This window comes from Nesoenas mayeri (genome assembly GCF_963082525.1).
Source record: "Nesoenas mayeri genome assembly, chromosome: 7".
Lineage (NCBI taxonomy): Eukaryota > Metazoa > Chordata > Aves > Columbiformes > Columbidae > Nesoenas > Nesoenas mayeri.
In genome coordinates, this window is record NC_137551.1 from 8,552,745 (window position 1) to 8,792,855 (window position 240,111).

The following is a 240,111-nucleotide window of genomic DNA, read 5'->3' on the forward strand; positions in this document are numbered from 1 at the left end:
ACAAAAACACCACAAAAAAAACAAACCAACAAACCATACACCAAAAACCCCACCACAAAACACAACAACAAGAACAGGCAAACAAAAAAACCTCAACCACAAAAAACCCAAACCAACTCTTTCCCTTCATCATCCTCTTCCTGCGCCCCCCTAGCCCCACAACGTGTAAAATGGAGCAGAATCCCTGGTTGAGTATGGGGGCTTTTAGCTATGCCTGGCTGACTGTGCTGACTTGGGGTCCAGCTGTGAGCAGCCTGTGTCTTCCTGTGCTGGCTGTGGATCAACAAGAAGTTCCACTGAGCAGAGGAAGCCATCAGGCTACCTGTTCAGAAAAGTTGTAACAAGAACCCTTTGTTGAAAAGTAGCCCGGTGATGGATTAATGTTAGTGAGCAGTGTTGTACAAGGGAGGGCATCACTCTGCAGAGCCAGGCTGGGCACAGCTGTGTGCCAGAGCTGCTGCCCTGCACCTTCTGCCCACAGCACAGAGCTGGGGATGCCAGGGCCGGCTGCTGAGGCAGGCACGCTGCTTTTGCACAGCTGAACTGCAGCCTCTGCCTTGTGCATGTACATTTTTCTGTGCTTGCTGCTGTTGAACGGGCACAGGCTTCACCTTAGCCACCCACAATGCTCCTGTACTGCAGGTCATTGGTTTTACAGCAACAGTTATTTTTCCTTCTTTCCCAGTTACCTGCAGGGCATTCAAGCTGATGTTTGCACATGAAAAACAGACTTTCTTGGAGGCAGTCTCAGTTGTCTGTAATAGCTTCATGGGCATAATAAAAATATGAAGGGGGCAACTGGGCTTCATGCTAAGAAATCTTAAAACATTATGTATTTTAAACACATTTCTGCATTGGCACTGGCAGCCTCATTGGTTGTAGCCTTCTTTTCAGACCCCAGCCACAGCAACAACAAAAAATTTCTGTACTCATAACACTGTTTGTTCTAATCCAGTCATTGAATTGCTGTCCCTTTATGGAGTTGTTTCTCAAACTGACAAGGCAATGTTGGTTGCAAATCCTGTACTGACAGATGTATCTTTTTTGTACTAATCATCAGCAGACAAGATCCCAGTTTTATATTTTGCTTGAAAGCAAAAGGATCTTGAATAACAAAAGATGCATCCTACTTTCATTGTTTTTTCTGAAGTGATGAAGAAGTGCTACAAAAATCAGGGAGAACAGAGAAGTGGTTATGGGGGGAAATGTTGCCCTTCTTAATTGTATATAATTCTCATTTGCTTGTTTATAAGCGTGTTGAGAATACTGAAGTTTGGACAGATGCCATTTTGCGCATATATTCTTTCAGCCCAATCTGAGTGATGAGAAAACAGTGCTTTCTAGGATTGTTTTGGTTTTAGACCATTTATCTGTATTGATCCACTTAAATTATTCAGCTCTATCCAGTGGGCTTGAAGGGAAAAGCACTGCTCAATCACGAGTAGGATATCTCCAGATAAAACCTATATCTGGCTCATCTCAATTTGTTAAAATTTGATGTTTGCAAGTGTTGATGATTATACCCATTCTTGTGGTTTTGGGTACATATTTGACACTCCACTATAAATATTAGGTGTATTCTTGTAATAAACCAAATGTTATTAAAATTCTTTCCATGTATCATTTGAATTTTGACCTCTGCAAACTCTCTATCACAGCACTGGTATCAGTATTTCCTGAAATGTAAGGGCTGCTGGCCATTCTTTTTGGTTTTGGCTTTTTGCTTCCTTCTTGTGGATGATTAATTCCCATGAAAATTGTATGGCAGAGCATTGAAACATACTGTGTGATCAATGCCATTTGTCTTAGGATGATGGCTTATGGTTAATAGGAAGAGAAAGAAAAACTGTAGCTCTGGGCCAATCTACAGATAAAAACTGAATGAAAATTAAGAGGAAAAATGTGTTGTGCTAGATGACACCTAGAGTTGAACTCTACTGCACATTTTTTCATACTTACAATACAAAGAGGGATGTTGGAAAGAATAATATTTTTATCAATCTGTCCCAGCAAGAACTGTAGTAATAAATTTTTACAAGATGCAGTTTTGGTTGTCGTCCTAGCTAGAACAAAAAATGCTGTAAGATTCATGTCCAATCTTACAGAGGTTACTTAGATAAAAGAAAGAGAACAGATGCACCAATGGCTGTGCATCTGAAATACTTGTACTTTTTTTAATTACGTAAAACTCAAAGTATTGAATAGTCTTCTCATGTAGTGTCTCACAAAAAATGGCATAAACCAGTGTTCATAAGTTCAGAAGCAGAATGGTATGGTAATAGGTGTACTGCAGAATGGTATGAATGGTGTCACATATTACACCAAAGTAGATATTTGGCGTTTGGTGGCATTTTGGTGTCTAAAACCAAACGGCTTTTTCCAGCCTACTGGAAGGCTGGATGTCAGAGTGCACGCTGCTACAGTCTTGACATCCTTTGGGTTAAACCAGCCAGCTCTAATAAGCATGGATGCTGTTCTCCTTCCAAAGTCATATTATCCCATCATGACTGTCAGACTGACTTCACTTGCCAAACTATTGTTCAGGCAGTTACTTATTTAACATTATGCTTAGTTCCTGTCCAGACATCAACCAGTCTGGCGGTCATTTCAGACCCTGCAGCTACTCCTCTCTGGTGAACATATCGACAACAGAGATTTTTGCATCATGCAGTCTGATGTCTGTGCTCTGTGCAGCAAACAGGCACATTATTTAGCAGAAAGCAGAATATTTTCTAATATTACTAAAGGAAAGTTCTATGTGACTGATATTATAGAAAAAATAGAAATAATATCAGCATGCAGAGACCTGTTAGCAATTGAAATATCTGACAGGTGAAGAGTGATAGCATCATTAAAAAAAAAAATCCTTGCACAACAATTTTATTCCCTTGTGTGCTCTATATATGTGCTCTGTAATGAGATGCCTTTAGTTGTTATGCCTGGCTACCTGTAGCTGATCTTAATAAAACAGAAACAAGAAAAAAATACTGGCGTAGAAATGCTGAAGTTCTTCTAGACTATGTCAATCTATTGTTTTAGCTGATCTTTTAGTCTGAATAGTTTATTTTGCAATTGCTTCTCCTGTTATAAAGATCAGATATTTTTTTCTTTTCTTCTGATGAAAGAGCTATTGCTGGGGGATTAAATCTACTATTTTTACAAGCATTTTTATTTTTTCAAACATACTGACTTTATTATCCAAAATAAAAACTTCTGCACGATCAGTGTTCAAACTTGACTTAGGTACGATGACCTGTTAACTCGCGTTCTACAAGACTAAAAGAATGTTTTAGATAACCAACATGCTTTTAAAACTTCTATTCATTTTTTTTCCCAAAGTTCCAGTCTCATGAATCCCAAGTAGAGCAAAGCAATAGGCTTAAAATGTGTTTATTTTGTTTTGAGCTACTTGTAGAGAGGGTGAGTCCCTTTAGAAATGGGCACAAATTCTCAATTAATCTGTTTTCTGTCTTGCAGTATTTCCAGTTTCTCACCATTTTAACGCAATGAACAGTGACACAGCCTGCTTTGCAGACACAGTCGGAGAATAGAAATTTAGATCTTCAATTTTAAGTCCTAGAAGGAAAGTCAAAACCTATGATTGCATTCAGTCATCCATTTTGTAACTTTTTTCCTTTTCTCAGCTTAGCATGTGACCTTTCTGTTTGGAAAGAAATGAACAAATTCAGCTGCATTTCTCTGCTGTTTATTAGTTGCCCTTAGGTGCCATGTGCACTTCCCCCCACTGTCCTTTCTTGTTAATAAGTTCAGACTAGATTTCTATTTCAGATGCTTCATCTCTTAAGAATCTCTGAAACATCTTCTGGTTGCTATTGTAAGCTTGTAATGCCTTTCTTGAGAGTCAGGGGTGTGAAATGACAGTTTTGTTTTAATCTCGTTCAGCATAAAGTTGAACATTTTTACGGATATAAATATCAAGAGACAACATTCGTGAAAATTCCCCAAAATGAACGTGAAGATGGGTTATCAGCCTCTTTCTGTCATTTGTAGTTCCTTGTGGTTGTAGAAATTATTTCCCTCCCCTGGATTCTTGCAGCCTTTTCTGTGTCATTTCTCATCTTCTACAAGTGATCTTGTATTTAACACTGAGGCTGATCTGTCCATGTTTCCTTCTTTTCCTGGTACTTGCTATTTTCAATAATTAACTGTGCTTGCAGTGGCTTACTTTGGGAACAACACATCAAATACCATAGGGTTTTTGTTTTTAATCAAATGCTTTGTTTTATGTGAGGCGGAGACTTTAATTACAAAGATATAAACTTAAGAAGTTTAAATGTTTTATTTTTCATTCATGCTTGTGGCTTAGATCCTTGTTGATCAAGGGTGCTGCTTGGAAGGCAGACAAATAGACTTTGCTCTTGAATGAAGCCGATGTTAATTCCCCTTGCCACCTGCCCCCTCAAACATTTGGCTCCAACACTACAGCAAAGCCCAGGAGGCCAGAGACCAGCCCGTATGGCTGTCCTCTGAAGGCAGAAAAACCATGTTGCTAATGTCTTATGAATCTGATGACTGTGCTTGGCTTGCCTCTCTGATGCTTTAATAAAAAAAGAAAGCTTTCATTGCAGCATAGCCAGCCTTTGAAAAGAACATAAAGCAGTAGAAACTGACTTTCTGTATTTTTTTGTAGATGAACATTAATCATTTCTGTCTTGCTTCTTAAAAACTCTTGACAGTATTTATATTTAACGAACAATGTTTTCCATGTTTCACTCTACTGGGTTTCTTTTTTTCTCACCATTTCTCTTAGCTGTGCTAACTGAAATGCTGATCATTCTTTATTGATTGTTTATCTGCAATATTGATCAGCTGCTTTCACTCTGTTGCTTTGTAGGAAGAAATATTAAATGAAGTTGAAACATGATAAAAAAAGTAGGTTTCATGTATGCCAGTTTCTAGAACCGGCTTCCAGATTTTTCTCAGTTCACTTTCTTTCTTGATATGTATTTAAAACATGTTTTACAACTTTTTAAAAAAGAAATTTCTGATAGACTTTCCAGATATTATGACCACCACTAGTGGGTTTTAATAGTTTTGAAAAATTTCAGGTATAATTTACAAGCCTAGATTACCATATATATATATATAACATTCAAACACATATTCATATCAAGGACGAGTTTTAAAAAAGACATAGATAAAGCCTTTTACTTGGGTTCTCTTTTTTTTGCATTGCCAGATGCTTTTCTCAATAGCTGTTTAATGAAGAGCCATTGACATTTCTGTGAAAAACACCACCCACACCTAATTGATATGCCTTAATAACCAGGTGTTTATGGGTTAGTGAGGCTTGTCATATAATCTCAGTGGCTTGCCAGTTTCCTCAGTTATTAACAACCTGTTGTCTGAAGAATTTCATAGACTACAGTAACTATTAAATGCTGCTGGAGTAAGACAGTTTGCTAAAATCAGTAACTAATAATTGTAGGTAAGAATAATTTGCACAGAGCTCTAAAGATGCTCCCTCTTGACATATTGCCATTAATTGTTCTTTATATATGCTGGGTTTTACATATATGAGAAAACAAAGTGGAAGTTAGTTTGTCTTCCTTTTTTCCTCTCAAAGTGTTGGTTGCTTTTTTAGTTAACTATTTTATGCAGAAGCAACAGTGAAAGTTTATCTTTTTTAATGTAGTTCAAACCACACTGAATATTGCTGTTTATTGTAGCTGCCTAGTGGATCTTCTTAACAGGCTCACATGCCTTCAAATAGGGCTTGGTACGCTGTAAGTATATCTCAAAATACATATATATGTTTCAACAGGCCACATGTTCATTCTAACAGCAGTACTGCACTGTCCATATTTGCACAGGAAGGAAATGAGACTCAAAGGCAAACTGTTATAAATTTCTGGTGAAACTGATGTCCCCAGAGTAAAAACTGCCTCACCTCACCCTTTACCTTGGCAGTGGGACACTGGTCACCCCAGGCTTGTGGGAAAATGTCAGTCACAGCCCACACTGATGTTTGGCTGCTCCTGAGCGCTTCTCACTGTACATCTTTGGTGTCTTGTTCTCAGAAGCCGAGCTCTAATCCTAACCTTAAAACTGGCCTTGTCTTTGAGGGCAGCAGCCCCACAGCAGCGCTCATGGTTGACCCTGAGGATGTCAGTGGGCAAGCCCTGTGCTCTTCCTCAGCTGTGTGTTGTGCTGCTGGCATGCACACTCCTATCTGTGTTTAACATTAGTAGAAAATAATTTGGATTCTACTAAACTAATCTGATGAAGATGGACTGAACTGTCTTGAGTGAAAGGTCTGGGGCTTTCTGTTAATCTGCAGATCTCTAGGCGGAGATGAGGGGAAAAAATACAACTGATTTTATCTATTTGATGGACGAGGTAAATGTAGATGCTGTGTAAGAGCTTTCTGAACATATTAGATGACTGCTGGGAATAGTTTCTTGGTTTTCAGAGAAGAATTATGGATGTATTGGTGAGGCAAATGCACGTATTTTGAAAGAGGCAATTTTGACTCGGCTCTTGTGGATGGCTTTACAAAAGATTTGAGATTTTTTTTTTTTTTTTTTTTTAATAATAGAGAAATAACTGAATAGAAAACTATCAGCTGCAGTTTGGTAACATATTCTGTTGTAGATAAGAATCTAGATCTTTCAAATTTATTTTTTTTCCAAACTGGGGGGGTGGGGGAGGAAGTGAAGTTTTGCTTCATAAAATATTGACCAGTTCTACCAATGCTAATTTAATAACATCTCTCTAAATGTAGAGTTTCTAAAGGTGGGCATCCAAAGTGTTTACTTTTCACCTGTTATATGGCACCACTGTCTACATGCTGTCATGGCTGGCTGCTATGCAGCTGATGAGGCGATTGTATGGAGGACGTGCCCTGGGGTGTTAAGCCTGTCCTTGGCACACAGCTGCTGCCACCACCCAACACTTGTCAGTGGTTTGGTTCTCAAATCATTTGCAGTTCTGTCCTGATAAAGGATGGATTGTGTGAACTCACCTGCTTGGTTTTCCAGGCAGAGAAATCAGAAAGTGAGGCTGTTTGTACCTGTCTTAGCCAGTTGTCTATGTTTACTACCTGCTCTGATGTTCACTTCAACTGAGGCAGTTTTCAGATCTGGGACCAAAGCCAGGCTATTGTTAAAAATTCACATCTTTTTGAAGATAAAACAGTGGAAAAAATAAATAGTCATACAACTGCTGTAAAATCAAGTATGCAAACAGCAACAACCTAATGATTGAGTATGGATAATTTGGTAAATCCTGCAGTGGGAATTTTGCGTTTAGCTGTCAGCCTACATAAAGTCATGAGTACTAAAATCAGCTTTAATCTAAACCAATATAGTCTCCCTTGTAGTAGAGAATGTATGTTGTCTCCCAGTTCAGTTCTTTGGAGAGTTCGAATGAAAATAATTCCTCTGAATGTAAATGCAAAATGCAGTACATATGTGGCTCCAGAAAATAATTGAAAGAGCTGAGTCATTTAGTAGCATTTTATTATTTGTAAATAATTTCAGTTTAAGAAACAGAGCAACTGCACCCTCTAGTGACAGACCGTTCATATACCAGAGGATTAAAGCAGCTTTTGAACTGTGGAGTAGCATGAGAGAAATAGAGATTTCATGTTACAGATCAGGCAAGCTTTGATGGAAACAGAGCATTATTTGTTTTTTTAAATGTATTGATGAGATTCTTAGAGCATTGCCTTTGCTGTAAGGGACTTCTTAGCCTGTCACTGAGTGTCAGACATAGTGAATCGCTATTTATATTGAGCACATTTGATTAGAAAGGAACTGTCACATTATTTGTCAGTGTGTCATGTCATGCTTTTGGTTACTGCTAAAAAGAACTTCTTGTTAGGAATACCATTAATAAAACCCTGTATGTTTGAACGGTACAATGTGACAGTGTGTCAAGTGTGCTATAAGCAACAGCGATTTTCCATGTAGGGAAACAAGTCGTGTTTGAGTTATTTGCATGCATTAGAAATGCACAGCTTCCCCTCTGAACTTATGCTATCTATGAGGTTGCTGCTACAATGCTACTATAACGATATTTTCACCAAAATACACATAAGTCTGTGATGAATTAAATGTAAATGCTCTTAGGGCTTACAGGTGAAGTTTGAAAATGCATCTGCTGATATGCAATATTGTTAAAAGATACAAGTAAACCAAAAGCAGAATAAAATGTTGTTGGTGACTCCATTCAAAGCAGCTTTGATTCAGCCAATATTTTGGTATCAGGTACTTAGCTGGAACATAGGTTTTAGCCAGACTCTTCTCTCTTATAGCTCCTTAAATGATGTTGATTTATCCTGGAAACACTGCCTTCCCTGCAGCACGCTGACACTGCATTGAGATGGCTTTGCTTGTCAGCTGGTGATTTATCAGTATTGCTTCCTGCCACCCCTCCTCAGATTTGCTGGTTTCCCTCTGGCAACCATTCCTCTCCCATTACATCTGAGAGCTGATAGTCCTTCAAAAGGAGAGATGGTTTCATCAGCCAGCGAGACTGTGTCTTGTGTTGGCTGGAACAGTCGTCAGATGTCAGGATGTGTCTGCCATATGTACTTCCTGGGGAGATTTTCCTAATTATTAACTGCATGACTTTTGAAGTAGACGTTAATGGAACATTTTGTGTTTTTCAACTGAGATATCTCACAAAAATAGACATTGAAAGACATTGAAATTTTCACTTGAAAGTTATTTGCATTAGTGGTTTTTGTTTTCTACTAACAAGCACATGTCTTTTTTGGTGATATTACATTTACTGTTGCTTGAGCTAACCAACAATTATTTTTGCCACTCTAAAGAGAAATAATATTACATTAAAAATATGGAAATGTATTCTTTTGTGGTGTTTGTAATCAGATGTTGATATTGTGATATATTCGTGATTCAAACCCTTAAAGGTCTAAGTATTAAAATCCTCAAAGGTATGTTTTAAAAATGTTTCTGAAAGGAAGCCATTACCAATATGCATCAATTCTTTAAATAGAAACTTCAACCATTTTGTTGTTTGTCAGAACAACATAGGAACTGAACTCATAGAGAGCTGTTGGATCTTCACATCTGTGGTTAGTGGTGAAAACTGTCTATGCTCTGGAGATCATAATACGGATACTCTGAGTATAGATGCATAAATGATGCATGTGTGAAAATTTGTACTTGAAAATTTTCATTGTTGTAAGTATTGCTAGATAATATGTAATGTAAACTCTGGGGCTGAACACCCGAGTTCCAATTTATTTTGTATTTATTTGAAATATAGTGAATTGAAAAGAAACAGAAAAACCCCAAACAAAACAAACCACAACTTTTTAAAACAAATATTTTAAAGATTAGACTTAATTCATCAATTATAAAGTTTTGCAAAGAGCAGAAAGTTGCAGATGGCAACATTCAGGAAACAGTGAAAGTACTTTTCATTTTAAAAATAAACCCAAACCACCAAACTTTGTTTGTTTTTTTTTTTCTTCAAAAGTCCAAGATTTTAATCAAAAAGAATACTTTCTTCTCTGAAGGATCTTAATGATATGAAAATTTCAAAGCTTCCTGCGTTATGTGGCATGTTACAGTAGCTATGTCATATAGAAGGGTTTGGAGTAACTCCTGAGATGAATCTATTCTACTTCAGTTGTTTCTGTTGTTCAAAGGCATTTCCATTAACAGAGCTCAGCAGAAGTGTGAGAATCTGAAATCAAATCAAGAGCCTGGTTCTAATCCCAAACTAAAATTTAAATGTAATTTTATCGTTAGATATAAATTTAAATTCCAGTGGCATTTCCCAACATCTCTACAGCTAAATCCAATTTAATGACTGCATGTACATGTGTCTACAGGCTTCTGAAATGAAAAAGGGTTTCTCGTATGTACTTGGGCACTCTCACATTTGGCACTGGTTGTGACGTGGTTTCCTATAGGACAGGGCATCACATTCATTGCAGTAGCTCTCCTGTGACGGGATAGCTCAGGGTGCCCCGTAATCAGCCTTTGATTTTATAAATTCAGAAACTGTTTCAGGAAAGCAGGCAAGTTGTTAACTCTGCATTAATCATTGAACTGTGAAGAATTACTTTTTAAAAGAGGTTGTCTTTAGCTGGCCACATACATGATAGAAGCACACACCCATAAGACTTTTTAATAAAAGTGCCCTGAAGAATTCTCAGTTGTTGGTGCTGTAAACATGGGCAAGAGCAAAGTAGTGCTTTGAAATCAGCTCATCCTGCTGTGTTGATTCACCAAACAGGTTCTGGACATGCGGTAACAATGAAAGCTCCCATGGGCTGCCCAACATTTCTTTTCCCCTACTAACACCCAGTTTTATCTTCCACTTTGGATCAGGTATAAGCCTGCCAACAAGAACTGTAATTTCATCTCAAATTGGATGAAAATCAGGCTGACTAGACTAGTCAGACTGTTTTTGTTGTCTTCATGTTTATGATTTTTCAGTCTGTAGAACAGTTATCTTTTCTGGGCTTTATAAGTGCTGTAGACCCTGGTGGATTTGAGTTTTCCCCCTGCCCAGTTCAATCTTGTTAGTCAACTATTTATGAATGTTGATTACCATTGTTGGGTTTTTTTGTGGCTTGGGTAAAGTTTAGGAGCCGAGCTGCATTTTTTTCCCTTACCAGTATCGATAACTCAAGTTCTCTGAAGTTTTAAAAAAAGTAATTAAATAATTGAAGCATTTTCTAACTTGGATCAGAATTGATTCTTATGGTGATGGTTTTATTTTGAGCTGTTACTGTATTTTCCTGCAAATAAAGTGAACATCAATAAGGTGGGGATAAGCTTTGATCTGTGTTTTCAGTCTGAACTTTAACAGCTATTACTGTTCAGCACATCACTAAAAGTAGAAAGCTGCACTTGTGTGCTGGCATTTGCAGCAGTACCTTAATAATATAATAAATGATGACTTCTATAGATACAATACATAGCAGTACCTTATTGACAAGTGGTGATTCCTTTAAACATTTGATCAGTTATGGGACCTGTCAGATGGCTTATTACACATGATCATCCTAGAAGATTTTTTGCATGCTGTGGAAGGGCTGCCAGACTTGTTTTGAATTCCTGTGTTGGCACTGAGAAACATTTCTACAATGTGATCTAAATGTCATTTTGGGAACAATTGCATCTTACCAAAATAAAATGTTCAGTTGTGTTATTTTTGGCAATATGTCGAAGCTAACCACATTGTGTTGATGCAGCATCATGTTGCTTATTGAATGTTTCAACTCTGTTTAAGCAATGCTCATTGCTTTCTTTCTAAAACTATGCTATTTATGTTTTCCTTTTTTAGAAAGTCTGAAAAGATGCAACTCTAATCTTGTAATAACTTGTTTGCATCTTCATGTGAGGTAGCAGAAGTGAGCCTGAACAGTGGCTTTGGATGCGGTGCTGGATGGTCAGAGATGAACCATGAGGAAGTATAATTTAACCTTCAGCAGAAGGGGATGTAACCAGTTTTTAAGAAAATAGTGTGAATGTGTTTAGCCTTTGTATTATCTGCATTGACTAATCAGCTTCAGCCCCTGCTCTGTCAAGAGGCAGACTCTGAGATCAATACCAAAATGTGAGCTGTGCCTTCCTGTAGCGATGAGATCCTGGCAGCCTTGTCCCAGGGAGAGGGCTGGGCAGCAAGGGCCAAAGAGGAGCTGTGCTGAATCACTGCAAACCTAAAGAGCTTTGGCAATTCCTCTCTTCTTGGTTGGCACTGCTGCTGTGAAGTCTTTGGATTTTGTTGGTGATTAATCTTTCACAGCTAAAGAGTGAGATGTCTCATTTAATTCTGTATCCTTTCAAAGTACTTTTCAAGTACTACCAAGTAATCGTACATAGCAGTTGAACGAAAGAAATACAATTGCTTTCTTTACACTGCTGTATTTTTAACAATATTACTGATGATATAGAAATACAACCAGACTTTGGCACGATAACACATTTTTAAATACGTTGTATATGTGCAGATTGTGTCAATGATTAGGTATTTGATGTTCTTAGCACTTTTTGAAAACATGTCATTTGATTCACTGTTAGCAGGAAAACTTGAATATAACCAGGCAGTGGACTAAAAGTCTGTGCATTTTTTCTTTATCTACTTGTCTCATTACACTTAGATAAATTCAAAGAACGTGTCATTCTCCACGGTTTAAAATTTGTATAGCTTATTTCTGGATCCACACAGGACATATCTTATGAGAAAGAAAGATGCAGAAGAATGATTCATCAGGGAGCTTTAACTGTGTTGCAGAGAGGTGTCAAAGACACCCGCAGTAATGGGTTGCAGAAGCGATAGAGACAGTTTAGCATATTTCAAATATATACAACTTATATATGTGTATACACACATAGAAACAATGTTTGTATATATACACACATATGTGAACAATGTCTTAAAATGTGTTTTCACAAGTATTACATATATACATTCACATGTATATATACAAACATGTGGTGAACCATTGCTAAGCAAATCCCCAAAGCTGGCATAGAGTACCAGGCTGTGTCTACATCCTTCAGGTCACAGGGTGCAGCTGTGCCTGCTGGGGATGGTCCCACATGTGGGCAGGTGACAGTCTGGAGCTGTGCAGAAGGGGAGCTGGAGTCAGCATGGCCTTCACGGGTCTTCTGCTGCTGCTCTGTATAATCTTGCCGTTTTGGTGAGAGCTTTGTCCCAGGAAAGGCATCCAGGCATTGATGCTAAGCTGTCAAAACCAGGTTTGGTGAAATCTGCCAAGATATAGGAAACTAACAAAGCATTCCTAGTTCTATGTAATATTTACCCAATGCAGTTTTAGAGCTCTTTGCACTGATTAGTATATACTCTGCATGTGAATTGGTTGTATATATAGAACTTCATTTATTGTTTTTCCTAGATAGTCCACAAGATGGTAGTGCACCAAAATTATGTCTCTTTTTGTACATTATGCTGTGTAATAACTTTTTTAAAGCTCATTTCAATTTGCTGGCAATTCAGCAACAGCAAAAAAGATTGTGGGTTTGGCTAGGTTAAGTAATATATTTTGAAAGTAAATATGCTGGAATTTATTTGGGAAACTCCTATTAATCCTTGTCATGAAGTCGAATACATAATTTCATAAGGCTCTGTGCATCTTTGAGATGATTTCCTACTCTCTGCCTTTGGAAGGAAAGCTTACAGTTAAGAATTAAACTTCAGGCATCTGGTGGGACTTTAGTTACTTTACTGATGTTATTATATTATTTTGCCAATCTAATTTTTTTAATGTGCATCAAAAATATTAACTTTAAAAAATATTTGTAAAACTCACTGAAATCGAGGGAACCGCTTCATAGGGAATCACTTGGGTAAATTCTGTTGACTGCAGCTTCCACTTGTCAGGGAAACGCTATTAACATTCCATGGGCTTACAGCTTAGTTTCCCAGAGACCACTGCGGATGTATGTAAATGCCTCTGTTTTCTCCTGTCCTTTTAAACTTCCATTCTTGTGCCACTTTCAGCAAACTGTGTCTTTCTTATTACTCCGGACTCCAGTGAAGTCAATCAACATTTTTTATTGGTGTTACAGTTGCACCTTGTCCATGTTTTTAGCTGCTGTGAGTCATTGTGCTGAAGTAGTTTACTGATATTTAGTGCAGCTCTCCTGACAGATCCATGCATGTGTCACTTCTGGATGATTATGCTTCAGGTCATCATTAGAAGGAAGGAGCCAGTGTTTACTTTTGCAGTCTTTACCTCTTTGATCTTCAGAATTGCAAGGATGGATCCTTGTGCCTATTTGCAGGTGGAAAAGAGTCCTGAGATACAGGGAATTGTGATCTGGAGAATTCCTGAATGCTTAGTGGTGCAAGTACAAGTGCTCCCAGACTTGTAAGCAACTCTGGCCCTTTCTGGGCCTTCACTGGGTCTAAGTGGCATTGATTTCTGTCTAACCTGAAGATGGAGAAAAGGATCCCATCTTATTCATGAAAGGCACTGCCTTCTCCAGCTGTCTTTGATTGTGAGAGAAGCATTGAAGTGAGAGTTGTTGGTGTGAATGGTCCCTGCTCTCAGCACCCTGGCTGACAGCTTCATTTCTCAGCTGTCAAATTGAATTGTCCTAAACCAGCATGTTCTATTGAGTCTTGCTCAAACAGGGATCTGTGAGCGTTCACCTCTAGGGTGCTGCACAGGCATTGCCCCCCTCTCAACAGCTTGCCATTTATCTCAGTTTCTCCAAACAGCTGAGCTCTCAGTTGTCCCCTGCAACAAGAAGGGGATTTATATGGTTTGAACAGGGCTATATGCGCTGTAGGGAAGGGGATTTATATGGGTTGGACAGGGCTATACATGCTGTAGGAAAGGGGATTTATATGGATTGGACAGAACTATATGTGCTGTAGGGAAGGCTTTTCCGCATCTTTTCTTACAGCTATGTGGAAGCAGCGGGAGGCTGTGCTCCACAGATGATTCAATGCCCACAGGTTAGCACAAGTTTTTAAGTCTTTAAAGTACTTGGAATGGAGTTGCAGATTTGGGGAGATGAATTCTCAGTGATCCCAGAGCCCGTGGATGTGGTGTTTGAAGGGTGTGATGGTTACATGAACAAGAATGCTGATTTCTAGACCTGCCTGTATGTTTATTGTTTTAAAGAAAACCAATGGGTGAGACAGTAAAACTGGTTAATAAACACCAGTTTGTATCTCTCTAAATATGTGGTAAACTTTGTGGATAGATTTTGTATCAGACGTTGTTGTGAGCTTTTTTTAAAATATTTTCTTCTTTTTCATTTGTTAGATGTTTTTCACTTTGACAAATCTATTAACTCACATGTTTGGCTACAGCATTTGCCTGCCAAGTCTACTTTTAAAGTAAAATCATTTTTTTGAGCAATTGAGGCATAAAATAGTCTTTAATGAAAATACCAACAGACACTTAACTCTACCCATTCCAGCCAGATGTCATAATAATGTGAACTATCAAAGTGAAGAGTCACTTTTGATCATAGGTATCTTGGAATTTATATTGATAGAAGGTTGTTGGTATGATATGTAATTTTACTGTATTCTTAGTACATCTTTTAAAATATTATATGGTAAAATAATTTCTTAAAATCTGATCCACTCATTAATTACACTGAATTCCTTATTTTTTGGTTAATCTACAGCGCCAACTGGAAATATTTCGTTAATATAGCTCCTCAGAGAGTGTGCCCATAGGGCACATTCTGACATGCTCAGTTCCCTTCACTGCTTCGACTCCCTTCTTCCATGGCCTTGACTATTTGCCTATGGCTTTATCTGTGCCAGGTATGACACAACCTCTTCAGAGCTGCCAATGCGAACAGCATGTCCTAAAAACAATGTGATCCAAAATGGAAAGAAATGTTCTCCTTAGGGCCAGGTTTTGAGTGGCAATGTTGAAATCTAATCTCACTCTTAGAACAGCTTTGCGTGAGCATTGGGTATATCCTTGAAAATTGAGGACTTGGGAAGCTTCACCTTTCTTTTTTAATTTTAAGACCCTCAGTGGTCACTTTCTGATTCTAGGAGCAGTAGTTTCATCACCATGACAAACAGGTGACCTGAAAAGTCAAATACTCCAGAGGATGGGATCAGTTCAGCCTTTTTCATTGTCATATGCATATAAGATAGTGGTAGTCACTAGGCTGTCTGCATTTATTGACGTATTTGCTGCCTGGACTTGGACTGGTGCTGGAACTTCATCCTTTGCCAAAGAGAAGACAAGAAATGAGGCTTTAGGTTATTCAGAACTTCCTTGAGAAAGATTCAGAATATCAGTAAAACACAACATCATTGCTCTTGTTAGCCCAAGTTGAGTGAGTTTATTTTAATAATAATAAAACAACCCAACCCAAAATATTGTCTTAAAATTTGATAAATAGGGACTTTTTTATGCTCTTCTTGCTACAGTGCTCTTTTATGAAGTTTGAAATCCCATTGATGATAATGACTTTATTTCTTACTTTAATGAAGTGAATAAATTCTAAGTTGGATATATTTGTTCTGAATATGGAGCTGAAGTCTGATCCATGATGTCTAAAGTTAAGCTTGTGGAAAGGGTTCTTACTGGAGAAGGCAGAAGGGAGGTACCTGGGTTCTGACAGACTGAGTGTAATTGCAAGGAATGACTTCTCTGTAGTACCCAAGAGAAGGCATAGTATCAGTATTCATTAGGTAGAGACATAAGTACGGTCTGACCAGGAGGAGTGACTGCATAGAACTGTAACAACAAAAAATAGCTATTGTTGTAAAGGCTAGAAATCAGCCAAAACAGTAGTTTGAGTTTGTTTCTTATGTTGATCAAGATTTAGATGAATTTATCAAGGCAGGTCCTACCCAGTTATGCTGTGCTATGTTTTTCCAATAATTACTCTCAGCCCTCCTCTGTTTTCGCTTTTTTTTTTTTTTTTTTTTGTATAATGCTATGGGCATCAGTTAGCTTTGGCTTTTGCAGTTATGAAAAGACAGATCTCAAACCTTAAGAAAATAGCTGGTTAAGAATGCAGAATGTCATTAACATTAAACTGCAGCAACTTACCATAAAGCTCTGGAAGCAACTCAGAATGATTTTATGCTCAGTCATCCAGAAGTCAGATTATTGCAAAGCTAGGGGATCGTTTGCAGAAGAGAGACCAAAGTTTATCACTTTACCTTTTGAATTGCTTAACCCCTGCTCTTTAGACTTGTTGTGTTCTGCTGCCTGTTTCAGCAGATTATTGAGAAAAGCCTTTTAAACTTTAAGGTGACTTTCCAGCTGGGTTGTATTTAACTGATGGTTTTAAAAATACAGGCAAGTTCCAGCCCTTTACTGGGATGCTGCCAAACCCCTGGATCAGAGAGTATCTTGTTGCTAATGCCTCTGCCAAGATGTTACTAGCTTCTGTTATTTCATTTCCAGAAACTCCAACTCAGTCTTGTCTGAAAATAAATAGGCATTCATTTGTCTTTGCTCAGCCTTTCTCCTGCAATGCCATTTGCAGATGACTTCTTTCTTGACTTGGTGGCATTTCTGAGAACATTCTTTTAGGCTTGCTTTGCTTTGTTTCCTGTCAGTTACTTAGATATTAGTTCATTGGTCTCAGTAGCATGTCTTCTGATTTGTACACCCATATAGTGAGATCAGAATCATATCCTTTGTGCATAAACGTACATAAGGATTTCAAGCAATTTCATATCCTTTGTGGAGTCTGAGTACTAGTGGAAATTACATTGCTGTTTTCAGGAAAAAATAAGATTTGGTCATTTAAATCACAGCTGCATAAATCATATGAGATGTAAGCATGTAATTTTTCCTTACTGGAGGGTAAACTGGGCAAGATTAATGGATGCCTTCCTTCATCTTGTGCATTTCAATATTTGAACAGAGATTCAGTGTTTTGGATTTCTTGTTCTTTTAATACCAACAGTTCAAAACATGCAGATGCCTTCTTAATGTGTCTGTTCACAGTCCAATGGAATGTAAGTAACATTGGGAATAATTTGAAATGGAATAGAAAACAAAACAAAATTATATTCCTTTATTATATTTGCCATGTTATTACATTGAGAAGAGCTACTGTTGCCGCATTACCCCATGTCTCCTCACAAGAAAAATGTAAAATTAGAATAGATGAAAAGAATGACAAAAGAATAACTTCTTGCATGAGGGGAAATTAAATAGAGTATGTCTCTACAGCTTCCAGAGGAATTAATAAAGAGGAATATGAAAAAGGTGAATACAATGCCTGATATGGAGAAGATGAGCAGGGAATGAATCATTGGTGGTTTTATACAACTGAAATGAAATACTGTTTCCGCATGCAAGGTGCAGTTAAATTGTGGATCTTACTGCTGTACTGTTGTGAATGCAGAAAGTATCTGTGGTTTCAAAACAAATTTCTGCTTCCAGACGTACTTGCCTACTTAATGTCTTCATAGTTGCATCTGTCACTTTGCATCCAACAGATGTAAATTCATGCCAGTTTTCATAACCATAGGCCTCAATGTTTGTCAGCGACCAAAAACAAGGCATTCCAATAACATTAGGGTTCTCTTCCATGGAAAGGACTGGAGGTTGCCATCCCTTCTAGACAAATGGACAATAAAAAAGCAGTACCTGTTTTCTTATGCCCATGATAGTCGTCCTCAATTTTTCCTGCAGAACTCCCATGGGTTAATGTAGAAGTTTGTCTTTAGTTCTAATCTCAGAGCATGCCGGGTTGCAATAAGTATACCTAGCTCATCTTTTCCAGTTACTGCTTCTCCAACCCTGGTTTTGCAGAATCTTCCCCAGTAAAAAAAAATAATAATTGAAACAAACAAACAAAGAAAACATGCACACACAAACAAATACACAGAAAAACCACAACTCACCAAACAAAAAACCAGCCTCTCCTCCCATCCTCAAATGCCAACTCTATTTGACTTGAGTGTAGTTTATAGTCTTCCCGAAGTTAGGTAGAAGTGGACCAAATGTCATTTTCAGAGGGGCAACATCCTGTTTAAAGTCCCTGAGCATAGTGTTGTCTCTTGGCCAGGCCTTTCCAAAGGCCAGGACAAACCAGGTACAGGCATGTAGATGGAATTTAAATCATTTGAACATGGCTCCTATTTCCTTTCTTGGAAAAGAAATTTAGGCAAAAGTGCTAACTAGCTATTTTTTGCTGTCCCTTGATTTAAAGGTCTAGATTTTGCACAAAGGGATAGCACAAGCCTCAAAAAATGCTGTTCATAAAAACTACCTGTTGTGAATGAGCATATAATTTAGCCAAATGTTTATGTGTGATGTTGATACTGGTAATTGTCTGCTTTTCAGTTTGTGTGTGTGTTCAGTTTAACTCCAGTTTCCCAAGGAAATGAACATTATACAAGTGTAAAAAGGCATTTTTGGGAGCTATAGGGAAAGTGGAAGAGGACTGGCTGCTACAGAGGCTTAGTCACCTGGGAAGGAAAGGACAGGCATGGTGAGGGTGGGCAAACTGGGGAAGGGCCGGAAGGGACTGGCAGGGGACCTCTGGCAGTAGCCTAAAAGAAATGATGGGGGCCTAAAGTTGTTGTGCAAGGAGTATTGTAGAGACACAAGCTCAAAATATGATATGGAAAATTAGACCTTATGAGCTCCACTTTTCAGGGTGTAACATCTTTAAATTTGAAAAATTTTATGGGATTCTGGACGATGTACCTGTAATGCACATGGAATGAATTAACATGAGCATCCAACTGAATATATATTTCATATAGTAATTATGTGTTTTCTTTTAAGGATGAAAATATGTCCTTTGGAGTGGTTTCTATTTATACCCTTCCTGTAGTGGCAGACCTGCCCATATTCCAGGCAGCACTGCAACAGCCTGCCAGAGAGCTGCTCTTTTTCTGCAGGCAGCAGCAGCCAGCCTGTGTCGGGAAGGTCAGGCTGAACCAGAGCCGGCTCCAGCAGCATTCGAGGAACTGGCACACGCTGACACCACGGCAGCTATTCCCTTCTGCCGTAAGACTGTGCTTTCTGAGGAGCTTACATGCTGTAAAAACTAAAAAGCATCTACACACTTTTGTAAAGTTTTGGAGTGTGACACTGAGTATCCAGTGCTAAAAGCAGGTGGGAATGAGGCTGGAGGAGGCTGTTGGGTAGGAATCCAGCTGGCACTAGTCCACAGCCTTGCCTGACATGAGTTCATACTGATTAAAAATCTTGTCCAGTGTTTTAAAGTTGTTGCAAATTACAGTGCTTCTCTCTCCCTTGGTATGTCCTTGTGTGTGGATGCAGTCATTAAATACACAAATATCTTACTAAGACAAAAAGAGAGATTCTTTAGTTATGTGTGTATGCTGTTCATAATACATTTATTATGGAGGCAATAGTTTCTGCCCTGTTTTAGAAAATCAAAGATCACATATCAGTACGTACTGTGAATGCACTGGGTGCTCTTCTTGCTTATCCATCAGGAACTGTCATCTGTCTTTATGTTTTGTACATTTAATTTTGCCATGGAGGTTGTTGACGGAACACTGGTGAATGCCCACTTCCTTTTGCGTGAATTTACATACCTAACCAGACCGATAGCTGGTGTTAATTTCCACTGTTTTGTTAAATTAGAGAAAACAATATAACTACACTTAGAAGTAGATGACTTCAGACCTCCAGTATGATGGGAGGGAGAGGGAAGTGGTGGCAAAAGGCATGTTTTCTGCCCTGGCCACCATGCAGAATACACAGTAACATGCTGCTTTTGTGAATCAGAAAGTAGGTTGAAAAAATGAGCTACAGAAAATAAAATTGCATATTAATTTTTATTCTAATTGAGGTGCACACTGCTAGTTTTTATTGATGCTGATAACTTTGCTATTTCTTTTGAATTAAAGACATAATGGAAAGTGTCTGTAACAACAGGAATTCCAGTCTATGCTTTTCTGTCTACAAAGAAAATCTAGAGATTTTGTGGTCTAAGGCATGAAAAATAACAAGGTTACATCCTGTATGCTTTAACAACCAAGGGTTGAAGCTGCAGAGTAGGATTTTCTTCAAATGCAAAGACTCAGTATGGCTTGTTGTGGATGTAAGTGTACCAGCAGCATTTGGGATCTTTGAGTGCAATGGTGAGATCATGGTTATCATAAAGGCTATTATCACGATGAGACAATTATTCAGCCCACTCACTGGAAGTCTATGTGAACTAGCGGATTCTGATTAGGGCTTTTTTTTTTTTTTTTTTTTGCTGAATAGTATACAAATTGTTCATTTACTGTTCATAAACACAGGGTGCTTATGATGCTGTGCAAAACTTGTTTTTCATGATCACTGCATCCGTAGGCTTTGCCAAACTACACAGGTATTCAGACTATATTTGTACTAGATTGTGGCCTCTATAACTTCAGAATATATACAACAACCCTAGAAAGCAGCTCCAAGGCTACAAATTAAACTTTTTATTTTATGCTTTTATAAGTTAAGTTATATATATTTAGAAGGGACATGTTATTAGCTGCTCCAATATCTGTAAACAGATGTTATTTTATACAGTGCTTTTGCAATTTAACATCAAAAATGTTGCAGTCTTTATAAAGAGTCCATAAAAAATTGCAATTTTGTGTGTGCAGTAGAACAGAACATCATGTCTATGAGAAAAACGGTGGCTAAGACTTCAACTCACAGAAGTAATCAAAATGTCATTATAAGATAAGACAGGGAAAAAGCCTATTAGATCATCTTAGCCATTACTGTGAAAATGTAGAATAGTTACAATAGTTACAATTCTTACAATATTTACTTACTTACTTACAATTGTTTTTTGTATTTTCTAGCTCAGATTTAAATGGACAAGTAATGGGCTACCACCATTCTGTTTAGATTGGAATTTTGTAGTGTGCCTGTTATTTAGAGCAGACTTCTCAGCATATTGTATTTAATTTCTCTTAGTTTTTAAACCCATGAACGAACTGTAGATTTTTTAAATTCTATTTTGCATACAGTAAGAAATACATTTTTAAGACTTTCACACTCACCAGAATAATTCAGACACATCACTATTCTCTTTTGATTTTCATCTTCATTTGGAGCTCTGTTATCTGAAGCAAATGCTTCTGATAATGTGAAGCATGTTAACGGTCATAGATTTTTATATTAGGAACTGAAAATACATTTTTAACTGTCCAAACTTATTAAAGCATACAATACCTAAATCAATAAAATAGTTTTGTGCTGTCATACTAAGGCTGAATTAAGAACAGACTTCTGGAAGCTGGGATGTCTGTGGTCCTCTTGGTACTGTAGTCATAGGATGGTTATGACTGTCACCAACATAAATACTGCCAAATGGATCTGAATATTCACTTTAGAAGGGAAAAGCAGTAAGATTTCCATTCTGAAGGTCATAGTTAGAATTCTATATTGCAAAGATTTTGTAAATGGCCACATAACCAACCTTGTAAATATCCAGGATGTAGTTCCTTCAGATTTCTAGTCTGGCAAGGGGATAGAGTTTTTAAGTTTCTTCGGACATTTGTACATTTGATATTACAGCTGACACTTTTACATTTTAAAAAATTACTCATGCCTTAGTCTTCTCATGCTCACGTATTAAGCTACATTAGGTAGATCATGTGTTTACGATACAGGGATGTCTTGATTCAGAATGCTATTTAGGGGGTTCTCTGACCCACAATCAGGGCTGCTTTGGTAGTCTTTCATCTTTCCTTTTCAACTGCAGGTCCTGTTATTGATTTTCCAGCTCTGCATGCATTATGTGAAGCATTTTTATAGTGTTCAGCTCCTGCCTTTTGCAAAGGAGCTACGCACACGTGTGTTCTTGTTTTTGTAGTGTCCTGCTGACATTCATCAGGCTCTGTAGTATCATAGATCCTGTCTGCTTTCCCTAAAGGTTGATGAAGAAGTTGCTGAGTTTCTCTTGAATAAGGTAACTCTGCAACAGAATGCTTATTGTTAAAATTTTTCATAGTATCTTACCCAGAACTGTGTTGCTGATGTTTAAACTTTTTATTCCCATTACTATCCATAGTAATAGTGGAGAACAGACTTTTTTTTTCTGCATTTTGGCAGACTTTGATGGACTTGAGTACTGTTGCCACATTCCATTAGTCATCTTTTCTTTAGGTTAAATGAGGTTGTGTTCTATAGACTTCTCATTGCTCTCATTATTTTCCAAATAGTCATATCTTTCCGGAAGCAGAATGGCAGAAATCAGTCACAATATACCTGCAGATTTACAAATGCTTAATAGAAGAGAGATATTGTTTTGTTGTGCAGGCTATACTTCTACGCTTTACTGTCCTGTTTGTCTTTTGTCCCATGTTGAACTTGCAATGTTTTATACCCTCCAGACCATGCTGAAGAACAACTGCTTCTTATTCACAAGACTGTGCAAATGGTTTTTCCCCCTCCTTATCGTTGTCACTGAAATGAATTCCCTCTGCCACCTTACCGTCCCCCCCACTCCCCCGCCTCACCTCATTCCTCTGGTCTTACTTATTTTGATCTAAAATTTCTATCTTTAATATGAATGTACTTATAGTCTCCTGTTTTGTGTGTTGGCAACAAACTTTATTCTCTATTGCTCAAGTCATTAATGAAAACACTGGAGAGAAGCAAAGCCAGGGCAGGCTCTTGCAGAACATCCATCCATTTTGACAATGATTGTTAATATCTCATTCCTGAGTTCAGTTACCAGATCCCTCTTGGATTAATCTAACAATCTTTACATCAACATGTGTCTCTTACCTTGGTTATGAGAATGTCTGGTACAAACATGGCTTTTCTCCTGTCTTTAACACCTGTCACCCTTTCCTAAAACAAAACTAATTTTATATAGTTTCCTCTTGACAAATCCAGGTAGATTGATTGCAGTTCTGGGTAATGACAAATTCCTTGATATAGGAGTTTTCTAGGACTGGAAGTTAACTGGACCAGTATACAAGCTTGTTATCTCCTGTTCTCTCAAGTTTTCTTTCCCCACCCTGTTCTTTCAAGTTTAGTACCAAGTACCATGGCAAGTAAATGAGCAAGATTGCAGAGCTGACTGGTATTTGTTTTTGCAAAGGATGTGTGTACATACGCATGTCCAAAGCTATTTATTACTAACCACAGATTCAGAGAAGCATTCAGCATTGTTTTGTGAAGAGCAATGATTTCAGAATTAAAGCAATAAATTCTTCAGATCTCCAACCGACAACTTTTTCCTATTTTTCCTAGAAATCTAGTGCCTGAAATAGGATACAGTGTTCCAGCTGAAACCCCAGCAAAGCTGTGAAGGAGAGAGATTTCTTTCCTGTGCTTTCAAGGCTGTCACTTGTGTTTTTACATCCCCAGTATGATATTTGCGTTCTATTAACTTATGTTCACTTTGCCATACAACACAAAAAAAACAACCCCTTCTCCAAGTTCATCATCTCCAGTTCACAATTACCTCTCTCTAAAGCAGGAGTTAGTACATTCCCCTGTATGTTGTGTATTTAGCTTACAAACAGGTCAGGGCAGGAATTACTTCTTACTATGTTGTTCTGAATAGGGCGCTAACATTACCTGGGTTTTCAGGCACCACATAAATACACCTACTCTGTGATAATTACAATTATTATACTGGTAAGTGTATTTCTTTTTTTTTTTTTTTTTTATAAGCTAGCTTGCTCTTGCCAAGCCAAGAAACCAGCTGGCCTCCTGTGGACATTAATAGCTTTATGTGAAATTTATGCACAAATAACATCTCTGAATTTCTTTAGTGGCAGTGAATTTGGTTTTTTGCATTTGACCAGTCTCTGGTAGTTATCTTTCTTGCTCCATAGGTTTGCTCCAATGGGATTTTAGCATGAAAATTCTAACAGTTGGACTAGCTGGACAGCTGGACTACTTATTTTTCTCTTATTTTCTTTTTTTCTTGGTTTTTTTTTTTTTTTAACAGAAATGTCTGGGTTTAAGGTTGGTTTTTTTTTTTTTTTTTAAAATTAAGTTTTACATTAAGTTTTTTACATTAAGTTTACATTTAAGTTTTTTTTACGATACATCCCATAAACACATGATCTACCTAATGTAACTTAATACATGAGCATGAGAAGACTAAGGCATGAGTAATTTTTTAAAACATAAAAATGCCAGCTGTAATATCAAATGTATAAATATCCAAAGAGACTTAAAAACCCTGAATTATGTTTGATATTAGTTGTTATTTTCAAAAAATTGAGAATTTTCACATGCTATTGTTTTAGTTGTAAACTTGCAGATTTTACAATGGATATATGAATTTACTTACAGGAAATGAGAAACTTCACTTGAAAAATACACATTTGATAACCTTATGTCTTATTTATTTATTGTTAATGATTCTGCTTCATTATATTTTTTTCCCTATAAAAGTCAAATTACTACTGCATGGAGTGCTCAGAACACTGACAGTGCTGAAATCTCACTCAGGCAACATGTTGAGATTTTAATGATTCCCTGATTTAATTTGTAGAGGATCCTTTGGGAATGAGACAAAGATGGTCATTTGAACATAGGGAAAGAAATAATGAATAATCATGGAGTTTAATTAAGTGAGTTTCTTATGCCAGAGTAGATTGGGGATTTTTTTTTTTTTCTTTTGTATTTTCATTTTAAGTGTTTCCTTAAAACTTAACGTATTGTGCATATATTGGTATGAACTAGGGGTCTTCATGAAAAATTCTGCACTTTAATTGTGGACTTCCTATTTTAGCAAAATTAAGTCAGTCAGCAAACCTGACCTCTGTCCTTGTTGAGGTGCCTGGGTGCAGCATGCAAGTGTGGCACTGAACAGGGAAGGAAATGAAAATGCAGCTCCCTCTGGTAGCTCCTATGTACCTGTTTTTCTTGTCTTAGGAGTCTTATATGAGTTGCAGATTATTTTTTTTTTTGCGTATGAAAGTAGTTCAGATAAATTAAAAATGAAAAATGTCTACCATACAAAACAAGTAAAGGAAGCATTTGTCTTCCTTTCTTGTACTCTGTATTTTTGCACCACAGAAATTCAACCAAAAATTGTACAGTTGAAAGCCTCAGGACAACTGGGAAATGCTGGAAACTTCAAATAAAGCCTTTCTTGTGACCTTTGCCAATGTGTTCTCTGCTACACTTATTCAGCAACTTTTTATTTCAAAATAAAACAACAAGTAAGCTGCTCTTGCTCCACGGAGGTTGACAACAGGAAAATATATGGGCACTGGGTCACTTAGTGCAGCTCCCTACTGTCAAAAGTGGGTTGGAGAGAGAACCCATTGCATAAGATGATGACACTGAGCGTTTGTCCAAAGTTATACATATTTTTCCTTTTGTGGCTTTATTGGGGTGGGGAAAGTAAAGTAACATTTTCATAGCCAGTGTCTTCTTAAGGTAAAGGGTTTACTAGCCCTGGATACACATTATGTGGTTATTTATGTGTAGGTTCACTTAGGCTTCAGTCAAAAATATATATACTTTAGGCTAAAAGAAATTTTGACTAACAAAAATCAAAGGACACTAATTAATGGGCACTGGAAAATGATCTATTAATTACAGGCAAAAATCTTGCATCTATTTGTGACTGTTCGTACCATCCCACTCTTTGTCTTGCAGACTCTTTTGCTTAAGCAGATTCACTTATTGACCCCTTTGCAGGCATTGCAGTTCTGCAGTGGTGTGGCTTTTCATGTAGCTTTTATTATGAGGGGACTTGATGCTGAGTAACTTTAAATACCACAAAGCTTTTTCTTGCTGCTGTTTTGGGTTATTTTTAAGCCACTTTGAGACATTTTCCACCTGAGGCAAGCAGGGAAGAACTCCTTTTGTATCTATTTGGGGGCTGGAGGACCTGGCAAAGGTGCTTCTGAAAGCCATACAGGGACCTCCTTGATCTCTGCTTTCATGATGTTGAAGGAAACCCCTCCATGGGCTCAATGTTCACTGGATGTGTTAGTGAATTGGCTATTACTTTCATGTGTCAGAGCAGAATTTAACAGATGCAGCAGTGATTAATCATCTGTTCAGGGTGAAGTTTCTAGCTGAACCATAAAATCTTAGTGAATGTTTTTTTGCATTTCTTTTTTGAAGCTCACCAGGAAGAGATAGATCCTCCCATCATATCACAGTGTTCAAGTTATGTGTGTGGGAGTGCAAAACTGATGAAAAGCCTACTTTTGCACTCAATTCTATAGTCTGGGATAGCTTTTCCTGGCTGTGTTGGTCTATTTTGCAGAGGAATCTAACAATTTCCAGATGAACTCTGGTACCAGGTAGCACCATCCCACTGACCTCCTGGATCCCTATTGTACTGGGGCTTGCAGTAGCAAAGCTAGAAGAGCAGGTGGACTAGGCAAAGACTAACTATGAAACTAGCAATTGGGGGAATTCTAATATACTGAATTTATGGTTTTAGAACATTATTGAGTAGTTCCAAACAAGGATTGAAAAATATGTCACTAATTGTGATCTAGTGTCAGTCTTGTATATAATTTCCACCTGTTAACATGTTTGAAACCAATTTGCTACCATTTCATAGAGTGATCTTTGTCAGCATCACTAAGACACTGATACTCTATATGTGAACTTCAGTCCTGGTTGTAGTCTGTTATCTGAATTCATGGAAAAACATAAAAAAAACTTTTAGAAAAGTGCGTGCTTGTATAATTTCAATGGTTCCCAGTAAATGTAGGTTTTCAGAAATAGTCTTAGCAGAGGAAGAATAGGAAAAACTTTTTAATGCATTTGCTCAGCAGTGATTTAGAGATTACATATTTTACTTGTACCATCTTCCTTGTATTAGGTACATTTCCTGGGCTCCTCAGAAATCCATCCACAAACCCACTCAAAATTTTTCCTCCAATTAGTATGCCTCTATAAATAAGATACACCAGTATCTTTTTCTTAGTTTGTATGAGTCAGAGATGAAACTTTTCACACCATCTTCACAAAATTGTTAATATTAATTTGTCACTTTTAGCTCCCTTTCTCTGCATAGGCCTCAAACAAAACTATCCTGTTTTGGAAGTCAAGGGTGATAAATCTTCAGATCCTGGGTACTCTACAGACTTCTATAGTCATGCTTTCTCCTCTGCTGGTTGATGAGCACATTATTACCCTCTCCCAGCTTGCTGGCAGGCAGATTTACCATGCCTAGTGGTGGCCTGGGACAGTTGAAGAGTTACTGTCCCATTTTCTCTGACCCTGAGGCGATGGGTTGGGTAAGCCTTGAGTCAGCTTTTGAACTGTCCTGATTTACAGTGTTAGTCTTAAAGGCAAACCAAAATCAGTAGTTTTTTTTCTTTAAGTGTCATGCCTCAAACAGGAAGTTAGTGATGAATTCATAGACGTATGCTGGAGAGCATGGAGGAATAGTAATTTTGCACTTAATTCTACGAGATTGAATGTGACTGTTGATTTGAGCTTGAGTTCAGAAGCCAGGTGATATGTCTGGAGAGTGCTTAGTGAAAAGCATATTCAATGTATTCCATGACTGTTTTCTGTGTGGGTGTTTTGGGGGGTTTTGAGGGGTGTGGTGGTTTGTGTTTTTGTGGTGTGGGTATTTTTTTTGTGTGTGTGGTGCTGTGTGGGTTTTTTTTTGTTGTTGTTTGTTTAAGTTATTACTATTTCTACTAAATTTCCGGAGAGGGCAGCAGGGTCGTTTCAGAAGTAGTAAGCCTCTTGGTGGTACAGTACAAAAACCCTCAACTTCAAATATTTGGCCATTATCACTGCACCCTGGAATTTGTGTCGTTTCTAAAGCTTTTTGTAAGCTGTTGTGCACTAAAGAGATCAAAAAAAGAAATGAAATGTAATTCAATATAATTCAAAATTTTATATGGAGCAAGCACTATAAAAGTGGTCTATAAAATGCAGTTTAGATATTTCCTTTCTCTCTGTGTAGTGCATGCATCCCGTTCTGACTCTGTCTCCTCAGAGTTTCTCTGGGATTGTTATTGCCAAAACAGTATTTGAATAAAAGAGGCAGGTATTGGGGGAAACTCAATGCAACAAAACAGAAGAGCAAAACAAGTCTTAACTTTTCTTATTTTCTATTCATTTGCTGCTTAGTGACCTCAATTTTCTGCATGTTTGAAGATGGGTCAGTCCTGTTCTGACATTAGATGTGTGAAAAGGGAATAAAAGGAAACCTAGATACTAAATAAGCTTTTAATCTTGTTTGTTTGGTTTGGGATTTTGTTTGTTTTTGAGACACAAGGGCTGCTAGTGAGCATGAGCTAGCGAATCTTATGAGACTCCTTTGAAGGGTTCTTTTATAAGTTAAGTTAACTAGGTATCATGTAGTGGTTTTTTAGAAACCAGAACTCTTATTTCTCCTTATTTCTCAATATTACCCTTATTTTGAGTATGTCTTGTCCTTCTTTCTTCTCTTTTCTTCCCACTTCCACATTTTTTCCTTCAATAAAATAATCCAGGGCAGGGCTATAGCAGCAAAAGGATAGACCTCCTCCTCCCCCTTTTATCATTTGTTCTCTATCAGATGACTCAGAAATTAAGAGTAACCTGACAAGAACTGGCTTTATTTTTCTTCATGTGTTTTGCTCTCTGCTCTTTCTATTCTACCCATAACACTTCTTTTCTTCTTTGTGAAAATGTAAACGTACTTTGTTCACCACTAAGATTTATCATAGTGACCTTCTAGCGCTGTCCGTGATCATAAGCCTTTTTTGACCCATAGTGATCTCAGTAGTGTAAATATTGAAAGTTTCTATGGTGTTCCATCTTTCTTAAAAACCTTAGATTTTCATAGATCTATTTTTGGTATATTCTTAGTAAACTTATATTTTCGTTATTATATTATCCTTTTTTTTTCTCTTGTGTGACATGATTTTTTAACTCTCTGTGCTCCATCAGCTGATGGCTAATTGATAAATTAACTCCAGTAACTAGAATGTGAACACTTTTTCCCTCTTGTATCTTCTTGTGGATTTTCAAGATCTGCTTCAATGTTGAGAGCTAATGTAATTTTACAGTCTCTCTTGAATCTAGTTTTAAAACTAGCAGCTTAATCTAAACCAAATGACACACTTCACTTTCAAGTTGATAAAATCACTTCCCAGCCATTTGTGAGTAGATGAAGCTAAGTAGATGTTATCCTTGTGCTAACAGAAGGCGTAAATTTCCCATTGTTCAAGTAAGATACAGTTTATCATTGTCTGTAACTTTATCAGAACCCTATGGATTGTGCTGAAACACTCATTGGCATTTCATTAACTTTGTAATTAAGGGTGAAATCAAATAGCTTAATTATTTTACTGAAGTCTGAAAAGCAGCATTTAATGAAGTTTTCCAGTACCTGTTTCCCTTGAAGTGAGTTATGACATATCTGGCATGAAAACCTTCACATTTGGTCCAGATTTCATCTGGGCTTGCCCAATCACCTTCCAGTGGATGATGCCAGTTCACCGTTTCCTCAAAAGGACAAGTTGTACATATACACTGTCATTTCCACAGGGGTCTGAATCTTTTACTCACACCTTTTTTGTAACCTCTTTTCTGTTTGAGACTGTGTAGCTTGCAGGCTGGAACAAAGTCTCCCTAGTATTTCTCCAGCTATAAAGAATCTGGTTTGTGTGTGCTTTTGTGGGGTTTGTTTGTTTTGATGACGCTAAGACATAGTTTCTCAAAATCCTAGCTTGAAAAGATATTTTTTTCTTTCTGAAATCTAATTCAGGAGTTAAGACACTGCATTCCACAGGGATTATAGTCCACATACTAGAAACATCTACATGTTTGGTCCAACTGCTTATTAACAGAATATGTACTGGGATGAAGCAGGCTTGTCTGACAGATAAAATCCTTGCACTTATGCATATAGCAAGGTATTGGGCAAGTTCACTTATTATCCTAATTTGTTAGAATTATTCTCATTAGTAGAAGCTTGAGTTGCTTTCTACCTGTACAGAATATAACCTGAGCATGAAGTGGCATTAGGGCTTTTAAATTACATATGTGCATATTATTCTGTGCCAACATTTTTTAAAGTATGCTTCAAGTATTTTAAACACACAACACCCTATAATACATTATTTGTATTTCCATTTAATTAGGTTATTTAGTCATAAATTACAGTCTAGGATGGTTAAAAGGATGATGAAATGTCACAGGATTAGTTAGCAAGCAGTGAATGACAGCAGCATTCACTTTATTTGTGGCTTGAATAAGAAGTTGGTTTCCTAAGGCAAAGTTTCTTGAGTCTTCCAAATTGAGATGGAAATGTGCCGGGAATAAGAGGGATCCAACCCTATTGAATTTTGTTGAATTCATTTTCAGTTTTGATCCTGCTGTAATTCCTAAGCACTTCCCTGCTAATAACTGTGTTCTGCCAGACAGGGGACTAATGTTAACTTTCTTTTACAGAGGAAGAACTGAGCTTCAGAGAGAATAGCTGCCAAGGTTATGCAGGCAGCTTGCGAGCTAGAAAGTGAAGCATTGGGTGCTTTTTTTTTTTCGATATATACATATTTTTTTTAAATAGGCACATTGCAGTCTTCCACTTCCTGCTGAAACTTGATAGTTTCTCCACCAGCCTCCTTGAGATACCTTCTCCAGCCCTCTTAAATCAGTGACTTTGCCAGTTCCCCTCTCTAGTAGCACTGCTGTGGTATAATAGTGCTGCCCTGTGCTTCAATGGAGAGTCGGGCCAAAGTTCAGATACCTGTCTGAATGTAGCATTTGACTTGCTTGCAGTGATGACTTACAGTTGAAAGCATACTCTGGCCATCCTTTGGGTATACTCATTGCATCTTTAAAAACAGAAATATGTTTATTCAAGCTCCTATAGCACATAGAGAAGTGGGAATTTACTACTTCTGGTTCAAAACCAGGTGTTGCCCAAGTGCAACATTCCTCTTTCCCCAGCTTTCCAAAGGCAGCATTATTTGAGTCTGCAGAAGTCTTTCAGATGTAGAGGAGGAAGAGGGAGAGGTGCATGGTTGATGTGTAGGTACAGGGAGGTTTGGATACAGACAGGAACCTGTGATTTTACTGCACCAGGAAGAAAGGTCCCTAAGGTCACATAACTGTGGTCTCCATCCTTGAGCATTTCTTAAAAGTCATTCCAAAATAAAAATATAGGTTTAGACCTAGTTTGTTAACCAGTGAACAGCAGACAAACAGTTCACTATGTGCTGCCTTTTTGACAACATACAGTATGTTCAAAGTAGTTTATATTTCAGAGATTTAAAAGGTTACTTTACTTTTAGGCATGTTATGTGAAAACTAAAGCAATGGATGTATGTCACTTACTGGACATCGATTCAGAAAACATCTCTCCAGTTCAGGGGAAGAAAACTTACAAGCTTGTGAGACCTCTCTTAACGTTATGCTACACTCTGAAGATTCAAGATTATTTGGCTAATCACACTTCCAGTTTAAATTTAACCTTATTTTTAAGCTTATTTTCCAGAAAGAAATACTAGTATCATGTAAAAACATCAGTTTCACTTGTGGGAACTTTTGGTTCTTATCTGGAAGAAATCAGACTGCCTTAAAACGCAAATGTTCATTACTGCAAAGCATGCTACTAGGAATACTGGGAAAGGTTAAAAGCAGCAGTCTTGAGGAGAGCTGCTGATTGTTCATTTTTGTGTAGAAAATAAATATGGTTCCGTATTTACTAGATGCTTGCTCTGTGTTCATACCAGGAAAAGATCCTCCTGCAGGCCTTAGTACTGCTGCTATTTTACCTCCCATAATGAATATTCAAAAGCTGCAGTTAGTGAGGACTCAGGTGGCAAAAATAGTAAGATGATTGAAGCAAGCCTTGACATAAAAGCCTAAAAGTACACTTCCAACTACATGGAAATAATGCTGATTTCTTTCTGACCACGTAGAGGAACGGTGCCAGGAAATCTCGCATGAATTAAATGCCTGTTTCACACACTAGCATGATTGCATCTTTCTTTCTGTATGATGTGTTGTAATAAGTATGTTTAAAAAAAAAAAAAAAAAAGACAACAGGGCTTTCTGTAATCCTCTCTCACAAAATATATTGGAATTGAAAAATGAGTATAAAGGACACACTGTTAAGATATGGCAATGCATGCATTGTTTTCTACATAATGCAGTCAGGGTCTCCATGGTAAAAAGAAATTTTTATTTTATTTTTTTGTCACCATCAGCAGTTAACCTAAAGTAGGAGCTGCTCCATTTCATTATAGGTTAAATGGCTTACCATAAAAATCTAGCCGAGATATGCACATGATTAACACTGCATTTTTTAATAGCTTTTAAAAACATCCTTTAGAACTAGTGAAGAAAATACAATACAGCATGTGTTATTGTTCTGGAATCTTTTTTAATAGAAAGCGCTCCTTTTCAGCATTCCCCCTTCACTGGAGTCACTTAGACACTTCCAGCTGGTGGCAGGGGATACAGCCATAATACAGCTTTCTCTGTCCCAGCTGTCTTTTTCATTACGTTAAATGCATTACGATGGCTGCACTGTTGTGTCGAGGTTCAGGTACAGAAAGGTATAGGAAGAAATCTGCAACTCTGTATTTTTGTAGTGACTGCAGGCTTCTGTGAGATCTCTGCATCCTGAATGTGTTTCTGGCTCTGGTCACAGATTTCCTTCCAATCACTGGAACATTTGCTGTAAGGGCTGGTGAAAGGTGCCCGAGGAAATCACCTTTTACAAGGCAGCGTTGTTGTAAAGGATTTTTAATGCATTATGGCTCACGCAGCATCACAGTTAAAGAAAACCAGGGATTTAGAAATTAATGCTGATGAAGAAACTGAGAAAAAAAGAAAACACAGGAAAAGATCCCGGGATCGGAAGAAAAAGGTATCTAGATCTGTGCCAAATTCTGACAGGGATTCTTTTGTTTTAATTTTCTTACCTTGCAACTGAAGTATAAAAGCTTTTTCTTGCATGTAACTTGGTAGCTGTTGGAGTAATTTGTTAACATTGTGAAACAGCATTGATAACCATGGCTGTGGGGTTTGCAAAGCAATTGAATGTTTAATTGGATATTAGTTGATTGCAGCGTTGATGCAGAAGGTGTGCATTCATTTCCCAGATAAATCACTTGTGTTACTGTGATACCAAACTGACTGAGAGTTGATAATAGTTTGTAACTGTGATATGAGGTTAAATGCTGAGCTTTCTCATAGGTTTAACAGCATCACAGTTTAGCCTTACATACATGTACTTAAAAGGGATGTGTGTGGAGGCAGATTTTTTTTTCTTTGTATTGGGACTGTGTCACATGTTTGGCTTCTGCAATATCTGGTTTTAGGATAATGTTACAGAAATAAGGTGTTTCAGCATTTCTCTTTTTCCCTAAGGGTGAGCTGTTTTAAAGAACGGAGCTGTAACAATCTGTTATTAGCAACTTTCTTTTGTTAGGGAAATAGGTGTCTAAGATCGCAGAGCCTGGGTTTCCTCTGCTGTAGATTCGTCTTAGCTGCAGAAAACCCTCCAGCACACCAGGATCTAAAAAATTCAGTAGGCACTGCATTGCTCATTGTTCGATTCAGGAGTCTCTCTGTGATTCCAGCTTTACTGTTTCTCTCTAAGGTATAAAGCACAATAGTTGTGGTTTGTGTCATAATGACAGATAAAGAGGCCAGCCACTTTGCAGCTCTGTGGCTATGTCCTTAGAAATGACACCTTGTACTCTGCTCTGTGGAAATAAGGCCCTGCCATAATTTCTTGCTTTTGGCTGAGTTTTATTATCATTTTTCAAGAACATACCAAGAAGCCAGTTGTCTTAACAGAAACCTGGGTATGTAGTATTTCTGTGTCTGTGAAATCCCCCTAAGGGGGAACTGGATAATCTTCATATGCTCAGAGAAGCAGTGCATGTGCTTCCTAAATGACATGTACATTTCCTCTAACATATGTGCATCTTTTGCTTGGGTGAGAGTCAGTATTTCCTTGCCCTTTTCTCTTTTTTTTTCCTCTGCCATGGCAGTACCATATATAATGAAAAGCACTAAGAAACCCACTGCCTTCTGTTCTAGTGAGCACATTAGGAGGCTGTTTAGATGGCTGCAGCGAATGTACTGCAGCATGTTAACTGTAGGTATTTTTTCTGTGTAAATGTATACAAACAGATCTTCCGAATCATCTTTATATTTAAAGGAAAGTGTGAAAATCAGATTCTGTCTTTGGGGCCAATTTTGAGGTGCTGCCTTTTGAAACTGGCCTGAATTAGTAATATTTTCCTTGTTTGCTGTTTAGATTATGTGCAGGTCTGTAATGTAGCTATCAGGGTGCTTTTTTTTTTTACCCCATCTGAACATGACCACGAGAGTGAAGAATTTTAGGAGCTGGCTATATTTATCTATGGCTTGTAAGTGAAAATGTATAGTCTCTCAGCTAACTACTCGTGATGCGGGAAACCCACGTTGTACTTAATGTGCTCAAGTTTAACAATAGCATGCGCAACCATACCCATATACTGTCTTTGTGTGAGGGTGCTTTCTTACAGTTTGTGATCAGAACAATATAGAAGGGATGTAGCAGTGAGAGACTCTTGAATTCAGTGAGGTGAGACAATTGCTTTGTGGACAAAAATGCTTTATTGTTTATACAACTCATTGCTGTAGAAAGGAAATCTCATAGCAACCAGAGTGGCACATGGATAAATATCAGCCTGTTAATCTCAAATGTGTGGATTTTTTTCAGCGTTCTATTTATGCACCTTAAGAATGAGATGAAATTTAGAGCTTTTGATCCATGACAGGCTTTTATTTGGGTTTGGCCCCTCCCCCAACCCCTTCATGTCACACTGGAATTTTGTACCTTATTCCAGTTTCTTTCTGGGTTTTCTTAGGACTTTGCAGATTCTGAGCATGCAGAGACTCACTGTACTAGGAGAATGGAGCAAAAAGCAGCAACTGCTTCAGTTAACATTCATATGTTTTGCAATCAGTCTTCTCATAGCAAAGATATGGTTTTGCCACCCAGTTCATAGGGCGTAGGAAGTCCAATAATTGTGGCTTGCCATTTTGTACTTTCTTGACTATTTAAAACATTTTCCCCCCAATTTTTCCACTATGAGTTGTGAGTCACTTCTTGTTCCTCTGCACCACCCACAAGCAAGCAGTATTGAGGGCTTTTTTTTTTGTTGTTGATCACATGATACTGCACAAAACTAACCCTTTGCTTTAGTGGTATATGGAAATATCCTTTAGGGTCTTCAAATCACATTGAAACACCAGAGAGTGCTAACATTTCTGGATGATTTATACAGTAAGGAGACTAAGGCAGCCAATGGTTAGAAAGTAAGGCTGGTGAGAGCACCCAGCATCCTGGAGTTGATGATACCAGCAACAGTCATGCTGATTTATGTTCCTATTTAGTTTGAGGATTGCATTCTGAGGGTAATATTTCACTGCTTTTGACCGGTTAAGCAATTAACAGTGTAATAAGGTTTCTGTGAAGGCTTGTTTCAACACTTGCAGGAGAGGAATGACCTTTTTAAAGATATACACAAAACAAACCCACTGTATTATATCCAATCCCATTCAATTTCAAGGTGAGATTTTCAAATGGCCTCACTTAGCTCTGTAGAGACACTGTGCTTCTGTGTCCTATGGGCCCACCACGCTCTTTTCGTTTGCCTGAGTTCAAGATGTTTCTGAAAGTTCAGAGCTTAAATAATTTAACTCATGCAAGAGAAAGGGATGGGGCCAGCAAGTGAAGTGAGTACAGTGAAGGGTCTGCATTATACTGGTTTCTCGTTTAGTCTGTTCAAGTTTATATTACAGCTTCAAACCATCCTTCCTCTGGATGGTTGTGCAGTGTCCTACATGCGGATAGTTTGAATACACCCAAGGGCAGACCTGAGCTTTAAATGGTATCACAGAACAAGCCAAGCCAGCCTTACCAATAAGTGATTGATAGGATGACTTGCTTGATTCCTTATAGTGCGGCTCTGTCATGCATTGCTTGATTTGTGAAACCTAGAAATTTTTTATCGTGTAATAATGTCTGGAAATAAATTAGTTGCTTAGTCAGTGCTGTTCCTAAAATAAAGGTGAAATCTCTTAATTTTTTTTTTTTTTTTATATTCTCTGTTCAGTACATAGTAGAAGAGAAGGGCAGCTCTTGGCACATACTCAATGATTTATGTTTTATACAATATTCAGTAGGACTGAAGTGGTTTCCATTTGCGTGTAGTGCTCAGGAGTTAGCCTGTTCTTTAGGAACACAGGATAGCTTGAGCATAACGCAAAGCCCGGCTGCTGCTGTCATGTCCTTTGCTGCTACAAACTTGTGGGCAGCACGGAAAAGAATGGATGCCAATGTGGCAAAACCTAGTAATTTCATCATAAGGCTCACAGTGTTTGAAGGTTTTACTTAACTTTCAGGTATGCTAGAAAAATTGCCCTGCAATTTCCTAATGGGTATAAATTTAAATGCATCAGGAATGATCAGCCTGTAGGTGTGCAGCTGTTCATGTGGTTTTGAGAAGCTTATGCATCTTCTGGCCTGGGCTCTTCTCCTGGTTGTGAGGGCCTGTGGGACGCAGCTTGGACTGCCCTGGGTAGTAGAGCTGGAAACATCTCCTGGGGCAGCAGGACCCCAGGAGGACATCATCATATTCTAGCTGAGAGACTCCCACTCTTTCTTTTCCCCTCAGCTCTTTTGAGGCTGTCAAATGTTTTATGGATCTCAGCCGCATCAAGATTTCAGTATGAGTCTCATGAAAAAAATTCACTGTCTGCACCCACACATTTAGCCTGAGCAAAGGGTTGCGTGCAGACCAGCTTCAGTGCAAGCGGCTTCTTCAGTTTACTTCCTAGTGACAATTAAGCAGATTTGAGGAAAACAGGGATAGTTTTCTTTCGGACAGGCGCGTGCTCCTGCAATTAATTGTCTATGGTTTTAAAAACAAATTAGGTTGAAATTGGTGCAGTTTTCACTTGCAAACAAGTCTACCTGTTATCAGGCAAAACCTGAAATGTGAGCGTAAAGGCTTTTAACTCAGATAGCAAGTACAAATCCCCATCTATTTAAAAAAAAAAAAAAAAAAAAAAAAAAAAAAAAAATCAATTTTCTGATTTTTGAACAAATCTCAGGGTTAGATGATCTGTTTCATGTTTTCTGAACAGTTGAACTTGACAGTAGTAGAATCCAGGTAGTTCGGGCACAAATTATTGTTCCTTAACTCATTTGTGTTAAGGTACAAACCAGGCAGATGTTGCTCTAACATCTGGGAACATGACCTGCGGTAAATGAAAAGATCATGTAGATTTAGGGCCTGAAGGAAAAAAATTTAAGTCAGTGAATCTTTCCTAGTTGCAAGGAAAATTTCACGTGTATCCTTGATTTTTGAACATGAAACTCTGTCAGAGGCAAATCTAATTAAATAATTAGAAGATATTTTTGATAGATATTTAGGGGCATTGGTGGATGGGATATATACGAGCAGTGTGGAATTCTTACTAGCATGGGGTTTGGCAGTGAAAGTGTGTTTCTTTTTCAGCTGGAAAAACAATTCTTTCTTTGAAGATGACCCCCATAGGAATGAAAAGATTGCACTATGTTGTGTGGGTAGCACTACAGCATCATTTGAAGTGGGCACTGCTCAGTGTTACATTCTTGTTTATAAACCCAGAAAAAGCTTTTGCACTGTTATCCTTCTATATTTTTATTTTGGCAGTTTTACCAAATTTACCTTGTCCTCTTCACCTTTTTGATGCCTCAGGATTGTGTTGTCACAACAGATGGCCATTAGTTATTATGCAAATGTCAGTTTGTGTTATAAACTGTGTTATGCTTAATGTTACCAGCCCCTGTGATGGGAGGAGATGCGGAAGAGGGAGGACTAACAATGGGCGACCTCACCATTATAGGGAGGTTGTTCAGTGACCAGATTTAGAGCTGGACTCTCACTGAGTATAAATCAATATTATTTCAGCTACCTGGTTGATATTAATGGAGTCTTTTATCCTTTTGTTTTTTCTACCCAGGCTGGGTTTTATTTGTTGTTGTTGTTGTTGAGGGGAAAGCCAAAGGGGAGGGAGTAGTAGGGAATGTCTCCTATAGAGAAAGTGGATGCTTTAGAAGAAAAAGGCAGTTCAAAGTTTATGTTTGGTGAACAGTGATTTAAATAAAGAAATAAAATCTCTTTACGTGGTTATGAATATTCAGCCCTGCGCCAAAAGTCAAAGCACTGCTAATTTCAACCTCTTTCCTGAATTGATGGCTTTATAGTAAATTGCACCTACTTGGATACAGTTCCCCTTGGCTATTCACTAAATGTTTTTTACTGAAAGCCAAAATATTTGTGAGTGAAACTGGCTGAGCACCTGCTAAAATTGAGTGTAGACTCAATCAAACCTAGTTTGACTGAAATCGGGGGCTAAGAACCAGGCTCTTGGTGTATGTGATGTGGGTAGAGAGAAGAAATAGAGAAGAAAAATATCTGAGTTGTAAGTTGTATTTTAAAAAAAACCCAACCTAGTAACTACCAAGTATCCTCGAGCCCTGCAGCTTCAGCTGAGAGCTTTGGGCATTCTGCACATCAGGCTCTGGTGTCTATGGTGGATATGTGGGATCATGTAACACTTAAAAAGTTAAATTAAAAAAAAATCTTTCTGGTATGTTTGTTGCCTGAGCATGGTGTTTGTGTGAACCCTCCCTTTGTGGTGGCCAGTGGTCTATGTGGTGGTCTGTTCCTGATGCTCACAGAAGTGGTCAGCTTTTGTTTTTCTTTTTACAAAAGTTGAAATCACTGTGTGCTGACTTGAAAGGGAAATACAACAGAATGGTTCCTTAGTATTTAAGACTAATGTGGATAGGAGAACTCGATTGAAATAAGATTGTTTTTCTAATTGAAAAGAAAATTCACTCTGAGATGTATTTATTAAAAAAAAAAAATCATAATTTTGTCAGTAAGCTGAAGTTCTCCATTATTTAAAAAGCTGTGACTGTTTAGGAATGTGAATTGATCACAGATGAGGTTGTTAGTGCTCTGAGATGTACATAAGCTAAGTACATCCCTTTGTATCATGTATCAGAACTAAAACTTTATTTTGCCTTTGTAGTTACAGAAAGATACAAGACACATTGTACTGCATAGTTACCTTCATCTGAGCATTATTTTGGAAAACTTTTTTATGGCTTATTTCAATGACCTGAATGATGTATTTTACCCGGCTCATTGGTTCTTCAGCTAGATGTTATTCACAGTTTTGGATTTCAGCTTACTAGGTAGCTGAGGGGTCTAATATATTACATGTTGTGCCATCATGGTTATCAACTTTAAATCTCAGTGTGAGTGTTGTTAATTTCAGTGTTTTCCTAATTTTTCATTGAAGATCATTTATGATTAAACAGAAAACAGACACAATAGAAGGGGCTCATTTGTATGGGTTTTTTTTTAGGTTAGTTAATTGTGCAAATACTGGTATCCTAGTTTATACAAAATATATCCCACTCCATAGTTATCCAGCTGAAATTAATGGGACTTCATAGAAGCTGTTACTTATTGATAAAAGCAGCAGTATCCAAGGCCTCAGAACACACTCATTGCTCATGAGCCCAAGGAGGAGGTGCAGGTCAGTACCTTAACAGGTGTCCACTACCCCCTCATGACAAGGTGTGCAGATGCAGTCTGCAATTATTTCATGGGTGTGACGTGACATATATATCACAGTGCCTAGAGAGGAGGTTGCCTCAACGAAAATATTCATCAGTAGTGTTAAACTTGGTGTCTCTGGTGGCCCCATCTCTAGCAGGAGCCAGGCAGGCTCCCAGGAGTGCCTGGTGCTTCACCTGTGCAATTAGTCATTTGTGCAATTAGCAATTTGTACAATACCGAAATCGCTGTGATCCTGTTGCTTCCTTCACTTGTGCAGGAAGGGGTGCATGTGTCACTTCGATACCTGATCCAATGTCAGTGGAAATCACTGCCTGCTTTCTGCAAAGAAGTCTATGATGGCTTATAGAAAAGTGCTTTGTAGATTCTGAGCAGATTTCTGAAGTGGCAGCTTTGGTGCATATTGAGGAAACTTCGCTGGTCACTAAATGAGCCTGAACTACATTAATGTATTCCACACTCATTTGTAATATCCCTTTAAGTAAATATACATAGAGGGGATGAGGGTATGTCAATTGTTTATATTTTTGTAGAATATGGAAGGTATTTTTGAAAGCAGCAAAGTATATCCTTTTTTTTTTGTGAAATCCTGTCCGCTCAGCTCTGAGCTGCAACCTTATCCTTAACCCTGTGGCATCTGCCTTTTGAAACAAGATGTTACTAAGTATCCAGGCTCTGCTGGAATAAGAGTTGGGAGGGAAGTCAGAAGACTAGTCAGGTAGTTGCTGAATTCCGAGTTGCGGTGAAAGGATTTCCTGAGGCTGCTGGAGTGGTTGTTTTTGCATAAATGTATTTTAAAAGTAAGCACCATGATTACACAAATCCTTGAACTTTGATAGACTACAAGCAACTAGTAGCTAATCTGAATTCAAGTACTTGCATAGTTCACTCAGAGGAGTAACTGTGGAGTGTAACACAAATACTCTTCTCTGCTAATGATGGGATGTGCCAAGCTGGTGCCCTTTTAAAGAGCTGCTTGCATGACACCTTTGTGCTCTGATTGCTGAAGAGTTCTGGCCGGGTACAAAAAACCTCGTACAAGTCAAAGGTATACGTACAAGAAAACGTATATGTAATGCATGTGCGCAGGGCAAAAGCAGGAGGGGAGGTGGTGGTCAGGGGTGTGACTGTGACTCCCCACCCGGTGCTTTGCATCAGTGTATCTGTAGCCCTTGCTCAGGCATCTCCAAAGTGTCCCTGCTTCCCACAGTGAGTCTCTGTTGTTTGTTTCTTCATAGATGTAATTTACAGTGTGATTCTGATTCCTTTCTATCACTGATTCCTAAAGGAATTACAAATACTTTTTTTTTTTTTAATAAAAAGATAATTTGAAAGAACAAGTCATTAGATCAAAAAGTTCAATGGTCTTTTTCTAACTTCTGCTACTTTTCATTTGAAATTCTTCAAATGACAGCATCACCAGTAGTTTCTGCATCATGTTCTGAGTTCACAAACTCAGAACAATTCACAAGTGCAGTTGTTAATATCTACCTTTCAGCTACAGCACACTGATTTGCATATTTTTTTAGCACTTTCCTTAAAGGCAATATTAAAATGAGAAACCACAGCGATGCTATCCTGCCTGTATCCTCTGATAGAAGCCATACTTTTACATGCCCTGTTTGGTCATTGGTAGAAAATACAGTTGTGGAATCCAATTTCTGTTCAGCACATCAGTTCATTTTCTGGGGAGTTACTTTTAAATGTCAGGATGTAAAATAACTCCATCATTGACTTCTTTCAGTTAATTAAGATTGTCACAGCTAGCTGGGCAGTTGTCCTTCCCAGTGATGTGTCCTGTGTGTTATCCCCAAACTTACCCATCTGGAGGTGGCCTCCAGTGTTCTCTGAGAACCTTTAGAAAAGCTGTGCAATATCCACTGAACAGATATTCCCTCCACTTCCCAGCATGAGTTTATGGTGAATTTTACTAACGTAAGGGAAAAGTGGAACCGAGCCACTGACTGTAGCTAGCTATGTATAACTTTTGAGTGATTTTTCCAGGGTTGTAATCAGAGTATCTTATAAATTAAGGCATTTGTAGCTTTAGATGAGACTCCTTCATAGGTTGAACAATTTTATTTTCTCCCACACAGCTTTTTTCTTTGTCCCATAACGGCATCACCACCCCTTCTGGACCCTACCATGGTATTTCTGAAATTGCAATCATTTCTCATTCATTAATCACTGGTCTAATGTTTAGCATTTGCAACCATCTCATCAGCTGAATTTACCACTGGCCTGTGAGGAAATATCAGTGTCTGGGTAATCTGAATCTGTAACCTGTTCTCCTGCCCCCTTGGGATTTGTATGAATCTAGCAATCACCTCTGGTGCTGAGACTAATGTTTTCATGCCCGAACTGTAGGAAATTAATGCAGATATTATTCTGCTGACTGGACCTTGAAGCACGGGCGAATAAGCCTGGAGTGCTCTCCATGCTTGAGGGGAAAGATCCCCCAAGAGGAGAAAGACATTATATCAGACACAGCATGGCGCAGCAAGTTTAAAAAGAGCCTCGATCTATGGGTAGAGTAAATGCAGCATTTTCTTGTAGTGCTGAGGAAGCCTCTCTCTAAACAGGCATTATTTTGGCCAGGCAGTGGCAGACAGTATGTTCTGGAGGGTGGCTTTGGATAGTTTCCTTTTTCTTACACAAGACTGTGAAAAGTTAAAACATCCCATAGTGAAATATTGCTGAGAAGTGGGTGGGAAAGGCTTCCTTTATTACATTTTTACCATCTAAGCAAAGAAAACATCTTCAAGGAGAATTGGTGAATGCACTGCAGTCCTAGTTTTTCCTACCACTTGATTTAACTTGAAACCACCAGCACTTTGAAGCTGTTAAACATCAAAATTCTGATAACTAAAGACTGCTGTTTTTCTACCGGTCTGAAAAGATTAAAAAGATGTTGAGAGGAAAACATCTCTCATGACAGTGGGTGCACAGTCAAAGTTTCTAAGTAGGGCAGCCTGAGGAACAGCAAATGCTTTTTAACAGTTATGGGAAAGTATATGTTGTTTGATGTTCCTATCTGATATTTTCCTGTCTACTTTTTTTGTAATAACAGAATGTCTGGTTATGCTTAAAGAAGGCTTAATAGATGTTTTGCACACTCAGCACACACTACCCACATAAAAGATAAAAGTAAGCAAACTTCCAAGTCATCCAAGCAACAAACACAGGATGTAGGGGGTTCTCCCATCGACTCTTCCAATTTGATCTTAAGCAATTTATTTAATCTCTGGTTTCCCTCTCTATAAAAATACCTCCATATTTTCTTTTTCTGAATTTTAAGGATCTCTTTTCAAATGGCAAGTACTGACTGTTTTTCTGTTCTTCATATAGAATATGGGTTGTATGCCTTGTGTAAGGGCCTTGGCTACAAAATAAGGCCCATGCCAGGTTTAAAGTTTTTTAATGACTTTGGAACTGCTCAGTGCTGCCTTGGTGTGTGACCTACTGGCTGTGTCCACAGCTCTTGGGAACATTTTGCTGGTGTCTTGCCATAATTCTGGAGGAAATTTTTTTTTTTAAAGAAGTCTATGCTTTTAAAAAAGCTTTTGGTGGAGAAAAAGTATTCATGGTAACAATTCTAATTATGGCCCTTGATATTCAGTATAAATATCCGATTTACTGTTATTTAGATTCATTTTATTTTATATAGTATACCACGTTATTAATGAGAGGCTGTTTTATAACAACTGATCATACTAATTAAATTGCAGATAGAAATGTGTGTTGCTTACAAAGATTTTGTAAAGCCCTTTCAAGATTGTTTCTGTTTAGCCTACCCAAGATACAGGAAAATTGTCAAAATCCTGGTTTTAGAAGTGCATGAATTTAATGTAAAATGGCTAAATGTGTAGTGTATTTTATAACATTGTATGTATCTTCTTGTTGACCTATGTGCCTGTTATCCTTGAAGCTAAACTCACTGAATCATGGTCAAGTCATAAGTTCAATTAGAAGAACCACTGAACATATGCAATAAATTCAGCTTGAAAGGCCACATGCACAATCTGCCCTGGGTTGGAAAGCCAAGAGATGCTGTGACCAAACAAGATCTGCAGGGAAGCTGTTCAAAATAGGAACCCTTTGTCCCCAAGAGCAGAGCTGCCCCTTTCTCCTTGTTTACTACCAAACGCAAATGAGCAAACAAAGCTGGTGCACTTTTAAAACAAATGGGTTTGAAAGAAGATCAGTAAAAAAGGAATGCAAGCATTAGAAAGGGCCTTAATGTTTAAATGTGAGCTGTGATGAAAGGGAAGATACAGAAGGAGTGATTCAGGTGGCTGACCCAGAAGCTGGGCTTTATTTTGGCTGTAACTAGCTGCTGGGAGATGAACTCCTCATTCTGAGGAGCTCCTTATTAACCCGCAATGCTTTGCCTAGCCCGAGTTGCTAGATAAATCCTGGGAGGGGATGGAGCAGAATTAGGACAAAGCCATCAAAATTCAGTCTCTGCTGGGGATGGGGCTCCAAACCCTGCTGAGTTCAGGGTGGCCTGCGGTTCGTTTCAGTGTGGTGCAGATATGCTGCGTGAGCAGTGAAGGTGATGTACGGCTGATAAGATGGCTGAGGGGCTGGCTCTCCTCCCTGCCAGCATCAGCCGTACTGCAAGCAAGCAAATCCCGGGCTGCCTGCAGGGCTGCTGCTCTCTGATTGCACTGCTGCTGTGGGACTGCAGTTGTCCTTGGGAACCCCTCCTCCCCTGACAGGGATGCTGCCCTGTTGGGAGAGAAATTCAGGCATCGAAGTAGGCAAAAAGATAAAAACCCTCTAGCTTTATATAGCAGGGTGAAGAATTTAATTGGTTGGAGGACATCCAAGAGATTGCATCTGATTAAGTCCTTGAAAAGATGAGATCTCTTATCCATTACCTGGTTGCATGAATTTATGCTGTGGATATGTAGCGGAGTGCTTTGTCAAGTTCCACAGAGAAAGAGGTAACCACAAATTAATCAGGGCTTGTCAGTTTTAAGATATTTCTGGTACAAAGTTGAGCAATTAATTTACGCCTACAAAATAGAAATTGTTCCCTGAAATAGCATTCTGCTAAACAAAATATATTGCTTTTACTTTTTAAAGAAGGGTGAATGCAAAATTCAGCTTCATGTCTTTCTGTGTGTTTCATTTGCAATAAAATTTTCTCACATTTTCTTGACAAGTCAGAATCTCTGTCCCAGTTTTTGCAAGACATGCTCTGTGCCTGCCTGTTTCCTAGAAAATAGTTGTCTGAAAAAAGAACAAAGGTAATAAATATCTCCAGAGGAAAATAAAGTCACAGAATATATCAATGTTCAAACTAAACATTATCTTAATGAAACATGGAGGAAATAGATGAAGAGAAAAAAATAAAGCTGGAGGAGAGTGGGGGGAGATCTTGCAAAGCTGGCCAGCAAAAGCCCTCCCAGAGCTTTTGGAGGCTTCTGACTGCAACTTTGTAACTCATTGGGTCTTCCTGGCCTTCCTGTTGGTTCAGTTTTGTCTGTTTTAATTTTTTTTTTTTTTTTTTTCTGGAAACATGCATGTTAATTAGCGGCAGTTGATTTTGTTAATATAAATTCTCTTATGTATTTATTGTTCAGATAAATATTCAGTCCTTTGCCTCTTGGACAGTTTTGTTCATGCAAATATAAATTGAAGATATGAAGTGTTATTAACACGAGAGTTGCCTGGCATCAGTTTTATTTCACGGGTAGCTTGTTGCTGTGATTCAATAAACGTGATTGTCTATACTTCTTGTATTTGGCAGTCACAGATTAGAGCTGCTTAGCTTTAGGGAGGATTTTCTGCAGTATCATTTAGGTTTAACATATAGCAACCTTGTTTTGAATACATCCTGCTGTTTGATGAAGACAAATTAGTGGCTGCTCAGGGGAAGAGTGGTGGCAAGAGAGGACAAGGTCAGAGGTAACTTGAAGTGTATTAACCAGCCTTAGAATGTCAACATGCACTTTTGCCAGTGGCAGAACCAGAATATTTAATAGCAGAGCAGTGATAATACTGGATTTCAGACTTCCTTCTGTAATAAGAGAAGGGTGGTTATATTTTGTGGGAGACTGCTGATGGCTGTCCTGGCACTGAATAGTAACAGTTCAGTGAAGTCAGCGGAGGAAAGCTGGTCCTTCAGCTATGCATCATATACATACTGCTGGTATTTTAGAGAATATTTTCCTTCCATTATGATGCATTACAAACATTAAGATTTCACTTTAAAAGACGTTGCATGTCTTTCAAGTCTAGTTACATTGCTCTTGGAATGACTTAAAACCGTTGGACTCATGGGCTGTGACATCGTTGCGTTTTCTGAATGATGCTGCCAAATGCAATGGGAGTGCACTTGGGAAGGAGTCAAACCACTTGTAGCACAGCCTGCAAAATGAGGGAAACTCACCTATCTCATCAAAAAGAGAGAATTAAACAAATCTCTCCCTCTAGAGAACTAAGTTTCTTTGTATTAGATCAAGGAAAGATTCTCTTTGCTCTGATTATAAAAATCTCTAGCTGCAAATAATGTATTAGCTATTGTGATGGAAATGCATAGGGAAAAATGATGCTATGTACCAGCCACAGATTTTAGTTTTCAGAAAGCAAAATATTTTGCAACTAGATAGGCTGATCAGCTTTATATGTTGATCTGACAAGAAAGAAAAACTTTGAGCAGCTTCTGGTTTTGAAATCTTTCTTTAATTTGTATTTCTGCATTCAGCCGGAAAAACAGACAATAAAAAGGTGCACCACTGTTTCTCAGAGCTCACAAATGACTAAGCAGACTGTGTGATACCTTTGCTTTGGTTGTTATGGGTCTGGTTAGTCAAAAATGCTAAATATTCTGGCACTAATCCAGCACTAATCCACTACTTAAGTGTGCACTTAAGTTTAAGCCTATTTGTAATTCAGTTGCATACAGAGGGAGCACTGTGTGCTTAAAACTGGGCCAAGTCTTAAGTTTTATGTTGAATGGCGGCCACAGTGCTTAGTGCATCAGAAGGCAGTGAGTTTGTAGAAGACAAGGCCCGTCCTGAAAAGCTGTCAGTTATCGCAGCTCTGTGCACACAAGGATGGATGTGAGCGCTGTGAGATGCCATCATCTGCAGATGACATAATTCACCTTGAATAGCAGATTGAAATATGGGGGATTCTGACTAGCAGCAAAATTTGTCATTTCAAAGACATAGTTTTCTTCATAGGTGCTTTTTTAAAAAACCTGTTATCAATATTTGTACATGAGTAAACAATGGTCAAACACCGACAGTGAGAAAACCTTGAAAATGAGAACAATGATAAGTCCATTAAAAAGGCAAGGAAGGCCACCTAGCACTATGTCACAGCTGCTAATTGCACTCATATTATTGATTTAATCATGCTTTTTAAGCAGCTAATTAACTCATTATATGGCGGGTGTTAGAGAGCTATTAATCCAATATGTAATACGTAAGTATATAAATTCTCTGTTGGGTGGTTATTTGTATGCTACAAGCAAATGTAAATTTGGAACATACTGGCCAAAGCCTAGCAACTAATTCAGGCCAATTTTTTCAGATAAGCGTTTCTTAAGTTGAAAAATAAACAAATTTGATGTAAGCTTAACAAAGTATTTAAGTCAATAACAGGGAAAAGAAACAAAACCAAAAACCCCAAATGAAAAAAAATAAAAACCAAACAGCTCATAAATTTTGAAAATGAAAAAAAAAAAAAATTAGTCACTTGAAAGCTTTATTTTGGCATGTTGAAGCAAAGGATTTTACTTTATTTTTCTGTTTTGTTTTGAAATTGTTTGCGAGTATTTTGGAAAGCTGGAAATTCTTATTACAATGTGTCATTTATATTCAGCGAGGGATCCTAAAATAATTTTTGTATATTTTGGTGCTTTTTCTCCTGTTTTATTGTTGTTGTTGTGAGCAAAGGGAGCCGCTTCAATCAGTAACAGTGCTCTCTTTGTCACAGCCCTCCAAATACATCATGACCCTATAGCAACTTCAGTCTTGTGAAAACTATTAAGGATCAGCTTACGCTAAGACTGGAAGTGAAATGAAATACAAGCCCATGGTGCTGGCAGTTAAGCATGTACTGTCATTCTTGACATATCCGTGATTCTGGAGTCTCAAATAAGCAGGAAAATAGTTAAGTATTGGTGTTATTCATATAAGCATGTTCTGTGTGACATTGCACAAGTGTATCTCATCCTGTAAAGTGGAGTAAGTTAATTTGCTAAAGTGTTTTCCTAAATCCAGGAGTGAAACATTAACATCTCTGTTATGGTTAATACAGGCATTTCATGCTGTGTGCTCTTTTAGTGACTACTCCATTTAGTGTTTGCAGTGGTATTAATATTGATTGCAAGTAACAAAACCTGGGCTGCCTGCTGAACTGGGGATGAATGATGCACCAGGAAGTTTGAGGCTGTCCCCCTTCCCATCACCTGTGGGGCTCTCAGGGTGAGGCCCAGTGCTAGAGAGGAATGCATTAGTTCTGTAGGTATGATGAGTTACACATGTGCGTTTCCCTTTTCAAAAGCATAGACAATCTTTTGATGTTTTGAAACCTTTTAAGAACTAGTTAGGGTCAATGGATTCAAACCTAAGATTGCTAAGAAGAGTATTTAAAATCACAGCTATTATCTATTTTAATTTCCTCTACTGGAGAGTACCCCAAAACATTCATTATGTGGAGGGTATAATCTCTGAACAAATGACATAGTGGAATTAATGAACAATTAACTATGATCATACGTTATAAACAGAGCTGATTAGAATCCACACATGCCTGGATTTTAGAAAGACTCTCTTTGACTCAGCTTTGTGTTGCTGAGGTAGGACCATGCAGTCTTCATCTCTTATTCACTGTGTGAGCATATCATCATTTCCTCTGAGGCAAGGCTACGTCTCATAGTTTTCATGGCAACCAGACAAAGAATTCACAATTCTTCAACTTCTGTGTGTGGGGAGGGTAGGGGTGAGCAAAATAAGTATTTTTCTTGGTAATTCTCCTGTTATTTGTTTAGTTCATATGCTTCAGTTACAGACTTTCTCCCATATTCTCGAGCCTGTTCTCCGGTATTCAATGTGGTGATTAAATCAGAGAGAATACTGTAAAGCTGGAAGAAAGGGAATATCTGTCCCCTGTAGCTGCTGCTGCAGCGTGGTGTATGCAGCGTGGAATGCAGTTACTGTGCTGTGCAATTTACTGTCTTCATTAAATCAGACAAGCGTCAGGTGAACCATAGAAATTCCATCTGCGTTCGCAGTGGGCTCCATGCATACTATTTACACATTTTTCTTCTTACTTTATTTAACTTCTGCAAGTATGAGTTTAATAAATGAATACCATTATAAATTATGGTGATTCTTTCAAAACAATAGCATCAGATACTATGATCAAGAATATTTTCAACCTTAAAGGGAAAAATGTATCCATCATTTAAAAATAGAAGCAGGCCTTGAGCTCTCCTGATGTCATTGGGGACAGGCGAGGATTTGTTTCAGAAGCTGCAGTGCAGCACCAGACAATGACTGGACATACAGCTGGATGATTTTGCATCACATAAAAGCACAAGCGTCCCTCTTATTGCCTCAGTGCTCTGATCATCCTGAAAAGTGAGACAAAAGAAATGATCCGCTATATACTGACCTTCATTGTAGCGTCAGAAACCTTTCATTATTTCATCGCATTACTTGATGCCCTCAAGGGCAATGCATTTGAAACTAGAAAATTTCATTTACAGAAAGAAAGCATGCAAAATTTCTGTTGCATAAAGAGAGGTGGAGTTTTACATGTGTACTTTGTGCATTTGTGCTTCTCAAAATAGGTGCATTTGAGAGATGCTCAAGCACTAGCTCACAGAAGAGCGCTTTAGTCAGAGACTGTTATGTCTGCATAATTTGTTTTGAATTAATAAAAAGTTGTTCCTGAAGTAGGAGCAACTCAATCAGATACGATACTGTAAGTGGAGAAAGGGTTTGTCTGAATTACACAAAGAAATGTTCAAATGGTACTTTTAATATTCCTAGCATGCTTATCAAGTGTTCTCTGCCCCGTAGCGTTTTATACATTGGTAGGGAGTACGCATGCTGTTAAACAATGAACAATTGACTTGCAGGATTTTTGGCAAAATCCTTAGAATTCTGAGGTTATTCATGTTTGTGATGTTAAATGTTGGTATAATAATTTAGTGTGTAGACTCAATATATGATTCTTGTGTGTTCTTATCTTGCATTACTACCTACTTTGAGCAATGTCCAGATACAAATGGAAATAAATAAAAAGTTAGGCACATAAATCCACAGATGTGAGGTTTTTGTTCTTCTTTCTCACTGTATTGGGGAGTTTGAAAGCAGTAAGATTTGAAAGTTGAATGTTCAAGAAGGTAAGGCTTGTTTCAGTTGGTGGCTGGAGTCTGGATAAGAAAAGACAAGGGCCCAACTCTCCAGGGAATTGTGAGTTGCCACTTCAATAGGATTAAAATGGAAATCTTCACAGAGGCAGAGTCCTTCTCCTTTAGAAATTTCTGTTACACACTGATCACTAGGCAGAGACCCTTCTTCTGGCTCTTTACAAAGCAGCTCCACAAACAGTATAGTTTTATGGGACCATTGCTCCTTACAAGCTGCTGATAGCAGCTTTCCCATAGCCCTCTGTTGTGATTAGGACACTGCTGTTCTCATGCACATGTTCTGCTTCCAGAATCTGAACAAGTCTCTCTTCAGGGCTTTTCATTGTTCACCCTGGACACACTAGACTGTTCAAAGCTGATGTGACTGTCCTTGATTCAGTTCTGCATGAAGTCAGGAAAATGCTCTCTGACTTCTAGCAGCCAAAGTAAAATGCAAAGTTCTATAACTGAACTAGATCTCCTGAATCAACTGAAGGAGTATCTTCCTTCAGATGCAAATTTTTAATTCTAATGGATAGACAACATGGTCAATAATTGAAGTAAAATTCTTGCAGAGGGCATATCATATTCTTTTCTAGGATAAAACTGATAAAAATTGTGGCTTGATATATTTTGCTTTTTGCAAGAAGCCTTTCTGTGTAGAGAGTGGGTGTCTGGAGACCAGATCAAGAAACTGTTGATCAATATAGCTGAAGGAACTGTACAACATTAGTTCCTCAGCCAGCAATACAATTGCTTAATAACTTGTGGCATTGATTATTGAGGAACTGAATACCGCGTGCTAAAAAGTGAGAATATAGATTAATTTACGACAAAGTGGCTCATCCCTCTTCTCGCTTTCAGAGAATACCTGTAACCATACTGTGAGCTACATCATGTTGGTGACCCTGGAGAAGCAACAAGGCATTAAGATGGATGAAAATAATTGTGAGACCTAGTTGTAGTCTCAGTGCAGTCTTGGAACGTGGCCTCATGTTTTTTGGTCTAGATAGACTCCCTGAGCCACTTGTCACTGAAAGCTGCAGGGCTTAACTCCTCTTTTTTCTGCATCTCATGACCCCCAGTATTTCCACGTTCATATTGCAGATATTCAGTTTGTCTTTAGGGGGACACCAGTGGTTTGGGGACCTAGCAGTGCTGGATCTGTGTGAATCAGAGGTGTGTGTTGGGGCAAAAAAGAGTGCATGAGCACCCTTTGTTTTCTTTGTTTGCTTGGTTTTTGTTTGTTTGGTTTAAGATTAAAAGACACCCTCAGCATTTTTATGGCATGGTTCTTTCTGTTGAATAGAAGCAGAACCATCTTTCAGCCTCTTAGCTGCTTTGCAGTTTGTTCAGTAGCAATTTGTAGTTTCAGATGTAAAAGTGTAAACTAAAAAGAATACGTTTTCAAAACATGCCATCAGTGTCTTCGTTTATCTTACAGGTGTTGTGGATTTTTTTGTTACTAAGTTGCCATCTCTACAACATTTCTCAATAACCTCACTTAATACCAGGACAATATTTGCCAATTAAAAAATAGTGCCTGGTATTCACTCAGTTGTTTTACTGATGGTAACGGACAAAATTCTGGTAGAAAGAACCAGTTTTTCTCCTGTTATACCTGTCTATTTGAATGATCGGTGTGGCTTTAGTTTGATTAGGAGCATGAGTGAAACCTCTGTGGGCTCAATTCAGGCTCTTGATTTCTCCACATTGCCATCAGAAACTCAAATTGCTACCTGTGGTGGTAGGAAACATCCAGCTCCAAAACCTCCGTTTGTTCCCAACCTGTCACCTGGCTTATCCTTTCCTGTGATTTTATGGAAGCAGAAGGAAAACGTTGCGGAGTCCAATTCCCAGATCTTTATGGTTTGGCAGTGATTACTATTTAGCTTTAGGGTTCACTGCTGTTCTCTTGTTTCTGTGCTGTGGTGGATTATGCAAGTGTCAGAACTTCAAAGCTCAGTTATCTTTGTTTCCACAAACTTAATTGTAATTTTGGTCCCAAAAGTGAATGTGAAAAAGTAAAACAGTGTGAGTTTTGAAAATCTGACCCTGAAAAGTATGTTGCTGTTAAATCTCTGAGCTTTAACATTGAATTTTTAAAATTTTCTCTTAAGAAGAAACTGGAAAAAGCTGGTCGATAAAGCTTTCACGATAGAATGCTTTTGCTACACGTGAAGTCACGGCATCAGTAAGGTTAGAAGTATTTGCTGAGGCACAAATGATATGCCGAGGAGAAAGCAAAGGCAGATGCGATATGTGTGTTCACTGACTATAGTGAGTGCTCCCTGACTGGGAGGTTTGAACTTACGAGACAGATGCAAACTCTGTAGGTGTAACTGCTCTGGTGTTACAGGCCAACGCAATAGGGCTGAGGACAGTGACGTAGGATCTTCTGACTTGATCCTTTGTGGAAACCAAAGTGAATGCTATAATACAAGAGACTGACTTTTACCAAACCTTTCTACTTTCCTCTGTCATGCTGAACATATGTTGGTTTACTTTCAATGTAACATTTGGCCATATGTTGAACAAGTCCTCTAGGAATGACTTGCCAAGTGACAGAAAATGCTCTGCTGTGGCAAATTGACAAATAGACTAATGGTATTCTCTTTTAATGGTGTTTTCACATAAGTGGGGATTTGAATGTATATATTAATATATACATAACATATTCAGGAGGGACTGAGGTTTCTTTACTGCGATACAAGAAAAGAAATAACCATGAACAGTGGCTTAAAAATCCCTGCCACCTCAGGTCATTTTTTATTAAAGGAGAGTTTAGACTTAATTTTTTTTATATTATGCTTTAAGTAGTTATTTACCTGTTTGTTTTTGAAAGGAGCCTTATGAGATTCTGCTCTGTTAATAGTTAGTCTCTCACCTCTTTTGATTCAGATATAAATGGTTCCACTATGAACAAACTTCAAAGAAACAGACCCTAGTGAGCAGGTTTATCCCATTTGATGTTCCAAAGGGAAAGAGTTAAGAACTTTACATTTAAGTCTACCAACAAACATACACATGACAAAGAAGTGTCAGAATAGCCAAACACAAAGATTTCTTGTCATTATTTAGAATAAATTGAAATGTGTGGTTTCTTTGCAACCATATAAATTTATTCCGCTTATATAAAGAGTGTATTAGTTTCTTGCAGAGATTGCTGTCTGTATGAAAAGGAATCAATACATTTAATTCCAGTTGCATCTTCTTTTGAGACTGAACATTAACAATTTTCAAAAGGAACAAATGATTACTGGGTTCCTCAAAGAAGAAAACTGTGTAGACTGGGTTGGGTTTTCTTGGGGTATCAGAAGAAAGCAATGTTCAAATGGAAACTTTTGAGTGTATATATAGTGAAGCAGTAAAATCAAACACACTTTTGTGGATGAGCAAATATAAAACTCCAAAAGACTTCAGAAACTGAAAGTGACAGGAATTAATCTGGAAGCCTTTCTGTCCTGCTCCTGATCTGGCCTGGGGTCTTCCTGGAAATTGTATAAGAGAATTATTTCTGGGTTTGATTTGATTTGTTTGTTAACTTGCTAATTTATGAGTGAAAGTGGAAGGTTGAAATTGTTACTTTGCACTGAAGTCCTTGTATGGATAATATGTTATTTATTACCTGTGGCTTCTCAGGAGACTGAGCAGAGATAGGAATAGGTATCAGATCTTGTGAGACTATTGTGACTGTAGAACTGTTGTGGAATTCAGCACATCTCCAGTACAGTTGCTGGTTGGTTTTGTTTGTTTTAAACTGAATCAGCAGAACTTTTCTTTGCAGGATTGTTTCAACTTTCTCTTCAACGTTGTTGTAGTATGGAATATATTAATACTTGCAATATTAAGTTCTCAGTGTTTCAGTTAGTGCAGGAAATCTGAGGCAAGCATAACATTTATACTTCTTTTAAGGGTTAACATTAGCCAGCTTTTTAAACCAGTAAATGTTTTTTATACACAAATATAAGTTATAATCTGTATGAGTTCACATATATGTATGTGTTTATAAACTTAGGTTTCTGTGTATGTTTTATATTTATTGCAAAGTACCAATGAAAAACACAACCATAATAACAGTATTAAATATTTTTCAACATTTGATTACATTTTCCAGCACTTTTTCTGCAGTGCATTCTGCCTTGATAAAATGGCACCTTACTAAACATCAACTACAGCCTCTCCAGCTTTATTTTTCCATCATTAAACAATTGACAATGTGTTCAGTATCTTACCCCAGCTGATCATGAGATCAAGTGTGACTAAAGACTAGATCATCTGGTGGATGCTCCAGCATTTGATATGACACAAGGGCTTCTTTCTCCTCTCTGGCTCACCCGTGCTGCTCCTTGTGCAATCAGTGGGAGCTGTGCGTGCCGCTTTGGGGCACGTTGCTGTATCTGAAGCACTTGCTCTGTTTCTTCATTGAAATTAGCCCAGCAATAGAGACATCCAAGCCAAGCACAGCCACCTCTTCTCTATTTGTATATTCAGCTGTTTGCATTGTTAGTTTAGTAGATGAGCTTCTCTTTCATGCTTTTGTGCCTTGCATATAGTCCTATATAGCTGACTGAGGGTGGTATTAGACACATCCATTAACTCTACTTAGAGGCTTCCTCACATAAATATTTTCTCATTTTCCTTTATTTTATGATATGATCTAGTTTAGTAAAAATCACTGTTCTGTAGACAAACACCCTGCAAATAAGGTTCACAACTGCTGAAGGTGCCACTTTGATTTATTCACACCAAGTTTATCCTGGAAGGAGGATCTCTTTGGGGACAGCAAGTTCTACAGTTGCCAAGTGCAGGCAGTGCTGAAGCCACTAGATGTGATACGTAAACAAAGAACTAGGTACCATTTCTGAACACATGAGAGCATATGAGAAGGGAACTGAGCCCACCAGGTCTCCTCTGTGCTTCCTTCAAGTACAAAATTGCAGAGATTAGATCAATTTAGACTAATGTCAGAGAGCTAATATGGTTCCTTTGGAAGTCTTCTGCTGCCAAATGTTTAGTTGCTGTTTCATGGCTGTAGTTCCTTTATAACATTAATTATTCAAGCTTTGTGTATTTCCCAACTGTGGCTTCTGTTTGTGCCACAGGCCACGGAGACAGAAGCAGCGCACTGCCTTAGTCTTTGTCTCCATGCAAAGGCAGGGCTGACCCCTGTTGGCCTCAGTTTAAATGTTTTCTGTATCTTGGTGCCTGAAAGCTTAGGAGTTTCGCTTTTCCTAATACCTGAAAAAGGACCAGAAATTTGCGTCTCACAGGCCAGATACAGCTGGAAGCCCTTATGTGTGTCGTGTTGTGGGTGTCTGGGCTGCCAAAGACATTAGGAAATACTCAGCCCTCTGGAAAGAGTCAGCTCTTCATGTATATGGGAGAATTTGTTGCAGCTCCTTTTGTAGCCATCCCTTCAGTAAAAAAAAATATGGAGACTGCATTTGCACAGTGTTTGTGCTGCTTGCATAGGATTGCTCATATGCACAGTACTTGACCGTATCCATGTGAGGTCTTCATTCAAGCTTTCTGGTTGCAGTGTAGACCATATCTGCGTGGCTTTTTACTTTGGCAGACTCTCGTGTTCCTAAAACCAATGTTGGAGTTAATGTGGAGAGCTATGCTAGGAGCACAGCAGCATCTAAAGAGATGAGAGGCCTTCACAGCAGAGTTTATTTAGGTCCAACTAGTTGGAATCAAAGGTGAAGACAGCACAAGTTTAGTTGCAGAAGACTGTCCACCCTACACATTGCCAACTTATTGCAAGTATTGGCATGAACTCAGTTTGAAAGTAGAAATCAAGGACTCAATGATGAAGCATTTAGATATTTTTCTCTTAGTTGTCATTCTTTCATGTGTACCTTCAGTATATTTCCCACCCACCTCTGGCCTAAATTTCTGGGTTTGCATTATCTTTTCAATACTTGCTAGAATTTTTCCCTGTTATGATCAACTTCTTTCTTGTTATGGGAGCTGCATACAAGCATCTGTATGTGTACTGTACCTGTATGTTCCTGGATCAGTTCGGGCATGAACCAGTCTTTATGAAAATCCATGGGATTTTTGCACTGATCTCAGTGAATGGTGATCAACAGTGTTGATGTGGGCTACTAGGACCTTCTGTCTGGAACCACAAAAGGCAGCATGTGGTATTTGACACCTACACCCTGGAAACGGCTTCTTTGTTATGTAGCACAAGGATGTAAAAATATCATTGACAAAATGGAGTTAGGGTTTTCATGAGCTGAAGCTTAAAGTGTACCCACATGGGTACACCTACATGGGGGTGCTGATGGCAAGAGGGCTGGGGGCAGCGTGTTTGGCTCAGAAAACTTCAACTGCCAGTCAGACAGTTCATGCAAAAATTGTAAATAGTCCTTTTCGACAAAAGCTAACCTTTGGTGCACATGCACGGGCATTCTAAATCAAAATGATTGATCTACCTCATAAGTGTAATTCTGGTGTATTCTCTTTCCTTGTAAAACAGCCTGTGATAGCACTGAAGTGAATAATTCTGTATTTGGCAACTATTTATGAACTGCAGATCTCATAAACACAGCAGATGCATTTCCTGGATGTCAGCCATTAGTGCATCTGGGGACTTATTTACTAGTTATTGAAAATATTGGACTGGAAGGGAAAAAGATATTGCCACCTCTTTTTAATTTTCACCTAATTTCTGAGGTGCTCCACAGCATTCCTTCCCCGAGATTTGTCACATTAGAAACATCCTTTGACATCTCTCAAATATTTCATTGTCTTCCAAAAAAATAGTTTTCTAGGATATGCTGTAGACCCTGCTTCTCAGAAATTTGCACCCAAAGCCATTTAGGTCAGCGCCCTCTTACTTTAAAGAAAAACAAGAACTCCTTGCAACATGATCTTAAAATGGTTTTCTTATTGTGCCACACATGACTAAATGTTAGAACAAATTTTTAGAGTAGCTGAAAAGTGAAATTTGATATCTCGGATGCCTTAAGATTTCCTGTGAGCTACATAAAGATATAAACCTAGGACAGTGAGGGATGCCTTGTTCCACTTATGCAAAGGCCACTGAGGAGACTGAAGCAGCAAAAGGATGTCCCGTCTCTCTGCTGTTTCCACCTTGGCTGCCTTGGTTGCAGCTGACTGTAGCAGTGCTAAGCGCGGAGATTTCCTGTGTGCCGTTCATACACCTGTGCTCTTGGGCTGGTGCACGGGCTCCAGATCATTTTACAGGCAGCAAAAGATTACAACCACACATGAAATTTTGGGGGGAGATAAAAAAATCAGCAAGATAATGGAACTTTTGCTGCTTTTTTTGGTATTTTGTAAATGTACAAGTACTCCTGCTTTCAGAACTGAAGTAGCAATATGATGGGTAGAAACACCTGTTTTATGCTAAACTTGGGAATTTCATGTCCATTATCTCAATGGCAAGACAGAGTGTATGTTAGACAGTTTGTCTAGTTTTCTTTTTGTTTTTGTCCAAAACTTGTCTTAGTGATGTGGAGAGTATTGGATACTCGCTTCCATCTTTCCCATTCTCATTCCTCCTGTCTTCCCTTCTTCTATTTTTCTTTCTTTAATGTCTTTCTTTTGAGAAAAGGGGAGTTTCAGTTGTAATAAGAATAGGCTGAAAGGACAGCATTTGCTTTTATTTTTTTCCCCTGCTTCTTGAGGAGAGGGGAGGGATGATTTCAGGGGATTAAACATGCAACAAAGCATGCATAGTTTTGCGGTTAATATTTCCTCTCCCTGAAACTGAGAGATTCAATTTTAATATGGACTTAGTCTAGGGAATAGCATATTCCTCATGATATAGAGCATTTTGTTCAGTATGGGTTAGAATTTCAAGAGCGAGTCTTTATGGCACTGAGACTGAATCCCTCTGGCTTCCCCAGGAGGCAAAGTCAGTGACAGGGATTGTAGTATCCACTTCTGGTCATAGAATATATTTTTCTGTAGTGGATAAGCAAGTATCAAAGGTCGTTTCTTTAGCTGTACATGATCTTATTGCCTCTATGTAGCTGTATGTTGTATTTTATAAATAAAATAAAACACTTAAATTTGTATGATAAAAGATATACCAAGTCAAATGCTTATAGAAGAACACTTCTAATAGGATTATGAAAAGCTACCCATTTGAATGGTAGGCATTCATGCTTGATATGTCATTGGCATTTTCCATATTGAGGTGAGACCAAAAGAAATAGTGCAACAAGGGACTGAAAACTTGGAAGCACAATTTGATTAAAATATTCCCCTTGTATCCTGGTTGCTTTTAATCTTCATGATGGTTGGGAGCTTTAGTGTCATCACTACTTCAGTATTTTTGAGGAAACTTTTGGCTTTGTTTTCTTTTTGAAATTATTTTAAAAAAAATTCTGTAATTGCCCAGTGAATAGCTTAATTACAAACATTTATCCTACTACTCATAATAGAGTTTGTCATTTTGAATATGAATTCATTTCCAGTCTTCAAAAATGTCTTGGGGCATAATAATCTACAGTGTGGATGTGAGTGTCATTTTTGATAATTTTCTGCTGCTGCATCTTTCTAAGAAATATCTTAAAATTTCTGAAAGGCCATTAGGGTTTGATGCAAGATAGCAGATGTAGCAGTAACATATAGCTCTTGGGTACATGGTTCTCTGTTATCCTTTGTGTAAGAAAATGGTGCTGAGATGCAACCTTTCAAACTGAACCATGTTCCGAAAAATAGGTTAATTGTTTTTTCCAAAAACGTGGGGTAAGATAAAAGACCCACTTTCTTTGCCAGTGGGTTCTTATACATTTCTGGTAACACTGCTTATGTGTTGGCTTCCACATGAACCCTTAAACTTGAGGAAGGATGTCAGAGAGGATACTACAGAATACATTACTGGACATTTTAAATAGCATACTGTATGTAGTGTGTGCACCTGAGGGCATTTTGTAAGGTAGCAGTTTGCTGTTAAGACATATCCTTGTGTGCTGGCTATGCGTCTGTCAAAACCAGGCTTTTTTCTTGTCGAATGAACTCTAGCCTTTCATTTCATCAGAGTCTCAGAAGCTGAAGTCTCAAGTCCAGGTCTGCAAATACTCTGTAGTGGAAACTTCTACTGATGCCTTCCTGACATCTGAGTTCATACTGAGTCTGGAGATTAATGGCTCTCACTCATCTGTGAACCATCAGAGGTCCATGGAGTATTTGCTGCTGAGGTGATCTTTCCCTATCATTGCTACTTTAAATGAAAATAAGTGGAAAATACTTGATTTCTGCCATTGCTATAGAGCGTGCTGGGTCACTCATAGAGAGCTAAGGAGTATCTGTGCACTAAAAAAGGAGGAGAGTCAACAAGATTCTTTCAAATGAGAGATTGCCATTTTATGACCATGAGCTTGAAAGGGACAGATTGTGCAGTTTGATTTCACCCACTGTGCCAGCCCTGGACACGCATTGTCCCTTGTGTGAGGAGACAGACTTGGGTGAAAACTACCTTCAGCACCAGCTGCCTCCCTGATAAGGATCCTACTGAAATGCATGGGCACTGGAGACACAGAGCTGGCAGCACAAGTGGTTTCTTTGCAGAGCCCGGGGTAGCCGGGCTCCCAGCCTCCTGCAGGTGCTTAGTGCAGCAGACGGTATCGATCTTCTACACCTGTGCTAGGGAAAGCTGCAGCTACAGGACCGCACGTCAGTCAGCACATTTGCTGAAATCTCTTGCTCCATAATGGCTCTTTGAAGTCACTTGATTCATCTGATGCTGGGCTTGAGCACTCTCCTTCAGGTCAGTAGGTCTTACCTACAAATGTGGGTCATTTGGCAGCTCTTCCCTACTGTCAGTGTCACTAGGTATAATGCCACATCAGTAAAATGGCTGCCATCAGCAGGATGCTTGCACTGTCAGTTGTAATTAAAATCTTTGGCCCAAATAATCCCTTCCAGATTCAGACAATGAAGGGACTTTGCATATTTCCTCTGTCTGTGCTGAAGACCATGTCAGCCCCCACAAAGACACAACTTCAACCCCTTGATTTGGCAAAAGATTTTGGCTTGCAGTCCCCATGAACAGGGAGTAGCCTTGAGTCTGGAGAGAATTGTTTTAGACAGAGAAAGACCTGTCAGGCCCTGGTGGGATAATCTTTGGACCCAACAGTTTTCATTGTTTTGAACTGGGGAACATGCAGGGTTTTTGGAGTGGGTCACTTTCCATCTGAAGAAGAAATAACCCAGGTGGACACTGGATACTCACCCAGTGATACCGGCAGTGGTTTCCACATTATGCCTGTTTACATTAGATGAAAATATCAGCAGCAATGAGAGAATTGTGCATTAGGGCTCATGCACACAAATAACCATCTCAGTCTCCTATCTATCAGTTTTTGTGGACTGAGAAATGGCAGCTTTCTTGTGCCAACTCGGCTTGGTTTTAAGTTAAGGTGTTTTGTGTGTGTGTGTGGTGGTGTTTTTGTTTGTGTGGGGTTTTTGTTGTTGTTTGGTGTTTTTGTTTGTTTGTTTATTTTGTTTTGTTTTTCTTAGTTGCTTTTGTTTTAGATTCTAGTATAGACAACCCAACCTTTAAAATTCTCTGACTGGTTAAACTGAGTTTTTCGGAATGACCTGAGTTGTAGTCACGGCTTTAAATCATACACACACACAAAAAGGCGGCATCTCTCACTTCTCTGTGGGCAAAAGATCCTCTCAGCTGCTTTATGCTCTTTTCAGGCAGGCTGCATCCCACCTGTATCTGTGATTCCAGTGTTTGCTGCTGGGTGGCTGCCTTTGCTGGCTCCAGGCTGACACATGAAGCCTGGGGACTTACTGCCTCTTCTGCATATTCTGTACTCACCAAGAGGCAACCTCCTCAGTTGGAAGTCACGTTGCTTTAATTCCTTACACCATACAAAACGCAGCATAAGAAGGAAAAAAGGCTGTTTCCCTCTGCTGTTGCCCAGTTGCTTATCAGTGAAAGAGACCTCTTCAGCCAGCTGGAGCTAAAAGTGCCCGTTCCTGGAGACAGGCATCACGAGGGAGCTCCGTCACAGAAACGTGGGGCTGCGTCCTGGCAGCTCTCGGGTGTCTGTAGGTGGTGGCTCTGGCAGCTGCTGTGCTGTTCTCTAGAGAAGGCTCTTTAAATTTCAGTGTCCAGGGATGTTTTGTGTCAAAACTTGATTTACTATGTTAAATTCATGTTGAACACTCTCCTTTTACCAGAGTGGTGAGAAGAAGAAAAGTACTTGCTGAAGAAAGGTTTCATAATTGCACATGATTTTATTCCTGTTATTTTTGTGTTACATTAGTTTATTGAAAGATCTCCATCGATGCAGTCTTGTGAAAGTAAAGAAGCTACTATCTTACTGAAAAAATTGGCAAGTAAAGATAATCCAATTAGGCTGCTGCATGTGGCTGAGTTTTTAAATTATTGATGTTGTTTTAAAACTGGCTGCCTTATAATGCAGTAAAAGCTGCAATGTAGAAGATATATTTAGCTGTAGTTGCATTGTGATATTACTCTGCAGTATTTTTTAAAAAAGGTCCACAAACCAGATTTTTAAAGACACTTGTTTTGTTTTAGAGAGCACTAATACAAAAGAATATGTTTATAAACGGAACATCCAGGAAGCAAATAGTAGGACTTGGCTGCAGTGTATCTGCACCTGTCTGTTGTTAAGCTTCAGAGGGAGATGGTTCCTGGCTTTAAAGCTAAACATGTGTGATGTTATTGGCAAAACTCAGGCCGAAATTTGAATCTTCCCTGTTGCAGTTGCCCAAGGAAAGTCCACTTGCAGCTTTTAACTTGAGGGAGGAAAATATTTTTTGTAATGTGGCTCTTAAAATAAACAAACAAATAAATATAATAAATCCCCACCTAAACCCCAGAGCAACTGGACAAGCTGGGTGGCAGCAGTTCATGCACATGAGCTCTGCAGATGAGGCTGCAGCTCTGGTCCTCCCTGAGATGCTGTGGGATGGCTGCACGAGTCTCTGCAGCAGTGTGATCCAAAACTATTTAGAGCAGGGATGTCCAACTTATTTTCACTGGGGCCACTTCAGCCTTGTGATTGCCTTCGAAGGGAACCCCTGATTTAGAGCTTTATTTTTTCAAACCAAATAGGCAACAACCATAGCACAGTGATGCTATGTATTAAGACAAGAAATAACTAAAGAAGAGTGCTCTGCACAAATCTAATCTAAAGGTGATATTAAAGCCATGGATCACAGTAGCACAGTGTGTATCCAAAAGCAAGGGGACAAAATGTCCTCCACAGACAGATTAAAGAAGGTGTATTGATTACTGTCCCTGTTATCAAATATCTGGGACACTAATCAGCATGTCAGTTGTGCATTTCAGTAACGAAGGAGAGCAATAATTCAGTGCTTGTGAAGGCAGCATGATTAAGTGGGAAGGAAAGAGAATCATTATTATTTTTATTCAGCTGCTGTCCAAAACGGAACATTAAAACTTGTCATGATTGATTTTTGTTTTCTAAGGGGTCTATCTAAAATATTACTCTAGCAGAATATCCTATTTTAAATGTAAACCTGGACAAGTTTACTATTTCCCATATGTTTTTGTTGAAAACAGCTTGCAAAGTCTCACATACTCTCTGAATAAAGGCTCTTTGCCAAAGAGGGAATTAACCCATTAGTCATTTAACAGTTAAAAATGACTGTTAAATGAAATCCATAAATCCCTATGAGATATTTCAGTTCAACACTTGTTATTTGCTGCAGTTATGATGCCAGTAAAACATAAATGGAGGAAGCTGGGTACTTTCTCAGGTCAAATACCCATCTCACGCACATAAAAAATGAGGAAAAGGACTGTTTTGAACGTCTTTGTTGAAACAGAGGAGATTAACCCTAGCTTTCAGCTCTCACTAGGAGCATATTCATGGCACTTGAATTAGGACCCTCACACCCCTCAGTAATCCCTGGAAAGAGAGCGACACCTCCAGAACCCGCCTTGGGCACCTTCCCAGAGCAGTTCAGCTGACCTCCCCCCACCTCTGCGCTGGGACTGACCTTCCCCAGGGACCTCGGCCGAACGCCTGAGGTCACTCAGGATAAACTTGGGTCTGCCTGCCTGTGCCAGACCTTCCTCTTTTGTGTGCATTGGTATTTGGCTTCCCCGTGTCCAAGCTATGGCAACTCATACCCATGCGGTCAATTCCTGTCCTTCCAGCGGGTATTTATGGCTCTGCTGGCCTGAGCGGGAGCTTATCAGAATATTGTGATTTATATCTGGGAGTTTGTTGTTCAGTGTAACGGAAGTAAACACCTGTGCAGGAAGGCCTTAAGTTGTGGTTGGCAAAGATGTTTAAACCACTGTCAGCTGACTGTATTTAAACAAAGTCCAACTAAAAAGCTAGAAATTACAGTTTGCACTTTGTGCAGTGTATGTGTGAGGAAACTGAGTCTCTCTTACTAAGTTGTATTTCATTGTGCAATTCTTGAGACCTCATTAAAAAAACTGTACTAAAACGATGGTCACTATTCTTGCATTTAATCCTCACAGGTTTTCAATATTCTCCCTTGGCTTCCATATATTATATAGCTTTAAAGGCGTCTTTCAAAAAATATCAAATACATCCTTCCCTATTTCTAGAAATCAAAGTAATTTAGGGTTAGTATCTAGTTATTGGCTAATATTTACAACTGAAATTACACAGCCATAATTTCTGATCGTACTGGATGTATTCAAGGTAAGCTGAGTGCCCTGAAAGTTGAAGAGCAATGGAAAATGTGAGTCAAACACGTGAGGATATTTGTATTAATTTTGCAGGCAGACTTGAGATTATGAATGTACAGAGGCATTTCCCTCTTGCTATTATTTATGTATTTCCTTTGTGATTTCTATCATTATCTATTATTTCATTGTATTTTAATGAAAAAAGTGTTTATTTTCATTTGAAGAATCCTAAAGGACTCTGCTAAATGAATGATGTAATTCATAATATATTGTGTGTAGCCAATATTTTGCTGTGCACAAAACATTAAAGAAAAAAAAAATAGGTTAAGAAACCTCATGTTGGCACTGAAAATGCCAAATGTTTAGCAGCAAGTGTAGCCAATAGTTGAGGTCAGCAGGTAAAGAAGAATACTATAGGTAATTGCCACCGCTTTGGGAGAACTGAATTCCCTGAGCTGGAATTTGGCCATGGCAGTCATCTACCTCTAAGTTCACAAAAGACAAGCTGGGATCTTTGAAGACTATAACATGCTAAGGGGTCTTGTGCTTGATCTAAACTCTTACTGATAATAAATAAGCAAAATTAAACAGCATAAAGACACACGAAAGCTTTTTTGTGTAAATTTACACAGTTGTACGGACATGTTTGCATAAAGAGTGAGAGGCATGTAATGTATTAATGTCCAGTGAGATTTAAGTGGTAACTGCACAATCTTTTCACAAATAAATACCAACTTAACTCCCAAATCTTGCTGATATTTGAAGGCTGTATGTATCATCCTACTAGTCCCACCCTCTTCATGTTTTAATCATTCTTTTACAGTCCTGTGATTTTCCTGATATCACTGTTAATATTCTCATACAGTGTGGATTTACATGGTGAGCTGAATTACGCAAGAGGACACCACCAGGAACAGCGCGTCCATCAGCACCTTTGTCACGAGAGGCAAAGCTGCTGCCCACCTCTTTTTTTATTTCTTTTGTATGCTTGTAGGAAGTGATTTTCCAGCCTTCTATGCATATGATTAGATCAAAGCACTAAAGTAGTTGATAACAAAATGAAGAATGTTAGTTATTTATATTCCACTTGTATGTCTACTAAAATTCTAATAACAAGGACAAGAATAGTGAATATTCATTTGGGTCATACATACTGATTTGGTATTAGGCATGTGAATGGTGCTTATTGCTTATTTAAAAGGGCACTCTTGCCACTAATTTTAGGAAACCTGATTCATGTCAGTAATGACATAGCTTTCCATCCTGGAGCAGTCTGTCAAAGCTCCCAGGAGGGTTCATTTTACTTTAATATTTGTAAATGAACTAGCCCTTGTAGAAGAGCTTTTCTGCTTTTTCTATTTACATTTCAAATAATTCCACGGAATTGTGTGGGAGCAAGAGAATTGTCTGCTGAATGCTGATGGGTACAATAATATTAATAATAATATCATTAGCACTGCTTAGGAAAAGAATAGATCACATCGGTTTGCGTGTGCCTTATTCTATAAAATCCTGTAGCATTTTTTCTTCATTTACAATATGTTTGCTGCCATTTTAATTTGAAAAAAGAAAGCTTTCCCATCCAGTCTGTTGGATGGCACCTTCCATAACCCAGCCACCACAGATTCCCTGGTGAAGGTTAACGTTATGCATCCACAATGCAGACTCATTTTACCCAACTAATATTTTACTAAGTGCTTGAGCTGAGCTTTTGTGATAAGTGCCCTCTTCTAGGGAGAAAGACATTTGCTCCGTAAATCAGAAATGACAGTTTGTAATGGAACTGTGAGATAGGGAAGAGAAGAGGGGGAAATGAAGCTGAACTCTCCATTATGGAGGAACTGTAGTTTCTCATTATAGCCCTGGGAATCCTGATGTACAATTCTTTGCCAATGAATATATCAGCCCTGTTGTGCATAGGGCTTTGTATGAAGGTAGGCAGGGACAAGATTGCCTTAATGCTTTGGGCCAGAGAAATGCTTCTTTTCATTTTTTATTGTGGGTCTGGATGAGGGGAGAGAAACAGTTTTATTCTTGTTTTTTCTTTGTCTTATGGCCAGGTGGCATTCCTGGTGGGTTTATGAGTGAAGCTTGTAAACCTAGATTTTCTTCTAATCTGCAGGCTTTGTAGTTCCACAAGATGGTGCTTACAACTCAAATCAAAATGGAAGTATTTCCCCTCCTCTTAAATTCTCTGCTGTTAAATCTCAAATGAGATCCAGTGTTCCTGTAGAGAGTACTTGTATGCTGCAAACTACCTGATGTTTGTTAGACAGCATGAAAAATCCAATTGAACTTAAAGCACAGTTACTGAAATATGCTAGTAAAATACAGTTTCTGATGCATTCATTTCCCCTTTTGATTGTTTTTGTTGCTTTAATTTATACAATTAAATAATTTATAATGCCTGGTAATTAATTTATTAAGGAATCTCATTTTTATGTGGGAGTTGGGTCAAATTTTGTGCCTAACTTCAAGCAGGAGTGGTACATGTCCAAATCTAAGTAATATTTATTAAGGGGAAAAAGACATCTTTTACTTATTGGTTATGCTGCTTTGTGTCTCAGGAGTGTGTTACTTCTCTATTCCTGTTTTCTGAACCAGTAAAACCCAGTTGATGAGGTCCATGGCTTCTTTTTGTTTTAAATTAAGGATCAACACTATTCTCTGCAGTTTTCAGACCAGCAGCTGTTTGCGTGTTCAAATGTATTGGACTGGGAGATATTTTTACAGATGTCTAATAAACTGTGTGTGTGTGTGTTTGCGTGCAAGCAGAGAATCATTTGTCTAAACATAGAAATGAGCTTTTTGAAAGATCCGTTGCATTTCCTACCACTACAAAAAAACACAGGTAAGTTATTGGAGAGACAACTTTACCCAAAGCAAAAACTGGATCAGTTATACGCTTATATAACGTATCTTAGACATCTTTTAAAAACCACATTAAAGCTTTGGTTCTTCTGACATGGCTTCAATATGATTAGAGGTCATCAGCTACTGCCCTGGAGAGAAGAACGAAAATATAGAACAACTGTTGGACTCTGGATTATTCACAGGAGGTATAGATACAGGACTGATATTTTTTCCTGGCAGTTCATGGGGGTTACATTTTCAGTTAGTAAAAACCGGTTTGCTATTTGGATGCAATGATCACTTAGAGAAAGCTCTGGGCTGCAGCATGAAATACTGTATACTAAAATTATGTTAAATACCAATCCCTATTGGGGGTGGGGAGAAGGAGAATTAGGAAGTGCCATTTCTGTGTTATGCATGAAGTTTTAATTCTTCATGTCTTGCTCAGAAACTGTAAGAGTTTTATGGAAAGTAGGAAGCTCTTGTCTGAAATTATAATGTATTTGCCAAAGGAAAATTTAATTGAGGTTGCTGGGACAACATCTTAAAAGCTTGATTTTATCTTCTTGTAACATTTTAATTTTTAAAAATCTAGGCTTGTCTTTTGATTTTTAATTCCAAGGAAAAAAGAAGGATATTCTGTTTTTTTCTCTGATTTTAGCCAGGTGTTGTCAGCAAACCTTGAACTCCCCAAAGCAGAGCTCCCAGTCCTGCTCCCAAGGAGGAACGTAACTGGGTTGCAGGTTGCACACCCTGCCGGGCTCCTGCCCCGCTGCTGTTGGGACAGTGCTCGAGCGGGTGTTTCCAGGGTGCCACCCTTCCCTATCACAGCTCCTCTTGAATTCCCAGCGCAGTAAGCCCATGATGCTGCTTCAGTGCTCCTTTGGGTGATTTTTGTATAATATTTTTATTTTACTAAACTGAATAGAGAACTAAGGGAAAATGACAACTTTTTTTAAAGGTTGGATTGTCAATTAAAGTTAAATAGGATTTTTATCAATCAGAAAAGGTATATCTGTGTCAGTGAGTTTGGAGATCTGTAAAACAGATTTATAATGGAAGAAGATATTCAGTACACTAAATATAGCAGCTGCTGCCTCCTCCATAATGCAGTGTGAACAGTAGCTAGTTTGTCCTGCCAAGGGACTGCTTTTTCATGGAGCATCATGTAGGTAATACAGATATAAGAAATACTACTGCAATACAGTAATTTTAGAAGCCCTGTGAAAGCTGTTTAACATCAGATAAGAAATAACAGTTCAGAATAAGAAAGAAATTGTGAGAGCTAGGTACAATAGTAGCTATATGCTTAAAGGTTCTCCCAAGGAAAAGAAATGCAATGCTAGCTAAGCGGGTTAGAAAAAAACAGAATATGGCCACGTGTGGCATTGTAATGGCTGCATTATTCATGCAGTCATTTCAAGCTCTGTTTGTGCATCTGCTCAGAATATTGAGTATGAACCTATTTTACTGATGTAGCACAGATTACAGGTACACAAGCTGGGGCAAAACCTAGTAATATTCTAACCTCATATGGTTTGAAATGCCTTTTGATAAGTATAGCATGACTACCAGACACAAAGTGGGATGCGTATGAGTTAAAGCAGTGCAAAGAGAGGGACATAGCTCCTTCATGAAGACCTTTAATAGCTGTGATTCTTGGATTTTTCCTATTAAAAAAAAAAGGAAAAGGCAACCTGAATTTTTGAACAAGTTTTAGGAAAGCTCCTTTACTGTACAATAGAAGTTCTCTTCTGGTAGCTTAAAATACCTGCAGTATAGCTGGAAAGTATTGCACTACAACCCAGTGTAATCCACTATCAAATAGCTACACATCTTGAAAGTTCATCTCTATCTTTAGGAATTATGGATCCTACAGTTTCCTCCTGTTCTCCTGTATTTAATTGCCAGGGAGCCATATGAGCACTGATGCGGGCTCTGAAGCTACCCTTTTCTTTTCCTTTGTAGTTCTGATGCAACTTTAGAAAGCATGCGTCTTAACTGTGGCCAGCATCTCATGTGTGTAATACACATAAAGAGACACAAAGTCAGGGGCAGTGCTTCAGGGACAGCATTAATACTTCGGCAAGCTGCCAGCACTACAGTGAGAGCTAAGAGACATTTTTATACATATGTGCTGACAAATATAAGTCCTGTTTGGAATGCAGTTTGCACAGCTGTCCTCATCCCCCTGCAGAATGTCAGAAATTAGCTTGATTAGATAATTTTTTAATTCATTTTATTAATTTTTCTCTGTTTGGGGAAATTCCTGCATAAACCCAATGCCAAAGAGTGCTTTACCTCTTCCTCATGTAATGCATCTTGAGGCTTTTGCATCTAATATCTGACCGCTGCCCTTGTTTTTAGAAATCGTTATTCACAGCCTCAGTGCTGCTGCAATAACAAAATTGAGGCAATATGGCCCTAGTTGTTACTGCCCTACCTAGAATTCGAGGAGGAAAATGTCATGGAAATTTCTTGTATTTGCTACTCAGACGTTTCAATGTGGAGTTAAATCTGAGAGACAGTTTTGTACCTGATCAGAGCACTGAGGTCTAAGAAGCTGGAAATTCAGTGAATTGTATGTATTATTTTATAATTTGTCCGTGCCTTGATTTTATGCAGTTGAATAACTGAAAGTTGAGTAAGATAAATCATTTGAGATTTTGCTGTGGTTACTTTGAAAAGGGACAGTGCCTGTAAGGTTGTGTAGCTCATGGTGCTTTCTCCTTGATGCACATTTTCTTTGAAAAAACAGTGCCTTAGGAAAGGAGGTTGGTAGGGAGGAACCTACTGAACAGAGCACTTACTGGAGGTTGAAGCTAGATTTTAGTCATTGGTCCACAACAAATACAGATTAATGTTTTAATTGGGAGCAACACCCTGTAGCTGTGAGTGCTTACTGTATAGTATTATAACTTTTTGACTGTTGCTGACTAGTTTGCCTGGGTCCTAAGAGGCTACATCAATATTGAGACTAAGGATCACTTTTGAGTGATGCTGAAATAAATCGCAGTCACAGTCACTCATTTTCTTTGATTGTGTTCATTGCATTGTAGCATCTTATTTTTATCTCATTATGAGAAATTTGAACCTTGCAGTTTTCCTTGAAAGTCCTTCCAAGGTGTAATTTTGAATAAATTTTAGAGTACTTTGAAATGGTAAAAGGTTGAAATGGTTGAAATGGTAAAGGTTGAAAGGCACAGCAGCCCTGCAAGTGCCTTGAAGAAGAGTGGGCTGTGGTCCTGTGCGAGCAGTGTGTTCTTCCGTAGAGGGTCTGCAGGTGGGGCTCACAGAGAGTGCATGTAGCCAGGCGCTTGTGTTCAATGGCTTCTTGTTGTAACATCCTAGTGACCTGATGCTGAGCATGGTTTGCTTGCAGGGCAGCTCTACTCCTCTTATATCTCACAGAACTGTTAGAAATGGGGTGGGGTGTGATTTCATGCCTTTGTTTACCGTCATCCATAATTGTCTTTGCTAATCTCTTCCTGCCAATTTTTTGGCTTTATTCTATTTTTTTTTCCAGCATTCTTAAACTGCATGTGTTAGAAATCCCATCACTTCATAGGCAAGCTATTCTCATGTTAGTTTTCTCGTGAAAGTTTTAGCGCGTCTGCACACATTTTCACAGTGCAATGATTTGGCTGTATTCTATACGCTGGAGCAAGCAGCAGACTAACTGGCATTTAGTAGCCTTGGACATAATACTGCTCCATCAAATTGTCTCTACCGCATTTGTGAACAGATTCAAAGGATTAGTTGTAGTTAGTTTGGTGGTCTGTTTTGCTTTTGTTGCACCATCTCTAAACAAAGATTAGTAAGCCACTATACTTATGTGATAGCTGTGTGAAGTTGCATTTATTTAACAGATTGTCAAGCAACCCATATGCCCTGCTTCCCATGGGAAGTGGATACACTTGCGTGCTGCTCTTGGTATTTAGTCTACTTCTGTTTTCATTTGATTTGTTCCTTTAGGTGGTCTTGAGGACGAGTAAAGTCAAGATGTAAAGTAAAATATTTTGTTAATAGTGAGATCTTTTTTGGCTCAGGTCTTGCAGAGAGAGTTGTCGGGTGTCCTGCGCAACTACTGCTTTTGTAGTATTGCACTTGGAATGTATTACACAATAGAAATTTCTTCTTCTGTGCAGAAACTATATCTGAGCATTTGAAATTATCTGGCTTCATATTGCAGTTATGTTCAGAATAAGTCTAGAAGATAGACAACAGAGAGAGGGAGTGTTTGGAACTACTTACTTGCCAGCAGTCACATTTCTGGTGCTCAACTCAATGTTAGGATGAAATACTTTGCTGTTGTCACCATGAATCTTAACGATTAATTCTTTGCTCCTGGCAATCCTGAAATATTGAATATTGCTAGAAATAGGATTCAGTCTAGGAGCCAAGTTTTTGTCAAATAGCCGCCATGCACAAATGGATATGCAACATTCCTCTGATACTTTCAGCTGTTTTTTTAATATATTGTTTAAAAAATGAAGAAGTTATTTCTGAACTTTTCATTATTTTCCTGTGCAGCAATAGGGTTAGCATGTGATTTTTATTTCCCTATGTATATTTACATACCTACGCACCTATGGAGACCATCCACAGTCACTGATCTCACTAGCCTGCTAGTGTTATCTTCTGTTAACAAACAGAAGTTCCATATTCAGTGAAAATGCTGAGCTCTGCTGTTCGGATCCAAGGAATCTCTACTTTCTGGAATCCTCTGCTCCAGTGAAGTATGTCAAAGAAGTAGTAGGGTAGTTGATCCTTTCAGTTTGTACAAAATCCCAATTTTCAGCATGACTTAGAACAAGATGCATGGCATGCAACAAGCCATCTCATTAATCAGCAGAGAATTTGCAAACATCAGCAATGCTTCATGATGATATAGGAAGATCTGATATGGTGTCTCCTTGTGCTTTCCATATATAGTTCTTTGCCCTTGCTCTTCCCCTCATCTCCATGAGAGTTCATGTGAGGTCTGTGGTTTGACTTAACATAGGACTGCCTGGAGTTTCTGGTTTTTGTTCTTTTGCCCTTCCTAATTGGCTTTTACTAGTTATTTTTCAAGCATGATAGTGTCAAGTTAATTTGCTCAGGAGTCAATCATGTGATTTTCACCATGATCTTATGTAAACGTTTCTTCCAGCTTGCAGCTTTATTAGCCCAGCTTTTTCCAAAGGCTTATTGAGGTGCCATCCATAGCAAATCAATTATATGGGTGTCTTCTAGGTGATCAACAAGAGAGAAGGAAATCTTAATAAAGCCCAAGGTCTTTTAGCTGGCTTAACTGAGCCTGCTTTTCGTGGTGCTTACGGGACAGTATAATGAAACTCTGCTGCTCTCTTTAGTTCTTGATGGCAAGACATTGCCTCAGTAAGTATTATCTTAAGCTCCATTTTCACACAACAACTGATTCTGGGCTTTTTGTGATATTGTGGCAGTGGTTTTGTAAAATTACCTTTCTCTAGGATACATGTGGAAGATGCACCTTTTGCCATGTAAAGGAGGAGAAATTGTTGAACTGTCAGTGGTTGAAGCCTTGAGTGACGTATGATCTGTTTTGGACAGGAGTTTGGGTTAATCTAACAGTCTGTATTCCACTTAGTAGCAGTTGGTCCTATTCCCTGGGGACAAGGTTATTCTGGGGGAGAGTTTGCTGGTGTTTTAGCCTCAGGGTAGCTGGAAGTTAAAGGAGCTTTAGAAACTGGGCATGAAAACCACAGCTACTAAGATGACAATGAACCAAAAAGGGCTCTTTCAGAAAGCTTGAGATGATTAGTAGTGCAGACTGGAAGTATGTAACCTACTCTGATAGCTTAAGGGTACAATACAGGGTTAAAACATAGAATTTGAAGTGCTTTTGTAGATAGCAGTTTAGATGCTTGGAACATACCGCTCATACCACACATGTGTCGCTTATTTTAGTCCATAATCCCGAGAGCCCCTTGCCCTGCTATTGAAAGCAGCACCCACGGGGTAGGTGAAGTGCTGACGGGGAGGTAACAGGAGCTGTTACGGATCTGCACAGAGTAAACGCTGCAGCGCTTCCGTGTATGTCTTTCATGGGCATTTTGAAGATCTGTAATGTGCTAGATTTCACAGGTCACAGCAGGGCTGGCTGCTGGACATGCTGTTTCCAAGTGTTTGGAGACCTCTGGAAAATTACTGTAGGTTATCCTTCAAAAGTGATCACATTTCAGTCTTCAAGGTTTGATTCCAGCTACTGCTGAGGAAGAATGAGATGAGACCACAGGCTTCCTGTTCACTCATTTGGAAAGCCTTTGAAGAGAAATTTTAAGTATCTTGTAGCAGAAGTTATAGGATTTCCTTTGTTTCAGTTCTGCAAAGGTTTAGATTGTTTGGTGTGATGGCAGATGAATATCCTTGTCAAAGTTAAGAAGGGAAAAAATAGCTAAAGGATTTGCAGATTTTGTAGGTACTTTCTGTTCAGAAGCAATACAGTAGCGTAAAGGAGATGTTCTGGGGAAAAAGTGTATCTTCCTCTTGTTTCATAACGCTTTTTTAAAAAGTATATTTAACTTTTTTTTGTATTAGTGAAAGAGAATGTATGCTTCTGACTATAGATTCTGTGGATGTTTTAACAGAGGAGCTGAGCTACCAGCATTTAAATTGTGTTATAACAAACAATATTTTCTTGAGAGATGGTGGTTGAACAGCATATTAAAAAAAAGTCATACAGAAATGACACTGATCATTTTGGTATTTTACAATTAGTAAACGATTTTGTTTCTGTGGCTGTATATTCTCAGTATCCACAAGGATAACTGAGTAAATCTGAATTTTCTCTTAGTATCAGCTTTGTTACAACCTCATAGCTATCCGTGGAGGTGAAGAGTATTATGTGTTTGAGATGGGGTCTCTTAAATTGAAAGAAGGGGGATTCTCTGTTTTATGAGCTTCACTATGCCGATCTTGCTGTCTGCAACGTGCATCTTTCCTGGCTTCACGTAGGAGCCTGTGGGTCCCAGGGAACTCTCTCATGTCTTTGCAATGTCTGCATTTGAACTGCTGTTTTAATGTGTCTCATTTAGGCCATGTGTTAGCTATTATTTTAATAACTACAACAGAATTTTAGGTAATTATATTAAATATCTCAGATACTATCACTGGTTTCTGTGGTATAAGAAGTTTCTAATAGTGAGGACCCTTCGTAGGTGTAACTTGCATAAGCATACATCTGTACTGATGCTATTTGTCAATCGTTTGCTCTCTGAAAAGGGTGCCTGAAATACCACAGAGCTAGAAATCCTCAACTCTGGTGGGCTCCAGCTGACTCTTCAGCTTTTGCAACTGTCTGACATGCAATCCACTGCAGTTTCAGGAAAAAAAAAAAGAAAAACTTTATTTCTTGCAAAATCTGTATCAGTAACTCCAGATTATGGTTTAAACTATTTCAGCTCATCTTTCCCATTCTTGGGAAGATATTTATATTGTTTGTATCTCTTGTCAAACCGTGTTTTTCTTTCTGCTGAATTCTGCCATGTGTTGCTTTGTTTGCAAGTTGCTTCCAAGCCAGTAATCATAAGCACTCCATCTGGCTGGGAAGCAGAGTAGTGATAATGTAAAAGGACATTTCCACTATTCTGTTTAAAAGAATCCTCCATCTGTACCAAATCTGCCATTTTAATGAGATTGTAAAGGGTTTTGTTGTTTCTTTTCTTTTTCAAAGAGAGGAGAAGATTGGTTGTTGAGGATTTTCCCCCCGCCCTCCCTGGTCTTTACACAATTGTATCCATGACCATTTCTCTTTCCCAAGCTGAGGATGACTACATCCTGAATGCTGTAGAAGTGATGCACAAGGTTAAAAAAATATAGTGTCACTATGATTTATGACATGAAATTTCAGCAATCAGAGCTGAATTGATGGATGTGAATGTGCTGAGAGGACTTCTTGGTGCTGGGAGATTATAATTTGTGCTTTTCTTTTGCAATTCTGATTCTTACTCTTTTCAAATTAATGGAGAGAGAACTGGGCAACTTCTTTCATGGGAATGTCACAACCTAAACCAGGACAATTTTGTGGAGGTCAATAGGCGACAGTCTGAGTCAATCATCCACTGGTCTCATCATAAGAATGTGAACTCAAAAACTGACTGGAAAAGGACAGTAGCTCTGGCAGAATAAATGAGCAGGGGCTGGGTAGGGCAGAGCGGTCTCAGAGGAGCTGGCGGCAGGAGCAGCCTGGCACCCAGGCCATGCTCGGCTGGCACCATCTGCAAGACCCATGCTGCCTGGGGAATGAGTGACACAGCGCGCTGGTAAAACCCAGACTGTGGTGAATCCTTTTCTTCAAAAGCTTTGTTGCTCACATTGCCACTTCGGTGTCACCATTCACTCCTCCTGACAGCAGGTTACAGTTCAGTGGCACTTGGTGACATAGGGACACCACCCCACAACGGGCTTGGTTTTCTGGGTGGAGTCTTGTGAGTTCCTGCAAAACTGCCTGATTTAATCCTTTTTTCTACAAAGTTAACTATTCTGCAAGCTATAAATTTCATGTGATGCCCTTGAATCTCATTCCAGAAATCATCATATTTCCTTTCTCCTTGTTCTTAGGTACCTTCTCAAGGGCAGGAGAAAGGTATTTAGGCACCTGGCTTTTATTCAGAGCCAACCCCTCTTCAGTTAGAAAAAAAACTTCAGTCACTGGATAGTGAGCTTGTGCTCTTGGGTTTCTAGAACTGGAATGTTCATTTTATTGTTTTGAAATTATAGTTCTCAGTCTTCAAAACAAAGAGTAATGCTAAATAAAAATTCAGCTTTAGAAATTGAATATGTTGGAGTAGCATGTATTGTTGTGGCAGTTTGCAATGATGACATTCCCAAGGTAACTGTGGTGCAGATGGTTGAAATCTCTGCCACAGGATGCTCTGCACAGATAGGTCAGGGAGGTAAATTCATTTAAACTGACTTGGTCATCATCTTGTATTTAAATTGAGGTGAAAGGCTCCGCCACCCCTGTAGACAGCTCTTGGCTTCTCCGTATTTAATCAGCAGCAGAAATGGGTCTTAGTCATAGATACTATAATGCCATAAGCAAAAATGTGCAGAAGCAGAGAGTAGTTGTTAACAGAGCACATTATCAGTGACATTAACAAAGTTATCTCAAGCTAGATCACCTGAGTGCACGGTCTGCAATGTTTATTTAGTGATACATTGGAGCTTCAAATTTTGCACCTTCTGTTTTTACATAGATAATTAGTAACAAGTTCTGCAATATAACCCAAGAGCACAGAGTTATTAACTGGTGGCTGGGCTCTAGTTGATGCAAACATGGAGAAATGTTTCTTAAAAATTTGAAATGATCCTTATCATATTTTACATATAGATTATTTCCTTTCACAGACAAATGAGATATTGGGCATATCTTGTCTGACAAAAATATTAGACCTTCTTTAATTTTTTTCCCTGCTCTTCTACTTTGTTGTTCTTCTGTACCAGTGAGTATCCCTGTGCAGCTCATGTGTGTGAGGTGTGATGCGCAACAGGCAAGCGCAGTGCACGTTGTGCAGGTGCTTGTGATGGATTGAAGAGAATTCCATATTCCCTTTCTCAGGAGGTGGACATTCTTTAAAGCCACTCCTAATGTAAGTGACTGTTGGGGTAGTATGCAGAAAATTCCTGCTGCTGGCAATAGCTTTCATGGAATAAGAAGACATCTGTTGTACTGAAATCATGAACCTCATTCTGGATTTCCCTCTGAAGCAAAGCAGTTTGCTCTTGCCACTGCTTTAATTTCTCTGGTTTAGGAACTTGAAGTTCACAGAGAGCAGCCTTTTAGTTCAGGAAAATAACCTCTAGAACTAGCGACACAAATCTATCATAATTAGTCATCGGAGAATCTGAATAAATATAAAATTACCATGGAGTAGGAGGCAGGCATATGTGGTATTCAAAACACACAGAGTGTAAAATGATGTTATTGTTGCCTTTAGAAACAGTTCAAAGTAGTCTGCATTAGAAAGAGCTGATAAGCAGAATGACAAAAGCTTGTTTCATGAGTGATTCCAAGCAGTGGTGGTTTTCTGATCAGCTGATGCTGCAGCTATTTTGGGTATTCCACAGATCATGATTACATACACGGGGAATGATTGGAGGCAGCAAATATGGTAAGTGAGCCAGGAATCCTGGGACACGCTCTGTTACTAACTTAATAGTCTTACGATCCCTTGTCCTTTGCCATTTTAATAGCCAAGGGAAGTCTAACAAGTGACTGTGCTTAGTTATTTTTTCCTTTTATTTTTTTTTTAAAGGAAAAAAAAAGTAAAACCACTTCCTGAGGCCACTATTTTTAGCAATGGAGCAGTGTCCAAAGTGTTAACTAATTGAGTCATCAGGTTTCATATCTGGCCACAGAAAATGGCAGTGGAAGAGGGAGAATGCTTTCCAGAACAAGTAAGCATTTGTGGATTCTGAAATCAGAGTGAAGTCTGCATATAGAGTTTCTTGTCTTAGTGTTTTAAGTCTTTGATTGTATGAGACAAAGCTGGATGTAGGAAGACGTACGTTTCAGCTTGTTTGGTGTATTTTGTGTTCTGAGGGTTGGATTATGGTATAGGCTGAGGCAGCAGTCAGATGGTATATGGAATTATTTGTTCTCTCCTTATCAATGGTTGCATTCTGCTCAGGGCACTCTGTAGGAGACGCCGATTAAAGCTGCAGGAACATTTTGTAACGTCTTCTTCTACGATCAGGGCCTTGGGTAACGTAGATATACTTAACAATTTGTACACTGAAATGTTTTAGCAAATCTTGTGTATTTTGGAAAAAAATAAAAAAAAGAAATCTATGCTCTTAAGGCGTATTTATGAAATAAAACACGTCTTCTGCTGACAATCCATAGGTCAATTAAACTTCAAAAGGAACCGGCTACTATTATGCTAGTAGTGACCTGTAAGGAGGCACCCGTCTGGCTCTTACAGGAATGGTCCCATTGACCTCCAAGGGGCGCCTTGTGTGATTTAAAAATTCCTCAAGTGAGTAAGTGGCTGTGAAATGACAACCCTGTACTCTGGGCTCTGAAGTTCTGCATATCCTGAGTTATTCACATCAGCTAAAAACACAAAGTTAAAACAATTGTTTTCCCAGCTGCTTTACTGCAGAATTAAAATACCAGATTCCCAGGAAAGTGTGATATTGTGTTATTATTTTAATATTGATGTGTGACAGGCTTTGTGGAAGTGTCAGTTAATGGCAGCACTTTTCTTAGTTAGAGATATTACCTGATGTGGCACCCAGCAGTTTACTGACTAATTTCAGTATCAGAAACAGCTTTGTGCTCTGAAAAAATATTGCAGTGAATTCTCTTTAACATGTTCATTGCTGTTTACTTGCTGTCAACACAGGACTGGGTGACTGTTCCCTGTTAAAAACCATATTTGAATATCTGGTTGTTTACTGGTGATGCTATTCATGTCTGTAAATTCATTTCCACCAGTAATTTCAAAACTATGGAGACTTTTATTCAGGGCATTTTCTTTGTGAAGCCTTCTCTCGCATGAGAGTTTTGATAGATTCAGATGCTTTACGGTACTTGACGAAACTCTATTTTTTCTGACTTGAGAATATTATTTACTGTCTCCTGTTTTTTAGCACAATACTGTCAATCTTCAAGGTGATAAACATCTTTGCTGACAGTTTATATGAGTCCCAGCAGTACAGAATGTGATACAGTTCTGCTGGTTTCTGTGTGCAACAGTTTGTAGAGCAAACTGAGGATGTCGCTGCCTTCGGGCCGTGGCGTTGGGAACGCGCTGCTCGGCACTACGCTCTGCCCCTCTCTGTTGCAACGGAATGGTATTTACTCTTGCTTTACTGGGTTTTGTTAGAAGTTGCATAGAAACTGGTTATTCTGTTAGTATATATTGTTTATTGATGGTGCAGTAGCTATTTGAAATAGAGCTGAGCGATGGAGAATGGGTACAGTATGTATTTGTGTGGGTTTTTTTCTTGCTGTTTGGGTTTGTTGGGTTTTTTTTTTGTAAATTCTGTTTTCATCCATACATATTTGAATCACATCATACATATTTAAATCTATTATAGGTTGCCATGCATATTTGAAGTGTAAGGGAGAAACAAGCTCTGCTTCACTGTGTGTTTGTCCTGGCTATTCAGAAGTGATACATTAATTAACTTCATATAGTAAAGGCTCATTCTACCATCACACGTTAGGGGAGATTACTTTGTAGAGACAGTAGGCAGAATTGTTGGCCATAACTTATTTCTGTAAGTGTGCAATAAGCTGATATTCGCTTTAATGTTTAAACTAAAAACTAATTCTAAAACTATGTTTATTAAAATAATAAAGGTAAAGTCTTTTAGTCCAATTTGGGAAGTGTTAATTCATTAGCAAAATATCATTATTTTCCTATTAAACTATGATGTGTTTTCCAAACATATGTCATTCTGATGCTAAGAAGCAGTTGTAATTTTCAGATTAAAATCAACTATGAAGCCTGGTTAAAGTGAAGTACAATGTTCAAATAGTTCTGTGGTTTGTTTGTTTGTTCATTTTCAAAAAAATTAGAAGTCCCTCCTGAGATGTTAAAATCATCATGGTTCTTTGACAGAATTCTGTCTAATGCGGAGTGGCTTTGAAAGCCAGAAAAATACTATTTCAGTTCTGTAACTGAAAAGTGACCATGTGAAAACGACACCTTCTAATCTGCAGTGATTTATCTGCATATTTGGTAATTTTATTTCACTTTAAGAAAAAAAATGAGCTATGTCGTGTTTTCCTTCCCCCTCTGTTCATCTCAAAGACTGCATAGAGCTAAGCATGTTCTCACTGTTACTGTTTTCATGCTGTTTGCAAGTGTAAATCCTGATCCTAGCCTTGCCTCCATGGTGGTTTAGACTCCTTCTCCTCTTTCAAAACAGAATTACGTATTTAAGTCAGTAATTGAGTCTAGTTTAAAACTTCTGATAACAACTGCAGGGCTCTGACTTGTAGTTGTTGCTCATGGATTTTGGTGCTTGGGCTGGGATAAGCCCACTATCAAATCCGTTTCACCTAGGCAGCCTCAACAAATGGTATCACAGAACTTTCCATGCCATTTCACAAGTTTGTGGCAGTGAATGTCAGTGTTTAACCACAGAGGAGGAGAGCGCAGCGCTGGGCTATGTGCAGACTGCTGTCTCTCCTGTGCCTGGCCCCGCTACTCTGTGCGGGCCACACAGCGTTGCTGCCCATGGTATAAGGCATCATGTTGGGGAGAAGGAAGACAAGTTTTCCTCAGTGTTTCTAGCAGTAATAAATGGCAGTGTGTCTAACAGCTGCTCTGGTTTGCCTTGCCTTTGGGGTTTAGAGGAATGCAGCAAATTACAGAATGGATCTGGAGTTGTTGGGTCCTATCCATGACAGCAGAATCAAACAGAACACAAGATATGAGAGGTTATGGTCAGTAGGGAGATTCAGCTCCTGTAGAAGAACACGACCAAGCCAGCTCAGCCCAGAGTATTTTCCAATAGGTCTCGTACCTGTCTGGATCATGTTTAAAGTTGTTCCCCTGCAGGTTGCTTAGCTCCTGTATCCTGTTAACAATCCTGTGACCAACTGCCCTCATGAGTTTGGCAAGTACTATCTGGTGTTTTCTGCTCCTGAAGCACCAAAACTACTTCAGCCAGTCTCTGGCTCTAGGGAGATGTTCGAGTCCTTTGGTTTATTCAATCCATTGACTCTTTCTCATTGTACCAGGGCACACATATATTTCACAGCATTTCTACAAATAGGTGTCAGGACTGATTGTTCTGTAAATGTTACAAGCTGTCCTAAGGTTAATTGCTATGACAAAGCTCATGTGATGCCCCCAGCCAGCCCTGCAGAACCGTTACCAAGTTTATGGGGTTTTGCAAATCCCGCCCCAGGAGTCCTCTTAGTACCTGGAAGCTGTTTAGACAATTTCCACTGACCCTTCAGATTCTGTATCTGCTACATGGGCTTTTCCAGCTTGGACTCTCTTCAAACAAAGTATTTAGGAGGTATGTAAATTGGAAGAGGCTCTCTGCTTCCAACAGAGGTCATAATCCCTGCTAGGAGACCTATACTTTGGCATCTATAAACTGATAAAAGTTTGTAATTCCTATAAGAATCCTGAACAACATGCCAAAAAATTGAACACTCAACACTCTAGTAGATAGCTTTAAAACTAGCCATTCAAATGCCTCTTAAGCCTACAAAGATACAAACTTTAATTACATGTGGGATTTGCAATGCTTGCTGTGTAAATTGATGTTTCTGCTTGTGTTTTTGCCACCTTAGAAATGGCTCACCTGGTTTACCTAAAACAATCTTTCAATTTAAAGATGTTCAAACTTCTAAGGCAGAATTATTTTGCTTTTGAATGAGAGATGCATTCACAAGCAGGCATAAACTGGAAAGGCAAAAAGAGAGAAGGAAATTTCTGACTTTACTGTACTGAAAGCTCTTAATAGATTGGTTACAGAAGAAGTTATGTAGCTTGTCTGCAGTTCCTATAGCTTGTTATCTACAATATTTTTAGGAAATACTTATGTGTGTTACACTCCTACTGACATGCAGTTTGCTCTACTTTATGACCAGTAACTTCCACTTCATCTGATTGAAACCTATTTATGTAATATTTTTGTAGTGAGCTCATTTTGAGTGAATAAAATATCTCTCCTTAGAATCAGAAATATTATTTGATTTAGGCTTATACTACTTTTTTTCCCCATCTGAAATTATAGACAAACAAATATGCTTTAAAAAATTGCTGATTTTTTTTTTTTTCCTCCCCTTTAGAGGATCCTAATTCTAAAATCAGAGAACAGGAGGTGGACCAACTGACATAATTCATGCAGTGATCTGAAGAATGTGACTTTGGCTTTAAATTTGAGCCTGAGCTGTGCTGAAATTATCTCCGTGCTCATTGGGTAGTCAGGTTCTGAGAGAAAAATAGCAGGGAGGACATCAATGGCATCTCATCTAGTTCGACATATAAGAGAGTTATCATCTTCAGGTGAATATAAACATAAGAAGAAACCCTCGAAGCACATCTAGCCTTTCTCTAGGTCTTTGTGACTGTGGTAGCAGTTATGAAAGCCAGTGATTTATATTTCTCTTGTAAATGTATGATAGGAAAACTTCAGAGAGTGAGAGATGAGTCATTGCAGGCTCAGGAATTTCTTCCCAGAGTCTGAAATAAACTTCTAGAAGTTGAGGCTGTCAGCCTAGGGAATGAATCTTGAAGTTTAGATGCTCAAATCTTTTGCCCTCAACTGTATCAGATCCTTTTCATTGATTATATATGTGAGTTGGTCACGAAAGGCCTGGATCATTCCCTGATTGTGCAATTCTAATGGAGTGCAGTGATTCGCTGGTGAAACCAGTGATTTTTACTGGTTTTGAACAGAGTGTGTCCCAATTTACCTTGTCATTTAAATTTGTCTTTTCCTACAGGGCAGTTTTATAGCTGAAAAGTCAATATTAAAGGAATCTTATTTTCCTGTTAAAAGGAAATACTTCTTGTGATTTGTTATTAATGCATAATTAGACAGATTGTGTGTCATACAGGTGTGCATTGATTCTGTAGTCCTGGAAAATTAGGATCTTGCTTTTAGTGTTGTTAATTTAACACATTTGTATAAGTAATTGTTTTCATAAATTCTTTAGGTGAAGCTGACACATCAAACTTGTGTTTCAAAGTCTCAAAACCCCACCTGTGCAAACTGGCAAAGAGTATTGGAAGTTGTGTAGAGCCTCACCTCCTGTCTGAACCTTGTCCCTGTGGGATGGGTTTGATCTCAGTTCAAGTGTTCTCTGTTGGGTTGTCAGATGTTAATTTTGTTAGAATTGCAGTTAAATCATTCTGTATTTGTTGAATATCTGTGGTGACCAGGAAATAGTATGGAGATGACAGCTTTAGTGGCATTTTCAACTTGTAACATGTTGAACATAATATCCATGTGGATGTTAGGCAAGAGTTTCCCATCTAGCTCTGCGTGTATCTACTGTGCCCTGAAAATCACAACCCCTTTTGCTCCTTGCAGAAAATTAGAATAACGACAGCTAACTTACATTTCTATCTTGTGCTGGAACTTTCTTAGGAAGCAGTTGTTCAGGCATTTAAAGACACCCAGGGCTGGATAAGTTGCATCATAAACCACAGGACTGACTAGATTCATGGTCTACTGAAAAAGACTGTGTGCATAAGGTCTAACTTACACAGTAGGAAAGCTGCATCATAGCTTCACAAGAGATGTTTGTCATTGCAAGCAAACAACTTGCTCTAGACCTCGTGATGCTGTTAAAGGCAGTGATAAGCACCTCTGGTACTAGAAGCTGTGAATGTTTTTGTACATACCAGCCTTAACATCTCAGGGTCTGGGTCCTTTTCAGCCATCTTCCACTCAATACAGGTAGTTCATTTTCAGTGGTAATAGTGAGCCACAGATTCAGCATTTTGCCAAGACAGACTCTAACAGGTAGAGTGCTGCAAGTGGTCTTGAAAATGGTTTATACTAAACTTGCATGTCAGAGACTTACCTTGTCTTGTGGCCTAGTAAGGACAGAGGCTTATTTGTTTGCTTGGATGTTTTCCTGGTTTGGTTAAGGATTTCTAGAAAGAAGGAGCTGAATCTAAGATGTATTTTCCACACTATTTTGAACTGCTTAAATGCATGGTTTTCAGGAAATATTTTCTTTACAAGCATGTTACGACTGACTGCTGTACAGGGATAGAGCCTCAGTTGTTGCAAATACAGTTGATTATAGATTCATATAAAACTTTTTCCAGTATGAGGTATTTTAGTCTTCACTGGGGTGACCAAGAAGAGGGGTTTCATGCAGCCTGTAGCCAGTGTAGTTTTTAACTCATGGAAAACGTATCATAGTCACATAGCTGGAATAGGGCCAGCTACGGCGACATTCTGAATATACAAAATATGATCAAAGTTGATTATTAAGTTGCATGGCAGGGCAAACAATTAGAAGGATTTGTTTGGGTTTTGATCAATAATATAATATTCAGAATAACCAAAAGATGTTTCCTTTGAATTGTCACACAGTAGGAATGGAGCTTTTCCTGTCGCCCTGTGGTTGTGTTGAGGGCTGTGATCCCAAAAGCATCTCTCCAAAGGATAATTAACAGCAGAACTGCAGATAGCAGTTGGCTCCAGGCTGTCACATTCTTATCAGAAAGAAACACGTATGGTAGTATGGTATGTAAAGCATGAGTACAGCCGTAATTGTTTGCACAAAGAGGATCATCACCTTCTCTTTTGGTGCAGCCAGCCCGCTTTCTGATAAAGGAGATACAAATGAGTTTTTTTAATACAGATTTGATTATGAGGTAGTAGGGAGATAAAAAGGATACAGACACCTGGAGGATGGATGAAGAGCCTCCCCAGGAAAATGATATGGCTGGTTTATTTCACATCATTCATACATTGCTGTTAACTGGCCAAGGTTGTTTATTTGAAATAAAATTACATTCCTTACCAAGTAACTGTAACACATTTGCTTGCAAGAAAGTTCTAAATTAACATAGGAGCAAAATCTAAGAAATGTCAAGGACCTCCAGTTTCCAGTGTAGTGCTCAGTGCCCATCAGATTTGAGCCTTACTGCAAAAAAAATGCCATCAGTTGCTGTAAGCCCATCCATATCAAAATAAACAAAAATGTTATCATCTGTTTCCTCAGATCATCTCATGCTGCTGCAAGACTAGTTTTGTTGAGTACATTTCCAAATGGAAGTAATGTAAGTTCATCCCTTTAAATGAGGTAATTGCCTCCCCCCACAACAAATGTTAGGCATGGTTAGCATCTTTTTGTTGGGACTCAAGCCAGAATGCATCCTACTGTGGCACAATGGGAACCTGCTGGGGGTTTCCCTTCACAACAGCTACTGTTAAAGATGGAGTGAAAAACAAAACGCTGCTCCCAATGTAAAAAAAGACTGGATTTTTAATCTGAAAAAGAAGCCACTGTAAGCAGAACACAAAGGAAAGAGAGATGAGCGTAATAAAAATGCCATCAGTATGGGAGGGGATCTGTGCTCGTTGAAAATAATGCCTTTGCACTTTTTGAGGGTTCATTAAATAAAACATACTCTCCATTTTCTGAGAGGACTCTCTCTATTCCATAGAAAAAAACCAGACCCCATGTTGACAGTCAGTGCAAATTTTCTAACATTTTTTGTCTGTCCTTGTGTGTCTCTTACTTTGCTGGGAGCTCTTGGAAAAAAAAAAGGGTTGTGAATATGTATTTACTAGCGTGAGTCAGCATCACAATTTTCTTTTTTAAAATGGAGACTTAAGATAATATCCAAGTGACTTAGGAATTAGTTTTTCCTGTAACAGAAATGTTTTTGACTCGCAGAGCTTTTCCTCAAAATGGGGAAACAGTTCTCAGGTCTTAACCTGTACGTCACAGGGCTCTGCTGTCCATTGTGCGGCATGACTTGACAACTTCTAGGGTAAACAAGGGCTGGGAAATTTACGTTTATTCAGCCTCCGTCCCTTCCAGAGATGTCTCTGGGATGAAGGCTGTTGAAACAAGCTCCAGACTGGAAAACCTGTTGAGAGCTGCGGGCAGCCCAGAGTCTGCAAGCTCATCAGCCTGCTGTACATTACAGAATTGGATTTTTGTAGCTTAGTACATTAAAGGAAAATACAAAAATTTAAAAGGAATACATATTGCATAAAGACTGCATTCATTAGCCAGTCATCTGCTTTTACGCATTTCTTAAAACTAGAAATAGTTCCTCTTTCTTCCAAGAAAGTACAGGGGAGAGGGGAGAAGTTGTGCAATCTGTGAATAAAAAGCCTGATATTATGCATCCATCAGTACTGGTACTCTCATAAATTTACTGTTTATTAAATATTGTCTAAATAGCCATTCTATAATTAAATGCTGTGCACAGGGTCTGAGGTCTGTATCTCCAAGAATTAAAATTCTTGTTAGAATTTTGATTTTTAATTTGAATCTGGATCTAGAGATTGAAAAGTTAGCATCCTTAGGGAGCACAAGAGGGAGCAGGGAAAGGCTTTGGGGATACAGCCTGACAACTGGGTTCCTGTGCAAACACACAAGCTTCGTGGCTGACTGCAAGAACATTGAAGATTCTGGATGCTTTGATGTATGTCCCATGTCTGCTGTTCTCTTGATATTTGTCAAGACAGTGGAGAATCAAAAGCCAATTTTCCTCTTCATGTTGGGGTTGATTACAAAAAAACCCCATATCAGAATACATGACTAGTATAGACTATGCCTCTCCCAGGAATATTGAGGTTTAAATAATTAGTATTGGAGAAAATGCTTATTAAGTCTGTTAATGGAATGTCCTGTAGCCATGCTGGCTGTGTGGGGTTTGTCTTTCGGATGCCAGCTAGTGTGGAAGGTGGAATTGGGTACATCAAGAATAGTTCCCCACAGAGGGAGCGCTTATCTGTGCAGGTGACCTGAGGGATGGTTGGTAACCTAAAATCCGTTTGTCCCCTCCTGTATTTTTAATGCATTTTATATAACAGGTTCTTGATCAGTCTTTGACATGGGCTTCCAGGCATGATGACAATTCATATATATATAATTATTAACATTATTGTTACACTTGTTTGATTTTTGAGTCCTTCAGTGATTTGAGCCTAGGCTCTGATATTACTCCTGTCTCTTCAATACAGAGGCAATTACAAGCTCTATGAGGGTTTCAAAGAGGCTTTGTTTTAAACAGAACAGTGCCAATTGGAAATGACATTTTTCTGCTCTACTCTGATATCTTTAAAAAAAATAATAATTTAGGCTTAAAATAGAAATGTAAAGTTGAGAAAACTTTAGGTTCAGAAATGTGAAAATTTTGGTGTGATGTTTTTGATCAATTTTGACTGATCCTTATGCTTAGTTTTTGGGAAATTTGGATAGCATTTATTGGTTCTTCTGGGTTTTGGAAGTGGAATATCTCAAAACCAAGGGTATTTGAGACATTTTAAAAGGTAGAAAAAGTTTGAAACTCTGTTCTCTATCTGAGCACATCTGGTGTAATGCTTTGGTCCCAGGGAAAGTAATGCTGCTTTTAGAGAGGCTGGAATTGATTTTGGTTTCCAAAGATGCTGGCTGTCTGTTCTCTCTAATTATTATTGCTTGTTTCTGCTCATGGCAGAGACTGAAATGGATGGAGAGAATCCCAGAAGCCTCGCTGAACTTTTTGCATACTGCTACAACCTCAGTCTGTTATCTCTCTGTGCAAATCTCAAAATTTCTGTGTCTCGTGGCCCAGAAAGGGTGAGTTAAGCAGCCTCAGCTCAGTTAATCCAGTCTGAGGGCTGGGGAGTTTTAGCCCAGGTCAGATACAAAGGTTTTCCCCCATTTCTTGGTGCACAGTGATGTGTTTCACCCTGCCTACTAAGGCAGCTCAAAGTTTCACAAACTAGCTCACTTCACATTCAAGTAACTGGAAACCAGTAATGTGGAAACTGGAAGTGCCAACTCAGATCAGCTGAACTGTGGGAGAGTTTGTGCTGTCCCTGGCATGCTGTTAAATGGCAGCTTCTCTGGGTGCTTCCCAGTTGTGGTTGTAGTGCCAGCACGTGTCGGTGCTGGTGCAGTGCCCCTTGCACTAGGAGCCTATCTGAGCCCAGGGTGCTGTGCCCAGGGCTCCCCAGCCTCACCACTCAGGTTCCAACCTGGCTGCTGGTGTCAGTGGTGCTTTTGGACAGTTTGAGCAAAAGGAGTAAGTTTTGAGTGCTGACTTGCAAAGGAGGCCTTGCTTTTTGCTGGAGGGATTTCAGGATTTGTGCATTGCTTAGCGGCACCTGAGCTAGCTTGGTTTGAAACACTTCTATACATCCCCAGGCTGGAAGTGTGACCTAGCCTTTGTCCTTCCTCCCCTGAGCAAGCAAGTGCTTCCAAGAGAAGTCCTTAAAAGACATTGGCATTGCTCTTCCTCTACAGTGAAAGAGCCATTAGGTATTAATGTGAATATCAGCTATTTATCACTCCTTCTGCCTGCTGACTGACAGCCACCTCCATTTTGTTTGAGCAGTTCAAAAGGTTTAAATGTTTCTGAGTATGAGCAGCACTTCTTGTCCTGCATGCATTAATGTGACTGGCAGGAGCTGATTTTCCATAGTAAGCTGCTCTGGTGCATCCCTTCCCCACTCAGCAGCAGCTGTAAACACTGATGTTAATTATCATCCACCTGCTGACTGTGCCAAACAGACATGCCATTACTCTGGAACAAAAAAAGGCTCCTAGTCTATTAAGTCCTCCCTCATACCTTTGGTAATGCTGATAAAATGCTGACCTGTTTTTTACCCCAGTGGCTGCCGTTGCTAAGCGCTGGGAATATGACCTGTCTCCTGTAATAATCTGCATTGCACAGTTCAGATGATCTTCCAAATGTGAAACTGTTTTACTGCACCTCTCAAGGCAGCTGTTTTTGCCCATAGTCTTTACAGTTCTGACCATATAGTTTGTAGCAGCAAACTATAGACAGAGCCAAATTAAACATTGGTACTTAGGAGATATTTTGTGGGAAGTACATCACAGAAGTTGACTTGTAATGATCAGAATGGCATGCTTGGAAAATAATGATTAAGAGCCAGGAAGGTGGTAAACTAGTAACTTATTGTTGCAAAGTGGAACACCATGTCTGTAAAACTTGGGAGAAAATGAAGAGTCTATAAGTAACGATTCTCTCCTTGGAAGAGAGAAATTCTAGTATTGAAAGTACTAATAAATAGTCTTGTAGCTTGTACAGCTTGTACGAAGAGGAAAGCAGACTTTATACCCACTTACCATTTTGCTGTCATTATGCCCAAGAGCACTTCATCTTGCACATGAAGGTGATTTCAGATGGGCTTGAACAGAACGTCCCATTTACGGTAGCTGCATTGACAGGAGAAGAGAAAAGTCTGTAGGAAATCTAGAAAATGGGCAATGAAAAAAAAAATCATTTGAGCACTGAATAAGTAACTGAGCTTTGGTGCCAGAATGTTTTTGAATTCTTTCAGCAGTTACTGCTTTTATTTTTTGCACTCTTTTAGTACCTTAAAGGATCACAGGGTACTTAAAGTTGTAGAGATGTAAGCCTATGATTAAATGATACTGAGGGAAAAAAAACCCAGACAGTTCCTGTTATGCCAGTGGAGAAGAGGGCACAAAACAATGTGTTGACTGCCCAAGGTGCCAGGGTAAGCACAGATAAGATCAAAGATTATACAATTTGTACCTCTTGAAAGCTAACCCAGTTCATTCCACTTGCTCTAAGGCAGGATCAGCATTATCTAAACCATCCTTGGTGGATATTTGCATAACTTGGTGTTAAAACCCTCTGGGGATGGGAATTACTTTCAGTGATCTCTTTCATGACTTAACCGTCCTTTCTGCCATCCTCACATTCAAGCTGAAGTCATCATACAGCAAATTTGCACGGCTATCTTTAAAGCAAGATCTGAAAAAAAAAAGTAAAAAGCAGTTGAGATAATGACACCGTACCTAGGGAATTCTGGCTACTTCACTGACTGTGGACAGATATTGTAAATCAAATCTGCCATAAAATGAGAGAGGACTGAGAAAATAAAACAAAATGTAATCAGACATTAGACTGTAAAATGCTTTAATTTGTAGAACTATGTTTTTTCATTCAGGTCGTCCAGTACTTCAGTGCCGGGTGTTTATAAATTTGTGCTGGTCTGGTCTGTTTGGCCTGGACACAAAGGTGGTGTGGCACATTTGGAAAGGGCGGAGTGGTTTCCATGGAGTCATCCTGAGCCTTACCACAGTTATCTTCCATGCTGAGTACCAGATGTGTCTCTGTCTACTAGCCTTGCATGTTAGACAGTGCTACATAATTCATGTTTATACATAAAGTCAATTCTTGTGCTGCCCAGTCAGGCAGATAGCCTATTTACACCAGAGGGAGTCTGCATAAGCAAGGAGGGCAGGATTTGACCCATATTTGATAAGGCAGTTTGGGATACTTTTGTGTGTAGTTAAATGTATGTACAATATGTTATATCATTAGTAACTTGTTTGCCAAGAGAATAAATTTTTATACTGTGCTATAATTTCTAATGGGACTTTCCTTTTTTTTTCTTATAGTCTGACACAAATGCAAGTTACCTGAGAGCTGCTCGAGCTGGCAACTTGGAAAAGGCTCTCGACTACTTAAAAAATGGAGTGGACATCAATATTTCAAATCAGGTTGAAAAAATACTTTTATCAAATTTGCTGGAGAGATACTTTTCTCACTGTTTCTCAAATCTGTTTTATATTTACACTTCATGTTAGTGATAACTTATGTGGTTTTTGATGAACCATATTTACATATTTTATCCAATCAAAACTTTTATTTTTACCCCTTACCAAAATATAATTTCAATTTGACTTGGAGAATTTTGTGCTATTTAATGATATCTTTCATTCCATTTGCATTACATCAGCTCATGGGACAGCACACAGAACTTGAGACCCCAGAGCTAGTACATCCTGACTTAATTAATACTCTTTCCTCGTAATATAGTTCTTGTAAAGTTTATGTAAGAATAATTTTTGGAAGCAGTCCTCTCACTGGGATATAATAATTTGTCTCCTGATATGTTGTTTGCTATGCTGGAAAACCTTTGCCAATCTTTTTCCATTGCTTTTCTTTTTTTTCCCCCCCTTTTTAAAATCAGAATGGGTTGAATGCTCTCCATCTCGCTTCCAAAGAAGGGCACGTAGAAGTTGTCGCTGAACTGATACAGCGAGGTGCCAGTGTTGATGCAGCAACAAAGGTTAGTCAGGCCTATCTAATTGTTCTCTTGTTCACACGGATGGCACGGGCACAAAGTGTCAGTCAACTGATTACAGACATTACTGCAGCAGTAGTTGCTCTTTTTCTGCTGGTGAAGTGGTCTCAATAATTGTTTAGTTGAAACCATCTAGATTACAGCAAATGTCACAGGTTAGTAGGGATGCAATTTACTGAACAAATTGTAGATTTCTGTCTTGGTCTGTCTTCTAGAATAACTTATTAGAAGTACTCAGAGTATATTATGACAAGAAATACTATGTTTTAAAGTGAAACACGTTCTTGATAGTATTGTCATGTATTCAAGCTCAAGTTTTGTATTCTTCAAAAATTACCATTGCTCATTTCAGAAAGGAAACACAGCATTGCACATAGCCTCCCTTGCTGGACAAGCAGAAGTAGTCAAAGTATTGGTTACGAATCGGGCCAATGTCAATGCACAGTCTCAGGTAAAGTCATATTTTTTCCATTTGGTACTATGAAAAACTTTGCTGACATTAAAATCCTTTTCCCCTTATAAACTGCAATATTGGTAAATATGTCTGGTAGATCTCCTTGTATTAATGCTGGTTGTTGAAAACAGGGTATGATAGAGTCAGTAAGAAGAATGTCATCCTGCTCACACTGAAAAAAAAAAAGGCATTCCTTTTTTGGTTGTTCCACTCACATTGGTAACTGACAGCAGGTGCAAGGACACAGTTTAAACAGAGCTACCATTTTATTAGTGAAGCGGCAATTTTAGTGAGTGTAGTGCTGAGTTCATAGTCACCTTGTAACTCAACATAAAACTAATACATTAAATGCTTCCATGTCTCCCCCTTCTGCTCTACCCCTTCCCAGGTGGTCAGAGTGGGCAGATCAAGTCTTCCCTAATAGCCATGACAGCGCAGTGAAACGCCAGGTTGTGTTCATGTCTTTTCCCACATGGGATGGCAAACATAAGTTGAGATTAACTTTGAGTTGCCCCTCCTCATTCATCAATGGGGAAAGTATAGAAATAACATCTCTGGTTTAAGTTGTCCAGAAGCCATGCAGATGCACACCCCTCGAGGTGAAGAAAGCGGAGGTACCTCCAGGGGTGTCTGCAGGACATTGGGAGGGGTTGTGTAACAGGCAGCACAGAAAAGCATTTACCCTTCAGCCTTAGATCTGCCCTCCAGTGTCCTATGAGCTGGTAATTGTTACAGAGTCAGAAGAGAGACTGATAGAACAACAGAGAGGGAGAACTTGTTCACATGAAAAGGATCCTGTTTCACATAATTCAGTGTCTCTGGCTTAATCGAGCTCATCCCCTTTGCTTGTACAAGGAGGTACTGCAAACATACACAGAGCTTTTAAGTTGGGTCAGGTCCTTTGGATGAATATTTAGGTCAATTATAGAAAATGTGAAATAAGAAAAAATGGTGCTGGTGTTAAGAGCAAAGCAGCAAAATAAAACAGAGGAAAACTCAGGCTCAAAAAAAATGCATAAAGCACAGATTGTTGCAAGGAGGGTGGCTGTGCCATGGGAGGTGTCCCTGCACTGTGCTCCAACCCCGTTCTCCCTGCTCAGGGGCTGGCAGGCAGCGTCACAGACACGGATCACATTAAGAGATGGTCTGTTCATCTGGCCCAATGATGCCATTCTTCTGTGTTATAAAGCTGTGGGCATGGTAGAAAATGTTTTTTTAAAAAGGGAAATTTAAATATGTACATTTTAAATAAACTTTTTTAAAAATGATCTCTCAAATAATATGAACAGTTTAACTGAATCTGTTTCAAGAATGTTAGTTACTTGTGATCTGTATTTCATGTTTCTTTCACCTAGACAAAGAAAATGGGCTATTTAGTTCTCTTTTCTTATTTTTTCATACTAGCTCAATACTGCAATATTTGGTTCCAGGCATCATATAATTAGAATTCAAAGAGAACAACAGCAAAAAATAGTTTTAAGTACAATCTTCAATGACTGCTAAGAAGTAAAACAAAGCAGAATATTTACAGCGGTTTTCTTGTTAAAGAAATTAAAGTAACTTTGAAAGAATCTTTACTGGTTGTGTTTGAGAACTTGTGTATTCAGCCCTAAAACTAAAAATGAGGTTGTAAACATCTTATGTAACTGCATTGGCCATACACCCTAAGGTTTTGCCACCTGTTAGCCTTATTTTGCTAACATATGGGAATTAAAGATTTCCACCCTCCTCCCTGCCCCCCTTATAGATGCCTTTATCTTTGCTTGAGAGACACGTATATTGCCATTCCCCGCCAATACCTGGTAATGAGATGTTCCAGTTGGGATTAGTCTTTATGGGGAGGTCCCTGGAGCTCCCTGTTACCAAACTGCCCCTGGACCAGCTTTTTCTGTGGTACTGACCATCACTTGAGCCTTCTTAAAGCTTAGAATAAAGTTCTGCTGAATTTAGCATACCCACAAAGAGAGCACCCAAAGATGTTTGTATGTTTGTTTTTGTTTTGCTGCTGACCCTGTTTTCTGTGAGTTTGGCTTTATCTCCTTTACTCTTGGAGGTAACAGCTCTGCTCTGACAGCAGCAGGGTTAGGGTTGTAAGGCCTTCTTAATCGAATCTTCCTGTCCTTAAAAAAATAATAAAAAAAAAGAAGGTGAATTTTTACTGAGTCTGATTTTGTACTTCTTTTAAGGGCTATTTATTACTATTGAAGACAAAATGCTTTCCTTAGGCTTGTGGCTCTCTGACAGTTTTTACTCCTTTTTAAAGACAGAAGAAAAAGCAAAATATGGAGGGAAATATATTGTGAATACCCTACAGTGATTTAACATAGGAGAAAAGGTTCTGCGCTGCCTCCAGATTCTAATAATACTTGGTTCTGAGAATTTTTGCCTATTATTTTTTTTCTGAAACTAATAATTAGGAAGTATCTCCTGCTTTCTTTCTAAATGCAAATGTTTGAGACAAAAAAAAATAAATCTTCGTTTCCAGCTGAGTTACTAAATAGATATTGAGTTAGATATTGAGTATGCCATGAAATGACAGGGAAAAATGCGAGACTCTGCTGTTCACTATACAATAATAAATTGTAATGTAACGTATTAGGTACCTTAGCAAGTTCTTTCTGGCTTCTCTGTTTTTCATTAAGCAGAATTTTGACTACACAGTAACTAAATCGTTAGGCCTTGGTTCTGGAGAGTGCACTGAAACACAGGTAACTTTAGGCTGTGGCTCCAGTAGGACTTCAGCGCCTGCTTTGTGCTTGTAGCCTCATTTTCCTGAATAGAGACCAAATTATCAACATGCTGGAAAAGCCACAGCCCCTATAGCCTGTGCAAGCCCCGTAAACATGTGGCTTCACAGCTGGTTGGTGGCTCATTGATGGTCAAGTTCCTCTTGGATCAAACATCAGTTCACGCCTTTTCCTCTCCTACTGCCCTTTCTTCTGTTTGTCTCTCCTGGACGTTTGGCCCCAGGTCACCTATGCCCTCCTGCATACTCTGTGCTGGACGCGTGCCATGCAGCTCTGCCCCATTGCTGGGACAGTCAAATGTCTCTCAGCTGTTTTCACTGTGGCTACTATAACTCAACCAAAATTTACTGCTGTAGGTCTCAGGCTACAGTTTTCCTTTGCCTCTCCAGAGCCCAGAATGTTAACCTTTTTTGATGCAAATATATGGCTCAACTTCTGAGCTCACCTCTGTTTGGCTCCATTTGTTTCTGGCAAAATCTAGGTCAGTGTCATTTGTAACTGTTGTAGTCGAATTGCTGAGCTGCTCCCCCTGCTCCTCCCACCCTGTCCAAACGCCTGCCCTGGCCACATTGCCAGCCTGAGAGTGCTGGTGCTGTCTCAGCCAAACCCACTCAGATGGAAGCACTTCCGGAACTTTTCTGTTATTTAAGCCAGGTGAAATGTTCTGGTTTACATGTTACTTTTAACTAGGCTTTACCTTTTATCTTATTTTGTGTTTCCTTTCTTCCTTGTCCTCCCCATTCTCTGGAGTAATTACCAGAAGTGGTGTGTGGTGGAGTGGGAGGTCTGGGGGGATCTTGGGGAGCAGCTGTTGAGGGAAGCTGCTGGCCCTATTGCAGCTGATTCTGTGCGAAGTTTTCTTTAGAGAAATCAGAGGTTCACAGAAATCCCACTGGTGTGAGGTAGTGAGAGGAAAGACAGTGTCCTAACACAGCCCACTGAAACCTCAGTGACCTCTTGGCATCATCAGCCACGCTAGGATGAGAAAGAAAGGAATGGAGCAAAATGTAGCAGCAGTATGTCTGGCAAAGTGTAGTGCTAGAGTATGAAGGGTAAAAACGTTTATCATGATAGAGCAGAAGAGAAAGGGATTGCTCGTATTGCTGATGCTGCTTTGGTTGCTTCAGCAGTATCAAACTGCTCAGTCAATACTATAGGGATATTTTAAGTTATTAATATAAAATGTATTTATCACCAGTTCACAATTCTGTTGGACTGAGGGACATGCTGTACTATATGAAAGCCAAGCAATTTCAGCTGTAAATCAGCAACTTCTATAAATTTTTAGAGGTATATTGAGCCTAGGACAGGTTTCATTACTTCATTTTGCTGTTTTGGTTTTGTGAGTGAAGTCAAAGCTGTGAATTTCACAAATGTTTAGAATAATAGGGAAAAATATATTGTCTTAATGTTAGTCCCCAAAAATTCAAATCCTGAAAGAATTAATGCAAAGTTAATGGAAAGACAAAAACATTGACTGCAAAAGGAAAGCACTTGCCAAAGAATGAGTTAAACTCTGCAGCCTTTAATACTCCTATTGCATTGATTGAAATCACTCACTTAAGCATAATTAGAGAAATGCTCTAATGTGATCGGAAACACTGATAAACCTCAGTCTCAAACTGCTGGGAACCAATGATCCTCAGATCTCCTGGTGCCTGAAATCTGAAGTAGCTCAGTGACCGCAGGCAGGCCATGCTCAGAAGGCAGCTCTTTGAGGAGACAGAAGGCATAAGTAGCCAGCACAAGTGAAGGAGAAGTCAAAGCTAATGGAAAGAAGAGAAAAAATTGGCAAATATTCTGAAGAGCCATTGCTCTTGCTTTTGCTGCAGACGTGCATTGTACTTGTCTGTCCCATTTTGCATTTCCACAGCTGTGGCTGCATTTATCAGGAATGATAAATCATCTCTACCAAAGGTCTGTCCAGAATGTTTTGTAGTTTGACTTCACAACAGATGTAAAAGAAGAGAGTCTTGATTAGCTGTGAGAACTGTATCTGTATCTGCCAAAAGATTCTTCTGTGTCCTTTTAAATATTATCCTTCTCTTATCCTCCTATCTTCATTTAAATCAAGGGAGATCACACCATTAACTGATGTGTGTGCACATAGTTTATTCGGTTTCCTCCAGATCTACCAGGGTTTGGCAGATCTGAGGTATGTATGAGATGTCTGTAAAGTGTTTACACTCTTGCTTTCCTATTTCAGAATGGTTTCACTCCACTGTATATGGCAGCCCAAGAAAACCACCTGGAGGTGGTTAAGTTTCTTCTTGACAATGGTGCCAGTCAAAGCCTTGCCACAGAGGTAAAAGTTTTCATTTCACACTTTATGAACAAAGTAAAATGTGCTTCAGCAGTGATTCTTGCCAACTTACATTAGTCTTCTAAATACAAAATTAAGGGCCAATATAAAGTTATCTCTCCAAAGAGTGTGCTAATGAATACTGAGCTATTGGCTTTTCAGTAATTTAAACCATCTCTTGCTCTTGCCATTTCTAAAATTAAAAAAATTACTTTAACTAGAAAGAGTTCTAAAAATAAATATGTTCTTAGTCAGAACTAGTAATCTTTTAGGTTAAGTGCTCAAACAGGGAGCAGTGTGTATAATATGGAAGTTCTCTGTGCTCATTAAAAATAGTGAATAGTGTTGAGGGCAACCATAAAGAAAGAACACTGTTCATCTGCGCTTTGGAGACAGCCCTAGGGTATCAAGGAAAACCCAGGCTTACTTAGTGCTTGGAGCATTTTCTGAACTGCATTTATTGGCCTGTTGATACCCTCTCTGCAGCACCTTGTTATCCCATCTGGTCCTGCAGTGACAATTTCAAGCTGACAGAAAGATGTGAGGTCCATCCTTGAAGGTGTTCTCTAAGCTTTCTAGAAGAACACTTTTGATTTCTTGCTTTAAAAAGTAATTCTAACTCAAATAAGGCAACCTGGAAGGAAAAAGAAACAGCAGATATATTAATAGTAATACATGTACTGCATTGAGATAGGTTTTTAATCTGATGAATTTTCATTTGGCCTAATTTCAAGATTTCGCTACAATAAAATACCAAAAAGTATTTCAATGTGTGCTCTCTCTAATATTTATTAAATTATGGTTGCTCTATCTGAATTGAATCCATGAAGGAAATAATGGTTATTTGAAAAAGTCCTACTTCTTGCAAAATATGAAATGCAAAATTATTTTATTGCATCACTATACCTCATAGTATCACTGTATAATGATGCATGTATGGCCTCTTCTGAATTCAGCACTGTAAAAATTAATCACTAATGGATCAACAATATGTTTTCAAAATCTGAAAACTGCAGTTTTCAGAACATTAATTTTTATTTCTGTTTAAAAACTTGGAAACAAAGAAGTCACAGGACCCCCAGAGATTTACGGTAGATTCAGGCATTCAAAAATCCGCTTGCCACTGTATGACTTTCTGAAACTAGAATTTTAAAAAATTGTGCATGGATACTTGGTTATTTTTCTCTGGTATTGTTTTTCCTTTGAGCATTGGATGTCAGTGAGGTTGAGCTTTTCTCCAACTCGATAATAAGGTGCAATCTAATTTTATTCATGGAGAATTCCATTGGAGATACCAGACTACAAAACAATGTTACCTTTATTACCCTACTTGTTTATGGGCATGTTTTAATCTTCTCTCAGTCCAAGTTTTAATATAAATCTGATTTATCTTTATCTTTCTGAGTGCAAAAGCCACTGTTATTAACTGATTGGCACTTAGCTAAATATTCAAAATAAAACTCTTTAACAAAGATGTTTTAATCTAAATAAAAAAGTGGACCAACTTTTTTTTTTTTTTTCTGGTTAGTTTTTTTTGAGTTTGGTTTTGCCTTATGTTTTAAAGCAAAGTTACTAAATATAGTGCTGACACCACGGTACTTGGCTTGCAATTGCTTTTTGTGAGTTGCCATCTTCAGAGAGCATGTGGTGAAAATGCGTTCTTGTTGGCGCTAATATTCTTGGTTGCACTTTGCTTGGCCTCAGTGCAGTGATCTCTGCACACACTGAAATGCTGGGCAACTCTCATTGGAGTCAGGAACCTGAGGGTACAGGGGACGGCAGCTGTGCTGGGTTTGAAACAAAGTGCTCCCACCCATTTGTCCACTTCCTATCCACTATCCTATGGCAGCCAGAGTCTTGGGGTCACCAGTGCAGGACCTGTCACACTTGGGGTTTCTCCAGGCCTCTCTCTGCAGGTACAGTGTAGCTATATTGCCAGGGCCCTCTGATGGGGATGCTCATGGAGTTTTGTGGCCTTCAGAGCTACACAGCATTTGTCATTCTCCTCTGCCCATAGTCTGAGGCTGCCTGGTTGTTTCTTCCCTGGAGCTGCTCACACCTGGGACCACAGCCCAGAGCCCTCTCGGCTGCTGGAGGGTGGACAGACAGAGGAAAAGAGGGAGGCTGTAGATAAATGAGATTAAAACAAACAAAAAAGCTTGTTAGGATGCAAGGAGCCAGGGAGTTTCTGTGATTTTCTTCTTTTCTTGCTTTTTTTTTTTCTTTCTTTCCCCTTCCAAAATTTTGAAAAAATGCTCTTTTTCAGAACTCCTTCTGTTTCTCATGCAAAATCGAGGTACTCTTTGGTAAGCCAGAGAGAGCAATTCCTTATTAGAAAACATTACTTTTATTTTTGAAAGTTGAAAAGTTAACACTTGAACTCTGCACTTTTGGCATAGAATAATGTAGATTCTCATACTATGTCACTGCTGCACTTCTATATCCCACTTATACAGTTTCACCATGACAGAAGTAGTTGAAAAGTGAAAGAAGGTGTTTATCTACTAAACTGCAATGAAGTTTGGTAACATAAGCTTTGGAGATATCTGTTGAGAGTAAAATGTAACAAATAGTCCACGTAGAGTAATTTTCATTTGTGATTTTTTTGAGTGATGTATGGGTATTATCTTGTGCAAAGCTGAATGTGTTCCTGGACTGGAATGATACTTCAATGTTTGGACAGAAGCAGAATCTAAGTGGCAACTCTTTCATTCCTTAGTTTTATATGAATCCATAAAAAATTATAAAAATTTCTGTTTGTAAGAGGATTGTCCATTACACCTATATACATTTTCAGAAATGGAAGTTGTAGTAAAATAACTGGTATACTGGGAGAATGTGGTATTTCTACTCAAATATTATTAGATTTTAAATCCACATATAAAATATATCAGAGGACAGAGTTGAAGTGTTTTTTTTGTTGTAGTTGACTGGTTGGTTGTTTTCTCTCTCTTAAGAAACGTAATCTGTAGCGGGGAGAGGGGCCTGGATGATAATTTGCTCTGGAGATCATAAACAATTTTAGTTTTAGTATTTCAGCTATTTATATCTTTTTTACATAGTTATACAGTCTGTTATGCACATATTTATGTAACTGTTAATTTGTGAATAATTTCACACTTATTTTTTTTTAGTCTCAGTCATTTTTGTTTGCTTGTCTTATTATTTTATATTTAGGTCTGGGCTGCCAGAAAGGTGTTTCGAGCATTTGGGACCTAGTTCACCAGCACTTTACTCCAATTTCAGTGACATTGCAGAATACTTTTAATTTGTACTGTGTTACACTTCACGTTTGAATTTGAGCCAGCGCTGTTACTAATGCTGAGATCTCTTCCCTTCCTATTTCCATTCCCTGGGGAGCCTGGAACATGTGTTGAGAGTCCCCATTGTATGTTGCAGGACGGCTTCACGCCTTTGGCAGTAGCTTTGCAGCAAGGTCACGACCAGGTGGTTTCACTGCTGCTGGAAAATGATACGAAGGGAAAAGTCCGTCTTCCTGCCCTTCACATCGCTGCTCGCAAGGACGACACAAAGGCAGCAGCTCTGCTCCTGCAGAACGACCACAATGCTGATGTGGAGTCAAAGGTTAGTTGTAAAAAGCAACAAGGTTTGGTGATGTAAAGTTCTGACCACGTGTATTACATCCAGTGAAGGTCTTCCTTAGTGTGAAGTATTTTGCTGCAGTTACACGTAACTTTCTCCTATAGTGTGTGATAATGAAGAATAATATTTCATTTGCTTTCTTTGCCTCTTTCTCCCTTATTCCCTTTTTGTTTTAATCAGGGTTAATTTCTCCTGTAGAAACTTTGCAAATGGAAAATAATAAGCAAAATATTGTTAGAATTAGTCTCTTGGGAATGAAAGCCACTCCTGCAATGGTGTGTGATAGGTATTGTGCAATGAAGTAATTTGATTAGTTGTTTATGCAATTACTACTTTAAGAACTTGGTAAACATGTAACAATTAGCATTCAAAATACTCGATCATTCAGCTTCCATTCAGTCGAGCTTCCTTTGTGTGCCAATTGTGCTGTCATCTGAGCTGCAGTGCCACATAGCAATCATGAGGCTTTTTGCATCCATATCACCAGTGGTGAACTAACCGTTCATTTTTTCCCCCTCTTTGCTTCCAAATGTGTTAACCTAGATGATGGTGAATAGAACAACAGAGGTATATATAAATATATATATGCATCATCACTCCTTCATGACTTAGTGCTGCTGCATCATTTCTTCCTCTTCCTTTTTGCATCGCCTTTTATAGGATAAATACCTGCTTTAGATGAAATGAAGTAGCATGTGCTAGAGAAGACTGTAGTTTAGATACCAGGGCTCTCTGCAGCTGAAACTAGGGTTTAAAAGTAAGAGTAAGCATCTTGGGAACTAACTGTCATCATAAAAGAGCCATATTATGTAAGATGGAGTTTTCAGGGATTCTCATGGAGTATATGTTTATTAGATGTGTCAAGAGCTGCAGACAACCCTGTCATGTTGTGCATCCAGGTCTGATTTTAGGCTTCTGCATGACACTTACCTTGATGGTGTCAGCAAATAGAATGATCTGAGAGTGGTTTTATATCTGCAAAACTCCCAAAGCAAGGCAGTGGCAGCTAGCATGGCTTGCTAACAATTTAGAAATGCATCTAGTTCCCATAAGGACTGATGGAATTGCTGCATGTTTTAGCATTATTTTAAAAGGAAATAAAACTACTTAAATATGAAAATAAGTTCCTGAAGTAATTTAATCAGTAAGGCATCTTCTAATTAGGGTGGTAACTCGTGGCGTCTGAACGTAACCCAGTGTGATTGCCCACAGTGGGAGACTGATCTTTATGGTACTAACCCTTGAAAAAAAATAAATCCATATTAATAATTTAAAATAATCTTTGATGTTGTTTTCATTTGCATCTACTTTGAATTTATAAAAATCAGTTAGCAAGTGTCATTAAATGACTTGTATCTGAACTCCTGCAAAGAATCTCTAAGAGATTTAACTTGTGACACTGACATAATACCGGTAACAACTAGATATTTCTAGTTATTAGAAACTAATTTCTTATAAAAGACAGGTCATTGCTTTAATACTCAAATGTTTTGCTATTGTTTTTCTGGAATAATGGAAAGTGTTATCCTACTTTGGGTCTTGTAGAATAATTATGTTAATTTTTTTCCTCCTGCATAGCAATATGATTTTATTTAGACTCTCTGAGAGTCTATAAATAAAAGTCAATGAGTGGAAACTAGTACAGAATTGGAATGGTGACGTGCAGCAGACTCCTATTACCAGCTTTTGTCAGTGATGTGATACAAATTTTTGAGTACCAATGAGATATAAAAAAATAAGTATCTATTGGTTTTGTTTCTGTTTTGTTTTTCCAGAGTGGGTTCACTCCCCTCCACATAGCTGCTCACTATGGAAATATCAATGTAGCAACACTGCTGTTAAATCGGGGTGCTGCTGTGGACTTCACTGCAAGGGTAAGTGTGAAATCTTAGTTACGCTTAGTTTGCTTAACCATCACTTTGAAACACTTTTTCCACAAAGGTGTGGAAAGGTACATGGCTCTTGCCTGACTTGTTCTGTTACCACACGCTGTAAAGGGGTTTCCCTGGGCTGCTGAACTGAAGCTGAGCTCTAGTCCTCTCCTTTGAAAACTTCCCTTTTAATCAAAAAGAGCTGCTATTTTCATAGATCCAGTATTTCAAAAGGTAGGCTGGGATTCAGTGAGAGGAATGCTTTCACTTGTAGCTTTAACATATGGCAGGAGTCTTGTCCCTGATGAATTGTCCTCAGTATGCAGTTATTTCCACTGAACATGAAGTGCAGGTGTACCAGCGAATAAAGCAGCTGTGCCTTCTCTGCATATGCGAGCGTCAAATGATACGTAAAGGAGATCTGAGAAACTGGAGAGTTAGAAAATGAAATGAGGTATAGAAATAGAGATGAGTCAATAACGGGAGTTGTATGGAAGAAGCCATGGCGGCATTTCGCATAAGCTTTGGCATTTAGTATTTGATAGGCTCTAATCATAGGAGCAAGGAAGACAAATGGGGTCTGTGGTATTATGTCAACACTTTCTCACTTGGAAACAAGATTAGAGATTAGCAATGCTACTATGTTAGCAATTAACAGCATTTAGTACGAGTACTACTGATCATCATCTGTCTATGACTCTTTTAATAAAATAATAAGTAGGCTTCAGCAGCTCTGTTCTGGATTAGGGGCACTGATGAAGAGCACATCCAAAGCAGTAAGGCCATCCTCCCTTCCTCTTCAAGATCTAGAAATTCCAGGTTCTCCCTCCATGAGTTGTCACGTCAGAGAGGGACAGACTGCTGAGACAGCCAGGGCAGCGCAGATGCAGTGACATCAGCCCAAAAGAGCAGTGGGCTGGCGCTGTGCCTCAGAGCCCCAAACGGCCTGGTTGTGCTTGCGAGAACTGGGTGGGGGCATCCGCAGAGCACATCTCTGCTGTATGGTGGTTGCCAATCTAGATAAAATAGCTGTGACAGAAGGAATCGTAGCATAAATAACAGTAATATGGAGCTGAATTTTGTTATTTAGTGCTTCTCAGACTGCAGGTAATGAAAGCGCTTCACAAGAAAGCTGAGTTAGATTCTGATAGAGCAGTGAATACGCAGGCAAACAGAGCACCAGTACAAATTGAGTATAAAGTACAATTATCAGCACCAAGTAACAGAGCCCTTGCTTGATCCTTGATTATCCAAATTGCAAAACAGGTGGAGATACTACTAGAACAGATACTAAAAATGACCCATGGGCACAGCCTGCTTACTGTGACCTCATTGCCTTCTGTTGTTTTAATATCTTTAAACAATATCTACAATGTGCTGTCTCCTCTCTGGAGGAAGGACCCTTATTTGAGTTGTTGACAATCTCAGATAAGCACAGAGCAAATATATGGAAGGGCTGTAACCCAACTAAAATCATATTGTATGTACTGTAGCTTCCAGAAGTAGGAGGAGTGAACTGTAGGATGGGAGTGTCAAATGCACTTTGTGCTTTTGCAAACCACCAACCATTTTTCCTTTGTTCTTGTTAAATAAATACAAATCAACATTACTGCTCTATCTCTCAATTTATGTTTAAGCTATTTAGGCAGGTATGAGATTTGAACAAGAGAAGAGGATTAGAGGAGCAGAAGATGCTCGTGTGGACCGAGCGACATGAAGACAAATATGTGAGGGCAGGATAAATGCCTGCTCCCACCACTGGTGTAGTGAAGGTGGAGAAAGGTGGAGAAAATGTGAATGGATGTGCAGGATGAAGGCAGAGCCTGAAGCCTTAAGGAGAATGGCAAGTGTGGTGAAAAGAGGAGCTGGTGAAGCGCTGTAAGAGAAAGGAGGGCAGACGTGTGGCAAAGGACATCTCTGCAGCTGCTGTGTTTTCAGTGCATTTCTGAGAGACCTCACAGAAGAAAGATGTTCCAGCAATGAAGGCAGGGAAGGATGTGAGCTTGCTGATGGCTCTCGGTGTGCGGGCAGGGGGTGAGCAGGGATGCTGTACTGTAAGTAAGTTATGTCCCCGGTGAAACGCAGTAGCAGCTGCTCCCCTCACCCCTGCCAGTATGCACCTGCCTGCCTCTCAGCTGTGGTATACTCCCTTGTTTCACCTCTTTCACTGCATCTAAGTAAAATAGTCATGGCTTCAGGGGCTCTTACAGGTGCTACAGAGCCTGCCAGCCTCTTTACCTGCCAACTGTCAAGGTTGGGAGGGCTGGAAATGCACGTGCTTTTGGTTTGCACTCTTCTAGCCAAGCAACCGAATTCATGTCACCTCTTTGAACTGCATTAGCGCTTCTGTGTCTGTGCTTTCTTCTCTGTAAGTGCAGGGAAGATGGCACAACATGGAAAGTTCCTTGTGGGATGCATGGAGATCATTTCAGTAAATCAGCTTGTGATGCTCCTGATTCTACCGGTTTACAGGGAGGCAAGCTCCAAGAACCTCCATAACCTCAGTCCAAGTGAAACAGGATCTCCTTCTTGGGCTGGATGTTTTCCATATTATAATGAAGGAAAAATACTCACTCCAAATTGCTTGACTTCTTGGGCTCAAACTCAGCAATAAACCTGTCACAATTATTGGCAGGGTACGCATTGCAGAAGTAACAGGCATTTTATGTCTATTCATTATCATTTTTCTGTTGTACATTTTCACGTGTGTGGTTATGCTTCTCTGAAACCCATCAAAGCTAAAGAAATCCTTTCATTGAATCACCATGTATTTTCCTCTTGCTTAACTGGGAGGCAGTCACGTATGGATTGAAGAAGTAAAAGAAGAGAATAAAGGGTAACTGAGGGCAAAGTCAGTCTCCTTTCTCAGGTAAACATGTAAGTGCAGTCGCTGCCTGAGCTTTGAAGGATTGCAACAATTCCAGGCACTGTTCTTTTAGCTAGCAATGGCACCTAATGTTGGAGAGGTGTAAATAAATCCCAGTTACAAACTGAAAGAAGGCCAAAGACCTTTGAGTCAATCTATTTTATCAAATTTTTCAACAGGAAAAATTGCTGTTATTTTAAGAAAAATATTGCTTATCACCCACTTGTGCCTTAGAATCGAACTGTATCTGATGTGTTACCTAGAGTTTTAATAATTTTGATATCTACTTCCCATCTTCTGGAACTACCAACCTAGTGATGAGTAAGGCGGAGTGAAGTCCATGAGGTGGGCTCTCCTGTTCCAGACTTTCTGTTCAGGAGACCTGTTGTTGGCATACGGTAACCATATGCTTAGTGAAAACTGCTGTGCTCCCAGCCTGGCTGTTGCTTCTGGAGCTGGGTGCTGTTGCAGGGGCTTCGTGCCGTGGGCTTGTCTTCCTTTACCAAAATCAGGTCATCCTCGTCCTGAGGATGGGTGGGGTGCTGGAGGAAAGGAACAGGATTTCTTCTCCTTTACCTCTACTGCTCCCTTCAAATTTGCTCTAGACTGCCTTGCACTTTAATATCTAGGACTTGGAAAAGTGTATCCAGAAGCATGCTAAAACAACTGACAGTCATTGGAAGGAATGAAAAACCAGCTTCATTAGCAGTCTGATTATACCCATGGTACCCTGTGCAAGAAAGCTCTTTTGCTATAAATCAGCCCTTTGCAGAGTGGCTGCCCTTTCCCCTTCAGGTCGTGCTGGGCTGTCCCCAGGGGCAGCGCACAGGAAGGGCAGATGGTTCCAGCTGCTGCAGTTCCCAGCCAGCTGTGACAGAGATGCACGTCCAGACTGCCCTGTGCTAATTCAGCAACAAGGAAGTACAAAGTGGTGTTTCTCCAAGGCTGCTATTCAGAGCAGGGAGGTGAGGAAGGTGCTTTGAATGAACTGTATTTTCTGGGAATTATAGTTAGGAAAACATTATCTTTTGGAGGTTCACAGAGTCTTCAGAAATCATTCTTCTCTCTGAGATTATCTTCCAGTGGAGAGATCTGTCTAGCCCAAGTGAGGAAATGCCTCTGAAGCTCCACCTGTCTTTGGGGAGCACAGTGGTTAGAAAGGAAGAATGAAACTGTTATCTGCAGTTTCCAGAGCAGCAGCTAAAAGAAATCTCTGGACTCCCACATCCACTCCATATTTGAGCAAACCAGAAGATTCAGGTATCAAGGGAAATCCTCTACATGAAGATGACCCCTCCACATATTTCTCTTGCCAAAACAAACAAGAGGTAGTCACTGTGCCATAAAACCGCATCCAACCCTGTGAACAGCCTTCCTGATACGCAGCACTCCTTATTCTGTTCCGCTGGGATTGAGTTTTGCCTGCAGAAAGTTTGCTTACTGGAAGGCTGAGAAAGGATTTAGTAATTTTGAGAGAGTGGTGTGAGGACAACATGCATTAATGATGACCCTGAGGCTAAGGAGCAGAACACCATTAGCCCATCAAAAAGAGCAGGCAATATGTAAGTGACAGTAACATAAGAAAGGAACATATTTTTGTTTCCCTAGTGGTAGTTTGCCATAACTTGCTATATTCTTCCTCCTTTTCTTCTAGGAGTCATTTTATCCATTTAAGCCTGGAGAAAGATCAGTATATAAGCACTCAAGAACTAAATTAGAACAATATAAGACCTTTATTAACTAGAGAAGAAAAAAGCTGAAAAAATATGCACTGTTGTAAGGTTTCCTGGAAAGTATCTGATTGTGTATTTGTGCCTATAATTTCTTTAATTTCTGAAAGTCATAAACAAGTCTCAGTAAACACTGTAACTGCTACTAGAATATAAGACTTTTCTCTGCAGAGATTTGGCTGTGTTGTACTTCCAGTTCTGAACTGCAGAAAAAATATAGAAGGAGAGAATATAGAGTGTTTTCATATACAATTGTGCAGGTACATCAACACACTGTATATGATGATCTTCCCATACACAGTACATAGTGTATGGGTAATAGTGGTAATATCCATGCGGCATTGTTCATGACAGTTCTAGTATATGACAACCAGCAATGAACATTATGCTCTTTCCCTAAGAACCCCTAATGATGGAGGGATTTTCCAGACTGTACAGGAAATTTCTGCTTTAGCAGCTTGGTTAGTTTCAACTTCTGTTTTATTCACACATTCTTTTTCAATAGTGAGCTCTTCCCAGAGTCTCCTCTTACTTGAGAGCCGAGAGGGACAATCTTACTAAATTCCAAATTAATCTGAACATTTTGGCATTTTAGTAAGAAACTGTTTTGTCTTGTTTTTTTTAAATCAAAGATTAAGTCATAAAATTTTTGTGAGTAAAACTACATTCCACTGAAGGGTTGGGAAGAGGTGGATATAAGCTCTATGTAGTCCCAAAGATGCTGTCAATGGGTTTTCACAGTCCCTACGTGATCTGCCAGTCAATCAGCATTTAAAACAATGTAGCATGTGCCTAGGAGAGCTTTACCATTTTCTTGTAAGCTTTTTTTTTCTTTAAAGCTATGGTTCAGAGCTCAGCATGATACTATAAATGCAAATATTTCCTTTTATTAGCATCCTTATGCTTGTAAACTCAGACAGTTTGACGGGAGAAAGAGGTGATCCCGTAGGACAGCATATCATACCAGAAACCAGGGGAAATTCTTCATTTTCTAAATATATTAAAATAAATCTACAGGACATACTGTGCTTGCTCAATTTTAAGTTTTTTCCCTACTTTTTTTCTGAATTCCTAACCATTTGTGCTGCTAATGTGCAATAGTATGGAGTAATTCTGACTAGTGTGGGGAACTTTGATGGAAAACACCATGTGTCAGAGGGGACCTGATCTCATTTCAGATGGGAAATGTAGGTGGCTTATTGCTTGGCACAGCACAACTCCAAGTTTTTTTAATTTTCTTGTCAAGCTGTAGATAGAAACAATCAGCTGAAAGGGTTTAGTGCTTTCTCAGAGCAGGCACAAGCAAAAGCCACTGAATGGAAAAGCAGGTTACTCTTCACTCGTCGTATTTCTGGATGTTGCGAGACTCTGATGAAAGGCACAGGGCCCTGTATAAGAGGGTGATGGCTGCAGCAGGCGAGGGAGAGAGATAAGGAGAAAACAGCCATCCACAATATTGTGAGGTATAGAAAACAACTGCCTGCATCTAATCTATCACACTTAGAGCTATATACAGTTTCAGTTTTCATGTCATATACCCCAGGAAATCTGCCAAGGAGGAGAGGAAAGGCTAAGTGCTAGTTCATAATCCTATGAGCGTTTATGGCATAGTTTTAGGTTACTGTTCTCACCAGTTATGTTTCATGTTGCCTGTAGAATTTGTTAACTCTCTAGTTGAATGACAGATCAGATCTCCATGTCACGGGCTCTACCTGAGATATTATCCAGCATTTGATATCTCAACAGCGAGGGCAAGAAGAACAGACATCCTAGATCTGAAACACTTCTTTTAATGGCAGCATTTTGAAGATATTTCAGCTTTATTACTGCAGGAAAACATCTTCAAAAGTTTCCTGATTTACTCTTCTATCTTAAGAACAAAGGGAGAAATTTATAGAAGATCAAACAGATAAAAATAGAATGAAAAGACAGCAGATGCTGTTGATTTACTGAAGAATTCAGAACCTTACATTTGCTGGCTATATTGTTTGCTGATACCACAGTTTTAGTGTTAATAACTTACACTCAAGCTGCACATATTATGAACCTTTTTTTTTTTAATCTCTGGTTTCTTGTGACAAGTACAAACAACTCAGTTTTGAGTTGCTTGCTTTACCTTTTGTCATCAGAAACATTAATGGTGATGTCTGAGGTTTATTCACTTCTCAGTTCACTTTCTTAATTGTCAGATGAGAGACGGGAAGGGGCCATACATGTGATACATCTAGGTATAATTCTTGAAGCCTTGGCATAACATAATAATGACCAAAGACAAGCCGCTTGCCCTAAAGTTCAGTGTGCAATTATTCAAGCATTCACATAGTACATCTCTTTATCTGTACCGGAGTCAGAACTTGGCAGCCAGCAGAATTATTACCTTATATTGTTGTCTGCCAGTAAAATCTCAAATAGCTAAATGGCAAAATTGAAATCCGAATAGACTTACCCTCTCTCTCTTTTCCCTCTTTACTTCCCCCAAGTGTTTCTCTGAGCTGTTTGGGCTGAATAAGGCTAAACATGTTTTTTCTTCTTTGTTTCTTAATTATTTTTAGGAACTGTCTGAACAGTTTAGTAGAGTACAACGAAAATTGCATCCTCCTTCCCAGAGAGTGAATGCCACAGTGCTCTTTTCCCAGGAAAAAAAGGAGCTGAGTTTGATCATCCATAAAGACAGATATTTCACTGGGCCTGTAGAGTTTCATTTGCTTGATTCCTCCTGCTCAATTCTTTATCTCAGGGTAGATGTGTGTAGTTGGTTTTCCTAACAGACTGTGTCTGAAGTCATCATGTTATTTATCCATCCATCCATCTCTTCCTAATGTAAACTTGCTGCTTATTTTCAACCAAAAGTAACTCAAGGTTTCAAGATCCTAGAGATGTTAAATTTATATATTTTTCGTAACGACAGGTGATCAAATGGATGAAAGATGGACTGCTGGCTCTCCAGCTTGCTGAAGTGAGCTCAGTCCTTTTTAGGTGCTGGAGAATTTCCCCACATTCCCAGCCACTCTGCTTGCCCCCGTCAGAGGCTGAGGGACAACTGCACAGGGAACACATTCTGATAGTTTCTCTTAAGTACTGAGTGGAAGTCATATCTTTGGGAGTTGAGGTGCATATCTGTCAGTGCTCATTCATCCACGCTAGAACCAGGTCTTCTTCATTTAAAGCAACAGGAGCTTTGAAAGACTGGACTGGCAATGTGCACGTTCTTATGTAATTATACCTTCCCTTGTGCTGCACTGGATTTATTTAGATTGATGTCAAGATTAATGAGAACCAGGCTTCTAATGGGTATTTTTCCTACCTTTCGTAAAGCTGTCTCTTTCTCCTTCATTTCTTCTTGATCCTTGGAAAAGGCATTTCTTTTAGTCTGTGTATGATACAGTAAATTATTAGAAGTAATGTATTAACAGGGCACTAAGGTCTATTGGACTTTGCCCATCAATGCCAGCAAGCAGAAAAAGGTGGTACTTCAGTCTAAATTACCTGCTGTACCATTTACTTGAAGACATGAAAATTATTTCCTTTACTGTTTTTTCTCAGGAAAGTAGAATTGATCTATCTCTCTCTCCCTCTGACCTCAGTAACATCTTTCCTCCTGGGAAGTGAAGAAAAGCAAAAAATATCTTCTTATAGTTGTGTTTTCCCTCTTTTTATTCTGTCCTCTTTGTGGCTGATACAGTAATATAGTGACACCAAATTATATCCAGTGTCAACTCCGAGTCAAGTAGATATTACTCTTTTTTCAAAACCAACTCACAAATTACAAGTTAAGCAATTACACATCTTTACATCCCTAGAAGGACTATGTATAATATACTTTTTTAAAAAAATATGTTAAGCATCCTTTTTTTTTTTTTACTACATTTTTAAAATAAATGAGAAGCCACCCTAGAACAGTAGTCACTTTGATGCTCTGATGATCATTAGTATTGAGGAAAGAAGTTCTGTCATTTCATCTTGCTAAAATGTATTTTGCCGCTGTGACAGTATTAAATAGTACTATCTAGTAGCTGTGCATTAGCTTCATAGTGAAATTGTGTGTAAATGAAAGTGTACCATACTGGGTTAGGTACTCAGCATTATTATTAAGCTCTGAGTCAGCTTGTCACATCTGAGAGGGATTTTTTTTTCAGTGCTGGTTTTCTACCACTCCACTCACGTGCAGTTTAGAGAAAGCACTAATAAATGATCTGTTGGCCAGGCAAGGCACCTGTAACCACTCTCCAGCTATATTCAAGGTGATGTGTGCCTTTCTGATTCAGTAAGCCATAGCACACATGCTCACTAAAATTTACCGATTTCTGCTCAGTCACAGGGAAGCTGGTTTTACGCAGCCAGCTGTTTGTGCAGCCCCTGAATACACAGAACCATGTTCTTTAAAATTCTATTTGTCTTCCTACAGTAGCTGCATGCTCTATTTAAATCCTTTTATTCTTACTTGGCTCCATATGATCAAGTATATACAGGATGTGGCTTTCATACACCATAAGATAAAGGATTCATCAGAGCATGAAGAAACATCCTAGCTACATCTTGTTAAAAAAGTGCGTGTGTGCGCACGCTGGGGTTATGTAACTGCCCTGGATGTGCAGCCTGGCTGTGTGCGGCGGGGCTGCCTGGCACCGCGCAGGGAGCACATATGTGTACTTACAGTCTTACCTGAAGTACAACATTATGTCTGTTAGAGGAACAAATTCCATAGACAAAATTAGCCAGGTAACTGAAACGAAGGTGCGTAAGAGGCTGTCGGAGTTTGCTGAGAATGTTCATAAATAAATAGCATTGTGTTTTGTTGCTTTTGAAGCAGATCTACAGAGGTAATGGTTTTATTATTTTGCACGGCTCCTGCAAGGTCAATGAAATTGTGAGGTATGAATCCTTGTTGTTACATGCTCAGAGACAACCACAACTGAATTAAATTGCTAGGGCTTATTCAGTAAAATTGCATAAATTTTACTCTTATATGAAAGCCAAGAACTGAGGCACAATCATATCTTCTTATAACTCAAACTACAACTTGATTGTTTGTCTTCATCATATATATGTCAAGCTATCAGGCTAGTAAGTCACATAGGTGGATAGACACAGCTTCCCTTTGCTTTCATGCGCCCAGGGAATCAAAACCATGTTATACTTTAGCAAATTGGGCATAATTCATTCTGCGAGCAAACTGATCATGGAGTTCATGAAACAAAGATATATGGATTTTTACTTTCACATTTTGTTCTTCCACAGAATGATATCACACCATTACATGTTGCATCGAAGAGGGGAAATGCAAATATGGTCAAACTCCTACTTGATCGAGGAGCTAAAATTGATGCCAAAACAAGGGTAAGCTTAAATGTAAATGCTGTGACTGTGTGGGATTCTTGCCTCTGACCCATTAGTTGCTTTACAGCTTAAATTGTTCATCTTGCTGGCAGTCTACCGTAGATGCACTGCATTTCTTTTTTATGAAATGGTTGCAGTAGAATGCTAACAATTTATATCTCTTAAAGCAGTGTGTGAAACACCATGTCTGGTAAAGCCCAGAACCAACAATTCTCCATGTTCTCTGTAAAGCTTTTAATTAGGAGCTGCTTCTAGCTACTTGGGGGTAGAGATGAACGTACAGCAAAATACTGAAAGACAAGAATTCACTTCAGTTATTTCAGAATTGGAATGCTAAGAGTGACTTTGAACTGCAGTGTGTGTTTGCCTTTCACTATCCATATGGCAGCGTCGCAGGACGAGATGTTGCTGATGAGTCTTGTGCAGCTCAGGCTCTGACTGGGTGGTGGCTGCTGACTTGGATTTGTCAGCAAACGTGCCAGGTGTAGTGACACTTCCCATCATGTCAACACCTGACAAAAGTTGCTGAGTGACTGAAAAGCTCAATGCATATAGTTTTATCTAACCACTGTGGTTAAAACCCAATCAAACCTGGTCAGGGATATCCACAGTGGCATTCTGGAATATGGATATTCTGGAATATCCTGTGCATATGAGGTAACCTTCTGAAGCTGCACCTGTAACTTTTTGACAATTGTCATTTTCTTGAATATTAGCATATAACTTGCCCACCTTCCATTTTTAATTGTTCTGTATCATTTCCACCTGAATCATTCTAAACAAAACAAGTGTCTAACCTAAGAAACTGGGTCAATTTGTATTCTCTTCACTCTCTCCACTTGTTTTTCTTTAGTTCTTCTTCCATTTTACCTTTAGCAGTCGCTCATGATTTCTTAGTAAAATGTTTCTGGTTTTTCTAATTGGGGGAATGTGGAAGAGATGACTTTTCATGGATAATGTGAACAGTGGGTATAATTTCTTGACTGAAATACCAGCCTCCTACATGCTACATGGGGGCTGCCAGGCTGAGTGGGCCGCGTTTTGGTGACGTGATAGATGAATGTTTGGTCAGAGCAGGGAGAAAGGGACATGGCAAGGGACAATTTGCTTCTTCTCTGCAAGCATTTATATGGCCCACTGCAGCCAAAAAGTTGGGGACCTCTACTTTAAATAGTTGGAGTCCAGCTTGTTCTCTTTTTTTTGGTTATGAAAATTCATGATCTGCTTCATTTTCTGTATCACAGGCTTCGGAGTCAGACATTAGGATAACTTATATAACTAAAAATACAGTCTGGGGTGGAAACAGGATGCAGGAAGAGAGCAGAAGCATTAACAGCTCCTGAGTCTGGCAGGGCTTCCCAGCGAGGCAAAAGGCAACGGATGAGTGCGGTTCCCAAAGTGGTGGTTTGTTTTTTCTGGCTTCCCTGGAGACTGCCTGTTTCCCCAAACACCCATCCTCCCTATGAATCAGTAGGGATTTGCACTACTTCTCCTGCTTGTGCTGTACATGTGTCACTCATCGTTGCCCTTCCCCGGCGTTACCAGAGCCATCATTTTCTGGCAGTTAGTGACTAAGTGCAAGTTTTGCTCCCGACGGCACTGACTCACCCTGGCAAGCCTGCGGTCTGGGCGGTGTGGCTCTGCTGAGGAGACTCGCTGCACTGAGCAGACAGCTGCATGATGGAGAAAAAGGAAGAGTATCACTGGCATAGATCAGGAAGGATTTCCAAATCAATAGGAGAAGCAATAGAAGGCTGAGGGTAATGCGATGTTAGATGGAAAAAGGACAGTGTTTCAGGAGTGTCTGCGTAGTTCTCATATTCAATAGCTAAGATTAATTGCTGTGAGCTGTTACAACAGATGTTGCTGCTAAATCTCTCTTGTTATTCCTGCCTGACCCAATGTTGTATTCTGAGGCAGAACAGTTGAGGTATGTCAACTTTGCAGTCATTTCACTTTTTTAAAGATCATTCTTTTTTTAATGTTCCAGGCATAGGATGGCCATATGAAAATGCAGGATGAGAAAAGCTTCAGTCATATACTTTTGCAACAACATCACCTCTACTGAATGTATAGAAAGGCAAAGAGCAGGCAAAGCTGTCTTTTCTGATACGTATACCAAATCATGCCTGTCAATCAGCTGGATGCCCAGTCCGAGCCCAGTCTTGTGGTGTTCTGCGAGGGGCAGGTGTGGGTGCTGAACACACACACACAACTTGATACACCGATGGGATTTGCACATGAAAATAAATGAGGCTTCTATTACCAGGTTTATAAGTGTAAAACCCCTCTCTCTCTCTCTTTTTTTTTTTTTTTTTGCATTTTTTTAAGTGGTTTTAAAGAGATGAGCAGAACTCTAGTGAATAAGATATAAGTAGAATTTTTTTTATTTGCTTAAAATAGTTTTTATCTTGGATACCGTGATACTATTTAATGCAAATGTTGGTTATGGAACATAAAATACCTCCTTAAAGGTGAATGGCAAAGGTTCTGTACCCATATGAAAGGCCAAATTTCTTGAAAATTGCTTGTTTCTTTTGCTCAGAGGCAGAACTTCCTTCACCTCTGTTTGTAATTTTTCAGATCTTTAATTCACCTTTAAATGAGTATGCAGAAGATACTGGTTTGTGCTGTTGACCAAACACTAACAGGGGCAGGATTCACTACTCTGTTAGATGTTACAGGTTTAGCTATTCAGCAGTTATTTTGAGATTTATTCTTGCAATCCATTCTCTGTATGGGGTACTGGAAATATTTTCCATGTAATGTCTACTTTTATTTTTCACAAACATTTTCTAGAGAAATTTATATAAAGCCTTTCCTGAGTGTTTAATAAGTTGGGGTAATTATTTCTTAGTCATTATCAAGAGCATTTGCATTTGCTGCTGGCAGATGGTCCTGGAAACTGCAGTGCTGAAGTACTGCACAAAAGGTTAATATGAAGGGCTAAACCCTTATCCTGTTTAAATTATTGTAGAAGCCGTCTATAGGCTCCCTATTTCTCTGTATTCAGTAGGACCAGGATTTGATGAGCACCATAAGTATTTGCACACCTGCAAACTGAGAGGTTCAGATGATGTGTGAGCATATGAGGTTATTTCCAAAAATGATTTTACAACTATTTTGATGCTAAGCCATCATTTTTTTATTTTTCCTTTTAGTTCATGCTTATAGTGCATTGTTTATTTTAACCAGCTGTTTATCTTCTCTCTGTCCTTTTTTTGTGTGAGACATTTAGCAACTTGGGGCTTTGTACTGAATTCTTAAGGGTAGTCCTCAAGAACTATGTGTTACTTTTGTCCGTCCAGGGCAGCTTTTATCGTTCAGGTTTTTAACTAGCATTCTAAGCAGAGACCTGTTAATGTCTCATGTAAAATGTTTGCTGAATATTGCCCTAATTATTTTTCTTTATCTTCCAGAAAATAACTTTTAAAATAAGTTTAATTAGAGAGGTTGATTAAATTAGCTTGATTTGCTTTGGCTGTCTAATACTGTATATGCTAAAGTGAATTTGTGTGTGAAGCAGACAGAAAGCACGATTTAGACTGGATTAACAGTAAGTATTTATAATCTTCATTCTACTGATTTTGCAGCTAAATAACAGATCAGCAGTCTTATCTGCACAAAACATGTGGGATATGCTCTTTTAAGATACATCAGATCATACATAAGCTGCTCCAGAAAAACCACATGTATTAAGACATAAGATAACCACAAGAATAACATTGTCTTGGCACTACAAGTGCATTTTGTGTGTGTAGGCAGAGCAAACCTCATTTGTTACCCTATTGTATGAAGGGGCACTTTGCAGTGGTGCCAATGAAGTGAAGAATTCAGGAGACTTAGAGCACAGAGGGACCGTGAGATTCAGAGCCCGGCTGGGCTGAAGCACAAGCGTAGGGACCCAGCAAGCAGCAACAGGGATGATGAACTCTGGAGGCAGCAGTAATTGCTCCCCTGTGGATCACAGCTTCTGCCTGCGGCTCCGGGGAGCAGAGCGCCTGGCACGCTCCTGCCAAGACCATGGACAGGCTCTGGGATTTGCCTCAATCTGATAAGATCTTGCTAAATATTTGCATCACAGTAAAGGTTTTATTGTGCGTTGTGCTTAACTTCATCACTCATAGACTGGGTTAGAAGCTGGTGCTCACTGATGTGGTACCAAGGCTGCCATGGATTTGGGGTACAGCCCAGAAGAACCCGTTGTGTGAGGGAAAACCTGGGTGGGCATTGACAGGGAAGGAGTAGCTGGGTAGCACAGGGAGGCTGGTTCAAGCTTACCCGTGCTGCTCAGGGGTCTCTTAGAGCCAGGTGTGGTGGCAGGACAAAACATGCTGCAGCAGGGAGGCTTAACTGCCTGCACTGTCATCTGATAACCTCAAGCCAGTTGTGACCTCAGTGTAACAAGGTCAGGGAGCTATACAGCTGTCCAAGTCTCAACAGGGACCAGAAAAAATGCTTAGATCTCCTTTATTTTGGAGATATGTGTGTGTGTTTGAAATAAATTATAAAGAAAGAGCAGCAGCCCCAGAGATTAGTGTGCAACACTATGGGAAGCTTGTGCCTAAGCAGAACTCCGCCTATTGTCCTCCTGGCTTTTCTGGAGCTGCTCTTAGACTCTCTGGAGGGATAGATAATACAGATGATATGATTTATCATGTCAGTGCATACTTACAGACTCCTTAATCTGCAGATTATTGTCATAATCGTTTGTAATGGTTTTTCTGAGCCATTGCAGACTATCATATTAAAGCAAGTTTTCTTCCTAATACATGTAATATATTTTACGCTTCACATAGTAGAATCTATATGAACAGTAAGCAACTAGGAAGTCTCCTGAGAAAGTCAATGAAGTCTTGCTGAGTTCAGAGCAGTCTCTTTTAATCTCAGATTCTGGGGTTTTTTCTAAACAAAATCTTTCCGTGACCTGTGTTTCAGATTGCCTCTGCACATTTCTTTGTGATTTTCAGCACCATATAGCAATTAACCAAGTCAAGCGAATAGATGGTGTCCTTTTAGAATACCACAAAAAAAAAATCTCTCCAGCTAAATGAGCTGTCTTCCAAGTGTATTTGCTCTTTACAGTGGGAGTCCTGACATCATCTTAACAATAGCTACAGAACAGCTGTCCCAACAAGCACCTACATTACATTGTGAAGTTGTGTCATGCCGTGTGATGCATTTGGTGGTGGTGGCTGCTGTGTGGACTCAAATGAGCTCTTGCGGGGCAAGCATGACCGACTGCCACCTCCTGTGCCATGGGAACCCCGCCAGGCAGGGACTGGCAGCCTAAATGGGTTGGGGCTCTATGCTCTGGCAAGTGTTGAGATAGTTTTTAGGGGTCTAGTCTAGCGGATGAAGATGATGAAATGTGTCTCATTCTATGTGAGCATGGTATGTACTACCCATGGTACATTTGTGAAATGATTTGGAAGGCATAAAATCTGGAAAATGTTCCCTAATTTACGGTTTTGTCCCTGATCTCCCTGAGTGTCTTTCTTTGATGTACCTGGAGAGTATGATAATTGTAGGAAGTAAAAAGACTGAACAATCTAATGTACACGATCCTCAGACCCTGCCTACAGGTTTCCAGTTACGAGCTTTGCTGACTTTTATTTTCTTTCCCAGACATGCTTTTCTGTGATATTTTTACCTTAGTTGTTTGCACTCTGTTCAGTATTTGATATGCCCTTGCCTGTGGACACTACTGGTGTTGGAAACATGCATTATCTTTTTTAAACACTTGTGGAGCTAAGCAAAACATTTACACTTTAGCAGATAAATGTACTATTCACAAGTTTTTATATATTTTTATTTTTGTATTTACTTACATGTTTTGAACAGTACATCTTTATTTGGTGTATATAATTTTAACAAGATGTCATTCCCTGTACTTCATGGCTGAAATAACAAAGAAGCATAAATGACAACAGCATGGTCTCCAGAGATGTCAGTAAGATCATAGTGGGCCAAACTATATTCACCTTGCATGAATAAATGACTCCCTCAGTTCTGATCAAGTTAAGTCTGAACCAGAATGTCTTCTTCATCTACATCAAAAACATGTGCCTTGCTTTAAGTGGAGGAATATGCAGAATGCAAACCATAGATGTTTTAAATGAGACTAGCAGAAAAAACTAATCACAACAATTTCTGTGCTACCTTTCATAGGCTTATCAGGAGAGGGCAAGAAAGTAGAAGCAGGAGAGTGTAAGGCCTCCTGAATCACTGTCTCCCTCTCCTCAGCTGCTCTTGACACACTGCAGCCCTGAAGCTGATGTTCCAGTAGAGTGTAATGCTTTAGGAATTATCAAGAATATAGTAATTATGCATGGAGAATATATTTAAGGAGGTACCTTAATAGTACTTGCTACCATACGGAGACAAACAGAGGAGTGCACGTGCATGAATTAGTGAACACAGGAAGCGCGAGAAGGAATTTTTAGATAATCTTTTTTTATAAAAATGATGTGACATATATATTTTATACAATATTATATATATATATATATATATATATATATGTATGTTTTTAGGAGTGCCAGAAGACACTGGGGGAAAAGAAAAAAAAAGACCTCTTCCTTTATGACTTTGGAAAACTAATAAATCCTTATGTATCTTCTTGTACTGGTTTTGGCTGGAACAGAGTTAATTTTCTTCACAGTAGCAAATATGGGGCTGTGTTTTGGATTTGTGCTGGAAACAGTATTGGTGACACAGGGATGTTTTAGTTACTGCTGAGCAGCACGTGCACGGGGCCAAGGGCTTTTCTGCTTCTCACATCCCTCACCAGCGAGCGGGCTGGAGGGGCACAAGGAATTGGGAGAGGACACAGCTGACCCCAACTGACCCAAGGGGATATTCCACACCATATGACATGACGCTCAGTGTATAAAGCTGGGGAAGAAGAAGTAGGAAAGGGGGCATGTTTGGAGTGATGGTGTTTTTCTTCCCAAGTAACCGTTACTCATGATGGAGCCCGGCTTTCCTGGAGATGAACCATGGGAAGGGGTGAATGAATCCCTCGTTTTGCTTTGCTCATGTGAACGGCTTTTGCTTTACCTATTAAGCTGTCTTTACCCAGGAGTTTCCTCACTTTTATGCTTCTGATTCTCCCCCCCCCATCCCACTGAGGGTGGAGTGAGTGAGTGGCTGTGTGGTGTTTAGTTGCCAGCTGGGGTTAAACCAGAACACTTCTTTATTAGTTTCAACCTTTCTTATAAAGGCTCCTCTTTTGACATATTTAGTGAAAATACAATATTGTTTCTGTGTGACAGTATCTCCTGCATATTTGTTTAGCCTGTGATAAATCAAATGTTTGCTCTTACTAATTCTGAAAACATTATTTTTCTTCCTTATTTTTCTTGAAAATGTGACATTACTATTTGTACCAAGCACTATGTCAAACAGCATTGAAAAACTGCATGTGACTTCACTCACAGTTACTCAAGACAAATGTGTTATCTTTCATCATAGCATTTGTGTATAGCAGGTTACTTAACCACTGTAAACAGGATACAGGTCAAAGCATAATCAAATCAGTTTGGGATAACTCTGTTCATGTTAAAAAGAGTCTTTTATTTAAGGGAATGTATTTGTAATATGATAACTCTTTTTAAGCAAACTATGCTAAAAGAGTTATTGACAATGTGTCTTGACTCCAGACTGGTCATTCAGCTGGAAGTCACACAAGAATGGTCTACATGACAGAAGACAGAAGTTAATTCATCATACTTTTATCGCCTGGGATTAAGATGGTTTTCTCATCTCATATACACATGTCAAAATCAGTATAATAATAGAAATCTAAGCAGGAAAGATTTTTTTCCTTTTCCTCTCAGATGAAAGGACTATCCATTGACTTTGATGCATACTGACAAATTAAAGACACAGTTTTCTTAAAGACATTCAGGCAAAAAGTACCTTATATTTTTCTTGTATGTGCATTTACCTCTTTACCACATGTACAGTGAGAGCCTTGGCAGCAGCACATTGCTTGAGCACCAATTTGATATGACTATTTTTTAGAAAATCAAAGCCAAAATGTACATTTGAATAAACAGGTTCAACTGTTCATTTGTGTAAAAGCAGCATTCTGCAGGAATTAATTAGTTTTGTAAGACATGGTAGGTCTTTATAAAAGTACACAGAATTTTACTGTTTCTGAAACTGATCAGTTCTAACGCTTGTGTCCCACAGGATGGGTTGACCCCTCTCCACTGTGGAGCAAGAAGTGGCCATGAACAGGTTGTAGAGATGCTGCTGGATCGTGGTGCCCCTATTCTTTCCAAAACCAAGGTAACCAGTGCTTTTTTCTGCTGGGATAATCCTTGTACTTTTTTTTAAATGTGGTTCTGCATGTCTCGTATATTTAAGGGCTTGACAATAACTTTCCTATATCATAACTATTTAAAGTAACTGCGTGGGAGATCTCCAAAGTGAATGCCGTATGTAGCGCACATGTGCATATGTTAAATGTGTTAAATTGAGAAACACTCGAAGAGGTTTCTGTACCAATCAAAGAGGTATGTATGGTAACTTTATCCCTCAGAATTTGAGTAGCTGAAAATCTCTGTATCTATCCTGGAATAAATACATGGTGATTACAATATATCTTCAGCTTGCACCAAATTGCCCTAAGGCTAGAGTAGCGATAAGAGATAAAAACAGAGCAATCTCTCTTTGCAGAGACAGCTCATATTTCCTCAGGACTTAGCCTGATTACCAGTTTCTCTACTTTCTATGTCTCTGCAGTTTATCATATAAAATTCTTCATGGGAATTTCAAATCACCTGTGCCAGGGTGTGCAGATTACTTTAGACCCAAGGGTTAGCCTTTAAGCACACACTTGCCAGGATTCTGCTGGTGGTGGCCTCTGCTGTGCCACAATTGCTGATTTTAAATCTCAGTGCAGCAGCTTGTTTTGGAGCACCACTGCATTCCGTGACTTTCCCTTTCAGGACTGACATTTGGGTTGTGCAGTTTGTTGAGGTTCTTTCCCAATATAACCTTCCACTACATTTTTTTTTTCCTCAGTCTGTAAGAAATATATTTCCAACAACATTTCTTGTTTCTTTCTGTTTTTTCTTTTCTGTCTTTGTTTTTCTGTCTCAGCGCCCTTCTATATTCTGCTTTTCTCCTCCCTCTTCTTTCTTTCCTTTTTTTCCCCCTTAGTGCAATATATTTAGTGTTTGTCTGGGGAGGTTGGCACCAGCTTTCTCTTGCTCAGTGAGTCACTGGCAACTGCTGTCATGGGTAATCCAACAGACAGGATCCAGCCCTCCTTTGCTTGTGGAATTTCCATGGATTCCCCAACCCTGACTTGCAAACTTCAGGATCAGGGCGGGAGACAGCAAGGGGCTGTCCAGGATCCCCTGGGGCACATCTCCACACCACTGCTATTGTCAGAACCTAAAGTTCATACTCCAGGGAGTAAGGTTCTTCCACATTCTCTGGTAGTTCAATTAATACTTAAACAAAGAAACAAACAAATGTAAACCCCCATTGCTTTGGTTTCCACCATCATAAATGAGAGCCACTCCTAGGGAGCTACATTTCTCTGCCGCATCGGTTTTGTATGTCAGGTGTTACCTCTAAGCTTAACCTGCTGTTCAAAGGTTGTAGTTTGAATTTGTTACTTTTTCTGAGGAGACTCACACAGCCTGGCCCAGAGTTCACTAGCCAAAATCAGGCAGATGAGAACACGGATTAGTTGTTTTGAAACAGCCCAAGGCTGAAAGACACACTTTGGATGTTGACCTGCAGAGGCTTATGTAGACATCTTCAGCAAAATGGGGGATCTTCTCTGGAAGGCAGAAAACTATGTTACACATTGAAAAGTGAATAGAAGAAAGTGCAGAGCTTCCGGAGTTTCCCTCTGATGTGTTAATTCTGTTGTTTTCAGAAGGTAAGCCAAGAAGTAATGGTACCTTTGAATGACATTAATGAATCCATTTGTTTGGCACTAAACTACAGTACTGTCCTCTACAAAAAGAAGTGGCTCCATGCTCTTCAAAATAAGCCATATATAATTGGAAGTAGGACACTTCTTTGATAGAATTTGAACTTCACAAAGTTTTCTCATGTTATATAAAGCTCAGAAGAATAATGGGACTGCAGTTTGGTAGCTGTTTCCTGCTAGGGATTGTTTAGAGCAGTGCTGGCTCTTTTTTTGCACTGGAATAACCTTAGAGTTATTTTCAGGGGAAGCAATGGATTATCTGGGGTTTTCTACCAGTGAAAGGAAAACTGAATTCTGGTCCTGAGTGTGTCAATGGTCTTCTGTGTGAGAAACTACATGTCTGTGCATCAATTCTATCTTTTTTTAATTACTGTTTTTCTAGGCTTATTTGGCTCTTTTCCCTTTTTCTTCCCTCCAGCCCACTCTCCCCACCCCAAGTTAAGGACAATTTCCCTGATTAAAGTCCTTTGACACAGCTACAAAATAAGCTTTGTATCACTGATAATTTTACGTTTGCTCAGTCAGACGTTTGATACTCTATTTCATCTCGGTGGTCCTCTTCTGATCAGTTTTTTTTAAGTTATCATGTGATTATCAACGTTTGATTAATCTTGAACTTCTTCACCTTGTAATGTTTTCTGGGTAATCTTCAGATAAACAGTAATGTAACAGTGTTTATACAGTGGTTTCATCTTGGAGTATCAATCACTTCTTACAGTCCTTGATGGATTGTCTCTTACAATGTGGATATGGGAGAGGAAAACATTCTTATATGTAATATTTATATATTAAAAGTGGGAAGACAGAGGCATTGAAATATTAAATGATTTGTCTAAGATCGCAGATTATCTTCTACTGTAATGAATTAAGAGCAAGCCTGGATTAGGTCACAACAAAAGACAATATTCCTATGATGTTTTGTCTTCATTAAATTCTTTAGCACCCAGGCTTGTCTCTTACTGTTTTGTGTAAAGTCTGTCTAGTTGCGGCTCTTTTCTCAGCCCTGACAGATTTTTATCAAGCATCTTGCTGATGTTCCCAAATTGATGTGTGGCTGCTCCGTTTCTTCCCTTCTTTTCCATCAATGTCAGCCTCTTTCATACAAGTCTCTCCTATGAGGGGGTCCCATGCCATCTTTTTCATTTCTTCCTCCACTAGTAAGCATGGTTTATTGGCTGTTATTGTTAAGAATGACACTTTTCACCTGAAGGATCTTTTTATAAAAATGGAACAGAACAGTGTGTGAAGTTTCACTACTATCACCTAAAAAGCATCATCAGTTACAAACTGTTATCAGGAGCGCTTGGTGACTGAGGGAAATTAGTCTTTTTTTATTCTACTGTTTAATACACTAGAAGACAGTGAAAACATTTAAAATGCATTACTAATATGAAGCTTCCATGCAGATAATTGCTGTAGTAGCCTTTGGGAATGGGAGAGAAGCTTATCCAAGCCAATATAAATCACAAGTGAGATGCCCATGAGATAATCTCACTTGAAAGATATAACTGTGTCCAAGAATGTCTGCTTCTCAGCACTGAACATAAACTGCTTTTAAATTCTGACAGTTTTAGCCTGTTTCCTTTCACCATCCTTCTTCCATGTCACTTCTAAAAATTACTTCACTGTATATTTCCACCTTTATTTTGAATGTTTGCCATTAGTGTTATGATATGGCCATGAGAAGAGAAAGGAAGGGAATAATCTGTTTCACAAAGCCTGAGATCTCAACTGATTTTACGCTGCTACTTTGCCTTTGCTAACAGTGGTCACATGAGGGCACTGCATCTGTGAGCAAGAGTTACGCTTGCTCCATGACGGTAAACCTTGTGTACTTTCAGTCATTTATAGATTATATACTATTATGTGTTACCAGAATAGCTCCTGCAATTGAATCTAGTTTTGTCATTACAGAAGGACTAAGTTAAACAAACAAACAAAAAGTCTGTCGAGATTTACCAAAGGAGCTCATATACCTCTGCTAACAAGACCTTTCATTCTGGCATTTTTTTAACATTTTGTCATGAAATAGCACCAGTCCTTTAAAGTTCTGAGAATTATTTCTCTTGTGTTTTTGTTCTGGAAATGTAACGCATGTTGGCAACTTGTTGATTAACTATTGTAAGCAGTGCAAGAAACAATTTTTGATGGAGTTTTCATTCCTAAACTTGAATGTCAGGTGTTTCCTCAATGAAACAGAGCTTTACCACGGCTACTGGTATGACATATCACAGTGGTCTCATTCAGATTTTTTTAGCCCAGTTGCACTTGAAAGTTTTGCTGTTGTACCAATGTTGGCTGGGAAGAATGGTCTCCACAGGTGTGTAATGTGGTGTAAGTCTCGTACAACAGAAATTCAGGAAAATACTAATGATGAGGGAAGGTTGTAGTGATTGCTGAGCTCTCACATATCTGGTATATGCAGGCTACATTAGTGTGGTGAGTTTAATGCAGCTTTTAGAATCAGCAAATATCAGAAGTCGCAAAGTGCTGTTCCTCACGTAAGTCATGTAACTCAAGCAACTTATCTGAGCTATGCTGGCTGAAATAAGCTATGTTTTGAGCATTGCTGGTATGGTATGACTATTTCTTTAACACAGAGCTGCCTACAAACTCTAACCAAACAAGCTGCAAATTCCATGTGGATTTTTCCAGAGCGAGAACCCTCATTGTTACATTGAACATGTTAAGTTTAATTTGAGTGCTCTCTGGGCTTGTAAAATCTTTCCTACAACAAATGCTTTTAAGAACAATGTGCGGGAGTTTTATTTCTCTGAGTAGCTTACAACCCATCAGTGTTTCATCTTTTTGTTCACAGAATGGTTTGTCTCCGTTGCACATGGCAACACAAGGAGATCATCTAAACTGTGTTCAGCTTCTGATTCAGCACAACGTGCCTGTAGACGACGTCACTAATGACTATCTGACTGCGCTGCATGTTGCCGCCCACTGTGGCCACTACAAAGTTGCCAAGGTTCTCTTGGACAAGAAAGCTAATCCTAATGCCAAAGCACTGGTGAGTACACCGTGGGTTACTATTAATTAAACATTTCTTCCAAAGTTGCAGTGAGACTTATTTGAGAGTTATTTTCTGCCTGCTGATGGCTGACAGTGAGGATCTGCTGTATTGCTGCAGCCCAAGAGAGGATGCTCAAGGTTCAAAGTGTTAATAATGTATAATGTAATCAGAGTAGACCTTTGCTTACAGACAGTCAACAGTTATTTATGAATTTCTAGTGTAACTAGGGCAGTTTTGCCTCCTGGTAGCTTGTTATGATCTGAATACATGAAGTAGCTGTAGATGTAACTGCTGCAGTTTTTAGTATGGAGACATTCTCATTTTCTCAGTGTTTGTAAAGAGAAAATAATCAGCAATGCTTAAAATTGAATTTTTATTAGCTCTCAAATCTCTGAAACAATAAAATGTAGGAATGAGTTACATAACAGAAATCAGTGGTATTTTATAATTATGTCAATGGAATCATATGCTTTTCTACTTTAAAAACGACTCCAGCAACAAAAACTTTGTGTAATTAAACTGCATAGAAACTGAATGCATTAATGCATTTTGTTCAAAATTGTACTTGCAATCTATTGTTTTTAAAACGTCTTTTTGATTTGCTCTTTAATAACTGTTCCAAACAAATGTATGTTCTGACATTAATTGGACTGACTGTTGGTTTCACAGCCTGATGCTAATAACTCACTCAGTTCCTGAAATATTATGTGAGGTCCTGAAATCCTCACAAACCAGGTGGGACTGACTCTCTTGCAAACAGCATAGGCTCCACAGATTTCCTTCTCTCAGCCCCTCTGTTTTTGTGTGTCAGATCAACCTGTCATCAGGTGTCTTTTGTCAATGTACTATGATATATAGAGTTTGTTCACTATAACCAGCAAGTGGGGAGGCTGCAGGCCTGTAATTTTTATTTTTGCCTCCTGAAATCATCAAATCATCGTGAGGTTTAGCTTGTCAGGGTTGCTGGCAGTGGCCTCTCATTGCTCTAGTAGCCTAGCCACTAATTTCCTTTTCTTCTAAATCTTCTAGTGTTTCCTTTTATCCTCTCCTGATCCCCGCTCAGGATGATTAAGTAGAAGTAGCGTGAGTGCAGTATCTGGAGCTCGAGCTCACTCTTCCCTGAAACGCATCTGAGCATCCCCGGGACATTGTCCACTAACAAGGGGAGAGCTGAGAGCCACTCATGCTTAACCGGGACAGACAATGGCACTGCCCTCACGTGACAAAACCATACGATATTCTTTACTATATGGCAGGTAAAAAAAGCTAATTTTGATCAGATTTGAGGGACCAGCTCTGACAGCTGTTTTCAGAATTGTTTTGCAGAGGCTTTTTTGATGAATATACAGAGCGACATCAGCATTCTGTGCACTGATGTTATTGTAGCAGTCATGGATGCTCTGGACTGCTTATTTTCCTGTTTTACTTGTTTTCTGTTGTATTATCTCATGCCAAATAAGATGGTAGTTTTAAACATTCACTCTGCTGCGCATGCAACTTTTTTATAAAGGAGGGGACAAAATAATTGTAATTACAGTAAATTGGCAGATAATGCATTAAATAATGGAGCTAAGAATAGTTTAGAAGAGGATCCAAATTCCAGATCTTGTAAAGGTGAAGTATTTTTTTTTAAATCAGCTGCTCTGAAACCAAGAAACCCCAAACCCCCTAAAACCCTCCAACACACACACACAAAAACCAGTCAGTTAATACTGAATATCCTTAAGCAAAAATTAAGCTTTCGATCATTTTATGCAAACTGAAATTTTTTAAAAATAATTTCTTTATTGGAGTGGGAAATATACTGCATAATTAAAACTGGCTATATGAAATACACGTTTTTAGAAGGTTTTTCTCTTTTACATGAAGAATTTAGTGAAGGAAAAACAAATATGGGAGGTGTTTTGCTAAAATAGAGGAATGATTTCTGTGAATTCCATACCCCATTCTACTTTTTTAATGACAGATGTGCTATCAAAAAGTATATTCTTTCTCATTTACAGAATGGTTTCACGCCTCTTCACATTGCCTGCAAGAAGAACAGAATAAAAGTAATGGAACTTCTTCTGAAGCACGGTGCATCCATTCAAGCTGTGACTGAGGTAAGAAGTGGGCTTTTTATATTTGTCTTTGTTTTTCCTACAAAATTCACCATAACTGTATTGTGTATTTTTTTTATATTTCTGAAAGAGCATCTACTATCATTCAACTCAACAATTATTTTCAGCTAGATATTACCAAATAATAGAACTGAATAATGAAGTTAGTTGCCCTAATGGGTTATAGCACCCAAACAGTTTATATACTTTGGGAATATAGTGGGGATAACAAGTGAAACATAACAGATTTAAAAACATTTCATAAATTTTTTTTTAAAAATGATCTATCATTTTGACCTATAATGATTTTGACCTATAATTTTCTGCACAGACAATGAAACTTGCCCTGTTAAGGAGATCAAGGTGAAGACTGTGCTTCATTCAAGTCCTATTTTGGTAGCTGGTTTAATTTGCAGACCTTCTTTTGGTTTTCCACACAGCAATGATATTCACCCACCATCTCGGGTCATCACAAATCAGATAGACAGAAATCAATTACTTGCTATTACTTCAGTCAGCATGAGATGGTCTGCCCCCAGTTATTGGCACAATTTAGACATTAATAAAGTACCTCCTGAAAATTTGGTATTTGTGTGTATACTCTACTAAGGTAGGAGGAAAGGTCACATGTATGAATGTGTGATCGCTGCCAAAGAAACCAGGTTACAAAATGATAAACAATTTAATTAATTAAATAAGATACAGCTGGGATCAGTTCATGTCCCCAAAACGGAGTTTCATTTGAAACATGGGGGTTTGTTCTAATTATTCAGTAGTGAATCATATAGCTCCCTTCTGGCTTTCTTGAGAGAGAACTGAGCCTGCCCTTGCTACAGCTCACAGATCTCCAGACTAGGTTTTAAAAACCATTGGGCTTGTAGGTTCAGCTTGCAGAGTTTGGTTTGAAGTCATGTTATCAAATCAGAGGTGCAAAGAGAACCTTAACAGAAGAGATGCCATATCTCTCCTCCTTATTAGTCAGTCACTGTGGAAGTAGAAAAAGTCTTTTTAATTTTATTCCTTTTAAATACAAATAATTAAAAGAATGGAAGCAACAGCAATACTTAACTATACTGTCTTGTGTGAGTAGACCAGGTTAACAGTCAGATCTATATCATCTAAATTGCTTGTTCAAGCAAAAACTTTCCAGAACAAGAGCTGTTCCTTTATATCCTGTTGCCTCACCATGATCTCAAACCATGTTTGACTGCATTTATTGAGATCCATCACTGTACTGTACTGTAGGCGTCTGCTGTCCTGCTGCCTCTTTCACTACCTGTCTGTGTCGTAACAACCTTGCAAGGCAGAATTAGGAGCTGATACTTAGCATCCATACTTAAGCTGCTACTTCTCTAGTAGCAACAAATGGGCCAGGAAACTTCACAGTATTCCTTCCTAAGAAAACCCAAGACTAAAAAAGTGTTGGTTGTGAGATCTAAATAAACAATGCAAATGTAGCAAGAGGAACCCAAATGTCACAAATAGCCATTGTTGCACGTAAACTGTTTATTAAAGGTAATGCTTATTGCCTTTTCTATGGTAAATTCTGCTTTCCAGGTAGATTCCATGCTTCCACTGATACACATGCTTCCATGTGTAGATACTGCACCTGGTTTTTTTAGCTGCAAGCTTGAATCTCCACAGTATGAGTTAGTGTTTATGGTTAAATATGCCACACATGCATTGTGTTTCCTGTGGTCTATTATTTGAAAAGCATTTCCTAAATTATGTGAAACAGGGAAAAGAAATTACATATTCAGCCAGTTATTCTGCTTTCCGGCTAATTTTTGTTGTTATGCAGGAGAAAGGAACAAAAGGGTGTTATCCTCACCTTTACCCTCCAGGGATGTGTATATATCTATGGGGAAGTTGCCTAAATCAGAGGTCTTCCAGAGATCCACCGATCTTTCTCCTTCTCTTGGTAACAAAACTCCCCTCTGCAGCCTCTGGTGGACAGTTGCTCCAGCTGTGCTGAAACAGCTGTGAAGAGGCTTTAGGGTAATGCCATTTGAAGAAATATTAACTATTGATTGGATTTCTAAAGCAAAATCCTTGAGGTCATGCCCTGCTAAATGACTGCTCCCTTTTTTCCCCTCCCCTTCTCCCTCTCTCTCTTTCTCTCCAGCTGGTCTTTTGTGTCTTGTATAATGGCAGTGGTACAGATTTGTGATGGTGCCACAAGGTCCTGAGGGAAGGGGGAAATCTCTTTAGCCTGTGTCATCTGTGTCTGTGCCTCTCTGGCTGGATGCCACAGTTTTGAATTCCCTTTCTCCTAGAGAACCAGGAGGGATGGAGCTCACCACGGAGTTTAATAGGCCTTTTTGTTCATCCAAAAGCAACAGGATTTGGTGGGGACAATGGACACTGCACCTTTTTTTGCATTAGCTAAACTTTCCAGAAAGTCTTATCTTTGTACCAGGAATACTTCTACTTTTTCTTTTTTAAATCCTAGTTCAAAATGATGTTTAGCAAAAACTTAGGGAAGAAATCTTGCTTTTATCTATACTTGATTTTAGTTGATGAATAGATACCAAATCCCTAGAAGGTTTTTATATTTGCTTATCAATCATACTCATAGGTGTTTCCAGTTCTGTGTGCCCTTTAGTTTAAGCATGTGCATGTGTTTTTGAGAAGATGAGATCCTCTCAGAAGAGCAGGCGTTTAGGTTTACTTACTTCAGAAAAACTTACTTTTTCCCTATGGCATTCGTGTAAAGGAGTGTGGAAGCAGGTATTTAAGTTTGGATTTGGTTTGATTTTCAGTCGGGCCTAACTCCAATCCATGTTGCTGCCTTCATGGGACATGTAAATATTGTATCGCAGCTAATGCATCATGGAGCATCACCCAACACTACCAATGTGGTGAGTAACAGGTTTCTCCTCAGCATGGCAGAACTGTGAATGCATTATAACATCTGGGAGCATCGCGGTCATGAAGCGCCCAGTTCTGGTGTTCACCACCCACGTCTGCAGCAGTCGTGGCTCCAGCTGGAGCCAGGGAAAGCACAGCCTGCTGGCTCCCATTTGGGAGATGCTTGGCAGGTGGAGGAAACCTCAAAAGAGGCTGACCTGTATTCTCTTTATTTTCTGAAGCAAAGAGTGAGAACATATACTGTAGCTTCTCATGCAGTTTTTGAGATGTGTACTTGACTGTTGAACACTGTTTTGAGGACCCCAGGGGCTTACCATTTAGGGGAAGTTGTGCTGTTATCAACAGATTGCAGCAGATTGTCGGGACATATTGCCTGTGTCTGTGCAGCAGTGCAAGGCGCTTTTCTGCTGGATGTGCACTGTGTGCCCCGAGGCTCCCAGGGCATGTGTAAAAACTGAAGTCATTGTTAGATGGATATCTGAAATTCGGGAAATTCAAGGAAAGTAGAAGCTTGTAGATTCTTTTTAGCACTTTGGCCTCAAAATCTCCCTTTTACCTTCCATACGCATGTGCAGTTGGAAGACAACTTTTTATTAAAGCCTTAATCTGTTAATTCTATTAGATTATATGAAAAAGCAACACCACTTGTAAATTAGTAGGTGTTTGTACCTGAAGACATATTGATGTCCAAAAATGTAGAAAGCCGTTTCCCCTCCTGAATTTTTTCCGGTTTCCTGGGATTTGTATTTCATTAAGTCCAGGAAGCCTCAGATTAATGTACTCAGTAATGACTTTTTTTTCTCTTATTCACCCATCTTGATGCTTATCAGATAACAAATGATAGTGGGGATACAGGGCATGGCAGGAGGAAAGCCAAAAATAAGTGTATCTAAATATAAAAAAATAATCAAAAAACAACAACTTTTTGTTTTACTGAATTAGGCTCTATTTAAATGAAAGTATTTTTTAACACCATTAGTAAAACGCTAGTAAATATAAGAATTGCACTGTCTCTTTTCAGCAAGAGTAATGACAAAGGCATTGTTGCGTTGGAAAGCTGACCCTGAAATAAATTGTTTTGCAGCATAAGGCTAAGAGGTCAAATATTGACTTAATCTCCCATTTTGCTCACAGACAACTACTACAGAATATTCTAGCGGAGATTATTCTGAACTGGGTCACCAGTATTTTTGTATTTCTGAAACATGTTGGAGTTTTTTTTTTTTTCCCGCAGTGTGTTTTTAATGATATTTTGGTTTTGCTGCTGTGTTCTAGAGAGGAGAAACGGCACTGCACATGGCTGCCAGAGCTGGCCAGACAGAGGTCGTTCGATACCTGGTACAAAATGGAGCTCAGGTGGAGGCCAAAGCTAAGGTAAGGTGATGGTCCAGGTATAATAATGCTGGATTGTCTATAGTTAAAGCAAGTGATCACATTCATCTTGTGTGTGTTTCTTGGGAAGAGAAAGGGAGATGAAGCCAAGTGCCTTGGCATAATGACAACTGATATTTTGTTAGGTGCTCTCTTACTGTAGTTATGAGTGATCTGAGGAGGCAGGATATGTCAAATTCATACCATGCCTATACCATACTTTTAATAGAAACTGTTCTGTCTTTGAAGAGTTTTGTTTTGGGGTGGGAAGCAAGGAGGGAAAGGAATGCCTCAAATCTGCTTTTATTTCTGCAGACCTATAAACCCTGTGCCACTTGTGTCTCCTGTTATGTCTATAAATCATCAGACGGTATCCATTCAAAATAGTTATACTTTTAAAGAACTTCTCCTGAAGTATGGAGGAACAGTAAGGGGATGTGGCGTAGGGCTGGAAAGTAGGAAGAGACCCTATAGAAACAATTGCAATTGAGGAAGATGAGAAGGAAGAAAAAATAAATGCTCAAGAGCCACTGAAGAAACATAAAAAATTATGGAAGTAAAAGAGTTCCAGGAAACAGACATGGGAAGGACAGAAATGGGTGCAATAAGTAGTCAGTCTTAGTAGGTAAAACCAGGAAAACTTTTTTTTCCCCAAACAGTGATTAAATTAATACCATTTCAAAGAAATCTGGTTTTCACTATAGAATTATCATCTGTGAATTGGCTCACAAATAAAGATACTAGTAAGAATAGCTACTTATAAGGAACTCTGACTAAATATTTATAGCAGATACTTTCCATATCTGCAAGCAGTCTGACAGTAGAAGTGAATCATGTGGTGTGTAAATCTCCCAAGACAGCCTTGCAAGTGAACAGCTCGTGCTCAGAAGCACAGTCATGCAAATATTTTCTAAATAATTTCACACAATGAATTAATTTGTGCAAACTTCCGTTGCCTGTGATCAAATAAGAACTAAATACAAGTAATAGATTATACATCAGCTGTTAGAAATTTGTGGGAAACAGGCATAAACTGGAAATGCTTAAGAACCATAAAGGCTCTCTACCAGTCAGAGGAGAATTTCCATGTAGAGAAGCAGCGTTTGCATCCTGATGCTCTCTCATCCTAAATCCCAAAGGTGTAAAATCAGTGTTGTAGGATGGGCATGGGCAGAAATCTCCCTGGCAGAGGACACTCCGAAATACTCTGCTGCAGGATGTGAGGTAGCAGTGCTCAAAAGGTAGGAGATTCAACAGGGGAAACTGGAGAGGGAAAGATGTTTGATGATGTTTGATGTGAGGAACAGGAAAAAATAAGGTCATAGGCTTAGTTGGCCATACTGTTGCAATAGCATGCTTGACTGTAAGATTGTACAACTGAGAATGGGGAGGGCAAAAATACAAAACCAAATAATGAAAAAGGAAGAAATTAGCTATTGGATACTCAGAACACAGCCAACCACAATATATTAACTACGGAAAATAAACGATGAGACTCATGACAGAGCAACGTCTGTACTGAGCACTGCTAGAATTACTTTGCCATTTTCTCACTGCTCATTCAGAACAGTGCATTTCAGCACTGTGCTTTATTTTCAGTTACATCCACTGTAAAGTTATCTGAAAAATACCAAACAAATCATTCAGCAGAAAAAAAAAAAAAGGCACAGAATACAATACTTAATGCAAGTTACAAGTCAATAGTATGCTAAGGACCCCAAGTTATCCCCATCAACTGACTGTTAATGTTAAATGTTGATGAGAATCATAAGAAACCAAGATGTGAGGAACAGAGCTGTGCATTCACTGCAATTTAAGAAACATTTCAAGTTCAATGGGAAACTGAATGCACCTTAGTGGCAAAGTAAAGTGAGGCAAATCCAGATTAAGATAATTGATTATTTTATTTATTGTTATGGATTATGTACCTGTCTGGAGCACTTTGTGACAACATCAACAAAGCACAATATATCTCTATTATATGACAAAGAGAAAGCCAGCATGCATTATTCACTAGGTAAGACCTCAGTAGAATTAGTGCTTGTCTGCAAATTTGAAAAGCAAAAGAATCTGAGTAAATATTTTCTGTCAAAATATGAACGTTAGTTTTCTTACATAGGACTCTGTTGTTTCCTTTGTGTTTAGGATGACCAAACACCACTGCACATTTCTGCTCGACTGGGAAAAGCAGATATAGTACAGCAGCTGCTACAGCAAGGAGCATCTCCAAATGCAGCTACGACGTCTGGCTATACGCCCCTGCATCTTTCTGCTCGAGAAGGACATGAAGACGTAGCTTCTGTCCTTTTGGATCATGGTGCATCTTTATCTATCATTACCAAGGTAGGGGAGCTGCAAAAATGCTAGTTTCAATAGTAAGATATATGAGTAGTAAATGCTACTTGTGAACTAAATGCTGCAAGAGTCATACACACCCATAAATAATGTAAGAATGAGTTACATTTTGTTAAAAGGGCACAAGCTTCATGCTTTTACCTCAGAGTCAGATGTGTAATGTATCCCAGTGACCAGACATGCATTTTCTCAGAATGAAAGGAATGCAGGGCAGAAATTCCTGTCGGGAGTAGATAAGCCATTACCCAGCCTTGTCCTTGGGTCTTTGTGGGTGTGAAGAAAGGAACTGACTCTTCCCTTTTTACAGTTGTTACAATGCAGATAGGGCTTTGCCTTGCAAGCGAATGCCTCCAGACCTGCCAAGGCAGCTAGCAAGCTGCAGACTTGCAGTCTGTAATCAGGACTATGTGAGGGAATGGATGGAAACAGCGGTATCCTTGTAGTTCAGAGAAAACTTTGCCCTGAACAGGAGTGCACAAGCCTGCTGTATAACTGCTTTCTCTTACAGAAAGGATTTACTCCGCTACATGTGGCTGCAAAATATGGGAAAATTGAGGTAGCCAACCTCCTGCTTCAGAAGAATGCATCTCCTGATGCTTCTGGAAAGGTAGGAACAGAAGCGGCCACTGTCACACAGCAAATATCTAAATGCACGTAATATTTTAATAATATCCTTCTACCTACTTACCGTCACGCTCGTATCCACAGCCTGGATTTAACTGGAATGAGTTTCATGTAATAATCTAGTCCCTGTTGGGGCTGCCAAGAATCAGCAAACTCCTGACAAAAGTGAATTATTGCCATTAGCTGTCAACAAAATTGTGTCCTCTCTGTACCCATCCAGGAGAACAGAGACAAACCATACCCCTACCTTCCTGCGCAGACTGCTTACAGTCCTTATCAGAGGATTCAGGCAGCTGGCTCTGCTCCCCCTGCTCTCATGACAGGGGGCAAAGCCCAGTAGGACCTCAAGCTTTTTAAACCAGCCCAGCTTGGATTTTTACAGATCCAAGGGACAGTTTACTTATCCACTGCAGTAAAAGAAAAACATTGCTGAGGCTGTGACCTCAGGGTCAGAATTCCTTACCTGCTCTGTCCTGGAGGCAGCACAGATATTTCTTCTCTGTTCATCTTCCCTGGGAAAAGTGAAAAAGGCTTTCACACCTCAGTAAAGATTTTCAGATCTCTGTTTTATTTGTTGATTCCGAAGTTACCAAAGACTCTGGACACATGAATGAATAACAAATCTGTTTTTTCACCTTATCTACTCTGATTGCCCAAACTCTAAAGTTTTCCCTGGAGAGGGTCTGTAACAGCACTTATTTGTTCTGCATGTGTTTTTAGAGCGGTTTAACACCACTGCATGTAGCTGCACACTACGATAATCAAAAAGTGGCACTCCTACTGTTGGACCAGGGAGCTTCACCTCATGCATCTGCCAAGGTACAAGTACTGGTCACTCTGGGGGAACAATACCTAGGCTTTTGGTGTCACTTTATTCCCTGTCTACCTCTGTTCTTTCTAGACTGTTTATGCTCATTTACCTTGTTTATTAATTTCTCACAACCACATAAGGCTGTTAGAATAATTCTGCAGGTAAATAAACTAGTAGTAAAAAAGGCAAATATAGATTAGAAACATTTACAATTTCTAGTTTAATTAAAGGTCAGTCTTGGCAAATACTGAGCCTTGCTTTCACTTGTCCAGTCTCCTCAGTACCTTCTCCAAGCCAGCCAATTTTATATCATTGCATCTTAACATCTATACAGGGCAGGCTTGGAGTTAATGCCTTGTTAAGTGGGGGTAGTTCCCCTGTATTGTGCCACAGAATGACTTCTGAGGTGTGATATATTTCTCAGTACCATGCATGTAATTGTTAATGTGCTTTACAATATTTCTACCACAGTGTAAGTGGACTGGTGAGAAAATTAAAAAAAAAAGTCACAACCCTGCTTTGATTGTAATTTACTGTGGGCAAGACAAGATACAGTGTAAGATTTTAGGGGATGTAAAAAAATAAATAGTTAAATATATTCTAGTTCTGAGTAGAAGAAAGAATTTAGAGAAGCTTAGAAGTATCTGTATTTTTTAATAGATCTCAGTTTTAAGTATGGATCAATAATCGATAGTTGGAAAGCAGCAATAAGTAAAACAGGGTGGAAGCATAGGTAGGTTCAAGCGGCATAAGTGCAATGTAAATACCCCAGCTGAAACAACCCAGGTATGTTCCTAAAAATCACTAGAAAAAAGCACTGTGGAAAAGGGAGAGCTAGTTGAAAAGCCGGTATTGTAGATAGACAGCTCTCCTTGGTTGCCTTCCTCTCACACGTGACCGAATACAGCCATAACACTAGGGCCTTCTGCATGGCTAAAGAAGAGGTTGAAGTCAGTCATATATGATAGGTTCCAGAGCTTGGAGTGTGAAAGAGAAGAAAGTTAAATAAACATGGACAGCCAGCAGCAACGGCACAGTCTAAAATCAATAATGTCGATAGTGGCAATCTGCCAGAGCGGTGCCCCGGGAGGTGAACTGGAGTGATCTTTGATCTTTTACTACTGCAACACAGCACTCTTAAATGCCACTGTGGGGAAGAAAGGGCCTTCTGAAGAAGACGAGAAGACACTGACCCAGTTTTCACTGAAAGAAACTGCCAGTGGGAGCTGTGTGTCCTGTAGAGGCTGGGATTGCAGCACCCACTGCCTAGGGCTTGGGAAGCCCAAACCGAGGTGGAAGCATTATAGACTATGGTATATTATTAAACAAACTCATGTGTCTGGTCTCCTTAGCTTCCCCTTCTGTAAGAGAATGGTTTTGCAGCTGCCCCTTCAGGCCTTCAAGTGCCCGCTCTAAGTCTTCCTAAAAACAAGTATTTGTTAGTATTCTGCAGCAAGTGAGCCACAGCAATGCCGAGTAGAGCATCAGGACTAAGTAAAATTAATGACAGCATGTTTGTTGCTTTAGGCACTCACTGTGCAGTCATCTGAAAGAAGATGTTGATAACAGCAGATGATTTCCCATTTATTCTGTAAATGTTGTCTAATAAATGAACGTGTTGTGTCATATTTGATCACTGGCTCCACAGTTAGTTTCATTAGCATTTGCTTTTCCTGTGACGGTCCTGTCTTTAACACTGATCTTAGGACTGGCTCAATAGCTTGGCCTGGCAGCATTTGCCTTGAAGAGTCATCGATTGAAAGGGCATGGGAAGTGGCCATGTCAGAGCACAGCGCAGTAATAAAAACAGTTATTATGATGAACCATTCTTCTTTTTCAGAGGCTAAAATCAGTCTTATGCCTAATTTTAATTTGACATCGACCTTACAATGCTTTTCTTCCTCTCCCTCCTGCCTCCAAAACCTCAGTTTGTGTTTTCATCTTTAACCTTTTTCCCTTTTTCCCTCTTTTCAGTGGCAGGCAGAATAACCCCAAACTCTTCCTTCTATACTTGTCTCTTTGCTTCTGCATCTATGTGAAGTGGTAGAGAATCCCTCTTATCATGAAGAGAAGATGCAAACTGAGACTAAGCTGAGTTTTGGCTTTTATTTTACAGCTCTCTTTTGGCCTTCTATTGGCAACCTTCTGCTTTGCATTCCACTGAAAGTAACATATGCCAATTTCTGAGGAAAAGACTTGAAAATTACTTTTGCTATTTCAAAAAATACACGAGCTTGATTTAAAATACAAAGAATTTAGGATATGTGCAGGATTTAGCATGTAGGGTTTAGGACTTAGTAGGTGCTTATGTGGTGATGGCTGTTTTACATGTCGGTCTTGTGCAGGAAGTCTAAGGGAGAGCATTGTATTTGTTTTTCCTGAGGCATTTTATCTTCAAAGTGAAAATTCAGTGGTCATATACTTCTCTTATTCATTGTGGCACTGTGTTTCCCAGGTGTTGCTTTGAAATATCTTTAGCATCTAGGGTCTGAACTGAATCTGATTTGAATTTTGAAGATCACAGAACTTTTTCCAAGTGGAGTTAGCACGGTGCATTTCTCTTGCTTCCATATTACTATGAAAGCTCTCTTGTAATAATTTCTTTGCCGCTGTATATTTACTCTTTGCTCCTCCCCGCATCTGTTGTGACCTGCCCTCCCGTCTAGTCCAGCCCTGCTGCCCCGCAGGGCGCAGCCCAGCCAGGTGAATTCTTTGTGCCTTTAGATAGATTTTATTGGCTTATGTAATCTGAGATGCATATGGTACTTATGATACCAGATGAAATGGCATTAAGCAGCTACGGTCTCATCCTCCTCGACCTTTATACATGTACACGTTTCCCATTTACTTTAAAATGAGGGCTAATACACTTCTGAAAGACAGAAAGACAGAAAGTTATTGATTAAACAGGTGTCACCGTCTGTACGAAAAGCTGGCCATACCTCAGCCAATGTTTTGGTATTTGCATGCTGATCAGTTATCCTTTATTAATCTATTTTCTGCCAAATCTGTCTTTTTTATAATTATAACATTTTATCATACAATAGATACTGCATTTTTCTTTTTAGTAGTGGGCTCACTAAGTACATATTGGAAGGAATTAAAAAATAAAGAATGCAAGACTCTAAAGTTATATGCTTTATTTTTCCCTTGATCTGAATGAAAAGAGCCTGTTAGTAAGGTTAGGTTAAATGCTTCAAGAAAGGCCATATTTCATGTACATAATGCTTTCATTCACACTAGGAAGTGGGGAAAAAAACCCAAACAATAACAGCTGTTCTGAGTTATGAACACACATCCTCTTCTTCTGTTTGTTAAAGATTTTATGTACATTTAAGGGAAAAGTAGCAAATGTCTGTGAAATGAATCTCAAATTCCTATTGCTATATATTGTACTCTTCTGAACAGATATATTTTTTTTCCAAATTTGAAAATTTCTTTCAGAATCTTCCTATTTGTAGCAGTACTTTCAAAAACGGGTTGCTTAAAGGTCTAATAACATTAATTTGTAAAATTAGTAAATATTGTGTTTTACTATGTTTGAGAGAATTTTTAGTGCTGATGACTTGCTTTCATAGAGTTGGGGAGGCACAGGCAAGTGATTTATCACATTGTTTAATGAGTAGCTTGCAATGAAGTGCTTTCTGTTGACAGAACGGCTACACGCCGCTGCACATAGCTGCCAAGAAAAACCAGATGGACATAGCAACTACACTGCTGGAATATGGTGCTGATGCCAACGCTGTAACCAGACAGGGTATTGCCCCTGTACATCTCGCCTCTCAGGACGGCCACGTGGACATGGTGTCATTGCTTCTGACTAGAAATGCCAATGTAAATCTCAGCAACAAGGTAAGCGGTCCCCCTGCTTGGTGCTAAGGCAATAAACAAACGTAGTGGTGAGGATAGGGGCCTGCAAGTCAGTTTTGTCTGCTGTGATTCTGCAGTTTTTGAAAACCTCTGCAGGTGCTTGAATACACATCATCAGTTCTTCTAGCAAGGCAAGCAACATGCCGTGTCACATTCAGTGAACTGTATTTCGTACTACCTAAGTTTTGATGATAGCACATGCTGCAGAGGAACTTATTAATCCATCTCCATTCCATGTTATGCTAGTCTGCCAAAACATGCCCAGAGAGAAAATGTATTCCTCCCCTCAGCGGTTAGTGGGGTTGGCGTGTGTCATTTATGAGTCTCTGGATATATGCCTGGCCATTAAACAATGATAACGACTAACTTGTTAGGAGAGGCTGCTTTTTTTAATGGGATAATAACAGCAAGGTTGTCTGAGATTTTGTTCATTAATATAAGTGATTCTTCCTCCTCAGGGGATGTTCCTTAGAGCACAGTGACTTTTGCTATAATTTCTCCTGGGGGCAGGAAAGGGAAGTTGGTAGATTTTGGTTTCTATATGTATGAAGTTATAGGCTATTAAATCTGCTGTACAGTAATGATTCTAGCAAATGCGCAGCCTTAATACTTTAAATGCCCCACTAGACATCCGAGATGTTGTAAAGTGCAATTTCAGTATGGATTTATGTAGCCAAAGTAGAAAGGCAAGACAGAAATTTTTCATGGAAAGTATTTCTTATTCTGAGCAGGTAGAAAGGCTCAGTGTCCTCTGAGGCTGTGGGTGACGCTGCACAGGGCTGCTGTATATTCCTGTTTCTAATTTGTTGGTTTGATTATGCTTGGGCCCTCCTTCAGGAAACTTCTCTGGCAGATGTTGATTTCTTTTTTTTTTCCTTCCCAGTTTCAACCAAGTATGTGGGCTTATGCAGTGCAGGATGGACAATATGTCCCCACAGGGCAGTTTATCATGTAGACATTCTGTATCACACTGGTCATCGTGGTTTTGCTGCTAAGGCTGATACAGAGAGCACGATTGCAGCTGCTTGACAGTTTGATTCAGTCCCACCAGAGGTTAACACTACCTGCAACATCCTGCAATCTGTTACTGTGCAGTTGTAATCTCTAGTTTCTCATTATACTGATAACAGCACCTTTAGAAAATAGTTGCCCTGGACTCACTTAGGGTTGCATGTTTCCTTTGAGCTCAACACCTATATTTAAAGCCAGATATAAATTTAAAACACACTAACTTTTGGCTGTTGCAATGGGAATAAAAATCACATTTGTTTCTTCAGAAGCCACAGAATGGTTGGGAGATGAATACTCAGAGCGCCAGTAAGGGCGCTGAGCGCTTACTATATCTGTTTAGAAGGTTTGGCCCATGGTATCCAGGCTCCATTACGTAACTTGCAGTTGGTTACTGTTACGTATTTGTGTAATGCAACCCACCTAAGCTTCATGGTTATCAGGACTATATGTTCAAATGCAGTAAAATAGGATGTACTCAGCAGTTACTGCCTTTGGTAGCGAATTGACCGCGAACATGAGTTTGGGTTCAAAGGTAGGAAACTTAGCAAGTGTTTCTGCCTGATGTGCCAGCTGCTGCTCCCCGCTCTTCTGTCGCCAGTGCTAAAGGCACTAGGAACAGGAAGAGAGAAAAAGAACTGTAATTTGCAAGTAAAGGATATTATTTTCCATTGCTAATAACATCCCTTCAGTGGATTCTCCACTCTACCCCTTTTACCTGAGGTCTTATATGTGATAGAAAGCTGCATAGTTTTCTGAGGTTTTAAGGACTTTAGATCTCAAGTCTCAGATAAGACAAATAATGAGCTATCCAAAAAGTGAGAGTGTCAGTACATGACGTCTAGTAAGTCTGTATACTCCCTGGGCAGAGAGAAATGGACCTGATCTCACAGAAATGTAGTTTTATCTTGTCTGTTTGTGTTTGAAAGGAGATTAAAATGTAAGGGTAAATCTACAAAACTTGTACAAGTGTGAACAATAATTCAGTATTTCTTTTAAAATGTTATTCTAAGGAAGTGAATTAACTAGGAGGTAAAAAAATACTATGAGACTTTTCCTTAAAGTGCTCTAATTTGCTATCCCACATTGAACACTGCATGAAGAAATGTTCCTGGTGTAAAAGAAACATTATCTTCCTGGCTTTCAAATTGTATTTTCTTGCAAGTCAACAAATATGATTAGGAAGCACTTTACACAGTGAAAGTGGAATTTTATAATTTCTTTAAAATCAGCAGGATGTTTTGAGTCTTACTGATAACCTGACACTGCATGTTAGTATTCACATACCTCCTCTGAAGATTCTTACTTGTTGCTTCTAATTTACAGAGCGGACTGACGCCACTCCACCTGGCTGCTCAAGAGGACAGAGTCAATGTAGCAGAGGTTCTTGTTAACCAAGGCGCTGCTGTTGATGCACAGACAAAGGTACAAACACCACTGTCAACATGTATTATTTCCTTTTGGGGAGGCATGAGCCTATAGACTGGACTGGTAGTCGATTACAGAGTGAAACTGAGATAACAGCAGACAAATATTCCCCGTAACAGATTATTATAGAATATATTCTGAAAACTGAAGATATGTAAATTTGAGCATTTAGCGTTATGCTCAGTCTTTGAGAAGTAAGCTTATTTCTTGCCAAATATTTAGATCAATACAGATTTAGATTGTATCATACTATTGTGTTTCACTAAAGGTAAGTGGGATCGATCTGGTTTTTATGTAAGGGAATTTCCAGGAAAGTTTGCTCTCTCTGCACAGAGAGCCATATAATCTTTCACCACATGCATACTCTCATCTGCTTTTGGTTTTTTTTATGTGTTGCACATACTTTATCCTCAGCTGACAACAGAAAGAAAAGACAGGAGAACTGTTACTTAAAACATCTGTATTTACAGCAAGAGAAACAATGTGAATGCATTGTAGTCATTCCAGGCTATTAAGTGGTTAATACTTTTTCCCATGACTTAAGACACTTTATGAAATGAAGTTATGTCTTTACTCTGAGCTGATACTAAATAGCCACCCATCAACATGATTTTACAAGTAAAGCCATTGTTCATTTGTAAAGATTACCCCCAACTCCTACAGCTTGACTCAGCCTTCATGACTGGATTCCTCTGAATTTCTAAGCCACTTTGTTTTGCAAATCACAGTGAGGTGAACTATTTCATCATATGGGTACATTCTAGGGAACTGACTTTTTCTCATGTCCCATGTTCAGAATAGACCATTGTTCTCCCGATGGTAAACATTAACCTGTTAGTCTGTCAGTAAATATTGCTCTATTCTAGCTTTAAAAATAATATTAGAGATGAAACATTTAACTCTTGAGGACAAAGTTGGAATTCTTTATCACTGTTTTCTGAAATGAAATAAATACATGCAATGATGGTCCATTTCAAATTTACTTGCCTAAAAATAGTTTTGCCTAAAGTAAGAGACCTGACTTTTGCTTTTGAGACTCCAAGTAATGATGCTGCCCACTTCACAGTATTGGTTTTAAGAGCAATGTAAATGTGTAAATTCCAAGAGCCTGAGTATAAATGATTTTATGTTCACTAACAGTGTATACGGTTCTCAAAATTTAATGATAATGATCTCAGCGTTGATTACACTTAGATTCTTCATGTATTGTCTAGATTTCAGAGTCATTCCTTCAGCTGGGTGAGAAGTCAGTTGTGATCAAATACTTGGACTCTTGCTGATCAAATCAGCTAAATGAACCAAGTCTTACAATCTGATCTGCACCATTTGTGCAGAGTAGCAGCTTTCACAGCTCTGTGCTAGGTGTCTGCCACAAGTGAGGTGCTGTGCTTGCATCCCAGAAATGTCCAGGTGTGTCAGACTGTCCAGTAATGTTATCATTCTGTCATCACATTGACATCTCAGCAAGGGCTGAATCCATCATCATCTCTCACTGCAGCTCAGCTGATTATAATCTGTGGCAGAGCAAAAAGTCATTGTTATGTGTTTTTTCTGCTTTGTAATTCCAACTGTATGGGCTACTGATTTCAGTGGCATTATTCTGACATGAAACCAAAATAGTTCTGTTGAAATCCCGGGCGCTTCTCCAGCTTTATACTTTTGTAATGTGCCCTCAGCCTATATTTTACAGATAATTCAGTCTGGATCCTTATCTGCAAAATCATCCAGCATCAGATGAAATCTGCCCTGGTTCATTCTTTGCCTGATTTTTTCAGATGTATGCAGTTGCCTGTCCGGAAATAGTTCCTGCCTGGTTTTGGTTTCTGTAGCAAGACATTGCAGAACCTGCTCTTTTAACTTGGTCAGAGCTTAATAGCCTCCTTGCCTGTACAGCTTGTCTGTGTTTGCCTTTCTCCCACTCTTTTGTGTCCCACAAATAGTAAGTAGTCTAAGGAGATGCTTACATTGACAGGTGCAGGCAGTCGTGTGTCCCCTTTGCCTGCTCTTCAGTGTTCAAATAGGATCCAGTTCTGGACTAGTGGCCTTTTAGTCACATTAACATGGTGGAAACGTCTGAGACGCTGTCACAGCTGAGAGGCAGAACATGTTTGTTGGGTCACAGGGCCAGCCTGGCACAGTTGCACAAGCTCTGTACTGAACTTTAAGCCTGGAAGGGTGACAATGTGGTGGAGCAGGCCTATGACACACAGAAAAGGGGCTTCAGTTTCTTATGCAGAGATCTCCTCTGGGTGGAGCTGAATTTCTTAATTGCATCTCTGAAAATTGAACTAGTCAGTAGGTAAAACCATGCACGGGTCAAAAAAGATGCAGCCCTATTTGAGTGTCTGCATCTTGAATCCTGCAATCTGTAATAGTCACATAATTAAAAAAAAAAAAAAACAACAAACTCAAACACGAAACAAAAACGTGCAAACAAAAATACAAAACAAAACAGTTAAGTCCCTTGTTGTTCACCTTCATTCCTCTGTTATATTAATGTATGAAACTTGTGCACATTTGCTTCCATGGGACTGCCCATAGTTGTCAGGAAGTGGGGCTGGGACTTGTGGGTCAGGCAAAGTCATGGTGTATTTAAGCAGAACTACTTTGTGGTGTGACAAATCACCGCCTGAGAAAATGTACGTTTTTAATCCCGTAGGCCTCTGTGGTGAGCAACACCTGCAATGGCTCATCCTCCTGCTAATTTGCCCTCTCTGCTTTGGAGACTGTCTGCAAGAAGGTGCTCATGTGCCTTGCAGGATTGTGTTAGAGTGAGTTTGATGGTTATTCACTGGTTTGTGTGGAGTCCCACCTGCTGGGTTGGTGCAACTGGGAGCCCTCCAGGTCACAGGGTGGTTGTCTGCCAGATATCCACTCACCACCGCCTGTGAGATAAGAAAAGTACCAATGCAGCACCATGTATTTTAGCATGGAGTAGGATCTCAAGTTCCTAACTAAACTGCTGACAAGCTCTGGAATTCTACAAAGAAAGCAAAGTGTTATGCTATAAGAACCACTATACTTTCACCTCATATTCTATGCAGGTTAAGCTTAGATTGGCTTGTAAAACAGCAGCTCTGTAGCTACAAGGTCTCTTGTTTAGATGGATTAACTGTTCTATGGGAATAAAAGGTCTGTGCACGCTGCCTCTAAAACCAGAAGCACTGGAGAGCAAGATATAGCAACAGCTGAGTTGGCTTCAGAAGCACTGTTGCTATACTCGCATTTTTGCACGATACCATCCAGCCTGTCCAGTTCAGATTCATTACTTGGGACATACAGTGGCAGAGATGTGGCCATCTGTGCCTTAGAAGTTAGTGAAGACACACAGCTTAGAGTGGCATTATACTGGCAATCTCTGCTACCAGCAGTGTCACAACTAACCTGTTTTCTTCTCTCCATTCTACATCCATATGCTTTTGTTACCTCAGTTCTTGTGGTCTAGATGACTATTCAGTAGTCTTTTTTTTTTTTTCTGTGTTTTTTTTCTTTGTTAAGGTTCTTTCATCATATTCCTCATTTTCCCCTGTTAAATAAACATCAGTTATGTCCCTTCAGCACAGTATCTGTCAATAGAGGGAGAACACTTAATATCTTAGTAGGTCATTCGACTTCTTGGGTAGGGACCAATGAGCTATCATCTTCCACCTCTAGTACATGTTCTTTAATCATCATTTATATATAACTTACACTCCCTGTGAAAACATGTAGAGTTTGCAATTCTGACACATGGGAGTTCTTATTCCTGCTCAGGTTGCAAGTGCCACACACAACTGGGGTTTTTCAGGTGTTTAGAGGAGAAGATTGGGAAGAAATATATTTTGTATCTTGAAGCTACAGCAGGGAAAAAAAAAATCTAATATTACAGAAAAAATCTCTTGTGCGGGAGATTAATCTGTATGATTAAGATCAGTTCTGGCGCTAAAATTTATGAACATTTCCAAATTTGCTTTCAGACCTGAACCATTGCAATTGTGGTTCTCTATTGGGTTGCTTTCCCTCCCAAGAAATATTTTCCCCTGAGCTTTGTTGTAGGAAAAAGCACAATAGGAAGAATAGCTGCTGGTTTTGAAGTCCATTTATTGGTGGTGTTATGAGATCCATCTGGTTCTGCTGCATCTATTAACTAATGAGCCTCTAATCCTAGAATTGTGAGAGTCTGTCTCAGCCAGTGCTGGAGCCTAAACAACACTGGTTTAGTGTGCCAGAACTAGTGCTTGAGAGGCCACAAGGCTGCTCCTGCCACTTGAGGATGGGATTTTGTTATGTGGTTTTAAGACTGGCCATGTTAGCCTGAGCTCCAACAGATGAGCCACAGAAGACACCTTATCTCAATATGCAAGAAGTAATTAATAGAACAGTAGAAAAGTAGCAACACTAAAATGCACTTCCAGTAGTGAAGCTTCAAAGCCTTCACATTTAGAAAGCTTTGAAAACTTGATTTAGTGTTCATAGAAGGCACATTAGGGTCCCTCTGCAAAGACAGCAGTTTCTGTCCGTTCTGGCATTACATTTTTGTGCCTGAATTTAGGTCTATTGAAGAGCTGTCAGTGCTGAAACTGTGTTATGCAATAGCATGTTTAACACAAGGAATGCCCTTCTTGCACATACTACTGGGAGTTAAAGTCGATCTGAAGCCATGGCTGTGAGTGGATATTCTATCTCTGATGGTTGTGTTGAGTGTGTAAAAGCTATGTTGGTACATGTGACATTGCTTTTGTTGTAGGGGTTTTCTGCTGAGAGTTGGCATGAGTGAAATATTGTTTCATGGCTCAGCAGGTCTCCATATCTCATTTTTCAGCTGTTTATCCCATTGGATAGTGTTATTGTGGGATACAGCATTACGATGGTGGACTGGCAAAGGAAGACTTAGAAAGAGTGCTGGTGTTCAGTCAAGGATGAAGAGCAGGACGTGGAGCTTTGATCTCAGTGCAGGTCATTTTGGTCAAACAGTTGTTACACTGCACTTAGTGTTGGGCTTCTGCCAGGGGCATTGATGGACTCACAGTCCCTGGTTGCTGACTGTCTGGATTATAAAGCCAGTATTAAACTGTCTTTTGTTCCTGAAACTGTCGTATTGGTAGGAGATAATGGTGACTGAGAGGTCATGATGTTCTTTTGCAGGTTGAGTTGAGCCTCTTATTTCAGATTTATTCAGGGAGATTTATTCAGGTCTGCCTGCCTTGTTCTAACAGGGGGCCCATAGCAGCCTGAGTGCTACAGTGATTCATAACAGCAATCCAATTTTTCCATTGGAATATCTAATTTTCAGATGCAGAAAGAGGTAGGAAGGAGGCAGGGGGAGTGGGAAGTGCTATGAAGAAGAAATGCTTTCATAAAGAACCAATGCTCAAATGCTGATCCCTTCGGTATATCTTCATGGTATATTATGTGTTTCTCCCTGGCTCTTGGTACATACTTGGTTCTTATAAAGACATTTGTGTGGACATTTCCAGCCTAATAACGTGCAATAATGAACCTTTGCTAGGTACTGCAACTTGGTAGGCCCCGATTCAGCAAAGCAGTGAAGGGTGTATGTACACAAGGTTTGCCTGTTTCATTCAATCAAGGCTGCATACCTTTGTGGTCTTTGGGTCTAGAATATTTTCTAGCCTTACCAACAATAATACTGTAGCTTCATTGTCTGACATTTACAGCAGAAAAACAAAAACAGAGCAGCTTGAGAGTCAGCATGACTAGAAAGATGCAGTAATTCAAGCTGTTAAGATTTATGGTTATTATCAGTGGAGGACATTAAAGTAATTCACTGACATGATACACAAGGCTTATGATAATTTCCTTAAAAAAAACCCTGAAAGGCAAGAGAATAAAAGATGCTTTGTGTTTGTATGTTCCGTTAGTATTGTGAAAAGCACAGTAATTCTGAGTTGTTGGGTTTTGGTGGGGTTTTTTTGGCACTTAGTCTTGTGGCTTTTGATAAGCCTTTCCCAGCTGCTAACTCCCGTATTGCTGCTCATTCTTTAAAAACAGCTAAAAGTAGCAAGGTAGCTGAGTGCCAAAAGGTGATGCGTGTTAAAGCTGTATTAAACAAAAGCCCCGATTTTCTTGGAAGGAACTTTTTCTATATTAGGATGCCTACTAAGTCCCTTGGTGCTTTGCCAGTAAACATAACTCTGAACCTAAACTGCTGTGCAGAAATGTGCATAGCTGGGGCTGGGTTTGCCTGGTTGTTGTTTTTTGTTTCGAAGCAAAATATTTTAGCCTCCTGGACACATTTCTATACAGAGTAAAAGTAGTGAGCTCAAGTGGCCATGAGAATTACTACTTTTATAGTTAATTTGCTTGTGAAATTCCATAATCTTCCAGTTGGAGGATTTCAGAAAAATTAACAGAATATCTGTTTTCCATGAGGATGTTGAAATATAAATATAAATGTTATACCTTCCTGAGACAGAAACAGTTGAATGTAGGAATCTGTGCTGTAGCTGAGAAGCTAAAGAGGTATCTTCTCTGGGTCTCAGGCGTTAAAATGACATTTTGCTAATTAGTTTTATTTTGACCAATGACTTCACTACTACCATTGCTGACTATAAACATGAAAGTTGTCCTCTGTTGGCTGATGAGGTCTAACATGCCCTGTGAGATATGACCCACCGTGTCAGATCTGTGTCACTCTGCTGTCAGCAACTGTGTGCTGCATTAGGCACTGCCTCACCAAACACGACGTGACGTGAGGTGACCACAGGGCATGGCAAACTCAAAAGAAAGCTCCTGGGCTCCTCTGGGGAGTTCAGACAGGGAAGTGGGATTTTGCCACCAGGCTAGCAGGTGCCCACATCACTCCGCAGGACATGTGGGGTGCCTGGAGCAGAGAAGCTGCCACACTTGACCAGGCCAGCAGCACCAAAAGCTTCAGAGGAAGCCTCTTAAAGCTTCAGCTCTGGGACATCAGGAGTTGTAGCAGGGAGAATAGTGACCATGTCACCATGGAGATGTTAGTGATTTCCACCACACATTTGGAGGGGAAAGAGGAAAAGTTTTCACTTAGTCTCTTATTTAAACATCAGACTGGTCAGGAGTGCATCAATAATTACTCTTCTAGCCATTTATGAAGACACCAGATGTAAATCTTTCTATCTACCATTTATAGAGGAAATTGATGTTGTACTACAGTAAACATCAGGAGTTTGATAGCTCCTTCTTCAGTGTTATGGGCTGGAGAGAGGAAACTTTACACAAGCACTTTGAAGGGAAAGTTGAGATCAGATGGTCTTGGCTCTCTCTGATACTCTCCAGATTTTAATGTTTTAGGGTTATTAGCAGGGGGTTCCCAGCAAATGGCCCTTGACTTTGAATTTCATCTCCCCAGTTGTTTTTGTGGTGCCTGATTTTTGTTGATCTTGCAGTTCATGTTAAGAGGTCTGTATTTTGAAGGGGGACGAGGGAATTAAGTTTTTGTATGAGTAGGTTTCACAGCATATTTTTTAAACTGATGATTTGGTAGTTTGGCCGTGTTTTTATTTGAGTTTGTCTTTGGACGTGTAGGAGCAGGGGCCTTACAAGCTGCATTTGAGGTCCATGGCTGCGAGTACACTCAGTGTCCTGCCGAAGACTCAAGACTGACCAGCTCAGAGAGCCCTGTCCACTTCAGACCCTGGGAAGTTGTTAGGCCAACCCTAAACTAACAGCAACTGTAAGACGAGGTCCCAGCGTTTAGTTCATGATGATTACGTGTTAGCTGGTGCTCAGGCTCTGCGTGCAGCTATTCTGCAGGAACGTTCTTTGTAGTCATCTGGCAATGTTCCCATAAGTCAATGGAAAGTTTCATTCTGCTGATGCCAATGGAATTTGGATCCAGTGCTGTTTCTTGCAATGATTAACTTGTCCTGGTTGTCAAAGCTAGTAGTTTCTTCAGATGGCAAAGGGTATATAATTAACTGAAGAAAAAATACACACCCTAATTTAAAGTAACTGACGCAGCTACCATCTCTTAGCATGTGTTAATACAACTGAAATTAGGTAACCTTGTGTGAAGCAGTCTCAGAGGCGAAGTGACATGAAGAAAATTGTGTCTCTAAACCCTTGGACACTCAAAACTTACCTCTAGTGGAAAAAGTTCACATTTGAAGTTTTCTTTTTCTCCTGACCAACTTTGACCTGATGGTTTCAATATGTGGGGTGATGCTGACTCCTGAACCCCAGGCTGACCTTGGACTTGCCTCCTCAGTGCTTTTGACCAAGTTGTCTAACCTGGCCACACCTCACTGGCATGGATGTACAAATGAAGGATGACTGGCTGCAGCTTTTGACTCCCTGTGTGTCTCTACCTCTTGGGCACCAGGCTTTTCTTCTCTGAGCAGGAAAGCACAGACACGTTTTCACCTTTAAACACTGATGAGAGCAGCTGGAACCTGGTCAATACAAGACCAGCCCATCTTTCAGTGGTTCTACCCACAAGGTTGGCTTTTGGATCTAGTTCCAGATGGTTCAGTCCCAAAGAGTGTATTTTCCTTCTGGCTATGTGACTGCTTTGGACTCTACCAGTAGCCAAGACATACACCATGGCCATGTTTCCCCATATATATATTATAATTGACCTTTCTGCCACTGGAAATAAAACAGGATTCTTACAGATGAACAGCAGTGCACATTTGCAGTGTATTTTACCATATGTTTAATGTATTTGTATTTCATATCAGATATGGTTTTTACAGGCTAGCAATTGATTTTTCCATAAAAAACTGGTAGTGGAACATGAGGCAAATACTTCATTGGAAGTCCCACAGAGTAGGAAAAAGACATATTACACTGGCAGTGCAGTTTTTTCCTGCTTGCAAAATGGTGAAGCCCCTTGTGAACACTAGCTAAGATCATGCTTCTGGCATCTTGGAGTCTTTCAAGCAGGCCCATGAAACCTGACCTTTAAAGGAGAAAGGAATCCCAGCAACTCACCTCAAGGGAGGGGAAAGCCCCATTAATGCACCTCTGTGAGCCGACCAAGCCATCCCCTGGAAAGCCGTCAAGCTTTAGGCTTTAGTATGAGCTGGGGGAAGGTTTGGGGAAAAGTGGCCTCTCTCCGTGCCATGGGGTAAAATAGTAAGTGTCCTGTTTAGAGGGAGCCATCTCCAGAACTGTCCTTTGCACAGCTCTGGATTGATCACATTTGTTAAGGAAGAAGAGATAGTGTTGTCTTGCAGGGAAGATAAGGCACGAAAAGGTAATTACTTCAAGAAGGATAACCTAATAATTTCTAATAGGTTAAGCTCTCAAGTAAGTCCCAACTTTTTCAAAACTGCTAACAGTGTTCTCATGGACTAAGAGATTAGAAAAAGAGCAGCAAGATCAAGCTTTGGTCCTCTTTGTTTTGTTGCATTGTATGTTAAATGTTAACTGTTGATGAAAGTGCTTATTACAGTTAACAGGTTTCAACATGCTGTTTGACTTATTTTATATATGTGGGGTTCAAAGTGAGCAAGTTCATAGTCAGCCTGGTGACTCCCGCTTTGCTACCAGGAATAGTTCTTAAAAAAACCAGTAGGTTTTTAAAACCTTGTCAAGTTTTGTAGTGATATTGTTCTTGAACTAACTGGTTTTAGAAAAATTTCCAAAATGCATGTGCCTTGCTATAAAAAGCCATTTAGCTCAGTTTAGAGGATTTGATGGGGGAGTCCCAATGTTGACAAACATTTTTAGTCTGTCCCCTAGCAATGAAAAATAAGTAATAAGGAATGCAAAGGATATATTCAACTTTCTCCTCTTTGCAGTTGTCGAGAAAAGGCAATTTCTTACAATTTGTATGACATAAGGCCAGACATGTGAAAAATTAGACCTTTCTTTCTTAGAGCCAGCTGGTGTTCCAGTTTCTGCAGGAGTTGATTGTTCTGGCAGAGCTGGCAAATCAGTTGCATTGTTTTGCCTTCTGGGTGTTTCAGTCAGAATGGATGGGCTGCAAATTGCACGGGATCTGAGGCAGCCCTCAGCATGCCTGGTTGTCAAAAAGTTGTTATTACTTATTTACTTATTTGTTTATCACACTGTAGGAGCACCAAACATGTGAACCTCACTGTACAAGGCATTATATACACATTTATTTAAAAAGGTGGGCTCTGCCCTAGAGACCTGATAGTCTGATCATTGGAGAGGAAGATAAATCTTTAATCAACATTGCACGTGTTGAAGATTACAGAAATACAAGGCATTCAGAGAGGTTCACAAAGAATGGGACTTGAATCAATATTCATGGGTAGTGCTTTTGGTTTTGTTTTTTGGTTTTTTTGTTTATTTGTTTGTTTGTTTTTTGTTGTTTGTTTGTTTTTGTTTTTTTTTTTTGTTTTTCCCCCAGGGTTGGAGGATTTTTCACATATGCCAAGAAATAAAGTTGTGTTTTGTTTTGTTTTGTTTTTCCTATCTCTTGTCTACTTTCTTTGCCAGGGGACATGTGGGATATTCTTGTTTACTAATAGCTTGTGTTCATTCTAGATGGGATACACTCCTTTACACGTTGGCTGCCACTACGGAAACATAAAAATTGTTAACTTCCTTCTGCAACATTCTGCAAAAGTTAATGCCAAAACGAAGGTGAGTTTTTTTCCGCCTCTACCTTGCTTGTTCCGCGGGGGCAGCCTGTGCTCCGCGCTGCAGCCTGTCCCTGTCCCTTTCCCTGTCCCTGCAGAATGGGTACACACCACTGCACCAGGCTGCGCAGCAGGGGCACACCCACGTCATCAACGTCCTGCTCCAGCACGGCGCGGCACCCAACGAGCTCACCCTGGTAAGTGCAGGGGGTCTTTCCCCGTCCGGGCTCAGCTGTCCCACCCCACATAACGCATTTTTGAGCAAGGAAAATGTGGAAAAAAAGTGCACGGTGGGAGAGGAAAAGAGCAGAGGAAGCAGATTCCCATCGCTTCCGCATCCTCTGTGCCATCATCTCTTTCAAAACTAGAACAGCAAAGATCTGAAAGTCTTTTAATTCTCATCCCATTTCTCTAAAGAGTTGAAAACTTGTAGTTATATATCCTACTACCCAAAAGATATTTATTTCAATCACCACCACACAAAAATTTATTTGACCTGTATTGTGCATTTTTCTACAGTTAGCTAGCAGTCTCTATGCTTAGCCTTGCTAACGTTCAACTGTTGTTATAAATGCTTCATTTGCCAGAATGGAAACACTGCCCTCGCCATTGCTAAGCGACTTGGCTACATTTCAGTCGTTGACACATTGAAGGTGGTGACAGAAGAGACCATGACTACAATTGTAAGTACAGCTTAGTTCAGTAATGAATGGAAGAATTTGTCCTAAGTGTATTCAGCTTTGTTTAGTTACATGTCAACCAAGACTCCAGTTCAATTTCTGCCTATTTCCTTTTAGCATTATAAAGTGGATATTACGTCAAATATGAGCGTTATATTTTTAAGGTAGTAGACGTTATCAGGATGTATGCAGAAAGAGTATCAACTGAGCAGAAAACAGTGCAAATGACTGGTCACAGCTGCTGTCTTTATGTGCACATCTTGTTGTTTAGGGCACAAACCACACAAATACGGTTGAAAAGACATTCCTATAGACTTGTGTTAAATAGAAGCTACTTCTGCCTTTTGAGAGGGTTTGCTAAGGGACTGATGTATGATGGCTTGTATTTGGCCTAAGAGAACCTATTCCAATCCACAAAATGTTTGGAATTTACTTAAAAGGACCCCATTGCATAGTTCCTGGTATCTTCTGAAAGATGGTGAGAGGTTGTCTTCTGCAAGCAGCCACAGTCAGCCCCTGCAACCCTAGACAGCCATTCCCTCACTCACACATGAACTCTGGCCTGGCTCTCAGACAACAGCTCTGTGAGGTGAGGAGCCTCCCTGCACCACCGTTGTAGTAAAGGCAAAATTGCGTCTTAAGAACATAAATCCAGAGCATTGGCTCCAAATTTACTTTTCGCTTTCTGCAACTTCTTTTTTTCTTCTGAGTAAAATGAAAAAGGGGAGCATGTGCACATATGTATTTTTAGGAGTATGAGAGATGGAAAAGAGTTACTGTGTGTTCCATGTTTTGTCGTCCCCCGTACGCGTGGTCTACCAATGCAAGCAGGTGGTTGCAGTATGATGAGCATTTGGGATGACAGGCACATTTTAGCTCTACTACTGCATGTGCCTTTTATTCCAGTGACTTTCCTGGCTGTGCTCTATAATTCAGTGGCTTACAGAAAATCAACCACACTAAAATGCCAGAATGATAAAATATAAAGCAGTATGACAGAAAATAATCACGATTTTTTCCTACAGCTTATCTCTAGGTTTTCTGAGGAACACGTTTCTCTCTAGAAAGATTTCAAAATAGTCTTCCACAGCCTGAAAAATTTGATGGAGAAGATTATACGGGGTAGCATAAATTTGAATGATTGCCTAGTATACAACTAGGTAGTTGCAGGAAAAGTAAACCCACATTTTTCTACTAAGAACTCCCAATATTACAAGGTCATTCTTAGCTTGTAGAACCAAGCAGCTGGAGGAACTTGTGCTGCGTGAGATGACCGATCATTCATGTCCTGTAGATAAAGAATAGTAGAGAAATGGTGGGTCAGGTTGTGAATTGTGCTAGAAGAAATGGCAGATGCTGAAAGGCCAATAGTACCCCAAATACCTGCTCTCAAGATAAACCCAGAAATAGTTTCCATTAAAATCAAAATATGCTGCTTATCAGTCACAAGTGTGCAATTGTCAGACTCTTGAAATCTAGACATGAAATCTGATTTTACAACTGAGGTTCTTCAAGACTTGACTGCTGAGACTTATTTTTTTGAGGCTTGTGGCTAAACAACTCCCAAAGGTAAATGTAATGAAACCAGGGAGGAACATAGCTAATTTTACTACAATTTATACTCAAACACCAGTAAAAAAATCCGGTAGTGCCTGAAAAAAAAGTCCTGTGGCTTTGCTAGTTTAACAGCAATGCGTTTAAAAACTTTGCAAGTAATGCCCACAGAATGAAATAGGTGTGAGGCTTTTTATAAATCTTGTGATATTTGAGCATTCAGGAGCTCTCCTGCTGATATCAAGTGACGGCAATAACCCAAGAAACGTGAACAGCCAAATGGGTATTCATGAGACCAGAATTAAAAAGTATTCTAAAATAAATTAAAATGGAAAAGCTGTTTTGTCCTCGTGAACTGGTTAATAATTTCTTATTTATATATCAAGGATGAGACTTAATGGTGATTAAAACCAACGTAACACAAAAATCCCATAAAGATGGGAGTGGCTTTTGGTATGGTGGATTTTTTTGTTTTGGTGTTGTTTTTTGGCTGTGTTTTGTTTGTTCGTTTGTTTTAAATTCCACTACACTCCTTGAATAGTAACTCTGCAAAGGCTCCTGTGTGACCTAAAACTTTACCAGTGCTTGTTGTGCTGTACCCCAGCTGGAGCGTAAAATGTGTATGTGTCCGTCATTTGTGGGATATACAGGTATTCTAGGAACAGATTTCGGCCTTTCATAACATACTTTTTTCTGCCTCTAATATTTGCTTTATATTGGTCTTTGAGTCTGAATCAATATAAACATTAGGATGAAAGTCAACCAACCACTTCTGAGTGTCTTTCATGCATTAATTCCTTAAGGGGTATCATTTAACCTGTATGTGGTTACAGTTGTTCTCATTTGTGGGGAAAAAACACACAATTTATGCTGATGCACCTCTGGAAAAATCCACATAGATTAAGCCTGCTCCCAAATTGCAGCACTTTTCTAAGGACAAAGCCAAAATACTTTCCTCGGAAAGTTTAGTTTAAATAGAGATGACATATTCCTGCTTAAAATTTAGACAACTATTTAAAGAGTTATTAAAAACTTTACATGGAAGTCTTTTCAGTCAACTTGTTTCTTCTTTTGATATTATGATCTTTTAGGCTTTCAGCTCATGCTTTTTCTGCTGTGAAAATTTGAATATCACTTAAAGCACAAACATATTGCCTATATCTGTATTATTTGATATAGTCATTTTTTTATGTGTTGTTCAATACATCTATGAAAAGGAAAGTGAAAAATAAGGTAAAAAAGCTAAATCTTATTTTCCTAACTGCAGATAAAAATATGTCCTACCTTGCATTTAATTTTTAAAATAACTATAATTTTAAGAAAAATTATGCCTGCAATCTGAAATGATTTTTTTCTTTGACAGACTGTTACAGAAAAACACAAAATGAATGTGCCTGAAACCATGAATGAAGTTCTTGATATGTCTGATGATGAAGGTATTAAAAAATAGCAGAACCTTCTTATTTTCCAGTCTTTTGTCATTGTGAGAAATATTTGCTTTAAAAAGCAACCAGCAAGCATTATTAGTTTGGGTACGGTCTTTGCACATTTGTTATTGTTTTACATTGTTTTGTTGACACGTTGTATCTATGCTTTTATTTAATTATTTTATTTATTTAAATCATGCAGTTCGTAAAGCCAATGCCCCTGAAATACTCAGTGATGCTGAATATTTGTCAGATGTTGAAGAAGGTATTTGTACATTTTTGTATTGCAGTGATATTTAACTTAAGCCTCTTTTTTATTCATCTGTCTGAAAATTAATCCTTTCAGATAATTTTCTTGTTATCTCACTAACAATAGTTTCTGCTTTGCAATTAAGAACACTTTCAAAAATTCTTTGAGCTCTTGCTGATAATACTCTATTTTTTCTGAATCTCTTACTCCCAATTTTACCTCGGGTTTCCTGGAATGGTGCTTTTGCTGCTACTTCTATAAAATTGAGAATTGTTTTATAATTGTAACTAAAGAATTAAATATTGGACAAAATGGTCAAATATCGAAATACTTAAGAAGAACGCACTGAAGATGAAAGCAAATGGCAGAAGAATTTTTTTAATTATTACTTTTTTTTTTAATTCTTATGTGGATTAAGCTCTGAAATGGTTGATTTACATTGGTAGTGGACTCTTAGCCTGAAAATAAGTATTTTCTGGGTGGTGAGTTTCTTTTTTTTTTGTGCAGTGTGGGTTGATGGTTTGGTTTTGGTTTTAATTTTAATATATAATATTTTGGTCATGATGTTCAGTAAAACCGCATCAGCCTACTTTTATCCTGGAGAAAGAGGATGCAGTGCTGGATTGGACTTAACCTGTTGGTGTGTGTTAGTGTGGCAGAAGTACTTTGTAGCTGAGATTTCATTTGTATCAATCCACAAAGTGATGTGAAATCTGTGAGGGGGTAGTGAAGTGCTCTGTTTCCCATGCCTCTGACAATGCTTCTGAGGTGTTTGCGCTACTGCCCATTCCAGCTCACTCCTTGGTGCTGGACGGGCTTGACGTGGTTTCAGTGGTTCCCAAGTATTTAAAACTCCTTCGGCAACTGCTTCCCTCCCCTGTACCAACATCACCTGTCGGGTCAGACCTCCCCTTATTTGGATGTGCAGGACCCTGTGTGAGTTTCAGCAGGAACTGCAGCTTGCCAATTGCCAATTTATAGCATTTAAGCAGTAAGATGTAAAATCTATTTAGCTTAGCTCAGTGTCTGCAGCTCTTGTTTAATTCATGCATTGAGGCTTTTGGTTTGTTTTCAGTTCATCACTGAGTTCCTATTGCTGCAGTTCCAAATGGTTAGTGTTCTTCCCCTGTACCTGTGTTTTACAAATAACTCTCTTAGGCCATTGTACTGCTCAAAATTCTTCATTGTTTTAACTGACTGAAACACTGATGCATAATCATGTTAGTTAACAGAGCAGTAACTAGTGTGTTATCCCACTGTGCAACATTCGCAACATGCGGTGAGGTACAGATGAGAAACACTCCTATATGGAATCTGAATCTTAGAACTGAAGATGTAAAATGTGTCTTTTAATATACAGGATCATTTGTTAAAGCCAAATGCAAAACCTGCAGGAATCTCTGAGATCTGTGGAAGATTTTTTATCGTTAAGCTCCATTTCACAAAAAACAAATAAACCAAAAAAAAAAAGACGAAAAAAGACCAAAAAAAAAACCCAAACAAAACCAAAAAATAAGAATGCAGGTAATATGATCAATTCCTTTCCTAGAGACTATTCTGCACCCATGCATCATGTTACTAGGAGAGTTAAGAGACTGTTTTATATATATGAGGGTCATTTTCAAACCTAACACTGAAAGGGAGCTCTCACATCAAACAAGAGGTATTTTATTAATCTGAGCAGAAGCGTTGTGGTGTGCAAGGTGTGTGATGAATTACAGGCTTTCAGGTAATAACCACAGGCCTGTCTCCCGACTTGCACATCTGTAAAGACAATATACTGAGGCCCATCCCCACAACTCTTCACTGTTGACAGGGTATTTGCATACAATGCATCAGTCACTTATGCCAATAGAAATATAATAAATATGTTTAAGATGGCAATGTACTCTGGCAAATATCATAGCCAGGGAACTGATTTCCAAGCAAGTGAAGGGCACAAATTTACCACCCAAATCCAAGCTCTCCCTCACTTGGCTAATGTTCATGTCATCAGCCAAAACTCTTCAGTGAGAGAAACTTGATTAATGGTTTCTCAATATGCCGCAATCCTCAAGATTTCTCTCATCAGAGAAATTGAAAGTTTAGAAAGAAGTCTCAGAGCTCAGTGACAAATGTCAGTAAACTGTTTCCTTGCATTCATGTCTTGCTGCTCCTGCTAAATAAGTATTTACATGGGAATTGTGTAATTTCTCTTCCCTACTGAGGACAGTTTGGTTTGGAGTCAGCCTTCCTTTTCCTAGACTACTCTGGCAATTCTGCCCAAATGAGGTCAAGTGCTGGGAAACTGCTACACCGCAAAAGAAAAAAAAAAAAAAAAAGTGTTTTTTGAAAGATGTGAATGTGATTTTGGGGGAAAAAATGAAGGCTCATCTTCATATGTAACAGAAAGTTTGTAGAATAACGTAGAGCAGTTCTGATGCACGCTGAATGTGTACTCTGCTTTTAGTTTTCAAGAGATTGCAAATCTTATAAATGTGAAACTTGAGACTGCAAGAACTTGGTCTTTCCTCCTACCATCTCCAGATGTGGGCTCACACCCCACAGCTGCGGGAGCCCCAGCGGTGCACCCCGTGGCCGAGGGGCTGGTGGAGAGCCAGGAACCAGCTGCGTTAAGCACAACCCGAGCTGACTGCGGGAGGCCCAGGGGGAACCCCCTCACATGTTCAGCCTCAGAGCATCCCTGTGAGTGGGTGCAAGAGCTTTAACCTGGTGGAGGAAGCTGAAGCCCAGCTGGGACTGCCACAACCCAGCACTGAGCTCTGCCACAACAGTCACCCCCACCCCCAAGCTGCTGCTGCTGTCTCGGAGGTGAAGGGACAGCAAGCAATGGAAGCTGACACAAAGAGGGGTGAGACTACTTGAGCAGGGAAGGGGAAAAATTCAAATCAATACACAGTTCAGGTGCTGAGAATTTTGTCACTGTCAAGAAACACTTATTGTTGAGCTTTTAGGGTTTTTTTAATTTGATTTTCAGTAGACAACAAACTTTTGGGTGTAAATCAGGACACTGTTTTAAGCCCATTTAATGGAGATTCATCTCAGTAGGGATAAGTATTATGCTAATCAGTCCCTGGCAGATTAGACAGACATCCTAACAGGGCATGAACGCAGACTGCCTGATTTCTGAGTGTAGGTGCTGAGGTACAGTAGTCTAAGTGCGTTCGAGACAGGTCAGGGCAGCCCCTTGCATGAAAGTCTGTTATTGATCATTTTAGGAGGGGTTGATTTATTATTTTTTTGTGCTTGTAGTTTTCTGAGTTGCTTTGTCTCCGGAAAATTTTACAGGTTCATAAAAGTTTCAGTGCTTTGGTCTTGGCTTTTCTCCATACTTGTGTGAAACCAAAACCTTGGAAGCATCCTGCTCTTCCCTGTGGCTTTATCTCTCCTGCCATCAGACAGCTCTGGACAGGCTGTGACAGGGAGTGGCAAAAGCTTTGGGGATCTTTAGCAAAGCCAATGCAGATGCCCATTTGGATCCCAGGCTGTGATTAAATTTTATTTGGGACTTCTCCCAAGCCACATGATCCTTTCTCTCCTGCTGCCAGAGAGCCTCTATTTCTCACTGGTCTTTAAAAAGAGCACCTACCCTGTGCTCTTGCAATTGCCAGCTGTAGGAGACATGCTGAGGAACATGGAAAATGGGGAAAACATGAGAAAAGGTGACAAAGGTGATGAGAGTATGAAAAAAGCTTGTGAGATTAAAATAATAAACAGAGTAGGGCCATTCTATCCCAGGAAAAAAGCTGAATGAGGGATAGGCTATAATGTATAAAATAGTGGGTGGCAAAGTGAGCAGTAATGCTTGCTGCCTCTCCAGAAGCCCAAGATTAGGGGACATCAGTGAAACCAGCAAGAGACAGATTCAGCTTAAATTAAACGGTTGCTCTTCCTGCAACAGGTGGTTAAATTGTATGAGTCCTTGGCACACATCCTTGGTGTGGGGAATGCAAAAAGTTGACATGAGTTCAAAGCACAATTGGAAGAATTTAATAAGGGGAAAAAATTGTGTTCATGACTATACAAACCTCTTATGGCCTTAGAAAATGTGAGCTTGAATCACTACCATCTAGAAGAATGATCTGGAGGATTTCCACTGCTTCATCTTCTTATATTCTTCTGTGAAGTGTGGCTGCTGTCAAGAGACAGGGTGTGCTAGGACTGATGGGCCTTTGCTTTGACCTACTGCCACTATTATTTCCTGGATTTCGAATGGTTTCCTACAGTTGTGATAGCTGAGTTTGCCCACTGTTAACAGGGACACCATATTTCTTCAGCACATAACTTTACAACGGGAAGGGTGGCAATTGCAGCAAAGCAATGCAATATTCCATTTCTTTGGTACTTTTTCATCCATGACTCACGTCTTGAGCATTTATCTGTTGTTCAGAGATGAATTTTATCTTCACTTTCACATAGGTTCTCTCTCTGCAGGAATACAGTGTGCTGTGAGCAAACACTCTGCTTATTACCTGAAATGCAGAGGATTAGGCTGTGGCACCTAATTAAACAGAGCAGGATTGCTGAAACGTGCACCACCCATTTTGCTCCAGCCTCCCACAATCGCAAAACAATGTCTGGAATTCTTTGAAATTACCACTCCTAGATGCAGTTTTTCCTTTGATGAGAGCATTTCATCAGAGTAATCCTGCTCTGGCTGGATTAGCTGCAGAGCAGGATAACATCTAATGTATTTTTCAGCTCAACTGGAATAGCTTCTTATCATTCTCCACCTTGCCTTCGACAAACGACGCTCCTAAAGAAAATGCCTTATCTGTTCCTTGCAGTGGTGCAGCGCTCGTCTTCAGGTGTTGTAAGCGCAGAAGTTTCCAAATTTACTTAAAGTTGCCCATCTCTCTGACCCGCTCTGGGCCAACTCCAACACCTCCCAAGCTGGAGTCCTCTTTTCTCAAGCACCTGAATTTTTCACTCAGGACACAGCACCCCACGCTGGGGGCGGTGACGGGGAGGGAGTGGGGGCAGCACCCAGACCCCGCCGTTGGCACCCCCGGGGCTCCACTCGCCTCCGTGCCCCGGGGATGAGCGGGGGGAGGCCCCGACGAGGGCGGGCGGAGCTCAGCGCCCTTCCCCGCAGCCCTGCGCTCCCCCCCAGCCCCGGCATCAAGTTACAGAAAAACTACACCCTCGCAGCACCCCTATTTACATACAAATAACTGGAGTGCCTGCATTTATGTCACCATTCAAGAGGCTTGCCAAGGGAGGCTGTAATCCAATCAGCAGAAGCTTTAAAGGGATGTCTTCAGAGTGATTAAGAGGGGATTTTTTTTTTTTTAAACTGTAGTCATTATTTTTCATTTTGTTTTATATTTGCAAAGAACTTTGATCTGAGTTGAGAGGAAAGAGATGCACGTGTCCTAAAATACATACGAAGAGATCAAGATGTTAAGAAGATCTCGGTTGTTGTGTGGAAAGCGAATATGACCCACAGGGATTAGTTTGCTTGTGCTGGTTTGGAGATTAACCCTAAATCACTGCTTAAGGACTAATAGGACTAATAGGAATTCTTGGAAACATCAGGGAAAAAATTCTTATAGACCAGACTGCTGAAAATGGCTTTCCAAAACAGTAAGACTTTTTAAAGTTTAACTTAATGTATAATGTTTCTGTTTCTGGGCGGGGTTTAATGCTTTCTGGTATGTTATGAACATTTTAGCTTTTAAACTGTTACTTTAAATACTGGTTGTTGCTGGGCTGGATAAGAAAGTTGGTCTGTTTGTTTGCCGTTTGTAAAGCAGTAGCTGAAGGGGTATTTTTAGAACTGATTGTTAGTTTAAAACCAGAGCTCGCCTGTGGTTTCCTGAGTTAGGTAAATGGAAACTAGTCTAAACTCCTTGAATGAAAGTGGGAAACGTATCGCTGGGGTTGCGGAGTCCCTCACCTTCCAGAACACGCTGAGAAACTTCTCTGTTGTGCAACTTTTACACACCTAAAATGCGTTCACAACGAAGGAGAGCGTGAAGGCAGGCAAGTAATGAGCTTACGGGGAGCTCTTGGCTCTGTGTTATTGAGGAAACGGGGGGAAAAAAAATCCCACAACCGCAAAAGGCATATTTTGGACTTGCTCTGTCAATGCAGGAATGTAGGTTTTGCATGATGTAATGGTATGCAAATGCTGCTCGCCAGAGCGAGCTGCTCCGTTAACCCTTTACGGTATCTGCCCTCCTCTCCGAGGATTTAACTTTCCTTCCTTTCATTTTTTTTTTTTTTTCCTAAGAAAACCTGATCCCCCGCGTCTGTCTGGGTGTCCGCGCAGCCCCCGCCCGGCACTGGGCGGGCTGGCCCGGGCGCTGCGGGCCGCGCCGGCCCGGCCGGGGCTTTGTTCTGCTCCGCGGGGCCGGGAAGGGGCTTCGGAAAATCAACCTGGGACTGTGAAGCAGTGCATTTTTATTTTTTATTCTTCTTTTTAAAGTAAGCAATCCCCTCTTACATTCGAACTTGCAAAAGTTATTGAGCAATACTGACGCTGGAAGGCGGGCCTCTTCTTGTACTCGGCGTCCATTCAAGCTTGCTGCACTTTTTAGCACCGGTGGACAACTAGGCTCTTCCTCACAGCCACATTTTATTAGTATTATTATTTTTTTTTTCATGCAGAATAACTTACCTTTAGTTTGTCAGGTCATGTGCTTTTTGTAAGGAAAGCAAAAGTCAGTGCAGTGGTACAAAGTACAAAGGAACCCTTTAGCCTGCTGAAACGATTGGTCAAAAGTCATCCCTCGTAACTTTATTGGATTTATGACAAGGTGGAGTTTTACTTCTTGCGTTTGCCCCCAATAAAATTATTTTCTCAGGCCCGTTCCGAGGGTGGATGAGTGTACTCCATGGAAAGAGCCTTAGGGAAAGCGGGGGTGATGGGATTGATTCCTTGTTGGCGAGCACAGAAGGGCGTTATGACTTACTGAGCACACAAACATTTACAATACGTGTAGCTTCTGATTTCAGCCTGGCTTTTGTACTGGCAGGTGAGGATGCAATGACAGGTGATACGGACAAATACCTTGGACCCCAGGATCTGAAAGAGCTGGGAGATGATTCCTTGCCTGCTGAAGGATACATGGGCTTTAGCCTGGGAGCCCGCTCAGCCAGGTATTGTATTTGCTGTTTCTCATGTTTTCATGTCACCAGAGTTACAAATGTTTGCAAACCAAGCGTGCTCTTTCACACAAAGCTGGAGTCTATTTTGAAAAGAAGTAGAAGGGGTGCACTGCTGTGTTATGGTAATACCGTGCCTTTAAAGCATATATCCATTGCAGTTTTATTTCATATTCTTTATTCATGTTGGCTTCTTATGGCAATGATACAGAAAACTAACTATTCACTTTTTCTGGTATCTGCTCATGCTCTGAACATCGCCAAGGCACCTCTTTGCTTCAGTTTGCAACTGGTCTAGAAACTGATCTAGAACAGGCAGCAAAAACCAGCCAGGTTTCTTTTTCACTACTGTGGGTCAGATTGCTACACACATTAGAGTGTTCCTTGATGGACTAATTTAGCCAAAGATTGTAAATGCCAGAAAAACTGAATGACATCATTTTGCTATTTTGGTGCTTTTATTTCTTTAAAGGTTCTAGTGAATTAATCCAACTGAGATCGCCAATATTTAAAAAAATCCTCCCAAAAGTAAAAAAAAAGCAGGGTTTCATTTGACAGGGAGTGGATTACGTGTTAGAGAAAACAGGTCAAAGTTTCTGTGAACCTGACAAAATATAATAAACTTGATATATCATCTGACTAATGTTGATTTCAGCTCAGGTGTTTCTAGATCAACATTTCAGATTTCAGTTTTGAATCTTGCTAAAGCCTGCAATGTGCGTTGCTCAAAACAATTAAAGCTATATGAGCAGAGATTACTTCCACGGTTGTGGATTTGCAATGTACTTACTGACAGTTGAATCGTACTGAAGCTAATAATTAAACCTCATAAGCTGGAGCCCTGAGGACTTTTTCCTATGCTGTAGTTTAAAGATCTGTTTTAAAAAATGAGTTCATTGTCTAACAGCAAATGGCAGCTCCCATAACGTAAAGCTTAGATGTCTGCCCTTCAGTCTTGTTATGGTCACATTAGAAATGCAAGCATGCAGTGCAAATTTGCTCTTTAGTAGCGCCCAGCCACGTTTTGCTTCACTTACAATTTTTAGGTAAGTTAATAAGTGTTTATGCGATCATACATTCATGAGGAATGCCGAAATGCATGTAAATAGTCCATTAGCTGGAAAATCAGCGAAATGGATGAGAAGGGAGGATTTTATGTTTTTGTAAGCTTATTTAAGTAAGCTCACCTGCCGCTTTTAAGCAGAAATTGGGGTGAGTGAGGTCATCACGCAGCACTGTCAGATGTGGCCAGTCCTGAAGCACCACAGTGATGGTGGAGAGGGAACATGCTTTGTGTCCAGAGCTGGGCACTGATTTCCAGGACACCTTCCACTCATTACAGTACTCTTCCCTCACATGTCTAATTTCTCACAGTGCAGGTGGGAGAGCAGAATTTCACAGTCAAGATCTGTCAGGTAGATCTGAGGGTTCAACCTCCTGTTATCTTTTCTTTGAGAGAAATCTAATATATCCCATGCTTCTGATTTTAGCAGTGCCATTACTATTTGTTGCAGCGTAACTCATTTTTTTACATTGCACATGTTATGCTCAGAGAAGACAAATACAGTGTTTTTCCTGTGAAGTATCTTATTTAGCAAAAAGTATTCTGTGGATGCAACTGACTGCTGATTCTGAGTGTAACATTAAGAAATAAACACATTAAATATATAAACCATCCAACCATAACATCTTGCTTTTCCTGTCTGATTCTTTGCTTTCTATTTCTCCTGTTTCTTTTCCACTGTAAATTGCTTTAGTCCAAAAGTCAGGTAAGAAGGCATGGCATCGTGTTACATCTTTCTGCTGCTGCCATTGCTCATCTTCATTTTATTCAGCATTGGAAAGTGACATGCTTTCATTTTTGGGCAGGAGGGGTGGGCTCAGCCTTAGAGAATATCCCTCTGTTATAACAAATATAACATGATTTCTTTATACCTTTTATCATGTAAAAGTCTGCTTAACATATTCCTGCAGTGTGTAGTTAAGATCCCAGTTCTGCTTCCAGTAAAAGAAGGAATGTGTACTAAAGCCTAGAAAAGTTCAAGTAACAACTACAAAATGCATGAAACAAGTTGTACAGTTTTGAGTCTGAAAAGTGTTACTAGTATAAAAGTGTAATATGTTGTTGGATGTTGCTTTTTATTAATTCACATTTTTTACTACTTTATTTTTGTCACGTAGCAAGCATGTCTAGGCCTGCAGCATGTTTAGCACATACCATAATGTATCTTCCAGGGTTAAGTGTAACACTCCTACGTTGATTTAATTACAACACATTCAGAGTGATCATAATTATTTCTAAAGAGTCTAACATGCACAAAATAATCCCCAAAGCATTGGAATCTTTATTTAATCATCAATAAGCAAATTTCTTTTCTTTCTTCTTTCATTTCAAAGTTATCTTCTTTTCTAACTAAATTAATAACTAGAGTGGTTATAACAAATTCAAAAGTGTTCTCTTTTGTTTCAACCACAAAGAGAGCAACACATAAAACTTAGTTAAACCTGGTTCAGCAATCTGAGCCATATGGGCAGACACTGTAACGTACCCACAGCTCCCCTGGGACATGCCTTCATGGGTCTCCTTTCAGGATTAGGGCGTGAAGACATATATCAAAGTTCACCTAAATACTCGAATACACTTTTCTGGATTTATTCTAAAGCCAAAGCCTTACTGCCAAAGCAGTAAACACTCGTGATTTTGCTGTATATTGTAGGGAAGGGGATATTTAACCGTAATCAAACTTATTATTCCATTTTTCCCTTGTATTTATTTCAAAGATTATGTATATTTTGCCATCTTATGCTGTCCCTGGAAGTTGCATATATTAATTTTTTTATTTTTATTTTTTGTTCATCTCATTATCATCTGCACTTTCTATGATAAATGGTAAATACAACAGCCTCCGCTCCTTCAGTTCGGATAGGTCCTACACGCTGAACAGAAGTTCTTATGCCAGAGACAGCATGATGATTGAAGAACTGTTGGTACCAGCAAAGGATCAGGTATGTGCTGCGTCCCAGCCACCAGGTATTCAGGCTTTGTATTTACAGGGGGTGAGAGTCTGCAGCCCTTCCTCAGCTGTGCTTGCAGATGCTGTCGCTACTCTCTTAAGCACTGAAAAGGGAGAAGAAAGGAGCTGAGGGAAAGAAATGATGGTTTTACTACTTTATGGTTTTGAACCTGAAAGAGACAGGGTGAGAGGGTCCCAAGCCAAAGAGTCTTTAGGGGACAGGTTACATTTCCAAGTATGGGGTTGTCCATTGAAGTCAGCGGGAGCATCTGTGAGTTTAATGTTATGTGTATCCTTAGACTGCTTTGATAAGCTGGGAGCAAAGTGTTTTACACTGAGCAACCTTTGTCTGTACTGTGTAGCCCAGGGATGACGTTTGCCCGTTCTGTCCACGTGGTGGGGACTCCAACTGCTGCCCTTGTTTTTCCACCCTTGGGAAGAATTTGGCCTTGTAAAGATTGAGCTATTATGCTCTAACCAGTTTATGTATCTTCCAAACATTTGTGCAATGACTAAAACAACAAAAGCAGAATCTTTTGACCTGGTTATAGCATGGGAAAATCTGTCCAAAAGCTAATGCTGGAGATGATAGGGTACTGTATGCTTTGTTTGTGAGTTCCTCAGCATTTTGCTTGGTAGACTTGCTTCAGATTTTCAAGTCTAATTGAATTACTCAAGAGTTTCTTGATATGCACAAACCAGAGATCTGCTAGGAAGCTGGATAAAAATGCACATAGTAATGTTTACTTGGGGATTAAAGGACTGTGGAGTGGAACTGTTGTTTACATCCTGGAAGAGTATAAGGTGGACTGTAACGAAACAGAGGTTTTCTGCTGCCTTTTTCACAGAATTACCTCTCAGCATCGGCAAGTACTCCTGCACAGGGGGTTATTGATCTTTGAGTCTGTAAATTGTAGTGTAGTATGGATTATTACGTTTCACTACAGCTTTTGCACACTGTTTTGGTAGTGTTATGGCAATGGCAGAAACATGATTGTCTTTAGCAACTGGATGTTTATTATTAGGTTGTTACTTTCAAGTGAAATGCTGTAAACCTCCAGTAGTTTTGATTTGCAACAGCCAGCTAGGGACTGCATGGCAGTATTTTTGTTGGTTTTGTTTGTTTTGAAGTCAGAAAATAAAATCTCCAACTACTGGCACTGGGAACAAGAAGTTTTGTTTCAGGGCTGAGAACCTAAAGTTTCTTTGACACTTCCTACTCCTAAAGCTTCATTAAGTCTTCTTGATATGATAGAAATTTCAGAGGAGAGCAAGACTCTTCAGTCTGAGAACATATTGCATTGTTTCATGATTTTGGCCATTTTTGTGATAGCCATCACAAGGAGATGGCATTGATTTATCAGATAGGGTGTATTTGACCACATAACAAGACTTAAAGCCAGCACTGTGCTGAATAACTCCTGAAGAATATTGTTCAAAATGGACATCATTAACCTCTTTTGTACTACAAAATTTCACTTAAAAAAAAAAAAAATAAATTAGCTGTACATGGAGGTGTTGTAGTGACACCACATCATGTACAGGAGCTCTGCTTTAGGGCAAACTTTGTTTTCTCAGTGAGTGGTTATGGACATCTCTGCTTTCTGGAGGGTCACTTGCAGTGCTCGCTCTTGAGCTGAGAAGACAACAGATGTGGAAACCTTCTAGTACTGGTGCTGAGCACTACTATATGTTGTTTTCATTGCATTTGTAGTCTTCATATTTTTGTGATTCCCGTTTTTGGCCAGCAATGATTGTGCAATTATTGCAGTTCAATGCTGGTTCAAATTTGTCACGTAAAATGAAGCCAGGCTGGAGACCTGCCTGACAGTCTAGTTGTAAATGTTATTCTAATCTTAATCCTCTAGACAAACTTCAAGTTTCTCAAGTCCAGGAGGGTATCAGAAATGATGAAGGTGGCAGTGGAAAAAAGCGCCAGTCCTGTCTTGAGAGGTTACTAAAATCAGGATTCCCTGAAAAACAAATGGCAGTAAAGCAACAAAATATCTTCATGAAAAAAGGAGCCCATGAAAAAGGCCCAGCCTCTCATCTTCCCACTCCCTCTGTACATTACTGGGCTTCTAGATAATCTTTGCTATGGCAGTAGAAAGCAGGGAGAAGAAACCCACCTCCTGTTCTAACAATGGAATTCAAAGATCGTTGTGGGTCAAAACCAATATCCTAAAAGTCCATCTGGAAACTGATAGTAGTTAAGGCTGTTTTGGGGTCTCACGTGACTTTGAAGAGTGAGCCATTGCCTATCAGCATATTGAATTTCTCTTAATTTGTGAAGCTCACACCTGCTTGGAGTTCATGACAACAGCAAAGTCTCAGAGTAAAAGGAATTAATTTTATCACAAATATGAGTATATAAAAAATTAAGGGGAATAAGTCAGCCTCTTGATCAGGTTAAAATAGAAAATCCCGTGGCAACCTCTCCCCAAGATCACTGGGAGACTTGGGAGTCTGAGAAGTGTAAATGAGGAAGATTTGAAACCAGTCAGCCAGCATGACCCATTGGGTATTAGAGAAGAGTTTCTAGTAATTCCCTGAGAAGTCAGAATATTCTCTATTGTTTGCATTTGGTGGTTTATGCTGATCCTGTTCAACAGGGAAGTCTGAGTCCAGGCCATACTGTGCCTCAACCTGGCTGGAGCAAAGTTAAAATATCTGGGTCCTGGTGTGTTACCATGGATGCAGCAACTCAGACCAGATCAGAATTACTTTATCCGTGGAATAGTTTACATCAGCCTCTGAATTTAATCAGCCAAAGGCAGGATGAATCAGGCTGCCTGTTACATAGCAGCTTGCTGAATCTCTTCTGTCTGGATAAATTCATCTGGGAGGAAGCATAAATTCTTCTGTTTGCTGAACTCTGATATTACACAGCCTGGATATTCAGTTATGAAACCAGCAGGATCCTTGCCAGCAGAACCACCAGTATTTTTATACGTGCATTTGCATTTAAAGATGCCACACCCTTTAGCAAGGCATATTTAATCTCCCTTGCTCTAGGTAGGGAACACTGGGACCTGACCGAACACAGGATGAATCATGTGTTTTGATGTCACTGATGATGTACCATCTTCTGGACCGCTCATATTGCAACTTAAACAGGAAGATCTTTTTCCTGCCTGGAAAATCCAGAACCTCAACAGACTGACAAAATGACATCAACAGATGTGTCGTGGGAGATGCATGCGTCTGGCTATTTGCTTCTCCTACTCTGTTTCTCTGCCAAAATTATTGGCCACAGACTTTGTGCTTTTGTTGGCTGTAAATATATCCAAAAGATCTTTTTGAGTACACTTTGCCAGAAAGGAATGCATCAAAAAATATAGTCACCTGATATGCAGACAATATCTCAGGGCAACGGAATAGACCAAGGAACCCTGCGTATGTGTATAAGGAAGCCTACAGCAACCTGGTGATTCTGTAGTGCCTCTGTTGAGCATAGAGTGTTTTAGAGTGGTGGTATTTCCTTGGAAATTGTGGCCCTACATTTAATTTTCTGTATCACACTGCTGAAGGAACTTTAGTATTGTTCTTCTGTTATAGCAAACATCATCCCACGTTAATTTGTTGATGTGTGTGTCCTGTTGCATTCCTGGACCTCACTGCAGTGACGCTGTTATGATTTAGCAGGCATTTGAATGACAAACACTAAATATGGTGGGTTTTTAATGCATTTCTTTTATTTCTTTGTTTTGTCCTATTTTGATGATAATGTTAGTCACTGAGCAAAGGAATAAATTTATTTTTGTTTATCTAAATTTTTACAACTTCTGAGACCAACTGTCTGTATCTTGGGCTGTTTAGTACCAAAAGTAATAACATACTCAGTATGAGCTTTGAAGAATTTAGATCACTTGGAACAGCAGAATCCACAGTGATGGCTTTTCTGCCTAAACTGCAGGCTCTTCAAGGAGTTGTAAGAAAATCCCTAGTGTTCTATTAGAAAGAGTTAGAAAGCTGTCTTCATTGAACTAGATTATGATACATTTTTCAAATTGGTACTAATTAAAGCCACTGCTGTTCCTTAATTGCCATTGTTTTAATGGCATTCATTTTATCTTTTATGTCTGATGGTGTATTTTGGTGTTTGACATGCACAAGTTTGCCCTTTGTTGTTGTTGTCTGTGCTTGAACCATCAGTTCTAAAGTGTGTATCTTAGAGCAAAAAGTCTAATGAAAGATAACAATAAAAGAGTTAAGGTAGCGAAAAGAGGAGGCATCAAGCCAGGTGTCACAGTGTTGAACAGATGACAGAGCAAAGTTTTACCCTATAGGTGTTTCTGTTGATTGCCAGTAAATTATAATGTTGATGGGTTTTGGAAGCAAGCCTGAGATGCTCATCTGAAATAAATGTATAGAGAGAAGGTTTTTGTAAATGCCAGAGAGATGGGAGGGTTGCAGGTTCTGGCCAAGACTAGAGCGCTATCTGCTTGCTTATCCAGTGGGAGCTTCTCAACAGAAGTATTTTTGTGTGTTTATGACTGCCAGATTTACTACTAATGCTGATATTGCCATTCAAAATAGCCCATTTGCACTACTTCTGTGTGCCAGTACGTTAAAAAAAAAATAAATAAAAAAAAAAATGAGGAAATAACAACACATCCCTCTGTAGAAGTGTGTGCTTGGCTCAGGTTTGACTTGAACCCACAGAATTTAGTTCGAAAATGGCCTATAAGGTTTGAGTCTTCACAGACTCTGTTCTCTCTAGATGTATTTGCCTGTAAGCAGAAAACAACCTACTTACAGGAAACACTGACATCTTTTGCACCATATTGGGTGAAGATGGCGCGTATTGCGTGACAGCATGTTGACTTAATTTTATTGACTTAACTTCTGACAGTGCTTCTTAAATTGTTTAGAAGCTTTCATATCACCTTGGAAATATAGGCATACAGTATTTGGAGATTTCATTTCTTTAATTTCCTAGGAAAAAAGGAAACAAACAAAGAAAAAAATAATACTTTGCTAGAATGTCTTTGCTACATAGATAAGAGAATTTATAGCGTGAGACCTTGTTGTGGGGCACAGGACACATGGGTGCACACGCGCTTGGCCACAGGCAGCAGCCAGAAACAAATTACGCCTCAGTGTCTGTCAGATGGGGCAGATAATTATAGCACTGGTGTGCCAGGCCTTCGCAGCGTTAAAGCTATTTTTATAGAGGTGAGTAGGGACAGTGACATTCCACAAAACAGTGTTCATGTTGGTGGTTCGTGTGAAAAGAGAAACTAAACCTTCCTCTCACTGGGAGCCTGGTCATGAATTCACAGCTTCCATGAAACTCTCAGTGAAGTTACTCACAGGTTCTGCTTGCATAAGGATCTATCCAGTGGCATTTTCTGTGTGGGAATATTATACTGCCTGTCTATACGGTGTTTGATTGCAGTACAAATGGTAGTATTTTTTTTTTTTTCCCCAAGCATTTTAACATTGCAAATCCACATAAAAGTTGGAGAGAAGCATAGTTGTAAGTGAAGGAAGTGGGAAAAGTGGGCACTAAGAGAGTTTCAAGATATGTAAGATTAATTTGCTTGTGGATCCTATAATTGTGTTATGAGATTTTCAGTACTTTTACACTTGAGATATTAGTACTGTTATGTAGAAAGGGTCCAGATCTGAATTTAATGGAATTATGTTAACAAGCTTGTATTTAAGACAAGTGGTTTTCATGTTAATTTAAAATTTCAATTTTTTTTTTTTTTTTTTTTAATTATGTCTTTAAGCACCTGACATTTCAAAGGGAGTTTGATTCTGATTCTCTCAGACACTACAGCTGGGCTGCAGACACCTTGGACAATGTTAACCTTGTTTCAAGTCCCATCCATTCTGGGTAGGTCACTTAACCGATTTCCTTTATCTTTAAATGTGGAAGTGTATTGTTAGCTAAGAATACAGGCTGCTGTAATGGCTGATAACTTTCCTATTCCTGCTCCTGTTGAAGCCAGTGGCAAAATTCACACTGACTTCAGTGAGGGTGCTTAATAACAGGAGTCAGTCTAAATTCTTTCATATAAAACAAAAAACTTGACTTTGCACTTAATTTTCTGAATGCCGAAACATTGTAATTCCACAGGCTTCTCTCTAATAGTCCTGTTTTCTGTTTGCTTGTTTTTCTGTTGCTTGTGTTTTGCTTTTAAGTGCCATAAGGTGATTTTGTTTGAATTGTATTAAATTATTTCCAATACAAAATCAGATAAATAACATGCATTCTGCTCTTTCATAGAGGAAAAAATGGGGGGCTTTAATTTAAGTTCTTATTTTATTTATACCTCCAATCTTCTGCCTATTCTCCAATATCTGTAGTTTGACTTTAGTGGTTCTGATCATTTACTTATGGGTCATCACTGTAGTTGTGCTGCTTCTCAACGGTACCACATAGACTTGATTTTAATGCAGTAGCAGTAATGTTTGAACGTGTATTTTAATGATTTACAAACAAACGTGTGCATATTTTAATGATTTGCATATGAGATTGTCTAGTATAAAATATTTGTTGTTTAATTTTCAAGATCAGGACATAAAATTTCATATCCTTTTAAATTTACTTCCCCATTTCATGACTAATTGTGTTCTTAAAATGACTACAGCTCATACTGAAATATTTTAGTTCCAAAGTAGCAGCAAGTCCCACAAACCTAGAGCTACAGTCCCACAATACATGTAAGCATCTGCTTCTGCTGAACAGAACTACATAATGGCAGGCTTTTTTGTGTCCTGAGCTGATACAACGCTGCATATGGTCAATGCTAGAGTAGAAATGTCAAGAATTGCAGTATGAAAAGATGAGGTCTGCTGGTTATCAAGGAAAAGTGTCATCAAAGGACCGGTAGCCCACCCTGTATTTCAGCAGGATAAAATGTAACCAAGCCTTTCCTGAAATATGTTTAATTTCTTCATAGTCACTAAAAAGAAGAGATTCTATAGTCCCTCCAGCTTCAATAGTTCACTGTCCCTCGTTATGATATTTCTTCCCCTGATATTCAACTTAAAATTTCTTTCTTACAGATCAAGCTTTTTTCTTGTCATAGCCATAGTAGTCATGGAGAAAAATATCTTACTACTCTCCTAACAATGGTTTATATGTTAAAAGAGAGGACTGCATGTCTTTCATAGAATAAAATGTCCCAGATCCTCCTAGGTGGTGCTTTCCACATTGCAGTGCAGTCCTGCTGCTGTCCCCTGGCTCTTCTCCCTTTGACAGCATATTTCTGAGCCAGTTTGGGCACCAAACTCCCAAAGATGTGTCACTAGTACTGACTGGGAGAGGATCGCTACCTCTTTGGTCTGGAACATGACACACCTAATCTTAAACAATCCCACAATGAGAATTATTATTTTGTTGACTGCATCTTTGGTTGAGAGATGTTTGTGATCCACCAGAATTTTTTGGTTCTTTTCTGAAATTCTGCAGTCTCTATGTTTTGTGCTTACGTGTTTGTTTGCTTCCCTCTGTTTGCATTTACCTTTAATGTCTTTCAGTTTGTTGGTTCTAGACCCCTTTTCCATTTTGGCAACACAGCTTTTAGTTCTGATCCTATTTTCCAAAGACTTTTCAGACCTTCTTTCTTTTGAAATTATGAATGAAACAATTAGCCTGGTACCTGGTCCAGGACAGCAAAACAAAATCTCCACTTGAAGTTTCCTTTCAGTTTAACAGTAAAGCACTGATTATATCTCTTTTGAGGTAACTTCTCAGATGATTGTGCGCTTACCTTATCTATATTATACCTCAATTGTTTAATGTGAAATACCAAGACAGTACTTCTACACATCCAGTGTATCAGTTACTCTGTCAAAGGAGGAAGTCATATTAATTTTACATGAGTTACTCTTGCCACTTATATTTTCTCATTTTTATTTTGAGAGCTGGTGGTAGGTGACTTGTAATCTCTTGATTATCCTTTAGGCCATTATAGATTGATTGCTGGATAATTTATTCCTGAATATTTCTGTTAATTGAGTTTAGACTGATTGGTCTAAAATTTTCTGGCTCCTTTTCATCCTGATACAAGATAGGTCTGATGTTTGCATCCTGCCAGTCCTCTGGGGCAATACTTACATGCCCTTAGTTCTTCAGCATGCTCACTAATGGTTCCAGCCTTCCAAAACATATACTCTGTGGGCACAAGACCTTTCACATCAACTACTTCAGATCTGCTCCTCTTGTACATCAGTTGCTGCTGACACAGATGTGACCTTATCTGCTGCCCAGAGGAGAAGGGCTGCAGACCTGCAGCAGTGGAGCAAACTGGGGGGCTGCAGGGGAGGGAGAGGGTCTGAGCACCAAAATATTCTCCAGTCATGTATAGCTTTTTTTGACCTATTATATTTCTCATTTGACAGATAAAGTCCAACAGAAATGATGCTGTGATGACTCAGTTCTTTTGTTAGAAAAAAAAAAACTCACTCAATTGCTTATTTTCTTTCCAACTGTGGCCCCATATTTTATATGACACTGTTTGGATTTCCCTGTTATTGTAATCTAGGAGCAATCAACAGGCGTTCCCTTCACATCTTCCAGTATCTCAGCACATCTGATACACAGAGCATCATGACTTTTCACTTATTTTCTACCAGTTTTTTTTCTGAAAAGCAACTCCTTTTCTGCTTGTTCACAAAGCTTCATCCCCAGCTTTGTCCTCAGTTCTTTCTGTGGCCATAGGCAGAGGGACACTGGCTGGGGTTGCCTGTGGCCAGTGCCTGACCCCATTGCTCTTTGCATTCCTTGACCTCCCCCACGCTCTGCAATGTGCCATGTGGGGGGAGCTCCTCTGGGTCCGCTCCCTCGGGTTGCTCTTTTCCCCATTCACTCGTTGTCAGAAAAGAGCGTTGAAGTTTGTTCCCGTTTCTTAACTGAGGCAGAAGGGGAGTTTTGGGAGCAGGACATGGAGATCCTGCAATGCATCAGTGAAAGGGAAAGAAAGAAGGAATTGTTGGCAGTAATTTCGACTCTTCTGGTTTTTCCTTTTTTCAAGCCAAGATAATGTTTTATGTTTTTCTATTTGAGTTCAGATAAGTTGTTTTGCCAGCATATATTTTGAACAGGGTCCATTGTAAGCAGCACATCGAAATGTGTCATGAATCTTGAGGCCTCTGGAAGGGTAGAGATCCTTTGCCGAAATGACCTTCGGCTTTCAGATGTGAGCTTACTCATGCAACTTTCCCGAACTAAAATGTGGGTGTGCTCTCTTCGTCTTGCCTTTTTTTAACTCCTTGGTTTCTTAGCTGAAAGAAATTCCTGCATTGCACTGCCTTTCGTATTGAGAAACTCAGAAAAACTGAATTCAATCTTGCAAGGTGGAATGCATAACATTAATTATATTTTACTCCAACCTCCTGTACACACAGCTGAACTCATTTTTTGAAAGAAGTGTGATGGATAGTGTGGACTGATACTCCCTCCAAATATCCTACCATACATATCTCATTATATAGTATACTTTGGAAAATAAATTGCTATAAAACAGTGCAAGAACTGGTTTTCCGTGGCACAGTAGAGCATCTTTCGGGAATTAAATAAAGAAGTTATGTTACAATAAATTCTCTTTTGACCTAAGCAAATTGCAGATGCTTTTCTCCACATACTTCTGCATTTCTCAGAGAAATTATGGACCTGTGCTGACTAATTAAATGTACACTTTCTTTTGGATTTTTTTCCATCTGTGGCATATAAAACATGACATAGGTCATGATATGCAAAGCAAAAGCCAAATAATTTCTAAAGTTGGCCTTCAAATGTGTTGCTTTTGTTATTTTTCTGATTGTTACTTTTCCTTTGCGCTTATGATTGATATTTTTCTGTTGCTTGCCTCTAATTATCTTAAATTAATTTTTCCCATTTGCTTTCTAAATTATTTTGCAGCTATTCCTCTCCACTTCCCCAGTATGATTCAAGGTGATAACTCTGTGCTTTCTGTGAATCCTCATTTTCTTTTTTTTAACTCTTTTCCCACAGAGTGTGTGTAGATGTTTGTAGTGCATCCTCCCACATCCTCATCCCTTCCACGTATTCAAGTAGAAACGCTCATTAGTGTTTAGCATTGTGTTTTAGAGATCATATTGTAGTTTCCATTATTAGTGAAGTATTAATTTAGGTAAGCATCAGCTACTAATATTTTTGATAGAAAGTGCATGAAATACTGTTTGGAATTATTGTTTTAAATGGTAAGTTGCTACTTTGAAAACTAAACAAGGAAATAACTAATATGCTGTTGACAATTATTATCTTCATATGGGATCTATATGCATGAAGGCTGATCTGTTGAAGGTTTTGTCCTCTCTGGAGACTGCAGTAGCGTGTAGACCCCAAAGCTGGCTGTCATGGGCTGGTTCCTGTGGATTTAGAGAAAGCATCTTATCTAAGTTTAGGCTTTGGCTTTTTTGCATTAGATGGAAAAACACTTTTTTTCTTTTTTTTTTTTTTCAATGAATTATGAGCTGGTTTAACATGCCAGTAATCACGTACATGATAGGCAGCTCTCCAAAACATTGCCTTTTACCAAGCCATCAGGCCAAGCCCAGCCTTGCCAAGCTCCCCGGAGGGCTCCTCTCAGTTTGTTCTGTGGCACGTGGACCAGACGTACCTTCCCAGAGCTGCTGCTGCATCAGCCCTGAAGGGATGCTCCAGCCAGCAGCCCCTCTGCCCCATGCACTCCCATGGGGTTTAAAGTGGCCCCAACTTCTTTGTGGACAAAACCTGCACATTTCGTAGAGGCCACCTACTTCAGTTTGTAATAAATTTTTTTCAGTATTCTCACTTCAGTGACCAAGGGCTGTGAGTCCCTGCTTAATATTTTACTTTGCTTCATAGTAAATTTTAATAGATTGTCTTGAACTCTCTTCACAACTAGTCACAAGCTGGCTCCTTGCCAACTCTGAAGACCAACCATTGAACTACCCTTCCAAGTGCTCAGTGGCATCAGCCTCCTACCATCAGCCTTCACCACCCACTGTATAGGGCAGTTGCAGGGAGAAAAAGCAACATAAACATGCTGACAGGCTTAAATTAGTGCTCAGTGAGCAGAAGGGAAGCTGATATCTGCTTGTTACAGCCCTTTTGTTAGCAAACAGAGCAGTGTTCCAGTCAAGAGTTTACATACATCTAAGATCTTGTGATCTGTAAATATTAATCTTAACATAATTTATGTACTCTATAATTTAAATATTGAGTATATTGGTTTTGACATAGATCTAGTGTTCATACAGAAGGTTTGGTTAGCCATTCAGCAAATATTCTGTCCCACTGAAACAATTCCTCTTATGAGGAGTTGGGATACCCTAGTGGCAACATTTGGATGTGTACAGTGTGGTTATCTAAGAGAAAAACACAGGTACCATTTATTTGTATGAAAACTACTGTGAAATATTGTTTTATTCCATGTTTCAGTATTATAAAGTGTCTGGGGCACAAGAAATGGTAAATTTGTGTTAGGGTCATCTCAGAGGGCTTTACTTCCCCATCTTTACTGATGGTTTTTAATTTCGTTTGAAGAAAGACAATGTAGCAATTTCTTTATCTGGAATTAAATTGGGCAACCTTTCTGTCCTGCTTCATATATTTACAGCTTGTGTCCCTACCCGTCTGGCTCCTGCAGACCACTAAATTCAAACTTTTGATCAGCCTCCTGCTTTTGTGCTGATTTTTCCCACCTGCATTTCCCAGACTTCCGAATGCAGCTTATTTGCAGGCCTGGCCAATGCACATCAGCTGTTACTTTTTGGTGTCCTGCTGATGTCAAAACCAAATGTAACTGTTGGATGCAAATTCCCATTCATACTTTCAAAGCTTCGGGGCTTTTTTAAAGAATTTTCACGACTCCCCTGGATTATTGGCTCGTATTCTTAGTCCAGTTTACCAAAGGGAACCAGGAAACTTAGTGGATTCACCTGTTAATCATGTGAAGGTTTAGTTCTTAAGATCTGAAAGTTTTGGCAACAGCTTTGCAAATAGTGAAACTATACAGCAGCTATGCCAGTGTCTGCATGTCACACAGGAGCAAACAAAAAATGTTTTGGCATCAAGCCTGAGTTAGTAGCTCATATCCCTCTTGATACTGGCCTGTTACTGCATCTTCTACCTGATGCTATTGTCTCTCAGTAGCTTATGGTGCAGAGGAAAAGGGAAGGTATTTTGGGGTACTAGAGGAGACCCCCCATAACTGTTTAGCCCTCCAGGAAGCTGTATGTTTTGATGCCTGTAAATCTGAAGGATTTTTGCTGCAGAGTTTTGAAACAGGTGGAAGTCTGGTTTTGGTCCTGGGAGGAGACTCCACTATGCTGTCACTGTCCTGTTGAAGACAGTAACACTTCACATACGCAGCTTCTCAGCATTTCATAGATTAAATAAACCACAGCTATCAATGATTATTCTTGTTAATATTCTTTATTCCCTTGCTAATAAAAATAATTTTATTTTAAAATCTACCACTCGCCACTTACAAATATAATTGCTTACTCTTCCATTATTAAATGGAAAATTATGCATTGGAATTACACTGGCAAATGTGATTTTTCTTTAATGTCGCTTTTTGCTAATGAATATCATCTTCTCAGAAGAGTAATGGCATGATTTCCTCCAGAGTGCTGGCAGCCCAGACAAAGTTATGTACTTGATATTCTCCCTCATTCCCTGTCAGTGGAAGCCCTTAGTAGTCTGGTGTGACTGTCACCCGCGGTGCCAGCACTTGTGCTGCCAGCCATCAGGGGGGTTTGCAAATTAGACTGTGAGGAGGTTTTGAAGACTGAGGTCTCCAAAATAATAAGCATTTTTGATTCTTCTTATTCTGTGCTGTCTGGTTCCTTTCTGCATGTGAGGCTAACTACTCCTGTTTATGAACAGTAGAGCTAACTGTAACAGAAGGATGTTTTTAAATCTAATAAACTGCTAATACACTACTCGTACACTCTTTTAATCCAAATTACACCTTTTTGTTTCACCATGTTGTTACTAGACCTTTAGCAATTCCTGCTTTTGATAACTGATAGTAACATGTAAGTATAAGTTGTAAAAGAATATTCATGTTCTTTTGAGTTTAGCTGGGATTGGGAGGACTTTTCTAAAATTCTAAAGACTGTCGCAGTTAACTTCTTGCTGATCTTCTGCTTGTTTTGTGACCGTATTCATTGACATGTTTCCTTTTCCCTACAGTTTCCTGGTTAGTTTTATGGTTGATGCACGTGGGGGTTCGATGAGGGGTAGTCGACATCATGGAATGAGAATAATTATCCCACCACGCAAGTGTACGGCGCCAACTCGCATCACCTGCCGCTTGGTAAAGAGGCATAAACTGGCCAGCCCGCCACCGATGGTTGAAGGAGAAGGATTAGCAAGTAGACTTGTAGAAATGGGGCCAGCAGGGGCACAATTTTTAGGGTGAGTTCTTCTATGAATTTCATTGTTTACACTCATGTTGCATCTTTCATTTCTGTTATCCTGTGGATCTAAGTAGTTAAACATTGACTCTACCTCATTTGAGCATGTAAGATAGACTATTTAACTTGAAATATTAAAAAATTGCCAACCTGCCATCCCTTCCAGAAAGTACCCATGTATTTTAGGGGCAGCTTTTCCTCTAGGATGACTACAGGGTGAAGCCAAAGGTAAGGAAAGCCAAGAAAAGGTCAGGTCCTGCCCCCATCTATTCATGCAACCTGCCTTTGGAGTCAGGAGGAGTCACATGCCTGTTACCCAGAACAGGTTTTGACCCTCTTGCTTGCAGGGTATTGGAGAAATATCACTGTCACAAAAAAGGGTCCTAAAATCACCTACAAGGACCCAAATATTGAGCTCCGTTTCCTGTGTCACAGCATTCGCACAGCTCCTGATGGAGTTGCTGGGAGCTGCTTGGCTCCATCCTGTGGAGCAAAGCCACTGAGAGCGATGGCAGAGCACTTACTGTAGAGCATCAAGTAGTAAAAATGCTAGAAACTGAATTTTTTTTTTTTTTTCTTGAAAGCTTAAATTAAAGGAAACAATCCACTATGATGTGGCTTTTTTTTTCCTGATTATAAATTTTGTTCATTACCATGAGTGGCACCCTGGTGTAAACTGCCGGTTCTGTCGGGAGTGACAGCTTGTTCCTAATTTCCCCTTCTCGTTTCTCTTCCTGCTGCATGGATGTTATTCAGTAAACTTCATCTTCCTAACACTCCTCCCCCTCTAAATGAGGGTGAGAGCATGGTTAGCCGAATCCTGCAGCTTGGTCCACAAGGAACAAAATTTATTGGGTAGGATATGTACGGAAAAGATACAGAATGTCTACAGTTTTTCTTTTGTTTCTAATTTTTCGTTATTCCCATTTTATTTTTTTTTTAGTTTTCTAAAGCTTTCAGTTGATTTATGTCACTGAAAGAAAATCATAGTGGCTTGATTTAATATAGCTCTGCTACTACCTTGTGCTTAGAGGCATGTAAAATTCACTGCCAGCATTCTGCTTTCATAACTCCTGTGCTTTTGCAATTCTTTAAATTTGAAGTGTTTCAACTACATTTTAGTACACAGTGACAGTCCTTTAAGTTCAGCCCTGTGGTAGAGAAGGTATTTACAGGCCTTGAGTGAGTATGTTTTGGGAAGAGCATTTGTAAAACATGATCACATAAAGTCTACTATTTGTGAATGATTATTTAGAAAAAATGTCATTTAGTGAATGACTTCATTCAACAAGGTTGAAGAAATACTAATCTTTTCAACCTGCAAGAGGCATCTTATTAAAATAAATTTATAGAGCCAAGTATGCTGCCCAAAGGAACTGCAGTGTATAGTCTAAAAATGTAAGAATGTTTTTGTATATTTTTGACTGCTGTTTTCAAACCATATTGTGGAATTTATTGCATTAGGTTTTCAAAATATCGGTGACTGTTTGGTGTTCCAAACCTGTTCAATACCTTCTCACTGAATATTCTCGTTAAATGTCATGCACAAAATTGTGTGGTTTCTAAATATTTACAGAGACAGTATCTGAACTATTAGCCTGCAAAGATTGTACTACAGTGTTAGTTTTCAGTTTGTACTTTTTTGAACTAGAGAGCAAATATCTTAAAAAATGTATTTGAATTTTTGGTATTTACTTGCTGTGCACAATGGGAGACAGCAGCTATATTCCTGTTTCCTGTTATAGGACTTGTGAGTAGAATAACGGCCTGGATGTCCTTAAAAGCACATAAAAGACATATTAAATAAATTATCTTTCTCTGTTTTCATGTGAAAAAATACTACCTAACCCTCCTCCCTTGGTATTTTATATGAAAACTGGACATCCAACTAGTTCATGTTTTTCCTCATGAAGGCTGTTGTGATTTCCATGCTCAGGTAAATTATTGGTTAATGTGCCCAACACTTTGCAGGTGCACGGTACCATAGAAGTGCTGTGTGATTCTCCCATCATGTGCTGCTACTTTTAACTAAGTTATTACAAAGCAGTGAAATCCTTTACAACCTCTGTAGGAAAATAATGATACTGTCTATTTAAATGTCTTAAAGCTGCATAATCCATAATTGTTCCCTTACTGTGTGATTTCAGTCGGTTTGTCTTAGCATATTTTAAAACGCATATCCTGCCTGTGAAGTGTTTGGCAAAAGTGTCTGTTTTGTTCGGGAATGGCACATGAAGTGAATGGTGGTTTCTGTCGATTGTTCACACTAACTGTTCAGTAATGCACTTGCAGTCCTCTGTGGAAAGTACATTGTCTGGTGACATGGATGTATTATTAACCACCTTCTCATTCCCTCTCCTTCCCCCAAAAATGTTTGACAGTAACTAATACAAATGTGGTCGTGATGTTGCTTAGCTGAGAGAAATCCATTCTGAAAGGATCTAAAAAATCCCCAGTGATGTTTACAGTGCAGATGTTGCAGCTGTGCTTTTGGGCATGAGAATCAGAAAGTGAAGCTAATGAGAAACAACCTCTTGTGTTTCACAGGAGCTGTACCAACACAGAGCCAGGCAGAGCTTTGACAAGTTTGAGACTTAGTTTGAAGTTCAAAATCCACATGCATGAGCGGCTCCTGCTGCAGCCAACAGCTGTTGCATGCATTTGGATAGCTGGACTGTTTCCGAACTGACTTTGCTCCTGTAAATTCCTGGAGCCAAATCCAAACTTTGACTGTGCTAATGCCAATTAGAAGTCAGCAGTGTTGGAGGCAGGTTGGATGACCTGCGTCCTGGGATAAATGAGCGGGGACAACTCTCCTTAGCAAAAGTTGTCACTATTTTTTCAGCTGTTTCAGAAAATTTACATTAAAAACAAGCTATATATGAATATTTTCAATTTATCTATTGATTGTAGTTTAATAAAGGATTGTGCAGCTTTGGCAACTTTAAAAACATTCTTACTGTAACAGTGTTATTTAAGATGTCTGTAGTTTTCTTAAGGACTTAACACCCATAGGAAATTAAGGGCAGTGAGGAGATATAGGGTTAAAAATAATATGATTCCTTTTTCTCTAGCCCTGTCATAGTGGAAATCCCACATTTTGGATCAATGAGAGGAAAGGAAAGAGAACTAATCGTACTTCGAAGTGAAAATGGTGAAACGTGGAAGGAGCACCAGTATGACAGCAAACATGAAGATTTAACAGAGATACTCAATGGCATGGATGAAGGTAAACATTTTCTTAAAGCTTTGGCAAGCCTTACCTTTGTGCAGACTTGCTAACCTGAGCAGGCTAAAGCAACCTGAAATAAAACAGTGCAGGAGGTCTCTGACTCTGGGAAATACAGTGTGTGTTACATATTAAACCAATGGAAAAAGTGTAGAGAGAAATTGTTCAGCAGTGGCCTGGAGACATCCTGAAATGAGGGGTAAATTTTGGTCTGAAGTGCTGCCAAGTTTAAGGAAAGTTGCACAGTTTCTTTACAGCATAAAGTTGAGAATAACATCCCAGCTGGAGGGAACTGTGTTTCTGCAGCTCAGGCAGGGCCACGGGAAGGTCATTCCAGACCAAGGTTGAAGTGTAAATATCAGTTATATTAGACTTTCCCACAAACGCAGACCTAGCCTAGGGAGCGTCCTGCTTTGAAATGGGATTGTTAGAGGGCGCCTCCCACAAATACAGAACCTGCCTTCCTGATGTGAATTCTGGCTCTCTTGTTTTGCTTGGACATGCTGTTTATGTGAGAGTCCCTAAGATGGGAGGACTCAGCTGTACATGGTTCATCAGAAGATGCTGTGACAGATGGTCCCTGTGGACACATCATGGGCAAAGCCAGGCTGGGGCCACAGTGAGCCCTTGGCACCACCACTTGCTTTTCCTACCAAGTAATTTTCAATACTTGTGCTGGTAAAAAATTGCCTGAGCTCTTTGCATCTGAGTGTGAACGAAATAGCCTGTGCTTTGTGCTTTGGTTTTCTTTAAGGCTTTATTCACAGGATTTTCTCTGGATAACCTCCTACAGAAAGTCACACTGTGGTGGGGTACCAGCTGTGGGAAAGTTCTTTCATTATCAGCAAAAGCATTTGAAGCAAATGATCAGGCTGTGGATGGCAGCTATGAGAGGTATCTGTGAGCAGGGTCTGCCTTTGATCTTGGCCTCTCCTTTGAAGAGGGCAGCCTCAGCAAAAAGCATGCTTTGAGAGCAGGGAGGGAGAGCAGTGCCGTTGTGCGGGCCTCCCTGGACATCTGAGATTCAGCATTTTTACTGATTTCCTGTCATCTGGGAATGGGAAGAGTAGAATGAGCTTGTGTAGTATTTTCACTTCAAAGTACTTGAACTGCACATGAGTTTATAAGAACACAGACCAACAGCAAAGATCTGCTTGTTACATGTGATGACCTATTGCAGCTATTTATTTTGAAGTAAATATGATAGCACCAATCAAGCAGTTAGGGCAGAAGCACTGCAAATGTTGGGTCAGTGGGTTTGGAAAAATACAACAAACCTCATCACAGGAGGCTACCTAAAAGCAGTGGAACAGGCAAAAGAGTGAGCAGGACCCGGGACAGTATTTTTGGGGGAAGAATTGCTTCAGGATCAAAGGCAGTTGTTGCAGCTTTTCTGAAAGAAAAAATCTCACCACCATCCCCTCCTTCTCTGCACACCAGCATGAGATAGGAGGTAATGATTTGGGCAAATGGGTGAAGTATCAATGCTGTATCAGTGGTGAGGTAGTCAGAACTGATCCGCAACTTGCTGATTCCTTTCATGTGCTTTCCAAACAGAGCTTACTTCAATTCTTGGATAGCAAATGTGGGCACAAAAACACTCTTCTAAAGTTCCCCAACTTGCATCACTTATGACAGAGCTCCTTAGCGATGTCATATGGATAAATTCACATTTTGTGGAGAAGAGAGCTCAATAAATAAAAACACTTTAAAAAGAGGTGGGCATGAAGCCCTCAGTATGTAGAGCCTAAAAGAATAAACTTCAAAATTTGGAGCCAGAGTACAACTTTTGGATCTGTTGAGAGTTTCGAGTGGTTCTTCCCTTCTGGGGAACTGCTGTTTGAGGTTAGCAGGTATATGTACAGCCAGTGAATCATAGAAAGTGTGGTGGATGCTGGACTATTCCCTTAGAGTGAAAATATTTAGCACTTTAAAAGCCAAGCCACAGAAATGCCATTTAGCAAGCCATTTATGAGAGGGAAAGAAGGAAAAATACTGGAGACACACCCAGAGCATTGTTTTGATTATTTGTTCAGTTCATTTTAGCTTAATCCTTTTCTAGTTAGGAAAATAAAATCGAAAACAAACAAGCAAAACCTGCATTAAAATAGTACAAAGGTCTTGACAAAATTCTGATCCAGTTAAATAACAACATTTCTGTGTAAAAGGTCTTCCAAGCAATGACATAAAATTACAAATTTTTAGAATTAAAAGCAGAGTTGGTTGTTTTTTGTTATGTGTTTTTTTATGTGTGTGTGTGCATGGTTTGGTTTTTTTTAATCTGAACTTTCACTGCAAAATACTACAAAACACTACAAAATACTGCAATTAGACTTGGGTCTGAACAAGTATCTTCCATTTCAGAAGCTGTAATTTTGGAAGAAGTTGTATTCCAGGTATGAACTCTGGAGGCAGAAGCAATCTTTAATTGAAATAAAAAGCAGCCACATTGTCAATCATTTCCAGAAGTTTAGTGTGTCTCTGCAAGAAAAATTAATCTGCTCTGTCATCTCTAAATGCCATAACATGCTGCAGGAGTGCCCGTTTTTCCGTTAAAAGCCAATGGTCTGTTTTGTGTTAGACCTGCTGTGATTTACTAGTTCTTTCTTATCTGTGTAGTGAAGGAGGGCAATCAGACTTTTATTCCCAGCTAGTTAATATGCTGAATTTTTAAAGATGCAGTCTGCTTCTGTTTTGTTTTTTCCTGTTTTGCTCTCCCGCTTTGCCAGTGGGGATGAGAGTGAGAACATCTTTGCCCTCCATGGGGACTGCTGAAAACCTGCCTGTGCTTTACTGGAAGCAGCACCATCTGCTGGAAAAACTCATCTCAGACTCAAAATAATCCAGAGCAGGAGGCAACACTTCAGGGCATTAAATGCAGGCTTAAATAACAGCAGAACTTTGCTTTTATTATCATGAAAGAACAATGAACTGTGATGTAAAGAGTCTGTTTTTCTTTGATGCCATCAGGTTTCTGCTTAAGCAGTTTTTATGCTAAAGATGTTGCTGTACTTAGGCAAATATAGGGCTGAGGGGACACAGGGAACTTGGCACTTTTAGGAAGAGGAGTTTGATTCCAAACACAAGAGTAGCAATTCACAGCTCTCACCCATATTACATTTATTTAAACTTTAATCAAATTTATATAGATCAAGTATATATAGATATTTAGGAAGAAGCTCTCTGTCTTGTGATTGGTAAATAGTTTACATTTTCAACCAGCCTTTTTATAGGTATAACTTATGTTTGCTTTTTGCATTCCTACACCCTTTACTCCTACAAATGTAAGAGTAGTTACATTTATACAGTCCTAAAATTACATTCGGCCCTTTGAAAGCAACTGTGAGGCTGATGTGGCCCTCAGTGACAATGAGTTTGACACCACTGCTTTACAGGTACCTGTAGACAAATTGTGGGCATAAATGCACACACTGGGGTAGCAAATCTTTTGACAGGCATTTGCAAGTTAGCGAATGAGCCAAGAAATGCAAATATTTGTGGCTACAATATCCTTTCTGCTGCACAGTGTGGTTTCAGATGGGAAGCACGAGTTTTTACATCTACGGATCAAATCAGACTGTGACCTTGTTTATGCTTGAAGTTTAAAATGCTAATATACGTCACTCTGCTGTGATTTTGGCACATTTCCAATAAAAGTTTTGAGCATATTGCTGTTAAACTTAATGTTGTGAGTAGCAAGATAAGAGACTGCAAAAATAGACAAAAGAGTGCAGGAAGGACATTGACTTATTTGAGGATGAGACCTCCAGAGTTTTCAAGACATGTCTTGCTGCCCTCAGCTTTTCCTTGTCCCCTCCCATGTGCTCTTTCTGCATCCATCCATCCATCCATCCATCCATCCATCCATCCATCTCCTGTGCTGCCTCCGGGGTGCCCCACTTCTAGTGCAGCAGTATCTTAGTGGGGACATCTCTGTATGAGTGAAACTCATGTCCCGTGCTCGTCCCACCTCTCAGTCTCTGCACAGTGACAAGGTCTGCTCTGCTCTGGCCAGTACTGCAGGAGGGTTGCAAAGCACAGAGAGCTGTTCAGTCTGCTAAGTACAGGCGAGATTTGCTTTTTCAGTGCTAGTAAAACTCCTTGTAAGGCCCTGGTGATGGAAAACAGGTACCAGATCCCACAAAGACACCTTGAAGCTCATAAAACAGCTGGATGTTCTGTGACCTGTCGTCTTCTGTTTCCAGTCAGAAAACACTTGCTCTATGTTACTTTATCTGAAAGTAAAAAAGAAAGGTTTTAGACATGGGATGAATTTGATCCACAACTGCCTCTCAGCTGACAGAACTGGTTTGATTGATTTCTTTGGCCTGAGCCTCCCTGTGTGAGGTTCCTCTCTGACCCTGGAGGACATAGCTGAGTTTCTCTTTTCCTGTACAGGAACTTCAATGTAGCACTTAATGTGGCAGCATGGACTAGAGGGTGCGGAGGAGTGATCTTCCTGTCCTCCCTCCTTTCCATCTCTCCATCTCATCTCCATCACTCCCACCAGCCACTATAGGACAAGTGGACCCTACACTAGGGTGGCAGGGGAAGACGTATCTGCAGGAAGTATGAGAGTACCTTAATGGCAGTAGATGCTCTTTGGGCCAAGCACAAATCTCTGGCACAATGGCACTGGGACACTCTTCTGAATTCTGCCAATAACCCCTCTGCTTTACTTCTCTTTGCTTTGCCAGCTCTATGTGTAAGATAAGGTGTATAGCACACTTCTCTCTGGTTTAAAAAAAAAGAGGCAAATACACAAAACCCAACCAAGCAAACAAAAAAATCCTTTGAGGTTTTTAATTGAAACACATTACATAGGAATAAAGTGTCAGCAACTGAGGAAAACAGTAATGATGACAGCTCTTTCTGTAAAGTGTGCGAGGTGTGTTCAGGAAACGTGACCTCTCCCAGGACTAGTTTTCCCTGTTTCATTAATTCTGTCATGCTAACACTGCATTTCTCTTGGCGGTCGGAGAGGTGGTTTGATGGCTTATCGTCCTTTATTTTTTTTCTGTTAGAGGGAAACTTCATATCGAAGCTTACATATGTAGTATTCAGACATAATCTCCCCATACATAGCCCAACTCCTCTCCATGCCTAACTGTTCTGCCACTCTGGTCTTCACATCTTCTTCCTCTAAAGGAGAAGAATGCCTGCCAGGCTTAAAGAATTCTGAAACATTCTTATATAAAACACTAGTTTTCTGCTTCAGGAGAATTTTAATTATCCTTCATCTTTGTAAGCATCTTATAGTGGGTTTAGTCTCTAGCATCAAACAGGAGAATGCATGGAATTTACCAGTCAAGATCATACCTGCCTGGGACATTTAGAATCCAGTTTGTCTCCTGCACAAGCTGTTGCTTCCAGAGGCTGCAGGCAGAACACCTCATTCATTAGAGGGCTTCAGATATCAGTCTCTCCATCAAAGTAAATGGAAGCTGACGTTATGATAAGAAATCATCCTCTTCTGGTAGCTACACATGATCCACAGCAACACTGTGCAATTAATCCAAATTATCTGCTGAAAGTTTTAAAATGTAAAACTGACAATTTACCCCATTTATATTCTAATTCTTTTGAAGCTGTAATTGAGCTTACATGTTCAGAGAAAATGTCTCAGTCACACAGAGAAAAGAATTGTACAAGTGTCTTTTGTCTTGGTACCATTTCTGGTCCCCTTGCTTTCTCTTGCTACATCTCATAGAAATGTCATCTTTCAAGGAACAAAATTTTTTCTTTGGGAATGTGGTACCCTTTTTAAGGAGGAATATAAAATTGGAAAATTATGGAGTGCTGGAATGAAAACCAGTTACAATAACTAAAAAGGCTGAGTGCAAGAAATTACAGGAGAAATGCGTGGAAGTTGTGTAGTTATCTTAATTTGTGAATAGTGTTTATATCACAGGGATTTCATTAGTGCATATGCATACACACACACATATAGTTGCATGATTAGTTATATTTGTGACATCACAGAATTTTCTTCAGTGCATGTATGTCTGTGTCATCTTCTTAATTAGTTAACATAGGTAGATACTCCATGCACTTTTCTCAGCCCTGGTGACCCTATGAGTTGGGAATGTGGCCAAGGGCACTAATAGTTGATGGTCTGTTTCTGTTTCAGTGGTCTTTGAGGATGCATTATGTTTCTTTAGGAGCTGGGGAACACAGTGCGGTTATTTTGGGCCAGATACCTGAACAGCTGAAAGCCTGATGTGGGAAGAGATCCTTGCTATGGTTTCATTGGTAGTACTAACAGACAGACAGACCTCTGTCACATCCACAGTTTGCTGAAGAGCTCAGTGTTTGATCAGGATTAGATGGATGTCAGTTTGGGAGACAACTTTCTCAAGCACCTTAGCTATGCAAATCCTGGGTTGCACACTTGGTGTGAAGTTAGTTCAGGAACTGACTGGGATTTCTCATGGTTTTCTGCGTGTTGGAGCTATGTGAGGGAAGAGGCTGGAAATAAATGTCTCTTTGAAGGTGTGCACAGAAAGTTCAGCATGCTTGTGTGCTTCCAGGTGTAACAGATAGAGGCCAGAACCTTGGCCATCTCCTTCAGACCTCCTTGGACTCCCATGCTGTGTGACAAACTTGCAATCCTGCAGCAGCTGCTGCTGCAGAGACTGTCACACTGCTGTGCTTCAGTGTCCCGGCAGACCTGTGTGTCCTGTGCCGCTGGCCTTCCTAGTTGATATCGATGCCAAAGTTCACAGAGCAAACCAGAGCTTGATAATTGATAGCACTGGATAATTTTTTTCTCCTCTAGTAAATTAAAGAGTTCTCAAGCATTTTAAGGCATATTCAAAACCTCACACTCACAGATGCGTCTGGTATGACAGGTAATGCCCAAATGTTTTAACTATCTTCTCCCACCAGAGCTGGACAGTGTTGAGGAGCTGGAGAAGAAGCGTATCTGCAGGATCGTCACAAAGGATTTCCCTCAGTACTTTGCAGTGGTTTCGCGAATCAAGCAGGAGAGTAACCAGATCGGGCCGGAGGGCGGGGTGCTGAGCAGCACGACGGTGCCGCGCGTCCAGGCGTCCTTCCCCGAGGGTGCTCTAACCAAAAGAATACGCGTGGGCCTGCAGGTAAAAGTGTCCTCCTGTTCATACCTACAGTGTCTACAAGCACATAATTGGTTTTAATGAATGAGGTTTGCAGCTGAGGAGGTGGGTTGCAAGGTGGGCAGTGTTCACACCTGAGATGTGAACTGACATGTGTCTGCCCAGGTACATGCTCTGCTACTGAGTGCCCCCAGTACCGGTGATGCACAGTCCTCCTCCCTGTGTCAAAAACCCAGCTCCTCTTCTATCATCACCTGGAGTATTGCTTAGCAACTGAAAAACAGACAGAAATGCCAAGGCCTGGAGCCCCTGCAAACCCGGTGATGTTCTCTGCCATCTTCTGTTGGCCATGACCGCCAGCAGCTACAGGCTGCACAACTGCTGTGCAGTGCTGGTCTCCTGTGGCAAAGTAGCAGCTTGTGATTGGTGTCACTGGGCTGTCCTTTGCCATCTGAACGTGTTTGGTAAGGATTTCATGCAGCTGTTTGCCAGCTGTTACTAGGTCAAGGACACCCCCTGTATACATCTGTTGTAGCTTAGGACATTCACAGTTGGTATTTCTAGCAATGGCTGGAATCTGGCAAAAGTAAACAGCTTAAACTCTCCATAACCAAACTGCACAGAAAGTGGAGAAACGTTCCGTAGGAGTTATCTTTTTCTTTGAGTTCTGTTAATTATCACTTAAAATTACTTAATAACCTGACAAGTCTGATGGGTTCATGAAACAGAGATGCTGATTTGGATTCCAGTGCTTGAAATTCACACTGGAACATTTCTGTTAATGATATTTCACATCTAAAGATGATTAATCTTGAGAAAATGGAAAATCTGCTATTATGGTTATATAGCTGCCTTTCCAGATCTCTCTAATGTGAAGGAAGCACAATGTCTCCATGTACAGTATTGTGACTGCTGAGATTGCAATATAGCTGCATATTCTATGCATATCAATATATTGTGCAGTTTGAATAATGCAGCAAGTCACAGGTCAGCCTGATTGAAACAGACTTTAAAGCTCAAAAAAAAAAAGGCAGCACAAATTTATGTTTGGAAGAGATGTGAGAATTGTTCAGTGTCTCCAAGACAGTGTCTACTCCTCACTTCTCAAGACCCTGCTAGCAAAATAGGCCTCTTTCTATGTTTTCAAATTGTATTTAATATCACTCATCACTATAAACTAAAAGCAAAATCAAGCATTATCTGAAAAACTCCCAGCAAATACTGCAGGCAACCTTCTGAGATTTATAGTTTTGTTCTACAAGTTAGCTATTAGGAAATTGTAAGTAGATTGTTGAGAAAAATAATAAGCATGAATTGTAGTAATAATCACCCTCAAGAGCTATAGGAGAAGTCTGCCTGGGGAAAAAAAAATATTCTACAGAAAATAGAAGGAAAATTGAATTATCTTTTGGAAAACAGTTCTGCATGTCTATAACCAATTTGTAGCTCTAGTTTAAATGCTTTCCCTGTATTGACAGGCTCAACCAGTTCCAGAGGAGATTGTCAAAAAAATCCTTGGAAACAAAGCAACTTTCAGTCCCATTGTCACTGTGGAGCCAAGAAGGAGAAAATTTCATAAGCCAATAACCATGACAATTCCTGTGCCACCTCCATCAGGAGAAGGTGTAACCAACGGGTATAAAGGAGACACAACTCCCAGCCTTCGGCTTCTATGTAGCATTACAGGTTAGAGAAAACCACATGCTCTTAGCAAAGGTTTACGTGACAGCAATGCCTCGGTGCTCGAGACTCTCATAACTGCCCAATTCGTGCTTTCCAGTGAGGGAATGTTGGTGTGCTCAGTCCAGTAGCGTTCAGATCAGCCCTCCTGAGCACAGCCAGCTGAGGTCACTTGAAAGGCTCCCAGTGATTCCCTGGGCTTTGAATCTCATTTCCTGCAATTGTAAAAGAACTTTGACAATAAATGTTAAATGTTATTTTATATTTAGCCAGTATGAAGAATTTCGTCCTTGGCCATTAAACAGGGTTGTCAGTAAAAGAAGTCTGCTGAAATCTGTCTTAGCTGATATAGAGGGGAGGTTTGCTATTGACTTGTAGGTATGTACCTTGCTTACATCAGCATTGTTTTCTGGTGAGTAACATGTGAAGTAATATATAACTTGTAGTTCAGCTGTTGAAGAACATGATTGTCTAGGTTCTCTTTTGATGTGTGAAGCAAAATAAGATAATGTAACCTGTGTACACTTGGTGTTTGAAAGAAAATCTCTGTGGTTTATATTTACATAGGCGGTACTTCACCCGCGCAGTGGGAGGATATCACGGGTACCACTCCACTGACATTTTCAAATGACTGTGTCTCATTCACAACCAATGTTTCGGCCAGGTATGGTAACAGAGTTTGCCAAATGAACCTAGGGAGTAGTTTCCTTTGATTAACAGAGAGGATAGTTCTGGGGTTGTTTTTTGGCTTTCTGTAAACCTGTTGCAAGATTGACGAAGCAGTAATGGACCAGGTGCTTCTTTGTCACTATGTATCAGCATCCCACACATCCAGGATTGCACACGAAGCTTCGTCCTGGCCTTTTCTGGGGCGGTGATGTCTCCTGGAGCTGTGCTGCCACACAGGGTTCGTTTTTCTGCAAACAGCAACAAAAAGGGAAAGCTCTAAATGATCATTCAATTAAAAAACTGAGGGGATTCATAAAAAACATTTGTTTTAAAAATTAAAAGATATTCAGTTTCTGGCTGCGGGCTTTTTAGTTGAAAATTATGTAAAATTAATCACACAAAAATATCACTTGCCGAAAAGTCATGGCTTGAAATGAATTTTGATGGACTTAATAGACTTACATGCTGATTAACGGCATTCAACAGGATCTGTACAAATCATGCATCCTAGCAGAGAAAAGTCATGGTATGTCAGGTAAAATGTTTATCATTCGGTACATAACTCTTGCACTTATAAAAAGCTTTATAAAGAAAGAGAATTGCTGCAAGAAACAAATAGATCAGAACCAAAATATTGTGGAAAAGACTTGTACAAACTACAAATTAAAATATTTATAACTTGTTTCAAAATTGTCATCAAACTTGTGATCTTAAGATGGGAAAATAACGGTATAACATCCGTCTCTTTGGGAAACTTCACTGTGGACATTGTTGGTTTCAGCCTTTATGGGAGATGTGATTTTACTGTATGTATGTGTTAAAAAGGAGGTTGTTTTAACAAATCAAATGTACAGTGAAGCATCAGCACATTACAATATACATGCTGTGTGGTCACAAGAAAAACAGTTTCCCTACTTTGTCTTTAAATGAGGCTTAAAATAGAGAGTTTTGTGAGATACCAGTGTGAGAAGGGGCAAATAAGTATATCAGCATTTCACTGCTGTGTATTTTCATCTTTGAATTGTTAAAACTCCAATGAAAATAGAAGGAAAATTACAGCTTTGGGAAGTCTACAAGGACAGTACACATACAAAAGGGCCACAAACCACAGGACATGGTTTCTCTTTAAAGGATTAAGCGATGTTAGAGCATAATGAAAAGTTGATTAATGGTTTACTTTTTCCCCACTCAGATTTTGGCTCGCAGACTGCCATCAGGTACTAGAGACTGTTGGTCTGGCAACACAGCTTTATAGGGAATTAATATGCGTTCCTTATATGGCAAAGTTTGTGATATTTGCCAAAATGAATGATCCCGTGGAATCCAATTTGCGTTGCTTCTGCATGACTGATGACAAAGTGGACAAAACTTTGGAGCAACAAGAGAACTTTGAAGAAGTAGCAAGAAGCAAAGACATTGAGGTATATTTCTTACTCACAGCTGCCTTCCTCTTTGTAAATGGACCGTGTGTTTTCTGAGCGGCAGCAGGTCCTGCAAAAGTTGGTATAAGCCCAGTTAAATGAAGGTTCATTCCAGAAAAGCCACTTGTGTAGCTCACAGTTTCCCAAACTGCCTGCACTTATAATACCTTGCTGTAATGCATGGTGATTTTCTGAGTTGTTGTTGAATTTAATCTGGGTGGGGCCTTGTGCTAAACTCGAGATCTGTGATGGGGGAAATAATGATATATTTACGTGCATGAATCTACTATGAAAAGAAGTTTTATTGACTTTTATTTATTGTCTTGATAGGTTCTGGAAGGAAAACCTATTTACGTTGATTGTTACGGAAATCTGGCCCCTTTGACAAAAGGAGGACAGCAACTTGTTTTTAATTTCTATGCTTTCAAAGAAAATAGACTGCCATTCTCTATCAAGGTAAAAGCAAAACAAGCCAAATTATTCTGCTCATATTTTTTCCCTCAGTGATAACACTTTTTGAGTCCAACAGGACTAACTTGTCCTGAGGATGTGACTGTCATTGTTTAATATATGAATAACACGGAGAGGGTGCTTTGCATCAAACCCCCAAAGAGCTGCTGGTAGAACTGGAACCAGAATATCCATGATATGGATTCATAGGCTTTTGTTAAAACCATATCTCAAGTTAGACCTCTAGAATAGTACCAGTAGATCACTATTCCATAGGGACAAAGGAGATGCATTCAATAACATACTATACAGCAGAACAGCCTCCAAAAAAGTGTGTGCAGACTGTTTATACCAAAATTACCATGAATGGGTGCTCACCTCCCTTAACCTTATCACAGCTGCCATGCCTTTTGATGAGCACAAATGCAAAACACAGTAGAAAAAAATGAAGGTGAGCAGAAAATGTCTCTCAGCAATATCCCAGTATGAAACAGCCTGGTTGGACTCACTCAACATCTTGTCTGGTGTGAATTTACCATCAGAGAGCTTCAGGCTGATCGAACTCTTTCATGGTAGTGCCTTTTTTCATTCAGCACTTCAGGCTGAACTCCAGCTCAGTAACATTTGTCTTTAGCCATTAGAATAGTTTCTTGTGGAAAGAGACTCTGAGAAACACTCCACAAACCTCCTCTAGGTCTCTAAATTACTACATATTACCACACTGTACTAAAATTTCTTTTCTAGGTAAGAGACACCAGCCAGGAAGCTTGTGGTCGATTATCGTTTTTGAAGGAACCAAAGACTACTAAAGGACTGCCACAAACAGCTGTTTGCAACTTGAATATCACTCTGCCAGCACACAAAAAGGTATTTGTTAGGAAACGTAAACACTTTTCTTAGGGTTGGTTTGGTTTTATTTTTGCTCCTTAAGTTTTTGTCTTTTTTTAATTTTTTTTTTTCTGTTAGTGATAAAGAAACTCTGTGAAATGCCACTAATGAGAATGCTTTGGAATATGATGAAGGCTTTTTAAATTTATGTTTTATTTGTTTCCCATATGTAGAACGCTTTTAAAGTCTCTTGTTACTGTGGTGTCAAGTACCTATAATTTTTCTGATTCTGTTTACAGCTCATGCTTTAGCCTGCAAGTCATAGATTTATGCTTTCAGTAATGTCACGTGTTGATTTGCATTGGGTGTAAGATTTTATTTTCTTTCTTTTGTGTTGACATTTTGGATTTGCTTTGCCTTATAAATCAGCTTGCATTTTGTGCTCCCAATTTGGTCCTTTTCATATCCTGATATTCTTTTCCCTGCTGTCCATTATAATATTCCTTGTCTCTGCAATGCATCTTGGGACCAAAAGGAAACAGAGTCAGATCAAGATGATGAGGTAATATAAACACTGTCTTCTGTTTTCATTTCCTTCAGATTTAGTGCAGAAAAGTAATATGCTTTAGGAAAAAACAAACAACTATTTTTAACTATGGCATTGAAATGATATCTACAAAATAACAGTATCCTCCATATCTAACAATCTGTTTCAAAACAGTAGAAGTGCACCAATGTGGAAAAAACATGATTATATATTATAAAATTAACCAAAGCATTGAATAATAGCAGTCTGAAGTTTAACTCAGTTTCTTGTGAAAAATAACTTATTATAAAATTCAGACCAAGTCAAGTTTTTGCAAAATCAAGAAGAGTTTAGTGGATATGATTTTTACCTATTAGAGTAATACACCCAAGGCTTTGGTAACTTGTATTTCTGAGAAGGAAAGAAGTATTGCTGAGGCCACAGTGGTGGTCTGTAATATTTTATTCCTGAAACTAAACTGGATTCTTCTGAAAAAGCAAAATAGCCAAGAACTATTTCTAAATGTCATGTACAAATCTCTTTTCAAATAAACCCCAGATACTTGCAGCTTAAAAACTCACTGTTTGCTAGAAACTGCCTCATTAGATTGTAAGGAAATTGAGTGGGTTTTACTCATTAGAGGTAGTAATAAATGAGATCACCCTATAAAGAAACTACGTAGATGTATCTCTTTTACATAGTAGCCAAGTTTTCTTCTCTTCCTGGTGGCAAATAAATAGCAGTAGCCACCTGCTGATTAAAATAATGAAAAAACTCAAACCAGAACACTCCTTACATGTTAAAAAATAATAATAGCAACCACATCACTTTATCTCCACAGGAGTTGTATCCAGTGAGCTATTATATACACATAACAATAGTTTTCTTTCTAAACAAACCATATTTTTAGCCACATAATCCACCGAGCTGATCTCTGAGGGACTTTTGATATTTAAGACATCCCACTAGCAGCTACGCCACTGAACACAGCAGCTGATGATGCAATTTATTAGTTAATAGTAGTCTGCTTTCTAATCTGCATCTTTGCATTTTGTGCCTATTAAAAAAATCCCCTCCCATGCCTTTTTTGTCCTTAATGTATTCACTTTAAAGCCAGTGTATATTGTGGTGTATGTGCTTCCAGGATGAATTAATTTGGGGAAAAATATTTGACCGGTCCAGATTGTACTCTTATGAATGTTTTATGTCTGTATCTGTAGTCTTTTGTGTTGATCTCCTGTTTCTAGTCGAAGGTGGTTTATTTTACAGGGAATGAATAATATCACACCATTTCTAGTAGCGTGAAGCAGTTTATCTAATGATAATGGGATAGTATAGTATTGAGATACTTAAAAGCAGGTTCATGAGCTGCATCTGCTATCTAAGCTCTTCTACCTCAGAAGCAGAGGTGGTGTGAGCAGGAATGAAATTGTGGGGTAATCTCTTAGGGTTGCAGTCCCTTCCTTGCTTGCTCCAGAAGGGTTGTTGTCCGCAGCAGGTTCCTGCCACCTCCAGCAGCCACGCTCCCTGCTCCACAGTGCCTGACACCCATTCCATGGCAGACAGGGATGGAGATCCAGCTCTGTCCATTCCCTGACTTCTTGCCCAAATTTGGCTTCAGCATGCCTTCCTGATGCCAAACGCAGGCATCCTTTCTCCTTTGGGGGGGATGTGTACTGCAAAATGAGGCCTATCATGCTGAGGTTTGATGAATGTTCTGTTCAAATGGGGAACTACGATGCTAAAGACACTATACAGTTTTATGTTTTCTTGCAGACGGAGAAAGCTGACCGGCGCCAGAACTTTGTCTCCCTTGCTTTACGTAAGCGCTACAGCTATCTGACTGAGCCTGGAATGAGTGAGTTGCTCTTACCAAAGTACTAAACCATATATACGTGATTTTTCATAAGAAGAGACATTTTTTCTATAAACGTTGTATTTGGTGTCACTCTGGGGAAAAAAAAAAGAAAAGAAAAGAAAAGAAAAAAGATTTAAAAACCCACCTGTCTAAAACAGAACTCCTGGATGGACTGTGAACTCTTGTGTTGTGAGAGCTTGAAGAGTCCTGACTGGCAAATGACATGTGTTAAGTAAAAATATAATAGTTTTAAAATACGCCATGTAGCTTCAGAGTCGTGGGATTGCAAATTGCTTTCAAATAGAGCCTGTTCCTCTTCCCTTTGAAAGAATAGAGAGAGCTGCTGTAGAAGGAAATGTTATGCAAAAGTTCGCAAGGCTGGAGAATGCCGTTCAGATAAGCGCTTAAATGTTTTAGATGCTTAGCCAAAATGAACTCTCTCATATTTTATATTTTCCCTCTTCTTTCTTCTCCCCTGTCCTTTTTTCTCTGTTCCCTGCAGATGCTTTTTATTCCCTGGCACCACACATTGCTTCTTCTTAAACTTATGTTCCCCTTGACCAGACCTGTGGCATTCCTTTCCTTCCCTGTTAAATTCAATAATGTATTTGGCTTAGCTCTTCTTCCCTCACCTCTCCTGAGGTTGACTGCTATTGTTCCCCATTCCCAGGCTTTTTCTTGCCATTTTTTTTACCTTATGACTTCTCAGTTGCTACCCTGCAATAGACCCTTTGATATAATTCCATAAAATCCATAGACAGACTTCATCGGGTCTTGGGAGTTCCCACTGGATGGCTGCTGTTTAATTATCCTATAAGATCTGTGGCTTCTTTGGATCAGATTTGCTCCAGAATATATTACACTTCTCAGGCCTGGAAGAAGACTTCAAGCATATAACATCTGAAGAAGCTATCAGATCTGCTGAGACATCTTGATGGACTGTTAAGGTATTGTCAAAGGCTTGATGGGAACTGAGAGGGAAAAGGAAGTTGCTTGAAAGTAGTTTGTGTATGTTGCTTACAATTAGTTTTTCAGGCTTCACCTAAAAAAAAGAAAGAAAAAAAAAATAGTAGCCATATTTATTCACCAAAGGTCCATCAAGACTCATTTTCAAAAAGCTAGAAGGGAAAAAAAACTTAAACCCACTTGAGCTGTACTCAAAAAAGAGATGGGTTAATGCAGTAGAAGCTCCTGACAATTCTTTAACTATCCTATCCCTTTTGGCAGGGTTACTACTTAAGGCTGTGAGCTACCCAAAAAAGGGTATGCAAAAATGATTGTGTTTGCCAGGAAAGGCTGTAGACTGGGGTTTGGCCATCAGCCTGAGCACCACCTCCTATGCACACGTAGCATGTAGTCAGCAACTGCCAGTACCCACCTGCACCATGCTGGTGAAGGAATGACATGCTCTCAGAGGTGCAGCTCCTCCAGAGAGCACAGACTACCCAGCATGGAGCCAGGGCTGCTGCTGTGGCTGCTTCACACCGCAGGGTGTTTGCTCCAGTGATTGGATCTGAGTGAGGAACCTCTACCTGCATCCAGTGAATTTAATGACGCAGCTCCTGCAGCTTTGGTAGCAGCGGATGTTGTTCTTTTTACTCACACAAACTCCTTCGTGCACGTGCACATGTACAGGTTTTTTTTTCCCCTGCAGCCCTGCCAGTGCTGGTGCAGGAGAGGGAGGCAGATGGGATATTTTCCAGCCTCCCTGTCCCTCCTCCTGCTCAGGGATAGGGACCAAAGGGCCCTGTTGCTCTTCCCAGCAGTGATGTCCCCACTGATGGGGAGTGCTGCTGTGGGCTGAAGCTGCTCAGTCCTGGCTGTTTCATTGCAGCTGAAGAGGACAAGACTGAGCTTTAGGCTTCACTCAGCACTTTCAGTTACCTCTGCAGGCAAGGAAGTGTAGTTCTGTGCACAGAAGGTAATAACTAACAACAGTTTTCTGCTAAAATCTTGGATGAAGAATGATGGAAACCATTAAGGCCAAGAGTATCCAGTAGCCAAAAAGGGCTGTTATTTAAAACCACTCTTTAAAATATTATCCCATTCTAAAGTCTTGGATGGTTGTGGGGATTTCTTTGTTATTTCAAAGTAGTAAAATTGCCCAGTTCCCTGCTGTTTGAATTATGTCATAATTGCACACACTGGTAAATTACTCAGTTTTCTTTGTACCAGTTCTTCTTCTCAGCTGCAATAAAGAGCACAGAAAAAAGCACCTTAAATGTGTCTGAATCTGTGATTTAACAGGAGAAAGAGCAGTTAAGAGGGGAGCCTGTTGGTCTGATTGCCTCCCTAGCCAGTGGTGATAGAGGGGCTCATCACAGCACAGTGTGGTCCTTCTAAAGACATTTCCAGGCACAAACTGCTGAATGAGTTGTTTTGCTGCTAGTGCTTTTCAGAATGATTTTGGGGTTTGTTTCTTGAACTTGGGACTGTATGAACTTTTGGTGAATCTTAGCAGATGCTGCTAATATATCTTCACAATAAATTCTAGCTCATTTAATGAAGTACACTGTGTTTTCTTTGAGGGGATAAAAGAAGTATGTTTGCACTTTAAAATAAAATTGCAAGGAAAAATGGAAGTTTCTTGACATAGGCTGTGCCAGTCAGGCCTAGTATTCAAGCTCTCTTCAACCTAAATGTTCTCATATGGCAATATCACCAGCCATCCACATCGACTTCTGGCTTTGATTGGCTTCTATAGGACTAGCACATGTCTCCCTGCAGGATATGGACCTGTGGTACACTGAATATTCACTATTCTATAAGAGTGCATGTGCTTTAACTGTTTAGTGTTAGCCTTGCTGAGCTTCTTTCACTGTAAGGTACCATCTGTCTATAAGACAGATCAAGCAGGTTTGACAAATTATTAGTGTAACTTCAGAGAAAGGTGTGTTGAAATAAGTTGTTTGGATATTTTAGCTCTATTTCTAACCCTAAAGAAAAAAAAAAAAAACCCTCTAAGTTCCTTCCAATGTCAACTCTGAATGTTATTGCTCTATCAGAGGATATGTATGCTAATAATGGGGTTCCCAGAAACACTGTCTTCTGGCATGAGTACCTCCTGTGATGCAAAACGCGGTGGATGATGATTTTGTTGAAATGCCTATGAATAACCTGAATGTTCTGGGGAATGATAACAATTAACAGGTTTGTACTTGCCAGGAAGTTTTTGCATAATATATTGTTCTTTGACTGTTTTTCTAATGTTACCTTTTGAGAAATGTAAGGTTGAACAGGTCTGTCTTTGAGCTGATACAAGAAATCTCCTCAAAAGGTACCAAGACACTACATCTTGTAGAAAAAGTGTACTCTTCTTTTAATGGCCTCTTGTGAAATGATTTTGTAAGGTTTATATATTTGTGCTAAATACAAGTTATTAATCTGTGTGCTCGTTTTGACATGATATATTGTGCATGAATAAAAATTGATTCAGTTGCTTTGCTTGCTCACGTTTATCATATATCATATTTTCTGTATTTCATGTATGACATATGCTTCTTAAAATCATTTCATGTAAAGTTTTGCTTTAGTTTTTATGAAACAAAAGGAATATCGCATGAGAAAAAAATGCAAAAGTTCCTTTCTTTTCTTTATTTTAATTATTTTTTAAATATTGACTCAGAAAAGCTCTTGCTCTTATTGGCTTTGTGAGTGTGAAGCATATCCGAATTGTGCATGGGAGATAGAGATTTTAGTTTATTCCAGTTGCTTCACAGTTTGCACATCAATTGCCTGTCACTTAAAGGAATTTTGGATTGTGCATGAAATAGTTCTGAGTGACTTAAAAAAAATAGGTATATAATGTCATTTTACACAAGTTTATATTTTGCATAGGTTCAATATCTGAACAGAACAACAACAGCAGAAATTATTAAAAGGAAAATTCTAATAGTTGCACAAAGCAGAGACATACCTAAACAGGCAAAATAGAACTGATACAAATATTTCAGAAGTAGCACATCAGAAAGTCAATAGGAAGTAAGAGAAGAAGTTTTGATGTGATTTTATTTTTACCTTATGGGTTCCTTCTTTGTGTTTTCTGTTCTTCATTGTTTGCAGATTTGTTTGCTGTGTGCTTTCTGTCTTTCATTTCATGTTGCTTTTTGGTTTGGACCAGTCATCAGTGTATGGCTCATTCCTATTTTTTTCTTTCCTTTTTAAATCTTCTTTTGCCTCCTTCATCCTAACTCATGCAAACAATTATACTTGCTTTTTGTAATATTACAACGTTTACTGACCAATTTTCTTCTCTGGTCTCTCTGTTTTTCAACCATTTTTGTTGATTTTATGTTTGATTTTAATTTAACATTTTAAGAAACAGTTGAACGGAGTGCGGGAGCAACAAGATCCCTACCTGCTACTTACTCTTACAAGCCATTCTTTTCACCACGGCCCTATCAGTCATGGACAACAGCTCCAATTACTGTGCCTGGGCAAGCCAAATCAGGCTTCACTTCCTTATCAAGCTCTTCCTCTAACACTCCTACAGCTTCCCCATTAAAATCAATATGGTCTGTTTCTTCTACTTCTCCAATCAAATCCACATTAGGAGCTTCTACCACATCTTCAGTTAAATCTGTTAGTGATGTAGCATCTCCAATTAGATCATTTCGGACAATCTCTTCACCAATAAAAACTGTGGTATCACAGCCTCCCTACAATATGCAGGTTACTTCAGGCTCTTTCGTCAGAGCTCCCGCAGTCACAGAAGCTGCTGGTCTAAAAGGGCTGGCATCCACCACCACATTCCCCTCTCGGACATCTCCAGTGACTACAGCAGGGTCTCTCTTGGAGAGATCGTCCATAACCATGACGCCTCCAGCATCTCCCAAATCCAACATTAACATGTACTCTTCAAGTTTACCACTTAAATCGGTCATCACATCAGCACCTTCACTTCTATCGTCCCCTCTAAAGTCAGTGGTGTCACCTGCTAAGTCAGCAGTTGATGCTGCTGTTTCATCCTCTAAAGTCATGATGGCCTCGTCTCTCTCGTCGCCAGCAAAACATGTAGCTGGGCACACAGATGTACCGTTGCTTAATGGATCTGTGTCACCTCTCAAATACCCACCTTCTGCCAACTTACTAAATGGATCCAAAGCTGCAGCTGTTCTTCAAGACAAGATCACTGCAGCTGCACACTCTGCAAGTTGTGCTGCTAGCACAGTTGCTGACACGGCTGAGAGAGTGTTTTCAACAGCTACAACAAAGTCATTTTCTCCACTCAGGTCATTTGTGTCTTCAGCACCCTCAGCTTTCCAGTCAATAAGAACTCCTCCCGCAGGTGCTTTGTACACAGCCCTTGGGTCAATATCTGCAACTACCTCATCAGTAACTTCATCAACAATAACAGTGCCAGTATATTCTGTAGTCAATGTTTTGTCCGAACCAGCATTAAAGAAGCTCCCAGAGTCGTCTTCACTCACAAAATCAGCTGCTGCATTACTGTCACCTATTAAAACATTGACCACAGAGGCACGCACACAGCCTCCCTTTAATCGAACTTCATCTCCAGTAAAATCATCCTTGTTTTTAGCACCCTCTGCTCTCAAATTGTCCACACCTTCTTCTTTATCCTCCAGTCAGGAGATACTGAAAGATGTTGCTGAAATGAAAGAGGACCTAATAAGAATGACTGCAATATTGCAGACAGATGTCGCAGAGGACAAACCGTTCCAAACTGAGATACCGAAAGAGGGTAGAATTGATGATGAAGAGCCCTTTAAAATTGTTGAGAAAGTAAAAGAGGACTTAGTAAAAGTTAGTGAGATTCTGAAAAAAGATGTGTGTTTAGAAAGTAAAGGGTCGGCTAAAGTATCCAAAAGTGATCAAGGACACCTGTCTGAGGATGACTGGGTAGAGTTCAGTACAGAGGAGATTGATGAAGCGAGACAGCAAGCTTTGACAAGCCCTCCTATATCTGTTCCAGAAAAGGTCCAAATTAAAACCAAAACCGTGTCGGAAAAGGATTATAACTTGTCAAAAGTTATCGATTACTTAGCAAATGATATCGGTAGCAGTTCATTAACAAACATAAAGTACAAGTTTGAAGAGGGGAAAAAAGAAGGTGAAGAGAGACAAAAGCGCATTTTAAAACCAGCTATTGCTTTGCAGGAACATAAACTTAAAATGCCTCCAGCCTCCATGAGGCCATCAACATCAGAAAAGGAGTTGTGTAAAATTGCAGATTCCTTTTTTGGAACAGATACTATTTTAGAGTCTCCAGATGACTTTTCTCAACATGATCAAGATAAAAGTCCCTTATCTGACAGTGGCTTTGAAACAAGAAGCGAAAAGACACCTTCTGCCCCTCAAAGCGCTGAAAGCACAGGGCCAAAACCACTTTTCCATGATGTACCCATCCCTCCCGTCATTACAGAAACAAGAACTGAAGTAGTTCACGTTATCCGCAGCTACGAACCGTCATCCGAAGAAATTCCAGAGCAGAAAGCAGAGGAGCTCCCGGCCTCAAAACCTGCCCCTATGGAGCTGGAGCAAAAACCAGCTGGATCTATTAAAGAGAAGGTTAAAGCTTTTCAAATGAAAGCAAGCAGCAGTGAAGAAGATGACCACAAGTGTGTGCTTAGTAAGGGTGTCCGAGTAAAAGAAGAAACTCATATCACTACGACAACTAGGATGGTTTATCATAAACCTCCATGCACTGAAAGCACATCTGAAAGAATTGAGGAAACAATGTCTGTTCATGACATAATGAAAGCCTTTCAGTCTGGACGTGACCCTTCCAAAGAACTGGCAGGTCTGTTTGAACACAAATCATCACTAACATCCGATGTTAGCAAGTCTACTGAAACTTCACCACAACATGCAGAGAAGGACAGCAAAATGAAACCCAAACTGGAGCGAATAATAGAGGTCCATATTGAAAAAGGTAATCAGGCTGAACCTACTGAAGTCATTATTAGAGAAACAAAAAAGCATCCAGAAAAAGAAATGTATGTATATCAGAAAGACTTGCCTCGGGGAGATACTAACTTAAAAGAGTTGGAAAAACATGATGCTTTTCCTTGTTCAGACGAACAAGGTCAGCAAGAAGAAGAAGAGCTCACGGCTGAAGAGTCACTTCCTTCCTATCTGGAATCCTCTAGAGTTAACACTCCTGTGTCCCAGGAAGAAGACAGTCGCCCTAGTTCTGCTCAACTCATGTCTGATGACTCTTACAAAACACTGAAGCTTTTGAGTCAGCACTCAATAGAATACCATGATGATGAGTTGTCAGAACTAAGAGGGGAGTCTTACAGGTTTGCTGAGAAAATGCTTCTTTCAGAAAAGCTAGATGTGTCTCATTCTGATACTGAGGAGTCAGTTACTGACCATGCTCTACCCCTTAGTGCAGAGTTACAGGGGTCCGATAAGCGATGCAGAGAAAAAGTAGCTACTGCCCCCAAAAAAGAGATTCTCTCCAAAATCTATAAAGATGTATCTGAAAATGGTGTGGGTAAAATGTCTAAAGATGATAATTATGATAAAGTGACAGTGTTACACTACACTGGAGATGTTAGCAGTCCAAAACATGCCATGTGGATGCGCTTTACTGAGGACAGATTAGACAGAGGTAGAGAAAAGTTGATATATGAAGACAGGGTGGACAGGACTGTTAAAGAGGCAGAAGAAAAACTGACTGAAGTATCACAGTTTTTTCGGGATAAAACAGAGAAGTTGAATGATGAGCTACAGTCTCCAGAGAAAAAACAGCATAAGAAAAATGGCAAAGAAATACATTCTAGCCAGAGCTCTGCCAGCAGCAGCCCTGAGAAAGTTCTGCTCCCTGAGTTGCCATCATCTGGTGATGAATGGAGTAAGATGAAGCAGTACGCACGTGATGGGAAATGCTTTCCCAAGGTGGATGAAAGAAAAGCGTCCAGTTTGCCCAGCAGTCCTGAAAAAAGGATATTTGTGCAACCTGCAGAGGACTCTAAACAAACTATGGAACACAAAGCAAGTGCTCAGCAGACTGGAGTACCTGAGATTGCTCAGGCTGGATTTCAGCTGAAGCAATCAAAGCTCAGTTCCATCAGGCTTAAATTTGAACAAAGTATAAGTCCAAGGAGTAAGGATGTAACTCAAGAAGAAAAAAAGCTGGATGGTCAGTCCAAAATTCCAGTAAAGAAATTGCAAGAAAGCAAGTTACCAGTGTATCAGTTTTATTCCAGAGAGAAACATGCAAAGCAAGTAGAGCTCATTGATGGGAGTATAGCTTTACAGAAAGAGGTGAAAATACATGAAGATTTTGTTCCAGGTAAAGGGAAAGCTACTGAAGACTTCCATGCTTCAGACACTCAAAACCAAAGAACTGAGATGAGTAAAGGCGTTCCAGAACACTTTACAGAACCACAAGTAAAAGACCTGGCATATGGCTCAGACTCAACAACAAAGGGACACTGGGACAAAAAAATCTATAGGACATGGGAAAGTCCTGGAACTTCTAACCATAAAACACAAAAAGAAAAGCTTTCACATGTGCTGGTTCCAGATACAGTAAAAGAAAACCACGTTGATCATGCTGAAGCTAAAACTGACAAAAAAAGTGAATTTATCACTGTGACAGAGCACAAACTGGCAGCAAATGGAATTCATTCAGAAGAAGTGAAGGAACTGACTGTAAAATCTCCCTCAAAAAGGGTTTTATACAGAGAATTTGTTGTCAGGGAGGGGGAACGTAATGGTGAAGTGGCTGATAAAATATCCAAAAGGAAAGAAGAAATTGCTGTGTCCCATATTCCAGTCAGAATTGCTGAGGAGAAGAAAGCCATGCTTGATGGTGTCTATGAACTTTCAGCTAAAGTATCCCAATCAGCTGTGATTAAGCAGAAAGTTGAGAGGCAGATTGATTATGTGGAAGATGAAAAAAGAAACCATTCAGAAATCAAAAAAGTTAGCAAGCAGCAGAGCTCAATAGGTCTAAGTCCAACAGGAGTTGAGGAAACTGAAATATCCCCTAGCAAATCACCAGACTCTTTAGAATGTAGTCCAGGAAAGGAATTTCCTTCGAGTGATTTAGTTGACCCTGGTGCCATTGATTACTTGGATAAAATTGCACCACTAGTAAGCACTGAGGGAGTAAAAGAAATCAAGACCTTACCTGTTTATGTCAGTTTTGTTCAAGTAGGAAAGCAATACGAGAAAGAGGTGCAACAAGGAAATATTAAAAAAATTGTCAGTCAGGAGAGTAAGACAGTGCAAGAGACGAGGGGGACATTTTACACAGCTAGACAGCAAAAACAACCTCCTTCTCCACAAGGTAGTCCAGAAGATGACACACTAGAACAAGTGTCCTTTATAGATAGCTCTGGTAAAAGCCCTTTAACACCAGAAACACCGAGTTCAGAGGAAGTGAGTTATGAGTTTACATCTAAAACACCTGACTCACTAATAGCTTATATCCCAGGCAAACCCAGTCCTATACCTGAGGTATCTGAGGAGTCAGAGGAGGAAGCAGAGGCTAAGTCAACATCTGTAAAACAGGCAGAAGTTGAGGAACCACAGATTGACAAAGCATTGCCTAATCATATAAATAAGGACTCTAACAAAAGACCCAAAGGTAACCGAGTTGCCTACATTGAATTCCCTCCTCCTCCACCACTGGATGCAGATCAAGGCGAGTCAGAAAAGAAGCCTCATTATTCCACTGAGGGTGAAATGGAGATGACAGAAGTGAACTTGCAAGACGAACATGACAAATGCCAACTTGCTGAACCTGTCATAAGAGTACAGCCACCGTCTCCTGTGCCACCGGGAGCAGATGTCAGTGACTCCAGTGATGACGAGTCTCTCTATCAGCCTCTTCCACTTAAAAAGTATACATTCAAACTGAAAGAACTGGAAGATGACCAGAAAGAAACCTCAAAACAGAAAGCCCCTGAAAAGATTGAGAAACAGAAAGAGTTAGGACATCCCGCTTCTGGGAAGCCTAATGAGTTTGACATTGGGCTTGATTCACCCCAGAATGATGTAGTGCAAAATGGGAATAACAATGACCAGTCTGTCACAGAGTGTTCCATAGCAACCACTGCAGAATTCTCCCATGATACTGATGCAACAGAGATTGACTCTCTTGACGGTTATGATTTGCAAGATGAAGATGATGGTTTAACTGAGAGTGATTCTAAACTTGCAGGTCCAGCAGTTGAAACCAAAAAGGATGTATGGACTACAGAAGGCATTCTAAAGCAAACTGATCGCAGCTTTAGCCAGAGTAAGCTTGAAGTCATTGAGGAGGAAGGCAAGGTAGGCCCTGAAGAAGACAAGGCAGCTTCAAAGGGTCCAGCTTCTGAAAAAGCCAGAGATAAGAGCGAACAAAAGTCAGGGGCACAGTTTTTCAGTTTGGAAGGCAGACACCCTGACAGGACTGTATTTCCTGATTCGTATTTCAGTTACAAAGTAGATGAAGAATTTGCAACACCTTTCAAAACAGTGGCCACCAAGAGTCTAGATTTTGATCCGTGGTCCACTAACCGAGGTGACGATGAAGTGTTTGAGACTAAATCAAGGGATGATGAGGCTAAGCCATTTGGTCTGGCAGTGGAAGACAGATCTCAAGCAACAACACCTGACACAACTCCAGCCAGAACTCCAACAGATGAAAGTACGCCAACTAGCGAGCCCAACCCCTTCCCATTTCATGAAGGGAAGATGTTTGAGATGACTCGCAGTGGTGCAATTGACATGAGCAAGAGGGATTTTGTTGAAGAAAGACTCCAATTTTTTCAGATTGGTGAGCATACTTCTGAAGGGAAGTCAGGGGACAAGGGGGAAGGGGATAAAAGTACAGTCACTGCCATCACACAGCCACAGGCAGGGGACAACACTGTAGAAACAAACCTAGAGAGACCAGTAGAAACAACAGCAGTTGAACATAAGCCCATCATCCAGGCCAGTGGAGATTGCATGGAACAAACCCTTGGTAGTAACTCACTGGAAAAATCATCGGCAGCGGTAAATGCTTCTAAAGTTGATCCCAAATTGCGCACACCAATTAAAATGGGAATTTCTGCTTCCACCATGACTCTGAAGAAAGATGGCCCTGGAGAAGTGACAGATAAGATAGAAGCTGTGATGCCAAATGGTCAGGGATTAGAAAATGAAACTGTATCAGTGACTGAGAGTTCAGCTTCTAGCCAGACAAGCTGTAGGCAAACAGAAAACAGTGATTTTCCAAAAGATAATTTTAATAACAACAACAATTTGGATTCATCTGCTGTCCCTACAGATGATGTTACCTGTAATGTAGAGCTAAAAGAACATTTGGAACCAAAATGTTCCCTCCAGAAAATTAATCAAGTGAAAAGCACTTCAGGAAAAGGTACAGGGACAACACAAGGACACAGAGTAAGAGATAAGCAAAAACCACACGGAGAGCAGCAAAAGTCAACAGAGTCGGTAGGGGCTAGAGGAAAATCAAAGCTTCCCGTAAAGGCCAGCTCAGTAAAAGAAGGCTTTTCACAAAATAATCTCCAAAGTAATACAGGGAGCAAAGTGAGAGGGGCTAGTAAGCCTGACAAAGCAAAACAAAAGAATTCTTCTCCCTGTCTAGAAGCAAGGTCTAGAATTCCTGTAAAAAATACACATAGGAGTAATCTAGCTAGAAGAACTCCAACCCTGCCAAGACAAGAGCAGGTAGAGAAAGAAAAACCAAAACAGCCTCCTTCTAAATTACCAGTCAAGGTAAGATCTACCTCCGTCACCATGACAACAGTTAAAGTAAGGAAAAATCAGCTTAGGGAGGTATGTAAACATTCAATTGAATATTTTAAGGGAATTAGTGGTGAGACTTTAAAGCTTGTGGATCGTCTATCTGATGAAGAGAAAAAGATGCAGTCAGAGGTCTCTGATGATGAAGAAGACAGTACATCAAGGAACACATCCATATCAGAAGCTACTCAAGTTTACCAGCCTTCCATTACATCGAAGTCTACTAGAGACATGAAAACAGAGGCAGCATCTATAAAATCAAAGAGTGAAAAGGCCGACAGTGAGAGGAGGAGGAGTAAGAGGACTGGTGAGAATGAAGGCAGTCAGGTTTCTGGAGCTCTCATGGCTCACCTCGTGGAGATCAAGCCTAGTTTGTAAAACTTTCAACTTGTTGATCCTAGTGCATGAACTGTTGTGATTGCCTGTGGAGTGACTTAACTGTAGTTTTCATTCTGTCATTGTCATCTGTATGTGCTGTCTTATACTCTTCTTTCTTCCTTTAAACAAATCCTGTACTGTAGAAAGCTAGTGAAGCATGCCGAAGATATTCATGTAACTCAAATTTGATGTAACTCAGAAATTGAAAAATTTCTTTTGTGACAGCAAATTTATTCTGTCAAAGTAGAGAAAATAGATGTTAATCTGGTCTTGGTGGCTTCCACCAGTAATTGAACAACTTATGTACAGTCTAACAGCTAGATTGTCAGCATGTTTGGTTTCATTACACGACATCATGTAGTTTGACATTTGGCTTCACACAGGTCAAAGTATAAAAGCTGTGAAAAAAAATTGCTTTGTAGGTTATTAGGACACACAACCATTCCAGTAAATGATATAAGCACCGGCAACTTAGTCAAAGCTATTACTTATAATAAACTATTGTCCGGTATTGTGGTTTTTTGTGCAAATCCTTTTTAATCGAGAAATTGTAAATCACAGGTCCACAGAGTCCATGTGAACGGACAGATATAAGGATGGCAATTGTAGCCGATCACCTAGGACTTAGCTGGACAGGTAAGCTTTTCTGCTTTAATATTGAAATTAGTCTGTCACTGTTACATTTTTAGGTAGTCTTTTACCAAAAGCCACAGTAAAGCCACATTAGACTCTCCTGAATTAACAGTGAGCCCAGCCTTCCAAAATATGCAACATATTGCTAAGCAAAGGTGCCTGATAGGAAATATCTGAGAGGAGTTATCCTGTGGTTTTACAATAAATCAAATACAAACTCATAGCAAAAATAGCTAAAATGGTTCTCAAGAGGTTCCCCCAAGGAGCTGAGAGGATCCATCTGCTCTCTGGACAGCAGCTTCCCCAAAGCCAGGGAGGTTGCAGGAGGGTCATTGCCTGACTGTGTGAAGGAGTAAGAGTCACCAGAAAAAAACAGGTTTTCAAAATTAGCAGTGATGGGGTAGTCTCTACGGAGCTGTTCTTCACCATGTTTAAGAGGCTTACTGGGTATAAATATGATAATAGCTTGCAGAGATGGAATTAAAATTCAAAATTATGTCTGTCTTAAGAAATTAAAGTATGACCGTAGAATGCCATGTTCATCGTTACCTGTAAAGTTACCCATTTGTGTCGGGTAGTTTTGTTGCTATCTGTGTGATCTAAGAAAGGTGATATTTTTAAGCCTAGCAGGATGACTGAGAAATTTGTGCTTTGTTTGCTGGTTTTGTTGTTGTTTTCTTTTCTTGCTTTTTTGTTTGTTTGTTTTTATAGAACTGGCAAGAGAATTGAATTTTTCTGTGGATGAAATAAATCAAATCCGAGTAGAAAACCCAAATTCTCTCATTGCTCAAAGCTTCATGTTATTAAAAAAATGGGTTACCAGAGATGGGAAAAATGCTACAAGTAAGTTCAAGTAGTTACTTTTGTTGTTTAGAAGTTATAGCCCATTTAATCTGTTGCCTGCTCTAAACAGCTTGAATTGAAGAAAACATTACTTATGTCTATTGCAAACCACTGATGGGGAAAAAAAAATGTTTGTTACATTTTTACCAGAAATCAGAAATATGTTGTGTTTATTCAGGATATATGCAGAAGGAAATAATCTGTTGTCCACATCCATAATTGATGCTACAAGTAATTAACTTAAATTCCGGTAAGGAAAATATTAGGGAAAACTTTTGAATAGCAAGGAATATGAAAAAGGGAAATAAGCTGCCTGGCAAAGTTAGATAGTGTCAGAGTATTGCGGGTCTAAAGTCTAAACCTCCTTCTGTGAGGAGTGATGGAGACACCGATTCTGTGCTGATTCTGCTGGTTTTATCTGCGCACTTCACTTGAATTGTTCAAATTGAGAGAGAGGTTTTGATTTTTGCGTTAGGTCAATGGTGATCGTTAACATTCTCTAATCCATTCACTCCTACACAGTATTTGAGTTTACTTTGATCTCTTTCATCATTAAAGTCATTTCTAGTATTACTGTATTCTCACAGCAAGATTACTCTAAATGAGATTTCACGATGTACTGTATGAATAACCTTACGTGTGTTATTACCTGCATGGCTACCTATTCTGTTGTTCTTCAAAACAGAATGGTTTTATGCTCCAGAATCCTTTTATGCTCCAGTAAAAGGATATTTTGTTTCAGTAGTAAGTAAATATGTTTTTTAAGAAACTTCTGATCTTATTGTCTGTGCCTTTTGTGTTGTAATATAAATATACTTGGTGAGGCAGGGAAGACTCTAAAAAGATATATATCTTGAATAAGTAGGGAGCGGAATGGCCACTAGACAAATGATGGTGTTTGCTAGAACCAAAGGTATTGGGACAGAAACACATGCAATTTATAATTAATGCAATGTGTAACTGAGAAAGATGATTACATAGTTCTGCAATGCTGAACTTTTTTCTGACATGTCTTATTTGTTTTTCAGCTGATGCCTTAACTTCTGTATTGACAAAAATCAATCGAATAGATATCGTGACCCTGTTGGAAGGACCAATATTTGATTATGGAAATATTTCAGGCACCAGAAGTTTTGCAGATGAAAATAACGTTTTTCATGATCCCATTGATGGTAATTGAATTCCATGGTCATATTCAGTTCAGTGACACATCCAGTAGTATAATAATGTTGTATAAACTAGACTTTAAAAGAGACAGTAAGTTCTATAGAAGTAATTATTTTTAATGTGGAGGCCTTTTTCTCTCTTAAAGCATTTTCATGGTACAATATGTGGGTTGCAAAGAATAAGCCCAGGATCCCAGAAACCAATGCCTGAGTAACCTTGTTCCCACCAGCCTCAGTCTCAGTTGACAAGACCTGAATGTTTTACTCCTGCAATCGTTGTGCTTGGAGGCTTTCCCATGTGTTTTTTCTTTTTAATGTACTTGGTATTGCACACTTTCTAAATTACCTAGAAATATAAATATTGTTTGGTTTCCTGTCTAGTTAAGCAACAGTAAGAATTCTTTGGGAAAAAAAAAAAAAAGAGAGAGGAGGAGAAAAAGTGCTTACTAATTGCATAGAGTAAATTAACATGCGACTTACTGCCAAGCCCCTTCGAGACAAGTGAATGTCAATTGCTTTATGATTTTCAATTGCAGCACTTCTGCAATAGTAGTAGACAAGCAAGAAAATGTTTTATTAGTGCATGAGAGAAAATCTTTTGCATCCTACTACTGGTAAAATTGTGTAATAATTTTCACATGGAAGCTGTACCAACTGAAAACAGAATTGTGCAGGTTAATTTTGAGCCAAATTAAAAGGATAAATGAAGTTCTACTTGGAAAACAGAATTGCCATAGGTATACTTATTATTTATCAGGATGTTGAAGATGCTAAACCTTGTTTTTTCTTCTTTTAAATGTTACTTAACAGGTACTGGGTTGCTACATTCTTTATTTTGATTTTTTTGTCACATATATTATAAATAGCTCCTTAAGTAAGATTTTTCTTTTGTAAGTAACGTTTTCTTTGCTTTTTGTAATTCATTCAAGTATGTATTGGGCTTTCTCTGTATTCTAGTAAGACTTTTTTTTCTTCAGAGCATATAAGCTCAGTGTACCTCCATTATTGAGCAGCATTGCTGGTCATTGTATCATTGCATTACAGAAGTAACTTTCTGTCGACATTTTAAGAAAGTTGCTCTTGAAATGTTGATTGCACCTTTTAATAGTAGCATCAATGTTTTATGATAAAAATGCTTCTCTGCAGTTCCTTTCTGTCTCTCCTCCTCTCTGAACCTTCCTCAAGCTTCTTTTCCTCACCAAGACCAGACCACCTTTGCCTTTCTCTCAGCTGATTCAGGAAAGAAAAAACCCAGACCCTGCTAATGCAGCACCCTTTGCAGGCAGCGCAATGCCCAATAAACCCCACAGCATGTATTCTTTCCTTTCATAGGTTACCCAACCTGCTATTAGCTGGAAAGCGAGCTTCAGATTTTGTTGTCATGTTTATGTTTATATTCAGTTTAATCATTTTGTATGTTTTTTCCCACGTTTTCATCATTTTTTCTTTTCTCTCTCTATTTGATCAGTGTATCTGATTGTACCCATGTCACCAAGATCGCATCACTCTCCAAGATCACCAAGATCTCCTTACTCACCACAGTCCTCTCACCTGAATAGCTTAACTGTACCTGAAATATTCATATAGTTCTCCCTTGTTGTGTTTATGTCCTCTTATCCCTTTGTTAACTTCCTTTTTTAGTTTTTTATCCTGCTATGTATTTAGATCAACTATTCTTCATTATCCTCATTAGGATCCATTTCTGTTTCTCATTCTTTAACTATTCAATTCCCATGGCTCTGTGGTTAAACTGAAGATATTTATTAGTAGCATTGTATTGCTGGTATTGTATTTTTTTAATGAAAGTATCTTTAAAATGTGGACCTGTTTTAGAACTAATACATAATGACAAAAAAGTGGCTGTCCAATTTTATGATCTACTTCTGTCTTGAAAATCTATGTATTAAACTTCCAAATTTAAAAACATAAAAACTGGGAAAGAAAGATTTACATAACATGACTGGAAGAGATTGTATTGGATATAAAGGGACAACCATCCTTGTCCACATTTGATTTATTGCATGCTCATAAGATGATCTGCTATAGCTTAAATATGTTAAAATGGCTGCAAAACCAATTGCTGAAATCTTTACAGACTATTTAGAAAATAGTCAAAAGTACTGGCTTCACTGTACTATTCACTGGGAGTACTCATTTTTTTTGTTCCATCTATTTGGGACAAAGTGAAGAAATCTATCAGAACTGCAGTTGTTGTTATACACCTGCACCTCCTCATACGTTTCATACTTTATGTAACTCATGAGTCATTTGACATTTGCTTATTTGCTCCATGCTTTGTCCCAGTCAGTCCAAATGTGCTGTCTTCCTTAGGTTATCCCTCCATTCAAGTGGAACTGGAAACTCCCACTGGGTTGCGCTACGTGCCGCCCACCCCTTTCCATCAGGACGATTTCTTTAGCGACACCTCTAGCCTAGAGTCACCCCTTAGAACTCCCAGTAGACTGAGTGACGTGTTAGTGACCTCCCAGGGACACGTAGATGGTACAGCAGCAGCACCACCAGTGGTGACTGAAGAAGACACTTCACTGGACGACAGCAAACTTGATTTCTCAGTGCCTAGAGAAGGAACACCTAAAGATATTTCCATAGGCGAGAGCCAGTTGGAGGAAGTGGACCTTAAGGATTTTCCACGGTATCTTGGTAGTTATGGCGGGATATCAAAAGATGCTAAACAAAGGCAGAGTGAAGAGACTAGTAAAACAGGAGTAAGGACTGAACAGCCTGAGAGAGAAAAGTCTGGTACTGATGAGGAGATGACAGAAGAAAAGCTTAAATCTCTATTTGAGGACATTCAACTGGAAGAAGGAGCTGAGTCTGAGGAGATGACGGAAGAAAGAGTATGGTCAATTCTTAAAGGTGTTCAACAAGCAGAACACGAGATGTCTTCAATTACAGGTTGGCAGACTGACTCGTCAAGTGTCACCGAGCCACTGACATCAGGACGCAGAATAGGTGGTAGCCTGCTAGGTCGCTTGGATGATAGGTGAGCATCTTTGTGTAAGAGTGTGTGTGTATAAGAAACCTTCCCATGCCATTTTCACCTTTGGGAACAGTGCTGAGGCTGCTGTTCCACTGTTCTATGAGTGTATATACACACATATATATGTATATGTATTCGAAAGAAAAAGTAATAGTTGCCTTCCCTCAGATAGTCATTGCTTTTTCCATAAGCCAATTTTTAAATTGCCGTTGTTTATATAACACTTCAAGCCTGCTATGTCATGCTGATTTACTAGACTTTTAAAGAAATGAGGTTACAAGGCATAAGAATGTAAGAATGGTGATACCAGATCCCCTTCTAGTCCCAGACATTGCCTCCCAGCAGTGACTGCAGAGGATGCTCAGGGAAGGAGGAGAGGGGATTGTATACACTGTTTTCCTTCAGTACTTTCCCAGACTCCACTCACTTTCAGTATAATGACCTGCTGAGATGGGTGCTTTCTACATAGTTATCCTCAGTGCATTTCTCTTCTATGAGCTTTTCCAGCCTCCCCTTGGGCCTACTTAAGCTTTCAACATTCACAATATGCATTGTCGTGTTCAGCCTTACTGGTACCCACTGGGTGAAGAGCTCCTGCCTGCCCTTGTTTTGAATGTGGCTCCCTCGATTACTAACTGAAGGAGCCAGCTCTGCATGAGCTGTAAATCAGCAGAGAATGATTATCTGCAGAGTGATCATTTGTCTGTCAGCAGTTTACATCCTTTGCAGCTTTGACTCAGGATGTTTTAAGGTTCCAGATAGCATTAAATATTCTCTTATTGAATCCACTGGGACTGCGGCTGTAGATTTCAGCAAACCGATTGTCTTCCAGAACTGTAACACATCTGATCTACTACCAATGTGATTTCTGTTCTGCTAAGCAAGCATTGTTATTCTGCATTTTATATTGTGTTAAATAAGTGAAACAGATCAATTCTAGAAGTAAAAGGGCTTCCTGAAGAAGATAACCTATGAATTTCTAACTAGATGAATTCAATTTGCTATCTTTCATAAGACATTTGCTAGAAAATAGCTATAGTATTTTCTGTGTACAGTTGTAGTGCTTATTTAAAAGCAAGAAAAAAAAAAAAGAAGAAGAAAGCCATGCATCAGAAGTGCAAGTTAAGCCTGTCCATAGGTAATGTGAGGCAAAACTTTGGTCAGCTTTCTATCTTGTAGTAACCTCCCTCGCCTGTGGCTTTGTGTTTTGCTGAAACTCTGTACTGTCTAAGGATTTATTTTTAGATACCAACATTTTTTAAAAGCCATGACTTATCTGGAGTACAGCTATTGTAGTTTGGTGGTAAAAATAACATTAATTATTTGGTCATTACTGGTAATTGCATGGTAGCAGATACTTTCATCACCTCCTTGGCTAGAGAACAGGTTAAAGACTTAGTGCCTCAGGGATTTGTCTCTTGATTATACAAGGGAAATGATAGGTTTTGTGTATTTTTCTTTCTCATTTTCCTTCCCTTCCCCCCAAGTGAAAGGGGATTAATAGAAAACATTTGGCCTTATTTCTAGTGTTTCACCATATTCTAGTTTCTTCTGAAAAGACACCATGATGCAGAGGACAGGGCTATTAAATAGATTGATGTTTGCAAGCTGAATTTAGAATTTTCCTTTTTCTGAGACACATGTGCTCAGAATGAAGGCTGAGTAAGAGGGTTGGTGCTTTGCCTTTCTGTGTGTGATTTAAGCATTGAATGGCTGTCTATTATCTTTTTCTTGTAGCTCGGACCAATGTAGGGATTCTGTTACCTCATATGTCAAAGGAGAAGCAGGGAAGCCGGAAACAAATGGAAGCCTCTCCGAATCCACTGCAGAGGCAAAAACTAAATCCTACATTCAGGAATCTTTAAACGATGTGGGAAAACAGAGTGACAAAGAAGCCCTGAAAACAAAGTCCCAAATTTCAGCTGGTACTGCTGAGCAAACATTATCATCAACAGCATATCAGAAATCTTTGGAAGAGACTAGCAAGCCAACAACAGAAGGCAGCAAAACATCTGTGCCTGTCAGTGTGAAGAAGATGGGCTGGAGTTCTTCAGAGGATGGCAAGCCAAGAACAAGCATCCAAGAGGAGGAGGGAGTAGTAATGTCTGAACAGAAGGTACAGTATGTCTTGTAATTATTAACTGTGTGAGCGGTCCCTATTGCTTGACATATTGCTTGACATAATTTGTTGTAAGACTTATAATGTTGTTTGTGACAGGTTTTGTTTTGGTTTTTTTTTTCATCATTTTTATGCCTTTTCTATTCACTGCTAAATTAAGAGAGCTGGATGTTAGTGGAAATTTATATTCTGCAGTGTGAACAGAACGAGGTGGAGCTCGAGGCAGGCAGGGGAGCCAAGCAGGGCTCCTGAGCCCTGGAAAAGGTTAGAGCAGCTTCTGGGATTGCCATCCTGCATTACTGCAGAACAAGCCTTTTCCCTGCCCTGACATACCACCTGTGCAAACAGAGCCAAACAGCTCAGCTGTTCTCCATCTGCTTCCAGGAAGGGGATGCCACTGGTTTCTGTTCTTTTTTGTGACATTGAAGGGAGCAAAGAGACATAGGGACTCTTCAGCCCCTGCGCTACTCCTTGTCCCCAACACCCCCAGCATTTTTTTTATTCTGTTAAATTGCAGAAAAATAAATTTGGGGTAGTGTTTGATCTCCTCCTTAAGTTTTTTGTTTCATGGCCTCATTCATCCCAACTCAAAAAGGCATCCAGCCAAGGGGAATCAAAAGATTTCCAAATGTGTAAAGCACTGTTCCAGGTGGCGGTTCTTTCTTAAAATACTGCATAGGGGCTCCCCTTCATTTCTGCCTTGCCTGGCTTGCACATCCTTAACTGCAAAACCTCAGTTATAAATTCGTTTTCTGACGATGAAGATTTTAATAGCTCTCTCAGTGGCTTATATTTATTTCTCAGAAGCTTAAAAGCGAAGTTGGTTCAAAGAATGGCTTATAGCCTGCAGCTGCGTGTATCTGACACCCCGGCAGTGGGCGGGTTGCCACAGAATAGGCCACAGGGGTGGCAGGGAACCAGACAGAAATTGCAGTTTCTTCTGTATTCCTCTCTCTGCTGAGATTGTCTTTTCCTGGTTATAATACAGGAAGAGATCATACCTTCTGGAAGCGAGGTATTTCAGCAGAATTGCTTCTAAATTATATAGTATCTTTTTTTTTTTTTATTGTAGCACAGTAAAAATGTTGACTGTGGTTGCCTGCAATACATCATTCAGGTTTGAATTACTTAATTCTAAACTATTCTTTTGATTATACAACCTAGAGTTCTTTTATTAGATGTTAACGTACTCAGTCTCAGCAGTTATGCAGCATATGATTGTTATTATCTTGTTATTAGTTCATGATACAGTTGAAGCAGCGACAGTCTTTCCTAAAGTTTGCTAATTACTGGAATACTTAAAAAATGTAAGAGCCTTCTGCAAAGGCAGCTAAAGGCAGATGGCAGAGTTCCTTTAGTGCTGGTAGGCTTTGAGGCAGACCTCAGGCTGATATCATGCTCAGTTTAAACGCGGGGATCGGTCCACACTAAAGGTACTGAGGGTGTGTAACAGTGCTGCGCTTTCCCCTCTGGATTCCCCTCAGCGAGAAGATAAGTTGCCATCCACTTCTGTGTGCTCTTTGCTTTGGGATATCCAATCTTTACTGGGAAGAAAAAGCACATACTTTTCTTATGTGTGCTTTTTGCACTATTTTTTCTTTATAGGTAAGGAGTGATCATCTTATATTCTAAGTAACAGGTCTTTTTATAAACATGATCTTGAATGAACTGGTATCAGAAGATAATAGCATTTCTAAACATGGATCTCTCAGAAAGCCTGAAGAGGTAACAAACTAGTGTGTGTTAGAATGACAACGAGAATTGCTTCTAATACCTTGTTGATATTCCTTCAATAATACCTTCTAATCTAATTTGAAGTCAATAGTTTAATTACTAGTACAGTGCAATGAATGGTGAGACACTTCATGTGCTGTCATGAAAACAGAAAGGGGATTACAACTGCAGTCTTTCTGCAAGGTGTTCTTCAGAAATATTGCATAAAGAGAAAAGTATGGAAGAAACATAGATAGACATCTGTGGAAAGGAAGGGGAAATAAAATTACTTCCCACGTAAGAGATATTTTCGAGGGCCCATTGGGGCAGAGCTAAGAAGCAATGGGCATCCACCTGCAGGGTGAGGGCTGACACACAGTTTGCACAAAGATTAAAAACTCAGACAACTGATACCAGGCTTCTGCTTGCTCACATGGATGACACAAATTGTTGGCCTCATCCCAAGTCCACGTAAATGCCCAAAAGTTTACCAAAGCAGTGTGGTGACAGGGTAGGCCACATAATTCTCTATGAATGCCCAAGCATCAGATTCCAGTGATCTTTTTAAATGAGAGGAGCACAGCACAGTTGTTCTATTATCCCAAAGAGTGGGATGTCCACTGCATGGCTGAGGTGATTCCCAGTGTCAGAATTCCATTACAAATCAGCCACTTGAAGCTGTTTATTAAAAATAATGTTTCCTCCAAAACTTCCATGCCCTCTGGGACTATTCTCCTGCTTCCTGTTACTTCTTCAGGATAGGCTTTGGTTATAAATTTTCGTATATATATTTGGCCGGTGTCAGAGGACAACAGGAGACTTTACATGTGGATCAATACTGTCATCCTGCCCCAAAAGCTTTTTGTTATATGGTCCTTTTTTTTTTCTTCCTTCACCCACCTATGCCTACTCTTATTTTGAGCATTATTTCTGAGGAATGCTTCTTGTTTGGGATGCCTTGGGCCAGATTCAAAAAAAGAAACAGAAATGCACTTGACAATAGCAGAATGATTATACATCGCACTAGGATTCTGCTACTCAAAAGTAGATAAATACTGACTAGGAAAAAGCCATTTACATGGAAAAGTAATTAAAAAGGCTTATTTGCAATCATCTTTGTGGAGGTGCTTCACTGAATCTTTCTGTGTGACTGTTGCCTGTCTTTGTAAGGGAATTCACTTCCCATACCTTGTGGATCCATACAATTTTTTTTGAAACATTCATTTTTGAGGAGAAAAACGCAAGCACTTATGACAAGCTTTCTTTGTACACAAAATTTTTTACAACCATGTAAGATTTAGAAGTTCTGCAGGTCAGATGCATTCCAAATACCATTTTCTAAGACTTAAGAGTTGCTAAGATATTCCATACCTGGTATACTTACCAAACTACAGCAAGCAGAGAAGAAAAAAGGCCTCCTCCCACAATATATTTTAAGAGCAAAACTGCGAGTCATTATGTACATAATAGAGACAGGAAAAACACACTGTCCGTGATAACCTCTGTGTTCTTCTCCGAGTCCTGATCAGAATGTTCTGTCTTGCAAGTGCGCTGTTCAAATGTACTAAAACTGCATTTATTAGGAATGTAGTGACAGTGAGATTGAGATTGAAAGTGATTCGAGCTCAGATGAAGAGCAGAGAATTACTACAAGAGTTTACCGACGGCGGTTGATTCTGAAGGTATTTTTGTGATTCGCATTCCTGAGGTGGTGTTGGCATGGCCGTGGATTTGGACTGCTGTGTCAGAATGGCGGGTTTGGCATACTAGAGTCCCTCTGGTAGTGTGCTTTTTATTGCCAGTACATATTTATAACCAAATGCTAGGTAGCCTTTCCTTGCTTAACCCAGAGGTTCATAGTTGTCTTCTGCTAGAAGACAACTGTGCTGCATGGCATATTGTGTCCTTTGCTGCCACTGCTCTGCATGGCATCTTAAAGGCTATAGCTAGATGCAGTATGTTGGTTTGATGTAGAGCAAAGTGAATTGCAGACAGATAGAGGTGACCTTTTTTAAAAATTTTATTTTCTTAAAAAAAAAGAAAAAAATACCTAAATTATCAGGTAAATAATTGCAGGAATGTACCTGGGTACGATATTGGACAGTATGAGCCATGTACTCTGGTTGAAACTTGTGGTTCTAAGTGCTTAATGTGTTCTGGAAAACCTTCTCAAAACAACAGGTGATCCTTATTTAAAGCCTACAAAACTTCATAAGTGTCTTTGCAGTGCCTTCAGTAGGCTTCATTTAGTATATTTATTTACAGATGGCCTTTATTTACAGCACAACATGCTTTATATACTGAGAGCAATGACAGAGTCACATAAATAATTGCATTTACCCTCAAGTTTTTTTCTTGTAAAGTCATATAGTACGGCATTATTCACCTGCAGCATATAGCATATGAAAATAATTCTGGATCAGAATCCATTATGTTAATCTCTCAGTAGCTTACAGGATTTATAAGATTCTTATTAGATAATCATGTAGTCAAGCCATGAAAAGAGACAGTCAGCCACCTCAGTGCTATGACAGCACTAGCTCTGTTTGCCTAAGATGCAATTGTTACTTTAGGACCGAGATTCACGATGCTCTGATTGCGCATCTCTATATTGCTATTATCTCCATGCTTTGTGAAAAAGAGTATGCATACAGACACTGCACCTCTTGTGTAATGTGGAGAGCAGATAGGCTGCTCTGCACAGCTGCTGATCTGTCCAAGAGACAGACACTTTTGGAAGAGGCAGGATGACACTTCTGACTGTCTTCACCCTGAATTTCTTCAGTATACCAGTCATGCTCCTGTATAGGACAAGACACTTCTGTTATTTTCTGATGATTTATGGCTGCTTTTTTGTCTTCCGCTCTGCATCTCAATATAAGCTTAGAACAAGAAAAAATTTCAAACCAGTGATCATCAGGCCTTTTAGTGAAAGAGTTTAATAGTGGAAACAACAATTGCAACAGGTATATTTCGATCACGTAAAGTTCATGAAATAGTGCTATGAAGTGGAAGAATCAAGCTTTAACATTGGTAGGGATCTGGACTTTCAATTTCTGCATGTTCCTGGGAGCAGGGTTCATATTGGGTGAATGGCAATCACTGTGAGGGCAGGCACAAGCTGAGGAGAAGCTTTTCATGCAGGGAAGAGGTCCTGGGCTCCAATGCTCAGAGGCGCACAGAGCAACTCTCTCGGTGTACTGGCTAAAAATCACTCTGCTGTTTGTGCTACATGGCCCTGAGCGCAGTGGGAGCATCAGGCTGTCACCTGCCGGTGCCCAAGTTCCTGGCCCGTGGGTGCTGTGCCTGACCCGCAGCCCCTCTCCGCAGCTGGCACCAAGCGGGGCTGGCATCAGTTGCAAGGAGTAGTAGCGAGAAAGGAATGAGCCTCTCCTTCTCCTCCTGTGTTTTCTGAAACTGCTGGCTAGCCAAACAGTTGTTAAGGGGCAATGCAGGGTAGGAGACAAGGACATTTTCCCCTCCAGCTCTCCAGTCCCCCTCACAACAAGCCCACCCTACACTAATGATGGAATGCCCCCAGGCTTTACTGCAGTCATGCCTGGACCAGGAGAGTACTTACCCTAAACTGTCTTATGGTTCCTTAGAGCCAGGCCTGGAAATCTTTGTTGAGTTGGCATTCTCTGGAATAAAAAAATGGTCTGAACATCTGAAAAACTTACGCACAGGCTTCATAAATGGATGGCAGTGTTGTGCCCCTGCTGTGAGCCCTCTTTGCCAGCTTTTGCCAGCAGCAGGAGTGGGGAGGGGATGAGGGTCCACTTCGTTCCTCCGCTGGACAGAGCTCTGCATGGGGTCTGCATTGTTTTACCTTGGCGTAATTCATTACTGTCTGCCGTATATTCATTACTGTTGCATTAAAAACAACAGAGGCACTCATGTAGCCTGCAGGGATGAAGTTTGGTAATGCCAAAACCTTGAGGATAAATTGAGACCTGTGGAAAAAAAGGCTTTGCTGTGTGCCTCCACAGCTCCTGTTGGGGCTGAATTGCTTCATTACCTTTGTTCTTCTTTCCCAACTTGTTTTTCCGTTCAGTGCCATTCTGCATTATTGCTAACACTATTATTTCCGTTTAACTGCTACCTTAGCTCTCTGTCCTGGCCCAAATATGGAGAAAGGCTTTTCTCTTCCCTGGAGGTATTTTCCCAGCAATCCGAGAGCTGAGTCCTGTCAAGTGTTCAGCACTCTTGAGCACATTCCCATGGGATTTAGCACTTCAGAGGGCTGAGCCCATAAAACCAGACAAGCAAGGACTGATGCCCATTTCCACATGTAATAGGATCGTATTCTAACCTCAAGGTAGTGCAGATGTTTTTGTTTTTGCTTCCTTTCCCTTCCTCTGTTCACATGGTAGATTGATGGGATGGGGCATTGCAAAATAAATGGGTTTTTATGGTAGTGCAGGAATGTGAGCAATTAGCACACAAGGGAAAAATAAGAGTGCTGCCACAATGTGCACATTCAGAGCCTGATCCAAAGCTCCTTTTATTCAGTCATGGCAGAAATCAGTGTCTAATTTTTCATGCGTTTTGGGAGGTTGTTAAATCTTTCATGGGTACAAACTTTTGGCAAAAACTGTTCAGTAAGGCTCTTGCCAAGAGGTTTATGGTAGAATTTTGTAATGGAAAATAAAATAGATTTCTAAGCAGGGGTTATTCAAATCTGATGTAATTTTGTATCTTTTACTTTTATTATTTCTTCAAAATTTATATTAAAGATTTGTCTCTTTCCATATATTTTGCCCATGAAAGCCCCCATTACTGATTGAGGATGGTTTGGTTCAGCCTGCACTGGAGGAGTGGCATGGGAGCCTGAGCAGCAGTCAGTCAAAACTAGAACCAGCAGCTTTCATGATCGTATTATTCAGAGGAGACTTATTTATGGAAAGGAAAAATGTGGCCATGCTGTAGGTGAGAAGAACTGAGGGCCTGTGCCCCACATAAGTCACAAGGGACGCATTTCCATTTGTATATTCAGCTGGGTGCAGCCTCTCTGCCGCAGTCCCTGCCAGGCTGAGAGAGCTGCAGAATCGCCTGTAAGTGCCCTTGCCCCAGGAGGGATGGGCCGGGATGGAGCTGCTGGCCTCAGTAAGATAACACAGAAGTTAATTAAGACACAGACTACAAGTGCTGTTATGAGGTCTGTTCTTTGTGTTGTCCTCCACGCAACAAGCAACAGACCTTTTGACCCAGCTCCCAGTATTGGACTGTATACTCTGCTTCATTTATGGCACCATTTCCTTTCAGATCTCCTTGGTTTGCCTGTCTGCCTGTTGGTTTGGTATTTCTCACCCCCCCACAACTATGGCTTTAGCAATACATCTGCAAACAAGCAAGTACAGACTCGGCACAGGCACAGAGAGTGAGTCGTGGCATCTGATTAACAAGGTCTCCCTGAACAGGCAGAACTCACTAATGAAAATGACCTTAAAGAAAGATGTTTGTTCCTACTGCCACAGAGGCTTGAGACCCTGAGGAGACGGAGGCGCAGCTGCTGGGTTGTGCATTACAAGAATGTGATCTCGAGACTGAAAGGATAATGTCTTGATGGTGGTGTAGGCTAGTAAGGGGAGAGGTCTGACTGCTCTGCACAGCTCCTGTTCCCATTGCAGCATTGTCCCGATCTTTGGTGAAATTAAACGTTTAGGAACTTTCCATTTTGTTTATTTCTGTCTGCTTTTAAATTCCTTTCAGTCTGTCTAGGTAAGAGACATCCAGCCATACCCTTTTTCTTCACTGTTACAACACTAGATTTATAGGAGGAATAAAATGGACTATTATCCCGTTAGTAACAAAACAAACACGAAAGAAAACCAGAGCTCTGACAAATCTGCAGTGAACTTTGGCACAATGCTGCAGCACTGACTGTAAAACTCCATTTATCTGCAGGTCCCTGGGAACACCCATGATCTGCAAATAACTATTAAGAAAATCAGTGGAGCTGGCAGGAGACTTTAAGGAAGCTGCTTTTTGCTTCTCCTGCCCTGGAGAGCAGCAAAGAGAGGATACCAGTTGGTTTTGGCAGGACTACACTCCAATGAGCAGGGTGACATTAAAGGACTCTGCTTTGCAAAGCTTCCTGGCATGTTCTGGGACTGAGGCTTGCAGAGTGCAGCCTTTGTGTGTTTTAGTCCCAGGGATATAACCAAGCTTCCAGTAATCACAGTATTAAGTTTTCTCCCTGTCTTCCTAAAGCTCTTGGTATTGTGACAGTGATTTCAGCTGGTCAAGGGTAAAATGAAGCCACCATTAGTATGATGCAGCAGAAATAATTTTATTATTTAGCTCTGACGCAGATGCACCAGCTTTGTGTTAAAAAACAGCTTTTGTTGACAAGGTCATCTAATGTGCCACTCTAACCCAAAGCTGGTTTGAGATCTGGCAAGTAAAACTGCCAGTGGGTAAGGTGGTGGGGGTTTTTTGTTTGTTTTGGTTTTGTTTTTTTTCCTAGCAAACATTCGTCTTTATAACTGCATAGGATTAGAAATGTCAGTAAATCAGATCTACCTCCTGCCAATTGTGAGCCCTCCTGCAATTTGTTTAACTACCCACCAGGAAGAGAATTGTGAAAGCTGGATTTCATGCCTGCTGACTGCTGAGGATTCACAGTGTCTATCCTTAAACTGTGCTTAAAGGAGCGTGTAGCTAATTAAAAAGCAAGACTCACAACACCTTTAAAACTGCATTTTCTTCCAAGAGACATCCCTCAGTGCATCAACACATTTTTCATTCTAAAGCTGAGCACTAACATGTTTTAAGGAATAACCTTGCTCATAGTGGCAGTGAGGAGTCAAAGGACCAGTACAGGCAAGCAGTATTGGCATGCCAGGTAGTCTGGTGACCTTGCTACTGGCCATGTCATTTTATTTCTGTTTTTCATGGCTTTTACGGTGGTGGCTTTGGAGAGCCTATCCATGAGAGGGAACCTCTCCATAAGTCTGTGCTCCGTGGGGTGGGAGGGTCATCTCCTGTCCCTTAGGACACCATGTGGGAACCTACTGGGGAGTCTCTGAGCCCATGGGTGGAGGGCCAGGAAAGAAACTGCAGTTAGTTCCCCATCTGCTGTGCTTCTGATTAAAGTATTAAGTCTCCAGAATTGGTATTTCCCCCCTGTTAATTGTGGCTAGGAAACCCCAAAGGTTTCAGTTCCCAAAACCTTTGCCCAGTCATCGTTCCCCTCCCACAGCAGCAGCCCCCGTGCTGTTCTCATTTCTGCTATCTGGTTCATGAGAAAGGAAGAGGCAGGCTGCAGGACTCAGATCTGCTCACCGGGGTGGGGGGCAACCTCTTCCTTCCCTCCTGCACGTAGCCTGACATCAGTACTTAGGCAGGTGTGTCATTTCTCCTTTCCATGACCCCTCAGCAGAGTCCTCTGGGGGATGAATTGTATGAGCCCAGCCCAGGCTCCATCTAAATGCTTCAGCAGCCATTTGTTCTGGTGTGCTTCTTGTAGGGTGCCAGTGTTCCCAGGCCTGGGGATCTCAGCCAGGTCCCTTCAGCCCTACATGTATCTCAGACACATGACCTCATCTTTACATCTATATGCAGTGACGCCTGCCTGGCTGTGGAGCCTGCCCTTCTCTTCATGATGCTTCCTGAAGCATCAACGTTCAACAAGTTGTACGGTTTATCTATAGTGAAAGCGTGGGGGAAAAGACATACAAAGTGTCCAAAGCTGTTTGATTACTTAATTGTCAAGTAATAATTTTGCTACAGGTTTCAATACAAAATAAGCAAAAATTCTGCACTTCTGAATAATGACAAATGCTGAGGGGGCTGCGATCTGCTCTCCAGGGCTCCCCTCCGGCTTCTGCCGCCCTGCTACAGAGAGGAAAATGGCAAAGTCTGGATATAGAAAAGACCAAAAATGGCTTGTAAACAAAAGGAAGGGTTTATTTGGTTTAGAGCTTAGAAACAGCATACAAATTTGATGCTATAATGTACATATTGGAAAAGCTGCATGTGTAGGGAAAATGGTTAAAAAAAAAAAAAGACATGGCGTCGCTGTATTTGTTCACTATAAAGCAGTGCCAAAAGCTTATGTAGACAACTATGTAGCATACAGATCAAAGCAAATAGCAAATATATTTGACCTGTGCTGTTTAGTACATGTAAACATCATGAAAGCTTGATGTTGAGCAGTAAGAATCTCATTTCAAATGTTATTTTGTTGTTAATATTGATCTTACATGTTTTATACCATGTTTCTTTCTGCTTCCTCCCTCTAGTTGCCATTTTTTCCATAGCAGGTTGAGGGTGAGGAGAGAAGAAAAGTTTTAAGGAAATGTTTGGTTTTTTGCTTAAAGGGTTATTCATTTGCCTGTGGAAATTTGTCATATGTAGACCGGCTACATTATGATTAGACTTGTTTTATTTATATAAAATAAATAAGCACAGGTGATGGGTATTTTTTAAGCACCTAGGTTTGGAAACCTGACTTTATGATGCAAAATTATCACAGTTCTTCTGGAACGTAAGTTCATGACTGCCAGCTTGCCTTAGACTCTAAAGTAATGTCATTTATTTATAATTTGAGCAATAATTTCTGTAGTGGTATTAAGTTACTAGCATAGCAGTTAGGAAATTGCTTTTACATTCATTTACGCTGGTCCTATAAATCACTGGTGCCACAAGCAGCAATGGCTGGAGTGTGTCCGATCTTAGTAAGTTGTGCCCCAGGCTACCGAGGCTCCTCGGCAAGCGTTACTCTGTGTCACGTAAGAGACCTTTCTCCATTTTGTAAATGCTCAGAAGTTTTGTCTTTTGTGGTGTCTTTAAGATCTTGTGTTTAGCAAGTTATTAGCAGAGCTGTCTTTTTAAAATCCCGTATCTCCCCCACCTTATTGTGGTGTTAGACCATGTTTCTTGGTGTGCTGGTCTCTGGGAAGCTGTGAAATGTATGTTGGATTAGAGATTATATTGTCACGAATTTGTGCCTCCATCTCATAGGACTCAGACTGACCGCAAGATGATTTGTTGCCCAGAGAGCTTCATGTCATGAATTAGTTAATAAAAGCAATGTGCTAGAAGCTCACTACAGGCTTTAAGGACACATTCTGTAGAAAAAATGTGCAGGTATTGGCATGCTAAATGAGCAAGGCTTTCATACTACGTGTGTGACATAAAGCAAACTGTTACATAAAGTTGAAGCTAGCATGTGCTTGTTGCTTGGATTGGTGTGGAAATATGTGTGGGTTTGGCAGAATATAGGCTGTGTTGCTAATCTTATAACACGTTCTTTAGGGTGAGGAAGCAAAAAACATTCCTGGTGAATCTGTAACAGAGGAACAGTTTACCGACGAAGAAGGCAACGTCATCACAAGAAAAGTAATCACGAATTACATCACTGCTCTGAGTCTTTGCATTCAAGTAACTTTTAACATACTTTCTCCCTTTAGAATCTAGGAAAAAAAACCAAACAATACTTTTCACATATTGCTTCCCACAGATCACCCGGAAGGTAGTAAGACGCATTGTTATCCCCCATGAGAGGAGAGCTGGTGAAATGGTAATGGAATGGGGACTACCAGGAAATAACAGTAGACGTAGAGGGTTGTGGTGACTGCTAGAAAGTGCTGCTAAAGGGCCGAAGGTTTGCATTTAACAAGAAGCCTTGGCAAAGCGCGGTGCTTGCAGTTATGGACAAGTTGGCTGCTTGGGTAACGGGGCAGGGGTGTCTCCTTGTGCTGTGTGTGGGCAGGGGCTGTGTCGGGGGCCCAGCTGAATTCTGTCAGCACAGAAGCATGAAGGTCTGTGTCTGTATAACAAGCAGCAGGTATAAACCATAGGTCTGTTTTGTGCCATCAAGATGATCCATGTCTGTGGGTTTGCTTAAGCCCTCGCAGAATTTGTGCCTTACACCCGTAAGTGTAGTGTGTTGTGTTTTCACAGCTCAAAGGAATGAGCTGCAGTCAGATCTCCACCAGCCTCTCTCTCACCTGCGTGATGCCCCTGTGCTAGTGACAGGGGGTTTGCAGGATTCAGGGGAACGTGAACATCCCCAGGCAATGGTATCTGTTACAAGCAAGCTCCAAGACAGAATTTTGCCCTTGTCAGGGGGCTCCGGCAGTGCAGACAGGCACAGGCAGGCTGAGCTTCGAGTTGTCCTCGCTCCCAAGGAGACCTCGGGGGGGACAGGCAGCACCTCTGGAGACAAATGGCTTCAGGGGAGCCCATGCCTTGTTACCCAGCACGTGGCCCTGGAAGGTCTTTGCTCCAGTAAAGTTTTCATTTGGGCTAATGGAATTTTTGTCTGAGTGAAAACAGATTCAGGAATAAACAAAGATAACAAATTCTCTCTATCTGTTGCTAATAAAAAAAAAAAAGGCGAGGCAGGGGGGAAAAAACAGAAATAGGGGAGTTGAAATAAACCTATTTACAGTCCCCTCTTTTGTAGTCCTTTATCACGGAAAAAATAATCCTGCCTAGCAAAGGGGAAACATTTTCAATTTGTTGCACCGCATTTAGATTAGTCGGAAACTACAAATAGTTACAAATACATCAATGCAGATCACCCAAGGGGTAAATTCTGCTGATAACCACACATAAACAGATGCCTTTCTCTGATGTGAATGAGGCTTGTGATTACTGAAGTATTTATTTTTAGAAGACTATTGAACTTCTAATGAGCAAAGATGAACTCTATTTGGGGGTTTGCTGTTTTAAAGACACTGAAACCTGCGCTGCTTATCGCTATCGTTGGTTTTACTTCTGTGCTGCTTCAGTGGTGGGTTTCGCTGGCTTCCTTCCTCTTCCCTTCATTCCACTACTAACCAGCTCACTTTAAAGCACAGACATTGTGAAACATCATAACAGCAGCCATGGCCTATGTTGTTGGAAATCTCTGCTAATCCCGGCTGGCCCGCAGGCTGGTCGGGAAAGGTGATTTTCCTCAGTGGTGGCCCTGAATCCCTCTGCAGCTGGTGGCACTGAATTCCGCTGCAGCTGGTGGCAGGGGCTCTGCCAAGGGCCCGAGCTGCGTGCTCCAGCCCTGGGGTCCTGCTGAAATTGTAGACCTGTGTTTTCTACTTGAAGATGATATTTCAGGCCTGTGCTTTCACAGCTCAGCAGAGTGGATAGGTAGATTGTGTGTATCTTTGAAATGAAGTGTTAATGTGATTTAACTGCTTTCTACTTATCCTGTTACAGCAAAATATGGAGCCTGTTTTGGAAGCAGGTTTATAATTACGCGTCCTCTCTGCAGACTATGTTAATGTTAATACTTTTCCTTTAAAGCAGGGAGAAGCTTATAAGGTTAAGACAAAGAAAGAAGTCAGACATGTGGAGAAGAAGAGTTACTCGTGAAAGCCGAAAGCCGACCACTGAACGGTCAGTGTGATCAATTTTCTTCCGTTGCTAAAGCTGTTTGCCAGCACAGTGCTGCGTGGCACGGGGTCTGCACCATGGCTTGGGCAGTAGGGCTGCACCATGGCTTGCCTCTGCTACCTTGACATTGCTTTCAAGCTGCAAAGCTGATTAAATGGCCCTTGATCTTGTAAGCAGGAAATGTTCTGGAGTTCCTGTGTAGAGACTGAGCTTTGCTTCCTGGCACATCAAGCAACGCAATACTGAGGCATGTGTAAGACTTTTGGGAGTTTTACAAAGTCTAGTGTTTGCAATCCATGCCACTTTCTACTCCTAAATGTCAGCTTAAAGACAGAGAGTTGCACACAAGTAAATCTACTGGGTGTGAAAGGCTTTTGCCAGTGTCAGACACGTGCCCTGGGGGCAGTTATGCAAGTCAAAGTCCTTGTAAGAGCCAGTGAAGTGTCTCAATATTTGCCAACAAATAATCCTCACCAACTGTTTATTGTGAATTTTATTGATCCAGCCTTACAATTGTAAGAAAACAGCAGCTGTGACAGTATAAGGGCTTCCCAAGCCAAAAACCAGATGCACAGACTCATACACCCTTGCAAGGCTCTGTAGCAGTGTGCCGGAGCACCATGAAGCTGGAGCTGCTTTGTCTCCATCACGTAGCTACAGTCACAGAGCAAATGTGCCTGTAAACGTGGGAGGAGCCGGTCTGTGCCCACCAGTGCCGCTCATGGCTTCAAGTTGCATCTGTTTACCACATTCAAGTCCTTTTTCTACTCAGAATTTTCTTAGCTTTGGTGGGTTTTAGGAATTGGGCAGAGGAAGAGTTCATAAAGTGCAAGTCTGTGTGTTATCCTTTTTCCATACGTTTGGTATAGGATTGACTGTAGGATTTAAGAACAGGATAAACAGGAGCTGAAAAACATACCAGAGAGTGATGTGGAGGTAAAGGCCAGAAGCCGAGTCTCTCCTGAGTCACTAGTCCCTTCTGACTGCTGCAGTGTGAGGTAGCCCCTAAAGCCATCTGCCTGCACAAGCTTTCCATGCCTGTGAGCAGTGACATTAAGACCCGTGTCTGACATCTAGCTGAGGGCTTGTGGGGATTGAGCCCTAAGGAGCCAGCTCTGCGAGATGACTGGTGTACTTTCAGCATCTGGTAAGCACTAACTGTGTCCATCTAGCACGACTGATAAGTTCCTGCTGTTATTGAGAGCCCTCCCACCTGTGCCAATAGAGTAGTACCACTTCACGTGGCTTGGTGCTTGATGTTTTCAAAAGGAAGGCGATTCTTTCAACACACCTTTCTGCTTCGTGGAGCTCAAAGGTACAAGAGGAAAGCAAGCCAGAGGGATGGTGCTGCTTGTATGAAATTGTGTCCCAAGTTGGCTCCTGTGCTTCTCTGCTGTCAATCTGCGGAGGAATCCAATGGAAATTCATTGATTTGAAGGCACTGAACGCAAGATGAGACATTGAACCCCATAAGCAGTGCAGATAAAGAGCCTGCCAGCATACAAGTGTGATGAAACACACACTGGGGACAAGGGAGAAGGATTACATTTTAAAATAAAATGCCATTAATAAGGCAGTCCTTGCCTAATGTATGAAATGTATTCTGACCCTCAGAAAGCCAGTCTGAGTTCCTCAGAACCACATTTGCTCCCATGAGTGCTGATCCACCTCTCCTGTGATTTCCAGTAGGCAACTCTTCGGTTCCCCTGAGGAGCTCAGAGAGTCTTCCTTAGATAATAAACCTTTGCTCAGGGGGAAACTTTGTCCCATAACATGAATTTCTGTGGTCCAAACTTTGATGTGATAAGCACGACCAAATATGCGTTTAGTAATAGTGACCCCAGTTAAGAGTCTACTGACAACATTTTATTTGAATGCAGAGTGGATGCATTTGCACAGATAGAGGATTCTGATAGAAAACCAGTTTGTTTCTCGATCACAAAGGACAAAAAAATATCCTGCTTGGGAGGCAGAGATGATGCTTTTCCTTTTGAATGTTTGAAAAAAATCCCAATGTTAGCTAGATTTTGCTGTAAAAATGTTTTCATCATCATTGCAAATAAACCTGTTGCAAAATATAGATTTTAAGGAAAAGGCCAAGAACTTTTGCATGCAGTTCTGCAGGACAGCACCTTGCGAGCCAGTGTGACTGCTGCAATGTGAACAGCTGGCTTTTAACAGCAGGATAGATTTATGACAAGCACAGATGTGGGCAAGGACAAATTGTTTTAGCACAAAAGGAGAGTGTGAGCATTCCTGAGGAATGCACATGGACCTGTGACCTGATCACTAAAGAGGCACATCCCAGCCAGCCTGAACGCCCCAGGGCCCGCTCCCAAACAGGCTTCGCTGCGCCCAGGTGCTGGGCTTTGTGTTGCTGCTTTCTGCCTCCTTGCTGCAAGACTTCACTGGTGTACAACAGATGGAACAAACTTGCTGTCTGTCTGTGCATGGCTGTTCTTGGATGGGTGAGAGAGCAGGAGCTGGACCCCCTGTCTCCTCAGTGCCACTCACGGGCCAAGTGGGAGATGGATGGGGCTGCTCCTCTTCCTCGCGTTGTCCTTCACCAAGTCTCCTGAATGCTGGATTCCACATTCCTGGCTCTCCCGGTTGCGTTCCCGAGCAACTGGCAGAGATGGATGTGCAAGGAGAGCAGGTTTTCCACCACAGTGGGGGTCCTTGCAAGTAATAAATGAAAATGTGCTGTGAAAACAGCAGCTCTCTCATTCTGGAGATGATGCTGTTTCTTCCGCTGCAGGAAATACGTGTTCCTGGTCATCATCGGATCTGACGAGCTGGTACTTTCTCTGGGGTGATGAAATGCAGTGTGTTGCAGATGTATTTGTAAATCAGTTCACAAGCAACATGGACATCTGCAGCTGCCTTTTACCTTCATGCTGGGAGCTCAACTCATGTCATTACCTACCTAGAAAGACTGTGATTTATCCTAGTGCTGAACTGCATAATGCCAATGCAACTTTTCTGTTTAGTCAGGGAAAGGCACAAAATGGATTCTAATGAGATCTTCTGAAATGATTTGTGCTGTCTTTTCTTTCCATAGGACTGTGTGCTTTTACTGCCAGTATTCTAGAGGGACACTCACGGAAGAAAAATCAACAGGAATTAAACATTCACCTATAAATGTGTGCGTGTGTTTGCTGCTTCCACACATTAACCGCATGGTTTTTATGCAAAACCAAAACCAAACAAAAAAAAATTTAATTTAGCATGAGCCAATTTACAGAGCATGGAAATTCACGTTCATTCACAGGACTGGAGGGTGCGCAGTTACCAGTGCAGTGTATATACAAGATGCCATGCTGTTAAAAGCTTCTTTTAAGCAGTTTGATGTCATCTCAAAAGAAATAAATTCCTGTGGCCAGAGGGGACATACGAAGACAAAATGGTTAAACCATGGAAAGACACTAAAATTACTAAAATCCACAACAGCTCGCCTTATTTTTCTTGGACCCAAACTGTCAGGGTATAAAACACTATTTGTTTCTTTTTTAAACATCAATAGTTTTGCTGTAAATAAATAACACTGTATAAATTCTAACAAAATAGAATAAATGTTGATAAGGCACTGCCTTTTCGATCACAAACAGAATATTGCAAATGCATTGAGCAGGCTAGGTGTCTCAAATGGCTGCACCTACAGGGATATTCTGGGTGTTATCTTCACAGATTCTTGTATATTAGCAATTATAATGTTTGTATATGCAAAAACGCTAGCTTGATTTTAAAAAAATCTTTAAAATCTGCTGCAAATTTAAATGATTCCCAAAATGAGGAATTCTGTAGTTCTGTGAAAATTTTTCTTCAGAGTACTAATATTTTGATGCATGTGTTTCACCTTATTTTGATTAAATCTTTTCCAGTTTTGCAAACACTATACCGCAACATGAAAAATAAGGTTTTATCTGTAAACACAAAGCCCTTCATCTAATATTTGTTGCTGTTGCCAATTTTTCAATGAAATGACCTAAAACCCATAACATATACAGTAGTTGCATTATGGGGAGGGGGGTGCTATCTGTTCTCGCTTTATAACGGGGGTAATGCTTGCAGCTTTAGAAGTGGGTTGGTGCTCTAAGGAGCACAAGTTTGGGATATTTTTAAATGAACTGAAGAGAAATTATTAGCTAATAGACTGGCAGCACGCTGTAAAATTATTACTGTATTGTGTACTGGCTATAAGATGTAGAATCTTTCAGTAAGCCAATCATCTGTAATCATCCTAGCAGTGTAATATTAGGTTGTTAAGGCTGCTGTGTTTTAAAGGGCATTTTTATTTGGGTTTTGGTGAAATACTTTAATTTGTTGATTATATTCATATGGAACAGCATTCATTGATAATAGCTCTAATTACATATGTATGAGAACAACAAACACTGGATGATCTAGTTGATTATTTAAGCATAAAATAAATTGTGTTAAAACTCTTGGATAACGTGTATTTGGCAGTGTTCTTGCACCCCACAGACATGAGGCTTCACCAGGCCAGCCATTAACCACCCCTGGCTTGTTGCTGCTTTTCCTCTCAGTTTCTTTTGTCTGATCCACCTCCTCATCTTCCCAGTGTGACAGGCCACCACTTGGCAGGTTGTCTGCAGGTGGGGGGAACGCGAGGAAAACACAGCAGCCAGCACATCCTCAGCAGAGCCAAGGGAACCCACCTCGCTGAGATGCAGGAGACCTCCTCAGGCGTGGGGAAGGGACCTGTGCCACAGGGGTTTGCACAGCCTCTTCTCCAACACCTCTTAACTCTGCACCTCCTTTAATTTCTTTTGCTCCATTGAGAACCAGGAAAACCTCTACCGAATGCAGACTGTTTCCCAGCATGTATCAGAGAGACCAGCTCGCTGCAGATGATGTAAATAAAATGGACATCTCCTGTATATTGTATATATCTCCTATATTATAGGTGGTGGACCACTTTATATATGAAAGTTTTGTGGACGGCATCAGTCGCTCACTGCTCTAGACTGCAGGCTTCTGCTCCAGTGCAATATATAAATTTTATTACTCAGGGTTCGGTTTTACCAGGCTTTCAAGGCAACGTGAAGATGATGTATTTTACCCCAGTTTGGCACCTGAGGAAGCACCACTGCTACAGGTCCTACTCAGTCTGCTATTTGTTATCTGCTGACCCACATAGGAACCTAAATGTCCTCAGATGGGACTGGTCAGCAAAGCTCTCCTGACTGTAGTGGAAAGCTCTTGGCTTCAGGAGAGTCTGAAAGGTTGGCTTGTCAGTGCTTCTGAGTTATGAGGGCCACCAGCTTTTGAAGCAATGGCAGCAAATGAAGTGGTTTTCATCATTTCAGCAGCCAGTCTGTGTTGCAATGCATGCTTTGCCTAGGTCAGGGGACTGCTGGTACAGTGCTGATAGGTGAGGTCCTTACGCCAGAGTCTGGAGGGCAAATGTCACTTAAGCCACCAGAGAACAAACACATCTCATTACAGGTCACAGCCCAACAGCAGCGATCATACCCCTGGAGACCTCACCATCCAGATGCCTCCCTTCTGCTTGCAAGTACCCAGATCAGCTGAAGGAAAAAGCGTGGTTTTAGTAAATGGTGCATCGATGTATGTATTTAATATTGTATGACTCTTTTGCAGCTGGGAGCAAAGGCTGCGGTCACCCAGCAAGCAGGAAGGCAGGAGCAGCGCTACAGAAGAGCCGCACCTCCCCTCTCTGTAACAGCATCCACAGGCAGCATTTCAATTGACTCATCTCCTCTGCCTGATTGCTTGTCAGCACTTGATGCTGATGGGGAAGAAGTTGTGGTTGAACCAGGAATGGTGGTTCTGTCAGGCAGAAGCTCTCTCTATGTAGGTGGAAAAGTGGGGTGGTCTGGGCAGGCAGCAGAGGTGTGTAGAGGGATCTCAGCGCATCTCCTGCTGCTTGTGTTGGTTTATGTGACACCTTCAAGCTCAGGGAACTAGTGTTGACCATTACAGCAGCCATGAGGAGCTGCTGGCTCACGTGGAGCCTCCTGAGGAGGCTTTTGCAACAAGGACCAGCTGCGGGCAGTGCTCAGCATAAACTCTTATTTGAGAAGGAAAACTGAAATCTTGCTAGTGCAAACAGCACAGAGGCCTGGAGTGAAGGTTCTACCTCCAATGCCTGTGTTTGTTTGTTTGTTTGTTTGTTCTTTTCATTTTTCCTCCAGTGAGAACATTTGCCTTAGAGGCGAAATTTTAAGTCATGGGACTTTCATTGCACCTATTAAAATAAACTCAATTGCTAAATGCAGTACTCTTCTCATCCTTTGATATTTGTTTTAGCACTACCTAATAATAATGCTACAGAGCATCCTACCATACTTTTCCCATTTCTGAAAGAATATCAATTACATTTTATTTGTTGCCGGTAATAGTTTTAATGTCAGAAATTCTAAGAGCTCCCGTAGCGTAGAACCCACATTAGTGGGATAAATGGCAGTTGCTTGCAGGATTGCAGCACTCTGCTAATTAATGTTAATTTCCTGTGGGGTTGCTTAACATCGGCTTTGTTTGTAGCACTCATGTGCTTTACCTGGGCTGCTGCAGCTTGGCACGTGGACCATGCACCCCCAAAAACCGCTCCATGCCTCCTATGGAAGGAGTTTGTAACTTGGGCTTCTTTGGGCTGAATGAAGTCAATAAAATTTGATGAACCTCATTGAAGTGACAAGTTTTATCATGTAACTCATATGCTGATGGCAAACCTGTTGCGAGCAGCTTGGTGGGGAGGAAAGCAGGTGCAGCTCTCCCAGTGTGAGCTGTAGAGCTGTGCCGTGCTCCGGGCAGCCCTCCTGTCCCACCACATGGGGTGTGGAGGAGGAAGAGCTCCCAGCTCAGCTCCCTCTGACTCCAGAGTGGGCAACGGTGGGAAAACATCATGACAGTGAGGGAAAAAATGTTCTTGCTTTGTTGAAAGCACAGCAGTTTTCCAAAGGAGTTGTAGACTCTGGGAAGGGGAGAGGGAAGAAGGGAAATTTAGAGCCAGCCTGCTACAAAGTCCTTGACATAAATAGTCTATCACTGGGATAGAAAAAGGTTAGTGAAGGACAGAAAAAAGAGCTGCTCAATAAAAATATGTGTACATGCCACATATTTCATAACTGCTGATGCTAAAAACAGTGTGCTAATTGTGCATGGCTTTATTTATTTGACCCTAAGTCCTGGAGGAAGGCAAAGATTTATAATAAAAGTTTTATTGGTACTTTTCCCATCACGCTAATGCTCAATTATTGAGAGCCATTTGGGCTATAAAACAGCAACGCACAGTGATTCCCAGTTCACCAGCTTCCTTGGAAGGCTTCCAGAGGATGGATATCATTACAGCATGGACAAATCAACAGAACCAACCTGGTACAAAGTCTGAGAAAGTTCCCTGGGAGAACAAGGATGCAAAAGGTGAAGTTTCATAGTCAGATACTTTGTCCTGCACAGAGACTTCTTCTCTGATACGGTTTTCCGATTAAATAATTGTTGTTCAGAAAAGCAAAGCAGTATGGCATTATTTTTGTCTGCATTGCTTGTTAGAAAACATGTTTTATGCTGCATCAATGGACATCTTAATCCACAATATTAGCAGATTGGTTTTTTTCTGCTCATATAAATCTCTTTCACATTGAGCTTTCTCTACTTCAATGACCCTTCCACAATGGTAAGATCTGGCAGGGGGATTGGACTAGATGATCTTTCAAGGTCCCTTCCAATCCCTAGCATTATGTGATCTCCACATACACACTCCATTTTCCCCTTTGATTATTCACCTGTATACAGGTTACAATCTATTTTAATGCTGCTTAAGTTTTTTTTTCCTAGCAATATTTTTCCTTAATTGCATTTTAATGTGACTTTGTCTTTCCTTTATATTTTTCCCCTCTATTTCATGGGGGTACTTTGAGTACTGTACACAATTTTTCCTGGGCTTAATTAGCTTCAGTTGGTCTTTTACTTTTCAGTCTATAACTACTGAATATTTTCATGAAATTGTATTATTATAGAAGGTTTTCCGGCTGATTAATGGACCTCTGGAATTATATTACAGATTACATTCAGTTTCTTCTAACTCCTCACTCATGCCTAGCAATGTATTTTATACAAATATTTCTACTATTGATGTGAGTTTATGAAACAACTGTTTCTAATTGCCCATTACCTCCTGTAATGATAGTTTCTGTGAATAAATCCCTGCATTTTTAATACTTCTTCTTGATATATCTGCTCTGCTATTGTTATAGTGTGGTGACATTTTGAGATTCTTCACATGGACCAACACCTTCCCTCGCCCCCTTGCAGTTTTGCATTTATTTTTTGTACTATAAAAACACTGGGACAAGGAGGAGGGGGAACCTCATTCTGCAGGTGCTGTGGTGGTGACAGGCTGATGGCGGTGGCTTTTACAGTTGTGCCATGCCCCTCACCACCTGTGGGGAGGGACAAGCCCCAGCAGCAGTGCCCCGAGCAGCCTCACAGCCTCTGCTGCATGCCTTTAGCCTTTAAAAGAGGGTTTTGTTAGCTGTGCTTATACCACATAGTTGTTCTTTTTAATTGGTTTGGTTAACATCTTACAAATGTGCAAAGCATGTGATTTTTGGGGGGGGATGCTAATTAAGATAAAAATTTCTCTCCCTCTTTAATCTATTGATTTGGAATAGTTGGCTGCAATTGTAATTAAACGTGCAAGTACTATTTTTTAAATGACTGAACTGCTGTTATGACAAGGATGCCATCTCAGATTTAAACATCAAGGGCCCTGCAGTTTTCCTCCCACTCCCCGACTGACTCAGTGTTTGTCATTGGGCAAGTAGCTCAGCTCCTACCTCCCTTTCTTGCCTTCCAGGGCCATTGTGTGAATTAATTAGATAATGTTTCAGCACAGCTTTGACCGGAGAGTGCTGCAGAAATGCCAAGTTATAATTTATTGTTATGAAAGCCGGTGTGCTGGCTGGGAGTGAGACAGCTGATGCAACCCCAGCAGAGGGGGACAGCGAGGTGGCCAAGGGTGAGCTTCCCTCTCGCCTCGTGGTCCCTCCTCGCTGTCCCCACCATCTGCAGCACCTTCAGCTGCCCCAGCAACGCTCTGCTGGAGGCAGCACCAGCAGCTGTGTGGTGACATCCAGGAGACACAGGCCCTGGCTTAGCCCACCTGACCTGGTTGCTGGATTGAGGATATTGTCTGCACCTCCTGGTCCATTTTCAGGCTGGTTTTGGTGTTTGAAGGAGCAGCAGCCACAGCCTCTGGAAAATTATAGCACTTCAAATCAGCAAAGCACTTAAGATTAACATTGACAGGGCTGAAGAGTGGCTTAAGGTTAAGCACATCGCGGGGCTTGCTGGGTAAGATTAGCCCAGAGCAGATGTGTGTTTTGCTGATGCAGGTTTTCAAAATATTTCGGCCTTGATTCAACAAGACACTCAACCGTGAGCAGTCCCACTGAAAGCAATGGAAATAACTGGCTGATCAAAGCCAGGCAGCTGGATGAAGAAAGAACACCGAGTTACAAACCTGTTTGTTTAGAAATGAGTTTGCTTTGACGAGCACGTGTGCGTGCAGACAGAGGCGACAGAGCAAACCAGCTTGGCTGCTGTCACCAGCGCCGTGTGTGCATGAAATAACGCTTCCTCGCAGCCCGGCGGTGTTCAGCCAGCTTCCAAATACCAGCTGATCTATTTAAAGCAATTATATGGAATTGTAATGACCTGTCCCAAACAGTTCTCATTATTTGTCAAATCCTGTTTTAATTCCTCAGGCTTTTTACCCCATAGCCTGTGCTGGCGGAGCGGCTCAGCCCAGGTACTGCTGTGGGGTGAGGAACTGTTGGCTCCCCCAGGTGGTGGGACTTGTCTGCCCCTGCTTACCCTGCAGTCCCCAGGGCTTACTCTGGGCATTTTAGGACAAGAGACCAAAATACCATGAGCAGAGGGGTTGGACTAGATGACCTTTCAAGGTCCCTTCCCACCCAAACTATGCTATGCTATGATCTAGCTGGTTTATAGCAGCATTTCTTGATGCCAGTGCTCTTATGTTTTGGGAGAAATCCCTCCCTACCAGCGCCCAGGGATGGGAAATTCATCTGAAGAGCTGCAGCTGCCCGGGGTGGTGCTGAGGGTCGCTGATGCTGATGGACTTACTACATTTTAATGGCATCACAGAGCTCAGCACAGAGGTACTGGGCTGCAGGAGCACAGCTCAGTTTCCACAAGGCCGGGTGGGTGATGCAGGACCTTTTCTAGCCTTAAAAGCCTGGAGGGAATGCACGCCACGGGGCTGAGGTGGAGGTGTGGGGCTGTCCCAGTGCTGGATGGGGAGCCCCATTTCCCAGCCCCTATTTGAAGCTCTGTTTGAAGGGCAGCGTGATGTGCTGGGTTGGAGACATGGACAAGGCTTCGCAGAAAACAGCATCTGCGTCTGAAAACTGAGAATGGCCCTTTCACTGCTTTTCTTGTGATTAAGAGACCAGAATTAAAAAGACCTGCACTTGTATTCCCAGGCAGGCAAGAAGAATCATTACTTTACGGAGATGG

General features: G+C 39.8%; 1 protein-coding gene across 2 annotated transcripts; it reads left to right on the forward strand.

The window, feature by feature from the left end:
• Window positions 1-33,107: 33,107 nt before the first annotated feature.
• Window positions 33,108-229,563, forward strand: ANK3 (ankyrin 3; the record flags this gene model as incomplete). Of its 2 annotated transcripts, XM_080347592.1 has the most annotated exons (46): window positions 33,108-33,221; window positions 89,968-90,069; window positions 90,543-90,641; window positions 91,009-91,107; window positions 96,064-96,162; window positions 99,559-99,744; window positions 101,538-101,636; window positions 111,468-111,566; window positions 119,766-119,864; window positions 124,346-124,543; window positions 126,550-126,648; window positions 129,408-129,506; window positions 130,792-130,890; window positions 133,033-133,230; window positions 133,751-133,849; window positions 134,587-134,685; window positions 138,332-138,529; window positions 140,882-140,980; window positions 151,424-151,522; window positions 151,617-151,715; window positions 152,106-152,201; window positions 155,116-155,188; window positions 155,382-155,444; window positions 162,410-162,533; window positions 165,443-165,545; window positions 171,292-171,398; window positions 178,716-178,940; window positions 182,014-182,168; window positions 189,057-189,268; window positions 190,723-190,930; window positions 191,492-191,588; window positions 192,786-193,014; window positions 193,345-193,470; window positions 194,209-194,331; window positions 194,828-194,854; window positions 196,595-196,676; window positions 201,001-208,695; window positions 209,328-209,402; window positions 210,111-210,242; window positions 211,271-211,414; window positions 214,325-214,412; window positions 216,147-216,525; window positions 219,825-219,923; window positions 227,503-227,586; window positions 227,708-227,767; window positions 229,495-229,563. In XM_080347592.1, 46 exons carry the CDS (start codon window positions 33,108-33,110, stop codon window positions 229,561-229,563), a joined length of 13,257 nt encoding a protein of 4,418 aa, XP_080203718.1. The 2 variants fall into 2 exon arrangements, with proteins under 2 accessions (XP_080203718.1, XP_080203719.1); XM_080347593.1 differs by lacking the exons at window positions 219,825-219,923; window positions 227,503-227,586; window positions 227,708-227,767.
• Window positions 229,564-240,111: the final 10,548 nt, after the last annotated feature.